The 288,358-nt window shown below is 44.5% G+C and overlaps 1 protein-coding gene across 1 annotated transcript; it reads left to right on the top strand.

The window, feature by feature from the left end:
- The first annotated feature begins 67,954 nt into the window (after positions 1 to 67,954).
- On the top strand, positions 67,955 to 269,659 carry SEMA3A (semaphorin 3A). The gene is made up of 17 exons (XM_081860959.1): positions 67,955 to 68,882; positions 144,465 to 144,622; positions 150,579 to 150,641; positions 168,077 to 168,196; positions 202,275 to 202,368; positions 209,600 to 209,719; positions 235,271 to 235,413; positions 236,289 to 236,403; positions 236,527 to 236,596; positions 237,404 to 237,548; positions 241,511 to 241,730; positions 245,634 to 245,725; positions 249,221 to 249,262; positions 253,059 to 253,216; positions 258,082 to 258,149; positions 265,846 to 265,988; positions 268,047 to 269,659. The coding sequence occupies exons 1-17, from the start codon at positions 68,765 to 68,767 to the stop codon at positions 268,500 to 268,502; spliced, it is 2,325 nt and encodes a 774-aa protein (XP_081717085.1). The 5' UTR covers positions 67,955 to 68,764; the 3' UTR covers positions 268,503 to 269,659.
- Positions 269,660 to 288,358: the final 18,699 nt, after the last annotated feature.

The following is a 288,358-nucleotide window of genomic DNA, read 5'->3' as shown; positions in this document are numbered from 1 at the left end:
TATGGGCCTAATCCAGATCCCCCCACATCTGCAGTTTGCACTCTCACAAAGGGCCCCAATGTTTGGGACAAAGACGGACTTTGGTAATCTTTCCTATGGCCAAAATTTGGTGCCCCCAAATGGATCTTCTCAATTCTGTGCCCCCTTGGTTTGGTGACCTGTGCAGGGAAGCTGCCTGCGCCATCCTATATCTGATACTAAATGGGACTTTAGTTATGCAAATCCAGTTGCAATTTTTTTAGACCAAAGATCTCATTTCACATTTTTTTTTGCATATTCTCAAAATAAAATAGAAAGAAAAACCACACCTTGCCTTTGTAGCAAGGTAAAGACACTTTGTGGCAATTTTAATCTTTTTGAGAAAATCGCCTTTTGCATGCTGAGGTCCCCAGGACACCCTTCCCCAATAACACACACATCACACATTATTTTTGTTTAAGGTTTTTGGCATAATTTTGGCCACAACTTTATTTTCATACAAATTGTGAGTGGTTGCTTAGGCATTGGTTATGACTAGCTGTCCCCCCCCCCCCCCCGCCTTGGGGGACAGCACTGACTCCCTAGTCAGTGCGGAGGAACAAGACCAGGGACAACTGGAGCTGCGACACAGACCCTCAGCTAATCCCCACATGCTCCTTGGAACTTACGCGGCCCGCACCCTGCACCAAGGGTTTGGACGAAGGGGATGGTAAGTTCCAGAATTCCTTTAACGGAATACCCGTGCATCCGCAGCATTGGAGGGGCAGGCACAGCCAATCCATACCCCTCCACCAACCAATTTTAACCAATGCCTAACCACCAACCTTACAAGTTGTGACGATTTGCTACGCAGTAGGCAAAACCCAATTGGCACACACTAATCAGCCAAAAGGAAAAATTCCTACCAGGCCCCCGCACCAATGCGAACGACCCCATGACAGGCATAGCAAGGTCAGAGCGAAGCCCAATCAAGGGAGGGCGGGCGGGAGATCCGGTGTCCACAGCGAAAGAGAAAGGGCAAGCTGTGGACCTTGCTTAAATAGCCTCAGGTCCCACCCCTAAATTGGCAACATCAATTTTACCCCAGTAACACCATTCACCAATCTGCTCCAGCCCTTGATCCTATCCTGCCTGACAACCATAAGGATGTCTTGCTTGGCCCCATCCGCAACCCGTGCTCTCCCTTAATGAGAACACGCTTTGTTAATGAAAAGGGGCTACAAGCAACATTTTCCCATAACTGAACAGAGTAATTTTTAAGCAATGTACAAAATTGCTTGAGCATCAGATAGTTCAGCTCCCTGCCGTCTGCAGCAATTTTGCCTAATGATAAAATTAAATGTGTAAGCCTCCAGGATGGGTTATCTTTGGAGACGCTGCAGTCCTTTTTCAGACAGACAAGTTTCAATAAACACCCTGTCAGTTCTTGTTTATAGAATTAAAAGAACTTCCATTTTATTCTCCCTTTAAACGTACCCCCTTTTACACCAAGCTCTTTGATGTATTTTCTCTTTCCCCCCCCCCCGCCCCCTTCATTCTGCCTCACAGCAAAGGCCCTGGAGGGAATTCAATAAAGCCTCCATTTAGAGCCAGAATATGGCAGGGTTTGCACTTAAAGTGAAAGCTGTTTATGCTACTTCCATTTTTAGAGAAGGGGGGGGGGAGAGAGAATTTAAACCTTGTAGGACAAAATCCCACCCCTTTGCATATGATCCAGGTCACTCAAAGGCCAGTCTTGACAGTTTAGCTGTGACACTTTGTGTGAAAAACGTAGAGAGATCCCTTGATTGCTATAATTTTTATTCTTACAAAGAGCCAGTTTTACATTTCTCTTCATACCACACTTCCCAAGAACCTGCATCTGTAGAATAAATTGTAAAAGAGCTTCTGTTAGGCTGCCAGCTCAGCAGAAGAAGGGTGACACTTTGGGTGAGTGTCACAAGCTTGCAAAGTGATACCATCAGTTAGATATTATACAGGCACGACAGACTTGGAAAGTTTCATCCAAGAAATATCTTTTTCTTCTTTTAACTGAAAGCAATCCCATCACAATCCAAACTACCAAGTTCTGTGGTGACTTTTGCTGAAATGGAACAGATATTTGATGATTCAGAATCTCCCACAATTTTTGTTGTCCTGTAACGAGATTTTCCGAAGAGGAATATGGCTGAAATCCTATGACTAGGGAGTACAGTGGTACCCGGGTTACATACGTTTCAGGTTACATATGCTTCAGGTTACAGACTCAGCTCACCCAGAAATAGTACCTCGGGTTAAAAACTTTGCTTCAGGATGAGAACAGAAATTGTGCTCCGGCGGCGTGGCGGCAGCAGGAGGACCCATTAGCTAAAGTGGTGCTTCAGGTTAAGAACAGTTTCAGGTTAAGAACGGACCTCCAGAACAAATTAAGTACCGTATTTTTTGCTCTATAAGACTCACTTTTTCCCTCCTAAAAAGTAAGAGGAAATGTGTGTGCGTCTTATGGAGCAAATGCAGGCTGCGCAGCCATCACAGAAGCCAGAACAGCAAGAGGGATCGCTGCTTTCACTGCACAGTGATCCCTCTTGCTGTTCTGGCTTCTGAGATTCAGAATATTTTTTTTCTTGTTTTCCTCCTCCAAAAACTAGGTGCGTCTTGTGGTCTGGTGCGTCTCATAGAGCGAAAAATATGGTACTTAACCTGAGGTAGCACTGTAAACTCCATTGAACCCAGGGAATATTCCAAGTAGGAATTGGGCAGAAAAACTGATACCTAAACTCAGAACTTAAACTGGAAAGCCAGGCTACTTTGTTTAATTGGCACGAATGTTGGGGTGCAACCCATGAGTTAATATTGCTGCCAATAGTATTAATATTGGTGTCAATGTTGGGGTGCGACTCATGTATAACTGCTATTAACATCGTGCCATCAGTGTACATGGTGTTTTAAACAAGATGGTCTTCTGCTGGTCTGGTCTGACACAGCTCCCCTCTGGAGTAACAGCAACAAAAGAGGCCGGTCCCTGCCCCCAAGATATTGCTCTTTAAAGTTTATCAGTAAAGAAGACAAGGGAAGGTGGAAGGACAATAAGACTGAAGACTCTCAAATAATAGTCTCACCAGTACTTTGGTTGCAGTAGTAAACCGTGAACATAGTGATATTTACTTCCAAGTAAATATGCATAGGATTCACACCAACTGGGCCCAAGAACTAAGATTTTATTGAAAAGGGATATTGGATGGATGGACTAAATGCAGAGACAGCATTAAATTCAAGCTCTGGAAGGGATTATATGAAAAAGGCAGAACTGTTAAGCAACAGAAGATTTGGGGTTGCTGAGGGTTGCTAGAGCTGGCAGAATAAAGGGCTAGGTTATGGTGGGATGCCGAGGTAAATTTATTGTTGTGCGTGCACACACACACACGCAGACAAAATCACAATCTCTGAGCGATGTGAGATTCCAGGGTTTCCAAGGTTACCTCCAAGCCATGTTACACAGAATAAGGGGCTGACAACAAAATTAACAACCAAGATCTCCCCCAGAAGGCAAAATATTACTTGCTCTGTTTTGCAGCTGCATCAACTGATACATTTCTTAGGATACGGAAACCCAAAATGGAGTTCTTGGTTTTGGTGGCAGCCCAGTGTCCTGGGTGTGGTGCAATTGTGGTCTGTCTTGGACCACGGTGACCAATCATAATTGTCCCCAAAGTCCTTATTCTAAAACTCAATCTTGCTCAGCCACTGTTTCCATTTGAAGCACAATCCTTCTGAGTGGTCTTGGTGAAAAGGAGAGGTTGCACCTGGTGGAGGGTGGAGCCAGGTAGGTTTTGGGGTAACATGAAAGCTGAGCTGATTTCTTCCACCTCACCCCTACAAGACATACTAAAAAAGAATCCTTTTGTTGTGTCTTAGGATTTTATCCCCTCCATCTTAGAGGCAGGAAAGGTTATGGACTCACAACCTCTCTTTCCCTCTCTTGGGAAAGCTCTAGTTTGAAACCGCAGTGTCTGTAGTAAATATTTTAATCACAACCCATCTCTGTCACTCCTTCTGATCTCATCCTGCTGTAACTCAAACACATGTAAAGGTTCTAACCTCTGTTATTAAAGTTTTTCTTCTTCTTTATTGTCCAAGTCAAAGGGATTCTCAAACTGTAAAAAAAGAGATTGTTTTCAATAAAACATAATTGGAGTTGTGTTTTAGACAGAGTGACAACCAGATGCTGAGAGGAAGATGACTACAATTAGAAAAGTTTTTCAGAACATTTAGTCTGTTCAGAGTTATTGGCAGACATTTTGTCTGCCAGAATCCACCAAGTAATTCACCATCCCTTGTCCCTCCTTCAAAGCTATCTAACCCTGATCCCCTGAGGTTCATCCTTAACCCTCTGCGGCAGAGACTGGGAACTAAAGGCAAAGAGTGGGATGATGATAATGACTGTGATAATTTATTACATTTGTATACCTCTCTGCATCTGTAGATCCCAGAGTGGTTCACAACATAGAATTACTGTTAGGATTCCTGCTCTGCGTTTGCAGTCATGGGATTGTTGTCTATCACATGATGGTGTATGTTTTCATTCCATAGTGTGGGAAGTGACGGAGACAGGATGTTTATATTACTATGTTCCATGAAGTGGGACTATGGTCCTTTGTTTCTTTCTCTTTGCTGTCTGATGAGAAAGAGGAAGGAGCTAAGGCAGAATGCTCCAGGTGTATTATATGTAAATAAAGTAGATTAGCCAAAATGCTGAGCTATTGAGTCTGTTACGCGAACTGCCAATACTCTGCAGGATCCTAAAGTGTGTTAATGCCTTTTGGTATCAGTCGCTATGATGTTTGGGCTGAAGAAAGTTTTTTAAGCTCCCAAACGACCGACCAGGAGGGAGAGAGCATGCCAATTGGGCATGTGTCTCTACCAGGGTCCTACACGAGAGTAGGACGATCCTAACAATTACAATATAAAAACCACAAAATATATAATAAAAATATGAACAAAGACAAGCCAATAATTCACACACACACACACACACACACACACACACACACACACACTTAAATGGGGAACCAGTGTCAATCAACCAAAGGCCTTGTTGAAGAGGAACATTTTCGCCTGATGCCTAAAGGTGTTTAAGGAAGGCGCCAGGTGAGCCTCTCTGGGGAAGGCATTCCCCAAACAGGGAGCCGCTGCAGAACAAGCCCGTTCTCGTGTTGCCACCCTTTAGACCACACATGGAGCAGACAGATATTTCCCCCCGATATTATGTCTAGGTATAGATGCGCAGCAAAACAGTTGTGCCAAGTGAACAGAACAAAACAATGAAAAGTCACACATGTAGGAGAGACATTGGCAAGTGTTCTGTCTGCACATGGCCAGTGTTGGTTAATCATATAAATTTTGATGGCTCAAGTGTATGTTTGCTTGTTAGTTACGTTTCTGAGCACAATTCAAAGTGTTGGTGCTGACCTTTAAAGCCCTAAACGGCCTCGGTCCTGTATACCTGAAGGAGCGTCTCCACCCCCATTGTTCAACCCCAACACTGAGGTCCAGCACCGAGGGCCTTCTGGTGGTTCCCTCATTGCGAGAAGTAAGGTTACAGGGAACCAGGCAGAGGGCCTTCTTGGTAGTGGCGCCTGCCCTGTGGAGCGCCCTCCCAGCAGATGTCAAGGCAATAAACAACTATTTTACTTTTAAAAGACAACTGAAGGCAGCCAGCCCTCTTTAGGGAAGTTTTTAATGTCTAATGCTGTATTGTTTTTAATATTCAGTTGGAAGCCGCTCAGAGTGGCTGGGGAAACCCAGCCAGATGGGCGGGGTATAAATAATAAGTTATTATTATAATTATTATAGTTAAAATGCATATTAATATTCATGTTCATATTACAGTGGTACCTCAGGTTACATACGCTTCAGGTTACAGACTCCGCTAACCCAGAAATAGTGCTTCAGGTTAAGAACTTTGCTTCGGGATGAGAACAGTAATTGTGCTCCGGCGGCGCGGCAGCAACAGGAGGCCCCATTAGCTAAAGTGGTGCTTCAGGTTAAGAACAGTTTCAGGTTAAGTACGGACCTCCGGAACGAATTAAGTACTTAACCCGAGGTACCACTGTAATTAAAAACAATAGGTCTGAATGGGGAAAGCATAATTATTTTGAGAATGCATGCACATGTCACAGCAAGCATGTGCAGGAATGGGAGCATCAAAGGCAGACGCATCTTGAAGATGTTTTCATTCATTCATTCATTCATTCATTCATTCATTCATTCATTCATTTAAATTGGCTGTCTGATTAATTGGGAGCACCTTTTAGTCAATCAAATTGTTTGAACAAATTAATCTCATGGATGAATTGACTAGACATTGCAGTCCTGATCGAAAACTCTCCGATATTTGCCTTGTGTTGCATGAGACCTGACCTCAAGTATGCCTCACATGTCTTGGTTTGCACAGGCAACATTTGCCAGTGTGTGATGGATTGAGACACTATAATAGGTGTCAGCTTTCAAGAGTGACATTTAGCTATGGCTCTTTTTGACAGCATATGGGGGCTGGGGTACTGGGAAATGAAAACCAGTTCTTGTAAGTGATAAAGAGTTATGCTTGCAGCTAGCATCCTGTCTCTCAATAATTGCCTTTTCCCTCCCATTATAACTCTTCAGAATGTCTTTCTCAGCCTTTGCATGTGTATGTTTTTAAGTGAAATGGTGTTTGTTTGCTTTTTTCCTACAACTTTAAAACATATATAGGTCGATGCTATATAATGATCTCATCAGAAAAAATAAATTTACATGTCTATTCAAACATAATTCCCATTGAATTCATTGAGGAAAGTGGGTATAAGATGGCAATCTATGTCAATTACAAGTATCATTTACATGAAGTGAAAATTGAAGGCATTATTATTATTATTATTATTATTATTATTATTATTATTATTATACCATCCTATACCCAGAGGTCTCAGGGTGGTTCACAGAAAAAAATTGAAATATAAAAGCACAAAACATATAATCAAAATAAAAATAGCAACCCAATAACAAAGCTGAAATGTTTTGTTATAGTCCCTTTAATTTGGGACTAATTAGGGACGCGGGTGGTGCTGTGGGTTAAACCACAGAGCCTAGGACTTGCTGATCAGAAGGTTGGCGGTTCGAATCCCCGCGATGGGATGAGCTCCCGTTGCTCAGTCCCTGCTCCTGCCAACCTAACAGTTCAAAAGCACAAAGTGCAAGTAGATAAATAGGTACCGCTCTGATGGGAAGCTAAACGGCATTTCCGTGTGCTGCTCTGGTTCGCCAGAAGTGGCTTAGTCATGCTGGCCACATGACCCGGAAGCTGTACGCCGGCTCCCTCGGCCAATAAAGCGAGATGAGCGCCGCAACCCCAGAGTCGGCCACGACTGGACCTAAAAGTCAGGGGGCCCTTTACCTTTACCTTTAATGAAGTAATAATCTGTTGCTTGACTGTTACTTGATCTGTTTTGAAAAGTTAAACAGATCCTGAAAATATAAAGAAAATATGTCAGAGAGGATTTTCAGTGAAGCCTTCTCCCTGGAATGCATGTGCAAGGATTACGCACACACAAACACACGGAAACACATTGGAAAGTATTCTGTAACAATGCACTTATTCACTTTCAACCTGCAGGAGTCTAATTCAGGAACAGTTTTACCATCTCAGCTCCTGTCTGTGTGAATTATGCCTCTGTTAATGTGCTGTTAATGTGAAGTTGTATGTACACCCATGTGTACATACATCTACATGGATTGTGAATAAAAAACTTTTTAAAAATAGTTTAAGCGTACAATAGCAGATTTGCATTCAGAAAGCAGCTTCAAGGTGATGATTTTTTGCTTGATTTAAGTTATAATATATGTTTGCTGTTACATCTTTGCTTTTGGCTTTGTGAGAATGGTTTGATCAATGCCCAGAGCCAACATCTCTGCATTCAACCCACTTTTCATATAATTTTAAACATATGTTGAATTGCTCACAAGACAAAGACCATGTGGACTTTTCAGTTTCATGGGCTTCTGTTTATTAAAACAAATCTTACATGAAATCTTGCCGGCCTCCTTGGAGGAAGAGCTGGTCTCTAGAGTTTTGCAGTAGAGACAGGTTGGTTGCTTTAGAAATGGCGTAAGAATAGATTACCCTATGGTAGTTTTGTCTTCCCAGCTCTGCCTCACCACAAACCAGGACGAGTTACATGAATGAATCAGTTTTCTTTTCAGACTTGAACTCACTTAGACCCCAGGAAGAAAAAAAATGGTACTCTTCTTTAGTTTCAGCTGTCTGGTTGCTGTTTTTTATTTGAGCCAGTCCATCCATCCCTAAACACTAAAGGAAATGTCTCACCAAACTTTCCAACTCCCTAGAAACAGTAACTTTGCCTACAATTTTTCCAGATACTACCCTGGAAAGAAATCTTGCAGTAATTCTAGCAATCCGGCCATTCCGCAAGATCAATATTTTGAATACTGTGTACAGTTCTGGTCATCCCCATCTCTAATAGTGATGAAGATGAAGATGAAGATGAAGATGAAGATGAAGATGAAGATGAAGATGAGGAGAAGAAGAAGAAGAAGAAGAAGAAGAAGAAGAAGAAGAAGAAGAGCACCACAAAAAGGGATCGAAATGATTGAGGGAGCAGAGTGGTATCTTCCTATGAGGAAAGGGTAAAATGTCCAGGCTTAGATAAATAATACACATTTGCGAGGGAGTGGGGAAAGAATATACAGTAGATCCCACTGTTGATTAAAGTGTGTGCCATTCCTCAACACACAATGTATTTGGATTCAACACATATGCTGGGGGAAGAGTAATATGATCCTGCCTGATGGCCCAACTCTTAAACATGTTTCACAACTGACCTGGTTCTTCTGCAAAGCTGGTTGAGCCTTGTTTCATGGGTTCAGGTGTCTCAGATGCATCTGACAAAACTGATCTCTACTCCCCAGAAGCTTAGGCCATGTTCCATCCGTTATTCTTTAATGGCTATTCCTGTGGTGGGGATGAGCTCTGGCATGAGGCAGCTCTGGCCGCAGGTGGTAGATTGAGAGGGGTGGGGAAAGGGGCTGGAGGAAGTCCCAGGGGTGGGCTGGGCTCTCTTAGGTGTCAAAATGGGACACCTGTTGTCCTGCAGAACTTATCTGCTGCATGGCTGCCAGCAGGGGCGTAGCTAGCCGCTCTGCCACCTGGAGCAGCGGGGGTGGGACGATCTGCCCAGGGGGGTGCCATGGCGATCCACCCAAGGGGGCGGTGCGGCAAGCTGCCCGCAGAGTCTGCCTGGCAGACGCAAGCCCCATGCTGCCGTTTCTGGCAGTGCGGGGCCCCGAGCCACCGTGTCACTCCCAGAAGAGATGAGTGGCTTGGGCACGCTGCAGGCCAAGCCCCGCAGTAAGTGCCCCCCCCTGCATTGTACCATTTTGTCACCCACCCTCAAGGATGGCACCCAGGGTGGACCACCACCACACCGCGCCCCCCTTCCTACGCCCCTGGCTGCCTGCCCCAAATGAACTAGGCAGTGAGTGTTTCTCAGTGCAATATAGGAGGCTGAGTCTGGTATGGAGAAAGGCCTGCAATCCTGCCTACATCTGTGTTCCGTGAAGTGCTCCATGTGTGTTTTATATATGATACCCAGCTCTATCTCTCTTTCAAATCAAAACCAGTGAAGGCAGTGAGGGTCCCGTGTGAGTGTCTGGAGGCGGTTGGAGGATGGATGGAGGCCATCAGATTGAGGTTGAATCCTGACAAGACAGAAGTACCGTTTTGGGGGGACAGGAAGTGGGTCGGTGTGGAGGACTCCCTGGTCCTGAATGGGGTAACTGTGCCCCTGAAGGACCAGGTGTGCACACTGGGAGTCATTTTGGACTCACAGCTGTCCATGAAGGTGCAGGTCAATTCTGTGTCCAGGGCAGCTGTTTCCCAGCTCCACCTGGTACGCAGGCTGAGACCCTACCTGCCCGCAGACTGCCTTGCCAGAGTGGTGCATGCTCTAGTTATCTTTCACTTGTACTACTGCAATGCGCTCTACGTGGGGTAACCTTTGAAGGTGACCCGGAAACTACAATTAATCCAGAATGCGGCAGCTAGACTGGTGACTGGGAGTGACCGCCAAGACCATGTAACACCGGTCTTGAAAGACCTACATTGGCTCCCAGTACGTTTCCGAGCACAGTTCAAAGTGTTGTTGCTGACCTTTAAAGCCCTAAACGGCCTCGGTCCAGTATACCTGTAGGAGCATCTCCAACCCCATCATTCTGCCCGGACACTGTGAGAAACCAAGTTACAGGGAACCAGGCAGAGGGCCTTCTCGGTAGTGGCACACTCCCTGTGGAACGCCCTCCCACCAAAGAGAACAACAACTACCAGACTTTTAGAAGACATCTGAAGGCAGCCCTGTTTAGGGATGCTTTTAATGTTTGATGCATTACTGTATTTTAATATTTTGTTGGAAGCCGCCAGCATCCAGAAGTGTGTGCTTCTGATAATTGTAGGCCAGTCCATCACAGCAACTTATTGTGCCTGAGGAATTAAACTCTCTGGGCTTTGGAGGCCTTTGCAAGCATCAGGCTCTCAGCGCAGTGAGATGCAATATGGAGAAAAATGGAGCTGCTTCTGAAAGATAAGGAAGGCATGTATATGGAGTAGCAAAGATGGAGAAAACAGAGCTACCAGAGAATCTTTGGGGCACCATCTTCAACTTTTTTTGTTTTGTTTTGATAAGGAAATCAGTACTAATAGTATCAGAACTGGATACTATGCAAAGGCAGCACATGAACAAACTCATCACTGTCAAATGTATGAGAAATGTGCCTGCCTTAAATATATTATTGTTGGGGTCACCATATGTTTCCCATTTTGAGAAATGATCATCCTTTGGTTCCAAACTCTGCAGCCCCTTTTCCAAATCACTTTGGTTTCAAAGAAGCTCATACCGTTGTCCTTGGATTGTCGCCGTCTTCTTTGTTTTGAAATTTGGGTCTGGCAGCCTGATGGGAATGAAGCCTCCCTGGAGCCTCTGGGCTGATAGCAATGTTGTCCTGCTTAATAGTTAAAAAATGATTCAGCAGAACAAGCTGTTTTTTTTAAGAGAGGGAAAAAAATATGAATGCTTTATTTTACGTTCAAGGGCAAAGTGTGGTCAAGCATTTGCAAATACATTCTTTCTTTCATTTCAGATGCTTGTAGTCACCCCCCCAGCAACATTTTATTTGTTTTGGGAAATGTGAAAAATTATATGTGGTGCTGGCCATCTTTTTTATAGTGGATTTTGTGCCCACTAGAATTGTGTAATGAGGAAAGATAATGAATGTAACATGTCTTTAAGCCATTGACTCTACAATTAATCACTTTCATTTTGGAATGCCTCTTGCTTTTACTCCATGACCCCAGAGAATAATTCTGCATGCAAACATTATGTTACAAATTTAGTCACTAAAATTTAGTTTAGCCACCACCACCAAGCACATGCAGTTCATGGGTAAGCTCAGTTTTCCCCAGGCTCTTCTATGTAACTGTACTTACCAGCAGTTCAAGGGCTGCTAAGTCAGTCATCAGTCTTGCTTGCCTTTCCCTGTGCTTCAGGCAGGCCGCCTACCTTTTTATTTTCTACTGTGTCCATTTCCTACAGCTTTGGGAATACAGCTCTGAGGATGAGGAAGGTGACAACACTGGTGTTAGTCAATCAGTGCTGTGCACAACCTGTTGGCATTCCATCCCCCTGCTGTGCAGATATGTGGGATTCTTTCATCACATGTCTGTATTTACATTCCATCACTGATGGAGTCATGGGAACGGAAGTTCCGTTCTGTTGTACTTTCGTAATTCCCTTCTCTCTGAGGAAGGAGAGAGAGAGGAGCCATGTTTTCCCTTGTCCTGGTTTGTATATAATAAAAGTAGCTTAGTACTCACACCTCGAGTCTAGCTCTGCTGTTGTGGACTCTGCTAAGTCAACGTGTGCTCATGTCCCAAGACATAAGTCACGGAAGCATGTCGGGGAAGAAGATTGATGGATCTCCCGAGCGGCACACAGCAGGGAGAGGCAGGCTGGTATGTATATGTTGTTTGCCTGGGGGCCTGTCCTACCTCCCGGCGACCCCCGCAACACAACCAACTCCTGCCAGTATGGTATTCCCTGGTGTGGCGAACACACACAGGGCCCCTGGATGTTTGATAGTATATTGACCCTGTGCCGCCACTGTGATTGCTTTTTCCGCTGCCACCACCCCGTATCTCACAGGGACACATGGAGTCCAGTCAGTTGTTAACATAAACAAATAATCAAGTTTATTTTTAAATGCAGGAACAAGCTTATGGTTTCAGTTAATTTATCTCTTGTCAGTTTCTTATTCTTAGTTCTTAACAACTCCAAACTGATTATTCCCAATTATCTATCTGACTCCACCTAACAATTCCTCTCACTCTCTCACAATACAACTCTACCAACCCACACCTAAACCTCCTTCTTCCTTCTTCAACTCCCAAGCCTCAACTCTCAACTGACTTTCAAAACCTCCCACTCTAACTTTTATTCCCCCCCTTGCATTCTCACTGGCCAATCACATCACACCCATTTTAACCCTTTCCTTATGAGCCATCCTAGGAGGCAAACGCCACACCTGGGTTCTGAGAAAAAGATGCTCATTTGAACAGAACACAATGAGGGCACCTTCTCAACTGTTGCACTTCTCAAACTACTTGTTTGGGGGCAGGAAAAGGAATTCCTCTGGGATTATCCTGGACCCACACTTGGGGGTTGTGGGGCATGGTGACTCAGGACAGCCTCCCTTGACACCAGACAGGTGTGGCCAGATGTGGCTGAAGCAGGCTGTGCACAGTTCAAGGTCAAGGAAGGGTAACTGTCCCCTTCAATTACGCAAGCAGGTGGAGGTTGCAAGGCGGCGGCTTCCTCTTCCAGTTGTGCACAACTTGTAATATTACTTACAGATCTGCTCTGTTAATGGTGAAAAGGCTGTTGCACATCGAGGTCCCCAAGACACACACCCCCAAAGAAAAACACAGTTGACACTTAATTTTTGTTTAAGGTTTTTGGCATAATTTTGGCCACAACTTTATTCAAATTACAGCAGTGTGAGTGGTTGCTTAGGCATTGGTAGCACTAACTGACCCCGCACAGGGACAGCTCTGACATTCGCACCCCCCGTGAAGTCAGGAAGGGTAAGTCACCTGGGGAGAGAGACGGGACTGGGAATCATGCCTCACCTCTCCCCAGAATGCTCCCAGGGGCTTGCGTGGCCCTAGCCCCTTGCCAGGGGGTTTCAGACAAAAGCATGGGGAGCCCCTGGGTTCCTTTAACGGAAAACCATTGAAGCAGCAGCATTTTGGAGCGGCAGGCACAGCCAAATCCATACCCCCCCCCACCAACTAATTCCAAAACCAATGCCTAACCGCAAACCTTACAAGTTGTGACGATTTGCTACGCAGTAGGCAAAAACCAAGTGGCACACACTAATCAGCCAAATGGACAAAATTCCTACCGGGCCCCTGCCCCAAAGCAGACGACCCCATGACAGGCATAGCAAGGTCAAGCAAGCAGCCTAAAATAAGGGAAGGGAGGGCGGGTGATCCGAAGTAAGCAGCGAAAAGAGGAAGTTCGTCGCTGCGTGAATTGTATTTAACAAATAGGGCTGTCAATCAACAAATGGCAACATCTAAATTTCCCCAGTAACAGCTCGCCCCTGCTTAAAGGATGGCCAAACCATTTGCCTAGTAACAGTGAGGTGTCTCGTCAGCCCCACCCGCAACCCGTGCTCTCCATGAGGGAGAACACACTTTGTCCTAATTATCCCAGTACAAGCATCTCGCCTTTTTATTGTGGGTGCGGGCTCCAGAGTGGTTTCCCATTTGATTCTTGCTGAATATACAAGTGGCATTAATCAGATGCTCAATCCAGATCAGAGGCGTCTTTCCCATAGGGCCCTCTCCCGCAGCAGCATGAGGGAGAGTTGCCCCCCTCCATGGCTGGCAGTGTGCAGCTATGGCCACCCCAACTCTATCCGGGGTAATTTGGGGGTGCTGGGCAGATATTTGCACCCCGGCGCCGCATTTGCTAAAGAAGGCCCTGTCCCTGATTGGTCTCAACTGAGTGGGGAGCGGAATCCTCCCTGACCACAATTGGAAGAATAGCTGTTCGTTCACGTTTGACCCATAGCTGCCCCCAAGTGCACATATTTGCTTGCAATGAAATATATGAGTGGAGCTAACCACAGCAAAATGACAGAGTACTGTTAAAACCCTAAGTGGAATTCATAGAGTGAAATTTCTTCCTTATTTTGCTGTTTGGATACATAGCCTTTTATTTAAGATTTGTGTACAGCTCTAATGTCTGACTTGTGTTGGCTTATTGACGGAATATTTGAAAGTCTCTCTCTCTCTCCACACACCCTTTTGGAAGGGTTGAATCAGCCCAGGACATCTGGCATTTTTGAAGTTGCCACGGTAAGAATAAGAGCAAAGAGAGAGAAGAGCAGGAAATCTGCTTTTTTTGTTCTTCAGTAACGCACTCAGAGGGGCAAACACTTGTAACTCAAATCATGCTTTTGTTGGGATTGGGCAAAAAATGTCCCACTGTGTGTCCTTAATCCATCTTGAGAGAGACATCCTGGGGCAATCGACTCATCTGCAAATTCTCTACATTTTTCCCCCTGCTGGAGAGGGAATTGGTTTACTGCCAAAACCTGTTAAACAGTAACCTATATAAAGTACATTCTTTTTTTCAAAACAAAATAAAGCAAAGCAAAGCAACCCACCCCAAACTCCTTTCTCATTTAAATCCACCTTCTAACAAAGCAGATGGTCCTATTTGCCATGTTCAGGAAAAGGGTTGTGCCTATGTGCGCACAGATTCTGAAAGCCCCCCAAACCATTGAAGGAGGTTATTTACATGGAATAAAATGTAATTTGTGATGAATAACGCAGTGATTCTTGCCAAATACATCATTGCTTTCAAATGAAATCAGAAAATGCGGTGGAGGAGAATCCCTCTTAGCCCTTTTATATGTCACAACTGCACAGTACTTGTGGCATAAATTTAAAAAATCACATGTCCTATTTATTTTCTGGATGGAAATTAAGACCCTGCCTTGGCAAACAGCAAACAACCTTTTAAGATTACTTCTGAACATGGGAATGTAGGTGGAAGATTATAGGCTTGAATGGTGTCCCATAGAGGAACCCCCTGCCCATAGAAAACTGGGTATCAGAATGTTCTAGCCTGCCCTTCTCCCAAACTCTGAGTTCCAACATGCAATCTGGTGGGACGGCGCAGAGGTTTTGCCATGACATTTGCTGCGTATATACACAGCACTGAAATTATTTTACTGGTCACTGTAAAACTGGTGGGGAGTATGTTCTCATAAAACCAGCATAGATGCACAAGTAAGGAAAGGGCACTATTAGGTTACCCAGGAGAAAGAACCTGCTCTTTTAAAAATGGATTAACATGGTTTCAAATTGAAAGTCTACCCCTTCCTATTTTTTTTTTAATACATTGAGAGATGCCTTGCTATTAGAGGGTGTTTTCTGTAAAGGAGAAACCTGCACAATGTGTGATTTCTGATGCCTCTATTTCTCCTCCAACAATGGGATCCACAGTCTGTTCTCTGTCGTGTATCCCAAATTCCTATTCTACAGGGATACTGACCATCTAACAACTAGGTTTTTTTCATTCATTGGCATGTGGTCTCCCATGTTTGGCCCTACATTTCTCCAAACTACCCCTTGAGTATGAAACTTCTGATTGTGTGGCAAGTTCCCGCCTCCCCCCTCCGAAATAAAGACACGAGACACAAGAATTTGAGTTAATGGGTCAAATTAGGCCACAACTTTATTGATTACAGGAATTGAGCGGTATTGACTTAGGCATTGGTCCTAACAACTTACCAGCTTCAGCCTGCCTGCTTGAAGGCCGATGTGGGTTAACCACCAGTAGGGGGAGTCCTGCTGAGGCACGTCAACTAGGACCACCCCCCAGGGTCACCGTGTGGGGGCGTGCCGTGGGCCCACACCTCCATAGGCTTAGGACAAGGCCACGCCCCCCGTAATCCTTTACCGGACTACCCGTGCTTGGGGGAAGGTGATGGCGCTCCTTCCCCTTCATTTGCATAACAATAGGACAGTACCCCCACCAATGCCTAACCGCCAATACCGTGGAGTTGTGACGGATTGCTACGAAGTAGGCGAAAACCAAGTGGCTGATGCCAATCTGCCAGCTGGGAAAATTCCTACCAGGCCCCTTGACGGTGACCAACCGAAGTCCATAGCAACGTCAGAGAGCCTAGCCTAACGGGTGGGAGGGGAGGGAAAACCAGGTTAGCTCTGGCACGGGAAAGAGGGAGACCCTCGGCCGCGCCAGCCTCAAATAGGCGAGGCCACGCACCCCGAGCCAGCCAATTGGCTGGCTCAGGGTATGATGCGTCCGAGGATTCCCTGGTATCTCGGAAGTGGCTTTGCTTGGGAAGGGTTAGGGGTGCTATTCAGTGGGGGCAGGAGGACTGTTTGCTCCACCTAGCCCCTTGGGCCAAACTAGCCTATATTTCTTTATTTCTGCAATTCACCTTTCATTCTACCCAACTCACTGGTTACACTCACAAGCCATACTCCCTGCTCCAGGACTCTGCAGGAGTAAGCCCTGTTGAACAGTGGAACTTTCTTCTGAGTAAACATAAGCAGAACTTCATTGAGTTGCTACTGATACAAACAATTAAGACTGCAAATCTATACCCCTTTAACTGGGAATAAGCCCCATTAAACTGCATTGGGGTTGCCCTAGACATGCATAGGCCTGTGCTGTAAAAAGGAGACTGTAAAAGTGACTCCTTGGCTTGCATTAATAATTATTCCCCCAGGCATTATGCAGTATGAAGAAACTACAGTGCTTGCTCTTAGAATATCCCACTCCCCCCCCCCCCAATTGCATATTGTGGATGCAATCCTATGCACACTTGCCTGGGAGCAGCATCGATTGCACTATCAACATAGATCAGATGTACCTATAGAATCATTCTCCTGTGCTCACGTCTCTTTGCGCTCATCTAAATGAGATCTGAAATGTTACGCTTGGAATGGTAAATGATGCAGCTGATCAGCAGAATTGCTGAACAATTCTGATCAAGTTAAAGGATTTACAACCAATATGCAATTCCTGTATTAGAGTTATTAAGTCATCAGTCACAATTTTAACCCTGGATTCATTGACTTGCTCAGTTGGGACATGATCTAGCCAAACATAAGCACTAAAAATCTCATTTATTTAATGAAGGGCTTGTCCACATTTACTTTTCCTCTACTGTTTCCCAGCATGGTCCATGCTTTAAAGTGCACTCTTCTTTTTGCTCTGGAGCTTTCCCCATGAAAACCTGCTGGAATGCAGCCAACGACAATCTGCAGAAAACCCAAACTGCTGTTTGTTGCATGTCAGCTTTGAAGAGCAGGTTTTCATGGGAAAGCTCCAGAGGAAAAAGAAGGGTGTTTGGACATGCAGCTTCAAAGTGCAGGCTTGTACCTAGAAAGAGCAGGGCAAACAGTAAGTGTGGGCGAGACCTAAGTTCTCCCCGAGTCTCCCCTTTAGGTACGGTAATATGCAGGTCCTGTTTCACCCAGTAGGTTGGAAGGTGAGCAATGCAACTGAAGAAGGAGTCAGAGAGGGTGTGATCTAGAGCATTGCCAGAGCCTGAGTTAAAGCTAAAGGTAAAGGACCCCTGACAGTTAAGTCCAGTTGCGAACGACTCTGGGGTTGTGGTGCTCATCTCGCTTTACTGGCTGAGGGAGCCGACGTTTGTCTGCAGACAGTTTTTCTGGGTCATGTGGGCAGCATGGCTAAGCTGCTTCTGGCGAAACCAGAGCAGCGCACAGAAACGTTGTTTACCTTCTCACTGGAGTGGTACCTATTTATCTACTTGTACTTTGACGTGCTTTCGAACTCCTAGGTTGGCAGGAGCTGGGTCCAAGCAACGGGAGCTCAGCCCATCGCGGGGATTCAAACCGCCGACCTTCTGATCGGCCAGCCCAAAAGGCTCTGTGGTTTAGACCACAGTGCCACCCACATCCCTCGAGCCTGGGTTACCTCCTTGCAATTCAAAATTAAGCACGTGCCTTTAGTTTTTTAACTCTTCTAATGAAATCAGTGAAATTAATGGTAGATTTTGGTACTTAATAAAGGTTTGTGGATTTACCTTGCACGTGACTGTATTAATAGGAGTGGAAGCCAGATAAAAAACGCTGTGGGCAAGGATGAGTCACAACACAAACACCAAGAAGGTCAAATGAGCATTCCAGTGGAGCGCTGTTGCCCTAGCCCTGCCAAAATATCCAGCAATACTCTCAAGCCAAAAAAGTTCAAGTAGATGCCAGCATGGGAAACCACCCAGTAACCCACTGGCAGCTTCCACAACAAATCAGAGTTTCCAATGTTTGACAGTTAGGCCTGGATCAGCTGTTTGTCACACCCTAGCCATGCGGAGAGCTGTGCGCCACTCATTTGAGTGGCAGCCCTGCACACAGATGGCAGAGCCATAAATACTCACTTGGTAAGTTTTCGTTCAGAAAAAATAATATCAATACACCCAGGCTCATACAAATTATTTAGGGTTTGGGGAACATGGTTGGCAAAACACTCATCCTGTGAGTCAAATTTGTTTGTACTAGTCTTTGCCGAACATATTGGTTTAGTTCTTTGGTTGCAGCCCGTCTATTATAAACAATTTGCACACATACTGGGCAGAATTCAGAGCGAATTAAGGCTGATCAAAGCTGATGTGCAGTCCCAGCCTCCTAGTATTGTGGATAAAAGCACAAAAGGCTCTAGTCTGAGGATGCCGTGTCATCGGAATTCTGTGTTTCCTGTCTTCGGCTTGTATTACAACATGTAATTTTCATTATAGCTTTTGATTTGTAAATGCCCTTCTTTTGGGGATTTACTTTAATGACAGCCTCCATGAAATACTTCCTGGAATGTTCTGAATGTATATTTAAGATCTGATTCTGTAGAATGTGCATTTAATTTTTAAAGTGTGTGATTCCACATGCTTCTGCTAATAATTCAAATTTGTACGATAACGCAGCCTTTCAGCCACCCACCCCCACTGAAATTTATATTGCATCAGTGTCTGCTAAAGGCAGGATTCCCATTCTGCTTGGGCTTTTCTGCATACAAACACTTGACAGCCAACACATGAGGCCATAAATGAGCTCTGTTGAATGGGAGCAAATGTCCCTCTCACCTAGCGCTCAGTTTCCAAGAGTGGTCAACTTGAAGCAAGCAGAGCATTTAGGCAAAATCCCTCCTGTGTTGTGGGTACCAAGCCCCTGGTATGCAGAGGCATACTGTCTCTAGAATTAGAACTGTCTCCATTCAGTTTTCAAGGCTGCGGCCATTGCTAGACATATCCTGCATAATATTGTGTAATCCTGTTGTGTGTTGTTTTCTTGAAATGAGAGTAAGAGACATATGTGGTAAAAGAGGCGTGGGGGAGAAGTCTGCTTCTCCTGGTCTTACCGCCAAGCACTGGCGAGACAGAGCAGTAGGGCATTTAACTTTGCAAATTATTGCCAATCTGGCCATCTACCACACCAATGGAGCAATGTAAGTAATAATAATAATTTATTATTTATACCCCGCCCATATGGCTGATCTCAATGGGCTTATTGCAGCTATTGTACAATGATAGAGGCCTAATCCAAACCGAGTTTTAAAATTATTTAGGCATCTAAAAGTATGATATTTTGTTTTGTCCCTTACTACTCTATATGTCTCTTGCCTTATTATTCTATACACGTCTCGCCAAAAACAGCAGGGCCATGATACATCCTATATCGATTAGAAATGTTGAAAGGGATAGGATAATGTTTGGGCGACAATCGTAGCATCAGAAGATGGATGTTATTGGCTTATCACCTTTTCACAGGAAATTTCAGTTGTAAATGTTCAGGGTTTGCATTGTTGGCCTTTCCCCTGCAAAATGAACCCTCATAGCTTACAGTATCATGGCAACACAAATGACGTTTATTAATAAGACCTAGCATGTCTTTTTGGAGAAAATCATTGGGAGATGAAATCTCACTGGAAATATTCCAGTTGGATCTCAGATATTGACAGTATGAAGGTCTAGTCTAGAATCAGCATGTTGCTTCAAAGATTAGTTGATAAGAACGTCAGCTCTTTCCTTGCCGGCTCTAACTTGCTTCGTTTGGAATGAACTGTTTACTTTACTTCTTAATATACTTGAAGGCATCAGGGTAGATCACAATACAAACCTTTATGAAAAATTATGAGTTACATACCAATGGGGATATTATAAAATGCCTAGAGAGTAATATGCTCTTACATATACATGATGTAAGTATACGTCTTACAATTCCCCACTGTCTCTATGTACAAGAAGCACACTGTCGTAATTAACTTCTTCTCAGATAATTATCATTTGTCTGAAAATCGGAGAGAATAGTAATCCTCTGCTCAGAGTTAGGCTGCTTAGATTTCATTGAAGACCTCGGAGATTTAAACAGTTTTACTACACAGGTTGGCAGTCTGTGGAATTATCCCTTTGGAAGTACGCAAATGGATGGTTATTGAAGTACTATATGCCACCCAGTCGACAACTTGACGGCACACATATTTAATTTGCTCCATTGTGCTCTAACTAGGCGACATGCACAAATCAGAACTTTCGCTTTACAGACTTAAAATGGATTAGAGCACTCTGCCAACCTGGTGTAACAAATCCACTTTAAAAAACAACCAGTCTCCTTGTGGTTAAGAAAGTGATGGTTAAGAAAGGGAAAGTGAATGCACTAAAAAGTGAGGAATGAATGAATGATTAATGGAAGATGTGTGAACACCACGTAATCAAATCAGGATGGATGCCCATTGTCGTATAACGTCCCTGAAAACAAATGAGAACAAATGTTTCATAAAGATAGCAACTCAGGATGCATGTTCAACAAACAGGTTGTCTAGAGGAGCCCATAATGAAAGTATGCTTTAAGAAGGGAGGGGCGCTCGCATAACATAGCATGTAGTTCCTTGGGTCCTCAAAGAAATAAATAAATTCATTACAGTGGAGGCAAATGTTTTCCACTCAAGTTCAGCCTTATTTTACACTGCTTCCAAATCTTTGGAATTCAGGTTTAAGACACATTTAATTGGATGTGTGGTTCCCTGAAGTTAATAGGGCTCATGACCAAGTAAAATTTGCCTGGCACAATAGATATGAAAAGAATTAACAATTGTGTGAAGTTCTGAGGCTACTATATCCAGCATCTGAGTTCTGTAGCAAATGATTGGAGCTAACTTGGAAACTCTAAAGCATCTTTAGAACTGCTGTTCAAATGGGATATATTGAAGTGCTGGAGCATTCTCAGCCGTCTTTGGGCTTTGTTCACATTTAGTGTAATCTATAAAAGCGACAACAGTGAATCTCTAACTAGGCACCGAATCAAAAGTCCCTCCATGAACTTGCCAAGATCAAAGGGCATATATAATAGCCTTAAAGGCATCTCTTCTTACACAGGCCATTCTTAGCCCTTCTGCTGGCCTTGGGGGTAAATTAAGCACCTTAGGATAAATGCTGAATAAAACATGAAGCGATGAAGAGTTAGATTTCACAGAAGATGAATTAGTTGGATTATGGACAGGGAAATAAGGAGCCTGGGAAAACAGAGAGCATTTGCATTTCAGTTTTCTTTTGTTTGTTTTTTAAATGAAACAATAGTAATTATCACGTCCAGCTTTGAAATGATCTGGTCATTTTCTTGCTCAGCTCCACAAGACTTCCAGTGCCTGACTGCTCTTAAACTAGACTTTCCTGTTAAACTGCGTTTAGAACTCTTGCTTCTTGCCCAATAAAACAAATTGCAAAGTTATTCTCTTTTTTTCTTTTAAAGACTTTGAAAAATGAAAACAAAGATTCTTAAACTCCAAGCCAGTTGCTCCGACCCAGCAATTCCATACACATACTCATTCAATAACTCAGGGTTCTCATCTTCATTTCAATAGAAGGCAGTTCTTGATGCCCACATTTGTCATTTTCACGTGCATGCAATTTTCACCCTCTATTGCAGTGAATGGAGAAACCCATCCTCACGAGCATTCAGTGTATGTACTGGAACACATGTGCGAATCTAGAATAGGGAACTTGGAAGAATCTGCTGAAATGGAATATCAAGTGAATTTCCTTCTGTCAGCTCATTTAACCCCAATTGCAGCACTGATTCTTGCTGTGAAAGCTATTTGCTACAGTGATCATTTTAAAAGCATGCACACATCATACATAAATAGTATGTAAACTGTTATGCAATATATGTTATTTTATATAGATATATATAAAATATTTCTTCAGATTTTGAAAGTTACAAAAAAGAACAATAAAAAAGAAAAATAACAAAGACAAAAAATACACACAAACAATTAAAAAAGAACAAATCAGACCTTTACATAGCTTTCTTTCCTTTGCTTATTTTCTTGACCTCCTCACACCTCCCTTTTTTGTATTCTAGTTCAATTAGGTGTTTCAGCAAATCCTTTCCAGCTTTGTTTTTATCCTAATAATTTATCTTAATATATTGTAATTCTCGTCTTTCACCAATTAATAAATCAATTTTAACCTAATCCTTTATATCATTTCTGCTAAAACCACATTACTTCATTCCAACAACCTTCTGACATTCCTTAATTTTACAATGTTTCTGTAAATAAACTTTGATTTTTTTCCAATCTTCTTCCACCAACTCTTCAACTTGGTCTCGGATTCTGCCTCCAGGCTCTTTTCCAAGTTCTTTATGCAGATCTTCTCCGTGGTCTCTCAAAAACTTGTCTTTTTCCTCGACTGATCTTATTTTTGTCTTCCTTCCTTTAAAACTAAAGGATAGACCTTGGGGGAATTCCCACCTAAAGATGATCTTGTTCCTTCTTAAAAGGGCAACCAAATCTCCAAAATTGGACCTAAGGTCCAAAAGATGTTTCGGAATATCTTTAAAAATTTCCACTCTTGATTGCAGAATTGTCAAAGGATTCTGAAAATGCAGACCCAAAATTTTGTCTCTCTCTTCTTTAGGTCGGAGGGTAATCAGACAGTCGCTTGTCTTAATCTTCTTTCTCAATATATGTTATTTATATATTAGTTGTTGTATGCAGGTGCCTGTTTCCTTTACTTGTTTCTGAAGCGTTGCTTGATGCCAAAGGCAGCCAATATGCAGTAAGATAGTAAGATTGCAGTCCTAACAATGTCTATTCAGAAGAAATCCCACTGAATTCAGTGGTGATTTCCCTCAGGTACATGGGTTTAGGACTTTCATTGAATCATAGATTTGTAGAGTTGGAAGGGATCCCAAGGGATATCTAGTCCAACCCTCTGCAAAGCATTCATGGCAGATGACCATCCAACCTCTGCTGGAAAACCTTCTAAGAAATAGAGTCCACCACCTGTTATGGGAGTCCGTTCCACTATCAAACAGCTCTTACTTTCAGAAGGTTCTTCCTGATGTTTAGTCAGAATCTCATTTCTTGTAACTTGAAGGCATCTCCTAGCCTCCAGAGCTGGAGAAAACAAGCAAGGCAGGTAATAGATCGAAAAATATCTGTTGATGGCTAAGATATGAGTCTATTGTGTGTTACAAAAAGAATACATTTAAAACATGCATATTTCCACATCAGTGGACAATGATATGGAACAGAGACTTGTGCAGAATAGTCCAATTGCAATCGAACAGAAAATACCAGATGGAAATGCAGAAGACACATGTTCATAAACCTCTAGTCAATCTTGGTCATTTTAAAGCCCATTATTTGCAGGGCTGCTGCTGGGCTCCCAAGCCAGCAAGGAGTGCATGAATGTTCTAAATTGGGTCCTCCCTTAAACATGGCACGTATTGCGGTGAAACCTGGACAACCGACACCCTGTGTTGTGGGTGGGTACAATTGGTAAGCCACAACACCCAATTGGAAGGTCCCTCGAAGCTGGGTACAATCTGGCCAATGGGGCGCAGTCTAAACGGATCGAGGGACCTATTTATGCCCATGCACATGACCCAGAGCTTCCTCTTTGGTGCGTGCATTCAGAACACCCGCCCACCTCTCCCTATATTTAGGGCTGTGCGCTTGATCTTGCTATGCTTTCATCTGTCATTGGAACAGGGGCACGGCAGGAATTTTCCCCACTTGCCTGATTGGCTGTTGCCATTTGGGTTTCGCCTGCCGTGTAGCAAATCGTCACAACTTGTAAGGTTGCAGATAGGCTCTGGTTAAGGTGATAGGGATGGGAGAACGCTCTTGCCATCCCTATGTGAAGGGTATTCCGTTAAAGGAATCCAGGGACTCAATGTTTTGGTCAACCCCTGAGAGAGGGTTGTGCCTGTGCCTGAGTCCAGGGGAACATTTGAGTAGCGGAGATAGCCCGTTCCCGGCTTTCCGCTTATCCAGGTCTTCACCCTTGGATGACCTATGCTGGTGCCCTGGGTCAGTGCTACCTGCATGGCAGGAAGCTAGTAGAACCAGAGCCTATGCAACCAGTCACTTTCTGTAATCAATAAAGTTGTGGCCTATATTCTGCCAAAAACCAAACCAAAAATTTGAGTCAGGTGTGAATTTATTTAGGGGGGAGGTTTCTGGGTCTGAACATGCAATTGTACAAACTGCTGCTATTAACACTGTGCAGTTGCAACAACCTAAATATGATGATCATGTAAGAGCCAAGAGACATATGAACCAGACCGGATAATCACTTTCTGCATAAATCAAAGTTAGAAGAGTTTGGCAGGCATTATTGCAGAGTTGCCTTTTTGGCTGGAAGTGGAAATATATATATCCGTATTGTTTATTTGAACAAAATATTATTTTATAAATTCTGCTGCTTTTCCAGGAAGCAGGGAGGCACCCCAAACACTTTCATTAAAAAGATATAAAGCTAGAATAATTTGTAGGGTGTTTCTACCTTCCCTACCAAATTTTGGCACATCTGCAGCTCTCCATGAATGCTTTTACAGCTTGAACAGTTTTAGGTGCATGGCTAGGAATTGCTCAAATGATGCTGTATTAACATTATTTCAGCATAAATGTGGAAAGACAACAACCCCGGCAGTAATGAAGCCGAGATAGAGCTGCTTTCCTAAAGTAATGAGTTCAGGAAAGTAATGATTTGAACCAGGGGTTTCCTAGGTAGTAATGAGTTCGTGGAAGAGCAAAAATTTGAATATAGGATTTCTTATATCTCTTTACTATTATGCTAGCCCAGGGCACTGGAGAAATGTTATGAGTTGTGCTTGAATTCATTGGCCTAGATAGTGTCTCTGAATGGGTGATAACCCACTGTATTAGGGCTGGTAGTTCTTCAGATTTTATTGAACTCCATCAGCTCCAGTCCATGTGGTCAGTACTCAGGGATGATAGGAGCTGTAGGCCATTAGCATCCAAAGTGCCACACGGTCCACATGCAAAGGTAGTGATCTAATTATTTTGTGTTACAGCCTTATTTTGGGTTGCAGGCAACCCATTACTTTGAAAATAGAGAGGGGAAAATATGCCAATTTTCCATTTTGCCAGCCACCCGAATGATGGAATTCAGTCCAACGACTGTCCAAGGCAACAGTGGAGATAGCATTGACTTCACATGACATATATGATGATCACTTGAGGTTCAAGTTTTCTTGGTGGCTAAGAATCCCTTTTGCCACCTTTGACTGTCGACAATCCTTGATAGCTTGCCTTCTGTGGTTCAAACCTTGGTAACCTCAAAGCTTGATTACTGCAATGCTGTCTACATGAAGCTGTCCTTGAGGTTGGTTTGGAGAGCGTAGTTGATGCAGAATGCAGCAGCTAAACTGCTGATGGGCATTGGCTCGTCAAAGGAGGGCTTTTAGCATGGTGGCCAGAAGAAAGTGGCACTCCCAGCCTCATGAATTTAGGCTGGTGCCATGAGGTTGACTTTGGGGCACCAATGAAAACCTTGATATTTCCGCAAGCTTTCTTAAGGATATCAAAATCACCTTGTCACATGATATCCTGCTTACATTTTTCAGTATGGTTTTAAATTCATTTGCACACCACACAGATAGGCTTAGATTCCATAAACCTTGCCTTGGGATGGTGCCTATCAGCTTTGCATGCAAAATCATTAAAAAATGGGCAGAAAAAAACATCTACACTGCCCTGAGGTCCTTGGAGGAAGCATGGACTGTTGCTTTTCCACAGATCCTCATTCATGAGCAGCCTGAATACAAAAAACAAACAAACCCCAGGGCACTTTAATTGAACCAAATAGTGATTCACCAAAGTACCAGTTAACCTGCTGCTGCAGTAGCAAAGCTGTTACAGAATTCTTGATTTTATCATAAATGGAGAAGACTTCATTTTTAAAGCATTTGGACCCCTAGAATGGATGAGAAGATTTGTGTTCTACAATTCTGTTCTGAAGTCAAACAGATCTGATCCCGTTAGCTGCAGGTGGGAGAACACCTGGGAACCATACTGTATATCTGGGATCTCTCTCTCTCAATCTCTCAATCTCTCTCTCTCCAGTGCTCTGAACTTTTTGGAGCTATGGGTGGTGCATATGGCTTAATCTGAGATTTTAAGCCAGTGCAATTTTTCTAGAAAAAGAGGTGCTGCAACTCTAGGATGGCCATATTGCAAAAAGTAAATTTCCTGACAACAGCAAAGATTTTCACCCTCAAAGTGAAAATTTCCCCAGTAACTCTTAGCATTCTTGCAGTGTCAAAACCAATCCCATGAATATCTAACAGCTTTCCTGTGTTTTCATTAGCTGAACAAAAGAAGTCAAATTTGAACTTTTGTGACCACAGTGACCATCCAACAAGAGAAGAAAATTACTACGTGGTGCAACTCCAATTGTTCCTTTTCAGTCCCTGCATTGATAGGACCTCTGTCATTTATTTTTCTCCCCATTTATCCTGACAGTGTGGACATCTGATGCGTTTACACCACTGTAGGGAAAGGAACTGATGAACTAAGGACTTTTTGAGAGCACCCTGCCAAAACCCAGTGGCATCAAAGCAAGAACGGGTTTCTTCACCACTCATATTGGTTTCAGTCGTACAAGCTGAAAATGCTTCACAGCTGTAGCAAACTCTTTTGCAATTATTTGTTCAAATTCCTGGATATCTGCCCCTTTTGATAGTTTGTGAACTTGGCAAATAGCTTAATATGCATGCCGCTGCTGTTTTGGCACAATATAAGCCTCTTGGTTGAAAGTGAAAAAAAGAATTACATTTTATTTATGGTTGTTCTATTGTCCTATAATAAGATGTGCTGTGGTGACAAAATGTCAAAGACAAAGAAGATATTGTTAATAGTCTGTAAGTTACTGTGCACATTTGTGTGTGTGTGTGTGTGTGTGTGTGTGTGTGCGTGTGCGCGCGTGTGTGTTTAGGAAATATGTGTTCTCAACTTAGTGTTGATTGCTAATTCTGGAAGTGTCCTAGAGGGTTTATCAATCAAATGCCCTTGAATTCCTAGCATGCATAAGGTATTTCTGGATGCTTTTACGAATGTAAAGATTTCCACAGCGTTCAGCGTAATCAGCCATTTGTGATGCTTTTCTGCATAGCTCAGGAGCATGTGTTTGACCTCAGTTCATCCAAGTTTTGGAAGGTTGCTTAGGCAGTAACAACAGCATTTATTTGCCACAATCAATTTTTAATTTCTTCCCTCTTGTTGCTGAGTGCTTAGGGAATCCCAGACATGATATTTAGCCAATGAGCTTTATTTCAAATCCAGTCCTAACAAAAACCCTGTACAAGTGGTTGCTGCCAGACATCTGATGATAACCAAGCACATTTTCTCTCTGAACTTAAGTTGGAGGCATGCTTCACTCAAAAAACCCCAAACCCTTCTGCTGTAAGAATGTAAGATACAAAATTTCTTCAGAGCTAGCCCTCTGTATTTCTGTAGGATCTTGGCTTGCACCCAGAGTGGGTGCAGTTGGATGGGGCCTTTTGGCAACTCCTGCAGGCAAGCTGGTGTCAAACACATCAGTGAGGCTGAGAGAGAGGTCTTGTCATCTGGGCAGTCCAGGAGCTCCATACACCTGCCCAGGACTGTGTCCCAGAGCGGTCACTTCAGTACTGTTAATGCAACTCCATTGCCTCTCAAGATAGATGCCAACAACAGTTGCTTTATGTGTGTTCTGAGGGTCCGTTCTTCATCACTTAAAAGTAAATACAGCCAGATACTCACTTGTCTCTGATGAAGGAGAATGGCTTCTGGATCAGACTAGGAAAGGCAATCAGGAAAGGGCTGTGGTCTCATGCCCAATGGTGGGCTTCCCACAGATATCTAGTCACCACCACAGAGAAATTAGATGGGCCTTCAGCACGTTCCATCTGTACCCCGCCCCCTTAAAAGAACCTTCCCTTATTAGGTGCATCTCAGCTAGGGCTGGATCCATCAAATTCAGTTCTCAGTTCTCAATTTTCCCAATCTTATATCTTATATATTCCCAATCTTATATTCAGTTATCCACATTTTGCAGCAATTTGTTATCGTTTTAAAGTTCTCTTGAAAATTCATCAGCATTTTAGTGGAATTTTCTCCTAATAGACACTCTCCCCTTCCTTCCTTCCTTCCTTCCTTCCTTCCTTCCTTCCTTCCTTTCTTTCTTTCTTGCTTTACAAATGCAGTTTTGACAAACGCATCCCCCCCAGTAATTTCCACAAATATAATGCATTTTTTGTAAGCATTACTTGGTTGGAGAACTTCATCACAAAATTGGGATAAGTGTAAATTTCAAAGTATAGCTGTGTTTTGCTAAGCATATTGTGTTGAAAAGTGTGAATTTCACAGATTCAGCTTTAAATGCATACTGAATCGAATGCCTCTTCCGTCTCTAATCTCTACCATTTCTTCCCACACCCCTTGTGGGAACAATAACACAGGTGTGAGCAGAGGCTTCTCTTTGGCACATACAGAGACATGAGCAGCTTAGGGGAACCATAAGAGGCGGTCTCTGCCAGAGCCCCTCCTACTTAAGAAAGAACTTGGCGGCCCTTGCAAGAGTGAATCATAACAACTTGCTTGGTTTTGGAACTGCAGAGCTGTGGAAAGCTTCTTGTTCTGTACGATTTGCAAGAAAACAACTGAGCAAGAAAACAACATTTTTCTGGGAGCTGCAGTGATCACAGTTTTATAGGCTCAGAATGCTGGGTCTCAGGGATGCCAACTTGAATAAAATATTATGGGGGTCCAAGTAATCAATCACATGACACAGTGCACACACACCATTTGAATGGGAATGCCCATCAACTTTGTGGGGGCCCGATCCCCTCAAATATTTTATTGTGGGGCTGAAGCTCCCACGGCCCCTAGGAATTGGCTCCTATGCTGGGTCTTAGTGATGTTGCTAGAGGCTGCAAGAGAGACCTAAGAGCTAACTTTAGGCTTTATCCACTTAATCTAATACACCTTAACTGTCCATTCTCCCCCTTTCTTTTTAAGTGTTTAAAGCAGGGGTCAGCAACCTTTTTCAGCCATGGGCTGGTCCACCGTCCCTCAGACCACGTGGTGGGCTGGGACTATATTTTGAAGGGAAAAAATGAACAAATTCCTATGCCCCACAAATAACCCAGAGATGCATTTTAAATAAAGGGACACATTCTACTCATGTAAAAACATGCTGATTCCCGGACCATCTGAGGGCCGGATTGAGAAGGCGACTGGGCTGCATCCGGCCCACGGCCTTAGGTTGCCTACCCCTGGTTTAAAGAAACTGCTTCCACCGTGGCTCATCTAGGCTGTCTTTTGTGTGGCATTTCTAGGCAAAGGTCCGGGCTTTAAAACTCTGAGTCCAAGCGTTTGTTTGTTTGCTTGCTTGCTTGCTTTGTGCTGGCACTTTCCCCAGGAAAACCCGTGTTTTAGCACTGAATTGGAGCAAACAGGTTCTCTGTGGATTGCCATTTGCTCTGATTCAGAGATAAAACACAGGTTTCCCTGTGCCAGGACAAAACAAAAACAAAAACTACTTGAACGTGGAAATTTAAAAAGTGGACCTGTGCCTGGACAATGTAATGCAAAAGGAAGCCTGGGTGAGCCCAAAGTTAGGCATTTTAGTGCTATATCTCTATCTATCAATCAGTCAATCTATATCATTTTCTCTGTGTTCAGTTGTTTACCAGGCTGAGGACCAATGTATATACAGTATGTCTTTTCTTTAAAAAATGTCTTTTCATATATATATTTTAAATACTCCATTCCCATTTCTACTAATGTTTTGCCCAGTGAGTTCCTTAAGCCAAATCTTTAGATTTTGACAGGGGAGGCTTAGGTTTAAGGTTTGTGGGAGGTTTCTTAGGCTTAGGAGAAGCGGTTCTTGCCAGCTGCAAAGAGAAGAATCCAGGCAGGAAAATAATGTGGAAAATATGGAAATAATTTTCACTGAATGAGGCAGAGCCCGGCTTACTTTATTACTGTGCACAGAAATAAGTCTTTTTTTATATATAAGAACACTACCATGAGAGAAATTACTATTAGTGCTAGGAGAGAAAAGAGAATATGCCTATTAAACTTCAGCAGGTGGAAGATAATAACTACTGATGAGCAGACTGCCAGACTCATCTGCTCTTCTTGATTCAGAATCAGATTATTATTTAAGAACTTCGGGCGGGGGGAAATGGGGGAAAGCTCTCTTGTTTTCTCACAGTTCTGTCGTGGCTCGTAATGTTGGCTGCACCTTATCACAGTGCTTTGTTTTCAGGTGTCCCTCAAAATATATTATGATTCTTTGCTCCCTAGTTCCTCAGCAACCTACCTTGGAGAACAAGGGAGCTGAACAGTCCCTGAGCTTGCTTGCCTGGGCTTTGGGAAAGGCAAAAGAATGGTATTATATGGGGTTTTTCCCACCCTTTTCCACCCAAGCAGTTAAATCTCTGAGCAATGTCACTTTTTGTGCTCTCTATGATTTAGGCAACATTTCATATCCTTTTAGAGAGACGTTGGCAAGTACGAGTAACGGTGGTCTCCCTCAGTTATTGAATTTTGTGGTGGATCTGCAAAATTACTTCTATTGCAACCAAATGGCTGGGGGCCGGGGGAAGCCTTCAAAAAGCTGCGGTTACTGAAAGACACGATGATGACAGAAGTCATATTATTACTCCTTCTATTTTGTATTTTTCTTAATGTAAAGTAAAAGTTTTCATTCACAGCGTGATCGAAAACAGCTGATAATGCAAACTTAATGTCAGAATGAATGAATGCAACTGTGTCCATATGGCCTCAAATGATATTTGGATGGCAGAGTTTTAGCTGAACTCTTACCCCTTGATGCATGGCACACCTCTTTGGATATAAATGACATTTCATTACATGAGCTGGAGCCTCTCCTGGGCTGCTTCTTTCCAGGGGGAGTGATTTGGAGTGAGGTGAGAAGTGGCAGAGGTGAACTCTAACTTCCTTCAGCCCCAGGAAACATGGCCAATGACCAGGGATGTTGGGAGCTGTAGTCAACATCTGGAAAGCCAAGAGCTCCTCACATCTGACTTCTCCTTTCTCCTGCTCATGACTTTTCCACTGTAGCCTCTTTGATGTCCATGCAGTGGTGTAGTGTGGGGGGTGCAGGGGGGCCGGGCGCACTGGGCGCAACATCTGGGGGGGCGCTCGCCACCTCCAGAGTCGCCGAAGAGCCTCGGGCGCAGGCTGTAGCAGAGCCCCATGTCTCGCGGAGCCGACGAGCTGTGCGCGCGTCCGGGCTGAAGGCGTCCGGCAGGCAGCGGCTCTCAGCACTCGCCGTGGTCCCCGCGCATCAGGGCCGCGGAGGGCGCGCCAGGCAGCCCCTCCTCACAGCCCCGCCGCCACTGCTGCTCCTGCAGCTGCTGGGCCATGTTGCATTTTCCTCGCATCTCTGTCCTCCTCCTCCTCCGGGCAAGCGGCGTCGTTTGGGTGGCAGCGGCAGCGGCAACTTGCCTCAGATCACCTGACACGGACCCGCCGCCGCCGCGGCTACCTTACCGTAAATACCCCAGCCCAGGCAGCAGCAAGAAGAAGCTGGCAGCAGTGGCAGGTTAGCGGTTAGGGGCGCAAATTACTTGCCTTGCCCCGGGTCCTGACAACCCACGCTACGCCGCTGTGTCCATGCCAAATGTTTCCCCTCTGGGGCTCCAAACAGGAGGACTTCTGAAGGGGAAAGTCATGGCCCATGGCCACTGAGATAATTTGTCTGGCCGGTAAGCCCCACCACAAACCTTCCTGTGCTGTTCTGCTCCCCTCACAGTAAGCAGAAGAGCCTCCCATTTCAGCTGCCTGCAGATTTGATGATAAGGGGGGGCATTTGGGGTGAGCTCTACCTCACAAACATGTGTCTGGAAAACTTGCAGGAAAAGCAGTGAGAGGAGGAATTGCTGGGGACAATGGGAATGAAATGTCTCTTTCGTCTTGGTACTTCTCTGCTCCAAAGACCCTCCCCTCCCGAGCTGTTTTCCCAAATAGGAATTGTTGCCGTTTCTTAGCATGGCATGGTGGCATATCGATCAAAAATCCATAGTTTCATTGTGCAATAGGTAAAAGGAACATTAGAAAGAAGCTGTAGCATTATAACCAGGAAAACTAACACAGTGATCCCACATCTTTTCTAGGTGTTGGTCAGCCTGACAATGCCCTGCTTTGGTTTGTTGTTGTTGTTGTTGTTGTTGTTTAGTCGTTTAGTCATGTCCAACTCTTTGTGACCCCATGGACCAGAGCACGCCAGGCACTCCTGTCTTCCAGTGCCTCCCGCAGTTTGGTCAAACTCATGCTGGTAGCTTCGAGAACACTATCCAACCATCTCAACCTCTGTTGTCCCCTTCTCCTTGTGCCCTCCATCTTTCCCAACATCAGGGTCTTTTCCAGGGAGTCTTCTCTTCACATGAGGTGGCCAAAGTATTGGAGCCTCAGCTTCACAATCTGTCTTTCCAGTGAGCACTCTTAGTTGATTTCCTTAAGAATAGATAGGTTTGATCTTCTTGCAGTCCATGGGACTCTCAAGAGTCTCCTCCAGCACCATAATTCAAAAGCATCCATTCTTCGGCGACCAGCCTTCTTTATGGCCCAGCTCTCACTTCCATCCTGCTTTGGTTACGTGCTCTAAATGGCTGTATTTGTCTCTTGGGATCACAAGTTGCACATGATGACTGCTGTTGGCTGTAGTCAATAACTGAGATTTATATCAAACTTGGGTGATTCCATGTGGTCACACTCAGAGAAATTTATTGTTGAGCCACTCCATGTAGCTGTGAAATGACACAGGGATGCTTTAGGCTTACATCAGCCATACTTTGTTTCTGACAGCGGGGTGATCTCTGGCAGGAGGGGTAATCAATTAAGTTCAGATCTAATCCCTATGAGGTCAGCTTTTTATAGAATCAAACAGAATTATTTCTAAAATTAATGTTTGACATCTAGACATGTCTCTAGCATGAGCAACATTTGTCACTGATGTAAGGTAGGAACTGCTCATTTCCTGCTTAAGAAATCTTGCTAAAATGCACAAGCTCCTATGTGAATCACCAAGCCAAATGAAAGCTGTATTAATTTAAACATCTTTAAAATAAAAATCAAATAAAAAATACAGGCCCCATTCTGCTTTGGAAGTTTTAGATTTATTGCTGTATTTTGGGGGGGAGTGGGGGGGAATATTACAGATTATGTTTCTGCACAAAAGAACTAAAAACACTGATGTTTCTTATTGTATGTTTTTCTGTTTTAAACATGTCATTGTACTTCTGTCCAGACATTTGGATTCAACTAACCTGTGCTCTTCTGTGTGCTAGAAGGTATGTCACATATGATCCTAAGGTAAAAAATGGTTTTAATTAATTAATTAATTAATTAATTAATTAGATTCCTATACTTGCCCTTCACCTGAACATCACAGGACAGTTTGCAATATAAACACACAAATATACGAACAATAATAACAAACAAGTGCAATGATCCACACACACACAGTTGCTTATTTATAATTCAACTACTTTGCTATAGTCTTCACTGTGTTTTATCTAGATTTATGGCCTTTCCAAGAATACTTGGCTCAAACACTTTGCTTCCCCCGCCCCAACTGTACATTCAATGATTTTTTTATATTTTCCCCCTTCCTATTGTTGATGAGAAGGAAAAGGGTCATCTGCCCAAGAAAGAAAAAATTCCATTTTTAAAGATGCCCAATTTCTTTTAAAAAACACATGTTGCTGATGACCTCATCAGAGCATCTATGTGTCATCAATTTCAAGCTGTCAAATGATGTCATGTTTCCTCTAGGGCAGTCCGTTTCCTCATTAGGCCTTGAACATCTTTTAGTTGAAGTCACTCGCATGAGTCTTAATGACTTCAGGGGAACTATAATCTGACCTCTCCTTTTGTATGTTCTCATCCCAATGCTTCCTTCCCCTACCAAAGGGGTAATAAAATAATCAAGGTCACTTACGAAGAGAGTTGCTTTGCTTTAACAAAGCCACCCATCCCATGAGGGCCGTTGTGTCAAAAGCCACACCAGTTTCTATGGACTTTGGTACACAAAAGGGGTGTGTTAGTCTCCAGACCAGATGATCCACAAATAGCAGTGGGCAAAACATAAACCATAGTTTACTAGTCAAAACAAAAAATTCCTTCCAATAGCACCTTAAAGACCAACTAAGTTAGTTCTAGGTATGAGCTTTCGTGTGCATGCACACTTCTTCTGATACACACCCATCTGAAGAAGTGTGCATGCACACGAAAGCTCATACCTAGAACTAACTTAGTTGGTCTTTAAGGTGCTACTGGAAGGAATTTTTTGTTTTGACTATGGCAGACCAACACGGCTACCTATCTGTAACATAGTTTACTAGGGCATCATCGTCAATTCCAGTGAAGGCCTACAACATCCTGCTGGTTTCTAGGATAAAGTAGTGCTCAGAATAAAATAGATCAAGATTTCATTGTAAGTAAACAATTGAAATCATGCAAAACATTAGAATTTACAAATGCAGAATTAAAGGCTGCTAATGGAGAAGAGGGCCCTAACATCTTTAATACCAAAGATCCTGTCTTGATCTTGGCAAATGAACCCCAGTAGTGTGGCTCACCTAATAGTGAGCTGTCATACATGATTATGGACACGGGTCCGAGCTCCTGCCAACCTAGCAATTCGAAAGCATGTCAACGTGCAAGTAGATAAATAGGTACCACTCCGGTGGGAAGGTAAACGGTGTTTCCGTGCACTGCTCTGGTTCACCAGAAACGGCTTAGTCATGCTGGCCACATGACCCGGCTCCCTCGGCCAGTAAAGTGAGACGAGCGCCACAACCCCAGAGTCATCAATGACTGAACCGATGTGATGGCCTGGGATTCCGATTCAGAGGATGAACCAGAGGAATCCCAGCCTGCACAGGAGTCCCCGCCTCCAGGGCCGGCTGAACTGGGGCAAGGCCTAGATGCTGAAGAGCCTGCACCTGTGGCAGAGCACCAGGAGCTGGCCCCAGGTGAAACCCTTCAGGCCCCAGAGGGGCTTGAGGACTCAGTGGCTACAGGTGAGCCTCCTCCAGGGCCCAGTAACCCTTCGGCCTCTCCTGATCTGCAGAGGCTTAGGGCAGAGAGGCGAAGGGAACTGGTTGCTCCCAGGAGGAGTGCTCGCCTTAAGGCCAGAGGAGGCGGGGCTCCTGGGGGCCGGGACCGCCCCTGGCCTTAGAAGAGGATAAAAGCCCAGTCAGCCCGGTCCCAGGTTGCGGGAGCAACGTCGTTGTTGGCTTTGGACCTTCCTGTGTTCCTGATCCCTGCTTGGCCTCCTGTTCCTGACCATCCGGTGCTCCTGTTCCCTGCTCGGCCTCCTGTTCCTGACCATCCGGTGTTCCTGTTCCCTGCTCGGCCTCCTGTTCCAGCGTTCCTGTTCCCCGCCCGGCTCTCCGCCTCGGACCTCGCCCCTCTTCGTGTGGACTCAGACTACGCTCACGGTACCTTTCCCCCGGGTCCAGCACAGTTTGCTCCCGCCACACCCGCACTCCCCCTTCGTTGGGGTGCGTTCGGGAAGAGCCAGAGGCCATGGCTGACCAGGCGGCTGCGCTGGTGGCTTTGGCCCAGAAGAACCAGGCCTTGACTCACACCGTGCAGCAGCTCAGCGACGCGGTTACGGCACTTCAGCAGCGCTTGGAAGCCCTACCGGCTCCTGGGGCCGACGCCCCGGCTCCTGGCAAGTACCCAGTGGCTTTGCCCGAGAAATTTGATGGAGCCCCGGCCAGCTTTCCCATGTTCCTCGCCCAAGCCAAGCTGTATATTCAGGGGCGAGCCCGGAACTTCCCTGACGACCGCACCAAGGTGCACTTTTTGATTAGTTTGTTAAAGGACCAGGCGGCCAAGTGGGCGTTGCCGCTACTCAGGCAAGACTCCCCCTTGCTGGCAGACTATACGGGGTTTTGCAATCTTTTGGAGGCCGCGTTCGGCAACCCCCAGAAAGGGAGTCAAGCCAACCGGGCGATTCGGCAGTTGAAACAGGGCGAGTCCACGGTGGCCGCATATACCACGGAGTTTCGGCTGTTGGCACAGGACTTGACCTGGAACGACTCGGCATTGCGGGACCAGTATCTCGAAGGGCTTTCGGACGAGATACTGGACCAGCTGGCCACAATGGAACGCCCCACCACGCTAGACACTCTCATTCAACGGAGTCTACAGATAGACGACCGGCTGGAGGATCGTCGCCAGGCCCGGGGCCGACGACACCTCCAGTTCTCGGCACCAGTTTCTTCCGGCAGCCCCACAGTCACAACTGAGTTATCGGAGGAGCCTATGCAGCTCGGGGCAGTGCGGCCACGCCTTTCCCCCGCAGAGAAGGTGCGGCGTCGGGAGGGGAATCTATGTCTCCACTGTGGCGGAAGTGGACACTACGCTCGGTCCTGCCCTGAGAAACGCCAGCCGCAGGGAAACCGCCAACCCCCAGTAGCTGATGGCCCTAGCTACCGGGGGTCCCAAACAGCGCAGAATGGGCCCGCACCAATGGACTTGCAACATCTTATGGTTCCGGTACGTTTATACCCTCCAGGTGGGCCCTGGATTCTTACCCATGCTTTGGTGGATTCAGGAGCAACCCGTTCTTATATGGACACTGCTTTTGCTGCCCATCATCAGGTGCCACTTCGGAACAAGCCAGAACCGGTCCAGGTGGAAGCAATTGACGGACAGCTTCTACGTTCAGGAGCCGTTACTCAGGAGACCCAGCCCCTGGTCCTGTGTCTCCAGCAGCACCGGGAGTTGCGAACTTTGGACATTGCCTCTATGCCCCGGTTCCCCCTCGTGCTCGGGATGGACTGGCTGGAAGCTCACAACGTTCAGATTGACTGGGTCAAACGGACTGTGCACTTCCCAGACCCATGTTCCCATGCTCAATCCGAGACGCTGGCGGCCGCGCCCACGGAGGAGGCAGCACCCACGCTCCCAGCCGTGTACCAGGACTACCAGGTGTGATGGCCTGGGATTCCGAGTCTGAGAGTGATCTGGAGGAATCCCAGCCGGCGCAGGAGTCCCCGCCTCCAGGGCCGGCTGAACTGGGGCAAGGCCTAGTTGCTGAGGAAACTCAAGAGCAGGCACCAGGTGAAATCATTCAGGCCCCAGAGGTGCTGGAAGACTCAGTGGCTACAGGTGAGCCTCCCCCGGGGCCCAGTAACCCTTCGGCCTCTCCTGATCTGCAGAGGCTTAGGGCAGAGAGGCGAAGGGAACTGGTGTCTCCCAGGAGGAGTGCTCGCCTTAAGGCCAAGAGAGGCGGGGCTTCTGGGGGCCGGGACCGCCCCCGGCCTTAGAAGAAGATAAAGGTCAGGCAGCCCGGTCCCAGGTTGCGGGAGCAACGTCGTTGTGAAGTATCTGCTTTACCCAGTCCTTGTTCGGCACTCCCAGTGTGCCTGTTCCTCGCCCGGCTTCCTGCGTCTGCCTTACCAGTGTTCCTGTTCCCCGCCTGGACTCCTGCTTCTGCCTTACCAGTGTTCCTGTTCCCCGCCTGGACTCCTGCTTCTACCCTACCAGTGTTCCGGTTCCTCGCCTGGCTTCCTGCTTCTGCTCTACCATCGTTCCTGCTACCCCGCCCGGCTCCCTGTTGATCTTGGCCTACGGTAATAGTACCTCATCCCCCCGGGACCAGCACAGTTTGCTCCCGCCATACCCGCACTCCCCCTTCGTAGGGGTGCGTTCGGGAAGAGCCAGAGGCCATGGCTGACCAGGCGGCTGCACTGGTGGATTTGGCCCAGAGGAACCAGACCTTGACTCACACCGTGCAGCAGCTCAGTGACGCGGTTGTGGCACTTCAGCAACGCTTGGAAGCCCTACCGGCTCCTGGGGCCGACGCCCCGGCTCCTGGCAAGTACCCAGTGGCTTTGCCTGAGAAATTTGATGGAGCCCCGGCCAGCTTTCCCATGTTCCTGGCCCAGGCCAAGCTGTATATTCAGGGGCGAGCCCGGAACTTTCCTGACGACCGCACCAAGGTGCACTTTTTGATTAGTTTGTTAAAGGACCAGGCGGTCAAGTGGGCGTTGCCGCTACTCAGGCAAGACTCCCCCTTGCTGGCAGACTATACGGGGTTTTGCAATCATTTGGAGGCCGCGTTCGGCAATCCCCAGAAAGGGAGTCAAGCCAACCGGGCGATTCGGCGCTTGAAACAGGGCAAGTCCACGGTGGCCGCATATACCACGGAGTTTCGGCTGCTGGCACAGGACTTGACCTGGAATGATTCGGCACTGCGGGACCAGTATCTCGAGGGGCTTTCAGACGAGGTACTGGACCAGTTGGCCACAATGGAACGCCCCACCACGCTAGACACTCTCATTCAACGGTGTCTACAAATAGACGATCGGTTGGAGGATCGTCGTCAGGCCCGGGGTCGCCGACACTTCCAGTTCACGGCACCAGCTTTTTCCAGCAGCCCCACGGTCACAACTGATTTAACGGAAGAGCCTATGCAGCTCGGGGCAGTGCGGCCACGCCTTTCCCCTGCAGAGAAGGCGCGGCGTCGGGAGGGAAATCTCTGTCTTTACTGTGGCGGAAGTGGACACTTCGCTCGGTCTTGTCCAGAGAAAACGCCAGCCGCAGGGAAACCGCCAACCCCAGTAGCTGATGGCCCTAGCTACCGGGGGTCCCAAACAGCACAGAATGGGGCCGCACCAATTGAATTACAACACCTTATGGTTCCGGTACATCTATACCCTCCAGGAGGGCCATGGATTCTTACCCATGCTCTGGTGGATTCAGGGGCAACCCGCTCTTATATGGACGCTGCTTTTGCTGCCCAGCATCGGGTGCCACTTCGGAACAAGCCGGAACCGGTACAGGTGGAGGCAATCGACGGACGGCCACTGCGTTCGGGCGCCGTCACTCAAGAGACCCAGCCCCTGGTCCTGTGCCTCCAGCAGCACCGTGAGATGCGAACTCTGGATATTGCTTCCATGCCCCGGTTCCCCCTGGTGCTTGGAATGGACTGGCCAGAGGTTCACAATGTGCAGATTGACTGGGTCAAACGGACTGTACACTTCCCAGACCCCAATTCTCCTGCTGAGACTGAGATGCTAGCAGCTGCGCCCACTGAGGAGGCGGCTGCGACGCTCCCCGCTGAGTACCGGGACTATCACGACGTGTTCGAGGAACGGGGGGCAGACCAGCTGCCGCCGCATCGGTCCATAGACCTCCAGCCCGGAGCGCCTCTACCGGTGAGTCGCTTATACTCGTTAACAGAGCCAGAGCGCGAGGCTTTGCAGGACTTCTTGCGCAAGAACCTGGAGCGTGGGTTCATTAGACCCTCTACCTCGCCCACTGCTGCACCAGTGCTCTTTGTTAAAAAGAAATGTGGGGAGCTCCGCCTTTGCCATGATTACCGGGCCCTGAACAAAATTACCATCCCGGACCGGTACCCCTTGCCCCTTATTTCTGAGTTACTGGAGCGGGTGCAAGGGGCGCAGGTGTTCACCAAGCTAGACCTCCGGGGAGCCTACAATTTGATTCGGATCCGCGCCGGGGATGAGTGGAAGACAGCATTCGGGACCCGGTACGGACAGTTTGAATACCTGGTTATGCCCTTTGGTTTGTGCAACGCGCCTGCTGTGTTCCAACGGTACATCAACCACGTGTTCCAGGACTTGCTAGACAAGTACGTGGTGGTGTACTTGGATGACATTCTGATTTACTCCCGTGACCCGGCGTGCCACGAGGGCCATGTCCGGACCGTGCTGCAGCGCTTGCGCGAGCATCGTCTGTATGCAAAGCTCAGCAAGTGCGAGTTCCATCAGCAGTCAGTGGACTTCCTGGGTCATCGACTCTCACCAGGTGGGGTGCAAATGGATCCTGGGAAGGTGGCAGCGGTTCGAGAATGGGCGGCACCCCGGAACCGCAAGGACCTACAGCGTTTCCTGGGGTTCGCCAACTATTACCGGACCTTCATTGCGGATTATGCTCACCGCACCACCCCGTTGACCCGGCTTCTGCGCCCCAAGACGCCGTTTTCCTGGGACAAGGAGGCGGAGGAGGCATTTCAAGGGTTGAAGGCCTGTTTCCAGAGAGCGCCAATCTTGCAACATCCGGATCCTTCTCGACCCTTTGTGGTAGAGACTGACGCCTCCAGTACGGCTCTCGGTGCCGTCTTGTCTCAGCAGCACGGACCGGAAGTGCCACTCTTACCCTGCGCCTTCTATTCCCGCCAGCTCCTTCCAGCGGAGCGTAACTATACCGTGTGGGAGCGGGAACTACTGGCCATCAAGGTGGCCTTTGAGGTTTGGCGCCACCATCTTGAAGGAGCAAGACACCCGGTGGAGGTGAGAACCGACCACCGGAACCTGGAATACCTCCAGACCACCCACAAGCTGAACCAAAGGCAGATCCGGTGGGCGTTGTTCTTTTCCCGGTTCCAGTTCCGGATCCGCTACATCCCTAGCTCCCAAAACCAGAAGGCGGATGCCCTGTCCCGGAAACCTGAAGACAACGCAGACACGGTTCAGCAAGCAGCACCCACCACGATCCTACCACCAGCTGCGTTCCTGGCCACCCAGGAGGTCGAGCCACTGCAGGCTCGGGTGCGGGAACAGCAGCGGGTCGACGCTTGGGCCCAGGAACGACTCCGGGAAGTGGCCGAAGGATCATGCCCTCAGTATCCAGGGCTGGTCTCGCATCAGGGTCTTCTGCTGCACTACGGGCGCCTGTACATCCCACCAGGGCCGCTGTGGGCTGAGGTTCTCCGGATGACCCATGACGCTCCAGCGGCGGGACACTTTGGGCGGTATCGGACCACCCATCTGGTAAGCCGTGAGTTTTGGTGGCCCCGTTTAAAGGCTGACGTGGCTCGCTACGTCGCTGGTTGTGACGTCTGCAGGCGGGCCAAGGGGCCTACCGGGCGACCCCCCGGCCTCCTTCAGCCGTTGCCGGTTCCACCACGTCCTTGGCACACAGTTTCTCTAGACTTTGTAGTGGAGTTACCCCCGTCTCGTGGCTGCACCTGCCTTCTAGTTTTCTCCGACCACTTCACGAAGATGGTGCACTGTGCCCCCTGCCCATCCATACCCTCAGCTAAGGAAACCGCGCAGCTGTACCTTCAGCATGTCTTCCGCCTGCATGGCCTACCTGAGCGTGTAGTATCCGACCGCGGCGTTCAGTTCACGTCCCGGTTTTGGCGTGCTTTGCACCAGGCCCTCGGAACAGAGGTCTGTCTCTCATCTGCTTACCACCCACAGACTGATGGCCAGACGGAACGGGCGAACGCGGTACTGGAACAGTACCTCCGGTGTTACTGCAGCTACCAGCAGGACGACTGGGTCGACCACCTAGCATTGGCGGAGTTCGCTTATAACAACGCGGTGAATGCGTCCACCCAGCAGACCCCGTTCCAAGCCAGTTATGGCCTTCATCCACGGTTGTTTCCGGATGTGCTGCCGGCATCTACGGTCCCTGCGGTGACAGAGTGGCTTCAGGAGCTCCAGTCCCAGCAACAGCTGTTGATGGAGCAGCTGCACCAGGCCAAGGAGGCGTACAAGGTCCAGGCCGACCGCCACCGCCAGGTGGGGCCGGAACTTCACGTCGGTGACTTGGTATGGCTTTCCACTCGCCACCTCCACCCTTCTCGACCTTCGCGGAAGCTGGACGCCCGGTTCACCGGCCCGTTCCCTATCGCGGACCAGGTCTCGCCTGTGGCATTCCGTCTCCGGTTGCCAGCAAACCTGAAGGTTCACCCGGTATTCCACAGGTCCCTTCTGAGTCCGGTGGCCCCACCCGACGAGTTCCACCCGGACCGTCCCCGACCGCAGCCAGTCTTGGTGCAGGGAGAGCCTGAGTACGAGGTGGAACGCATTCTGGACTCCCGATACCGCAGGGGAAGGCTGCAGTATCTCATTGACTGGAAGGGGTATGGGCCAGAGGACCGTTCCTGGGAACCAGCGGTCAACGTCCACGCACCTGCCTGCATCCGGGAGTTTCATGCAGCGTATCCCAGCAAGCCGGGTCCGGGCCCTCAAGTGAGGGGGGGGCCTGGGAGGGGGGATGGTGTGATGGCCTGGGATTCCGAGTCTGAGAGTGATCCGGAGGAATCCCAGCTGGCGCAGGAGTCCCCGCCTCCAGGGCCGGCTGAACTGGGGCAAGGCCTAGTTGCTGAGGAAACTCAAGAGCAGGCACCAGGTGAAATCATTCAGGCCCCAGAGGTGCTGGAAGACTCAGTGGCTACAGGTGAGCCTCCCCCGGGGCCCAGTAACCCTTCGGCCTCTCCTGATCTGCAGAGGCTTAGGGCAGAGAGGCGAAGGGAACTGGTGTCTCCCAGGAGGAGTGCTCGCCTTAAGGCCAAGAGAGGCGGGGCTTCTGGGGGCCGGGACCGCCCCCGGCCTTAGAAGAAGATAAAGGTCAGGCAGCCCGGTCCCAGGTTGCGGGAGCAACGTCGTTGTGAAGTATCTGCTTTACCCAGTCCTTGTTCGGCACTCCCAGTGTGCCTGTTCCTCGCCCGGCTTCCTGCGTCTGCCTTACCAGTGTTCCTGTTCCCCGCCTGGACTCCTGCTTCTGCCTTACCAGTGTTCCTGTTCCCCGCCTGGACTCCTGCTTCTACCCTACCAGTGTTCCGGTTCCTCGCCTGGCTTCCTGCTTCTGCTCTACCATCGTTCCTGCTACCCCGCCCGGCTCCCTGTTGATAGTACCTCATCCCCTACGGTAATAGTACCTCATCCCCCCTGGGACCAGCACACCAGGACATGTTCGAGGAACGGGGGGCAGACCAGCTGCCGCCGCATCGGCCTTTTGACTGCGGCATAGACCTCCAGCCCGGAGCGCCCTTACCAGTGAGTCGCTTATATTCTCTAACAGAGCCAGAGCGCGAGGCTTTGCAGGACTTCTTGCGCAAGAACCTGGAGCGTGGGTTCATTAGGCCTTCCACCTCGCCTACCGCGGCACCAGTGCTCTTTGTTAAGAAGAAATGTGGGGAACTTCGCCCTTGCCATGATTACCGAGCCCTGAACAAAATTACCATCCCAGACCGGTACCCCTTGCCCCTTATCTCAGAGTTGCTGGAGCGGGTGCAAGGGGCACAGGTGTTCACCAAGCTGGACCTCCGGGGGGCCTACAACTTGATTCGGATCCGAGCCGGGGATGAGTGGAAGACAGCATTTGGGACCCGGTACGGGCAGTTCGAATACTTGGTTATGCCTTTCGGTTTGTGCAACGCGCCTGCTGTGTTCCAACGCTACATCAACCACGTGTTCCAGGACTTGTTAGACAAGTACGTGGTGGTGTACTTGGATGACATACTGGTTTACTCCCGTGACCCGGCTCGCCATGAGGGACATGTCCGGACCGTGCTGCAGCGCTTGCGTGAGCACCGTTTGTACGCAAAGCTCAGCAAGTGCGAGTTCCATCAGCGGACTGTGGACTTCCTTGGACACCGGCTCTCTCCAGATGGGGTGCAGATGGACCCTGGGAAGGTGGCAGCGGTTCGAGAATGGGCGGCACCCCGGAACCGCAAGGACCTACAGCGTTTCCTGGGGTTCGCCAACTACTACCGGACCTTCATCGCAGATTATGCTCATCGCACCACCCCGTTGACCCGGCTACTGCGCCCAAAGACGCCGTTTTCCTGGGACAAGGAGGCAGAGGAGGCGTTTCAGGGGTTGAAGGCCTGTTTCCAGAGGGCGCCAATCTTACAACATCCTGACCCCTCTCGACCCTTTGTGGTGGAGACCGACGCCTCCAGTACGGCTCTCGGTGCCGTCTTGTCTCAACAGAATGGACCTGAAGCGCCACTCTTACCCTGTGCCTTCTATTCCCGCCAGCTCCTACCAGCGGAGCGTAACTATACTGTGTGGGAGCGGGAACTACTGGCCATCAAGGTGGCCTTTGAGGTCTGGCGCCACCATCTTGAGGGGGCACGACATCCGGTGGAGGTGAGAACCGACCACCGGAACCTGGAGTACCTCCAGACCACCCGCAAGCTGAACCAAAGACAGATCCGGTGGGCGTTGTTCTTTTCCCGGTTCCAGTTCCGGATCCGCTACATCCCTAGCTCTCAGAACCAGAAGGCGGATGCCCTGTCCCGGAAACCTGAAGACAACTCAGACACGGTACAGCAAGCAGAACCCACCACGATCCTACCTCCAGCTGCATTCCTGGCCACCCAGGAGGCGGAGCCACTGCAGGCTCGGGTGCGGAAACAGCAGCGGGTCGACGCTTGGGCCCAGGAACGACTCCAGGAGCTGGCTGAAGGGTCCAGCCCACAGTATCCGGGGCTGGTCCTGCATCAGGGCCTTCTGCTGCACCACGGTCGTCTGTACATCCCGCCAGGGCCACTGCGGCTGGAGGTTCTCCGGATGGCCCATGATGCCCCAGCAGCGGGGCACTTTGGACGGTATCGGACCACCCATCTGGTCAGTCGTGAGTTTTGGTGGCCCCGCCTGAAGGCTGACGTGGCTCGATACGTTGCTGGTTGTGATGTCTGCCGGCGCGCCAAGGGCCCTACCGGGCGACCCCCCGGCCTACTTCAGCCATTGCCAGTTCCACCGCGCCCTTGGTACACGGTTTCGTTGGACTTTGTAGTGGACTTACCCCCGTCTCGTGGTTGTACCTGCCTCCTAGTTTTCTCCGACCATTTCACCAAGATGGTGCACTGCGCCCCCTGCCCATCTGTACCCACAGCCAAGGAAACCGCTCAGCTGTACCTTCAGCATGTCTTCCGCCTGCATGGCCTACCTGAGCGCGTGGTGTCCGACCGGGGCGTTCAGTTCACATCCCGGTTCTGGCGAGCATTACACCAGACCCTCGGGACAGAGGTCTGCCTCTCGTCAGCCTACCACCCACAGACCGATGGCCAGACGGAACGGGCGAACGCGGTGCTGGAGCAGTACCTCCGGTGTTACTGCAGCTACCAGCAGGATGACTGGGTCGACCACCTGGCATTGGCGGAGTTCGCCTACAACAACGCGGTGAATGCGTCCACCCAGCAGACCCCGTTCCAGGCCAGTTACGGTTATCATCCACGGCTGTTTCCAGATGTGCTGCCGGCATCCGCGGTCCCGGCGGTGACGGAGTGGCTTCAAGAGCTCCAGTCCCAGCAACAGCTTTTGGTGGAGCAACTGCACCAGGCCAAGGAAGCGTACAAAGCCCAGGCCGACCGCCACCGCCAGGTGGGGCCGGAACTTCGCGTCGGTGACCTGGTTTGGCTCTCCACTCACCACCTCCACCCCTCTCGACCTTCGCGGAAGTTGGACGCCCGATTCACCGGCCCGTTCCCTATTGTGGACCAAGTCTCTCCTGTGGCATTCCGTCTCCGGTTACCCGCAACCCTGAAGGTTCACCCGGTCTTCCACAGGTGCCTTCTGAGTCCAGTGGCCCCACCCGACGAGTTCCACCCGAACCGTCCCCGACCGCAGCCAGTGTTGGTTCAGGGAGAGCCTGAGTACGAGGTGGAACGCATCCTGGACTCCCGATACCGCAGGGGAAAGCTGCAGTATCTCATTGACTGGAAGGGGTACGGACCGGAGGACCGTTCCTGGGAACCAGCGGCCAACGTCCATGCACCTGCCTGCCTCCGAGAGTTCCATGCGACGTACCCCGGCAAGCCGGGTCCGGACCCTCGGTTGAGGGGGGGGCCTGGGAGGGGGGATGGTGTGATGGCCTGGGATTCCGATTCAGAGGATGAACCAGAGGAATCCCAGCCTGCACAGGAGTCCCCGCCTCCAGGGCCGGCTGAACTGGGGCAAGGCCTAGATGCTGAAGAGCCTGCACCTGTGGCAGAGCACCAGGAGCTGGCCCCAGGTGAAACCCTTCAGGCCCCAGAGGGGCTTGAGGACTCAGTGGCTACAGGTGAGCCTCCTCCAGGGCCCAGTAACCCTTCGGCCTCTCCTGATCTGCAGAGGCTTAGGGCAGAGAGGCGAAGGGAACTGGTTGCTCCCAGGAGGAGTGCTCGCCTTAAGGCCAGAGGAGGCGGGGCTCCTGGGGGCCGGGACCGCCCCTGGCCTTAGAAGAGGATAAAAGCCCAGTCAGCCCGGTCCCAGGTTGCGGGAGCAACGTCGTTGTTGGCTTTGGACCTTCCTGTGTTCCTGATCCCTGCTTGGCCTCCTGTTCCTGACCATCCGGTGCTCCTGTTCCCTGCTCGGCCTCCTGTTCCTGACCATCCGGTGTTCCTGTTCCCTGCTCGGCCTCCTGTTCCAGCGTTCCTGTTCCCCGCCCGGCTCTCCGCCTCGGACCTCGCCCCTCTTCGTGTGGACTCAGACTACGCTCACGGTACCTTTCCCCCGGGTCCAGCACAACCTAACTGTGCTGGTCCCGGGGGGAAGGTTACCGTTGGCGTAGTCAAAGTCTGGTCCTGGGTCAATAGCCTGGAAACAGTTCCGAAGGAGCGGGGCGAGATCCGAAGCAGGAAGCCGGGCGGGGACAGGAACACTGGAGGAACAGGACTGGATGCTGGCCAAAACAGCTCTTCATCGACGTTGCTCCCGCAACCTGGGACCGGGCTGACTGGCCTTTATCTTCTCTGAGGCCAGGGGCGGTCCCGGACCCCAGGAGACCCGCCTCTCCTGGCCTTAAGGCGAGCACTCCTCCTGGGAGAAACCAGTTCCCTTCGCCTCTCTGCCCTGAGCCTCTGCAGTTCAGGAGAGGCTGAAGGGTTACTGGGCCCAGGGGGAGACTCACCTGCAGGCACTGAGTCCTCAACCACCTCTGGAGCCAGAGTGGAATCACCTGGTGCCTTCTCCTGAGGATCCGGCACAGGTGCAGGCGCTTCGGAATCAAGACCCTGCCCCAGTTCAGCCGGCCCTGGAGGCGGGGACTCCTGTGCAGGCTGGGGTTCCTCTGGTTCAGCCTCTGAATCGGAATCCCAGGCCATCACACTAACAGTCAGGGTTCCCTTTACCTTTACCATCCATGGATAACAGTGGCCTGTTAGCCACTGCCCAGAACAAGCAATAAGGACAGTGCTCTCTCTGCCCACATTTAATGGTCAGCAGCTTAGGCAGCCATCCTAAATCCCCTACTTGAGGCCAGACGATGTCAGTGATTCTATTTGAGCTTTAATCTGGCTGCTCCTCCATCACCTGTCCACCTGCCACAAAAAGAAAAGGCAATTAAAGCCAACTCAATTAGACTTATATGAACCTTCTCTAAAGCCGCAGGGAAGACCAAAAAAAAAAAAAGTGCATCCTTTCAGCCCTCCCTGCCCCATCTGGTGACTCCAAGCAGGGGCTGAAGACACAACAAGCTCAGTGAGAGTGTAACAGTTTCATTAGCTCCCTACAGTAACTTTTTGTATTAAAAATGTATGTCCTTCCTCAAATAGTTGACAAAGAATAAACATTTCAGTCAATCAAATATCCATGAATTGAAAAGCCGGGGGGGGGGGGGTATTTAAGCCAGTACATATAGCAGCAGTAGGATGGAAAGTAAGTTCTTGAAAGGTAGACTAGAATAAATAGACATCGCATTTCTTCCTTAAAAAAAGAAAGAAATCCATTTACCTTTTAGCAGGGAGCCGATTTTATTGCATTGTGGCCTCTGAAGAGAACATCCTATCTCACCTTGGCCCATTTTATTTCCTGTATTGATCTGCAAATATTATTATCTGGAAACATCTCAGCAGGAGGGCTCATATTCAGACATGTATGGACTGCACTGACTGTAGAGTCTCAGAGCAAATTTTAACCTCTGGTCAACAGGTTTTGTAGGTTTTTGAAATGTGCAAAATGTTTTAAGAATGGTAGAGCAGACTGAATGTACACATCTGTACCATAATCAAAGATTATCATTTTACAACATTCAACTCTTTGTAGGGCCAGGTGAATCTACTTCCAACCTTTCAGATCTAAGCCATTCAAACTGTTGTACTAAAAATCAACTATAAATATGAAGAATTTGCAAATTAAATCTCCCTGTATGGGATTAATAATCCATTTTCTGACATTTCTGTTTTATTAACTTGGGTGAAGAACATAGCTGTCAAGCGTCCCTTATTTAGCGGGAAAGTCCCTTATCCCAGCGCCGTGTCCCGCTGCTGTCCCTTAAATTTCCTGGGTTTCAAAGGAAGCAGCTCCTCTCCCTGCCGGCCAGGGAGGAGGGAGGCTCCAACTGTGTTGCTTGGATGTGTTGCTCACCCAATAAGGAGTCTAAGAACGACTGGGGGGGGTGGAGCTTGCATGCCTTGTGCTGATCAAATCGGCCACATTGCCTGGAGACTCGCCTTTGCTCAGCACTTCCCAGCAGAGAGGTGACGGTGGTTTTCCTTGCTGCATCCCCTTTGTCGGGTTGCTGCACTGTGGGAACCACCGCTTGAGGCTTCGTTTGGCTGCTGGCTGGGCTTTCTGCCTTTGGCTCGGCGGGGCTCAGAAGTTAAACATATCTGTGCCCGGAAACTCCCTTATTTTGGCTGTTGATCCCTTATTTTCCAGGCTGCTGATCCCTTATTTTCAAATCTGTAAGTTGACAGCTATTGTGAAGAATGCAATTCACATCTCTTGGTATTCTTTGTTAAGGCTTCCTAAATATTTCTGCTTGTATTTTTCAAGGTTAATTTTTGCCATAATCTGAACCAATAACATCTAAGTAAAATTTATAAAGGAAGAGAGAGAAAATAAGGTGTTTAGTTGTAATGACTTCCATACTCAGAATGTCTGTCCTGATAAAAACTGCCAGAAGCAAATAATTTAATCAACATTAAGTGTGCCAAAAAAAAAAAAAAGCATAGGAAGTGAATCACAGCCAACTTTTTCACTTAACATGAAAGATAAGTATGCCATTAACCATGCCTCTAAAAGTTATTTTTTTATTGAAAGCTAATGAGTTCAAGGCCTTCTATGTATTTCGGTGCTAATAGTAGATAACTACTTTCAGCTCTGAGCTGCCTAAGCTGAGCTCTTGAAAAAAATGAAAGCTTCATGGTGTGGAATATATTCTCCGTCTAATTTCAAAATAATGAGAAATGCATGACCTTTATATCATTTCAACATTTGCCTCCAGAATATTTTAGACAACCATTTCACTCACAGTTTGTTTATTTCCTCTGTCGCAAAGACAGTAGAACCAGTGTCACTAGTAAATGGTTAGACATCTGTCAGCTTCGTGAAACTTTGATTCTGGAAAGCACATTCCAGAGGTGATCATTCCCCAGCCAATCTGAAACTGACATCTGGATGAATTGATGTGAAACTATCAATGCAGCTGACATGTTCAACATCACTGAAGCAGGATGTAACAGGGAAGACACAGAGAAGTGAAACTATTAGTAGGAGCAAAGTGAACAGGTGAGGGGGTTTGGGCAGCAGTTAGCCCAGGGGGCATAGCATGCTAGACTCTGAGAGGGCTGCTGTATCTTTAAAGGGTTGTGTGGAACTTCTTCCTGCCATTTGTGCATTTATCTGGCACTGCAGCCTTGTGACTTGGCAGCTCCTTCTTTGGCTAAAGGCTGCTAGAAGCTTTCTGTATTGTTTTGTTTTCATGCTGGTTCCACCGATAATGTGCTGATAGCCATAAAGATAGGCTTCGTTTTCCATCTAATTTATTTCACGTTCCCAGTAATTTGCAACCAATAAATCTATGGTGGCTTTTCACAGTATGACAAAGTGTGGCAAGCAGAACTGGTAGCTCTAATTCCACTGTAGTTTTGGTTTGGGGAGTGGGTGTTTTTTTAATATAAAAAAGACACACACAAAAAGCTTTGTAATGTGATATGACTAGACAGTATCTTCCCGCAGTATCATTACTTTTTCAAAGTAACATATGTTGATTGCTAACTCTTACAAAATATGTGGATAAGACCATGGCTTATGAAAAATCGATGGCTTTCTAAAAGACTAGTCTGCAGAGTTCACTTTTTGAAATAAGAAATACGGGTTTCTCTTTCCGAAACAAGTTGTGAATATAAAGCCAAGGCTAGTTGGAGAAAGAGCCAAGGATCTCACAGAATGGGACTGAAGCTTAGCCTAGCAGGCTTTCTCTGACAAAGAAAATGTACGGTACATATTTTTATAACCTTCATATAATATTCTATTTGCATTATTTGGGATTTTGCAAAATATTTTAAGGCTGAACGTAATAGAAATGGGAAAGGAACAAGGGAAGTATTGTAGCTTGGTGATAGTCATTTATTTTTTATATTTACAGATCATTCAATAGCAATGTTCTCTAAAGAGTGAACAAATCAAGCAGCTTAATGACATTACAGAAAATAAACCTGAGAAGGCAATAACTGAGGAAGCACAATGCAGCTCTAATCACATCCACTGATGCACAATGCAGCTCTAATCACAATCCAGTTGATGGAGACTACAATTCAGTAGTAAATGAAAAGTATGACAGTGTTCAATCAATTAAAACCTAAGAAAGCTAGGTGAACAGAAAAGTCTTTGCCCGACACCAAAAAGATAATTATTATAAGCTCCAAACAAACTGGGGATAGCATTCCAAAACAACAGAGAACTCTTCTAAGTTCTCCTTGAACATCAGAGTGAGTAGGTACCTGAAGAAGGGCCTTCACATCATCTTAGGTGCCAGCAGGAAAGGTGCGGTCCTTCCATCCTACGCTCAGGTTGTATATACAACATGTTGCAAATAAAAGCAATTATCATAAAGACACCACAGTCCCCTTCATTCCTAGGAAACCAAACCCTGGATAAGTGTTGAAACCCCTGGAGTCTCTTGCTGCTTGGAGACAGGGGCAGCAATATTATTTGTAAAACCCAGGGCCAAGACATTTTGGCACTGGAGGTGAACCACAAAATGGCACAGGCATCCCACCAGGGAAGCGGTGAGTAAAGATCTACAATGGGAACGGGGCGGGGGGTGTGTGTGTCAAATCAACCTTACCCAACAGTTGAAGTGTAAATATTCCCTGCAAGCCTTGACTGAAAGATATGTGCAACTCCCATATCTTTGAAGCTGGACAAAGTCTACCAAGGGGAAGCTATGGAATCCTCCAGTCTAGTCTATGTAGGGTGGCTCAGGTAAATTTCAATTTGAACTAGATTTCAGCCAATTTCCCTTTAAATACCCCAAGGAAATTATTCCCCTTCTCCAGGGGTTTCCAAGATGGTGCCCTCCAGATGTCATAGGATCATAGGATTGTAGAGTTGGGACCACGAGGATCATGCAGTCTATCCCCTGCAATGCAGGAATCTTTTACATTCCATTGTGTGGCTCAAACCCACCCATCATTATTTCCCAACTGAGCCATCCCTCACAGACTTTAGACTATAACTCCTACCATCCCTGACCATTGGCTATTCTAGCTGAGGCTGATGGAAGCTGAAGGCCAGCAACATCTGGAGAATCCCACATTGGTTGCCCCAGCTCCAAACCATGTGATTGTTGGTAGCTCAGCCACTGCCATTTGAAACCTTCATTGCATAAAAGCATACCTGAAAATTGCATTGATAATTATTTCTTGAGCAGGTGGCTGTCATCGCCACACAAATTGGCGGCATGCTACGCAAACCGTTGCAGCAGTGTGTGAGTGTGAAAGAGAGATTTAAGGAGTGATTTAAAAACAAGGCTGTGCTGAATCATGTTCCAACTCTTAGTTTGACATGTCTTAAACAAGCAACCACAAAATATGTTTGGGGTTGGATGGTGGTGGTAGGAAAACTGATAAAGCCATAAGCTCTGCAGGGGATTCTCTGAAAGGAATCGTTCCAAGTGCACCACTCCCATGTATGCAAGGATATTTCATGTCACTTGGCTGAAATTAGCGTGTCAGGACTGTAAGTCAATATGATATTAGGGGAGGTATCATAGCAAACAGCATTTTTCAGATCAAGTTTTAAACCCTTGCTTTTGGCTCTCACAAATGGGCACTGTGGAAATGATTACTATGTCACAAACAGAGGATTATGATGTCAGGTGGGGAACAAGGAGAAAATGCCAATACATTCCTATGGAACAACAGCAATTCTGTTTTTACGCACTGGCTTTGTGAAAAGGCAGAATGAAAAATGGGAGCCAGAGTAAATAAGCTGTGCTGGCTACAAAAGGACTCCTGTTCCTTAACAGAATATACTTCCCCCCCCCCCTTCACAGAAGTTTCCGTTAAGCAACAGCTGCTGTTTCAAGGGCCACATTTTGTTTTGAATTTGTTATTTCAGATTCACATCATTCTAACGGAACCAGTTTAGCATAGTGATGAACCATGCAATCCTATACAAATGGTGTAATGTACTGCAGTGTAAGAGAATGAGCTGTAAGCAGGGAGGTCCCTGGTGAAAATCTCACCTCCGTCAAAAACTGACTGGGTTGTCTTGTTGCAGTACCTCATTTGTAGTATGTTGATAATAATTCTGATATATTTTAGAGGTCTATTCTGAGGATTATTGGGGGGGGAATTGTGTACACATAGAAAAATGTTATACAAATAGAAAAGAGATGAGAGATAAAAGTAATTTAATGCTTAGAGGTATCCTCCTATATACTGTTTTGTAATGTAATGTAAAGTAATGTAAAGGAGGGAGAAAGGTTGTATTCTGCTGCTCCAGAGAAGCGAACACGGAGCAATGGCTCCAAACTACAAGAAAGAAGATTCCACCTAAACATTAGGAAGAACTTCCTGACAGTAAGAGCTGTTCGACAGTGGAATTTGCTGCCAAGGAGTGTGGTGGAGTCTCCTTCTTTGGAGGTCTTTAAGCAGAGGCTTGACAACCATATGTCAGGAGTGCTCTGATGGTGTTTCCTGCTTGGCAGGGGGTTGGACTCGATGGCCATTGTGGTCTCTTCCAATTCTATGATTCTATGATTCTATGATTCTAAGCACACACCCCACTGAGCACACTTTTCAGGTGCATTACAAATGCCTCTCTTTATTACCAGCAATCAAGCCTTCATATTGAAAAAACCCTCGTGAAAATTATTTAGCGTTATACTGCTCATTTCTCCTAATAAACATACTTTAGCTCATGCACAAGCAAACTCGGCCCTCCAGATGTTTTGAGCCTACAACTCCCATCATCCCTGACCACTGACTGAAAAATGTCAGTCAAGGAGGAGGAGGTAACAGTGGCAATGGTGAGGTGGTCCCAGGATTTTGGCTATTCAATAACCATGGCCCAATGGGAAAATTTATGGAAGATCAATTGGAAATTCACAAACTGTTACACGATTAGAGAGAACTTTCAAAAAATGCAACATCGATGGTATCTAACACCATGGAAACTTTCCAAAATGTATAAAAATGTGTCAAGTAATTGTTGGAGATGCGGAGACTCAGGAACATTCTACCATATGTGGTGGACATGTAGGAAAATACAGGTATTCTGGGAGAGTATACATGCAGAACTGCAAAAAATGCTAAAGATCTCTTTCAATAAAAAACCAGAGGCCTACCTCCTGGGAATAACAGATTTGGATATTCCACAAAAGAGGAAGGGTATCTTTTTATATGCGACGGCGGCAGCAAGAGTTTTGATCGCAGCAAAATGGAAGAGTAATGAAATCCTCTATATACAAGACTGGATCCAAAAGCTGACAGAATATGCCGAATTAGATGGTTTATCAGAAAAAATAAAGAATAAATCAAAGCAGGAATTTGTTTCTAAATGGGAGGTTTTCAAAGAATATCTGAAAAATAAATATAGTAGTTTAAATTCTGTTGCAGCATTCGAGGAACTTCAGTAATAGTTGCTAGGTAGATAGAAGAAATTAGATTTATTGAGAATAAGTTTAATTATGAAAAAAATGTGTATTGGCAATAAGTAATATGAATTTGAAATATGGAAGAGACGGGAAGTTGGGTCTTTAGTGTTAAGACCAATAGATGTTTTATTGTTTGCCAAGAAAATTATGTGTCTATGGTTATTTTTGTAATTTGTGTGTAATTTGGTATTTGTGGTTTTTTTTGTGTGTGTTTTTTTCTTGTTAAATAAATAAATAAATAAATAAATATGTTATACAAATACAAAAGAGATGAGAGATAAAAGTAATTTAATGCTTAGAGGTATCCTCCTACATACTGTTTTGTAATGTAAAGTAAGCACACACCCCACTGAGCACACTTTTCAGGTGCATTACAAATGCCTCTCTTTATTACCAGCAATCAAGCCTTCATATTGAACAAACCCTTGTGAAAATTATTTAGCATTATACTGCTCATTTCTCCTAATAAACATACTTTAGCTCATGCATAAGCAAACTCGGCCCTCCAGATGTTTTGAGCCTACAATTCCCATCATCCCTGACCACTGGTCCTGTTAGCTAGGGATGATGGGAGTTGTAGTCCCAAAATATCTGGAGGGCCGAGTTTGCCTATGCCTGCTTTTGCTGTAGCTTTGACTCATGTACACATTTTTGCAATACTTTTATTAACGGCAATGCATGTTTTGAGTTATTTTCAAAAATATATTCATTTAAGGCTCCCTTTCCTTTAATATATGCATTTTGTGAACATTGCACAATTTGGATAAGTACAAATTTCGAATCATGGCTTTGTTTCAGTTCTAATATTGCTTTAGAAAGGGTGAAATTGATGACTTTGCTTTAAGCGCAAAGCAAATTGAATGTCTCCCCATCCCTAGTCACTGGAGGGGGAACTAAGAGACAGGGTCTGTTAAATATCTGAGCAGAAAATTGAAGATCTTTGTTTGAAGATGTCTCCTTTTCCTCCCCACCCTCTGCTAAAGTGAAAACAAAACAAAACCCCCAAACCTTAGAGCAGCTCAGGAGCTTTGTAGGCACTTTGCTTCTTTGCCAACACAATAAGCCCCTTGGGGAAGCTAATTCTAGTTTTCCATGCACTCTTCTAACTGAAGCACAAAGAAGTTAAAGTTCTTCACTAGCAGTTCAAAGGACCTCCTAAGGTGAAATTAAGGTGGTCGTAATCTTGCATCCTTTTCTTTAAAAGAACAAAGAGAGGACTTGCAGCACAGCTTAAAGGCACAAGAGATGGTTGTTGTCACCATCTCTGATGCAAACCTGATGCAAAGAAGAATATAAAGGGTTCAAATATCACGGTGCAATCCTATACATATCTACACAGAAGTAAGCCCTGTATAGTTCAATGGGACTTAATTCTAGGATTGCACTGTCTGTGTGTTTCTGGCCATTTAATTTTTCTTCACAATGATGTCTGGTGCCAAATGTAGGGACAGTCGGTGTGAACCCTCTGTGTTGTAGGTCAGTTCTCACAGAGGACAAGGTCTTTGAAATGGGATTTTTGAGTATTTTGTAAAAGGTGGGGGAGTGAGTGAATAAGCCTTTGAAAAGGCACTTGGGACAATGCATTGAACTAATTTAATGTTAAACTGCTGTCCCTTCGAGCATCTTTGAGATACATCTCTCTTTCTTGCTTATTTATTTAAGAAATTGCTTTTGCAGTGAACATCTGTGAGTATAACCCATCACTGCTCCCCCTTTTGTCATTGATGATGCCACTTATAATATTCTCAGGCTGATTTGTAACAGGACATGCATAATTTCTATACTGGTGTCAGAAAATTGCATATATGTTTTTTTGCAACAGCATCTCTAAGAGCTTCCAGTTGCTGTTTTTAATATGGAATCCTTGGCATTCCCAGTCCTTCCCTGGCATTCTTAATTCAAGTACCTGAAGGCACAGTTCTGTCTGAAAACCCTGAGAGCATCTACCAGTCAAAGACACAATATTGAGCTGGATGGAGCCAGAGGTCCGACATGGTACTTGGAGTGTGTCTACATGGAAATAAGACGAGATAGCTGTCTGCTTAAAAGCAAATGAAGTCTCCAGTTTCAAATCTTCAAGGCCCACAACTTTGCTGCCTTCATCTGTATTCAACAGATGCCTCATTTTTTCCTCCTCGCTGCCTAGTCTGTACTGATGAGGATAAACAATGGAAGTTTTGTCTCTCGTGAATGTATTCTTGTTCCACTTGAAGGTGGAGATAAACACTTACGGGGAGGGGGAATGCACAGGGAGGTAATTATAATTTTAAAAGAAAAATACAGAAAGCTTTCAGAAACTGTTGATAACTTTGATATGTGGTAACTGTAGGATGGATATAGTTTAAATGATGGTGGGAGGAAGAAATGAAAGAGAAATGATTTGCAGAATAATCTCAAATGGACACATTAAAAGACTATTTAATGTGAATAACAGATGTAAAGTGGTATTCTTTATATGTGTTCTTAAATAATTTTAGACATGATATCGAAGTACAGAAGAATAATTGCCTCTGCACGAACTATCACAAGAACACTCTCTCTTTTTTTATAGAAAAATTGCTGATTATTCAAATGTGTGTGTGTCAGTGGCGTAGCGTGGGGGTGCAGGGGGGGCCAGCCGCACCGGGCGCAACATTTGGGGGGGGCACACTCGCACTCACAGCTCTCTGCCCCTACCTGGCTCACTCACTCTCTCTCACTGCAGTGCTGGCTGTGCGAATCCGATCCGAGCTGCCGGGTCGCCGCCCACCTTGGAGGGGGAGGGTGCCAGGCGTGTGTTGCGTTGCGGAGCGGAGAGAGAGTGAGGGAGGGAGGGACTATCTGGGGGAGGGACAGTGCAGCGGCCGCCCAGCACAGCGCTGAGCGCGGGAGAGAGCCACACCCGACCAGCCCAGGCAGCAGCAAGAAGAAGCTGGCAGTGGCGGCAGGTTAGGGGTTAGGGGCGCAAATTACTTGCCTTGCCCCAGGTGCTGACAACCCACACTACGCCGCTGGTGTGTGTGTGTGTGTGTGTGTGTGTGTGTGGTAAAACAGAACAAGAAAGACAACACTCCATGATGCTCCCTCAAATTCTCCTAACTCAGTAGTCAGGTGTAAGAATACCAGTTGCTGGAAACCCCAGGAGGAGGGACTGCTCTTGAGCTTAAATCCTGTTTGTGGGTTTTCCACAGACTCCTGGTTGGCCGCTGTGAGAACAGGATGCTGGCCTAGATGGACCATGGGCTTCATCCAGTTCTTTTCACACTCCTATGTCCATAAGGGAAATCAGCCAAGTAGTTGCCATGTAGTAATGTTGGCCTGCATTGAAGGAGTATGCAGAGCAATTGGGATATTCCTGAGATATTCCTTCCCTCTTCCCATTTGCATCCTGCCCTTTTCTCAAAGACTTGTGCTTTAGGCTTTACAGTACTGTATGTTCCACCTCTTTATGGTCCAGCTCTCACTTCCATGGACCATAAAGAAGGCTGATCGCCGAAGAATTGATGCTTTTGAATTATGCTGCTGGAGGAGACTCTCGAGAGTCCCATGGACTGCAAGAAGATCAAACCTCTCCATTATTAAGGAAATCAGCCCTGAGTGCTCACTGGAAGGACAGATCCTGAAGCTGAGGCTCCAATACTTTGGCCACCTCATGAGAAGAAAAGACTCCCTGGAAAAGACCCTGATGTTGGGAAAGATGGAGGGCACAAGGAGAAGGGGACGACAGAGGACGAGATGGTTGGACTGTGTTCTCGAAGCTACAAACATGAGTCTGACCAAACTGCAGGAGGCAGTGGAAGGCAGGAGGGCCTGGCATGCTCTGGTCCATGGGGTCACGAAGAGTCGGACATGACTAAATGACGAAACAACAACAACAACAATGTTCCACCTCAGTTCCATGCCTTTAAAACCTTACTTCTTCTTCCTCCTGTGCAAATCTGAACTGTCAGGGAATAACGTTTCCTAGTTAGTCCTCCAACTGCCTGCGGGTTTTCCTCCTGCAAACACATTTCTGAAATCTTGGTTGGAAGTGAGGGTGGGAAGGCACTAGTGGAACTTGTAGGGGAAACTAGTGAGTCAGGAACAAGGTCTGTGGGAGCAACCCCCTTCTACCCCAAGCTTCTCTGCTACAGAATGTACCTTCTCGGCTCCGTTTTGCATTGGAGAAGCCAAGACACTCAGCAATTTTCAAATGGTTCATGGGGTTGGAGTTGGGGAACCTGTGTCCTAAATGACAGCCCTTTGGGTATTTGAAGCCCACTATCGTGTGTCTTCTTAATTTCCTCCTCTCCAAGCTGAACGTACCCAGCTCTTTCAGCTGTTCCTCGTGGGACTTGGTTTCCAAACATGCACCTTCCTGCTTGCCCCATTCCACTTTTTTCTTTCTTAAAATGTGGCACCCTGGAGTGGACACTGTATTCCAGATCTTGTGGTCACTGGTACTGGATAGATGGAGAAAACTGAGCTCTGGTCTGTCCCATCGTCCCCCCCTTAAGTATTCCTTTCAAAATTTATGCAGCTTCGCAAATCAAGTCATCTTCATAAACAAGTTGGATGTTTTAGGCAGCATCCCTATACCTATTTACCCAAGAGTTAGACCCATATTAAACCCAATGGGGCTTACTCCTGAGTAGGAAGGCACTGCTAAAATGATGTCTTCGTGACACTGATAATGTTGCCCTGACATCTAATTATTATTACCTTTTTCTGTTTGAATGGCAAGACAGGAATTGATAATCAATGGCTCCAGTATAATTGTGAAGCATATCACTTCTTTGGAGTTTGTGACTAACCTGACCCTTTTCTTCTTCGTTAGAGTCACTATTATATAACATCCCTGAAAAGAGGCTTTTGATGCTTTTGTCCCTGTTTATCTCAAATGTTTGGAACTTTAATGTCACAGGAAGCTCTTGTACACAAAGAGGCAAGAAAGTAGCTTTTTCCAATTTGTTCAAGAATTAGCCCAGAAGCATTCCTTTCCCTTATTATTCCTTCCTTCCTTCTTTTCTTTAAAAAATAAATCCTTATGGTGTTTATCAAGAAAAGCAAGACAGATAATGTGTGTTATCATTTTACTCTGTCATTGAGTTTGCTTTCTTTTTGAACACAGAGCTCACACTGCCAGCATCCATGCTTTCACCTATTACTGGAACATCAAATTACTAAAAGTTTGCTTTGAGTTTTCCTGAATAGCTACAGTTTACCTACCACTCCCCTCTTCTACTGAATGTCTTTGGGGTGATTAAATAACTATTATTATTATTATTATTATTATTATTATTAGGACCAACTATTTTGCTCCTCCTTTCTGCATGCTCTCTTTTGATCTTTTTCAGAACATTGCACTCTCAAACCCACACACAGTTTAACAGATTCACTGTTTCTAATTCTCAATATCAGAAAATGCCTCATTAAAAAAAATGTTCTTCTCTTTAGCCTGAGAAGGCAAGCAACTACAGCAGATATGTGCAATGATGACAACCTGTTATTATAATTTTGTTGTAGTATTTTTGTCACATACTAATGAACCATTCTGGAGGAGAGAGAAGGAGGGGTAGCAACAGAAAGAGCAATGAAAATAGCAGATGTTGTGCTCAGATTCTCTTGTGGATTTTGTGCAGATTTTGTCTCAAACACACCTCAATCCTTTCAGAGACTGAAAGTGCGAGACATGAACAAATGGAGTGGATGTTCTTCTCAAGCATGTATTATACAGCAACAAAAGTTCCTTGGGCAAAGCTGGGAGAGTTGTAGCAAACTGGGCAGTACTAGTGTGGTTCTAAGATCTAAGGAGTGACTTGGGGACAAATGAGACATATCACTAACAGTGTCATTAGCAACTATGTCTGCATTTTATTTTAAAACTAATAGTTGGTGAGTAGGTCCAACCACAGTGCCTGGGGAGGGCAGTATTCACCTTTTCCTCCCTCACTGCAGTCCCAATGGAAATTCCTTTCCCTGGAAGAAAAGATCTCATTGGGCCAACAGAAGCTTCCCTTCCATTAACAATTGTACTGGGTGGGTTGCAATTTAATGGGGACAGGAACCAGGAAGAAGAGTTAAACCTCCCTTCTGCATGCATTGTGATCCTGACAAAAAAAGAGAGCTGTACTGTCAATATCCCCTGCCCCCAATAGTCTGGAAGGGCCTTGGTCTCTTTCTGAAGAAGAGCAGAACATCTATGGGAAGTGCTTCCTTGGAGGTGGCTCCAAAGCTCCTTCACAATTTCTACCATGTTATCTGCTTCATTTATTTTGGGTTGCCCTCCCGTTATTTTAATTACTGGAATGATGTGACCTTTGCAATCACCTTGAACCACCTTAGGTGAGGTAGGAAGGAATTTGAATAAATTAATTAATCCCCACCTAAGCATGCACTCATGGGACACGGGTGGTGCTGTGGGTTAAACCACAGAGCCTAGGACTTGCTGATCAGAAGGTCGGCGGTTCGAATCCCCACGACGGGGTGAGCTCCCATTGCTCGGTCCCTGCTCCTGCCCACCTAGCAGTTCGAAAGCACATGAAAGTGCAAGTAGATAAACAGGTACCGTTCCGGCGGGAAGGTAAATGGCATTTCCGTGTGCTGCTCTGGTTCACCAGAAGTGGCTTAGTCATGCTGGCCACATGACCTGGAAGCTGTATGCCGGCTCCCTCGGCCAATAAAGCGCGATGAGTGCCACAACCCCAGAGTCGGCCACGACTGGACCTAATGGTCAGGGGTCCCTTTACCTTTACCTAAGCATGCACTCAGATACACTGATGGTTGTTCTACACTTGCCTCCTGTTTAGTTAGTCCCCTGATCCATGTTGATAACAGAACTAAAAAGAATGACCACAGCTTCCTTATCTTCTGAAGTTTAGCTCTGGGTCCAGAAAAAGGCAGCAGAATGATTGGGAATTAATATCCTGATTCAGCCAAGCTTTACCCCCTCCCCTCCCCTTGGACCTTTATATGGGTTTAAATGCTGAGCATCTGCTTAAGTACTTTGCTGATGTGGGGCTGAGGAAAGGAAGCTTTCTGCCCCCCTGTGGTCTAGATTATTTTAAAACTGTACATGGTCTGTTTGTGCTTCCCCCCCCTAACAGGGAGCCTTCAGTCATTAACAACACCAACACAACAACATTATGTTTGTGTGTTCTGTTTAAAACTCAGAGGTATTGTGCATTACCTCATAGCCACAGGTGCATGTTTTAAATGTTAACATCTTTTGGAAACAAAACTTTGAGATGGGGGTAAAGGAAGACATATTCAGCTTTGAAGCAGATTCAGAACATTCTGTTTAAAAAAAACTCTGTTCCCAGATATAGTATGAGGAATAAGGTATAGAGCTTTGGGAAAAAAATATGGTTTCACATAAGGTGTTTCTGAATCAGAGTAAGAATTTGAAGTTGTTTATAACCACTTGCCTGGTTGCCTGTGATAGGAGAAGATTGTGTCTTGGTAACCAGGTAGGGAAACTGTAAAGTGTCTCAATCTCCACATTTTTCAGGTACACCATATATGACTAAAAGCAATGGGGAAAATATTTGGTGCTATTCACCTACCTAATTTGCACTTCCTAAAACATAGTGTGAACTGAGATGCAGCTCTATGTAGATATTTGCACTTCTCCAAATTTTATGACACAGTTCTCAACACTCTTTTTTTCTTTTACAAAGCTGTGTTTATAAAGGAAAGGTGTGCACAACTGTCACTGCCCCATGTATATTGATGAAAATGACATACCTTATATTAGGAAGATTGTTTGCAAAAATGTGTATGTTAGATAAATTTGCATACAAAACTGTGCATCAGAAGAAATGAATGCAGGTGAGTTTTCATGAGGAATTCGTGGTGCAGAAATGTGGCAAACTGAATTTGAGACCAGAAAGATGCTGAGCTCTGCACCAGGGAGTTTCCGGATCAAATCCTATCTCAACCAGTGTAGGGGTCGGGGTCACCAGATGTAGGAATGAAAATCACGGGAGACGAGCAGTGGGTGCCACGAGAGGCGTCTGCCGGGAAAGTCCCGGGAACTCTCTTTTATTGAATATTACAAACATTGCCACAGGTGTGCTTGTGGTTGATTGGTTGATACAAACACAAAGAAACTTAATGCTGATTGGTTAACATACATACAAGGCGGGAATTACATGTGAGGGGTGGGAATTACATGTGAACATTAATCACCGGTAGATTAAAGGCTGGGAAACGAGGTTGGGACTAGACAGGCATGAAACCTCCTAATTAATAATAACTAAAGATTAATATGGCATAAAACAATTACTAATGATTGATCATAACATGAAAGAATACAATAATCAAGTTCTATAGATATGGTCGACTATGCATGGAGAACAAGTCACCATGAACTTAAGGTGAACTGAGCGATGAGAGAATGTCTTGATGTTTGGAACAGGTTCGTACAGTGTGTGCAGAAACAGAGAAAAGATTATAAGTGAGAGTTCCCAGAATGCAAGAGAAAAGAAGCAATGCTTCCCATAAGGCCACAGTTATGTGTAGAAAGAGAACGATGCAATGCTTCCCTATAATGCAACAGTTATGTGCAGAGGGAAAACACATGTGCAGAAGGAAAACTTCCCTTTAAACCAGGAACTCACTGGGTGACTTCCATCAGCCTCAACCCACTTACCTGCAATACAGGAACTGTTCATCCTTCGTACAAATCTGAGATAACTTAAATGAAAATATTTGTGTACACTATAGCAGTGCGCTTTAATCATAGGAACCCTGGAGTTCCCTGGGAGCTCATTGGCATTCCTTGAAGATCAGGATGGTCGGGGGAAATGTATGAATGTCAGCTTGCCCAACCACTACAGGTTTTGCTCTGGCATGCACAGTAATGAAGGAGGGCTGTATAGGTTCCAGTGTATACTATCAAACTGAGGCATGGAGAGAGTCAAACCCAGCAGATGTGACCAAGTAACCCATGCAAACCCTAGGAAAAAGGTTCCAGATTCAACCCTCCGCAGTATATGTTTCTTGGCAGAGAAACCAGTGTGAAATGGTTTCCTGAAGGTACAAGTTAGAAAACCACAGCTCGAAAATGCTTAAATATCATTGCCTTCTTTGAGCAAGTGAAGCTAGAAATATACTATTTTTTTCTTTAAGCATTTTAATTTCAGCATGGTACAAACGGCACATTTTACAAAGTCTTGATTGTGGGTCAAGGCTTGATTTCATGTTTTGTTTGCATTGTGCCCCTCAGATAAAAAGTGTAATTCACTGAGCCACCTCTCCAGATAATCTCGTTGTGTCAAGGGTTGTTCTGTTTTGTGAATGTCTGCAGTAAGTAATCCATGGAAAACAGACAGGCGTCTCTTGTCATTTTGGAGTGTTAATCCATTGCCCCCAGAGCATGAGCGTCCACAAGGATAACAAGTGTGGGAATGACCAAAACTAACATTATGTTTGGATCTTATTTTCTCAACAATGCCAGAGATCAATGGAACTGCTGAGTGTGTCAGATAAGATGTGGTGGGATTAATGAATTAAACTCAGGAAGCAGAAGGGGTTTGTTGAACATGCAAGGAGATCTCCTTTGTAGCCCGTTGGTGTGCTGTCTATTAAACAATGAAATTGGAAGCAACAAAATGCTAAGGTTTTGCTTCATAACAGTTAAAACCTCATTGCAAAATAAGAAACAACAACACGTAGTTGGAATCAAGGAGTAAAATGAACTATAATCCTATTTTATGTGGCGCCTGTGCCATCACACAAAGAAGTATGTACGAAGAAAGCTAGAATGGCATTCTGTTCCAGTTTAATGTACCAACCCCATCCTTTCTTTCTGCTTCTCAGAGTACAATTATAATGAAGTTTCCATCAAATTGTTGATTGCATTGTTCCAGTATAGCTGATTTTGTGGTGGCTGAAATGCCATTAAGGACAAAGATTAAATGGATTATTATTTTTGGTGGGGCAGGGGTTAAACTCAAATTAACCTTCAAAGAAATCAGATTATACTTTCCTAATCTGAATTGTTTTCCAATTGTCATTCTTGCTTTTAAATTAGTTACGTGATTAAAGCTTTTAAAATCCTTCAGAGATGAATTTCGAAAGAAAAATGTGGAAAAAATCAGGACTAAAATTTGAATTGAATATTGCCTCTGCTGTAGGATGGTGCATAAATTGACTGCATGCAGCTCATCACAAGCCATGCATAATACTACCATCCAGTAACTCTACTGAAACACCTATAGCCAATACTGTGCCATTTCTTCTTTCTTTTTTTTTAATAATACACTTTTATTGAAGTTTTTTTCAAAATACAATAACAGAGAATATTAAAGAGGGTAAAAAAAGAATAAAGAGATAAATATAGATAAAAAGAAAGAAATAGGTAAAAAGAACTTCCAACTATCCATCTGTCAGTTATATATACAATAATTCTTCAAGACAGTCAAATATTCACTCTAAATTAATATTCAGCTGTTCCTCCCTCTGCTAGGTGATATTTTTCCAGTCTACTATATGAGACTCTCCAGTTCATTCATTTCTTTCAATGCAAGAAGTCCAAAGAAGATTCTCCCATTGTTGTTATATATAAGAATCAACAATAGTTCTCCAACATTACAGCATTGCCTAAAATATCAGGAAACATTCGATCCTTCTCCTTTATATTCTCCAAAAATTTCTTCACTGTGTTTATTTATTAGGGCATCAATGCATAATTATTTAATTACTATATGGTCCTTAACAGCAGTGCCAACTTAAATAAAATATTGTGGGGGGCCAGGTAAGCCCCGCCCCACATAATCAATCACATGATTCAGTACGTGCACACACCATTTGAATGAGAATGCCAATCAACTGGCCTCGCCCCCCTCAAATATTTTATTGTTGGGGCCAAAGTCCCCATGGCTCCTAGGTTAGCTCCTATGCTCCTTAATTCACACCCAAGTCCATGTCTCCCAATCTCATTTCCTTCCAACCACACTTATCAATCTTTATTTTTCAAAAGAATCCAAATTTCCACCTCCTTTTTTATTCTTTCCTATTCTATTCTATTTCAGAAAAGTTGCAAGAGGCTTGATAGCTCCCCCCCCCAAAATTCAATCCAAATTGCACACAGAATCCTTCCTTTCTCCTTAAGTCATTTTTGCAGGTACATTGAAACCTTCACATTCTCGTGTAGATTTCTCTGACTTTAAAGACAAGGTTTAAAAAAGTGATTAAAATCAATAGATGTTCCCTCTTGTGTGAGTAACCTTGCGTTGCGACCGATGCAGTCTCTGCATCCTTGTATTTAACTAGCCTAAAACATATGTCAGTTATTTCATCCTGGAACAGTTTGAAACATTGGAGCAAGGAAACATCAGGGCAAGGAACCATAAACACTTTTGGACAACAAGCATGTTTAGAAAAAGCTGGCTTCTCATCTATTTGCTTATGCTGTGAACGATCTGGAAAATCTGGGAATGCAAAAATAGAACATTCTGTATGAGCATGTCTGCATGAGGCTTTCTTCCAGAGACCAGATGTCTTCATTAAGTTATCCTCTAAAATGCTGGGAGGTTCAAATAGGAGTCTCTGACAGCTTTCTCCCTGCACCACCCTGCAGTGGTTTGCCAGAAGAGGGAGCTTCTGGTGCTGTGAGGTTGATATCCACTGCTTCTTGGGGGGGGGGGGGGGGGCATCAGTGCAGATACATGCGTGGAAGAAGGCACTGCGGCCTGATCTTTGCCAATGGACACACAGTCCAAACAGTTTCATTGGTTCAGTCTGAGAAAACTCAATTTCACAAAGAAGGAACAGGGAGGCTTTCACCTGATGCAGATAACCTTTTTGGTTTCCCCAGCCCTGCAACCCACACACCCCAGAACTCCTATACATGAAGCTGTCATCTGTGCATGTGCAATGGTTGTCTCAAGTGTTTGCACCGTTCTTAATATTCTTTCGTATCGTCTTTGAGTAAGAATTGCATAAAGATGAAGATGATGGGCAGTTTTGTTTTGTTTTTTTAATAAATATTTTTATTAAGTTTTAGAAAAGACAATAAACATGAAAAGGAAAAACAAATACACAAAAATACAAAATTATAAAATAAATAGGAAAAAAGAGAAAATAGTTTCAAAAAAGAAAAGAAAAAACACATTTTAAGAAAAAAAATCCCTCTTTTTACTTCTCATCTTTGATTCACTTATTTTCTTGACTTCCTCACATCTCCCTTTTTTGTATCCCTGTTAAAAATTAATTCAGCAAATTCATATCCAATTTATTTGTCTAATTATCCATCCAATCTTATTTTTAACCTCGTTGCTAGAACCCCTTCAGTTCATTTCAATGCCATTAACATTCAAAAATTTTACAATATTTCTGTAAGTAAATTTTAAATTTCTTCCAATCTTCTTCCACCGACTCTTCTCCCTGGTTTCGGATTCTGCCAGTCATTTCCGCCATCTCCATATAGTCCATTACTTGCATCTGCCATTCTTCCAGGGTGGGTAGGTCTTGTGTCTTCCAATGCTTTGCGATGAGTATTCTTGCTGCTGCTGTTGCGTACATAAAAAAAATTCTATCCTTCTTTGACACCAATTGGCCGACTATGCCCAGGAGAAAGGCCTCTGGTTTCTTAGGGAAAGTGTACTTGAGTACCTTTTTAAGTTCATTATATATCATCTCCCAGAAAGCCTTAATCCTTGGGCACGTCTGATGATGGGCAGTTTGAAGAACCTTGTGCAAGAGTTCTTCCCAGGGTGAGAGGCTGGGAGAAGAGAGGGATGCATTTTTCTGTATGAGACAAAAGTTGGGATACACTTGTGAGAGAGAATCTTGTATTTTTCTATCTCTCTTCTTCTTCTTCTTTGTGTTATTCTTTGCTTCAGCTTGAGTGTCTTTTATTGTATTGTGGAAATTTTAATAAAACTTCATTATCAAATGTCTGCACCATTCTTAAGAGAATGTGGCTTAAATTGGAGAAGAAACATGTCAGACAGCAGTATTTGTCAAGTAACTACATAATTTATATGGATTGTGGCTGAAGTCGTATGAAGATGCCTTCATTAACTAGCAGTGGGAGCACACACTGAAAGTGGCGTAAGTGGCAATGTGAACATATATTAAGTTCATTGACCTTACTCTGAGTAAAACATAGCTGAATATCATTCAGTGACGAGTTGAAGGCTACCCAAGACTCACATGAAATGAGCTTCATGGGTAAATGGAGATTTGAACCTAAGCTTTTCCAGCCCTGGTCAATGAACCACTCCCCCACATTGACTGTCAGTAATAATGGTTCCTTGAGAATGTGTGCCCTGATGAGGACATGTTAACAATATTTCATTAACAGACATGAGCATAAATAGATATCAAACAAATCTTTTCTCGATTCTTGACAAAACTGAATCCATGATCTCACCAAATGAATGTTCAAGTGTGCATATGTATTGGATCTTCCTTTGCCCCTTGAGAGAGGGGAGCAAGTTTACTAATAGATTGCTTCGGAAAGCCAGAGCCTCCCCAAAGAGAGGGGGGGGGGAATGGATATTTTTAATTTAAGGTGGTGGTAGGGAGAGAGATCTTGAGAGAATCCCTTGTATAATTTACAAGTCTCATTGGACTTATATGTGTCTTAACGAGGACTTTTTTTTTTAACTAGGAATTTCTCTTGCTGGCTGGGAGGTTCTTGGGGAGGAGGGTTTGTTAACAAGACTTTAAATTAAACTCCAGTAGTAAGGTTACGTTGATGGAAGGCTCTCTAACTCTCTCTTTCTTTTCCCTTTTGTTATCAGCAACGGAGTAAAAACAAAATTACACTTATCGTTCAGATGGATTATTTATGACAGTAGAAAGAGTCAAGGACTAACACCAGGGGGGAGAAACTTTTCCTTAAGATAGGGGAGCGAGAAACGGCAATGGGAGAGAAAGCTCGCGCATTTGATGGCGAAATTTATTGCTCCCTGCCTTTCCCGAACTGGTCCCTCCGCAAATCCTTGGCTCGATGTTTTTTGCATGTGTGCTTGGTGACAGCAGGAGGAAGGAAAGTGGGCTGTGCTACGCTTGTTCTCCCATTGTCAGACACTCTGGAGAGAGTGTTGGGTTAAAAAGAAGGGGAAGGGAGGAGGGGAGAGGGAGAGAGCGGGGGGGGGGGGAGAGAAACTCTGCAGATTCCTGTGTCATCTCTGCCTCTCCATGTGCGCAGGAAAACTCGGTGCTGCTGCTGCTGCTGCTGTTGCGTCTCTGCCCCCGTTTGGCATTCCTGCTGCCTGCAACTGAAGCCGGAGGGGAGCACCAGAGCGGGATTGGCTCGGGGCACAAGGCGACCGCCGAGCAGGGCTTTGGTTATGATTCTTCTTTTTTGAAGGCGAGAGAGGTTGGCAGGGGAAAGCGCCAGGAAGCCGCCACTCTGGTCCCTTTTCCGCTTTTGCCCTGCACCGGTTGCGCCTCTCTCGGAGCCACTGCGCGCTGGCTCGCCATCCTTCTCCTTCCACGCCGCGCGTGGGGTGAGGGTGGCGAATCGTTGCGAGCTGGTTTTTGTGTGTGTCTGTGTCCACCTCCCCACATGTGTGTCTGTGCGTGTCCCCTTCCGCTCCGGTGACTTAAGAGAAGGAGGAGATGTTACAAACCTGGCCATGAGGTTTTTGGATCACCCTGCGCTCCTGAACGAAACTGATCCGGGTCACCTGTTACCTCTCGGTTTTTAGATCGCTTTGAACTTCTGCTTGGACCCATCGCTCCCCCCCCCCAAACTCCCTACACCCAGGAGACCAGAAGGGAGCGCCGGGGGGGAGGACTATCCAGTGCTCTTCTGCAGCATGGGCTGCACCCGCCGGACGGCTTGCCTTGTCTGGGGAGTATTTCTACTAGCAGAAAGCGCTCGCTGCCAACATGCCAAGAAGGACAACGTGCCGCGCCTCAAATTATCCTACAAAGGTAAGCCTGCTCCTTTCCCCCTCCTCCTCTCTTTATTCTTTCCTGCTGGTGGTTCCTGCTCGTGCCGTTTCCCCCTTTCCCCCGAGGTTGCTCCTTGCTCGGCGGGGCCGAAACCAGCCTCCTCCTCCTCCCAGGTATCTGGTCTCGTAGTTCTGCTCGGACAGACAAAGAAGCGCGAGTTCGCCCGGGCACTAAAGCGCGCCGGGCGGGAGAACCAGCTGGGGGCTCTCCGCGGAGAACGCTGCTGCCACTGGATCGCGGTGGATTCCCTCGGGCTTCCGGCCAGTACAGGGTCCCCAGCATTCCTATCTCCCCCTCACCCCCTTTCTGCATTGCTTTCCCCATTGCATTGATCGTTTGGGGCTGCCGAGGCTTCCTAGCGCTCTCTCTCGGCGCCTGACTTCGGCTGGGATGGTGGCGAGCTGGGAAGAGTTAAGCCGTCGCCATGCATATTCAGGCGGCAGAAGTCTGACAGTCGGATGCCGAGCCGAAGCGGGCTTGGGGGGGGAGGCGTTTGCCAGGAAAACGAGGAAGCGCAAAAACGCAGTACTGGAGAGGTGCGCGCGAGGATTATATACTGTACTGCGTTTCAGACCCGGGCACCTCTCTGGTGTGGACACGTCGCCCGCATGGCTCGGATCCGGGCGCAAAAGCGACAGCGGAGAGAGGAAACTGGCACGTGATCCTTAACTTCTCCGGACCCCGCAGAACAACACCGTCGTGCAGAATTTTGCACGCAGCAGTTAAGCTGCTCTTGCAAGTTCAGGCTCCTAGTCACACCCCTCCCTGCTCCCTCCCCCCTTCCTCCCAGGGCTTGAAAAGCGCAAGAGCTGCGTGCCGTGGAAGGTTTACCTCGCACTTGCATTTGGTCCACGGATGGGAAGAAGACAGAATTGCTCTGTCTTAAGGAATCGATTTTTTAAAAAAAAAAATCAGCTCGTTATTAATTTGTAATAGGGGAGAAGATCACTCTGGCTTCAGATGGGGAAGCGAGGCGCATAGCTTACTTCCCATAATGCAGAAAAGAAAGAGCTTGTGTCTATGGTTATATGCGTCCCTCGTGGCATGTTGTATTTATGTCTGTGCAGGTTGTGGCAGTGAAAGGAGAAGGGGGTGGGGTGTCTCCCAGTTTCCCACTTTCAATGAGGAAGATTTATGTCCTTGTTTCCACCAGTTTGTTTAAACGAATAAAGGAAAAGTCCAGCAAAGTCTCAGGGACCAAGTAGCAGCACACTCCTAACCAGGCCTACTGAGAAGTAAAGCCTATTGAATTCAGTGGGGCTTACTCGCAGGTAGGTGGGTTTGGACTGCAACCTAGGTTGTGCAACTCAAGCTTGATAAATCTTGGGGTAGGTCCACTGATGGTGAAGGAGACGATGGGAGGAACCTGGCCATTAGCTGCTCAGGGACTGATTGATGCCAGGCGGACAACACCAGCATGCCTTGGCTGAGCAACCTAAAGGCTGATTTTAAAAAAAAAACACAGGACAACAATGACATATGTGTATTCTGACTTAAGAGTGAAATCAGTGTATGGGAATATCCTAAAACAAGCCTGTGTGTGCATGTGCATATGTATGAAAGCAACACTCTGTTGTTCTTGGAATACGCTAATTAATTTGCCGTGAAAAGATGGCTAATAAGAATGCAGGAAAGTTACCTTTTCCTTTCTAATATGAGTCATCACCATATAATCAGACCCTAAATTCCAAATGACATTTAATTGCTTATGATCTAATTAACTTTAATGCATCTATTGAACTGCAATTGCATGTACAGCAGGGATTATTTAAGTAGCTGGTTTAAACTGATCTGTTAACAAGAACAATGTCTCATCAAAACTATTTCTAACTCTCTGAGGCGACAATCCTTTACTTAGGAGCAAGTCCCTTGGAATCCACTGGGACGTACAGTACCTCTGAGTAAACATACATAGGTGTGCACTGTTAGCCTGCACTCTTAGGCAGACTGACCTGGCAGCAAACCTCACTGAACTCAGGAGGACTAACTTCCGAGTGAAGAAGCATTGGATCGTGCTGCTAAAGTTTAGTGGAAGTCCTAATTCTGCCACCTCTCAGCAGAAAGAAAGACCATTTATTCCATTGGGTTTGGGTGGTGTATCCCATGGTTATTTTATCTTGATTGGGTTTGGCATGCGGACTGAGATATCAGTGTTGTTGTGTTGCTTCAATACATTTCCTACATGTTTTGATGAAACTATACCAGAACGGTGGTTTCCTGCTTTTGCTTTTTCCATTAATATTCATCAACTTAGACATCAAACAGGAGACTGGAGGATCTGGAGCATGAGCTTCCTATGCATATTTACCACAAAGTAAGGACTTGCTGCCAAGTGAGTTTGTGTACAATTGCAACCCTGGTGATCTTTCTGCTTTGGGCTATTATTTATTTCCCACCTTTGCTTTTTGCCTTACATGGAGCTTGTGATGGGATACAACAGATGATCTTTCCAATAACTACCCTCTGTGGGAGGTTAGATCCGAGTGATGATATTAATTTGAACCCAGCCACCCACTGAGCTTCAGGGTGAAGCCACAATGTCAAATCTATCTCTCTCTCTTCTCAGTGCTCAAAGCTCTCCACTACAACATGCTGGCTCTGAATCTAATATGAAAACTAAATGAGCAACAACAAAACCAACCAAAGAACCACCTTAGTGCCCAAATCTCTGTTCTTCATTAATAAATTTACACCACAAAGAACTTATAACCCACCTGCTCTCAGCAACCAGAAACATCATAACCAGACACTGGAGAGACCTGTCAGGAGTAAGCATGGACCAATGGTACCAAATAGTATGGGAAACAGCCCTACTAGAAAAATTAACTAATAAACTGAAACTGACACGGGGACAAACAGAAGAAGACGCCTTCACCCCGGTATGGCTCCCCTTTATCACATACACAGCCCAACAGGACAACGACAATAATCCACCAACAGCATACAAATCAATATGGCTAACCTGATCCAAAACACCCACCCACCTCACTCACACACGAAAACAAAGATCACCACAGCCAATCACAAGCAAACAATCACACCCTAAGCCAACCCCAACCTCTCTCACCACCAAAGGAACACAAGTGAACAACACAAGCAACGCTGACACCAAACTCTACATACATTAAACATAATAGAAACACCGCCACCCGACCCCACCCCCATCCATCCTCCCTCTCCCCACCCCCCTTTCTTTTTTCTTTCTGTTTTCTTCTCCCCAAATGCCTCATCAAATGAAACGGATTTGTAAAAACGTTACATGGAAGAAGAAGAAGAAGAAGAAAAAAAAAAACGAGGCACTACACTTCTGTAAAACAAGAAAATCCTTAATAAAAACTATTAAAAAAATAAAATAAATCAAATCGAGTGTTTAAGCACATGCTACAGTAGGCAGCATACATGAAATACTTTGAAACACTCTTAATATGCTTCATAAACACTATGCCAGCGTTATTATTTCTTTGATCTACTTGCTTACCTCTGTGCAGCTTTTGCTACAGGATCAGGCTGGCAGCCTGAGTGAGGGATGTGCTCTAGCAGTGCCTGCAATGCCATTAATATCTAGTTACCAAGGGACATGGAAGAATAAAGAACATGAGCTAATAAAGCTTTGGATAATTAATTGTCCTTCTAATGCGCACGCTGTGAATATTTCCTCAGTGAAATGAGCTCAGCAGTCGCTGTAAGTGCTCTCTGTTAACAGAGAGATGTTGTTGAGCAGGAGATTAATATGCTGCAAATGAGCACAGTGGTTCTATTGCATGACAGCACGACAAGGCATTTTCTCACTACTAGGGCTAACTCTGGCGAAGGGTTGGGGGAAATTCTTTTTTCCAGATACTGCTAACAATGTGAAGATATTGCCCTTTGGCTACCCAGCAGGTTTCTCTTAGGCATAGGGTGCTGGGTAATTTAATAACATAAACTGTGAAATGAGCAGGTGGGTGTGTAGGAACATGCCAAGCCATTTTCCTTCTCCTATCTTACAGACTAATATTTTTCTCACACACTCTCTGTTTTACACGTGAGCAGCTGTCTTGCAGTCAGTTGTCAGATAACTGATGCTAAAGGTTTCTTTCTAAGCAGCTTGTTTCTTCCTGACTTATTAGGTGTTAAGCGCAGTTGAACTTCATAGATTTGTTTATTTTTCTGAAAGATTTCTAACCTGCGTTTCTGGGCAACCTGCCTTCTTTAGGCAGTTTGCAAAGATGTAAAACACCACAACAAAATTAACTCCACTAATTTGAAAGAGGCTTGCTGGAAACATTTTTTTTTAAAAAAGAGTAAATCATGAAGGGTTAAATCCCCACCAACGTTAATTTCCTATGGTCACTTGTTTTCAAAGGTCTGCCATTAGCTCTGCCATTTCTCAGGTTGGTAGAGACTGAAATTTCTGCAACCTCTCTTTTCTTGAATCCTTGTGACTTCCTTTCGTTCAGACTTGTACCAAATTAGAACCATCCTATATTATGAGAGGGAGTGATATGAAGAGCATGCATTTAGATGCTCAGAGTCATGGACTTTTTATTGGAAATAGCAGGTGCTAAGACATATCTAGGTTTCCAGGATTCAAATAACTATATGAGGCGAACAGGTTTCTAAGACTAGCTTTTCTCACCCTCAACATACACGTGCATACACACACACACCCCTTTGAAACTTAGTACAGCTTTTTAAAAACTCCTTGTGATACCGTATGTAGAGTCTCAGCTGCTTCTGGAAGGGAAAGACAAACATTTCAGTAAGCCCATGCAGGTCCTTGGTTAAGGCTAAAGTTGTTCTTTGGAGCCCAGTTCTAAGTTTTTATGTAAATAGGGTCTTGTGTCCCAAATCCCCGTTTGTTTTTCCCCAAAGCAGCCACAGTACAATTAATGCTGTAATATGTACACATATGTACACAATATGTACACAATGTACACTTACTTTTCAGCAGAACGCACATAAATTAAAGATAGCCATCTGGGTTCATTAGCTTAATATAACCACCCAAAATGTCGTAAAGTTGTGAGCAAGCTTCCAAGTTCCTCGAAGCTCTTCTTTATGCTGGATGTAAAGTGAGGAGAGAAAATGTTAAGCCCTAAAAGTCAGCAGTTTCTAACAGTCACAGATGTGGGGGGTCTGTTTTGTTTTCTTCTCAAGGTAATTGCAAACTATTCCCAGGGAAATTGGACTTGGGTGTAGAAGAATTGATATAAGAATTTATGGTAAACTAAGGTGATTTCCAAGGGACGCGGGTGGCGCTGTGGGTAAAACCTCAGTGCCTAGGACTTGCCGATCGCATGGTCGGCGGTTCGAATCCCCGCGACGGGGTGAGCTCCTGTCGTTCGGTCCCAGCTTCTGCCCACCTAGCAGTTCGAAAGCACCCTTACGTGCAAGTAGATAAATAGGTACCGCTTTATAGCAGGAAGGTAAACGGCGTTCCGTGTGCTGTGCTGGTGCCGGTTCGCCAGAGCAGCTTCGTCACGCTGGCCACGTGACCCGGAAGTATCTGCGGACAGCACCAGCTCCTGGCCTCTAGAGTGAGATGAGCGCACAACCCCAGAGTCTGTCAAGACTGGCCCATACAGGCAGGGGTACCTTTACCTTTATCTTTAAGGTGATTTCCGTGTACACACTCAAAATCTTATTTAAACAAGGTGGTCTTCAACACATTGACCATAATGCTGAGGCATATATCCTTGGGCTTGGATTCCAGCAAATTCTTATGATCTGGTGTAGGTGATTTCAGCTGTTTCTCAATAAACTTCCTTCCCTCCCAACAAACTACGGATGCCCAAACTTTTTTCAAAGAGGGCCAGATTTGATGAAGTGAACATGCATGAGGGCCGACCAAAGTTGTTGAGCTTTTTTTATACAATTTTTAAAGGATTTGAGCCAAATAAATAAACTGCCAAAGGAGCCGGATAAAACCAGCCGAGGGGCCGGATTAGGCCCCCCAAAATGGGCTTTGGACATGCCTGCAAAAAATGGAATGGATTTTTAGCACTGTGCTTAAGGATAGCTTCATTGTGTTCAAGGGATGTACATTAATTGAGTCCCAATAACTTGTCTCAAAACTGAATTACCATATTATTATTATTATTATTATTATTATTATTATTATTATGGCTTAATTTCTACACCACTTTACAGTTTTGAGGAAAAAATCCCAAGGCAGTTTACAACACATTAAAACATTAAATAGAACAATCCAGAATCAAACACTACTAAAAGTCAAATTTAAAGTATACATTCAAAGCAACATAATTAACAGGAAACATGTCATCTTAAAAGATTTCAAAATAAAACATTACAAAGGAGGTCAATCACAAAGTGCACATAAATTAACATAAATTTATGTTAATAAATTAACATAAATTAACTAAAGCAGCATAATTAACAAGAGAATAACATATGAGTTAACTCTACGAAAACCATAATATTGCGGAGAGATAATACAAAAGCCCTTTTCTTTGAGGCTCAAATGTTTACCACATGAACAGCACACATGGCTGAAGTGTCACTGTTCCCTTGATTTTGCAAAAATGCGTGAGCTGCCTCAACAGAAAAGTATTGTTCTTGGGTTGATGTTGGTCAATATGCACATTCTGTTCTCAGCCTATTCACACGTCCATATTTATTTTACCTATTTCATGAAATTTATACACCACTTAATTGTAAAAAAACAACAACAACAACCCAACAACATCAAAGTGGTTTACAGAAGATAAAACAGAAAAAAAATAGAACTCTACATTATAAAGTATAAAAGTTAAAATACTAAAACTGATTAAAATTACCTCGACTTTCAAAACATCTGAGTAAGGTAACGGTAAAGGTACCCCTGACCATTAGGTCCAGTTGTGGATGACTCTGGGGTTGCAGCGTTCATCTCACTTTACTGGCCGAGGGAGCCGACGTTTGTCCGCAGACGGTTTTTCCGGGTCATGTGGCCAGCATGACTAAGCCACTTCTGGCAAACCAGAGCAGTGCATGGAAACGCCATTTACCTTCCCGCTGGAGCGGTGCCTATTTATCTACTTGCACTTTGACGTGCTTTGGAACTGGTAGGCGAGCAGGAGCAGGGACCGAGCAACAGGAGCTCACCCCATCGTGGGGATTCGAACCGCTGATCGGCAAGCCCTAGGCTTTGTGGTTTAGACCACAGCGCCACCCGTGTCCCAGCATCTGGGTAGGATTGTCTAAATGTTTTTAGCAGGTGCCAAGAAGTTCAGTGGAAGGGCGTTTGCTAATGCCACATGGGGTAGGCACACAGCATGTGGGGCATAGAGGGAGCCCCCTGCGGCTGCACCAGCCCAGCCCTCACCACTACTTCCACCACACAGCTTTGCAAAGCTGCAACAACTTCTCTATCACGATGTTGTGGTGAGCATGGCCAGGCGCATGGATTATCACCAGGCAGTTGCCACCACTCTTCGACGGTGTGCCATCTGGATGAGAGAGTCTCGCAAGGTTGACTCTGCTCACAGATGGCGAAGTTCTGAGGAAGCAGCTTCCATGTGATGGTGACAGCAGGGCCCCCTCTGAGTTTTACCCTGGGCGGGAGCTCCTTTCCCTTCCCATTGGTGGTAGGCAAAAGTGGGCAGGGCATGGGATGTGATCTTTGCACAGTAGATGTCTGTCCAGTCATGCAAAAGGCAGAGGTTTCTCTCCCGATAAGCAAGAGGCATGGCCACAGTCCAAGGACACAGTTCAACGAGGGAGAACCAGTCAAGGAGAGCGAGGAGCAGGGCTGCCAGAGAACATTGACCAAGGAGAGTCCCAAGAGCTAAACCTGGAGAATTAGATTACCCACTTGGGCTTCCCTCTACTGAGCTGTGCCAACCCAGTATCCATATGCACATTTTTTTCTGTTCTTTTCCTTTTTGCATTTGTTTTTAGAACCCAAGAAAACAGCAGATATGAAAAACACCAGATTTTTGACATCCACTTAAATTGACTTACAAACCCTTCCACCTCTCAGAACCTCTCTTAAGTCTGTGAACCACATTCAGTCTCTGCACGCGTAAACCAAAAGTTTCTCAAATCCATCTGTCTCATCCCATTTGTTTATTGAACATTTCTCAATTCTCTTAAGGATGTTTGGGAAGAGTAAATGTGTGGTTCTTTTTGTTATTGTTGCTGCTATTGTTACACAATTGAATGCACATTGCTTCAGGACAATTAACGGGAAAATGATTCCCTGCGTATTCATTTCTTCTTTTCACAGTCTTTCTTTCAAGTCCTATTACAATAAAGTACTCTGGCTCATAATTGTCCACAAATGATCAAGATGTGAGATGTAGCAAAGAGTAAGCTCAAGAAATGGACACAGTTTAGATTAAAATTAGCAAAACTGCATGTAAATCTCCTGTCAGGTGACAGATTGGTACAACTTCATGAGTTCTTACAAGTTTTCAGGGAAACTTTACAAAGCACTTTGTATAAAATTATTAAAACATTAATAATCCATTTCACAGATCACATTTCACAAGTGTTAACCAAACAATGTAAATTGTGGCTACGACAAGGAATGCACCATGGTAGGACTGGTATTTTATTTTATTTTATTTTATTTTAACATTTATACACCACCTATCATTCAGAGAGCTCAAGGTGGCTTAGACTGTTCTTTTACTCCCCTGCTCATCATCACACCAACCCTGTGAGGAAGACTAGGCTGAGAATGAGTCGCTGTCTGAAGGTCACCCAGGGCTGCAGCTCCCTGTCGAGCCTGGTGGCCCTTGTGACCAAGCCAGGTCCGCCGCCACCTGACAGCCCTTACATAGTCATGGCCAGCAGGAGAAATGCAAAGGGCCTGGAACCTTTGTAGAAAATAAGAATGTAGTCAGGGCATCCAAGGACATGATGCTTGTAGTGTCTTAGCCCCATGAGGATTTTGGGGAATAAGAGAAAACAACCTCCCAATGGAGGCTGTTCCACTGTTGCTGAACAGTTCACTGTCAGAAAGCATCCCTCCAAGTCTCCCTATTTTCCAGAGACAGTCCCAGATTTATGAAAGCCACCCCGGCTTCTGATCTGATCTTGAAATGTCCCTATTTCCACTGCTAGTAGCGGTGCCACCGAACTTGGGGAAGAGGACGAGCCAGCGCTTGTCCTGGGCAGCAGTGGCAGTGGTATCTGTGAGGGAGCATGCTATGGCCTTTCCATGGCTGCTGCTGCCGGCCTCCTCCCCATGGCAGCTTCTAGAAGCTTCTGGACAGCGGATGAGGAGGAGCAGAGACTGCTTCCACTCCCGAAACCCAGCCTTGTGTGAAGCGCCAGCCCTGAGGTGCAGGCAAAGGGCAATGCTGCCCTGGGTGGGGAGAAAGGGGAAGCGGAGCACAGCTCAAGGAGTCTTCATTGGGGGGGGGGGATGCTTTGTGCATCCATGTCTAATCTTTTTTCCTTTCTAATTGGTGTGAGTTTTTTCTTTTTAAAAATCTACTAAAAAACGTCTACTAAATACAGACGGTCGTTTACCCTCGCTAGATTCAACGTGTTGCCATCTGCCTTATTGCAGGGCAGATTCGAGGGTAAACCATACGCGGAACGAGTCTACCTGTGCGGCTTGATGGAGGTAGAAACTGTCTCTCATGCCTTGTTCCGCTGCCGATATATGCTCGGCATTTATCATCCCTGTTATACAGAAATCTCCAAATGGGTCTGAACTTCAATGTCTAAAATCCCTGGTAGAGGACAAGGATCCTGAGATCACGCTAAGGGTGGCCAAATTCTGTGTGACCGTCATAAAATGTAGGGAACAAGCTGTGCTACCATAATGACTAAGGCCTTAAATGACAATTTTAGGTTATATTTTTGTGATTAAGATTTAGTTTACATATTTTTAACTGTTGCTATATCTGTATTGCCCCTGTTATACCCAGCTGCAAATTCAAATGTTTCCCTATCGTGTTTTATGACTTCCCTGATGTTGTATGTGAGCTGGAACTGGTCTGTGACCAAAATTAATAAATTCTAATCTACTAAAGAATAAAATAAGATCGGGATTAAGGAGTTTTTTCAGGACAGTGGAGGGCGTGCATGCTGTGTCCCATTGGTGAATGGGCGTGGCACTTGCCCTTCTTCTGATAGGAAATACTCTGCAGGTGGGGGGAGAATGGGGGTGGGTCCAGGAGGGGCAGGGGGGTTGGAGTGAGAAATATCCTGATTTTCATCTGAGTAATGTTGGAGGGCATGGAATCTCCTTTCTTATAACTTGAATCCATTGGTTTGGGCCCTAGCCTATGGAGCAGGAGAAAAAGAAGCCTTCTCCATCTTTCATATGACAATTCTATACAATTTGAGTATAGGTGTACTCCTTAATATGGGTGAAAAGGTTGCTGCATGTTTTCCTATCCTTGTGACCTGCTGGCTCAGTTCTTAAGGCACGGGCCAAAAGACATCGGCCCTCTTTCATCTCTGGTTGTTAAAACAGTGACACTGAAATACCTAAACCTTCATTTCTGTACTTTCCAGCTCCATGGAACTTGGTATGGGCACACACATGTGCCTAAGACGTGTGTGTGTGTGTGTGTGTGTGTGTGACCTTTTCTTTCTGGGGCTGTGATGCTCACCTGCCTCCTGAACACCAGGGTGCTCCCGAGAAGAGGAAGAGTGAGGCAGCAAGGAGACATTCTGTTTTGGGAAGTGATTTATAAATTCAATAAACTAAAAACAATCTTGTGACTTATGAAGGCGGTACAGGGGCTCGTCATTCTGATGGTTAGCTTTAACAGCGAAATGGTGTGGCACCTTTTCACTAGAAGCAGGGAAAGAGGAGGGTGAGCCTGTTGGACTTTGCCAGCTTTTGCTTGGCACTCAGTGAGGAGAGGATGAAGAGGAGAGACAATCCCTTCCAACACCCTCCTCTGCACCTCCCCTCTTGCAGCTGCTCTCTGCAAATGGAAAGCAGGATTTTACCCTAAGAGATGCTTTGCAGAACTTGCTATATTAAACAGCAGAAACGTGCATGCTTCTGGACAGGAGCTTTCCAGATACTCCTTTTGCCTTAGCTAGCCCTTTTGGCTGCTAGTCCATGCCATGCCATGCCATGCTATGCTATGCCATGCCATGCCAAGCCAAGCCAAACCAAGCCAAGCCATGGTTTGGTTTGGTGTGTCATCTAAACCGGGCCTTGTGGTTAGGCTCTCTCTTGCTAATCACCAGCTGTAGCCGAGACTTGGCTTAGCGTGTGAAACAGGCCGACTTGTTGGGCTATGCTGCTAACACTCACTCTCTCTCCCTCTCTCTCTCTCTCTCTCTCTTCCATGCTTGTTTATATAGATGACATAACCACATTTTAAAACAAGCAACATATTTGTGGGATAACTGTAATGTGAGCCAGCTCTTCAGGGCAATCTATTACTTGTGTGTATGTGTGAAATTACATCAAAGAAGGAAACTGCCAACCAACTCTTTCTATTTTTGGGTTTCCTTTTAAAACTAGGTTTCTTTTCCAGGATTTCTTTAGTGCCGTGCTATGATGCTCAGATTCCTGCGTGATGTTTTGGTTTTGAAGTTTTATCTTTCTTCGGTCTGATCGCTACATCTTTAGAATGAGCTTTTGTTGCTTCGACGTGCAGGCTTTAATCTTTCCAGTTGCTTCAGATCTTCCTATTTGTTCTTTGGAGGCTGCAAATGTATTTCATTTTCCTCCCTCATTCTTCTCATGTTCTTTCTTTCTCCTGCTTTCCCCCCTAAAACAGAGTGTCAAATACAATCATGCAAAATTAACTCTGGCATTTCACATTAGGAATGGCAGTGTCTATATTTTCAGAGGCTGCTCTATTCCCTAGACAGAGATTCAAAGCCCAGGAGAATATTCTGCCACATAGTCTTTTCCCCTCATGATAAATTCTGTCACTTCAGAGTAAGTGTGCATTCAGGTTTGATATTACATACAAACTCCAAAGATGTGACATGAAAGGGTGGAAAACAGTCTATATCCCACAACTTTTGAAAGGAAGAAGAAACAAAGTCCTCCTTTATGAGAATCAAAAGGGGGACATTGGACAAACCTTTGTAACTAACGGAACAAAGTCTCCAAATCCATTTTGCTGCTATCCAAACTGCAGTGTAAGTCAAATTCCAAAGCAACTGAATCTTCAAGGCCAAGCATTAAATGATGAACCTCAACCAAGGACTACTTGTCACCACAGAAGGGAGGCTTGAAGCAATTCCTGGTTAGCACTATTAAAGGACTAATAAGCTCCAATCAATATGTAAAGATGTTGTCATGTTATTCAATCTTGGATTTTCATTGGGCATTTGAAAAGGTGGCAAGCGTGCATCTCAGAGGTCTACTGTTGGCCGCCAATGATACCTTGGCTAGATTAGGTCATTTGCTACTCATTTGCTGATGAAATTTTGTAGCAAAATCAGGAAAGGTGGGGAGAGAACCTGTATTGCTGGAGCATTTAATAATATAGAGGCACTAGGCTTCAGCTTTACATACCCTTCATGCAGAATTATTTCTACTGTAAACCATGATAAATTGGTATTGGCGAATCTGGTATTTGCTACCTATTTTTGTCAGTCTATGAGTTCTTCACTGATCCTATAGATTTGTCATAAACAAAGACTTTCCAAAATATAGCAGCACTGGAACTCTGCAAGAAGTATGATTGCTTCTGTATAATTTTAAATATTTGCTGTCTTTGTGCTGCTTTGCTCAAATGCTCAGCTAGGTGAACGTCATTAAAACAGTGTTTGCTGATAAAATAGTTAACTAATTTCCCATGAGAAGATGTGAAGGAGATTTTCATGTATCTGATTGCATTCTAAAAGTATGATGGTTCAAGGGTTACATGGCTCCTTCTAACTAGATGTCCTGCTGCTACACAAGAACAATAGCAGGTGCACTTTTGTGGTAAATAATGAAGCCATCCCAGAAGACTGACAAGAGAGGCAGAAACCAGTCATTACACACAAGTTGTGTGGCAAGAAACAAACCAAATTAGGGAAGGAGTGTCAAGATTCCTGAAACATAGTTCAGGGACAAAGCCTAGAGCCAGGACTCCAGGGTCAGGAAACTGCATAGGAGTGTCAAATTGTCCCAACAATTGGCCTTGGCTACCCACCACACTTTAAAGAGAGACAGTTAAAGTCCAACTTCTCAGGAGAATGTCTGCTATATCAGTAACTCCTGGTCCGGGTGTTCTTTCATGAGGACTGGTTCTGCTCCTGCCTGTTGAGGTGCCACTGTTGCCTCAAGAGACTACGCCATGGAGCTCTCTCCACCACACACACATCTGATGTACAAGCAGCCTCCTAGGCATCTCCTCACTCTGAGCGAAGGAAGAGGGTGCCTGCAAGACTTCCAGAGGGCGGGTGTCAGAGCTGCCTCTAGGTCCCAGCTCACAGAGGACCAACGCCAGGCTGATGTTATGTACAAAAGTCTTTATTGAAGTTTAGTTTCCATTTCAAAGCCAGAGCGTGCAGCCCTACGTCTAGACTCTAGATCGGCGAAGTCCCATCTGAATCACCTCCCCTTCCGCACCAGTTTAAGATCCTAGCCCTGCTCCACCTTCTGCGCTGCTCTCTCCTCCTCTGGGTCCTCCTGCCCGCTGGGGCATTCCCCTTTCTGGACTCTTCCGACGCTGAGTCGCTTAGCTCCTCCCCCTGCCTCCGGCGGGCTTTGGGACCCGGTTCCCAATCCTCACTCTCTGCTGTCCCGCGCTCCTGTACATTTCAACTTGCTTCTCGCGCCAACCCAGTGACCTTTCTCCTAACCGTTACACTATTTCTATCACTGCTTCCCTCTTCCGTGACACTGGCCGGATCTGACCTCCCCTCCATTGTCCGACTCTCCGAGGGAGGCGTGGTCAGCTCTGCCTCGTCTTCTCTCCCTGGTGGGGAAAGCACTGGCCCCGATACCTGGGGCTCTTCCCCCCCACTCTACTCTGGTGGGGAAGCTGGTCCTGATTTCCAACTACTGCTCTGGGAGTCCCTGCTGCCCCCTTGCTCCTGGGGCGTTCCCCTTGGGACCCCCCTGCCCCTGGCCACTGGCGCCCCCTTCTGTGAATCTTCCGATTCGCTGGAGAGGCTCATGGAATCCCTCGGACCACTGTCCCCTCCTACGCTCCCCTCGGATTCCTCCCCCTCGCTCTCCATCTCCCATCTTCCCTGTGCCTCTGCTCCTGAGCCCCTGACAGCGGGTTTCAGTGAAGGGGCTCAGCTCTGAGTTGGGGTCTTGAGTGGAAGGGTCCCTTTCCATGGCCTCTTCCTTGCCCTCATCAGAGTCCTCGGGGATGGCCATGATGCTACAGGCCTGGACCATTGGGTTTGAGAAGATTCTCTTCTCTATCAGTTTCTTCTGCTGCTTATCCAGATGAAGAATGATATTTCGGCAGCATTTCATTGGAAAGGCATTGACACCCCCTCATCACAAACAATAACATGAAGAGAGAGGCTTGGGTCTTAGTTCAGAATGAAGTCTATTGTGCACACGTGGCTTAAGTATTGCTCAAAGTTAGGATATTGAGAATATTCTTGCAATTTTCATTTTTCATAGAGCCGTATTTATTTTACCAGCTCTTCTAGATCCAGAGATGGCTGCTTTTTCTGTCTGGTTGTGTCTACAGACCCTTTCCTAACAGCCATAGTTCTTTAAGGCAATAGTTCTACAATCAGTCATGGAATCTTCTCTCATAAACCATTGGAAGATCATTCATAGACTCCAAATCAGGTCATCTTCCAAGACTAATAGTGTTATCTTTCAAACACTACTTTTTTAAAGTTATACAAAACACTTGCATGACCCAGATTCTGGTACTGTGTTTCCACGTAAGCATACATATGCATATATGCAAATCTAGAAATGTTTCTACACCCTGAGACAGATTTGTTATTTTTCTTTTATTTTAGTATGGGACTGTAAACTCATTTATTTGAATGTTCCGGATTGAGTTTACACTGCTAGGAATCAAAGCAGTACCAGACCCAGATTCCTCATTAATTCTGAATTTTTCTAATGGTAAGATTATGTGAGGAACTACTTCATTGACTCTTCATGGGTTCAGATTGGCATTCTTTGGCCAGAAAGTATATTAAATTGATCCACCTAGTATCAGTTCAGTAGAAGTGATGAAACAACCTAAGAACAAACAGGCAGTAAGGAGTTGCTGGGGGGGAAGTGGGAGATGAGCCAGGGAAGAGCCTAGCTCTGCTGTTTCACTTCAGTCTGGAAAATGTCTGGGATTGGTTCTGGGCGTGAGCTTTATATAAATCTATTTGGATGTAAAATGAGCAGCTAAGCCACCTAAATAAGGTGTGCAGGTGTGGGCTGAGTGTGGGGGACAGGTTCTTCCGTTTTATCTTCCATAGACATAAGTCCACAAATACCTGATATCTCAGCAAGTACCAGAACACACCTGTCAGGAGAGTCTATTTTAGATACGTAGGAGGAGAGCACATGTTGGAAGATCTCCTGCCTGTTCCAGCTGAAGTTTCCTCCTCATCCCTAGGGAAATGTTCTCTGCATAATTGACAGTCAGTATTCAGTATTCTCATGCACTATTCAGCTACATGTCACTGGGCACATTTATATTCTCAGCTACCATCAAAATTTAGATTTAAACATTTCAGGATAGGGGCCTATCATTCCCTGTGCTACTGTGTAAAAGGTCATGTACAGCCAGATAAATAACTAAACAACTAGAATAAGTGGAAGTGTAAGAGCAAAAGCAACAAACTGCTATTTTTAGAATTGCATATACATTGCTTTAGATTCCTAATAAAACATGCCCTCATATATTTTAAGATTACAGAAAACCCCAAAATATTCATTAAAGTAAGACTTAATTTAATATATACATTTACATTTAATGTTTAATTTTTTAGAAGTTCAGAAATTTGAGAAGTGCAAGTTAATTTGGTGGAAATGTCACCAGTCTTTTTTCCACATAGCAAGCAGTTATATATGTTACCTTGGGGTTTATATATTGATTCCCAAATTTAACATTGAATAACACCTTGCTCTAGACGTTGTTCCAATGCATTCCATATCTGTGTTTCAGTTAAGTGTTAATTAGTTTATTTTCAGAATGGTAATAACAACCAAAGAAAGACATTTATAATGACAGTGCTGAGAGGCAGCTGTATACTTTGGTGAAACCACCTGCTTTGCTGTAAAACTGGAAACAGGATCCAGTTTACGGTTCCACATATTATTTGGAAATGGGAAGGTAGAAATGGTTCATAATTCATTTTAGCTCCCTTTACAAATTTCGCACAAGAGTTTGTGTGAAAGAGTGTAAACAGCTCAACTATTGCGAAAGCAGGTACACAGGCTGTACACTTGTTGAACGTTACATGCGAAATATACAGCTCAGCTATTTGTGTACAGGGAAAACAGATTTGACACACCTTGAATTTCACACTCATGCGAACACCCTTTTGATAATCAGCAGAAGAGGACTGAACAGACTGGGGGGAAGAGAGAGAGAAAAGCTCTGTCAGTGCCGCAGAAGACAAGTCGTGTACAGATCTGGATTGGAGTGGTGCAGCCACACACAAAAAGCTGGGCTCCTGGATGCCCAGTATTATACTGCAATGCTGGGTTTATCCCTGTTACGTTGCTGTTCCAAGGCAGTCCGCTATACTGCTGTTCTAGACTGTTCCTAGCAGTAAAGTTGGTCTTCTGTTAGTTGCTGTCAGGGCTGGTTCAGCTGCAGGGCAGCACGGAGACTCAGAGGGGAGCAGTAAAGTACATTCTGCATTCAAGAATAAAGAATAAACCGGGAGTTGCCTGCCCTAAGGTTCTGTTTGTGGGCTTTCCTTAGGCATCTGGCTCAGCACTGTAAGAGCAAGGTGCTGCACTGTTGTTGTTGTTTAGCCGTTCAGTCGTGTCCGACTCTTTGTGACCCCCTGGACCAGAGCACGCCAGGCACTCCTGTCTTCCATGCCTCCCGCAGTTTGGTCAGACTCATGTTTGTAGCTTCGAGAACACTGTCCAACCATCTTGTCCTCTCTCGTCCCCTTCTCCTTGTGCCCTCCATCTTTCCCAGCATCAGGGTCTTTTCCAGGGAGTCTTCTCTTCTCATGAGGTGGCCAAAGTCTTGGAGCCTCAGCTTCACGATCTGTCCTTCCAGTGAGCACTCAGGGCTGATTTCCTTCAGAATGGATAGGTTTGATCTTCTTGCAGTCCATGGGACTCTCAAGAGTCTGCTCCAGCACCATAATTCAAAAGCATCAATTCTTCGGCGATCAGCCTTCTTGATGGTCCAGCTCTCACTTCCATACATCACTACTGGGAAAACCATGGCTTTAACTATACGGACCTTTGTTGGTAAGGTGATGTCTCTGCATTTTAAGACGCTGTCTAGGTTTGCCATCGCCTTTCCCCCAAGGAGCAAGCGTCTTTTAATTTCGTGACTGCTATCACCATCTGCAGTGATCATGGAGCCCAAGAAAGTAAAATCTCTCACTGCCTCCATTTCTTCCCCTTCTATTTGCCAGGAGGTGATGGGCCCAGCGGCCATGATCTTCGTTTTTTTGAAGATGCTGCACTAGGTGGTTGTTTTTTGTCAAATCCAGCAGGGTTCTCCTGATGTTTTTCCTTGCATATTATTCTTTGCTGGATTGGTCCCCCCACCCCACCCCATTGCACAACTTGTTATACAATCTCATAAGATTCAGTAGGATCAGGACCTTGGTTCTGATCCTTTTAAAATCCGACTTCCTCACAACCAAGGTGGGTGCCAGAGACCTCAGGCCTGTGGCATTCGTAAATTTCACTAAAGATCTGCCCGTTGAATAAGAAAACGCCCAGTTTCAGACATTTGGCTTGGGGTCTCAAGCTGTCATTCTGCCTAATGTCTCCCATAAGTTCAGCTACATTTAAATGCAATGAAAACCCCCAGGAAAAAACTGGTTATAGTTGCATCTGTGCTTACCTCATATCCCATGATGTGCTGTAATGTTCAAACTAGAATTTTATTCCACAGTAAATGCATCTGCTTTTATGATTGCTGTGCTAAATATGGACAACCCAAAATGAGTGAAACGGCTAAAGACTTGTTTTATAAAAGTCTTTATTTGAAGTAAAGCAAATTAAATGTACAATCTGAGGAGGTTGTTTCTTTCATCTCGTTCTTCCTTCCACTCCCTTATTTTGATCCACAAAAGGCCTCTTTCAAGACATGCAAGTGATATGGAAACTAACTGGTGCAGCTATTAAATACTCACTAAAGAGCAATTTCAAATTCTGGAATAGTGAAAAGTGTGGTGGACTTGAATACTTTAGTCAGCCATAAAGCTGGCTATGGGCAAATTTCCATTTCCTAGACACGTTACCTCATAGAAGTGCTGAAACCATAATGAGCTGCTCTTCCTGATCAGACCAAGGCTGTTGCATCTTGTTCCCAACAGCGTCCAGCCGGATGATCACAAGAAAAGCCCAAAGGCACCAGCCCTTTCTCTTTGTTTGATATGGGAATAATATGTGCCAGTTTCATATCTTGGCCAGAGAATTGTGACATAGAAACACAGGCTGGTATGAAGTCCATTCCAGGGTAGTTTCCAGGGTAGATGTAGTAGATTTTGCGAGTCCAGTTGGGGTGTCCTTGCGTGTGAAGACCCCCAAACCCCCTCCAAAATAAATCACACAGGACACAGAATATTTGTTTTAAGATTTTTGGCATTAATTTGGCCACAACTTTATTGATTACAGCATGTGAGTGGTTGCTTAGGCATTGGTTCGGACTACCTGAACCTGCACCAGCACGAACAGGACTGACAACTGGAACCTCCAGAGGTCAGTAAGGGAAAGCTTACTGGTGGAGCACAGAGGCAGATTTCCGCCTTTTAGTTCACCCCAGATGCTCCCAGGAACTCTGGCATGGCCCTACCCCTGAGAGGGGATCAGACAGAGCAAATCGAGCCCCTGGGTTCCTTTAATGGAATTCCCTAGCAGCAGCAACCAAAAATGAGGGGCAGGCACAGCCAATCCATAAACCCCTCCACCAAAGAATGAACCAATGCCTTACTGCCAACTTTACAAAGTTGTGACACGGTAGGCAAAAACCAAATGGCACCAGCCAATCAGCCAAGTGGCAAAATTCCTACCGGGCCCCTGCTCCAAAAACAGACAACCCCTAGACAGGCATAGCAAGGTCAAAAACACACAACCTTAAATTATAGGGAGGGAGGGAGATCCACTGCACGATACGAAAGATAAAGTACTTCACCTCGTGCAGCTCCTTAAATAGCCCCTTAGTTGCCAATCAAACCCCAACCTAAGAAAATTTCCCCCAGTAACAAAGAGGCAACCAATGAGGTGCAGAATTCATCCAAAAGGGCCCGCCCCAGCAACAAGAAGGCAATGCGTAGCTCTCCATGATTTGGAGGACACGGTTTCTCATCTTTTATTGGATTGATTTCAATAAGTGCATGTGTCCTGATAATGTGTGGAAGAATCTTGGAGTGATGCAACCAGCTTCTTGCTCTCTTGGTTGGTGAAAAATGGCTGCAGAGATGAAGTGCTGCCTGGTGCCTGGTGCCCTTAAACACACAACAGGGTATCTTGAAGGCATGGCTTTCAACTAAAAGTCATGACAGTGGAACCTGAAATCTCCCATAACTGCAAAGCAGGTGCCAATACTTTGGCCACCTCATGAGAAGAGAAGACTCCCTGGAAAAGACCCTGATGGAGGGAAAGATGGAGGGCACAAGGAGAAGGGGACGACAGAGGATGAGATGGTTGGACAGTGTTCTCGAAGCTACAAACATGAGTTTGACCAAACTGCGGGAGGCAGTGGAAGACAGAAGTGCCTGGCGTGCTCTGGTCCATGGGGTCACGAAGATTCGGACACGACTAAACAACAACAATTCCTCTCTTTCTGAAAGATGCGCTGCTTGAAGAAATGTGTTTTGTTGGCACAAATAAGTTTGGAGAGAGCTTTGAAATCTTTCTGCATTCCCTGGGACAGGCCTCCCCCACCAGTACTCTGAAGCCACATGAGCTATTTTACCTTCTGCCAGACATATGGAGGTGATCAGCGTATGGAAATTATATGAGAAGGTGAGGTGGAATTGCCAGGCTAGGAAATGTCTGCTTATAACATTTTAAAACCACACCAGGAATGGAACTTTACATTTAAGGGTCTGTATTATCATCGTTTTTTAAAAAAATAATAATGAATGGCCAATGGTTGAAAGAATAAAAAGCCTCGTGGCACTTTAAAGACTAACACATTTACTATGGAATTAGCTTGTGTGGACTAGAGCACACCTTCAGATGCATCTGGCAATCTGGGCTGTAGTTCATGAAAGTTAATGCCACACACACAAAAAAATCTCATAGACCCGGAGTCTCACCTGGCCCAACCACCAGCAATGCAGGTATCTCACCTAGATCATCCATGACAGATGGCCATCCAACCTCTGCTTGAAAACCTCCAGTGAATGAGGTTTTCATCTTTAATGTTGGTCTTTTATGTGCCTGAAGACACTTTTGTTATTGTTCTTTTTTCCAGCTGATAACTGGAACTGGGACCTCTTTTTTGAATCAGCAATTGCATATTGTATGTCAGAGCCTTGCTAAATTTCACACTTACCTGTTAAGTAAGTGTGAAATAAGATACTGCTTATACTATTGAAATGGCTGCATGGGAGAAGTTGTGGAATGTAGATTTAAAATTTACAGCCTGCTACACAGTGAAAGAAAACTTTATGAAAATGATGTATAGATGGTATTTAACTCCTAGTAGACTTTTGAAAATGTACAAATCAAAATCAAAGTCATGCTGGAAGTGTAAAGAAAAGTAATTTCTATCATATGTGGTGACCCTGTAAAAGAACAAAAGCTTTATGGGGAATGATTTATAGTGAAGTGAATAAAATGTTTAAGATAACCTTTAGTAAAAAACAACGACCCAGAAATTTTTCTCTTAGGGATTGCGAACACTGAGATTCTGAAGGACTTTAAAAATTTGTTCTTGTATGCCACAACTGCAGCCAGAATGGTGTTTTTCCCAGAGATGGAAAGAACAAAGGAAGAGTGGCTAATTAAATTGATGGATTATGCCGAAATGGCAAAACTGACAGGTTTAATGAAAAACCAAGAGGGGGAAATTAAGAATCGGGAAAATTTGTAGAATATCTGAAAAGTTCTGGCATGCAAGTAAGTTCATTAATAGGACTAACTTAAATCAAGCAGTTAAAAACATCACTAAGATAAAAGGAAGAATAACTTAAAAATGGAGTAAAGTGGAACATGCAGTGTTAAACTAGAAAAGGAACCACAAAGGGGGGCGGGAATCAAATATGGAATTGTATTTGAAATATGTGTTTGCAAAGTGTGTATTTGTAATATTGTGAAAACTGAAAAATTATATATATAGAGAGAGTAATTTAATTCACTGAAATTGTACACATTACTATGTATTTAAATTTGATTGGTTGGTAACTGAATTCTAGAGAGTTCTCTAGTAATTCTCATGTGATTGGCAAACGTTAGTCACATGGAGAGGGGGCAGGGCCACCCAAAGTTGATGGGCATTGCCATTCAAATGGTGTCTGTGTGCCACATCATGTGATTGATTATGTGGGGTGAGGTGGGGTGGGGCTTACCTGCCCCCACTGCAATATTGTATTCAAGTCGGCACTTCTGTAAAACTTTTCCTAGTGAAGGCAAACTTGTTAATGGCTGGGCAAGCAGTTGCCTTTGGGGCCAGGACTCAATCTGTTCTGAATGGGGCTTTAAAGATCGGGTTCACCGTTGCTCTTTGACCCAAGCCTGCTCCTGGATGTGTGGATGGCATCCGTGCCCAGGAGTGCTTTCCATCGGAGCTATGCCCAAAAAACCTTTCATGGGTTCTCCACTCTATGGGTGGGCAGAGAATTGGGGAGATTGTTTTACCAGGTGGGTAAATAGCCCATAGTTTCTCAGGGATGTGGAACTCACCAATAGCAGGGAGAGTGGTACAAATGCTTTCCCCAATCTTCATTATTATTATTATTATTATTATTATTATTATTATTATTATTAACAATACTAGTAGCAGCAGCCTGGCTACAATTTTGCACACTCCTCAATGCCCCAGACTTAGCACTGTTCTGCAACATTGTCTGTGCATAGCTGGCATGGTGGGGGGTTATAGACCCCCACACCCCAAACTTCTCAGATAAACTTTTGAGAGGTTTCATCTCAGTTCTGCTTGTAGCATCTCAGGCTGGTAAGCCAACTGCAGCTTCTTGCATGAAGGTCTAATTGTTTGTCATTCACATCCTGGTAACTTCAAGATTAGATTGAGGGCAATGCACTCAACCTGGGGCTTCTCTGGGGAAATGTTCAGAAATGAGAGCTCCAGAATGCAGCAGCAAAGGCTATTGACAAGGGTGTGACTTTCTTCTCTTTTGTGTCCTGGGACAATTTAAAGTGCTTGGGTTGACAGTATGGTGGTATTTATCTTTCAGGCAGCCTTTACAACGTGGTTTAAATAACAATGGTAGGACAGGCAACTGTGTTTAGAAGAAAGTGCTGCTGCTTCTTCTAGCTCCCCTTAGACCAGATGTTTTTTCAGAAGCCCCTTTGGTGACCGTTGGAGGAGAGAAGGTCCATTATGGGAGCTGGGTGGTGGCAGTTCTTCAAGTGTCACTCTTCTCCCCTTCCCTTGGGACTTTGGATGCTCTGAGACCAGGTGGTCTTAAGGATTATCCAACCCTCTGTGAACTTCCCAATATCCTATTTGGAAGCCTGCTTCACTCTTTAAAGCTCAATGGTTGAGAGACTGGGGGGAGAAGGAGAAAGATAGAAATCTCTGCACCTCCCTCTAAGAAAAAATTCCCTGGCTCACCTTCTGAGCCTTCCTCATCTCCATCCCTGTCCCCATCTTGACCACCTCCAACCTTCTCAGACTTGGTCAGCATCACTCACTTTAGGTATCAGTTTAAAAGGATGGCGCACTTCATAGAGCTTTTGGGGAGGCATAATGGGTCTGGAAATAAAAATATAAAACAGCAGAGAGCCAATAGCTGTTTCAAAACTCGGGCTAGGAATGAACATCCCAGTTCAACGTGAAGATGGGACTAAGTCCACTCTGTCTTGTTTCCATGTGGATTGTAAAGGGAATACCCTGTAAAATCCATGTGGAAATAGAAAAGTAAAACAATTGTCATAGTCGTAGTGGTAATTACTCACAGTGCAGCCAGAGTGCTCCAGCACTGCAATTGTTGGTTTATTTTAAAATTCCATTTACAAAGCTTCAGATTAGTTTTCAAGCCACCCGCCACCTGAGCAGCTGAACTGCTAGGGTCTTCTTTGCAGCACATGCTTTGAAAAGAGTAGAGGAGCTGCGACCAACAAGAGGAACAGGACTTGATGACATCCCATCACTCCTAGAGGAGCTATATGGCAGAAACATGGCTGCTTGCTTGGAGTATTTATAAGGGGGCACCCATGTTTTTGCCATACAGTTCCCTCTGAGATTGATGGAACATCATCGAGTCCCATCGCTCCCAGGGAAGAGGAAATTCATTCCACTGAAATGAATGGGTCATGCAGAAGATTCCAGCATTTTGATGGAGCTTGCACAGGGTAGGTTCCTGATAGATATGCTCAGTGAATACTAAACATTCCATTGTAGAGGTCATTCAGTTTCTGGAATGTAATAGGCTCCCCTGGGAAATCTTATAATTACTTATCATCTGTTACTTAACATACTTTTTCATGTTTGGCCACCACATTAATTTTGATTTTCAGTGACTCTGTGTGGACGCTGTTACTCAATAGTCTGCTGTCTTGTGTGCAACAGCTGACCATATAAATCTGATTATTTCCAGCATGTCATTTTGCTTTCCTTGGAAGAACACTCAAATATGCAACTCTCTCTTCTACAGTGGTACCTCGGGTCAGTGGCGTAGCGTGGGGGGTGCAAGGGGTGCCAGCCGCACCGGGCGCAACATTTTTGGGGGCGCACTCGGAGCTCTCTGCCCCTACCTGGTCCTGGCTCACTCTCTCTCTCACAGTGCTGGCTGTGCGAATCTGATCCGAGCTGCCGGGTCGCCGCCCACTGTGGAGGGGGAGGGTGCCAGGCGTGCATTGCGGAGCGGAGAGAGAGCGAGGGAGGGACTATCTGGGGGAGGGAAAATGCAGCGGCCGCCCAGCGCAGAGCTGAGCGCAGGAGAGAACTACATCCGACCAGCCCAGTTTTGGAGGGAAGGTGTTAGTTGCGGCGGAGCCCTGGCGCCCCGGGAGGCTGGCCGGGCCGGTAATGGGGCTGGCCGGTGGCGCCGCTGCCATCCTGCGGACAAAAGGGCTGCCGCCCCCGGCCGAGCCCCCCCCCCCGCGAAACCAGGAGCAGCTCTCTGGTGCTCGAGGGCTTCGCAGGCCCTTCATCTCCCCTCCATTGGCGCCTCAGCCCCCAGCCCTGCCTGCGCGGCTCCTGCGTCTGGGGGCGCGCTCGCGCGGATGGGGTGCCGCTCCCCGCTTGCAAATGGTGCCCGTAAAGTCACATCAGAGACGCCCCCGGGACCCAGTTGCTGCCTTCTTCCCCGCCATGTGATTAAGCCTCGCACTACTTTGTGGCAGTGGTGTAGCGTGGGGGGTGCAGGGGGGGCCGGCCGCACCGGCCGCAACATCTGGGGGTTAGGGTTAGGGGGCGCAAATCCACGGGTTAGGGGGCGCAAATTACTTGCCTTGCCCCGGGTGCTGACAACCCACGCTACGCCACTGCCTCGGGTTACAGACGCTTCAGGTTACAGACGCTTCAGGTTACAGACTCTGCTAACCCAGAAATAGTACCTCGGGTTAAGAACTTTGCTTCAGAATAAGAACAGAAACCATGCGGTGGCAGCAGTGGGAGGCCCCATTAGCTAAAGTGGTACCTCAGGTTAAGAACAGTTTCAGGTTAAGAATGAACCTCCAGAACGAATTAAGTTCTTAACCCGAGGTACCACTGTACATTTAAAAGCAAGGCAGTCCAGGAACAACTTCAGTGCTTGGTTCTTGCCTAAAGGAGGCCCTTCAGTCTTTTGCTAAAATGTTACAATGAACCAATAGTAGTGAAAGTAGATCAAATTAGTGAAAATCATAAAAACATGTATGCAGAGACAACTGTTTGTGTTTGTCAAAGCCTTTGCTTCCAGATGCCACAGAGATAAGAGACAGTGCAATATGTTTCTTATTGGGGTTTATGTCACAGCTAGTTTGGGTTCCCTTTCCTAATAGAAAGCATTCTTTTCATTCTGTCCTTTAGATGTCTACCTGTCATAAAACATGGCAGTTTTATGGCCCATCGATCCTTATATTGCATGAGATTTGTTGCCGTTTACTCCTGTATGAAATCAACTGTAATAAATCTCTGGCTAATAGAAATGTCCACACAAAGGAATCCATGTCTGAGTGACTTAGAAATGGGACATTTCTCTTGCTACCTTATGAAAGGCATCCCAAACCCTCCAGCAAGATGTTTGGAGTGAGGAAGCACATGGTCTGTTTCCCCAACATTTTCAAGATGTTCCAAAGAATGCAAGAATTTAATCCCTCCCTTCTTCTTCTTCTTCTTCTTCTTCTTCTTCTTCTTCTTCTTCTTCTTCTTCTTCTTCTTCTTTGTCTTCTTCTTCTTCTTCTTCTTCTTCTTCTTCATCATCATCTTCTTCTTTTCTTTCTTTCTTTCTTTCTTTCTTTCTTTCTTTCTTTCTTTCTGGTAAATGCTCATTTAAAGTGAAGCCAGTTTTGCGCAGTTTGCGCTGTGTAGTGAAGGCTGCCTGAGCCACTCGCTGATGAAGTCATCTGAAGTTCTGGCAGTGATGACTTTCAGGCTCATTGAGCATAGAGGGCTGCCGAGAGAATTTGTGTTGTTAAGCCCTTGTGCAGCCGTAGAGATAGCTTGCCAAAGTGCAAGGGAAATAGCTGTTGAAACAAAGCCCATGCAATGGGGAGAGACATCAGTGTTCTTTTGCTAAGGTTGCCAAGTGGCAATGAGAAATGGACTGGGCCTCTTCCTTTTCATAGAATCTTAGAATTGTATAGGGACCCCAAGGATCATCTAGTCCGACCCCCTGCAATGCAGGGGGGTAGGAAAGGGGGGAAATAAAATAGTTGCGTTAAGAAATAATTAACATGAAGAAAGACAAAAGTCTGGATGAAATATGAATGGACTGTCAGTTCCGCATTTCAACAATCCACATTACAGTGGTACCTCGGGTTAAGTACTTAATTCGTTCCAGAGGTCCGTACTTAACCTGAAACTGTTCTTAACCTGAAGCACCACTTTAGCTAATGGGGCCTCCTGCTGCTGCCGCGCCGCTGGATCACAATTTCTGTTCTCATCCTGAAGCAAAGTTCTTAACCTGAAGCACTATTTCTAGGTTAGCTGAGTGTGTAACCTGAAGCGTATGTAACCTGAAGCATATGTAACCCGAGGTACCACTGTATGTTTATGTTCAAAAATGAAACAGATCAGTTGATGACTAGGGTCACTCTCCAGACCATAGTCAAAACATGATTAGGGCTCAACCAACAGTCTGTATAAAGAGTCATGGGCTCTTTATATAGAGTCATGGGCTCCTTTGCAAAACCCAAAGGACCAAGCCAGTCAGAGGTCAGCAGAAGAGGCCAGTGAGGTGGGCTGGGAATCACACAGGCTGAAATCACAGGCACGTTTCACAGTGCTTTTACTGTCGCCTGCTTCCTCTGCTTTCATTACTACAGTAGTACCTTTGGTTACGCAACCCTCTGGTTCTGTAAACTTCGGGATGCGAAAGCGGCAAACCCGGAAGTATTTTCCCAGGTTTTCCCCCGTGCGCATGGACAGAAGCAGTCCTCAGGTTGCGGAAACCTCAGGATCCGACTGGACCTCCGGAATGGATCCTGTCTGCAACTGGAGGTACCACTGTATTTGCAACTTCTGTTCCTCCCAGTCAAAATGTCACTGCACACATTGCTGCTACAGGACATACATCTATCTTGGAGCATTCTGGCCCATGCTGCCCTGTGACTAGTGTTGAGTGCAACCCCTTTATAGGTGTCAGGGAACTGCCATTGGAGCCAGAGGCAGAGGGAAGGCTCCAGAGGGATGCCGGAGAGGGTCCCAGTAGGGAGAGAGGCAGCCCATCCGCTGGGGAAGGAAATCAGCGTAGCACCAGTGGAGGAGGGGGGCAAATCAGGGAATCGGAGAGAAGGCTCCAGGACTCCTCGCCAGAGACCAGCGGGGAGAGCATGGGTCCTCCGCTGCCCACACCCTCCCTACGCAGAAGTCTTCCGCGCAGGGAGAGCAGGAGGAGACTAGGTGTCAAAGAACTTCTTTGCTGGAAGAAGTTCAAGAAACGCCCACTGACGGATTCTGCCAGCAATTGAGACAGCCACGGGTGAGTGGCTGTCCGGACAGAAAGGGTTCACCCAGGTAACCCAGCCAGGTGTGGCGCCAACTTATGCACGAGCAACCCCTAGAACCATTACAATAGGCTTTGCAGCTTCAACTCTGTACCTCACCTGCTCCTCTAAAACCTTGCATTTATCTATTGTTTCCTCTGGGGAGGCCAAAAATTGTGCCCAAAGGGATCATGGAAGCAGGGCAGGGTCTGTAAGTCTAGTATTTACAAGCCTAGGCATATAAATGACCAATAATAAGAAAAATGCACAACTCAGAATATTTCTGACGTGTAATATTTCCCCTTGACATCCTCCTGTTCTTGAGCTTCTGCAGTGAAGGCATACGTTACAAACAGATTGGTATTTCACCATGTTTTAAACTAGTTTCTGGAAGCTGGATGTGTCGAAAATAAGTTCTCAGGGCCCATGCCTGCATTTCTGAACTTGCAGGTTTTCCCTTCAGGCCAATAATGTACATCTCTCCCTTTTGCTCAGAGTGGCAACACCAAAACAAAGCTAAGAAGCCTAGTTTTGTTTGCTTATTTATAGAAAGTGACACATTTTTTAAGTTAAATTACAAAGTGAAATGTGGTCTGTTACCTATTAAGCCGATAATAGATTACCTTCCATTAAAAACATAGCTCAGGTTTTTAATGAAAGGTACTCTGTCATGTGTTTAATAGGTTACTTGTGTAATAATAATAATAATAATAATAATAATAATAATAATAATAATAATTTTATTTATATCCCGCCCTCCCCAGCCGAAGCCAGGCTCAGGGCGGCTAACAACAATCAAATAATCCAACATTCTAAAAACATTTCATTATAAAAATTAATTAAAATCAAATTGATGGCAACCGTTAAGCAAAATTCTGTGCAGATTGCCAGAGGAGGGAGTCAGGCTGTGCCCTGACCAAAGGATTGGTGGAACAGCTCTGTCTTGCAGGCCCTGCGGAAAGATGTCAGGTCCCGCAGGACCCTAGTCTCTTGTGACAGAGCGTTCCACCAGATTGGAGCCACAGCTGAAAAAGCCCTGGCTCTAGTTTGAGGCCAGCCTAACCTCTCTGTGGCCTGGGACCTTCAGGATGTTTTTGTTTGAAGACCGTAAGTTCCTCTGTGGGACATACCAGGAGAGGCGGTCCCATAGGTATGTTCCTATTACTTCACATTTAAATTGTGTTAGGTTAGCAGAGAACAATACAAATACTTAGACAATTAAAATTCAGTTGACTTTTAATTTGACTTTGATCAAATCCTATGCCAACATGTTCTTAAGACTGTAAACAAGACGAGGTGCCAGACCTGGAAGCTCTTCAACTGAGGCAAATCCAACCGCTGGATCTTTGCTGGCTGGGGACCAAAGCATGCTCAGGATTCGTTTGTCTGGAACTTCCTCAGCGTTTCCCAATTAACCACTTTCCCATATTTTATTTCAGTTGTTGCCGCATTATTTCCAACAGGAATATTGCAGATTAGTGAGACCCCCGGGTATAGGTCGGTATATAAATTAAATAAATAATAATTATAATAATAGTGCTCTTCTGGTTCTGTATGAGCAAACTCAAGTTAGCAGGCAAAGCTTGAAGTTAAAATGTTCAGGCAATGAAACGAAAAGTTTGGGTGAATTCACCCGGCCCTCAGACTCCTACCTCTTGGTCCGCATGCTTCATTCCTTGACCCAATGGCACAGGTGCATGGGAAGCCGATCTGTGGTGTGTGGCTGCTTGATTCACATTTCAACTGTTCTGCGTGTGTAAATCTGCATGGCTTCACTTGTTTCCTTTTGAACTTTGCTAATGTATTCTGTCTGTAAATTAGGTACAAAAAAACCCAAAAAACCAAGACAGGCTGAAAGTGTCTAATCTCTTGATAATGGGACGCGGGTGGCACTGTGGTCTAAACCACTGAACCCAGGGCTTGCCGATCGGAAGGTTGGTGGTTCGAATCCCCGCAACGGGGTGAGCTCCCGTTGCTCGGTCCCAGTTCCTCCCTACGTAGCAGTTCAAAAGCACGTCAAAGTGCAAGTAGATAAATCCGGCGGGAAGGCAAACGGCGTTTCCGTGTGCTGCTCTGGTTCACCAGAAGTGGCTTAGTCATGCTGGCCACATGACCCGGAAGCTGTCTGCGGACAAAACGCCGGCTCCCTCAGCCTGAAAGCGAGATGAGCGTCGCAACCCCAGAGTCATCCACCACTGGATTTAATTGTCAGGGGTCCTTTACCTTTAATCTCTTGATAACATGCTACATATATAGATGTTAATATGTTTTGCCACGTGATTCATAGACCATGGCTGAGAGCATGTGCTTCTGTTCATGTCTTTACATGCAGTTTTAGTTCTTCTCTTGTGCCCTGGGAAACGTTGTACCAGTCTTTGTGGATATTCAGAGAAGCTGGTTGTGGGTGAGATTTTAGTCAAACATTCAGGGGGAAAGAAGTCATTGGCTCTTCCCCCCATTATTGACTTAGCTAAGTTGGTAAAGAAAAAGCATTTTTATATGCATTGTATATGCGATGTAACACTGTGACACCAGATGGCGCTGTGGAGTCCCCTCTTTCCCAACCGGATTTCCCTGTGTTTAATTGAATTGCTTCTTTGATAGGTCTAAATCCAGCCTCATTTTCTTTCTGCTGCTCTACTTCCCAGTCTAGAACAAACTTGGTCATTATGTTGCTTCTTAACATATGGTTACCAGATTTTTTTCAGTGAATCCAGGGACACTTTTTTTTTTTTTTTAAAGTTGAGTAGCAACAGGGAGTCAGTAGTGGGGATGGTGAGGCAAAAGACCCTGGGCCCAAGCAAACATGCATATTGTATAAAGGTGCAAAGCCCTTCTTTCGCACCCTGTGAAACCTAAGTGCACAGAGTTTTTTTAAAAACTGGGAAACGGTGCGGCGCCCGCCCATGATGCCCGTGACTCCCAAGCCTTCCCTGATCTCCTTCTCCTTCCCCCTTTGTTCTGACAGATCGGGAGAGGCTAGGGAGTCACTGACGGGTGGCCGTTGCCAAGGAGGGGCCAGCCTGGTAGTGCAGTTGGCTCTGGCTGGCTTCAGGAACTGCTCGCTTCTCGCTGCTGTGGCGCAGGAAAAATGGCGGGCACCATGGCAGCGAGCAGCTCCTTAAGCCAGCCAGAGCCAACTGCGCTACCAGGCTGGCTCCGGGCTGCTGAGGCTGCTGCTGCCATGTTTCCTGGGGACAGATTTGCAAATCCGGGGACATTCCAGGGACAGAATTTGTAAATCTGGGGACTGTCCCCGGGAACCGGGGACATCTGGTAACCCTGTCTTAACAGCCCTTTCCCCCTTGGACTGGCCAGCAGTTCCTCCTTGCTGGTGTAAAGTGAGCCATGTGCGGTCAGCAGCTTGCCATTCTCTCCAGCTTCGTCTCTTCTTCAGAGGATCAGTGGCCTGTCTCCTGAGGTGGTGCATAGTACCAGGAAAACTAGGTTAAATGTTGTCTCCGTTATGTGCTCATTAGGTGAGCTGCTGTTCCCTCACAACTGAAGGATGATAACAAAACTGACTTACGCGGCAGAGTGATTTTAAGGAATGCTGAGATATTGTATGTGAGGTGCTCTTACATTAGCCCATGAGTACATTAAGGAACGCGGGTGGCGCTGTGGGTAAAAGCCTCAGCGCCTAGGACTTGCCGATCAAAAGGTCGGCGGTTCGAATCCCCGCGGCGGGGTGTGCTCCCGTCGCTCGGTCCCAGCACCTGCCAACCTAGCAGTTTGAAAGCACCCCCGGGTGCAAGTAGATAAATAGGGACCACTTACCAGCGAGCGGGAAGGTAAATGGCGTTCTGTGTGCTGCGCTGGCTTGCCAGATGCAGCTTGTCACGCTGGCCACGTGACCCGGAAGTGTCTGTGGACAGCGCTGGCTCCCGGCCTCTAGAGTGAGATGAGCGCACAACTCTAGAGTCTGTCAAGACTGGCTCGCACGGGCAGGGGTACCTTTACCTTTACCTTACATTAATAAAGTCCCATAGAAATGCTATGTGTTAATTTCCAATAGGCAAGGGGAAAATAATAAAAACATATTAGGGAATTTAAGAAAGTACCTTTGCATTTCCCCTGCTAGAGCCTCATGGTGAGTGAGTGAATGCTATTCTGTTAGGGGTGCTCTTGTTTTTCAGTAGGAAATGCCTATTTCCTTTAATAAGACTGATATTTCAGGTGTGCTTAGAAATGTCAATAAACTGGAGACCTGCTATTATCAGGAGGGGTGACACAATAAGGACTGCTGTTTCCCAAAAGAAGCTGGGTAATCTCTGTGGTTCTAGCATCCCTGTTTCTGCTGAGTGTTGTGAGGTATGGAAAGCATTTCTGAAAATATAAACTCATGCTGTGTGTATGTTCATGTCAAGGCATCTGCTTGTTCCAAAGGGATTAACCTTTTGCAGGAGTTAAATTTGGAACAATGGTCCTTAGTTAGAAAAGATTTCCTTTATTTTCCATGTGGAAAACCTGAGGAGGATTGCTCCTTGACTTGAGTTCCGCTTTCCAGGATTTATGCTTTCGCAGGTATCCTTGCTTTGCTTCGGCATAGCCCATTTCAGTAATAGCAAGTGACAAGCTATGTGTTACTTTGAAATAACTTATGTTATGGTTCACCTCAAGTCTTTGGGGACTCAGCTGGCGTATTAAACCAAATGCATAGAAATGTGCTCTCTTTTGACTAAAGGGTTACATACGATGCCTGTTGTTGTTTCTGGCAAAAAAAATCTTGCCCATCATTCTGCTTGGAGGTAAACTTAACAGCTTCACTTTACCACAGGTCATTTGATGGAGAGAAGAGGGCAGCTTTGGGCATTAAGGCAAAGCAAGGAGGAGGGTGCCCTGGAAACACGTGGAAACATATTTTGATTATGAGAAAATGGCCCCCTGCCCAGTGGGACCTTAGGATGAAGGCTGGTAATGGAAATCGTAATAGTAATAGAAATAGTAATAGTAATAGGTATCCAACAGTTGTCTCCTTGATGCCTTATACAGGGCTCACGCAGGGTCTTGAATCAGCTCCCAGTACGTTTCCAAGCACAATTCAAAGTGTTGTTGCTGACCTTTAAAGCCCTAAACAGCCTTGGTCCAGTATACCTGAAGGAGCGTCTCCACCCCCATCATTCTGCCCGGACGCTGAGGTCCAGCGCCAAGGGCCTTCTGGCGGTTCCCTCATTGCGAGAAGCAAAGCTACAGGGAACCAGGCAGAGGGCCTTCTCGGTAGTGGCGCCCGCCCTGTGGAACGCCCTTCCAGCAGATGTCAAAGCGATAAACAACTACCTGACATTCAGAAGACATCTTAAGGCAGCCCTGTTCAGGGAAGTTTTTAACGTGTGATATTTTGCTGTATTTTTGGTTTCTATGGAAGCCGCCCAGAGTGGCTGGGGAGGCGCAGCCAGATGGGCGGGGTATAAATAAATTATTATTATTATTATTATTATTATTATTATTATTATTAGGCAGCCATTGTACTATTTTGACCTTTTAAACTGCGTAACACCATGTAAGCTTCCTTTTTAGACTATCAAGATAAGGCAGTGATGTAGCCTTACTGTATCACGACATGAGGTCAATCTGGGCTAAGCTCCAAGACTGATCCATAGGTTTGCAGGATCAAAGCCATGGGATTTATATTGGCTTAAAGCTGGTTCTCCCACATCTGCAACCCAAGACATTACCCTGCGTAGGTTTTCTGACTTCTCTTTTCTCCCCAAAGCCAGCTGCAATTTAAACGGAAAGAAGCACTCTGTTTGCAGTAACAACTTGGTTTTCCTGCTGCTTTCCCTTGACGTTTGTTGCTGTGTTTCTTGTTGCTATTAACATACAAGATTTTGCTTGTGTTTGTTAAAATTGATAAAATGCAGCCTTGGTTAATTGTTTTTGGCTTTAATGAATGCCACTCTGAGGGTTCCACTGAAGTCTAATTATTGTACACTCACAGCAAATGACATCCCCTTGAGGTGATTTCCAGTGACAGCATTTAATTGAAACTGCACGGCTGCATGCATGAGATCCTTTGAAACTCAGATCAGTATTTCTGTGCCCTCAGTACTTATTATCTAAAAAGACAGAGGTGCCCGGACCTTCCAGGGAAGCTCTACTCCTTAACCTTAAGGAGGAGGGGGTGGGCTGTGGCCACAAGTCAGGCACAAGTGGCACTGAGTTCAACAGGGCTTGGACTTACTTCCGAGTAAACCAATGTCGGTTTGCACTGCATGCTTCACGCACACAAAAATACCTTGTGTTGCCATCCAAAATTTTGTTTGAATAGAAATATTGCTTCCAGGCTTTGAAAAGCAGCAAATAAGCCATGTGTGAGGTTTCAAAACGATCAGATAAAGGGTTGCACAATGGAGTACTGTATACTAATGCTTCGTTAAAGGGATTCTTTCTTTTATCACTTGGTGTGATACTGTATTCTAAAACTGGCAGCCTAATTTGTTTCTTGCACCATCTGTTCTTTTTCTTCCTGTCTGCTGTCGGGAGGGAGGAATAAATAAATAAATGCCGCCCATTAAACTCGAGCTGTTCAGTAAGTGACTTCATTTGAGCTGTGACTGCCGATAGTGAGATCCAACTTCAGGAACGAGTTTTTACTGTGGTGCAGCTTTTGTTATCTGTGGCATCGCTCTTCAGGGTAGGTATGTATCCCACTTTTGACCACAACCAAGGTGCCACGGATAGGCAGGAGGCAGAAGGGAGTTCTAGGAGACCAGGGAGAAGAGGCGCTCATCCCCCACTCCTGCTCGTTCAAAAGTTTTACATTATTGTTATTAAGGTTAATTGGTGATTTTATTGTTCTATGCTTTATGTATACCACTGTGAGGTGTTTGGGTTTTTTTATATATAATAAAGCCATGTATAAATTCTTTGAAACAATACATGCCAGATCAGCCTCCTCATCCATAATCAGATCATGGGGAGATTTTATTCTGGGCTGCCCTGGCATTCAGCACCAGCAGTCGCAAACCCGAGGGCTGGCTGATATGGCAAACACAGTTCCCCAGGTTGGAGGAGGGGCTGGCACACGGCACAGTCACTAACTACCTGGGCTGCGTGGCCCTTACCTGGCCTGCCCCTCCTCCCACCCCATATCTTCCCCTACCCAGAACCACTGTAACTGGGCCTCCCCCTGCTCTCCCTTGCTCTCCTCCCAAGCACATCCCACCAAGTACCCTTACAGCCCAGTTAAAAACAGTGGAAACACTAAAAAAGAATTTATTTATTTTTAAAAAAAAAAAAAATATTAAGAGTTTTGTTAATACAATAAAGAGAAAAAAAACAGAGTAAACAAAGAACAAAAAAAACAACATAAAATTTAACATCATGTAATAACCAACTTTTCTTCATTTTTGGACTTCCTCACGTCTCTCGCTCCTACATTCCAAATTTATAAAACTTTAGCCAGCAATTTATCACCTTATTTCCATTCTTATTATATACATTTCCAATATTTTGTCCCTAACTTTGAATATTTTTATCTAGGTCTTAAATACCTAATTTTACCATAATATTTATTCAAAATTTATTTTTCTCATAAAGTTCACTCATTCTCATAGTCTTTTCACCAAACTTTATGGTGCCCTGTTAATTTCAAATCTCTCATCCTTCTTAGCACTCATATAGTTTACAGTGTTTTTGTAGGTAGTCCTTGAATTTCTTCCAATCCTCTTCCACTGCTTCCTCTCCCAGGTCTCGGACACTAAAAAAGAATTTAGAAGGATATAAAACAATTTAAAAGAAGCCCTCTCTGCTGAGCAGCAGTAGGGTGGTCCTTGCTTGGCCGCAGCAACAGTCTTTATAAAGCCTGTCAGTTCCCGCCCTAGACCAGGTAGATAGATGCAGGAGCAGGACCCTCAGGTTCTCAGCAGGGTGGTCCTTGTTGGGCAGCAGCAGCAGTCCATAAAAGCCTGTCGCCCCCAGGCCAGGTGGAGAGAGGCAAGAGCAGGGCCCTCAGGCTCTCAGCAGGGTAGATTAGATTATCTCTCAGAGTAGATGATTACCACATTTGATATTCATGGAGTGTTGCAGTTCGAGATGAGCAGGATCTAAGTGCTCTTCTCCATGATGGTGACTGTCAGATGCAGCCTATTCACAGGGTCTGCTTGATGTAGAAGCCAAGGCTGGTTGCTGCTGGAGATTTCCAACTGGTTGTGTAACTGAAGCACTGCCTACGGAAGTCTCACCAAATACTGATTTTTCTTGCCCATTTCCTACCAGCTATGAAGCTGACGCATCTCCTGCCAGACTCTGTTTTGTCTCCAAATTCAAATTTAGACATCCATCAGGTCCTGCACACACTAGCCGACACTCAGCAGCACTGGTTTGTAGATATGCACCACTCACTGCGGGTCTTGGAAGGCATTTCTGAGTGGGTGGCTGTGCTGCACTTTTCTGGGAAGATGACAATGTCTGGGACTGCTGTTGTAGTTCTTGTTGCTCAAGGAAGCAATATCTCCTCTTCAAATATCATCCCTTCCCATATTCACCCTCCCATTCTTTGTGCCGTTTTACACCAGCCTTTCTTAGATGTGCAAGTGCTCTCACTTGCTCAAAGCACAATTCAGTTAGGGTTAGGGTTAGGGTTAGGGACCAGGATGCACTTCTGATCTAGATAAGTTGGTGACACATTTACTGTCAAGGAGGGGGTCGCTTTCCCGAGTCCTCCCTCCAAACTGCTAATAACCAGTGGCGTAGCGTGGGGGTGCAGGGGGGGTTGGCCGCACCGGGCGCAACATCTGGGGGTTAGGGTTGGAGGCGCAAATCCACGGCTTAGGGGGCGCAAATTACTTGCCTTGCCCCGGGTGCTGACAACCCACGCTACGCCACTGCTAATAACTCACACGTAGGCACCGAACGGGTTACCAGGCTTTCTTGGCGTCTCTTCTGGCACCAGCTACAGACATCAAATGGCAGTCTAATCTACAGCATGTTCTCTCCAGGGGCGAACAAAGGCGTCATGACACCCAGGGCAGGGCATCGCTATGTAGGGCGCATGTGCGTCGTCGTTATGTACCATGCATGTGTGCAACGCCACACATGCGCTGTACATAGTGGTTTGCCGCCTGCGCCGGGACCCTCTGCCTGCAGCTGCAGCCACAAATGGAGGATCCTCCACATGCGGCTGCATCAGCATGATGGCTTCTCGTGCCGACATGGCAGGGTGAGCCCCCATGGGGTGCCTTCTTGTCACCCCCCAGACATGGCACCCAGGGCGTACCACCCCCATTGCGACACCACTGGTTCCCCCCCTTTTGGTGAGTTAACTCAAAGATTTATAGGGGCTGGAAGTTGCTAGTAGCTGGCCAGCCCCATCATCTGCTCCCACTTTGGGGACTAATTATTACCACCTGCATGAGGGGCCCCACCCAGCGATGCTTGCAGAATCACTGCTTCATGGCATCCCTTTTTTCTCCTTCTGAAGATAAAATTCTGAGGTTAGAATTTTCATTTTCAAGTAGTAAAAGGTAAAGGTACCGCTGCCCGTACGGGCCAGTCGTGTCCAACTCTAGGGTTGCATGCTCATCTCGCTCTATAGGCCGTGAGCTGGCACCGTCCGAAGACACTTCCGGGTCACGTGGCCAGCGTGATGAAGCTGCAGCTGGCGAGCCTGCTATAAAGCACTATAAAGCAGTACCTATTTATCTATAAGCACTATAAAGCAGTACCTATTTATCACCCACTATAAAGCAGTACCTATTTATCTACTTGCACTTAAGGGTGCTTTCCTATTTATCTATTTATCTACTTGCACTTAAGGGTGCTTTCGAACTGCTAGGTGGGCAGGAGCTGGGACTGAACGACGGGAGCTCACCCCGCCGCGGGGATTCGAACCGCCGACCATACGATCAGCAAGTCCTAGGCACTGAGGTTTTACCCACAGCAGACCAGAGCCATAAACAATATATTCACTATAACCATTTTACAACCAATGATAATCAAGCAAAAAAAATTACAAAACAGGAAAAAATATCCGTCATAAGTAAGTCCAGATTAAAATACACCATTTCAAAGTAGCTTTAATTCTCATAATCCACATAATTTCTAGATAAAGAGTCAGTTTATTAGCACTTCCTCAACCCTCAATAAGATCATCAAGACATGATAAGTGGAAAGAATCAGGAACAATAATAGCATTTAAATGTCTATATTGTGCACAAGATCCTATACCCCAATCTTTCTTAGGCACCAGAACTACAGGACTTGCCCATGGTGGAGTACTGGGCCTAATAACTCCCTGTTGTAACATAGCTTGAATCTCACCAGCAATTTTTTTACGATGTTGCTCTGAAACACAATAAGGGTAATTTACAATGAGAGAAGCAGATCCTGTAATAAAGCTAAATGTGTACTACTAGGTTTACTTGAAAAAACATTATTAAACTTCTCCAGTATGACATAAGGTCTTGCTGCTGAGACAACCTCATAGCAGGGCTAAAAATTTCATCTTCTAAACCTCCCATACAGTGGTACCTCAGGTTATATATGCTTCAGGTTACATACGCTTCAGGTTACATACTCCGCTAACCCAGAAATAGTCTTCAGGTTAAGAACTTTGCTTCAGGATGAGAACAGAAATCGTGCTCCGGCGGCGCGGTGGTAGCAGGAGGCCCCATTAGCTAAAGTGGTGCTTCAGGTTAAGAGCAGTTTCAGGTTAAGAACAGACCTCTGGAACGAATTAAGTACTTAACCCCGAGGTATCACTGTACAGTGGTGCCCCGCAAGACGAACGCCTCGCAAGACGGAAAATCCGCTAGACGAAAGGGTTTTCCGTTTTGGAGGTGCTTCGCAAAACGAATTTCCCTATGGGCTTGCTTCGCAAGACGAAAATGTCTTGCGAGTTCCTGCGGGTTTTTTCCCCTTCCCCCCCTTTTTCTAAGCCGCTAAGCTGCTTATCAGCTGATCCGCTAAGCCGATAAGCCGCTAAAAGCCGCTAAGCCGCTAATAGCGCTAAGCCGCTAAGCCGTCAATGGGCTTGCTTCGCAAGACGAAAAAACCGCAAGACGAAGAGACTCGCAGAACGGATCTTGCGAGGAACGGATCTTGCGAGGCACCACTGTATTTATAATTTCAGTTAACAAATAAACAGGTTGGTCAGGATAGTTAAACTGCTCAGTCAAAGCACGCACGTGATACTCCTTCAAACAATTCACGTTGTAAATCTTAGGTTTAGGTGTTCCTGAGAGCAGGCTACTAAATAGTTAACCGTACTCAAGAGTCTGACCACCTCTACAGGTTTCACCCAATTCACACAGAATTTGCACAGTTTAACTCCATGCAAAATCAACACTTTACCTCCAGGAACAAACTCCCTCAAGGTAGAATTTCTATTATAGTAACTTTTTTGCACCTGCTGGGCAACTTTAAGACTCTCTTGGAAAGTTTTCCAAACATCACTCAAGGCTGTTCGTAGCTTCTGCATATAATCTTGAACAGACAAAGGTCTTGTTTGCAACACTCCCTCCCACTGTTGTCTTAACAAACTTAATGGATTGTGCAAAGACCTCCCTTATACTAGTTCATTTGGGGAGTACCCCAGACTTTCATGCATTGAATCATGATACGTGCACATCAAAAACATAAGGTTCTGGTCCCATTCTTTTCCATGAGCTAAAGCATATTTCAGCAGCATGCACCCTTTCAACTAAGCCATTGAACCAATGACAATAAGCCAGGCTTGCCCTATGTTCATTTTTGGTAATTTCAAAAATATGCTGCATTAACCGGGACATGAAAGTTCCACCCTAGTCACTGGCGATAGTTTTTGGTAAGCCCCAGCGACAAAAAAACGCTTAATAAAGCTCTTGCCACAAAAGGGGCACTAATTTGTGATAGCGGAATCATTTCACAAAAGCAAGTACAATAATCAATAACAGTTAAAGTATACTTCTTGCCAGATTTTGTGGCTTGTGGCATTGGGCCAATAATATCTATTCCTATTTCAGTGAATGGTTCCCCAATAATCTCACTGGGCTGTAGCGGGAACCACTTATAATCTCCAGCATGACTCACTCATTGGCTTACATCACAAGACCCGACTTCATGACATATGCGAGCTCCCAACTCTTCGGCTGTCTCTACTATGGGTGCCCACGAAGCCACGGGAGCTGGCGCATCCGCGGCATCCCAGAATTCGGATCCCACATTTTCTGCTCTCTCTCTAGTTCAGCTTTTGTGCTTCAGACTCCTAAATGGATAGGCAATTAAGAGAAATTTGACACAGGGATGTCTGAGCAGCCTAGTCAGCGGTAATGATTAATATTTTCAGGGAACCTGACAGTTAAGACAAAATGGTGCTGGAGATAAGACCTGCTGCAGAAATTTAAAAGAAAAGAGAATTGCTCATATAAATTAATTCTGCTAACTGCAACCATCTGTTGAAGCCAAGTGGTTCTTAAACCAAAAACCGTAACACAGACCTAACTGAGAGGGAGGGGGGCAGCTCAGGCATAATAAAAGGAGCTGGCGAAATGAATGAGAAAGGGAGACTGTGGTTCTTTCATTTTTTTCAACCTTCACAAGGGCTGTGCATGATACGGTTTGGTATGGAAGGTTTCCCAGGGGGAAGTGGCAGAACAAGCAGAAATCAGGATGAGCCCAGAATTCGGCTTCTGGGGAATCACACGAATTGTTTAAAAAAGAAACAGCCCTTGTGACTGAATATATATATATATATATATATAAAAGAGTTTGTGTTTTTAATGCCTCCAAAAATCTCAGTAGCCAGAAGGGTAGCCAAATCCTACCCTTCAGCTGAAGCCAGGGATTCAGTTTCCCATGTGGGTCTTTCCCCCCACCCATGCTGTCAAAGCCAGAGTAAATTGTGCAAAAGAATTAACATTGCAGAATAAATTACGTATCTCAATTATTAAGAGAACCCAAGAGAAATTATGAATATTTTCTTGTTTTTCAGTTTAATTTGCACAGTGCTGCCCTACCTTCCAGATAGTTGGCTGCTGTAGGGTTAGGATTCTTATCACTGCGGAAAGTTGAGTGAAAATGTCCAAACCTTCTGCCCTGGCTGGCATGAACTGGCATGGCTTGGGATGCGGTTGTGGATCTGCCACATCATTTCCCTCCCCCACAAACTCTATTTAGGATCTTGTTGTCCTACATGTTGCCAAGTGAAGCTTTTCTCATAGTTCAGATATAGGATTATCTAAGCACCTAGAAGTTTGAAAGCAAGTCAAAGTGCAAGTAGATAAATAGGTACCAATCCAGCAGGAAGGTAAACGGTGTTTCCGTGCACTGCTCTGGTTTGTCAGAAGCGGCTTAGTCATGCTGGCCACATGAGCCAGAAGCTGTCTGCGGACAAATGCCGGCTCCCTCGGCCTATAGAGCGAGATGAGCACCGCAACCCCAGAGTCATCCGCAACTGGTCAGAGGTACCTTTACCTAGGCACATAATTTTTATTTTCTTTTATTGAGCACAGAGTGCACACAACCTTTGCAGGCACTCAGTGAATAAAAAGATAATCCTAAAACAGGGAAAATTCACTTGCATCATTATTTTATTTATATACATTTCACGTTCATATCCCTTCCTCTCTCCGAAGAAGCCCTAGGAAAGTGTATATTGTGTGATCCCATTTTATCCTTGCAACATGTGTATTAAATTGGGCTGGAAGAAGTGTCACCCTAGAGATCAGAGTGGGGACTTTCATACAGGTATCCCCAAAATGTTATCAAGATCTGGCAAACCTTGTTGACCCACTGACTCACATGCAACTGAACAGTGATGCATTGTGATCTGGGTGGCACTTGATAGCCCTCTGTTCTTGCAGTCCCAGGTAGGCAGCAAAAATGAGTTTTTGATTGATTGATTGATTGATTGATTGACTGATTGCACTGATAGCGCATCTTTCCGCCAAGGAGCTCAGTGTGGCATACATGGTTCTCTTCCACCCCTTTCTGTCTGCAAAGCAACTCTGGGAGAGACTGCGACTGGCTTATGATCACTAAGTCAACTTTGTGACCAAGTGGGGATTTGAACTCTAGTCACCCAGGTCCTAGTCCTAGTCCAACCACTACCCCACACTGGCTCTCTTGGGAAGGGCGGTGTGATGGCCTGGGATTCCGATTCAGAGGATGAACCAGAGGAATCCCAGCCTGCACAGGAGTCCCCGCCTCCAGGGCTGGCTGAACTGGGGCAAGGCCTAGATGCTGAAGAGCCTGCACCTGTGGCAGAGCACCAGGAGCTGGCCCCAGGTGAAACCCTTCAGGCCCCAGAGGGGCTTGAGGACTCAGTGGCTACAGGTGAGCCTCCTCCAGGGCCCAGTAACCCTTCGGCCTCTCCTGATCTGCAGAGGCTTAGGGCAGAGAGGCGAAGGGAACTGGTTGCTCCCAGGAGGAGTGCTCGCCTTAAGGCCAGAGGAGGCGGGGCTCCTGGGGGCCGGGACCGCCCCTGGCCTTAGAAGAGGATAAAAGCCCAGTCAGCCCGGTCCCAGGTTGCGGGAGCAACGTCGTTGTTGGCTTTGTACCTTCCTGTGTTCCTGATCCCTGCTTGGCTTCCTGTTCCTGACCATCCGGTGCTCCTGTTCCCTGCTCGGCCTCCTGTTCCTGACCATCCGGTGTTCCTGTTCCCTGCTCGGCCTCCTGTTCCAGCGTTCCTGTTCCCCGCCCGGCTCTCCGCCTCGGACCTCGCCCCTCTTCGTGTGGACTCAGACTACGCTCACGGTACCTTTCCCCCGGGTCCAGCACAGTTTGCTCCCGCCACACCCGCACTCCCCCTTCGTTGGGGTGCGTTCGGGAAGAGCCAGAGGCCATGGCTGACCAGGTGGCTGCGCTGGTGGCTTTGGCCCAGAAGAACCAGGCCTTGACTCACACCGTGCAGCAGCTCAGCGACGCGGTTACGGCACTTCAGCAGCGCTTGGAAGCCCTACCGGCTCCTGGGGCCGACGCCCCGGCTCCTGGCAAGTACCCAGTGGCTTTGCCCGAGAAATTTGAAGGAGCCCCGGCCAGCTTTCCCATGTTCCTCGCCCAAGCCAAGCTGTATATTCAGGGGCGAGCCCGGAACTTCCCTGACGACCGCACCAAGGTGCACTTTTTGATTAGTTTGTTAAAGGACCAGGCGGCCAAGTGGGCGTTGCCGCTACTCAGGCAAGACTCCCCCTTGCTGGCAGACTATACGGGGTTTTGCAATCTTTTGGAGGCCGCGTTCGGCAACCCCCAGAAAGGGAGTCAAGCCAACCGGGCGATTCGGCAGTTGAAACAGGGCGAGTCCACGGTGGCCGCATATACCACGGAGTTTCGGCTGTTGGCACAGGACTTGACCTGGAACGACTCGGCATTGCGGGACCAGTATCTCGAAGGGCTTTTGGACGAGATACTGGACCAGCTGGCCACAATGGAACGCCCCACCACGCTAGACACTCTCATTCAACGGAGTCTACAGATAGACGACCGGCTGGAGGATCGTCGCCAGGCCCGGGGCCGACGACACCTCCAGTTCTCGGCACCAGTTTCTTCCGGCAGCCCCACGGTCACAACTGAGTTATCGGAGGAGCCTATGCAGCTCGGGGCAGTGCGGCCACGCCTTTCCCCCGCAGAGAAGGTGCGGCGTCGGGAGGGGAATCTATGTCTCTACTGTGGCGGAAGTGGACACTACGCTCGGTCCTGCCCTGAGAAACGCCAGCCGCAGGGAAACCGCCAACCCCCAGTAGCTGATGGCCCTAGCTACCGGGGGTCCCAAACAGCGCAGAATGGGCCCGCACCAATGGACTTGCAACATCTTATGGTTCCGGTACGTTTATACCCTCCAGGTGGGCCCTGGATTCTTACCCATGCTTTGGTGGATTCAGGAGCAACCCGTTCTTATATGGACGCTGCTTTTGCTGCCCATCATCAGGTGCCACTTCGTAACAAGCCAGAACCGGTCCAGGTGGAAGCAATTGACGGACGGCTTCTACGTTCAGGAGCCGTTACTCAGGAGACCCAGCCCCTGGTCCTGTGTCTCCAGCAGCACCGGGAGTTGCGAACTTTGGACATTGCCTCTATGCCCCGGTTCCCCCTCGTGCTCGGGATGGACTGGCTGGAAGCTCACAACGTTCAGATTGACTGGGTCAAACGGACTGTGCACTTCCCAGACCCATGTTCCCATGCTCAATCCGAGACGCTGGCGGCCGCGCCCACGGAGGAGGCAGCACCCACGCTCCCAGCCGTGTACCAGGACTACCAGGACGTGTTCGAGGAACGGGGGGCAGACCAGCTGCCGCCGCATCGACCTTTTGACTGCGGCATAGACCTCCAGCCCGGAGCACCCTTACCAGTGAGTCGCTTATATTCTCTAACAGAGCCAGAGCGCGAGGCTTTGCAGGACTTCTTGCGCAAGAACCTGGAGCGTGGGTTCATTAGGCCTTCCACCTCGCCTACCGCGGCACCAGTGCTCTTTGTTAAGAAGAAATGTGGGGAACTTCGCCCTTGCCATGATTACCGAGCCCTGAACAAAATTACCATCCCAGACCGGTACCCCTTGCCCCTTATCTCAGAGTTGCTGGAGCGGGTGCAAGGGGCACAGGTGTTCACCAAGCTGGACCTCCGGGGGGCCTACAACTTGATTCGGATCCGAGCCGGGGATGAGTGGAAGACAGCATTTGGGACCCGGTACGGGCAGTTCGAATACTTGGTTATGCCTTTCGGTTTGTGCAACGCGCCTGCTGTGTTCCAACGCTACATCAACCACGTGTTCCAGGACTTGTTAGACAAGTACGTGGTGGTGTACTTGGATGACATACTGGTTTACTCCCGTGACCCGGCTCACCATGTCCGGACCGTGCTGCAGGGCTTGCGTGAGCACCGTTTGTACGCAAAGCTCAGCAAGTGCGAGTTCCATCAGCGGACTGTGGACTTCCTTGGACACCGGCTCTCTCCAGATGGGGTGCAGATGGACCCTGGGAAGGTGGCAGCGGTTCGAGAATGGGCGGCACCCCGGAACCGCAAGGACCTACAGCGTTTCCTGGGGTTCGCCAACTACTACCGGACCTTCATCGCAGATTATGCTCATCGCACCACCCCGTTGACCCGGCTACTGCGCCCAAAGACGCCGTTTTCCTGGGACAAGGAGGCAGAGGAGGCGTTTCAGGGGTTGAAGGCCTGTTTCCAGAGGGCGCCAATCTTACAACATCCTGACCCCTCTCGACCCTTTGTGGTGGAGACCGACGCCTCCACTACGGCTCTCGGTGCCGTCTTGTCTCAACAGAATGGACCTGAAGCGCCACTCTTACCCTGTGCCTTCTATTCCCGCCAGCTCCTACCAGCGGAGCGTAACTATACTGTGTGGGAGCGGGAACTACTGGCCATCAAGGTGGCCTTTGAGGTCTGGCGCCACCATCTTGAGGGGGCACGACATCCGGTGGAGGTGAGAACCGACCACCGGAACCTGGAGTACCTCCAGACCACCCGCAAGCTGAACCAAAGACAGATCCGGTGGGCGTTGTTCTTTTCCCGGTTCCAGTTCCGGATCCGCTACATCCCTAGCTCTCAGAACCAGAAGGCGGATGCCCTGTCCCGGAAACCTGAAGACAACTCAGACACGGTACAGCAAGCAGAACCCACCACGATCCTACCTCCAGCTGCATTCCTGGCCACCCAGGAGGCGGAGCCACTGCAGGCTCGGGTGCGGAAACAGCAGCGGGTCGACGCTTGGGCCCAGGAACGACTCCAGGAGCTGGCTGAAGGGTCCAGCCCACAGTATCCGGGGCTGGTCCTGCATCAGGGCCTTCTGCTGCACCACGGTCGTCTGTATATCCCGCCAGGGCCACTGCGGCTGGAGGTTCTCCGGATGGCCCATGATGCCCCAGCAGCGGGGCACTTTGGACGGTATCGGACCACCCATCTGGTCAGTCGTGAGTTTTGGTGGCCCCGCCTGAAGGCTGACGTGGCTCGATACGTTGCTGGTTGTGATGTCTGCCGGCGCGCCAAGGGCCCTACCGGGCGACCCCCCGGCCTACTTCAGCCATTGCCAGTTCCACCGCGCCCTTGGCACACGGTTTCGTTGGACTTTGTAGTGGACTTACCCCTGTCTCGTGGTTGTACCTGCCTCCTAGTTTTCTCCGACCATTTCACCAAGATGGTGCACTACGCCCCCTGCCCATCTGTACCCACAGCCAAGGAAACCGCTCAGCTGTACCTTCAGCATGTCTTCCGCCTGCATGGCCTACCTGAGCGCGTGGTGTCCGACCGGGGCGTTCAGTTCACATCCCGGTTCTGGCGAGCATTACACCAGACCCTCGGGACAGAGGTCTGCCTCTCGTCAGCCTACCACCCACAGACCGATGGCCAGACGGAACGGGCGAACGCGGTGCTGGAGCAGTACCTCCGGTGTTACTGCAGCTACCAGCAGGATGACTGGGTCGACCACCTGGCATTGGCGGAGTTCGCCTACAACAACGCGGTGAATGCGTCCACCCAGCAGACCCCGTTCCAGGCCAGTTACGGTTATCATCCACGGCTGTTTCCAGATGTGCTGCCGGCATCCGCGGTCCCGGCGGTGACGGAGTGGCTTCAAGAGCTCCAGTCCCAGCAACAGCTTTTGGTGGAGCAACTGCACCAGGCCAAGGAAGCGTACAAAGCCCAGGCCGACCGCCACCGCCAGGTGGGGCCGGAACTTCGCGTCGGTGACCTGGTTTGGCTCTCCACTCGCCACCTCCACCCCTCTCGACCTTCGCGGAAGTTGGACGCCCGATTCACCGGCCCGTTCCCTATCGTGGACCAAGTCTCTCCTGTGGCATTCCGTCTCCGGTTACCCGCAACCCTGAAGGTTCACCCGGTCTTCCACAGGTCCCTTCTGAGTCCAGTGGCCCCACCCGACGAGTTCCACCCGAACCGTCCCCGACCGCAGCCAGTGTTGGTTCAGGGAGAGCCTGAGTACGAGGTGGAACGCATCCTGGACTCCCGATACCGCAGGGGAAAGCTGCAGTATCTCATTGACTGGAAGGGGTACGGACCGGAGGACCGTTCCTGGGAACCAGCGGCCAACGTCCACGCACCTGCCTGCCTCCGAGAGTTCCATGCGACGTACCCTGGCAAGCCGGGTCCGGACCCTCGGTTGAGGGGGGGGCCTGGGAGGGGGGATGGTGTGATGGCCTGGGATTCCGATTCAGAGGATGAACCAGAGGAATCCCAGCCTGCACAGGAGTCCCCGCCTCCAGGGCTGGCTGAACTGGGGCAAGGCCTAGATGCTGAAGAGCCTGCACCTGTGGCAGAGCACCAGGAGCTGGCCCCAGGTGAAACCCTTCAGGCCCCAGAGGGGCTTGAGGACTCAGTGGCTACAGGTGAGCCTCCTCCAGGGCCCAGTAACCCTTCGGCCTCTCCTGATCTGCAGAGGCTTAGGGCAGAGAGGCGAAGGGAACTGGTTGCTCCCAGGAGGAGTGCTCGCCTTAAGGCCAGAGGAGGCGGGGCTCCTGGGGGCCGGGACCGCCCCTGGCCTTAGAAGAGGATAAAAGCCCAGTCAGCCCGGTCCCAGGTTGCGGGAGCAACGTCGTTGTTGGCTTTGTACCTTCCTGTGTTCCTGATCCCTGCTTGGCTTCCTGTTCCTGACCATCCGGTGCTCCTGTTCCCTGCTCGGCCTCCTGTTCCTGACCATCCGGTGTTCCTGTTCCCTGCTCGGCCTCCTGTTCCAGCGTTCCTGTTCCCCGCCCGGCTCTCCGCCTCGGACCTCGCCCCTCTTCGTGTGGACTCAGACTACGCTCACGGTACCTTTCCCCCGGGTCCAGCACAGGCTGTAACTCCCTGTGGTGCTCATGCTTTGTGTGCTGAAGGCTCCAGGTTCAAAGCTGAGCACTTCCAGGAGAGATTCGTGTCTGAAACCCTTCCGGTCGAGGAAGTCACTGGAAGTCATGAGAGATCACCAGATATGGAGGGCTGGTCTACCTAATATACTACAATAGCAAATGAGACACATCCCTCTCTCAAAACCACCAGCCAAAAATGTGTTTTTAGCAGTCATATGAACCCCTAGATATTTTACTTTCTTTACCAATGTTAAACCTGTCTCCTTCTGAAACCTCTCTTTCTCCATCTCTGTTAAATTTTTCTCTAACACCTTAGTTTTCAACTTATTCAGCTTAAATCCCACAACTTGACCAAATTCTTGAATTAATTGCCAAAAGTGTGTTTCTATTGCACACCTTTCAGGATAGTGTTGGGAGTGCTGTTTTAACTTGAAAACCCTATTCATCTTCCTGGACAGACTGATAAGGTTCCCATATCCTCGCTTGTTAGTTGTGTCTGTATTTGCGGTTTTTTTCTTTTCTTTATCTAACATCTCTGCCGGTCTTTTTGTTTCTCTGTTATCTGGAATTGGGTATCTCATGTTAGATCCGCAGCTGACAGAAATGTGGGGGGAGGAGCCGATTTCAGAGGCTACTTTAATGGACTCAACATGTCACGTTCTACTGCACATCTCAAAAACAGCATTCAATGAAAGCAGTCCAGATAAGACCTACAACATGAAAGTCTGGAATGCATGTTATTTGTCACTTGGAAGCCTCTCCATCATGAGAGGCCATCAGATAAAGACAGATTACATACCTTTCCAAAAGGTAAGATGCGTGTCAGTGAAATTGTGGGCCAACATTAATAACAAAGTATATTAAGTTTTACAGACGGGTCTGCATCAAATTTCTCTTAATTGACTGTATAAATAAGAGTCTGTAGCACAGAGAAGGAGTGTCTAATTTTTCCCCCTTAAGATCAAAACAAGAAGGTCAAAATTAACCTACCGCAAGCCTGTCCTAAAGAAAAACATAATAAAGTAACGGTGTGTGAAAGCCAAAACTGGAACTCACATCAGAAACATAGGAAACTGAATCCGACTACTGGTTTATCTACCCCAGTATTTCTTACACAGGGTGGCAGTGGCTTTCCAGACATAATATTCCCCAGCCCTACCTGGGGAAGCTGAGAATTGAGCTTGGGACCTTTTGCTTGCAAAGCAACTGCTCTACTAAGATACAGACCTTCCTACTTTATCTTCATAAAGTGATTGTCACCTCTCTGTAGCTAGGAGATCTCTGGGGAGGGAAAGAGATGAAGCTGAGATATTTCTGTGCCTAGGGCAGAAAATCTAAGTCCCCTGATTTAAGTAAAATGATGCGGGTGGAGCTGTGGGTTAAACCACAGAGCCTAGGACTTGCCGATCAGAAGGTTGGCAGTTTGAATCCCCACGACGGGGTGAGCTCCCGTTGCTCGGTCCCTGTTCCTGCCAACCTAGCAGTTCAAAAGCACGTCAAAGTGGAAGTAGATAAATAGGTACCGCTCTGGCGGGAAGGTAAATGGCATTTCCGTGCACTGCTCTCGTTCGCCAGAAGTGGCTTAGACATGCTGGCCACATGACCTGGAAGCTGTACGCCGGCTCCCTTGGCCAATAAAGTGAGATGAGCTTTATAAACTGCAATGCAAATCAATATGCCACCAACATAGCTGGATCACTTCTTGGCAAATGCCTGGTTAGGCTGTGGTGGAGACCAGAAGTTGTGCACTAACTTGGAAGGTAAAATGAGGTTTATGTCTGGTTGGTCTTAAGGTGGACAGGGCAACTCTGTTGGGGCATGCACACACCTGCACGTTCATGTTATCGCAATGCTCTCCTTGACTGCTCTTAAGTCCATGCTAGACTACTTGATGAAGCCACCCTCGTACGAGTATCTTCTCACTATTTGTATCAGTTGCCATTTTTTAAATATAGAGCTGAGGAGTGTGTTGGCATACCGCTGGGCACATGAATGCTGCAGCAGAAGAGGACCATTTGAAAAAACTGGGGGCAAAGACAGACATTTGCTGCATTGTGATGTTGTTAGTGCTTTGAAGAGCCTGTGACTCAGGTATGGGGAACCTGTGGCTTTCCAGTTGGACTCCCAATCCCATCAGCCCCTGCCTGCATGACCAATGGCCGGGGATGATGTGAGTTGTAGTTCAACAACTTCGGAGGCCCACAGGTTCCTCATCCCTGCTGTAACTTGTTGGGGGTGAAATATTTAAAGCGGTGAAAAAGCGATTTTGAAACATATTCCTGCCCTGAAAACATATTCCTACAAATGCAGATGATACTGTGTGTTGAAACCATTTTCAACACACTATGCAATGCGGAACATTACCTTCATTAAATTTATATAAATGATTACTACTGCTCCATCTAAAGTATGAACTTTGAAAAGCACAAGCCCCAATTTAATAGACAGGAAGAAAAATGGGATGTGGATGGAATTCTCTAGTCAGGGTAGGCTTTTCCTGATGCGGCACATTGAAAAACCAATTTATATATATTTTTTGTGACAACGGCCTAAGACTTCATTTTGGTGGTGTATCTGTAATTGCAAAGGCTATAAACCCAACTAATGACATCCACCTGGTTAAAAGCAAAGTTGTGTGAATATTGATTTAGATCTGAACCAGGGAAGTGTGCTTTTCTGAATGGTGTTTTTGTTTCGTGCCATTCGTTTCTTTACATTGACTGCTGCAAAAGTATTAGGATGTGTATATCAAAAGTGGGTCACACTCCATACATTTAGACATAGTCCAAAGGTTAAATGGGGGGTCTGGGTTGCCTGTGTCAAAATAATATTTACTAGTCCCCAAAACAGCTGGTAGCACTTAATCGGGAATTGGATAATAGAAATGTTCGTGTAATCAGGTGATCCAGAGGGAAATGATTTCATGCCGTGTATTTAATGAGGTTTCTCTTGTCTGTCACATTCAGGTTACTCCTGAGCCTTGCTCTGAATGATAAAGGCAAGCAGCAATATAAGTGTGCCTGTGATTGTTACACCAAGGGAATATAACCCCAATGTCAATATTTGCACAAAGCTAAGAAAATCTTTTATATTGTTGAAACACCCCACCACCACCATTTTGCTTCTTCTCATGATGCTTTGATGGGACCCAGGCAATGTTTCATATTCCACTTACCTCCAGTAAGAGAAATATTGTTTTACGTTGTCCACTTCCTCAAGTAATAGAAAGCTCCAAGGACAATGATGTTAAAAGTTCCATGTAAGGTGAAAATATTGGATGCTTTTGTTTGTTGTCGAATGGGCAGGTTAAGCAGATGGCAAGCGAGTAGGCAGGGAATATACTCGTTCCAAAGCAACATTTGTGTCACAGAACCTGCTCCTGCCAGCAGAAACCACTGAGTAGTCTTCTGCAGCCATTGTGGAAATGTAAGACTATAAAGAATATTCCATAAAGGAAGGTAGGATGAGATTTCTGTGTTTGGAGCCACCAAAAGGCCTTTAAATCAGGACTCCACTGGCCATTGATAAAGACTAGGCCATCTACAAACAGATAGAGATATGGGTGGGGAACATTTGCAGATGGCATATATACAGTAGTATGCAATGTAGTCCTCTTATTTGTAAGAGACACTGTTCATTGATATAGCTTGTGGAGACACCTGTAGATTGCACCCCTGCGCATACTTATGTGAGAATAAGCTTCACTGAACTCAACTTTTGAGTAAACAGGCACCGGCTTGCACTGTTAGTGACTAAATGCTCATGGTGTCAATGAAAGCTTAAGAATTACATTTGAAAGTATTAAAATTGTATTAAATGGGAAACTCCGTAAGATAATCACCCTCTGTGTAAAAGAGTGTATTTACCTAAAAGCACATTAGTTACTGCATGTCTCTTTGACATATCATCCTACTCTTGGGTATCATTGCAACTCTAGATGCTTCCAGAGCTCTATTCATGTGACATTTGAATAGAGGTTATGATGACAAGGTAATTGGAACTGTCCATCGGTTTTCGTTCCCACAAAATTATGCGGAGCTATCTCACCCTTCTGTTCTGTGCACTGTTCCAGTAATAAAAGCATGTCTCATGAATTGCCCTTTCATAAGTACATTAAATATGCTTTTCTTTAACTTGCAAGTCTAGCCATTTTTGTTGAAATCTGTTGCTAGCAGATATGTTCCATTAGAACTAATGAGACTCAAAAGTGAATATATTTTGTGAGCAAAGAAATCAAGGCTGCAAAACGTATCTGATATCTGAAATTAATCCAGTGATGACAACAATGAAAAGTGAAGCAGAAATATGAAAGCAACAAGGGTTCAGGTCACGATAGCTTCATGTACGAGTTTGTAATATCGCCTTGATGCAACACCAGCTTGATGGTTACCCTCAAACCACCCTCAAAATAGAGACTCAATAGACACAGAATTTAGTTTAAGGTTTTTTGGCATTAATTTTGGCCACAACTTTATTGATTACAGCATGTGAGTGGCTACCTAGGCACTGGTTCCAGACTACCTGAACCTGCTTGTGGCAGGAACAGGACTGGCACTGGGCACCACAAGAGGTCAGTAAGGGAAAGCATCCTGGGTGAGTGAGAAGCTGGCTTTGATCTCACAGCTCACCCCAGATGCTCCCAGGGGCTCTGGTGTGGCCCTAGCCCCTTGACAGGGTTCAGGCAAAAGCAAGGTGAACCCCTGGATTCTTTTAACGGAATTCCCTAGCAGCAGCGATGGAGGGGCAGGCACAGCCAACCACGTCCCCTCCCCAAAACATTGAACCAGTGCCTAACCGCCAGCCTTACAAAGTTGTGACGATTTGCTACATGGTAGGCAAAAACCAAATGGCAACAGCCAATCAGCCAAATGGCAAAATTCCTACAGGGCCCCTGCTCCAGGACAGATGACCCCTAGAAAGGCATGACAAGGCCAACAGAACAACCCTAAATATAGGGTGGGAGGGAGTGTGATCTGATGCACATTGCAGGAAAGAGAAAGCTCCCAGCAACATGCAGCAGCTTAAATAGCCCCTCGGCAGCCAATAAACGACCCAATAGGCCAAGTTTCTACCCGAGCAATCGAGGGGCAACCAATGGGGAGTTGTAGCTATCCAAATGATCCCGCCCCACAACAGGAAGGCAGTTTAGGTGATCTCACCGCAACATGTGCCCTCCATGATGGAGGATTCAATTTTCCATTCTTCTGTTATTGCTTCACAAATAAGTGCAACAGATACCACATGCGCAGAATTAGCAGATGATGTACCCATTCCTGCAGTTTAGAATTTCTTATAGCCCAGGCTTCACACAATTAGTTGGTGGTAAATGGCAGGAACCTATTTCTGTGCACCTGAATGAGGAAATGAACAAGCTTGCTGTGATCCATTACCTGGTGTGAGAGGTATTTTGTCTCCATCCCTGAGGGCGATGCAGCAGGTACTTGACTAATCTGAGTCAAGCGTAGGGGTACCTACTTCAGGTACATCTCCCAGATTGCAGGCGATAGATTCAGTAGGACCCTAATCACCCTCCTGCTTTTAGGCATTGCAGGACTAGAGACTGTGTAGGATTGTTGCTGCTGTTGTTCCTATTTCTAAATTTGCTGGGAGATTTTCACTTACGACGCACTGTTGAATTGGTTGGGTTCAAGTTATAGTTTTCCTATAGCTGCTATCTCAGACCCTCCTCCGGTTATAGGGGACAACTAACAGATTAAATGTGAGTGCTAGGGAAGGAGATACCTATACTTGACAGGGGTGAGATCCTGAGGCATTGGAGAGATGAAGAAAGGATTACCAAAATAATAAATTCATTTTTACTGTCCCAAGGGGACTCGCACTAGGAATCGTCCCTTTAGCCCTAATTATCCCCAAGGCTTTCTGGTAGGTCCTTTTTCTACGTGAGACTATGGGTTAAAAGAACCCCTGACTGTTAAGACCAGTTGTGAACAACTCTGGGGTTGCGGCGCTCATCTCGCTTTACTGGCTGAGGGAGCTGACGTTTGTCCACAGACAGTTTTTCCGGGTCCTGTGGCCAGCATGACTAAGCCGCTTCTGGCAAAACGAGAGCAGTACACAGAAACGCCATTTACCTTCCTGCCAGTTGCACTTTGACATGCTTTCGAAATGCTAGGTTGGTAGGAGCTAGTACCAAACAATGGGAGCTCACCCCATCGCCAGGATTCAAAACGCCGACCTTCCAATTGGCAAGCCCTAGGCTCAGTGGTTTAGACCACAGCCCCACCCATGTCCCTGTGACTATGGGTACTAAAGAGGAAAAACTATAATTCACCCAGTAAGTGAACCATCTGTAAGGTCACTTCTACAATTAGAGCAGCAAAAATATTCTAGCTCTCATCTGTAGTCAGTACTCCTCACAGGAGCCATCTCCAAGGTGCCAAGGTCCCTTTGCCCCCCCCCCCCAAATTATTTCAGGGGGCTTCCCTCCCCCAAAGTTGATGGGCATTGTGTGTGTGCCATGTCATGTGATTGATTTTATGGGGCGGGGCTTACCTCCATATTTTATTCAAGTTGCCATCCCTGGTACCCCTGTACCACATTTAGAGGGAACAAGTGGCTTCAACTTGTTAAAAATGTTACAGATAAGATATGTTTATTATTATTATTATTATTATTATTATTATTATTATTATTAATAAAATCTGCACAAGATTTTTAAAACCTAGTCATGCCTGCTTTTACATTTCAACCACACACACATTGGTATGAGGCCCCACACGGGGTCCTCAGAGGTCAACATGGCCATTGCCCTGAGAAGGGGTCCCCATCCTGGCTTTAAATGAAGCTTACTATTTTTGTTCTAGTATTGACATTGTTATCTGTAACCGCGAGCTTTGAATTGTCTAATCCACCAACTAAATTGATCTACAGATGTTTGCTTCTCCTTCAAGGGGCTCACTAAAAGCAATCACTTAAACATCGTCCTTCAATATTATTAGCATTTATTACAATTTACCTTTCCTCCAAACAGCATAGGGGTTTGCAAATGTGTGGACACCTGTAGGAGTGGAGAGGCTTTCTTTCGTTTAAAAATAAAGAGTTAGATTCTAGCATTTGTAGAACCCAAGATATGAAGCAAAATATAAAGGTATTAATCTTTTTAATTTTTATTTTGGTGTGAACCTAGTCTGTTCTCCCCTTTTCCTCCCCACCCCTGGCTTCCCATGTATACCCAGTTGCCCTTCCCCTAATTTTTATTTCCCCAAAACCCTCTGGGACAGTTTAAGCAGACAGGATGTGACTGATCTGACCTCAGCAAAGTTACACTTCGTGATTCTAGTGAAATTGATTAGGAGAAAAGGAGGTAGAACCTGCGAAAGGAGGGGTGGAATAAAGAGTGAGCAGAATAAGACAAAATGCAAAATTAGAATAATAGATTTGAAGCAATAAACCTGATTGCGGTATTTTTGCAGTGCTCATGGATTATTTCTCCTTTCAGTTCTTCTGGTCAATTCCTTAAGTGCTCCATCTGTTATTTCCACACACTTGCAGACTGCTCTGCATCAAAATATTTCTTTTGCATTAAATTAAATCAGACTTGTTTTTACAGTGTCACTAAATCATGTGAAGAACGGCAACATCGTCATTATTGTTGTTAACAAGACTGCTAGTGTTCATTGAGTGTGTGTGTGTGTGTGTGCATGCACACACAGAGAATATATAGTGTTTTGAAACTTATTTTGCAAATATGAAAAATGGGCTCCTTCAGGAGGAGGGTTGTTGTGCCTAGCTGATCTCTCAGGAGAACTGATCCAAGTACCAGAATATACACTGATTGAAATAAAATGAGTTTAAATATAATTTCCTCCCTTGTTAGTAGCAGTGGCTATGTGGCTATTTTTTGTAATGTAAACATCCTACTTCTAGTAATCCAATAAGGACCCGAAGGTAGCGTCTGTTTTTTTGAAGAAGCAGCTCCTCGTGACCATGAAGCTGTTTTAGTGCTAATGCTAAGACCAGTTGTGTACAGTGGTACCTCGCAAGACGAATGCCTCGTAAGATGAAAAACTCGCAAAACGAAAGAGTTTTTCGTTTTTTGAGTTGCTTCGCAAGACGGATTTCCCTATGGGCTTGCTTCGCAAGACGGAAACGTCTTGCAAGTTTGTTTCCTTTGTCTTGCAAGTTTGTTTCTTTTGTCTTGCAAGTTTGTTTCCTTTTTCTTAAAACCGTGCATTCACTTCGAGGAGCAACTCATAGCACGCAGTGTGGTAGCCTTTTTTGAGGTTTTTGAAGACTTTGGTGATTTTTGAAGCTTTTCCAAAGTCCGTGCTTCGCAAGACGAAAAAATCGCAAGACGAAAAAACTCGCGGAACGAATTAATTTCGTCTTGCGAGGCACCACTGTAATTTGGAACAGTAGCAGATGCTCTTGTGCAGGGGCAGGCAACCTAAGGCCCATGGGCTGGATGCGGCCCAATCGCCTTCTCAATCTGGCCCACGGACAGTCCGGGAAACAGCATGTTTTTACATGAGTAGAATGTGTCCTTTTATTTAAAATGCATCTCTGGGTTATTTGTGGGACATAGGAATTCGTTCTTTCTTTCTTTTTTTCAAAATATAGTCCAGCCCATGGCTGAAAAAGGTTGCTGACCCCTGCTCTTGTGGAAGCAGAGGTGGGGAAAAAACACATATAATATGTAATGTTTTAATGAGATTCTGTGTGATGTTTAGGTTTTTGTTTAAAGCGCGACAGACCTAGCCAAGGGTTTGTGAATCCATGGGTTGAAAAAAGTAGACAAGAGTTAAATTAAAATATTGTGTAAGTGAATGATTGCATTTTACTTACTCATGGTCATTAGCAAATTATCCAAAGCATAGCATTACTGTGGATGGGTTAGTCACAGTTCTGAAGAATTTAGAATTTGGGTTGAAATGTTTTTAGGTCTTCATTCTGAAGTCTTCCTTGATGCCCACACTTCCTGAAAACTCCATGATGTCCTCAGCTGGGCTTTCCTTATCCACAGGAAGTCTAAGTATAGTCTGCCATGTTTCTGAGATCTGCTCATTGTTGTGAAGTTATTATTTTACTTCACGGGACGCGGGTGGTGCTGTGGGTTAAACCACTGAGCCTTAAGCTTGCCAGTCAGAAGGTCATCAGTTTGAATCCCCGCGACGGGGATTTCCAATTGTTTTTCAGTTCAACAATTACTTTGATAAAATACATATTTTGTTATGTGCAAATGGCTTTAGATACCTATTAGGTCCATAAATTACCATATAGCATATATTCAACAGGGACGCTGGTGGTGCTGTGGTCTAAACCACTGAGCCTAGGGCTTGCCAATCGGAAGGTCGGTGGTTCGAATCCCTGCAATGGGGTAAGCTCCCGTTGCTGGGTCCCAGCTCCTGCCCACCTAGCAGTCCAAAAGCACGTCAAAGTGCAAGTAGATAAATAGGTACCACTCCGGCGACTGGACTTAACTGTCAGGGGTCCTTTTTACCCATATTCAACACACAAAAAACAGCAACAATTTGTTGTTAACAAAGGACAGCTGGACATATAAAGGGCCCCGTTACCTTCAGTAGCTTAGGGCCTCATCAAACCTAAATCCGTCCCTGGCTTTCTGTAGCATCTTTTTGAGTTACAATCTGTATTGAACAGCTTTCTGTGAATGAGTGAATATCTTCAGTCATCCAGGAAAAGCCAAGGGAGCATTTCCATTTGCATGATTCCCATCTCCCAGGCTCTTGTCCCAGATGTGTGCAAGTGTGCCAGCAGCATATCCGAGGAGGCCTGAGTTGCTGGTGTGCTCATGTTGCTGGATGTGGCTGGGTGCAAGTGGCATGTGCCTTATTCCAAACAGCCGTATGGATTACCAAAATGGGAAAGCAGTGCCCTTGTGTATCAGCATGCCTGCTTTCAGAGCAGTAACCACAAATTTCCTATTAAATTCTTTTGGTGGATGCACTACCCAGACTATGCTCTTAAGCGCTCCTTTTAAAATGGCAAGCTGGCAGGAAATTCTGTAGAGAAAGAAGCGTGCCTTGCTGGCACTTGTGAGCCCGATGGGCCTTGTCTAGACCTCGGTGACATTGATATTTTGAGGGAAACGGCCACCCAAATTTCAATTGCAACTTTTGGAATAGGCATTTCTTCACGCCGGATTCCATTACTGAGCTGCTCTTTTCATGCCTATGACAATTGCTTCAATGCATTGTTGATGGCTGTGACCAGTCCACTGAGCTGGCGGCGGTCTGCTTTTCTCTTTTTCCCTGAGTATTGTGTTGGCCACCTGTGTAAAAGGCATGACACACGCATCATAGCAGACCAGATTAGACATTGCAGTGCAAATCTTTTTCTTCTTTTTCTTTGTTTTTGAGCTGTCAGAGATTGAGGCTTGAAGCAACTTCGTTGAAAAATGCTTCTGCCCCATAGCCACCTGAGGTGAAGACCCAAGATGACACTCACACATGCTCATTTTGCAGATGACACAGAGAAACAGGCCGGGAGGCAGGGAAATAGTGTCTCCTCTCAAAGCTGCCCCTAAAGCAATTGCTTGAGATCCCTGAGCTCATAAACCCTGTACTACTGCGGAGCAAATAACACACAAATGAGGTCTAAACTTGCACTATGTTTCTCTCTATATTTCTGGAAGTGGCTTTTACAGTGTGTGAGGGCGCAAATATAATGCAGCTATTAACAGTTGGGGCAATGTCAATAAAATGGAACAAACTGTCATGTGACTGCAGCCCAAATCTTCTGAGTCCTTCTTAATCCAAGGCTGGCTCCATGTGAGAAGGAAACATTTCAGTGTGTGCCTGACTGGCATTTTGCTGGAGTGTTTGGCATTTGCTACAAGGGTGTGTTTTCAATGTATCTGATGTAAAAGTGTCCCATTTTCTAGTCTACAGTTATGTACATATACATTCTTATCTTTTCATCAATCATGAGAGAACCTTAATGATTTGGATACCGCCTGCTGGAGAGTTAGACAGGAGTCGTATAATTGAGGGAGGGCATACTTCTAAAGTATTTTTATTTTATTTATTTTTTTAAATAATATTTATTAAGTTTTAACAAAAAAGAAAAAGGGTTACAAAACAGTAAAGAAAAACACAGGAAAATACAAAATCCAAAATTAAACATAAAAAGAAAAAAGGAAAAATAAAAATCCCTCTTTCTAGTATCTTACCACTCATTAACTTATTTTCATGACTTCCTCACACCTCCCTTTTTTGTATTCCATTTAAAAATTTGTTCAGCAAATCCATACCCTCTTAGTTTACCCTTAATTATTTATCCTCACATATTATAATTTCAAATTTTCATCTAATATCAATCCATTCTTGCATATTCTTAGTTTGCCTTATTACTAGAACCACTTCATTTCATTCCAACGTCATTAACATTCAGTAATTTTACAGTGTTCCTGTAAATAGATTTTAAATTTCTTCCAATCTTCTTCCACGGACTCTTCTCCCTGGTCTCGGATTCTGCCAGTCATTTCCTTACTTCTAAAGTATTTTTAAAAACACTGTACCAATCTATATTTTAAAAGGATTGTTTAAACATGTAAAATAGAGAATGTTAGATTTGCCCAGGAAGTAACTACACTGTATTCTGGTCTTACCTTTCATAAAATGTTAGTAAAAGAGAATTGCAGAAAAATATTTTATTTGGTATCTGGGAAATTCTTCCAGGGAGCCATTTAATCCCTAAGTATTTCTTTGGTATTGCAGGAAAACACTGACTCACTCGTGATTTTCAGTTCTTCTTGCAGATGTAATCCATCTGTATTTGGGATTTATGTTTGCATGGAGTGTCAACAGGAATTATGTGCCAATGAGTTTTGTTAAGAAATACACAGAAGAGGGAGGAATCTTGCAACAGTGATTCCTTTGTCTACACAGGTTTAACATCTACACTCTCATTCAATATATATACATGGGTATGTGGAACTCCCTGCTAACTGCTTATAAATATTACAATATGGAATGAATGAATACATAAAACTTTCACTCATCTATATTTTGCTTACACCATTTTGCTTTACAGCATTTGTTGTTGTTTTTTAAAAGCCACAGTTTTGAAAATAAAAGATTGGGTCGTAGATGCCTGGTTAGGCAGGTCATAAATCAATGTAGATGGGCAGTTTGAGGGGTGGGGCAGAATTATGCTGAAAAACTAAATGTATTTTTAAAGAGTTTAACAGAAACCACACACACACATTTCCAGCACAGCTCTGAAGACTAGAAGCTAGGAGATGCTCAGACTTTCATAAATATTGAATATTGTTTTACCATATGCTGTGTGATAAAAGTGATGCCAGTTTTAGACAAATAAATGAAATTAATGATTGAATACTGTAATAGGAATAATATTATGGATCACTGATGTCAGTCTCCAGGCCTCTGAACATAATAAGACTGATAAGTATTCATGGGTATAGTTGCTGAGCGAAGCCTAGATTTCTTGGTGAAGTAATACATAAGGTTCCGACACAACAGCAAGAAATTGGATGTATATTTTTAAAATTCCAACTACTGTAAAAGAAGCTGGTTGGTTAGTCATCAATTCCCAGGGCATTCTTGTAGAAGTGATCATAACATTGACCAAAGTCTAATATTAAGTAATGCCTTTGTACTTTACTTCATTGAGATTTGGTTCACTGATTTTTTTAAAAAAAATGATTTTTCATTTTTGTAAAGGGAAGAGAAATTTACAAAGGTTGCTTTTCTACCAGTGGGAGATTTGAATTTGAACTTTGCTGGAAGGGCCAAGAGGCAATTATCCCAGCAGGCGGAAAATTTTGGCTGAGTTTCAAAAAATCCTTCAGTCCTTTGGTTGTCTGATGGAAACATAGATTAAATGAATGTCCATTTAGAATCAGAACATTGCAGTGGAAATACATTTTTTTCCCCTTTTTTTAAAAAAAATAATATTTATTCCAGTTTTAAAAATTACAAAAAGAAAACACTAAATTAAGCAAGAAAAAACAAGACAATACATCTCCATGAATACAGACAAGCAAAAAATAAAAAAAACCAGAAAAATACAACCAATTAAGAAAAAAAGAAAAAAGAAAAAGAAAAAAAACAAGTCAAACCTTCCCGTAACTTATTTTTCATTTGCTTATTTCCTTGACCTCCTCACACCTCCCTTTTTTGTATTCTAGTTCAATTAGATATTTCAGCAAATCCTTTCCATCTTTGTTTTCATCCTAATAATTTATCTTAACATACTGTAATTTTACACTCTCTTCTTTCACCAATTAACTATCCATTTTTACTTAATCCTTTATATCATTTCTGCTAAAACCACATAACTTCATTCCAACATCCTTCTAACATTCCTTAATTTTACAATGTTTCTGTAAATAAACTTTAAATTTCTTCCAATCTTCTTCCACCAACTCTTCTCCTTGGTCTCGAATTCTGCCAGTCATTTCCGCCAGTTCCATGTACTCCATCACTTTCATCTGCCATTCTTCCCGGGTGGTTAGATCTTGTGTTTTCCAAAACTTTGCAATGAGTATTCTTGCTGCTGTTGTGGCGTACATAAAAAAAGTTCTATCCTCCTTTCGCACCAATTGGCCGACCATGCCCAGGAGAAAGGCCTCTGGTTTCTTCTGAAGGAAATACATTTTTTTTTTCCCAAGGCAGGAGTGGTAAGTGGAGAAGACTGACTTCCCATTTACGACTTCATCAAATGGAGCAACTGGTCAGTGGGAAACCCCTCAAGGGTTGCATCATGTGCTATGTAGATGCACTGAAGGAAGCAGTGTTCAAAACTCCCCATGTTCTAGATGCATTTTGCAACAGGGAATTTCATTAGGGAGAGCAGTTTCTGAGTTTTGGGTGCAGTACCACGCCTAAGATTTCCAATTAAAACTGCAGGGTGCAAGAAAAGGAGGACCTTTTTCTGCCTCCCCACTTCCAGCTACTCTTCGAAGACTGGAGAAGAGACCCTCTTAAGAATATTAAGGGGGTGGGCAGAGGAAGGACTAGGCCATGTGAAAAATGAACATAAGATTTTAGTTCCAGTTACAGATAGGTAGCCGTGTTGGTCTGCCATAGTCAAAAAAAAATAAAAAAAAATCCTTCCAGTAGCACCTTAAAGACCAACTAAGTTAGTTCTTGGTATGAGCTTTCGTGTGCATGCACGAAATGTATCTGAAGAAGTGTGCATGCACACGAAAGCTCATACCAAGAACTAACTTAGTTGATCTTTAAGGTGCTACTGGAAGGAATTTTTTTATTTTGATAAGATTTTAGCTACAGCTCATTCATTTTCAGCTTTGTATTCTTGTTATTAAAAAGTGCACCTAGCCATTCCATTGTTCCACCCATAACTTACCGTATGTTTTAGGTGCCATTTAGCTCCTAGCTTTCACAGCTCAGCTTCTAACACTGAAAGGAAGAAACTCAGCTGAGCCACACTTCTCACACTTTGAGGCTCATCTGCAATTAATTAGATCTCCTATGTGCCACATGTGAAATTGCAGAACACCAAGGTTGAAAATCTGGACTTCTGTCTGGCTTCCTTAACCATGCAGCCACATCTTATTTATTTATTTTCACAACACCTTTCTTGAGAGAATATGAAAATATATTGCACAAAACTTGTCAGAAAACGTTCACTCTGTGATCTCTGTGGTGTGTTTTTTGCTGATGTTGCTTTTCACAATGATAGTGCATTAGTGGTGCATTTATCCTCAACCATCATTTTATTTTATTAGTTGTTCTGTCATGCATTATTGCCATCAGGAGGGACAAAAAATATGGTGTGTGTTAAGTTGTGGGTAGACACAGCAGACGATGCAGCGATTTCTCCAAAGCAGCTCTTTATTTGTAAGCTGGAACAGAACTGAACTGAAGGGTTCAGTCAGCCTGCTTATATAGAGCTCCAGTACAACGTAACTGTAACAATTTTCTAAAACTATCCAATCACTGAACGTCACTTTCGATCCCTTATTTGCATAACTATCTACAGTATCCCCCTGCTGGCCCAGGGTGAGAACTTCAGTACATAACAGTGTGAAAAGTAACAGAATTTTAGGAAGACACCATGGGACATGCCCCTCTTGCAAATGAAGCAGCGTGGTCCCCTAAAGCCTTTTCAGGTACAAATGCTTCATCAGCCAATCTTGATCAATTCTTCATCAGTCAGACTTGTAAGAATTAATATGAGAAGGATGCAGTTCAATTTCTTAACAAGCCAATCTTACGTGTAAACAAATACAAACGCTGTAGAAAATACGTTGTGGATCAGTGCTCATATGATACTGTAGTCACTGATCAGCATTGAACGAAACAGATTGGTTATCCAGAAACTCTGTTCCGGCGATATTTGATGACAGATTATGTATATATCGAACTTTTGAATTATTCTACCGCAACTGGTGAAGGTTTAGAGACTTTGGTTGTAATTTCTGATCATTTGTATTAGTCTATAAATAGTATTTAGTGCTCTATTTATTGGCCATTGTTATTGGCCATTGTGTTGTGTTATATTGTTCAGCTTGTCTATATTGCAACACAGGGGTCTGTTTATGGATTACCATTAAGAGAGTAGAGCACAGGCGGCTAACCCAAGCGCATGGTAGTTTCCCATTTTCAGGGTGATGGTTGTAATGTTTCACTGTAGAAAAGCGACCAAACAATTCAAGTCGTACTCTCTTTGGAGTCTGTAAAGTGTTGCAGTCCAACAACAGAGGAATCATGTCAGTCTGTCTGTCATATGTTTTGTCCATCAGACATGCATGTGGGAAAACAGGGGTCCACCTCTAGATGCTGCCAGCATTTGATGTGCCTGTAGCCTGATGAATGCTGATCACAAACAGGCTTAAAAAGGAAAGCAAAAGTTGGTTTCAGCCAAAACCTCTTTAAAAGCCATGATGTGCAAAACACAGGAAGTCTGTGGTTAAGCAGTATGTGGAGCAAAACTTCCCCAAGCCCACAAGCTATTACATTAACTGTCTTTCATCCCTGATTACAGTTTGCACCCTGTCACAGAATTGGTTTTCCTTGATGGCCTATGCTCCAGCCTTGTCTTAACAGAGAACCGAGCTGGGTCTCATTGCTTGAAACTTGGCATCTTGCTCAGTTCTGCGTAGGTCTGTGACTCAGAGCAAAAATTCCCCGTTCTTTTGTGCATTTCAAGTCAAGTGTATTACCAGAGCAGAGCAGGCTGCTTTCAAAGCCGTCCTCTGGACTGAGCCCATGCTGTTGGTCTCTCCACTACTGACATTCATCCAAATTCTGCTGTAACTGAGAATATAGAGAAGTTATCAGGAGACTTGGAAGATGTAAATTTCAGCTGGCCTTCAAGATAATTAAAAATGACACTTTCTCAATGTGCTGGATATGTGATCAGAGAGCAGAAGAGGGATGGCTGAACCAGACTCCAACCTAGGAAATGGCGCTGATAGGAAGGTCATGGAGTGGGGGCGAAGTCACAGACTTGTACTCCTGGGAGAGAACCTGGACATGGGCCATCTAGGCCAGCTGGTTTATTGAGGATAGTGATTTACCTACAGACAAGATGAGTGGTGGCTGCTGTCATTGTATGGACTCCTAAGGGTTGCTGAGCACGTGTGTTTCATCCCAGTCCTCTCACATAAATATATGTATTTGAAGCAAATCATCACTTGCAAGACACATAGTTTTCTGAGGTCAATAAAAAAAAAAACACCTCCAAAGTCATGAAAAGTCAAGCAACTGTTCAGCTGGGAGGGTCTGATTAAGATTCCAGAACGATTCCAACATATGTACTTCAGGGACATTAATTATCTTGCTCAGTATTAGGAATTACCTTTTTTATATATCATTTGCTCAGTGTTTCAGACCAAGGGTGGGGAACCTGCAGTCCTCCCCAAGGTGTTGGGCTACAGCTCCATTGGCCATTTGGGGGGGGGCACTTGTTCCCCATGTCTGACATTTGGGGGGGGGCACTTGTTCCCCATGTCTGACATGTTTGCTTCTTTAAAGCAGAGAGCTTATTAAATGTATGCCTGACTTTGACTTCAGGGACACAGAATTGCTCGTGCTTGGTACCGTCTTTTGACGAAAGTACGACATCCCCCGAAAATAAGACCTACTTACAGTTTTGCCTCTCGCTGTAATATAAGGCATCCACCAAAAATAAGACCTCCCTGATAATAAGGCCTCCCCTGAACATAAGGCCTCCCTGGAATATAAGGCCCCCGAAGCGACCGTAAGGCACCTGACTCCTCTGGACTGTAGCGGCGGGCGCCGCCACGCAGCTCTTTTTTTTTATAATGATATTTATTAAATTTTTGTTTGAACAATAAAAAGCATACATAATAACATAATATTTTCGAATATCCACATTTCATTCTCATCTTTGGACTTCCTCACATCACTTGTTCCTGCATTCTAGACTCATAGATTTTACTAGCAAATTATTAACTTGTTTCAATTCATAGAATATATTTTTCCAATATTAAATCTCAAATTTTAGAATTTAAACCACTCTTTTGGAGACTTAATTATAACATACTATTTATCCAAAATTTGTCTTTTCTTTCAATTGCATTTAGATTTGTATTCCTTATAACTAATTTGTTGGAGCCATACTATTGCTAATCTTACATCTTTCTTAACATTCATACAATTTACAATATTTTTGTAGATAGTCCTTAAATTTCTTCCAGTCCTCCTCCACCAGTTCTTCTCCCAGGTCTCGGATTCTGCCCGTCATCTCTGCCAGTTCCATATAGTCCATCAGTTGCATCTGCCATTCTTCCAGTGTGGGCAAATCTTGAGTTTTCCAGCATTTGGCGATGAGTATCCTTGCTGCTGTTGTGGCATACATAAAAAAAGTTCGATCCTTCTTTTGCACACTCTGGCCGACAATGCCTAAAAGAAAGGCCTCTGGTTTCTTAGGGAAGGTATACTTAAATACCTTTTTCAGCTCATTATATATCATTTCCCAGAAAGCCTTCACTCTAGGGCAAGTCCACCAGAGGTGAAAGAATGTTCCTTCAGCTTCTTTACACTTCCAACATTTATTGTCAGACAAATGGTATATTTTGCAAGCTTGACTGGAGTCATGTACCACCTATATATCATTTTCATAATGTTTTCTTTCAAGGCATTACATGCCGTAAATCTCAAGCCTGTGGTCCATAACTTTTCCCAGTCAGCAAACATGATGTTGTACCCTATGTCCTGTGCCCATTTTATCATAGCTGATTTGACCGTTTCATCCTGTGTATTCCATTTTAGCAGCAAGTTATACATTCTTGAAAGTATCTTAGAGCTGGGTTCAAACAATTCTGTTTCTAACTTTGATTTTTCCACCAGGAATCCTAACTTTTTATCTGACTTAAAAGCTTCTTTGATCTGAGCATAATGTAACCAATCTCGCACTTTCCCCTTTAGTTTCTCCAAACTCTGCAACCTCCAATTATCTCCATCTTTTTCTATTATTTCCCAATATTTCGGCCATTTGGCCTCCATATTGAGTCTTTTCGGGGCCTTAGCCTCCATTGGTGATAACCACCTTGGGGTCTTATTTTCCAATAAATCTTTATATTTTAACCAGACATTGAACACTGCTTTTCTGACAACATGATTCTTAAAAGCCTTATGTATTTTAACCTTGTCATACCACAGATATGCATGCCAACCAAAAGCATTGCTAAATCCTTCCAAATCTAAAACATCAGTGTTTTCAAGAAGTAGCCAATCTTTCAACCAGCAGAAAGCTGCTGATTCATAATACAACTTTAAGTCTGGCAGGGCAAAGCCCCCTCTTTCTTTAACATCAGTTAGTATCTTAAACTTAATTCTGGGCTTTTTGCCCTGCCAGACAAATTTAGAGATATCTCTCTGCCACCTCCCAAAGCACTCCATTTTATCCACAATCTGCAAAGTTTGAAACAAAAACAGCATTTTTGGCAATACATTCATCTTAATAGCAGCAATACGTCCTGACAAGGAAATTTTCAGCCACGCAGCTCACTGATTGGCCGCAGTGCAGCCGGAGCTGTTCAGGCAGTGCGAGGTCTCTTTAAATCAGAGAGCCCATGCCGACACCAGGACAAGCTGCTGCCGGCTGCTCGCTCTGCCCTGATGGAGTCTGGCTGACTCACAATTAGACAATAAATGTGTACCGTATTCTTCTTCATGGAAAAATAAGACAACTCCTGAAAATAAGACCTAGCGCATCTTTGGGAGCAAAAATTAATATAAGACATTCTTATTTTCAGGGAAACAGGGTAGCTCAGTATATACAAAAAAGCCAATGCAATTCTGGGCTGCATCAATAGGAGTATAGCATCTAGATCAAGGGAAGTAATAGTGCCACTGTATTCTGCTCTGGTCAGACCTCACCTGGAGTACTGTGTCCAGTTCTGGGCACCACAGTTCAAGAAGGACACTGACAAACTGGAACGTGTCCAGAGGAGGGCAACCAAAATGGTCAAAGGCCTGGAAACGATGCCTTATGAGGAACGGCTAAGGGAGCTGGGCATGTTTAGGCTGGAGAAGAGGAGGTTAAGGGGTGATATGATAGCCATGTTCAAATATATAAAAGGATGTCACATAGAGGAGGGAGAAAGGTTGTTTTCTGCTGCTCCAGAGAAGCGGACACGGAGCAATGGATCCAAACTACAAGAAAGAAGATTCCACCTAAACATTAGGAAGAACTTCCTGACAGTAAGAGCTGTTCGACAGTGGAATTTGCTGCCAAGGAGTGTGGTGGAGTCTCCTTCTTTGGAGGTCTTTAAGCAGAGGCTTGACAACCATATGTCAGGAGTGCTCTGATGGTGTTTCCTGCTTGGCAGGGGGTTGGACTCGATGGCCCTTGTGGTCTCTTCCAACTCTAGGATTCTATGATTCTATGATTCTATACAGCCCAAGATGGGTGGAGTCGCTGCAGAGCTGTTAAGAAACAACAGTAAGGTTGCACCAATGGCAGGCCTTGGTGTCTCAGATTTCAGGGGTGCCCTGTGCAATGCCCAAGTCCAGTGCTCCCCGCACCTCTCACCTTCTATTGGACATAACAGTGGTTATGCTGCAGCACCCCAGAAGCTCTGTCCCCGATGCGACCGTACCAGTTGAGCATCCCTAGAGCCACCGCTGGGTTGCACAGTGGTTGAGAGTTAACTGGGTGGGTAAATGGCTTGAGCATTTTGCTGTACTTAAAACACACCCTTGCTCGCCCTGACTGATCCACTTTCCTGTACCCTCTGTGCCTTGTCGATTTTTTGGCTGTGTGTCATATTTAACAGCCCCTGGCCATTTTAGGCACTAAATAGATAAGTGATTTGGATCCCTCGACAACATCGTTTCTCAACATGCAAATCTGGCTGTGTGCCCTTCGCATTTATACGCAACATTGTAGAGGATCACATGAGCCACTGTGCTGCTTATTCTTTCTATAGGCACCCACCCACTTTGCCATCTGATTCTACTCATCTGAATTCAGGGCTGATCCAAGGAGATTTGGTGCCTGAGGCATAAAATCCAAGGGTTCCTCCTCACCCATATGATAAACTTCTAATAATCACCCAGATGGGTGGTGGGGCACCACATTCTTCTGGTGCTTTAAACAACACATTAAAATTCAAATAGCATCATCTATACTCATTGTCTAAAACACTGTGATTGTTTTCCAACTGTGGTCATCATTTTGGTAATGCCTACAGGTTGTTCACCATCCCCAGTACATTTGCAAGATATCTCTCTCTCTCTCTCTCTCTCTCTCTCTCTCTCTCTCTCTCTCTCTCCTCCATTGCACCTTCTGCTAGACTGCTCTCTACCCTCCCTTCCATCCTCAGGCACTTTCCATTGACATGGCCCCTCATCTACCCATAGTGCCTCGCCTTGTTTTTCTCACATGAAGGCAGATCAATAATAATAATAATAATAATAATAATAATAATTTATTTATTTATTTATTTATTTATACCCCACCCATCTGGCTGGGTTTCCCCAGCCACTCTGGGTAGCTTCCAACAAAATACTAAAATACAAATATTAAAAGATCAAATGGAAGGACAGACATTGTTACATTCAGCACAAGTGCTTCAAGTTGATGACCAACCATTTTGCAGAGATGAGCAGTGCAGGTCTAAGACTAGGGCAAGGGAACTTAGTCCCTTGTTCTGAGGTTCAAACTAGATGTGATGGTGGCAGCCATGTTTGTTCATGCTTCTGCCCTTGAGTATAAAGTGGGAATAAGTACCAAATGTTGCTCCAGGCTTCTCCTTGCCCACTGCCCCACATGCTGGCAAACTGGGATAAATGTGCCTGAAGAGGAGGATTCAGCTCTCCTCACCTGTGCATGTTGGCTATTTGCAGTTTAGTAGCGCTGCAGAGAGCTTGCTGGGGAGACCATGCATTAAAAAGGGACTCAAAAATAACTTAAACAAGGTTTTAATAACAAAAACAAAAACTCCTTATAGACTAAATACATCAACAACAAACCAGACCCAACCACCAACCCATCCCCCAGGGTAATGGGAGAGATAGGTGCTGCTCCTTATATACTATACAGTGGTACCTCGCAAGACGAATGCCTCGCAAGACGAAAAACGCGCAAGACGAAAGAGTTTTCCGCAAGACAAATTTCCCTATGGGCTTGCTTCGCAAGACGAAACGTCTTGCGAGTTCTTGCGAGTTTGTTTCCTTTTTCTTAAAGCCACTAAGCCGCTAAGCCGTTAATAGCCGCTAAGCCGCTAAGCCGTTAATAGCCGCTAAGCCGCTAATAGCCGTGCTTCGCAAGACGAAAAAACCGCAAGACGAAGAGACTCGCGGAACGGATTAATTTCGTCTTGCGAGGCACCACTGTACCCAATTGCTGACACAGCTTGATCAACACAACTCAGCAGCACCTGCTATGTTTCACAGCTGTAAGACTGGGTCTCGTTGTTTGCCCTGGCCCTGGCCCTTAAAGACATACACAACTTGTGAAATAATAATGAACCTTCACATTTTAAAGTGACCATTCAACAGTGCATCCCATTTGATGTTAAATCTAGTTTCCTTTGGTTTGATTTATCCATGGTCCAAGCACACGCGGCTGCCACCAGTATGTCTAGTTAGGTCCTCCGTGTAAAATATATTCAAGGCTAGGTTAAGATCCTAGTCCTTAGGACATTTAATCTGGCATTGTAAACAGTCATAGTTGAGAGGAGAACATAAGCCAAAATATTCAGGTTCCGTTCAGGTCTGAATGAACTTGGCTTGTTTCAATAGATTCTTCGGTATGTGCTACTTTTTGCTCCTTAAACAGTGATACAATTCTTATCAGTGGAAGTTCACAATGACCTGATAACATTTGTGGATCTCTGGGATATGCCTGAAAACCTTGTGCTGTTCAAATCAGTGTCTCATACGGCCAATTCTGCTTCCCCACTCTCCCGTTGCTACTATATTTATATGTGCCTGCTCCCCACCCCCCAAACACACACTTCTGAATTATTTATTGCATATAGATTGGCATGAGAAATGACTGAGCAGAGACTGAAATGGGAACTTCTGAGTTAGCCTATGGCAAGTTGAATTTTGAAAGCAGCCATTGACTTTATAATAGAAGCAGAACAAGTATTTTGAAGAAAGAAAAATCAGGTTCAGTGTAGATGTTGGTTAGCTGTTTCACGTTGTGCCTGTGTGTTATAAATGTTATGCATTGTCCTGTGTGTGTGTACAGAATCAGAACTGGGAGAATTAAAGGGTGGCTTGCCCCCTTACGCTTTTCCACACAGAGATTATCCTTCAAGATTGTACAGAGGTTTTAATCCCCCAACCTTCAGAAGGATCTAGAAAATGTGTTCCTCTTTGTAATTTCTAACGTACCATTTACAGGACCAGCCTGTCCAGGAGATGAGGCTGTTGCCTCAGGGTGGCAGATCCAGACTGTGTGTGTCCTCATGCATGTGCCCTGCCCACTGCCACCTGCCCCCTGCCTGGCAGACAGCAGCGGGTGAGTGGGTGCAGAAAGGAGAAAGGGAAGGAGCAGCTTTCAGGGTTTGAGCCACTTTCAAGATTTTAGCCTTCTCTAGAGAACACAAAGGGACGCGGGTGGTGCAAGGGACACAGGTGGCACTGTGGGTTAAACCACAGAGCCTAGGACTTGCCAATCAGAAGGTCAGCGGTTCGAATCCCTGTGACAGGGTGAGCTCCTGTTGTTCGGTCCCTGCTCCTGCCAACCTAGTAGTTCGAAAGCATGTCAAAGTGCAAGTAGATAAATAGGTACCACTCTGGCGGGAAGGTCAACGGTGTTTCCGTGCGCTGCCCTGGTTCGCCAGAAGCAGCTTAGTCATGCTGGCCACATGACCCAGAAGCTGTACGCTGGCTCCCTCGGCCAATAAAGCGAGATGAGCGCCGCAACCCCAGAGTCGGTCACGACTGGACCTTTACCTTTACCTTTAGAGAACACAAAGGAAGCTCCAACTTCATCTCCACATCCAAGTTTCCTGCATTGGGATAGAAAAGCTGAAGGGTTGTTTTTTGTAAGGCTTTCACCCATCTAAGCACAACCAGGACTAGACTGGCTTAGCTTCAGGAAAGGGGTGGTCTCAGGTGCATTCAGGCGATATGGCTTCATGTGCCTTGAAGAGACACTTCTTTCTCTTTCTCTCTCTTCTAAAGTACCATGTGCATAGCTGGTATAGTTGAAGTGACAGCAATCAATGATGATGATATTATATAATAATATAGTAAATATAATAATAATATAGCTCTCCTGCAATGAGCACAACCAAGTCCATTGTGAAATTAAACACCATACTTAACTTCCTTAAGATTTTTTCTTGTTGTTGTTGTTGTTGTTCTTGTTTAATCGTGTCTGACTCTTTGTGGCCCCCTGGACCAGAGCACGCCAGGCACTCCTGTCTTCCACTGCCTACCTCATGCTGGTAGCTTCGAGAACACTGTCCCTACATCTCATCCTCTGTCGTCCCCTTCTCCTTGTGCCCTCCATCTTTCCCAACATCAGGGTCTTTTCCAGGGAGTCTTCTCTTCTCATGAGGTGGCCAAAGTATTGGAGCCTCAGCTTCAGGATCTGTCCTTCCAGTGAGCACTCAGGGCTGATTTCCTTAAGAATGGATAGGTGTGATCTTCTTGCAGTCCATGGGACTCTCGAGAGTCTCCTCCAGCACCAGAATTCAAAAGCATGAATTCTATGGTGATTAGCCTTCTTTATGGTCCAGCTCTCACTTCCATACATCACTACTGGGAAAACCATAGCTTTTACTATACAGACCTTTGTTGGCAAGGTGATGTCTCTACTTTTTAATATGCTGTCTAGGTTTGTCATTGCTTTTCTCCCAAGAAGCAGGCGTCTTTTTATTTCGCGGCTGCTGTCACCATCTGCAGTGATCATGGAGCCCAAGAAAGTAAAATCTCTCACTGCCTCCATTTCTTCCCCTTCTATTTGCCAGGAGGTGATGGGACCAGTGGCCATGATCTTCGTTTTTTGATGTTGAGCTTCAAACCATATTTTGAACTCTCCTCTTTCAGCCTCATTAAATGGTTTTTTAATTCCTCCTCACTTTTTGTCATCAGTGTTGTGTCATCTGCATATCTGAGGTTGTTGATATTTCTTCTGGCAATCTTAATTCTGGCTTGGGATTCATCCTGTCCAGGCTTTCACATGATGAATTCTGCATATAAGTTAAATAAGCAGGGAGACAATATACAGCCTTGTCATACTCCTTTCTTAAAGAAAACCTATTATGGTCATCTTACCAACATGCCCTGCTTCTATAGCAAGCTCAGTACCAGTTATTGCAGACTAGAGCGTACAGCATTTGTAGAGTCTTTAACCATTCATCATAGTAAGAGGCAAAAGCTTCCAGCAGCCACTGTGAGATGACTGAGGTCTTATCTTGCAAGCATCCAAGAATGTTTTCACCTCTAAGATGTTGAAAGAGAAAGAGTGGAGGAGGAAGAAATAGACTTTACACCTCTGTGTCCCCTGCAGGGTCTTCATACCTTTGAGCTAAGGAAATGGCCAGAGAAGTGGTCCAATTTACACCTACAGAAAGAAGATCTAATTGTCAGGCAAAATAGCATGCTAATGAAGTTAAGGTTCTGCAGGTAGTAAGGAAGGACCCACTGGATAAACAAAACAAAAGCCTGGGAATTGAAGGAGGAAATATTTGAGTGAGAAAGTATCAGAAGCAATTTAGTAAAATCCCCGTTGTGATTGCATAATGGTATTTCTTGACTGATCCTTTATCTAATAGTAGAAGAAACATAACAATGAGGAAAAGTGCCAGAAGCAAAGCAGGGAGGATGGGGAAATGAGTGCAACTGGCACAGCCTGCCTGTTTAGGTCGCAAGCAAGTTTTAACTTATGCACCTAATATCTACTGCTGTTTTTCTTGATCAACTACAGTAATATGTTTGGACCAAATCCAATTCTCATTTAAGACAAGAAGGAATTTAATTATGTTAATAAGTAGTGGGTTTTGTGTACAGCTTACATTTTTGTCAAACTAGATCACCGGAGAACAAAAACAGAAAGTTATCAGCAGAAAGCGATTTCATTCAAAGCAAACAAATCCTGAAACTCTTTAAATCACTTGTCTTGTAAATATTGAGTTGCATCAATCTTTCTTGCAGCCATTTTTGTTCCATTTCAGTAGATCTGACAATATCTGAATCAGCAATTGGGATGGGGAGGAGAAGGGGGCTGGTACTCAGCTAGGTTTTACTCAGAGTAGACCTGTTTACATCAGTGGACATAGCTTCATCATGTTCAGTGAGTCTACGCTGAGTAAAACTTAGCTGAATACCACCTTGAGCAGGCTTCCTCAAACTCGGCCCTCCAGATGTTTTTGTCCTACAACTCCCATGATCCCTAGCTGGCAGGACCAGTGGTCAGGGATGATGGGAACTGTAGTCTCTCAAATCATCTGAAGGGCTGAGGTTGAGGAAGCCTGACCTTGAATATTCAGCCTTCCCTCCATCACATACCATTTCCTCTATGAAAAATACTAAACTGTCGGATGGGGTTTTAATCCTTATCCCCCTCCCCCCCTCCCCTGGGGAGGAAATTTTTGTTTGCAGAAAATTTTAAGAGATGATTTTATTACCCTGTCTAGTTTGATCCAAAGTCTCTAATTTTAATGCTCAGCTTATGAGTCTCCATTTTTAATTCTTTAGCCTCCTTTTCAGCGGTTTCTTTTCTCAACATGTCAAAAGAATGCTACATGGAGGGAAATGATATTCAAACTGTTCTTCCAGAAACGACCCTTGTCTAATTACAGCAAATGCTGGAGTACAGTTACAGTCACTAGGAGAAATAATTGGGGAAAGCATGGAGGAAGTCCGTGAATGATTTTGTGAACAGGTGGGCAATGTTTGTACAAGTCATGTTCACAGCATGCCTCCATCCTTAAAACGAGATCCTAGAAGATCAACATTAAGTCCCGTAATTCTTTAAAGGCATTCATAATTTGGGGCTCTTGCCTGGTTTGGTTCTGTTATAAACTTAGCATTGTTTAAAAAGGCCATCTTTGTTTGTCCCCAAACTTGTCTTATCGTTAGCATTTGAGTTTTCCCTTGGTATTGCTTGTGTCCTCGTGGTGCTAAAAAAAATCAAGATTAGATAATACAATGCATTGTAACTAATTAATTTATGGAAGTGGACTGAACTTGATTGAATTTGCATCGATTGAAACTGTGGCATTGCTGTGCTCTTCAGTTGCCTTTCATGGGTATTCTAGCAGGCATTGATTGAAGAGCTATTTTTTTAAAAAAAATGTAAAAGCTGAAAGATGACCAAACCCCTGTGGTGAAAAATAGAAGATCTCCTGGATCAGGCCATCTAGAGCCCATCTAGACCAGCATCTCCTTCTCACAGGGGCCAAACAGATGCCTGTGAGATAGCAGCAGAGCCGTCCCACTGCGGAATCCCTGCGACTGGTTCTCAGAGGCATATTGCCCCCAGAGGTGGGTTTAGGGTACTGCTAGCAGTGCGGCCACCCTGGGCACACAGCCGAGGGCACCTTCTCAAAGCCCAGTAAGCGCTTGTACAGCTTCAGGAAGGAGGCGTGAAGGCTCTGACAGGGTCCGAGAGTTCTTTGGCCTCCTTCCCAAAGCCAGACAAGTGCTTACTGGGCTTTGAAAAGGAGGTAGGGAGCCTCTAGGATCCCATCAGAGCCTTGCCTCTCCTTCTCAGAGTCTGACTTAAGCCAGCGCCGCAAGGGGCGGGCATCAAATGTTGGCCTTGCACAGGGTGGATTATTGCCAAGGTCTGTCCTTGCTGCCTCCAACAGCAGGGGTAGAGTGTTGGGCTGCGGCTAAAGGTAAAGAGACCCCTGACCATTAGGTCCAGTCGTGACCAACTCTGGGGTTGTGGCACTCATCTCGCTTTATTGGCCGAGGGAGCTGGTGTACAGCTTCCGGGTCATGTGGCCAGCATGACTAAGCCGCTTCTGGTGAACCAGAGCAGTGCATGGAAACACTGTTTATCTTCCTGCCGGAGCGGTCCTTGTTTATCTACTTGCACTTTGACATGCTTTCGAACTGCTCGGTTGGCAGGAGCAGGGACCGAAGAGCGAGAGCTCACCCCGTCGCAGGGATTCAAACCGCCGACCTTCTGATTGGCAAGTCCTAGGCTCTGTGGTTTAACTCATAGAGCCACCCGTGTCCCTCAGGCTGGGGTTATCTGAGTTGAAATCCACAAACTCTTCTCATGCATGACTTGTGTGAATGGACAACACAGGTGACATGCACACTATGCATTTAAAGCACATGACTTTCCCCAAAGCATCCTGGGAACTGTACTTTGTTATGGCTGCTGGGGACCAATCTCTTAAGCTCTTTGGGGACCAAAGCACAGTTCTGGATTATTTGGAGGAAACCAAGTGCTTTAAGTGGTAGTGGGAGTACTGTAGTTAATTTCTGTCTGCCTTCCTATTGAGAAACCCCACGTGGTTTGCAATATAACAAGAGAGGCTCTTTTAGGGTAGCACGACCAGTTCAGCTGCAGTGGGCACTGATGCCTCAGGGGTTGCTGCAACAATGATGTAGAATGGAGCGCAAGAGACCTGCGGGTGTGGGTAGTGTCAAGTTTGCCACAGATTATAAGACAACGTAATAGAAAATGCAAGATGTAAATACAGTGGTGCCTCGCAAGATGAAAAGAATCCGTTCCGTGAGTCTCTTCGTCTAGCGGTTTTTTCGTCTTGCGAAGCAAGACCATTGACGGCTTAGTGGATTAGCGCTATTAGCAGCTTAGTGGCTTTTAGCGGCTTAGCTGATAAGCAGCTTAGTGGCTTAGAAAAAGGGGGGAGGGAGAAAAACCTGCAGGAACTCGCAAGACATTTTCATCTTGCGAAGCAAGCCCATAGGGAAATTCGTTTTGCGAAGCACCTCCAAAATGGAAAACCCTTTCGTCTAGCGGGTTTTCCATCTTGCGAGGCATTCGTCTTGCGGGGCACCACTGTAAAATAAAAGCTAAAGCAGTATAAAGCATCACTGTTCCATAGTAACATCAATATTCTGACAAAGTCTGCTAAAATAAAGATTGTTTAGATTAGAGATAAGGTCTTTGTTCATCAAATTAATTGAAAGTTTCTTTTCTTTCATTCTGCAGAAATGTATGAATCCAACAATATAATCACTTTCCATGGACTGATCAATAGTTCCAGTTACCACACATTCCTTTTGGATGAGGAGCGAAGTAGACTCTTTGTTGGAGCAAAGGATCACATATTTTCTTTCAACCTAGTCAACATCAAGGAATATCAAAAGGTACTTTTCAAGTTAGGTTTGATCTAGCTATATTACAGCCTTTCCCAACCTGGTGCCCTCCAGATGTTGTGGAACATGACTATTTGCTGGCTGGGGTTGAGCTGTATTCTAAAACATCTGGAGGGCAGATTTCTTCTGCATACAACCTATAAATTAAGAATGGATGGAAGTGCCTCCGAGTCCTCCGAGTGTATTTCCCTCAATGGTGAGTAACTTACAGTCAGCTCCCACACACCAGCAACTAGGGAAAAGATTTCCATATCTGTGAATACAGTTTTTGGACATTCATGAAGCCTAGAATTAAACACTGATTTTTGAAGTAAGTGATTCTTGCCTTGGACGCCCAACTCCCGTGTACAACCGCTGGCATGATACACAGGGCAAAGGAAATGTGTGATGGCAACATTGTTCTTTGTATATAGTAGAGCATAAAAAGTTAAAAATATATATTATCCCTTTGATATTTTCTGACCTCCCTATGTACCTGTGTGGATAAGCCATATGCCAGCCTAGTCTCCTTCCACCTTTCCCCAGATCACCCCACCTGGATCCTAAATATGAATTTGTGCAAATATATCTCACAGCAGAATGACAAATTGCTTCCCTGTTCCTGCTTTTTTTTGGGGGGGGTCTCATCTGTATAGCTTTCTCACTGTTATTCTTCATCTTCATGCTTGGCCAGAAGGAACTGAAGTGATAGAGCAGGTATAGATCGGGGGTTTTCCTGCTCAATAGTAGACACAGGTGTGTCTTCTCTTTAGTTAAATAATTTTAAAATTTCCAAAGATGTCTGGTCATCTTGTGAACCACTTGTATGACTATCAGGTATCTGTCACAGCTAAACAATCTATTTTACCATCCTTATTGTAGGCATAGGCAAACTCCGGTGGTCAGGGATAATGGGAATTGTAGTCCCAAACATCTGGAGGGCTGGAGTTTGCCTATGCCTGCCTCATTGGCTTAGCGCTCGTTTGTAGCATCTGCTAAACAAAATATGAATGACAAGGGCTGATTGGATCATTCTTGTGGCTTTAATAGTTGCACAAGTTGCTAATCATGTTCACAGAATCTTAGAGTTGGAAGGTACCCCTAGGGTCATCTAGTCCAACCCCCTGTAATGCTGGAATCTCAGCTAAAGCATCCGTGACACATGGGTATCCAGCATGCATTAGTCAGCATATCAGTTCCATTCCTGGAGATTTTGTGTGTGTCAAGGAAGCCGTTTTCAATTGTTGTGGCCCTCATTTGGAACCTCCAGAATGCAAAAATATTGTCAGTAGCCCCACAGCACAATATGTACATGTTTATTTGGAAGTAAATCCCACTGGGTGAGTACAATGGGGCTCTCACTGTAGTATGCTTAAGAATGTGGCCCTATAGTGCAATCCTATATGCATGTCTATTCAGAAGCCTTAATATTAGGATTAGCTCAAGACAACTGCAACCTCTTGGCTTAAGACAGCTAATTTTTGAGCACCCTCTTCTAAATATTCCTTATTACACAAGACCAGGGTGATGAAAAGAGCAGATTACGTAAAGGGATCATGAGCCCTCATTTCATTTCTCCCTTCCTTGACACCAGGCACTTCCATGTAATATGTTCCTTCTGTTAATAAACCATAATTGATGGGGCACTAATAGACACATGATGGAAGGGTAGAGAGCTCTTTTCTTATGATGGAAGACCTGGCTTTTACTTGAAGTTGCAGATTTAAATTGGAAGCTGATGTACGTTTCAGCAGTACACTTTGGTGCATATGTGATCCCCCCCCCTTTAACATAAAAAAGACATCCATCATTTAATATATTTTAATGAGCCCTTCAGCCTATGCTAAAATGCAGCTTAAATACAGCAATCGTGTGTCATTTCAGTCAAGAACTGAAATGTGTGTGTTTGTGTGTGAGAGAGTTACAGAATCTATAAATGAACCTTATTACAATAGAAGCATAGTTTCAATGTTGGGGTGTTATTTCTGACTTGGTATGACCTTTGGCCTGTTTGCTTTCTTGAATGATGGCAATAAATACATCAGTCTTTTACTCTGAAGTAACTCAGGGTATTCATCTGTATTCTCTGAGGATCAAGATGAAGGCAAAGCTGGGAAACCATAGAGGAAACTGATTATTTATTTGGATGTTCTGTGGAATTCACAGTGCAATGCAGAAAACATCTGGAATGATTAAAAAGAGAGATCATGCTGCTATGGGAGGGGAGGAACCCTGTTCTTCTAAGTTGTGAGAACCGGTGGTAAATTCACACATGAGCTGTGAGCCACATCTCATCGCATACAACTTGTAGTTCTTGATCACGATTAGACAAATTCACAGAGCGTATGTTTACTGATGGACATAGATAGAATACCAGATGTTGGGGACAAAGGACCTTCATCTTTGATTAGGGCTTTCTGTTTGCTTCTAGTTGGCAACTGTTAGAAAGAGGCTTCTGTGGAGGTTTGGTCTGATTCTGTAGGCATCGTTCAAATCAAAGCTCCATCTAGTTCAGAATGTCTTCTACTGCCACACCAACTTTTGTCCCTGTTTGGCACAGCTGGGCACACCCGAGACATGTTCTTTCCAGGAAGATTGTTGCTTTTGTTGCTTTCCCTTTAGTGCAAAGGGAAAGGAGACCACAAAATTGCGGTGCATGTTTTTTTAGTACCAGAGTGGGACTTGGGCAGCATCAGAAAGCCTATTCTAGGGTTTTGTTTCTAGGTTATTTATTAAGGAAACTATTAAGGGACGCGGGTGGCGCTGTGGGTTAAACCACAGAGCCTAGAAGAAGAAGAAGAAGAAGAAGAAGAAGAAGAAGAAGAAGAAGAAGAAGAAGAGTTTGGATTTGATATCCCGCCTTTCACTCCCTTTAAGGAGTCTCAAAGCGGCTAACATTCTCCTTTCCCTTCCTCCCCCACAACAAACACTCTGTGAGGTGAGTGGGGCTGAGAGACTTCAAAGAAGAGTGACTGGCCCAAGGTCACCCAGCAGCTGCATGTGGAGGAGCGGGGAAGCAAACCCGGTTCACCAGATTGCGGGACTACCGCTCTTAAGCACTACACCACACTGGCTCACCTAAGGCTTTTTTATCAAAAGGTCGGTGGTTCAAATCCCCATGATGGAGTGAGCTCCCGTTGCTCGGTCCCTGCTCCTGCCAACCTAGCAGTTGGTTCGAACTACCTCCTGCCAACCTAGCAGTTCGAAAGCACATCAAAGTGCAAGTAGATAAATAGGTACCGCTCCAGCGGGAAGGTAAACAGCGTTTCCATGTGCTGCTCTGGTTCACCAGAAGCGGCTTAGTCATGCTGGGCACATGACCTGGAAGCTGTACGCTGGCTCCCTCAGCCAATAAAGCGAGATGAGCGCCGCAACCCCAGAGTCGGCCACGACTGGACCTAATGGTCAGGGGTCTCTTTACCTTTACCTTTTAAGGAAACAACAATAATCTTGCCAGTTTCACTCTCCACCCCTGCTGAGTCATTTGTGAATCTCACAGTGAAACTGCTGAGGCATCAAAGACCCTTGGAATGAAATGGGATGGGCTTGCAGCTCCTCTGTCCCATCCTCCCAGAAACCTTGTGGAAATAATGGCTGTGCATCTCTCATGCAACAGATGGGATGGTACAAGGATGTGTTAAGTTTGTAAAAGCTAGAAGGCATTGGAAGGGAGGAAGCCATGTGTTAACTTCCCCGTGCTGGAATTGTTGTTCTGCAGGGAGAGGGCTCTCTCTCTCTCCTTCCCCAGCTAGTGCTGCTCTTTTGATACCATGCATCAAACCAGAAGTTGGTCCTTTGACACACAGCCCTAAACTTTCCATTCCACTTGGTGCTTCATGCAAAGTCAAGATACCTCATGCATTGCAAAATACCTCAGTCTGTGTTTGCTGATGGTGCACAAATCCTGGTCAGTATTTTTTGAGGGTTTTTGACAGTGCAGGTGCCACAGGAATGATGTACATGAAATGCATGTGCAACTGTTCATCAAGAACTTCCTATGGCTGGACAGGTTTTTTTAAAAAAACAACAACAACAACAACAACCCAACAACACACAATAACCTGCTTAGTACTTTATGTGCATGTGAGGTGATGATTGGAAGCCTGGAGAAAGGGGAAGGTCTGTGTATGAACAAAACAGGCACTTTCAGGCATACACCACGCACCGGGGTGCATGGGATACCATAGATGTAAATGTGGAAATGGGCAAATGGTGTGATATCCAGAATTCTGATAAAAGTGGAATGAGAAGGAAAAGAAATCAGCAGAATATTTTAATGACTAACAGCTATCTACATGCCTATGCTTTGTGTAATCCTATTAAAGCCATCTAAGCCACATTTTGTGGCAGTGTGAGATGTCCGTTCTTTCCTTCTTGAAACACGCATCCAGCCAATGTGGAAATTGATACAGACCTGTATCCCAATTTGCTGCATGTATGTAAGGCTCCTTGTGCAGGTGGATCCCTTACCTGGATCAAAAGACTTTATATTTTCCAACTCAGAGTTCATTCATTCTGCTTCTCTCACCCACCTTCCTATTCACCAGTCTCAGCACTTCTTTAGCCAGGAATCAAAGCACAAGCTTTCGAGAGAGTCTCTTCTCATGGAATTTTCAACCTCATTTCATAGGTTTACAAGAGGCTATTGTTCGTATTCAAGCATTTTATCAGACATATTCAAGCTCATAAAAAATCCAGACTGAAGCTCTGAACTTTGTATATTTTCCATCCTAATTTTGCCTTAATCTGCCATATTCTTCTAAATAAACCTTCTCCTGCTTTGTCAGGAAACTGTTTTAAAACGAAGGTTACGATCCAGTCATGTTCCCATTCATATTGCATTATCTGAGGCTCCCAACTGAATCTTAGCCTGGCATTATTGGAAGAGCATGTTTTATTCTATAGGCAATTCCTAAAAGCTTTTTGAAATACATGAATAATTCACTATGAGGGTCTTTGGGCTTTTGCTGTAGAAGACGAAATGGATGTTCCAGAAGAACTAATCATGAACGCAATCTGAGGTTGAGATTGTGAATCTCAGTAGAATTATTGGCACCAAAGCCATGGGTCACGATGAGCATCAGAATCCCTTAGTGCATCTGCTCCCTCTTGCTGAGCATCCAGTTTCCAGAGTCGACCAATCAGATGCCTCTGGGAGTCTGCAGGCAGGGTCTGGGGGTAATGGCTGACCCTTATTTGTTCCAGTAGCTGAGATTCCTTCTGAACATGGAAAAGCCATTAAACAACCAGGGACAGAATTCAGGGCCTCACAGCCTTCCTAGTTGTTTTAAATGTTGGGCCACCCTACCTAATTACTATTGTCTTGTATTTAAGCTTTGTTAGGTTAACAGAAAACAAAAGAAATATTTAGAAACATAACTTTCAGTTTGTTATATGTCTATAGTATGGTGATCTGCCTATATAAAGTCTCTAATACACACAACATTAATTCATCAGGCTTCAGAACTCCTCCGTTTTGTTGTTGTTGACTGTTCTGGTTCCCCTTTTTAGCCTCGGAGGTTAATGGTGAACGATGGATGGCAAAGAGCCACAATTCAGCATAATGTTGGGGTGCCTCAGCTACCTGCCCCTTGAGTTCTACCTTGGGGTGACCACGAGACATGGGATGACAAGCTGGCCTGGGGTTTGCTGCTTCTGACATAGTGCTCCGGTTTCTGATTTGAAATCTGGTTTGAACTACGGTATATTTACATGACTCCAGGGCCTTTGCTTTAGATGAAAGCCAGCAGAAGACAAAGAGAAATGACAACATGTGCAGTGATATTTTCTGCTGTACAACAGCAGTAGCAATCTGATACGGAGAAATACTGATATCGACAATGCATAAGAAAAGTGTGATGGAGAGAGAGAGAGATTGTAGATGACCAGCATTTGGGGGACATTATGCACAATTCTCAATTGCTGGAGCATGAAATGACCTAAAGTGATTTTTATGTTACATCTTTAGATTGTTTGGCCTGTATCTCATACCCGGAGGGACGAATGCCAGTGGGCTGGAAAAGATATTCTGGTAAGTACAAATCTGCCTCGCTCTTTTCTCCTGTCCTTTGTAAAGCTAGTCAATATTTCATGAACTCTCATCTTTTTAAATTTTAAAGCTTGTGATTCTTTCCCTCCTTTTACCCTTTTATTTAAGAATTGCTTCATTGTGCTAGGTTTGTGTAAAGGCAGTTTTTTTTTTTTTCTTCCCATGTAAACCTGTGAAGGTAGGCTTACATATAAGGGAATGAGCATCTAATTGTCCCCTTATTTAAGGAATCTAAAAAGTTTGACCTCATTTCTGTAATGACTGAGGCCCTCAATCTGCAGTGTGTGCTGAATAGACAGACCATTGTGAATACAATAAACCTCATTAATGTCAAGAAGTTGCCAGGAAGGCCCTCAGGGATCTTCCCTGACAGGAACACATTGATGCCTAAGTGATGTTAATTCCCCCCCTCCCATTGTGATTTTTTTTTTCTAAAAAAAGAAGGAAGAAAGAAAATGAAAACAGTTATTTTAGGCCTTCATTTTCCTCCCCCATTTCCTCATCCCTTCCATATGATCTATTGGAGAGAAAGCTGGTTGCAAATTGTAGGAGTATGGAGTGGGGAAAAAAAGATGTGGGACGTTTACTAACCATACAGAAAATGAATACATTCCATATAGGCCAAAAGGGAAATCACAGTGTTTGCAATAGCTGAAGGGAGAATGGAGCTAAAATATTCACTAAAATTCACTGAAATATTCATAATGTCAACCGCTGGAGGTCCGCATCCCAGTAGTGTCTCGGGTCATAAGTGAAAATGGGTTCACTACCCTTAACCTGGTCTCCAGTGAACAATGGCCTCTCTCCATATATTATCTTATTAAAAGAGAGAGAGAGAGGTTAAAATAACAGAGGAATTTTAACAGGACTAAGACAGAGAAAGAGGTTTTTAAAATTGCCCAGGTTGAAGCTGGAAAACAGAATGTTTACATTCAATTCCATGCCATAACACACTTAGTCTTTATGACATATGGGCTGCATCCAAAAATGTTGCTCAACTGATGGTAAGGCAGAATAGGAAGAGACGCCGTTGGTTGTGATTATTGCGCCTTCCTCTGTAGCTCTCAGAAGACTCACACCCAAATATGCTCTGGGGACCCCTCAGTCCTCTGAAGCGGATTTGGAGTGAGGGGTTTTGGAAGCTGTTGGGAAGAGGGGGAGATCACCAAAAATTGCTTCCCTTTCTGGTCCACTGATGGAGATCTTGTCATCCGCTGAATGGCACCATTGTATACTGTCTGTCGTCTTCAACATGTTTCTACTGTTGCAGTTGTCATAAAAATCTAGTCAAGTCAGGTGATGCTTTTTATTGGGCTAGCTAGACTTTAGAAATACTAGAAATGAACTCTACTTCAACCATAGGGTTTTCAAGGGGGGAGTAAAATACGATGATAGTTTTTCAAAATCACTGAAGACAGTTTTGGGAATTTCTTTGGATGTGTTCCTTTCTGTTGGCAGAACTTCAGAAACCCATATAGATGATCAAGGAAATCTCAGTGGGCTTTCATTAAGGAGAGAATACCATACATGTGTGTGTGTGTGTGTGTTGTGTGTTTGTTTGTGTGTGTGTGTGTGTGTGTGTGTGTGTGTTTCATATTAGTACCAGCATATCCTTATCAGGATAGCAGATATTGCACTCTTGTGATTGCCTAGAACTTTATAAATCAAGTTCTTTACTTTTTTTATAGCCATTTTTATTTTAAACTATGTGATTATTAATCTCAAGGCACAACCAATTCCATCATACTGAAAATTCAAATTCCCTAGCAATAGGCCAGCTGCAACAGCTGCACTGCTTATATGAAATGAATATTAACTGTATGCCGTGTATACAAACCCCACCGGTCACCTCAAACATGACCTGAGACTAAAGGTTTCTTTTGTAACTGTATTGGATTGTAGGCTGTATTTTCACTCTGCTGGAGTCCAAATGGTTCTTTCTACGCTTCAGTGTCAATCACACAGGACCATGAAACTGATATAGTCTGAGGTCTTGACATGTAGCAAGCCAGGATTGTACTGCAGATTGATAACTAGGGAGAATCACCAGCAGCTTACATTTTTGAGGGGAGAGGGAAGGGAAGGCAAATGGAAATAGTTCTCTGGTGGATTGAGGGGAAGGAATTCTGCACATACAGATAATTTTGATTAAAGGTTCATTGCTCTGTACTGCAGCTTCTTGTCTCTGCATGCCCTTGGGTTTGTACACATACCTGTGAACATCTCCAAGGAACACAAACTTTGGCAAAAGAAATGCAAGCAGACCATGAGGAAATAAGTCCTATGCCGAGAACACAAATTTCTAGGCTTGGTATCTGTGAGTGATTCCCAAAACATTCTTTTTATTTGTTTAGACTCCTGCAAGTATTTTAAATTTTTGTTCCACAAATGAAACTTTTGCAACTAGGATGAAATATTCAAATGTATGGCTATTTCTCCTCGTCCCATAATAATGTGAGATTTGAAATACAGACCTTGCTGTAGGTGGGTGTTTTTCTGGAGAGTTGCCAAATTTCAGAGCTCTTGGCAATGTTCTCCTAGGTATATCAGATAGAAGTAGAATTCCAACATAAAAGAAAGTATCTTTACAGCTCTGGATTTCTTTAGGGATCATTTGTAAATAGTGTTTTGTTAAGAGTGTAAAAAGGATATATGCTACATTTGCAAATTTCTTTATATCATTGCTTTTAAGGTCATTTTTTAAATGCTGAGATTATTTCTGGAATCCACTGTATGGGGAAGACCACAATCTGTTTCCCAAATGCCTGCCTGCCACCTGCTTTATCTACCCTTGATTACTATACTGTTGGTGATCAGTTGATGAATATATGAGCTGACTCTGTGAGGTCAAACGCTTAATGCTCCTCTCCCCTAAACGAGTTCTGGTTGAGAGACAGTTGCACTGCCTGACACTCAGAAAGTGCAGAACAACAAATGGGGTGTGCAGCATGTTGCGCCACAGGGAACATTTTGCAGTTTAATGAAGGAGAGGAACGTGGGGCCATAGTCAGTCTTCTGCACACCATCCTAAAGGGTACCAGAAGGCGGCCACTTCCTATTGTACCTTGCACCCTCTGTGAGTTACCAATGGGGTAGGTTGCTATGAAGCCAACCCAATGGACAAGAGGAGGGGCAGAGCTGAATGCACAATTGTGTTCTGTTGCACAACATGGATCAAAAGCGAAACACCCAAAACAGCGGGGGAAAGAAACAGCCATTGTTAACTAGTGCTATTATACCTTAGAGATCTGAATCTGTGTACTGAGAGAACCTCTTTTAATGCTTGGGTTGTGAATGGAAGATATGAATATAAGGGGTGCATTTTACTGCCTGTAGGCTACTGTGCAACCATGGAGCGACAGCCACAGCCCCCAGGGATCATAAGGAAGGAATAAAGACTCTGACAACATTATATGGAATTAAAATTAGGCCACAACTTTATTAAACTTCTGAATGTAGGAAAACCTTGGCTTAGGCCTTGGGCATGTATCCCTCCCAGCCCCCCAGCGGGGGGAACTGGGGCTCATCAGGGTAAATGGGATATGAGGGTGCTCTGTGAGACATAAGTGTAGCAGGCAGCCCAGCCCATATCCCCACATGCAGGGCAGTTCACTGACGACCTTTCAGTGTATGGCCAGTGACACCCATATATATAACCCCTTTAAGAGGGGGACCCTGGAACCGCCGATGCAGGGGGGTGAATCACCTATTCATGCCCTCCCCCAATAGGGAAGAAAAGGCTAAAGGATTCCACCCAAGGCCATAACCACCAAAGTTGTGGCGAATTGCTACTGGGAAGACAAAACCTGCCAATGCAGGAAAATTTCTTCCCAGCTCTTCAACAGCAACCAGTCAAAGACCACAGAAGTGCCAGCTAAACAGGAAGAAAAAGTTAACCTGCAAACAAGAAACATTAAAGTGAGGGTAGGGAAGGTGAATCTCCAGAGCCGACTGCCTGGCTATTGTCAGCTCCACCCCCTATTTATAAATGGGGCTGGCCCCACCTGCCAGCAAGAAACTTGATTACTGAGGCTGGGCATGAACCTCCAAAACTAACACTGAGAGGCAAGCCAGCCCCTGTTGCCAGTAAGCTCCCTGGGAACTGTAGCACCATGAGCGATCCCGCAAAGAGCACCCACAATGTATAGTGTGAGTGCTCTTTATTTTATTTATGGGAACAACGACAGGTGTTTGTTTCCAGAGATAGCCTCACATTCATCAAATAAAAACAGTTTATTAAAAAAAAAACCCAGATCAGCAGCAACAACATAGGAATGAAGTTGTGTTTAAAATCCCACCAATGATTCTTCATGTTTTAGAGATTATTTGGCAATCAGTAGAGCAAAAGGAAACCTCTTTAAAAGGTTTGCTCTTTTTCATATTTGAAATATTAACTATACTTTGGTGTCCTCTCCTAGCTTGTCATGTACTGATGACTGGCTTCTTAAAAATCTTTTTGTGACTATATTTCATTGAGAAATTGCTGTTCCAAATTATTTCGGTTTGCTGCTCACAACAGGTTGCTCCCAGGATGAGTATAGGTATTGCTTCCTATCCACAGAGGGCTTGGATTCCATTTTTAATTATTATGAGGTGCGTTGCCTGAACATGCAAGCATTCAAAGTGTGGTGTGGGGTGTGCAAGCCAACGCCTTTGCAACCATTATGCCTCCTCAAGTCTTTCCTGTATTGCTCAGGGAAGATTCTACATTCACTTCCTACACATCTTCCTTTGAACACGAGTAACTCCTTAGAGACCCTGACCATGCAAGAGGATTCTGTTCACATTTAAGTAAGGTCTTGGTTCAGTCTTGACCAAGTGCAACTGGTAATTCTGTTGCCCCAGAACCTCCCTCTAGAGGCACTTCATAGATTTCCCGCCTGCTGTTTTGGGTATGAAAATAATAACCAAAGTAAGGGTGTAGAAGTTGTTAGTTAGTTAGTTAGTTAGTTTGATTTATTACGGCCATTGGCCCATATCAAAAACAATACATCAAAATTTATCCATGAACAATACAATTTAAACAGTATAAAATCCAAGTTAAAACACCCATATAAAACCAATTTTACTTCAATTAAGTAAACACTATACACAATAAGCTCCCTCTATGTAAACCGCAATTCAAATCCCTCAGATTTTGGGAGATATGCGTCTTAGTTCTGGCACTTATTGATGGTTCTTAAGTTTAGCTAAGCTATCAGAGTCATACAGTGATCCATTTCTCCTCTTTTGAAATAAGACATTAATCAGGTATCTAGCGACTGCAAGGGATCTACTTGTGTCTTCGTCGTTTAATAAGTATATTATTTGGGCTTCCTGAGGTCTGTCAGCAATTCTCGATAAATATGGGGCCAGAAACTTGGACGGTGAAGCCGAATGTAATGGACAACAGAAGATTATATGATATAACGATTCTATAGATCCACTTTTACAGTCACAGAGGAGTGAGATCTGTCCGTTGGAGAGTCTGTTACCCAACACATTTGATGGGAAAACATTAAATCTAGCCTTTATAAAGGCATACCTGTGCATCACCACAGATAAGGTAGTTAAATAAGACGGAAGTTTCGTTGGAGGTGTTAAGCCAAGGTTTATCGGCGAACAGGTGCCACCACCTGTTGCAATATTAAATTGTAAATCCATCTCCTCTAATTTGTGAGTTATAATTCTCTTGGCAGAAATTAAATCCAATTTTAGTAGTTCAGATGGAGATAGTCCTAAGGACACAAGTTTCCCATGTATTATTTTTGCCCAAGGGCTAGGGAAGTCATCTCTCCAGAGACACTGTATCAAGTGGAGATTTGGAAGTTTATGCCATAATGCCAACCAGTAACAGAGGATGCTTTTCCATAATGTGGTTTCTAGAGATGTAACATTTAGTTCGAGTCGTATAGCAGTATTGCCTACACACCTGGGTAATTTTAGCAACCTTCTTAGAAGCTGGTTTTGGATTACCTCCAATTGGGTTAGATTAACAAAAGACCCCCATATTGGAATTGCATATGCTATTGTTGCAATCACCTTTGCCTTGAAGACTTTTAACACTGATGGAATATGGAAAGCCCCATCTGAAAAGAAAAACGCAGTAGCGCAAAGGAAAGGGCTTTAGCTCTATTTAATACATATGCAAGATGGACCTTCCAGCCCATGTTGTGCTGGAGAAGGACTCCCAAGTATTGAAATTTAAAGACTTGGTCAATGGCTTTTCCATCTATTCTCCAATTATAGGTTTTTCGACTCTTAGTGAAAATTAGGACTTTGGACTTGGCATGATTAATTGTAAGAAAATTTGATTTGCATTAAACAGAAGTTGTAAGATTTTCTATAATAATCAGAGTCTCGTGGTGGTGTGTTGATTTCATGTGTTGAAATAGCCTATAATAAATAGCATGGAAAGGGAAAAAGACATTTCAGATTTCTGGAAACTTTCTGTTTTTAAAAAATGGAGATGTGAGAGCTAAGGAAGGGTAAACTGATCCCTCCTATCTACTTTTCTGGCAGAACAACTTGGTCTCTGTTGTACCCAAACCCACCTATTGCTTCCTGCCTCACTTAGACAATCCCTTCCTGTTTAACTGATTTCCAGGGCTCTAGATCCTGTAAAGGGTGACACAGGCAAGTTTGAAAAAGCAACTTGGCAAAGCTTGTTTCCGCAAACGATACTGTGTGCCAGATTTTAATTGAAGGGAAATTTTAGACTTCCTTCAGTGAAGGTGTTTTCATTCTAGTATTTCCTATGGGATGGTAAGGAAAATCAAAATCAAAGTAGCTTTTTTAAAAAATGAATGGATACAGCGGGCCACATGCAGTTTCACAGCCTGAGCTTCTGTGGTATGTTTGTTGACAACGTATACACATTGCTAAGCAACTACCTCTTATAGTTCCAGCAATCTGTCGTGTCCTTTCAACACGTCCTTCATCGACATTCCCTCTCCACTTTTGACTGAGAACTTTGAAGTTCATTTATCACAAATGGCTGCAGCTGGAAATCTTTACAGGATATGAATGATCTGAACTGGGACTTCAAAGATTGGCTGATTTATAAGTGGTTTATAGGCCTATATAACAGGCCGACAGGAGCTGTGTCTGCCTTATTAACAGGTGTTGCTTCTTAATAGCAAGTGCCACCTTTTAATACTGATCTGAGGTTTACCATCTCTCCTAGGCCTGATGCAGGTGAGATTTGAGCCAGAGGATGAGATCAGATAGGGATCTGCAAAAGCCAATCCCAAGAACCCCCTGCCCTAGGGATCCACACACTTCTTTGATATTTAAATCCACCAGGACTGGGCTTACAATCGATGCCTCTCTGAGGGAGAACATGGCTCCCCCTGCTTAAGATGTCAGTAGTTAAAATCTTCCTTTGGGGAAAAATTGGGTCCTTTGGCTCTGGATAATTATTGCCTAGTACTATTCTTGAATAAGATTCTAGGAAAGGTGGTGGTTTCTCAGTGCTAGGTGGGCTTGGCTGATCCTCATTATTTGGATCTGTTTCAAGCTAGTCTCCAGCCTGGTTTGGGGACCAAACAGCCCTGGTGGGTGACTTATGCTGGGGAATGGTCAGGGTTAGTGCAACCATGTTGCTTCTCCTGAACACCTCAGCAACCATTGATACAATCAACCACGGACTCCTTCTGAGTCACCTAGTCAGTGTAGGTTTTGAGGACATGGTGCAGTCCCTTCTGGAGGGACATACCCCCAAAGGTGGTACTGGGGAACTCCTGTTCTGCCTCATTGATCTTTTGGGTGCCTTAGAGTTCTGACTCTTCCCCCATGCTTTGTAACATCTACCTGAAGCCACTGAGAGAAGTTTGCAGATGACCATGCATCTCTACCTCTATTTCCCTCCAGCTATTTCTTGGGAGACTATGGAAACTGTGAACAAACATCTGCACTCTGGGGGTGTATGAGGGCAAACAACCTGACTTAATCTAGATAAGATGAAAGTGCTACAGTGGACAGGGAAGGCTGCATATGTGTGAAGCTGCACTCTCCCAGAAGACCCATGTGGGTGCTTCTGATTTTGGCACTATCTGTTGAGTTGCAGGTGGCATCTGTTACCAAGGCTGCTATTTATCAGCTCTGACTGATTCACTGGTTGTGGCCCTGTATGGAAAAGCTTCAGGTACGGATTCCTTGTTTGTGCAGCAAAACATACATCACCAATTCTGTGCCAGCAGCACTGATTGTCAGTGCATTTCCAGGCACAAATTAATTTGCTGGTGGGAAGAAAAGGAAGCAGCAAGAGATTTTACTTTCTTGGGCTCCATGATCAGCAGTCATGAAATTAAAAGACACCTGCTTCTTGGGAGAAAAGCAATGACAAACCTAGTCAGCATCTTAAAAAGCAGATACATCACCTTACCAACAAAGGTCTATATAGTTAAAGCTATGGTTTTCCCAGTAGTGATGTATGGAAGTGAGAGCTGGACCATAAAGAAGGCTGATCGCCAACGAATTGATGCTTTTGAATTCTGGTGCTGGAGGAGACTCTTGAGAGTCCCATGGACTGCAAGAAGATCAAACTTATCCATTCTTAAGGAAATCAGCCCTGAGTGCTCACTGGAAGGACAGAACCTGAATCTGAGACTCCAATACTTTGGCCACCTCATGAGAAGAGAAGACTCCCTGGAAAAGACCTTGATGCTGGGAAAGATTGAAGGCACAAGAAGAAGGGGACGACAGAGAACGAGATGGTTGTACAGTGTTCTCGAAGCTACCAACATGAGTTTGATCAAAGTGCGGGAGGCAGTGGAAGACAGGAGTGCCTGGCGTTCTCTGCTCCATGGGGTCATGAAGAGCTGGACTAGGAGAAGGGGACGACTAAAGAACAACAATCTTCAAACCCCACATAGGTTCGAGTGGTCTTTCAAATAACCTCATTCTAAGCTAAGACTGGCCATGGAGACTATGTTCATGGGCTAATTAGTAAGATCTATCAGGTTGGTCAGCACAATAGACAGGGCCTTTTTGGTGGCCATACTGTGATCCATGGTGATGTCCACCACCAAGAGAAAGTGATAGCTTAAGCAACATTGACGTCAGCAGGACCTTGGACAAGGACCAAGGTGCTGGTTCAGGACCATGGTTAGCAATCCTATAGCTGTAGAAGAAAATGTAGGATGCACTTGCAGTGTCTAGGAGCGGCTGCCTGTTTCATAGTCAGTGCAAGAGAGTCAAGATGGAAGTGCCCTTCCACTGTACCCATGGTGCGTCTGACCAATTAAAGGTCCAGTACATTTTTATGCAGTGGTTGGCTTTTTCTAGGCAGTGGGTTTTGTACTGCTTTGAGGAAACCTTTTTGGGATTTTTCTAATCATCTGAAAAGCCTATAGTCCAGTCATTGGAGTCCAGTGGCAGAGCTATGGAATCAGGCAATTAACAGGTTGTTAGCCCACCCACTGGTCAAAATGGCCCACATGGGGTGGGGATTGGAAAACTGTTAAAATGACCCACCAGCTAGAAAAATATTCTACACCTCTGGAATGTCTAACTCTACATAGATGGCTTATGTGAAATTATAATTTTACCTTAAGCCTCTGGATACTCCACAATTTCTTTTGCAGACTGATTCTCTTCTACATATATTCTCTGTCTCTGTTTAACAGCATGCATTTAAAATTGGCCGTGGGTAGTATCTTTAGAGGAAAGAAATCTAATTCTTCCCATGAACTCTGTTCTATCAAGAAATCAGAAAGATAACTCGAGTCTCTCTGGTCAATGAACACTTAATCAGAGAGATAACAAGACTTGAAATGGGATGTGCTAAGCTACTAAAAATACCTTATCATTGTCCACACCCCGTCAGCAGCTTCATTCTGAAAATTCCCAGGAGACGTTCCAAGAGAAAGAGGAAATCTAATTTTGTGTTTATCACTTTTGTTACTTCCCTTTTGACAATACTCATCCAGCTCTTTAAGGCCAAAGCTGGACATGATTTTCTCTGAGTAGGAGAGACAGGTTCTGATAGAAAGCTCATAGTGGAACATTATTTTATGGTGAAACTCATTTATTGAATGATGCAGGTGTGCTCTGATCTTTCCTCAAAACCAGCCTCACTGAATTCATGTTGGCCACTGGACTCATTTTAGTGCTCTCTCTTTCTGTCTCTCATATGACCTTTGTTTGGTTGTATCACTTCACCCTGCAGGCAGGGGCTCCCCCAGGATTGAATCCCCCCCCCAATAAAACCCCTATAGGTTAAGGAGGAAGGTTTTGGCTCAGCCATCTCCATGACATGCTTCTTCTCCTTTCCTTTTTTGTTTCAACAGGCAGAAAAATACTATTTAACATGTTGTTTTCAAAGGGCAAATAACACACAGCTAACACGCATAATGAATATGAAACATTCACCAGCACACACATTGTACTCTCTTATTCTGCCAACTCTCCGGAGCCAGTTTGGGTGGCAGGAGGGCACACATGGGGAGAGGTAAAAACCTCATTGCACCAATGGGACTCCTTGCCTTGGTACCCACTAGCACGACTGTTTAGTTGAATCTAACCCTCTGAAATCACTGGACTTGACACCATCCATTTATTATAAAGAACATGAGTGTGACTTAGTGGGATACAACCCTAAGAAGCCCTGACGCTGTTCATTGTGTGGCCAGTTCGCCAGGCTATGCAAGTGGTTATTTTCAAACACAGGAGAGTCAGCTGTAGCCTGTCTCCATCAACCACCTCCTCCTCCTCCTCCTTCTTCTTCTTCTTCTTCTTCTTCTTCTTCTTCTTCTTCTTCTTCTTCTTCCTCCTCCTCCTCTTCCTCTTCCTCTTCCTCTTCCTCCTCCTCCTCCTCCTCCTCTTCCTCTTCCTCTTCCTCTTCCTCTTCCTCTTCCCCTTCCCCTTCCCCTTCCCCTTCCTCCTCCTCTTCCTCCTCCTCCTCCTCCTCCTCCTCCTCCTCCTCCTCCTCCATGTTACTTGAAGTTGCAGGGAGTGGTGGGGGGGTGGTAATAATTACTTGAACACAAGAAGGAACACCCTCCCTGCCCTCTAAGAATTAGCATGTTGGCAAAAGGTTGCACTAAAAAGCTACTTTTTGTATACTTTTGTATATCTGCAAAGTTTTCTGGAGTTGTGGGGAAGCCTTCCAACATTCAGTCTCCCACTTTCGGTCCATGAGCAACTGTTCATATATAAAAGTCCTTAGATTTCCAGATGCTTGTAAGGTTATGCAAGTGGGTTCATTCACTTATTTTTAAATAGCAGAAGTGAATGTTCTGTTCTGATAATGGTTCTGATAATGGTTCTGATAAGAAGAAATGGCAGTTCTTGCTTCAGAATAAATGCAATACTCTTCCAGTCATTAATGCCTAAATGTGTAATTTCCAAGCTTATGGAGAAAAAGAGAATGACTAGAATCTAGTGAAAACACCTAGTTCTGTTTTATTTATTTTTCCATATACAGTTCAGGTGTTTTGACAGATGGGTGGACTTTATTTTTGTAATCGTCTAGGGGGAGAAATCTGTGTAATATAACGTAATCAGCATTATGTACCTTTTGTGTTTTGTTTTTTTAATCCTTCTGTGCTTGGCTCCTAAGTTTTTATTTTATATACCTTTTCATTGTTTGCTCAGGCTGTGTATATAATCCCTTCTATCTGTTTGATACACAAATATTGAGAGCCGCTTAATAATAAATAGAGAGATTTTGTTGCCGAGAAAGACATACGAATTTTCAAGTGGTGACTGTTGGCAAGAAACTCCATCGCTAACGTTTCATTCTTTGTTTAGGGTGGTTCTTGTTCTCATTAGAGAACTTTGGAACTTTATCTGAAACTAAGAAATTGACAGAATAAGAGTGCGGAAGGATGGCCTGATGAAGCCAGAAGAGACTCATGTTAACATTGGACATTACTGATTCTCAAATGGTGTCATAATGGGAACCCTGTTGTCATGAGAAATCTGTCTGATGTCAATGGATATTTTTTTATGTAAAATCTCCATTCTACGAGCTCCTCATGCGTCTTAAATGTAATGGGAGCTGGGTGAATGGGTGATGAAAGCAGCAGGGCAACTTCTGGACACTTCCGAAGCATCTGTGTGTGTTTGGATCATGGCCAAAAGAAGCACAAAGTAAATGTACTGTTAATAATAATAATAATAATAATAATAATAATAATAATAATAATAGGATGGGAAATATATGATGAAAACAATCTCCACTTGAACTGCAGTCAGCACCCTTTCACACTCTTCCTAATAGAGCAAATGATGCCCTTTGGATGAATAACTTTGATTTGACAAGCCACTGTCAGTCCTTGTTCACCTTCTGTAGAAAGGGTGTGATGTGATCCCTGCTTAGGTCTCGCCCACTGAAAGTAATGGAACTAAAAGTCCTTAACTTTGGCTGGAGCAAACCCATGCTTCACGACACATAAAGATTCATCTCCAGATCTATAAAAATGATAGCAAATGAGACAATGCAGAGTGTTCAAGGAAAGCACTACAGACGTGCAGTACGCTATTTTTCCATTGACAAACAACCTCCCAATTGTAGCTAGACAAAAGATCATTACTGGTGTGGAGTTACATGTGCAAATGTTCCTCTGAGAAATTTATAATATAATATAATATAATATAATATAATATAATATAATATAATATAATATAATATAATATAATATAATATTATATTATATTATATTATATTATATTATATTATAATAATACAATATAAAATGATTATATAATATAAAGGCTAGGTTAGAACTCTTCTCCCAGACATATATCTTTTTCTATTTCAGAGATCATTTTATATGGGGGGGTGCATTTAATCATGTGATTTCCACTTGCAATTTGAAGTGGCATAGCCTAGGAACAGTGTTCCCGTTTGTTGAGGGATTTGTGTAGATCAGGAATAAGCGTTCATGCACTTCAAAATTATGTGCTTCCTTATTTTCCCATCTGTTATATTTAGAGAGAGAAAGAGAGAGCGCTTGTGTGTGTATGTGTGCGCGCACACACAGGCACAAAGCCATTGCTGTATTTGCCAACATCTTACACCAAGATCACACAAGCTTTAACTACTCTGTATTGTTAGCATTGGCTCTCCCATTAAAGAACAAATATCCTGTCGGCTGGAGGGTAAGGCAGCAACAGTGAGCTGCTGCCAAGTTGGACAAGCCCATTTTGAAGACGGCTAAGTCATTCCAGGCTCAGAGCCAGAATAGCGGGAGGAACTGCTTTGCATTGAAGTCGGCATACTTTGTCACCCGTTTCCAGAATCACACTGTTTGCCAAGTTTCACAGCTAAGACATGTCTGAATACCATCATACCATCGCTCTGTGGAGTGAAGGGGAGAGCCCTAATAAAATTGGCAGAGTATTTCAGTCTTGGCTATGTCATAACAAAGCCCACAGGGAGGCTTTCCTATACCATTTGGCAATCTTTTCACAAATGCAAATTTAATTAGGCTTTATGACAGCCTGCATCTATGGGGCCCAATACAGTTTTTATTGGCGTTTCCTGTTTCCAATGGAGTATGGCTGTTTGGGTGGCAACCAATGTTAGAACTTGTCCTGTAGAGAGAAGGAAAGGGGGTGGGTTGCGGTAGGTAGAGCATCTTCTACAACCGACATCATGGTCCTATCTCTCAAATGGTGACTTTCAAATTGGAACAGAAAGTCAAGTCCGGGTGTCATTCTAGTCTGAGACAACAAACAATTTTATCGCATCTTAACAATAAATTGTTTTATTGTGTCATAAGATTTTGTGGACTGTAGATTAGAGGATTATACAATGGTAGAAGCAGGCCCTAGTGCAGAAAAGGTCCTCAAGTTGCTGCAGAGTCTTTGCTGCTATACAGTGGTGCCCCGCAAGACAAACGCCTCGCAAGACGGAAAACCCGCTAGACGAAAGGGTTTTCCGTTTTGGAGGCGCTTCGTAAAACAAATTTCCCTATGGGCTTGCTTCGCAAGACGAAAATGTCTTGCGAGTTCCTGCGGGGGTTTTTTCCTTCCCCCCCCTTTTCTAAGTCACTAAGCCGCTTATCAGCTGATCCGATAAGCCACTAAAAGCCGCTAAGCCGCTAATAGCGCTAATCCGCTAAGCCGTCAATGGGCTTGCTTCGCAAGACAAAAAACCGCTAGACGAAGAGAATCGCGGAACGGATCCTTTTCGTCTTGCGAGGCACCACTGTAGACTAAAATGACTACCTCTCTGGGATATCAGACTGGCAAATGATTAAATGCATATTTTAATATGTAAGCCCTTTGAGTCTCTCCAGTGCAGGTGAGAGACATGGGGAATACTACTGTGTTAATTTCCTCTTGATATTTTGGTGGGTTTCAATTCATTAACCATGGTGTCCAGGTGGAGTGACACTGGGACACTGGGTATCTGAAGAAGTGTGCAAGCACATGAAAGCTCATACCAATAACAAACTTAGCTGGTCTCTAAGGTGCTACTGGAAGGAATTTTTTTATTTTGTTTTGACTATGGCAGACACAGCTTTTTCTTTCCATTCTGTCTGAACCAAGATGGGGTATAGATGTACTCAACTGATATCTGGAGATGGTGACAGGCTAGATGAGGGCCAAAAAACCACAGTTAAACCTTGATAAGATGGTGGTGTTGTAGATAGGTTCATGTGGCTGGGAACTGGGAAGACAGGTAGCTTGTTTCGGATAAGATACAGTAGTACCTCAGGTTACAGACGCTTCAGGTTACAGAATCCGCTAATCCAGAAATAGTGCCTCGGGTTAAGAACTTTGCTTCAGGATGAGAACAGAAATCGTGCAGCGGCGGCACAGCAGCACCGGGAGGCCCCATTACCTAAAGTGGTGCTTCAAGGTTAAGAACAGTTTCAGGTTAAGAACAGACCTCCAGAATGAATTAAGTTCCTAACCTGAGGTACCACTGGACTTGGGATATGAGCAACTTACACTCATGCACAGACCAATGGGGTGCCAGAGGCAGATCAGAAGACACATGGTGGGTTGCATGTGATGATATTGGTCCCCCCCACGTGCAGGGACAAGATGAGTGAAACTATAGTCTGATCGCAGCCTATGAGAATGTCAGCAATAGACACAATGCAGCCAACGTTCATCATGACTAAGGTTGAGCTCCTGTGTGTATTTTATAGGAAAAAAACTCCATTCAACAAACTGACATCAAAGTAATAATTCATAGGACCTGACAGGCCCAGTAAAGCAAAGAATGAGAATTAGGTGGCCACCCTAATGCAATTTACCTGGGAGTGAGTCCCATTGAAATAAGCAGACCTACTACTAGGAGTCCGACTAACAATGAGTATCACCCAGTATGTTTTGTTGAATCAAACAGAAAGTGGGGAAAAACTTCACTTTGAACTCTTTCCCTCAGTGGAGATGAAATCTTTGCCATCAATTTTATGTCGTTTTTGTGGTTTAATATCCTCTTTCACTCACTTTTCCCCCCAGTTGCATAAAATATATAAAGGAAACTAATCTGTTGTGGCTGTATACGGCTGTAATGGAGCTTAAAGGCTCTTTTAAAACAGCTGTAAAACACAGGAAAGCTATTTTAGCCATTGCAACTGGAATGGAAACTTTCAATGGTAAATAAATTTATTTTATAGTTGAAGGTTTATTGCTCTTAGTAGCCCCTCCTAGTGTTTCATTAGCTCTTTTATTTCTATAATCCATCGTTAAAAATACGATGCGTTGTAGATGAGAGACAAATTAAAAAGAGAGGGTGGGATACATATTTTGCTGTCAGTTATATTAGCATTAATTTGGACAAACTCTGTTGACATTAATAGAGCAGCACTGTGTAAATCCAAAGTAATTGATGGAAGAATTTAGCCTAAGGGGGCAATTCACATACCGCTTAACACTGCTTGTAGTCTCCTTGACTTCATTGTAGCTTTGTGAATGCAACTGGTCTGCAAATCCGTATCTAAGAATTCTAAAGGCAGTCTAGCAATAAGCAGACCAGCTTCTTACTTTGTGACTTTTTCAAAAGGCCATATCTTGGTGGCTGAGTCCATATTTTGCGTGTGGAAGATCCTAACATTATATCTAGTTCAAAAGATCTTAGGTAACAAGAATGGGCAAAAACCCTGAAGAACTACTATCCACTGCTCAAAGTAGGGAACAATCTTTTCATCCCGATATGTCATCACAACGTTTATTTTATTTTTTCAGAAGAAAAGCTGAAAAACAATATGAATGCTTTCACTTCTTATCTTAGGACCAGCATACTTCAAAGGGGAGCATTATTATTTCATTTGGATAGGGTTGTTTATAGCTTGCTTGTGAAATAGCCTGAAGCCCCCCTGCCAGGCTTCATCTCACCTGCCCTGACAGATTCACTGTGCTTGACAGGCTTCCCAAATTCTCATCAAATGCTGAGATGTTGCAGATGAGGGAAACTGAAGGAAATTCAGGAGACGGTTGCCTAGGGGGCAGGGGGTTGGCTTCCAAACTGGCAATTAGTTTCCACAGATGTACAAGAAGTGCCAGGAGGAGATGGAGCCAGGAGGTCTTTTGAGGAGAGACTTCACCTCCTTTCCCAACCCTCGCTGGTTCCATTATGAAATTGTTTAAACTTACAGCAATGTGGGCAGTAGTTTGTTTTCCTCATATCCCAAACTAGCCATCATTTTATGTTGCCTTTTGCTTCTTCAAAGCACACTTGAGCCCAGCTGCTGTCCACATTCAGCATGAAGGACACATCACCTGAGCAGCAGAGACTTTATACTGCAATTGCTCTGCACCTCCTTGAGGTTGGAAGATGTTCTGCTCAGATGGCCTTTTGGCAAGGATGTGAAGCTCACCTGTTCTGAAAGGCCTATGGCTTCTGCATAGGCACTCTAGCCTTTCTTGCCACTGCTTGTGAAGCTGTTGTTTCAGACTGTGTATAATTATTATTTTTTTAATAGAATATTTATTAAGGTTTTCAAGAAATAATACAATGTAAAAAATAAAAATAAAAGATAACAGAAATACAAAAATACAAAAACAATTAAAAAAAGAAAAACAAAACAAAACACATAGAATTTCCATTACTTATTTTCTTTTAACTTATTTTCCAGACCTCCTCATACCTCCCTTTCTTGTATTCCAATTCAAATTGTTAGTTCAGCAAATCCTCACCATTAGTTTTTTACTTATTTCTAAACCTTTTTTTTTCATATCTCTTAAGCATTACAGCTGGAAACCACTTAATTTCTGTCCAACATCATTCTAACATTCTTTAATTTTACAATATTTCTGTAGATAGTCTTTAAATTTCTTCCAGTCTTCTTCCGCCCAGACTGTGTATAATTATTATTTATGTTCAGTTGGAAAGCCACATTGAGCCTTGGAAGGTTTAAAATGAGAAAGCAATGGTGAGTAGCTGCAGAAGTTGTTATGTAGCATGCCTGTGACAAAGAGAGGATTCAGTATTTATGCTGACTTATTTTATGCTCCTTTTTTGCCCTTTGTAGAAAGAATGTGCTAACTTTGTCAAGGTGCTTAAGGCTTACAACCAAACTCATTTGTATGTCTGTGGAACTGGGGCTTTCCATCCCGTGTGCACATACATTGAAGTTGGAGGTCATCCTGAGGTAAGTCTGCATCTAAATGCACCAACTTAAATTTTCATTGAATCAGTCATGAGTTTGATGTCTTCCAAAGGAATACTGGTGGGTCTGTGGATGGCAGTGAAGCTTTTTATTTCAGTCCTGGTAAAGCTATATCGTAATTCAGAAATGTAGGGCTTGCTGCAATTGGAGTTAAGCATCTCCAAGCCTCATTTTAAGCATGTTCTCTAACCTCCCAATGAAACCAGTGGGGCTTAAAAACCCTTAGCTGGTAGATCACACCCATAAGCCATTTTCTGACTTTCTTCATGATTAAATACATTTAGCATAGCCTCTGTGGTTTCCAAGGCCAGCTGCTCACGTTTCCGTTTCTGCTCATGACTGATAGGTAGCTATCTAAGCATGTCCTATTATCAGCACCTTTGTTCTGGTGCCAGTTTTCCCCTTAAGAGCTGCCTCCCAGTCTGTGGAGTTTGACACCACAGCTCTTTTCTCCCCATCTGGAGTGTACAGAGCATGCCACATACGTGCATTTCCCAGTTTTCATATTTATCTGGAGATGGTTTTTGTCGAGTCAAATGAGGCCTGGCTTGTTTCATTTGCTCAGTTCTAAGTGCACACACCCAACCCTGGAACTTTCAGGCATGAGAGCGGCGCTCTTGCACTATTCCCACAGATTTCATTGGGTTTCCCGCATGAGAGTATTCGGCAGATTTTGCCACTTCTTTCTCTGCTGTCCTCCGTGTCAGTTGCAGCCCAAACCTACATAACATCAAGCACAGATTATGGGATGTGTTTGTGTGTATGTGTAGCTCCCCAGTAGTGAAGATAACCAATGAAGGAGGCCAATGGAAACCAAAGGCTTGCTTGTTAGCTTATGATTATTTATTTATTTGTGACATTTATTGCATTTCTAGCCCAACTTTTATCCAAGGAGCTCAAGGGGGCATCCATGGTTCTGCCCCCTCTTCAAGTATTCCCCATAACCACCAAGGTCCAAGCTCAACCAATGAGCTCCATGGTCTCCCAGGTCCTAGTCTAACCATTACGCTACACTTGCATTTTTGAATAAAAAAAAACCCCACCCCACTTTGCAGTTATGGTGTAGCTGCACATGTTGTGCTGAAAAAGGTCCCAGATTCAGTTTCTGCAGCCTCCAGAACTCAGATAGCAAGGCTCAGTGAGCTGCTGTTAGACCATAGTTGTCTAGACTGACCAACAGAAGGAAAGCCAGACTATAGCATGGGCTTTACTGAGACACCGGCAGTCTTTGGCCCTTCATCAACTGTCAGGGACTACCCACAGTTTTTCCATGAAGCTGCAGAGGAAGAGAAGGGAAGCACTGACTCTGCTAAGAGATCAGCTGGTTTCGTGCTCTTTTTAAGCATTTAGCAGTAGCCATTCCATCAGGCTCTCAGCTGGTCATTAAAAGGAAACTAACTATAAGAATTGGTGCCTGTTTCTTCTTTTTCTCCTCTACTATCCCATCCCTTTTCCCTTTTATGTTATGTCCAGAGAACTGCCTTGTTTTCGTTTTGATCCACTCTGGGAGCCTTTTCAGCTGAATAAGCAGGGTTTTGAATAAATCTAGTTGCATGTGTTCTGTGGAAAGCAGGGACCTATAGCTTCCTGAATTTGCCCAGGGAGGGAGGGGACAGGATGTTCTGTATTAAAAGAAGCCCTTGAAAATAAGGGCCACATCCCAAAACAGGAAAAGCTGTTTTGATGACCTACAGACCTACCTGGGGTGAAGCTGAACAACCCCATTCAGCTAGACTGATAGGCACAGATGCTGGGCTTCTTTGGCATCCTAAAACTATGTATGTATTAGAAACAGAGGAATCAGACTAGCCTTGCCTCTTCACTAAGCTAAAGTCTTTCCATCTTATTTGATGGTATCATTGATATTGTACCTTTCAGCCTCAAGAAGGTTCACAAGGGATTGAATATATAACGCAAGTCCCAGCAATGAAACAAGAAAAATTTACAAGCAGGGCAGCAGTTAATTTAAAAAATGCACCAGTAGTACAATAATAGACATGTCTACTTGGGAGTAAGTCCCATTCCATACAGTAAAGGTAAAGGTAAAGGGACCCCTGACCATTAGGTCCAGTCGTGGCCGACTCTGGGGTTGTGGCACTCATCTCGCTTTATTGGCCGAGGGAGCCGGCGTACAGCTTCCGGGTCATGTGGCCAGCATGACTAAGCCACTTCTGGCGAACCAGAGCAGCGCATGGAAACGCCGTTTACCTTCCCGCCAGAGCGGTACCTATTTATCTACTTGCACTTGACATGCTTTCGAACTGCTAGGTGGGCAGGAGCAGGGACCGAACAACGGGAGCTCACCCCATCACGGGGATTCGAACCGCCAACCTTCTGATTGGCAAGTCCTAGGTTCTGTGGTTTAACCCACAGCGCCACCCATGTCCCATTCCGTAAAGTACTTCCAGGTAATTGGCAAATGATCGCTAAAAAAGAATCCCACGTGCAACGGTTCAAGCATATGGTGCCAGTCCTGGCCCCTGCACTGGCTGCCACATAATTTCCAGGTGCAATTCAAAGTGCTGGTTTTGACCTACAAAGCATTAAATGGCTCAGGACTGCAAGATCTCAAGGACCACCTTTCCTGATATGAAACGACCTGACCCTGCGATCATCAGCTGAAGCACTTCTTTGTGCACCTCTTCCACATGAGGTCTGCAGGGTGGCAACATGAGTGGCTCCTCATTTGGGGGATGCCCGCCCCAGGGAGGCTCGCCTGATGCCTTTGGTACATATCTTTAGGTGCTAGGTGAAAACATTCATCTTCTCCCAGGCCTTTGTCTGATTAAACAACCCATGGCCTTTTAAACTGGGAGGGTTGGGTGGGTATTATTTTTGCTTGTTCCTGTGTTATGCATTTTTGTGTTTTTATATTGTGAACCACCCTGTGATTCTCAGATGAAGGGTGGTGTTGATCTTCAATAAATAATAATAACTGAGTGCCCCTGTCAGTAAGGACTGGTTGCCCCTGCTTGGGGGAGACAGGAGACCCACATACCATATTTTTTGCTCTATAAGACTCACTTTTTCCCTCCTAAAAAGTAAGGGGAAATGTGTGTGCGTCTTATGGAGCGAATGCAGGCTGCGCAGCTATCCCAGAAGCCAGAACAGCAAGAGGCATTGCTGCTTTCACTGCACAGCGATCCCTCTTGCTGTTCTGGCTTCTGAGATTCAGATTTTTTTTTTTCTTGTTTTCCTCCTCCAAAAACTAGGTGTGTCTTGTGGTCTGGTGCGTCTCATAGAGCGAAAAATACAGTACTTGTTTCAATGCTCAGCTCTCTATGTTTTACTTGACTGATCCAATCTGATCCAATCACATTCTGTTAAAACAACAGCAGCCTTAAAATTCCGCAATCTATATTAAGGGAATATATTTATTAGGTCACTCGGAACATAATAGGTCTTGTAAAAGGCGTTCCCCTAAAGTGTTGGGTTTTTTTTAAAAAAATTCCTTATGGGTCTGCATGGTTACCTTTACTTATTTGTGGATTTAAACTTTCACATGCTCAGGAATAGTTGGAGTTTCTCCCATCACTTCATTTTCTCTTTGAGGTTTTTCTAATATACAGTGTGATTGTATTATACTAACAAATGTTCGATATAAAAAGATGTTTTACTTTTGTTCGTGAAGTAACTTGTCCAGTTATGCTTCCAAGGACATTTCAAATCCATAAAACAGATTTGCCTATCTTTTTCCCCCCTGAGAAAAAAATGCATTTAATCAGAGACCACCTCATGAATTTGACATTCAAGTCTGCAGATTGCTACAAAAAATAAAGACATCATTATTCAAGTGAATGATGCTACACTTAATCGTTTTTAAAAATCAGATTTCCATCTTGTAGAAAAAATTAACATATTCCTCCAGTGATGATTTAAGGACTACGAATATCTCCCCCCCTTCCATATTAAAACATCTATTAATTTTTAAATGCTCTTTCTTCCAGGCATACAGTTTTATAGAGCAGGTTCTTGTTATACTCTTGAGAGATTTATTTCAACATGTATTTTTGTCAATTATCAGTTGTCTCTGGACCACACACACAAACACACACAATCACTGCTTACTCCATTAAACAGATTTTTTACCCCTGAGTCCCATTTGGGAATTGGTAGATGTATTAATTAGCTTAGTACCGTAAGATGCATGTCAAAGTGTCTTGTCCCTGCAAGGCAGTTTACAAGGCTCCAAAACACGTAAGAATACAATAATCACAATTTTGACATTTAAACATAGATTAAAAGCCACCAGCAGCTAATTTGGTTTTCTCAAGTACAGCGCAATTCAACCAAATATAGACTGGAACAAAAATGATTTCAGAACTCTTTTTCTTTTAAATCCAGCAGTAATGAGAGCATATCTATTACCCAGTGAAAAAATTCCAAAAGACCCTTATCGCTGGTCCCCATTGGGCTAGCTGCTGTCACTGGTACACCAGAAAGCAGGGTGTCTGTGGTTGCTCTCAGTGCCCAGGTAAACTCATTCAGGTGTAGGCAATGTGTTGAATAACTTAGTCCCAAGCCATTTACGGCAGGCATAGGCAAATTCTGGCCCTCCAGATGTTTGGGACTACAATTCCCATCACCCCTAGCTAACAGGACCAGTGGTCAGTGATGATGGGAATTGTAGTCCTAAACATCTGGAGGGCCGGAGCTTGCCTGTGCCTGATTTAGGGCTTTAAAAGCCCAACCAGTTCCTTGATATGGAGAAACAAATGAACAGGTGGCCAATCTGGCTGACACAGAACAGGTGGGATATAGTCTCATTCCCACAAGCATTCCTGCTGCCTTGTTCTGTTTCAGAGCAGTCCTCAAAAGCAGCAGCCCCCTCCTTGAAATTTATTTTGGGGGGTGCTCTTGGCCCCCCTTATATGGCACTCCTACCTGGATGCAACCAAGGCACTTGGCCCTGTGGCTTTGTCAGCTAAGGTTAGGTAGGTCCATAGCTGCCGAAGAAGCCTAAGCCTATAAAAAGCCCTCCTAACATGGACTTCACTCTGTAGTCTCCTCCGTAGTCAGCTGTGAGTCTGGGAACATTCCCAGACCCCATGGTCCTTTAAGGGGAGTGTGATCCCAACCAAAGTAAGAGGTCAGCCTCCATTCACATTAGCCGAATTCCAGATCCACAGTACTTCTGTTTTATTTAGATTATACTTTGCCTTATAATCCCTCACTCATGCCAGTGCTATTGATGGAAAGCAAAAGTACTTGAAAACCTTTCATTTGGTGAAAAAGCTGCCATTGGTGAATGGTTTGTAATTTTATTAACAGCCCCGCAAGATGAATGCCTCGCAAGACGGAAAACCCGCTAGACGAAAGGGTTTTCCGTTTTGGAGGTGCTTCGCAAAACGAATTTCCTATGGGCTTGCTTCGCAAGACGAAAATGTCTTGCGAGTTCCTGCGGGGTTTTTTCCTCCCCCCCCCCTTTTTCTAAGCCGCTAAGCCGCTTATCAGCTGATCCGCTAAGCTGCTTAACAGCTGATCCGCTAAGCCGCTTATCAGATGATCCGCTAAGCCGCTAATGGGCTTGCTTCGCAAGACGAAAAAACCACAAGACGAAGAGACTCGCGGAACAGATTCTTTTCGTCTTGCGAGGCACCACTGTAATTTTTTGGGTGATGCAAGTATGTCTATACCCTCCAGGTTTCCCAAAGTAACAAGCACACAGGCACATACAACCATGCATATGGCTGTATAAAAAGACATGTACAGTCATACCTCGGGTTACAGATGCTTCAGGTTGTGTTTTTTCGGGTTACGGACTGCCGAAACCCGGAAGCACTGGAACGGGTTACGCGACGCATGTGCAGAAGCGCCAAATCATGAACCGTGCATGTGCAGATGCGCCGCTGCAGGTTGCGGACGCTGCAGGTTGCGAACGTGAATCCCGCATGGATCACGTTCGCAACCCGAGCATCCACTGTACATTAACATAGTTCCAGCATTAAGCTGCAGAAATATAATGCCACATATATGTTCCTTTTCTTGTATAAGTTGAATATTATTATTGTTCAGGCTTTTTTTAAAAAAACAAAAATTCAAATTAAAGACCGACAAGTCAAAATCTCCCCTGATTGTGAATGCACGTAGCAATGCAAGTAAATCAGGGTTGAGTCGGAACTGCCCAAACCCATGGATAAACCCATTTAAACCAGATTCCTCTCCCATGCCTAGTTGTAGGAAATCATGAAAGCATAAATATGAATATGGGAGCTCACAAAGCACCATAATGGAGGCCTCTGCAGCTTTGGCTGACATCAGTTTTATGTAGTGACATTAATAAACATAGCTGAATGTGTATGTTTGGTGGCCAGCTGCTACTCTCCTGGCTGTTACTGCATCTAGCAATGAAACTATGAAAGCACCAGTTGCCTAACAACATAGAATGTGCCATTAAATGAACCCCATGCCATTCATCAGCTTTTAAGTGCTATAGCTCCTAACATGTCCATTCAGAAGTATAAATTGCCTAAGGAATGCTGAGATAGCTTAGGTGTTCCAGATCTTGAAATTGCCAAGAATGTATTAATGAATGAACTTAGAAAGTTAAAAAGAAGCAGCTGAAACAAAGGAAGATGTTGCTTCTATGCAACATGGCTTCATCTGCAATCCTAACTCCCACCTCCACCCTAGCACTGCTGCAGAAGGTTAGGCTTAGGTGGGGTCTCTGCTGGCCAGCAAGCTCTATTCCTGTTTGCCATAAGGCTCCCCAATGATGTTAGCATGGGTGGACCCAAACCTGGTACATTTCCCAGAGAGAGGGCCTGAGTGAGCCCTTCTGCTGCATCAGTCTGCAGCTGGTGCAGCAAGACAGAGGGAGAGGATGGACCTTTTGTGCTTCAGGTTTTTTCCAGGGAACAGATTGCGTATCTTCTTTTCTTTCACCTCTTTCTTTCTTCTTCTCTTCGATGTCCTCTGCTCTGGGCCATTATTGGGTCCAAGGGTTACACCCACACACCTGAAGGTGGTAATGGTTGATGGAAGGAGCCTGAGTGACAGTCAGGGAAGGAAAGATCTCCCAGGGTGGGAATCATAGAATCCTAGAGTTGGAAGAGACCACAAGGGCCATCGAGTCCAACCCCCTGCCAAGCAGGAAACACCATCAGAGCACTCCTGACATATGGTTGTCAAGGAGACAGAGAGAAGAAAGTAAAGCTCCCAGGTGAGGAGAGCTGGGAGGGTCTACCACTTTCTGCAGGTGACAAGGGCTAAGAGCTACCAGGACTCTGCATTTTCTTTCTTTCTCTGTTTTTATTTAGATTAGTTTCTTTTATCTTATTGTATAGTGAAAAAAGCTTTCATAAAATCATGTGTGCGTGGAACAGATTACAGTGGAACCTCTACTTGCGACAATAATCTGTTTCAGAGGTCCGTCCGGAGGTTGAAATGGGTCGCTGGGAGAGGCACCATTGTGTGCAGGTGCAGGCGGCAATTGCCCTCTTCTGTGCATGTGCAAACCAAGTTAGGGCCCTGGATTCCTTTAACGGAATACCCTTCACATAGGGATGGTGAGACCATGACGGCATAGCAAGGTCAAGCACAAAATGCCCTAAAATTAGGGAGAGGTGGGCAAGTGTTCCGATGCACGTGCTGAAAAAGGAAGTCTGGGACACATGCAAGGGCTTATATAGGTCCCTCAATTCATTTAGACTGCATTTGGGACCTACCCAATTGGGTGTTGTGGCAATCCAATAGACCCGGAACTGGCGGAAATGACTGGCAGAATCCGAGACCAGGGAGAAGAGTCGGTGGAAGAAGATTGGAAGAAATTTAAAGATTATCTACAGAAATATTGTAAAATTAAGGAATGTTAGAAAGATGTTGGAATGAAGTTACATGGCTTTAGCAGAAATGTTATAAAGAATTAAGTATAATAGATTGTAATTGGATTAAAGGAAAAAATAATGTTAGAATTTGTTAAGTTAAATGATAGGACAGAAGTTTGAGGAAGATGGAAAGGATTTGCTGAAACAATTAATCGAAGAGGAATACAAAAAAAGGGAGGTGTGAGGAGGTCGCTGAAACAAGTAAAACATTGAAGGTATAGGTTGTGTTTCTTTTTTCTTTTTTAAATTACTTTTGTTTTATTTTTCTTATGTATATGTGGTATTTTTGTTTTTATATTGTATTGTATTGTATTGTATGGGTTTGTTATGTTTGATTTTTCTTCTTCTTTCTTTCTGTAACTTTCAAAACTTTAATAAATATTTTTTTTAAAAAAACACAATAGACCCACCCACAACCAGGAGGTCAGTCTCAGGTCTCACTGCAACACTGCCCTCTTTTAGGGAGGTCACGATTTAGCACTATCCAGAATCTAGATGAATTTCTGGCTTTTTTTTTTTTTTTACTTCTTTGCCACATTCTCTGATGATGTGAAGTTAATGCTTCATTAACATCACACTAAAATGTAATGCTGTAGTAATATTACTCACTTTCAACTGACCTGTGGTAGCCTGGTCAATTTGTTTAAGCTTCTTTCATTTGTTTCCAGCTGTGTTGCAGCTAATTTCTCTCCCCTGGTCAATTTTTTCAAAGAAAAAAAAAGCTCAAGTTTTATGTACAACATAAAACTAAATTTATTGCCTCTGAAGTTTTGTGATATTACCACCTGTAACCTCTTTGGTTTTCTGGTTTTCCTTGTGCAAAATGTATTGTACAGCTCTCAACATTTGGCCATGTTTTGCACTGCATGGTAGGTGTTTCCAATGCTTTCCTATTAGAGGAAAGCCAGAATACATTTCCCTAAAAAGGATAAATTGGCATCTTCCTCTGAGCTTTTTTGAACTCTCTTATAGTTTGCAGTGATGATGGAGCAAGGCAGGAGCCTGGAATCCACACAAAAGGGTTTCAGTCCTACAATGGAGAGCAAGTGAAGTGTTATCAGCTCATATTCATGTTTCATGCATTATCAGATAATGTAGATTATAGAGCTATTGTGCTCATCTGATGTAAATCTGCAAAGTGCCATCAGTATGAGTGCAGCAATATAGATAAGGCTCCAGCTTCTGGCTTGTGTATTTGCTCAAATTATGGTTTAAATTTTACTCTAGGTTCATTTAGGGGCAGGCTAACCTGCTTTCTCTCCATTATGGTACTTGTACATGGCATTTATTGGGGCACTCTCTAATCATTTCAGCAAACAGGTAATTTAAACAGTTCCAAGATGAGATGATGCTTTCAAAGGAAAAGCAGCTTCATGGCATTATATTTATAGCTCTAGTCATAATTATAGCTAGCAGAAAAGGTTTCCCTTTTTAAATTATTGTAACACTCTCCATTCATTACAGTTGCTTCTGTTTAACCTTCCAAATTGAGATTTATTTATTCCCTCCCTCCCTCTCCCACAATTACAGTAAAGCTCAACATTCAGAGCCTGTCCATTTAAATGCCAAACCCCAGTTGCTATGGTTAGAAAGCGAAAGTTTATTAAGCAGAAAAAAATGTGAAAACACCCAAATCGTTTTCCCTCGACAAGCAGTATTTTGGCAGAGACTGAAGTATGACTTGAAATGTATTTAGGGAGACAAGAACAATGTGCATCTAGGAAGGCTAAAATAACACAGGAGTTTGCAGTTGATACCCACAAACTAATGGTTTGTGCTGGAACAGTTGCTGCACCATCAATGATAGGCAACCAGAGCTCACTGGTTTTCACTTTTGCCAAGGCTGGATGTGACTGTAGCAGGATCAAGGCTGCTGGAACTGAAGCGCCGTTGTTTGGTGCTGGTGGCTGGAGTCACTTTGAATGTCGCTTGTGCAGGCCACCCAGAAGGTCAAAAGGAGACAAACAGTTTGCAGGGAGTGGAGACAAGGACAGAGCACAGTGTGAGTGAGCAGTGTGAGTGAGCAACCCAATAGGGCCAAAATAGCAGGGCCAACATAGCCCTAAACTCCTGTGAGCAGGAAGACCTTTTAGAGAAGACCTCCCAACGCTTCCCTTTTGTGAGATCCCACAGGGCAATCCCAGTCCCACAGGATCTAACCAGACCACTGTGGGAACCTCCTCTCTGCTCTCTGAGCCACCACACCGCTGGGACTCTTGGACCGGTTATCCCCTCAACAAACAATACCCTTGTTTGCATACGGTGTGTGTGGTTAATTGGGTCCTAGCACTGGAACAAGGATATAATTTGTTTCCTGCTGGTGGTGGGTGGAATCAAGCTATGAATAATATGGACACAAATTTCTTCAAGAGAAATAGCATTGCAAAACACAATATGTGAACAAGCAAAATATGCACTAGAATCACATTTAGGACTAAAGTGACACTCAAGATCAGATAGACACTCCTTTCAGTACAATGCAGTGGAACAAAAAGTGAGTGTCAAGTAAGATAATATTTCTTTTGAATGAATGGGGTCTCTGCACCAGAATTCTTTGGCTGCTGCCATTGTTTCCTTAATGTATATTACACTGCACCTCTGCGGTGCTCAGAAATGCTTGTTGATTGCAACTACAAGTTGTATACAGGATGCCACAGCTGAATGGCTTTCATGAATGAGAAAGTGAAGGCAGTCAACATACTCATTAGGTTCAAAGAAACAAGCTCCAGAACTGTGGGAAAACTTTTGTCCAGGCTGATGAAGAGGAAAAGGGAGGAGGAGGAGGAGGCGCTGCCATGAAAGCAAATTCATGTGTCAGGACCCACACTTCCAGTGGGTTAGATACTTTATTATTATCATTTGACCACACATGATGCCATAGTTGTGTGAGTCCTTGCTTCACTGCCCTCCCAGAGTAGAAGATGGCAGACAATAGGAGCTTCATGGTGGAAGCCCTTGGTGCTGAAGATAACAGCTCTTTGCTGTTCTCTGAAACCCTTCCACCCCCACCCCAGACAGTGCTGCTCCTTGCAAGTGCAATTATTTCCCTCCCAGTTGTTTTATTTCTTTTATGCACCATAGTAACCAAGAGAGGAGAAAGAAGCAATCTCCTCATACTTCAATATTTCTCTCTCACACCAGAGATGTCGCTTATTCGTTTTGCTGTAGAATTTAGTAGTCTGGATTATCATCATCCTTTTCACTAGAGTTGGAAACACTCTCAGTATTCGCAATTTAGGTGTTAATTATTTATCCTGCCAGCTAGGATATATATAGAGTTATTGACTCCTAGAAAATGAATATTCATGCTGCATCTTCAGGGTTACTCCATGACATGATGCGATGGCTTCTGTGTGATGCATAACAACATAAGAATACATAGTTAAATGATGGTGAGAGGTCTCCAGAAGATGTGATGATGGTTACCAAGCTAGACAGCTTTAACAGGGGGCTAGACAAATTCATGGAGGATACAGCTATCAGTGGCTACAAGTCAATGACTACTAGTCCCCATCTTGATATTCTACACCGGAATCAGAGGCAGTATCTGAATGCCAGTTGACAGGGAACATAGATGTTCTACTTGGGGGGTTTCTGACAAGCATCTGTTTGACCAGGGTGAGAAGTAGGATAGTCAGCTAAATGGGACGTGTCTGAACTTGCAGAGCTTGTCTTGCAATTGCACAGTTTCCATCCAATTCCATTAATTCCTGCTGACCCATAGATCCTGTTAAGCAGTCTTGGTTAGGATGGCTGAGAAAGTTGTTACTTCAGAGATCTGCTTCCAGTCAGAGTAGGCTTCACAATACTGAATGATCTGATATCGTACAAGACATTTGCATGGGCAAAGAAATTGCTCCTGAGAAATGTTGCTTAAGTTTTCATTTTCTTTGCCTCTAAAGAAATCCAGATATCTTAGGGATGAATTGGCACTCAATCCTAAGTCAGCTCGGTCTCATTTTGTGTGGAATTTTTGAAAGAACACACAACCAACACACAACTAAACTGTCTACATTTTGCACACATATTTTACATAAAATGCATATTTCTAATATAAAATAAGCACTTTTAAAATACCGCTCAATTAATTCACCCATAAAGCACACATTTTGTACTTTTACTTAAAATACATATGTGTGTGTGCGCACGCACACATTTATTGCACCCCAAAATTGCATTGGGGTGTGTAATCTGACTGAGAGTTGCCTTCTGATTGTCCGCTGGGAAGCGCGGGCTGAATGAGTTTCTTCTGCCATCCCTTGAAAATTTGCTTTGGTTTTTCCTTTAAGTGAAATTTGGTGGTAGCTCTATGTATTGTAGATTTTATATAAATATAAATATATTACCCATTCTTGTAGACAAGCCACGAGTTTCCTTTAGCAGCCAAAAACCTCAGCACTGTTGCTTCAGAGCAGGGAAAATAATTGAAAACATCGTCCCACTCTTGTTCTTGTACAACATATGCAAAGTTTCATTCACACACCTTAGGGATACTGCAGGGAAGCCTGACTGAACTCTTTGATCTGCAGAGAAAACAAACACCACCCACCATCTGGAAAACCCAATTTAATGAAAAGACAACGATACAGTACATGGGCAGGTTTAATTGCGGAAATGAATTGGAGATAGATAGGATAAAGTGATTTTTGATTTAGGGCAGTAAGAGGGAGAAATGTGGCTCTAGAAAGTTATGAAGTACATAACTGAGGCTATCTGTACCAAAGCTGCATTATATAACTTCCAGGATCGTGCCACAAAGGCAGGTTGACTGACCTTGATATTTTTAAAATCACATTTCAAATGTAATTTGTGCGGCTAAAGGAAGCACCTGCTTTCTGTTGATAACTCCCCACAAATATCTTGTCAAAGAGACTTTTAAAACATTTAGTCGTGGAAGGAAATAGTGGATTTGCGTTGTGGCTGACATGTTCTATTTTAGCTTTGAAAATATAATTGCCAGGTGGCTATAAAAATTGCTGGCTCTTTCAGTGGCATGGCCTTAGCCGGGAATTCCTTTAGGTCTGTTTAATTCTTTGATGGAGACTGTAATGTGCTTAAAGATAGAGGTTTCCCCAAAGTTTGTTCACCTTGGTGAAATCCAGAGACTCTATCAGGCATGTCAGCAACTTCAATCCTAAAAAAGGTCAACAAGTTTGGGGTAAAAATCATAAAAAAAGCTGAACAACTTCAATCCTAGAAAACGTTGACAACTTTGGTTGGCCCTCACAACCCTTCATTTCATCAATTCTTGCCCTATTTGAAAAACTTTGGACACCACTGTGAGTCTAAGTGGACTATGAAGACAGTAAGTATATTTCAGTCCAGCACATCCTTCGTGTGTCACCATCGCAGAAGAAACACAGCAGCAACCCTTCTTGAGACAGGTCCCTGGCGATGCTTTGCTGTGAGCAGATACGTCACTGTGGAAAGATATATGTGACAGTTAGAACACATATGCTGCTGGATCAGTGTCAAGTACAGTGGTACCTCGGGTTAAGAACTTAATTTGTTCTGGAGGTCTGTTCTTAACCTGAAACTGTTCTTAACCTGAAGCACCACTTTAGCTAATGGGGCCTCCTGCTGCTGCCGCACGGTTTCTGTTCTCATCCTGAAGCAAAGTTCTTAACCCGAGGTAATATTTCTGGGTTACCGGAGTCTGTAACCTGAAGCGTATGTAACCCGAGGTACCACTGTAGTGCCACACCCCATAGACAAATTCAACTTTTACCATAGCCCTGAAAGGGCCTGGTCTACCACTTGCCTTTTCAACACTTGCCCTTCTTAGCTGATAAGAACGAGCCAAGGTAGAGGCGTAGCGTGGGTGAGGCTGCAAGGGGGCATAGCCCTGGGCACAATTTTTTTGAGGGGTGCATTCCTCACCTGCCCCAGATGCCAGCAAGAAATGCTTCTCAGCTGAGCCAAGGTTTGTCCTGGGAGCATTCGGTTCTCCTGCTCCTCAAGAGAACCTCCCTGGACTCAAAGGTATTAGACACCTTCCACCCAGTGGTGAACATTCCTTTTGGGGGGTAAAGTGCACAATAATGATGTATGTTGCAGATACATCTGATTACAGAAGAGGTGAAGGTTACTTGGCTATTTAATGGTTACCTTAGAGGCCTCTTTTCAATAATACTATTTCAGCCATGCCTTCTGTGTGTTTATGTAATGGAATTAACTACCAGGTCTGTAGAAACCATTTTTTTTTTTTGCTAGGAAAAGCAGTATTGCCCATAAAGATCGTGTAAAAGGGAACGGTTTGGAATTTATGCCTTTTAGTTGCTTTTATAACATAGATGAAACAAAGACATTTTCAGTATGACATTCTCTGCAAGGTGGCTTGCAGGACATATCAGGCTGCCTAAGCCTTTCCAGCAAGACCCCTGTCCCTCCCTGTCACACAGTGCTGTTTGCATCAAGCTACCAGCCTATATTTCTTCCCCAATCCCACATAATTCAGATATAACCTTTCTTGGGAAAACCCAATAAATTAAAAACAAACTGTTGCCAATGGCCCATTTGTGATATCTCTAGGGACCCTGTTACAAATTAGCCCCGAACTTGGAAGCTTCCTAAGATGCTGGATTCATCCAGCTTTACCTGATTGGTCCCTGGGTCACCACAAGGGTGAATTGATTTTTATTTATTTATTTTTTTTGGTACTGTCTTCAAGCTTATGAAGGGAAAAATCACAAAATATCCACGACATTACCCTTTAGACTGGATACAGATAATCTGTCACAGACTGGATCCTATTGTTGTGAATGGCTGGTCGCTTCATCCTCTCTGATTTTGTTCCACATGCAAGTGTGGAGGCTCAGTGAATTATCCCAGGATAAATGACATCAGCCAGGTCGTGTGTGTGTGTGTGTGTGTGTGAAGAGAGAGAGAGAGCTTTTTTCTAAAATGGGTGGCGCTGTGGGTTAAACCACAGAGCATAGGACTTGCTGATCAGAAGGTCAGTGGTTCGAATCCCTGCGACGGGGTGAGCTCCAGTTGCTCAGTCCCAGCTCCTGCCAACCTAGCAGTTCGAAAGCATGTCAAAGTGCAAGTAGATAAATAAGTACCACTCCAGCGGGAAGGTAAACGGCATTTCCATGTGCTGCTCTGGTTCACTAGAAGTGGCTTAGTCATGCTGGCCACATGACCCGGAAGCTGTACGCTGGCTCCCTCAGCCAATAAAGCAAGATGAGCACCACAACCCCAGAGTTGGCTACGACTAGACCTAATGGTCAGGGGTCCCTTTACCTTTATGTTTAGTGGTACTCTCATTTTCCTACTCATATTGAAATACAGCCCCTCAAGAGGCCAAACGTAGATTCACAAAATGTTTAGGGGTATGGAATCCCCTGCATTCTCCAGAAAATAATAATAATAATAATAATAATAATAATAATAATAATAATAATAATAATAATACCACTTCTAAGGTGGTTTGATTGAGGCAAAACACAGAAAAGTAAAGCAGGTGTTCACATAACTCCTAAAGGAGATACCAGATGCTCTTCTACACTGAAGGTCTTCTTTGCAGACTAAGCCATCCCTGAAACATGCAGTGTTTAGAAGTTTCCCAACTTGATGGAAGGATTGAAAGCAGTGGCTGCAGCATTTACTTTGTAGAGCTGCTGGGGGTTTCCTTTCCCATAGGTATTTTTAGTTAATATCATGAATGGTTCTGCATGGTTTCCTTTACGTTTTGCAAAAAGGAAATGAAAATGTGTTGTTGTACCTTAATGACAAATGGTATTGATTATTTTCCAAAGCTGCTACTCAATAACTATACCTTTTTATAAGTCCACCGAAACACACTTTTGCAAACATGGCACCACCGCTGAAACCTGGAAGTATTTTACTGTTTGCAAAGCCCTCTACATCCATTGTTTATTAGCAAGCTTGCAACTGCTTTTTTGAAAAAAGGTTATGTGATTGCATTTAAAATACAAACCATGTGTCAACTGCCGCAAATAAGTCCTTTATTGTCTCCACCCCCCACTGGAGTAGCTTGTTGCAAGTTTAGCTTTCTGCTTGACTAGATGCCACTGCTCAGACATAGTAGTCTAGGTACCCATAGGGAAACACAAAATGCTTGTATAATTTTTTAATTCACCAGCGGTTTCGTGTTTTCATTTCTTGAATGGATTTGTATTTGGGTTGTATTACACACCAGAAAAACATGACCCCATTGCCAAAAGTGTTCCTTCTGCTTGCCCCCCATGGCTGCCATGACATCTAGTTGGTCTTCCTGATCTTATAATATTCACCAAAGAATGGGGACCTTGAATTATAATGCAGGGGGACTAGCGGTAATTTAAGCAGACATTGGCCACATCTGTACCCTACATTTAAAGCACTACAATACCACTTTAAATAGTCACAGCTTCCCCCAAAGAATTCTGGGAGCTGTGGTTTGTTAATGGTGCTGAGAGTTTTCCCACCCAGAGCTACAATTCCTTGTTGTTGTTGTTGTTTAGTTGTTTAGTCATGTCCGACTCTTCGTGACCCCATGGACCAGAGCACGCCAGGCACTCCTGTCTTCCACTGCCTCCTGCAGTTTGGTCAAACTCATGTTTGTAGCTTCGAGAACACTGTCCAACCATCTCATCCTCTGTTGTCCCCTTCTCCTTGTGCCCTCAATCTTTCCCAGCATCAGAGTCTTTTCCAGGGAGTCTTCTCTTGTCATGAGGTGGCCAAAGTATTGGAGCCTCAGCTTCAGGATCTGTCCTTCCAGTGAGCACTCAGGACCGATTTCCTTCAGAATGGATAGGTTTGATCTTCTTGCAGTCCATGGGACTCTCAAGAGTCTCCTCCAGCCCCATATGTATGAATTGTGGCTAATGTCTTGCACACACCACTTCCCAAACCAAGAGAGGGAGCACACTGGATGCATGGTAAACAGGAATGGGTAGACAGCCAGGCCCTGTGTAGACACAATGGATAGGTTTGATCTTGCAGTCTATGGGACTCTCAAGCACGTGGTTTAAGAATCAAACCCTTTTCACAGGGAACTCTGAGAATTGTGTCTCTATGTGGGGAATATGGCTCTCCTAACAACTCTCAGCACCCTTAACAATCTACAGCTCCCAGAATTGTTCGGGGGAAGCCATTGTAGAAGGTAATGTGGAATTTGACATGGAGCTGCCATTTTGAAAAGCAGCCTTGAGTTCTTTGTAATCCACAGTTCCTGATTCAATCATGTGGGAATGGTGCTACATGAGAGATGTAAAGCAAATGCTTCATAATATGTAAGAAAGCAGGAAAGTAATGAATGCTCTGCTAACATGGAAAATACTTGTAAAGTCAGCCCGTGTATGTTAACGCAATATAAACTGCATTTAATTTGTGCTCTTCAAGGAGTGTAGGGAAAAGCAGAACAGACAAATTGAAGTGACCAACTTTATTAGAAGGAGTGAAGAAGAATGTGCTAATTCAATATGTGGTTTGGGGTGTAAAAGGAATTCACAGCTTTTATTAGGAGAGTTATTTATTTCTATGGAAGGGTTTGCAGGAAAGGGTAGGGGGGGAGGAGTACCTTTGGTACCTCAAAAGCAACTTCCTAAAGTGACACTCCATTAATAAAATGTGCATGTGCTGAGATCACAGAACTCCTATTTGCTTTTGGAGATTATATCCAGGATGCAGCCTACCTTCTTCCTGTAATCCTAGTTGAGTCCAGCACAGCAATAAAAACAGTGGGATGCTTTAACATAATCTTTATTTTATTTTATTTTTCTTCTTTGGGGGGTGCATTGTTTAGGAGGCTGCATTCAACACTTTGCATCTCTATAGTTCTACCCGTTTAAAAGTCTGTATATGACTTTGTGATGGAGCTGGAAGGAAAGGAATTTTAATATCATTAAATCAAATTGCAGCAATGGGTATGAAAACTGAAAGAAAAAGTGTGTTTAAATAGTTTGGTATATATTACCTCATCTAAAAAAAGTTATTTGACTGACCTTTAGCAATCAGCTAGGCCATTTATATGATTTTTGTAAGTTCTGTATATATCCATAAGTGTCAGACATAATAAATACTTCTAAACAGATGTCTGAATCGTGTCAGAAAGGCAGGACTGTGGAGATTTAAAGCATTTATGGGATCTTGCTCTTGTCTGAGCAGAGCCTTATGAAAGAAGCGACTCAAAGGAAACCCAAAGTAATATATTTTTCAGTGGTGAAATCTTGACTGTATTGAATACTACTGAGAATTTTGCCAGTTCCTCCAATAAAGCAAGAATTTCCATATAGCATAAGCATGACCGTTGAAATCTTTGGAACTTGTTTTTAAATAAAGGTGATGTAATAGTTAAATGGTAGGTGGAATACAAGCAAAGGAGGAAATTAGAGGGCTTCCATTAATGTTTTTCACATTGTGGCAAGTCCGAATTCAGGTCATAGGACATAGAAACAAAATACTTCATCCCTGAAAGTTAAATGCCAGAGGCAAGAGAGGCAATTAATGTTTCAGTGTTACAGTGAATCTACATAGTACAGTACTTGTTACAAAGGCTTGGAAGCAGACCCAAGGGTAGGAAGCAAAACGACAACAACAATGAAATAAACTAATAACTTCTTCTTCTTCTTCTTCTTCTTCTTCTTCTTCTTCTTCTTCTTCTTCTTCTTCTTATTTTATTTATACCCTGCCCGTCTGGCTGTGTTTCTCCAGTCACTCTGGGCAGCTTACAGCACCTAAAAAATTGTAAAACATTAGTCATTAAAAATTCCCCAACACAGGGTTGCCTTCACTGCAAAAACCCAGTGAACTTTGGGTTGTGTTCAGCTAAGTTGTCCTGAAATTTCAATTGAAATCAATAGCCCATTAATTTCATGGTGTCACACTGAATACAGTGGTACCTCAGGTTAAGTACTTAATTCGTTGCGGAGGTCCGTTCTTAACCTGAAACTGTTCTTAACCTGAAGCACCACTTTAGCTAATGGGGCCTCCTGCTGCCGCCCTGCCGCCGGAGCACGATTTCTGTTCTCATCCTGAAGCAAAGTTCTTAACCTGAAGCACTATTTCTGGGTTAGCGGAGTCTGTAACCTGAAGCATATGTAACCTGAAGCATATGTAACCCGAGGTACCACTATACAACTAAAACTGAACACAACCCCTTTTCACTGCATTGATTTCAATGGCAGTTCAGCATATGTGTCAAAACTATCCTCAATTTTTGAAATGAGAAAAACAACCAAGGGATAAAATGTGGGAAAGCAGAAGTAAGTGGGATGAAAGAAAACATATGCAGTTACATGTCATATAGCAATGGTATTCCTCCCCCCATTAGATAGCATGTATGTATAGCTTTGGTTTAATATGGAGCTCAAAGAGGTTTGTGAAAGGAGGGTGTGATCATGGGGAGTTCCTAAATTGCTCAGCAGCTTCTAAACAATTCCCAAGTGGCAAATTAATTTTGCCTTCTCCCCGAAGAGACCTCAGATGAGACAGTGAATGATTTGCCAGTGGTTTAAAACTCATTATGAGGACAGCCAGACAATATGGCAGGGGCCTTAAATTAATGGCAGCTTGCAATCGAAAGGAAACACAGGTGGAACTTCATAAGCCAATTTGCATATGCTCAAAGGCTAAGAAAGAAACGAGTCTGTGTGGGGGGGGGGGAGAGGAAAGCTCAGTGGTAAAATGCAGATCAAAGTAGGCCACACGGAGCAGGCTGGGCCACTAGCCTGACTCGGGAGAAAACAGCTTTCTGTGTTCAGTGTATCCATGAATAAATAGAATATTCAAAGGTGAGCAAGAGTAGACAGATGGTTTTCTTTTTTTTCCAGTGCTTTGTCATGTTTTGGTTAGAATTATCTTCTATTTCCAACCTCCATCTCAGTCTTCCGTACTATTTCTGCTCCTCCCACAGACCTCAGTGTCAACAGTTGCAACAGGAGAGATATGAAATGTTGGGTGGGGAAAATATGAAAGTGCCCTGATGCTAAACAGACCGTGGTGTTCCAGCTGTTGATGCTTTCACATCATTTTGAAAGACTAGATTTTGAAACCAATGCTGGGAACAGTGCAGAGCCTTTTTCAGCAGTGTGCGACATCTAAATAATTAGTCTGATCTACCATAAGTGTTAGTGGAAGTGATTTTGAAGGAATTAAATGTGTGAAGTTAAAGCTTTTGAAATCAAAGAGCGTGTCTCCATTACAGTTGAACACAGATTTCATCAGCTGGTTTTGACCTTTAAAGCCCTATGCAGCCTAGGACCCACGGACCTACAGGACTGCTTCTCCTGGTATGCCCCGCGGAGGACCTTAAGGTCCACAAATAACAACACTTTGGAGGTCCCAAGCCTCAAGGAGGTTAGATTGGTTTCAACTAGGGCTAGGGCCTTTTCAGCACTGGCCCCGACATGGTGGAACGCTCTGTCACAAGAGACTAGGGCCCTGCGGGACTTGACATCTTTCTGCAGGGCCTGAAAGACAGAGCTGTTCCGCCTGGCCTTTGGTTTGGACTCAGTCTGAGCCTTATGTTTCCCTCCCCTTATGGTCTCGATTTATTGACTATTTTAAAATGACGCTGCATTTTAAATTGCATTTTAACCTGTATTTTAAATTGCCCCCCCCCCCTTTTACCCTACAGTGGTGCCTCGCAAGACGAAATTAATCCGTTCCGTGAGGCTCTTCGTGTAGCGGTTTTTTCATCTTGCGAAGCAAGCCCATTGACAGCTTAGCGGATTAGCGCTATTTGCGGTTTAGTGGCATTTAGCGATCAGCTGTTAAGCGACTTATCAGCGGATCAGCTGATAAGCGGCTTAGCGGCTTAGGAAAAGGGGGGGAAAGGGGAAAAACCCCGCAGGAACTCGCAAGACATTTTTGTCTTGCGAAGCAAGCCCATAGGGTAATTCGTTTTGCGAAGCGCCTCCAAAACGGAAAACCCTTTCGTCTAGCGGGTTTTCCGTCTTGCGAGGCGTTCGTCTTGCGGGGCACCACTGTATTATGTTTTTACTGTGATTTTATTGGTGTTAGCCGCACTGAGCCCGACTCTTGCCGGGGAGGGCGGGGTATAAATAAAAAATATTATTAGTCAATTCCTGTTTCCTCAGAAAGCCCTGGGAATGGAGGTTCTCTAAGGAGCTCTCAGGCAGAGTTCTCTACAGGAGGGATGGGTCATAGCTCAATGGCAGATCATCTGCTTCACTTGCAGAAGGTACTCGGTTCAGTCCCGAGGTAGGGTGAGGGGAGACTCTTGGTTGTAATCCTTGCGATACTGAGCATGATGTACCAATGGTCTGAGTCAGTATTTTGTGGCTTCCTTTGGTTCTCTGTATGTTGCAGTTAACTCAAGCTCCCAGCAATTGCAACCAGCACAGTACCAATAGGTTATAAGACCTCAGTGCTACCTCCAAAAGTAGAGGTGGGCCGTATTTTATTCTTCAGAACTACTCTGCTCTCCAGAAGTGATTTGGGGGTGAGAAGTGTGTTTTCACACACAAGTGGTCCTCTCGAGAGATTCCGGGCTGCATAATGAGATTGGTGCCCCCTAGCTAGAATGACCAGAGGGCACTAAACCTGCTAACCACTTAAAATACAATAGTAGTTCTCGAAAATGGCTTATTTGTTAAACTTACTTGAAGCTGGTTTAACCACTGCAGAAAAACAAACAAACCCTCAAACCAAAAATAAGTGAAGGTTGATCCGAAATAGAAACAGCAGTTCAAATAACAGACGCATAGTCAGCCTTGACAGACTTGTTGAGGGGGGTTGAGGGCTGGATCTGAAATTGTCAACCTTTATTGTTTCCTGGAATATCTTTACCAGATGCTTTGTAGAACCAGGTGCCTTTGTTGTGGATACTGTGCTCTATATAATTGGAAGATTTCACCTTCAGATGAGTTTGTAGTGTCTTCTATTTTGCAGGGAATTCATTTTCCCTGCAAAAAAATTAAGATATTTCCAACCCCACATTGCTATATAATCAATTGGATTGTGATGCAATTCTCCTTAGTGATCAGTGGAGGAGGTAACTCTGGACTGACTCCCAGTCTTGTTGAGCCAGCCAGGTACATGTGCTTGCATGTGAGGTGCATATGTGAGGTGTTGTTGCATGCTATCACAGTGTGTCCTTGACATGCTGAAAGCTGATTTCAGCACCAGGGCTGGTGGGCTGGAAGAGCCTGGTTTTTCCCCATGGCCACCATGTCAGGAGTTCAGCCTACATTCGAGTAGGACCCTGGCAGAGACACATGCCCGACTGGCATGTTCCCTCCCTCCTGGTTGATTGTTCAGGAGCTTCAAAAGCTTTCTTCTTCTTCTTTTTTTAAAGATATTTATTAAGATTTTATAGAATATAACAAATATCACAATAAAACAAAACAAAGGAGAAAGACAATAAAAAACAACACAATCTAGCAAGACTAAAAAGCACAATAAAAAACATAAGAAAAAGAAAATAAAAAAAATACAAAAAACAAAGAAAATCAAGTTTTTTGCTTATTATCTTTATAACCCTCTTTCCTAACTTCCTCACATCTCCCTTTTCTGTGTTCCCCTTTACACAATCAAATTCAGCAATTCCTTACCCTCTTTCAAATCTTATTCAATATTATGCATTTCCACCTATTATGTCTTCGGTTTTTCCTTTCCTTTTAAATCCGTTTTTACATGTTCTGTATAACTTAATCCCTTATATCATTTTGTTTAATTTCAACATAATATTACTCTGGTCTTTTCACCCTTTTCTTTTAAAACATTTTTGCATATTTCTTTTAGCTATGTCACTGATGCCATATTATTTTTATATCCAACATCACTTTAACATTCAAACATTTTACAATGTTTTTGGAGATATTCTTTGAACTTCTTCCAGTCCTCTTCCACCGACTCTTCTCCCAGGTCTCGGATTCAAAAGCTTTCTTCTGCCCGAACAGCACAGCGATTGATGTCAACAGACACTGGCATACTTAGGGATCTGCAGAGTTTGCGCAGTTGCGTAACAGACCTCAGCAACTCAGCATTTTGGCTAATCTACTTTATTTGCATATAAACACACACGGAGCACTGCAACATGGCTCCCCCTCTCTCTCTAGCATCAGACAGCAAAGAGAAAAAGAACAAAGGACACTAGTCCCACTTCACAGAACACAGTAACACAAACATCCTGTCTTCGTCAATTCCTATCTTCATCACTTCCTACTCTGTGGAGTCAAAACATGTACCGTCATGTGAAAGACAACAATCCTATGACTTCAATCATAGATCAGGAATTCTAACACACCATACAGGTTCTACTGAAAACAGCTCAGCTGGACACATGACTTCCTGGTGCATTTTGTTAACAGAATCATGTTTCCAAGATGAATTTTTAGGTAATAACTTCATTACCTCAGCCAAAATTTCACAAGGCGTTATGCAAGGTTTCAAGATCTCATCAGGCTGGAGGCAAGAAACATGTTTAGGTGCCTGCTGAAGACATGGCTTCTGCATCTGGTCACAGCTTGAAGACAGAAAGAGGGACGAGATATCAGGTGTTTAATGGAGGCCATTTAGGTGCTATGTAGGCAACTCCAGAGGGGGCGCAACATCATAATCATCATCATCAATAAAAACCTATATTTATATAGGTACCAACTGAGAAGATCCATAAAAAACAACTGTAGGAAAAGGAATTATTGTGAAAATAAGAATTTTTGGGGGGTGAAGTGTGTGCCAAAATTTGTCCTCACTCAGAGACCACATTACCAAAATCTGCCTCTGATGTAGGCATCAGCTTGTAGTATGGCTTGAAAAATAACAATAGCTGAGTCACTCTCTTTTTTAAAAAAATGCAAAAAGCTACCCAGTTTGGCTTCTCTTGACTTTTTCCCCAGCACACCACCTAAAATTAATTTCCACCTTTGCTAACATAAGGACTTCCTAGTTTCTCTTGATACCTATTTTCTACCTGACAAGGGGCTTACCCGTGTCACTTAAGGATGGAAACAGACCTGGGTAAAAAGGGCTATTCTTGGGTTTAGGGTTGCATCTAAGTGCAATGCATTACATGTTTTGTCAAATTCATCTTTGCAGGCATTTGCAATGGGAGAATTTAATCCTTCCCCCCCCCTCCGTTGCAGTCTGCAGGGAAATCCCGCCAATGAAAGGATCCCTCCAATGGGAGATTTCCCCCAAATGTGACTCTTAGTCCTGCATAGAAATACTTCTAAAGAGAGCTACTCTTGCCTTCTGGGAGAAAAAATGGCAGTTGGCACCACACTATTTCTTCCCCCTGCCCTCCAAGTCTTCCTGCCCCCCCCCTTTTATTGTGATAATTTGGCATATACCAATTTGGGAAATATATGCTTGACAAGGTAATTTTTTTATTAAAAAAAAATCAGCCCAAGTAAGAGTTGTGGATGGTTAGTTGTTTTATTGTGCATCAGTATGCTGGTGCAGGGCTACAGAAAATAATTGCCAACATAAACCTCCCCCCTCCGCAAAATCCAGGTGGTGTGTTTCTGCAGAAAGGCAGCAATAGCAGCAAAAAAGGTTTTATATTGGAGAAGCCAACCTTTAATTATTTTTGCATTCATACATCGGGAGGAACAAACATGATTAGGAGGTGCAAAGTCTCTTGCCAAAATCCTGAATATTCCCCTTTCTTGCTGGGAGCCCCAGGATTGCAGAATGGAGTGGAAGTGAGAGAATGGTTTTATCAATTCTGTGTTTCAAACTGTGCTTTTCTCTTTTTAAAAAAATGTTTAGGGGTACTCTCATTTTCCTACTCAAATTGAAATATTGCCCCTCAATCAGGCCAAACTTAGAGTCACAAAATGTTTAAGGGTATGTGTACCTCTGCGTCCCCCCCCCCAGAAAAAAGCACTGGTTTCAACCATCACCAGTTCTAATGGTCCACTCATAATGCATGAAGAAAACTCAGGTGGCTTCTGAATCAGGAAACTGTCTTTAACATGAATATTTTTTCAATCACAGCAAACCGCCTGTGCCAGAAAACATCTGTTTTTGAATAAGAAGCATTTGTGTTGCTCAGGGGAGAATATGTGTATATACTCTTGATGTATGTTATAGGGAGGGGGGGGACTTATAGGCTTCCTTAAAACTCTGCAGAGTAATTGTAACTTGTCAGGGAAAGACGTTATAATTATGTCTACTAGAACCTACATCTCCAGGCACACAATGGAATCCATCTTTTCATAGGTAGTTTTATTCTTCAACAATACCGTGTATTAGTACGTGTGGTTTTATTGCCCCTTATTTCTAAAAAAAAAAAAAAAAAAAAAAAAAAGACAAAGCAAAAGGAGAACGCTGTTTTATATTAGTTCAAGGGGGAAAAAAACAAAATCTCACATCCATACCCTTTGCATTCCCAAAGTGGATACTATTTAGGTGTAAGCAGGGCTGGCAGCGTGTCTCGTAAATACAAATTTCACAATTTGGTGTTGGCAGAGTGGAGGGCAATATGGAAAATAAACCTGAGCAGCCTCCAAGCTCACAGTGAAGCTCCTCCCAAAGGGACAGCCCCTTGCAGGATTGAACTTGCCTGCTCTTGCTTGGGAGGAGGGAAGAAGAATACATAGGATGTCCTCCTTTCCCCACCTCCAACCTCATGCTAAAAATAGGGTTTTAGAAACCCTTAGTCCTGCCTCCAGATTGCTTCAGATACAGGGCAGGCGGTCCCTGATTGCCCAGGATGGGTCACCCAAACTGGGGGGCCCTGGATTTGAGGCTGGATCAGGGGATAGTCTCAATATTTGTGATGAACGTTCATGTGTGAACATGTTCCTAAGTAACTCCAGAGTATTACTTCATAGTCTCACGAAAACTTGTGCCTGAAAGGCATTGCTTAACACAGGATGTGTAGTTATTATGAGCCCAGCTTCAGCTGGGGAGGGCGGGATATAAATAAAATTTATTATTATTATTATTATTATTGATTTAGTAAGAACCCACCTTCCACTGACAAGACAAAGCCCAGTAGACATGAATGGGACTAACGATGATCATAGGAAAACTGTAGACACTGATGTTGTTTCTTACCTACCTTATGCACAGCTTCATGAACTTTCTCTCATGGTCAGTGATTGAAATTTTGTTAATCTATTTCATAATGAATTTCTATTTATGAAAGACCTGGAAAGATCAATTGGTAGGGGGAATCTCCTGTTTTAATTAGCCTCTTGCCATTGCCCACTAGCTGTATAGTAACATTTGTTAAATTTATTTTGCCATGTAATTGTGTCCAAAATTAATTGTTCCTATTAGAACAAGAGCAGCAGCAAGGACGTTTGATACAATGGTGTGTCAAATTTGACAAATGTTTTTGTGATAGGCAGGAAGGCATTATGACTCATGTGCCACATGAACACTTTCCTCTGACTTGAGGTCTCTTGCAGCTGATAAAATTGCTTTGTCCATATTAAAATGCAAACCTCCAGCCCCTGGAGTTGCAAATGTGCTCTGAAATCACCAAACCCAAATTTATGATGTTTTATCATCTTGTGGCTATTAAGTTAATTGGACTGACATTTCCAGCACTTTTGATCACTATGGTTCTTGTCTTACATTATTCACAAGATAATGTTGTCTTGCTTGAATGTGCAAAACTACTATATGTTACCATGTAATAATAAATCATCGTGGATTGTTGCCTATTTTAACCTCTGGCAATTAACCAACAATAGGTGTGAAGATCAAAGGTTGTAAGGCTGTTTGAAGCATGCTCTTTGCACATCGTGCAATGGTTATCCTAGTCACTAATATATGAACTTAGCTGGTGTGCAGGGATTTATCAACATTCCTTATATATTAATGGGGAGGGTCATAAAATACATGTGGATCTCTGTTTCAGACACTGTAAATATTAGGATTGTAACATTTACTTGATTAATCTGCTAAAACTAATTCACTAAACAACTTTGATGTACTATAATTAATTAGGGAGTCAACTTTGATTTAAAAAATAATAATACTAATAATTTTAATGTATTTTACATCATTAAAAGAAACATGTCTCCTCCTATCCCAGGAAGGCGTGCTTCCCAAATATTAAGGTCTAAAGAATTGTTTTTGACGCCAGGCCCAAGTTGTGGAATACAGAGACATCCCTCTGTAAGACTTTTTCAGGCCAACAGTCCTATTCACTTGTTTATAATTCCCTTTCTTAGATGGGCCAGTCATTCTTGTTTTTATATTCTTTTGCCATATTTTATGTTATTCACCACAATGGCGTTTTATGTGAGTGGATGGTATATAAATACTTCTATAAATGAATCAAAACAAAATATGCAAATTTAATTGATTATTTAATTGACCAATCCACATGTGACTGACTATGATTTCATGACATTATTAGAATGTGGTCTAGTGACTATGAAAGGAGAGATCATTTTTTTAAATACATAAAATATGCATTTTTTATTTGCACTATCTCTGCAACAAATAGCATTAGTTCGTAACCCAATTAGTAGTTGAATTCTGATCCACAGGCAAGTTGAGTATCAGATGGAGTCAGTCAATTGCACAAAGCAGTCCCAAGGAACTCTTCCTCCATCGGTACTTTGTTCACATTTAGGACATTTTGGTCTTTTGCTCCTACAAAGCAAATTCTGAGTTTAACAACTTTGACTTTGTTTGGTTGAACTTTGGATTAAATTTGCTAAATCCCCTCCTCTTGAGAATTCAGTTAATTCCCGTATTGGGGATGGGGACACATTTGCTACACCCTCCTTCCCTGCAAGAAGAGGAGAAATGGACAGCCCCTCAGGGGTAATGTGGGCAAGGACATGGGGCAATTTGCCCAATGGGGGGAAGTGGTGATCAGGCTATTTAAGCTTGCTTCACCCAACACTCCCTCCTCTTCTCATTGAGACACCTACCCTCCCACCCCTTTTTCAGCGTGAGCTCTGCTAGTTGCCTTCTTTGAGGGGACTGAGTAGGATTTTTTTTGGGGGGGGTAAACACTAATTGGTGCATGTCACATTATTTTTGCCTACTTCACACTGTTGGGTCTGGGTGAGTGAGTGGATTTTGGAAAATATCTGACTAATATTGGAGCCACAGTGGTGTTTGGGAGCTGAACTGCTCCCAGCAACCCACCTCACCACCCGAACCTCATTGGTTTTGGTGAATTTGGTTGAATTATTCTGATTGGCAGATTCTATAGTTGTTATACTGTATTTTAATAACTGTAACTTGTTACCCATCTTTCTTGTCTCACGTCTTCTTGGGTGTGTTGACAAGTGTCCTTTTCTGCCTTATCAGAACTTTGAATAAAATTGCATCCTGGGAAATGCATTTATATTCAACAAGACAAAACCAAGGCTGAAGACAGAGTCTTGTAGAAAGACAGCCCTTGAATCACTAGATTTCAATAATTAATAAAAAGCTGGTGCTGGTTCTGCTGTTATTTCCTGTGATGCATGAGCTTTCTCCATCTCTCCATAGGCTCACCGTACACAGGAAATCCAAAAAACAAAGTGGAATGGGGTGATCTTGAAAGCTAAAAAATAATAATAATTGGATATTGCAGTTTTGTATATACGCCAATAAGTTATTTAACAAAGTAGCAACTTCTCTGTTAAAGCAATTACAGCCCACAATTCCTCATCCAAATGTATCGTGAAAACTGGGGAGGGGGAAGAGAATAAGTTAAGGTACAAGGCTAATAAGGAAAGCGCTCAGTTGGATTGATTTTAGGATAGTGGATCTTATTGCTTGCATATGCTGTCCACTTAATAATTTGCCTAGAAGGAACACTCACTGCAAAAGCATAGCATTTATTTTTCCAGAGGTCACCATATGTAAGTGAGACAGCAGCACAAGTGATATATTATACATGACAACCCTGAATGTTGCTACACAAAGAGATTCCAATTCTGAATGTCCTCCGAGAATTGCTCAATATCCTTGATGGTATCTTATGTCTGGAATACCGAGAATATGGCATTTTTTAAGTCCTTACTAATCAGTCAAGGATAACATGACATTCATGCAGTTTTGGGATTGCTCTGTTTCTGCTGGATTACATTGGTCACTCAGATGGAAGAAGCATGAGATCCTTTGGCGTTTTCTCTGAAATGATCTCAGCAACATATACATAAGATCTCAGCAACTTAGATTTTTCATGCTAAGAAATTTGACAAGTCCATTAAAAAGAAGCCAACAGTATATCAAACTAATAAAATACTTTGATTCAATGAGATGAGATGTCCTGCCTGCTAGCTCAGAGGCTCCATCCATCCGTTTCTCTTGTCGGGCTCCTCTCCCCACAACTTCCACACAGAGTGAAGGGGAGTGTGTGTGTTTCTTAAATCCAAAGAATTGTGCAGCTATATCTATGCACTCAAGGGAACATTGGACGTGTTTTCTCCCCACATGCCAGAATGATGACACAAGATATATATGTGGTTAAAAGGAACCACAGCTTCATGAAAGCTTCCATGGGTATGAAGTAAGCAAAGCAATGCAAAACCTACTGAGCTGCAACCAAAAAGTGTGTGCTTCTTTAATGCTTAAAGTGAGAATCATGAGGGTGCTGTCCTGCTGTTTTGTGTGTGAAGACCACCAAACCCCCTCTAAAATAAATCACACAGGACACAGAATATTTGTTTAAGATTTTTTGGCATTAATTTGGCCACAACTTTTATTGATTACACCATGTGAGTGGTTGCTTAGGCGTTGGGTCGGACTACCTCTGGCCAACCTAGCAGTTCGAAAGCACATCAAAGTGCAAGTAGATAAACAGGTACTGCTCTGGCGGGAAGGTAAATGGAATTTCTGTGCACTGCTCTGGTTCACCAGAAGCGGCTTAGTCATGCTGGCCACATGACCCGGAAGCTGTACACCAGCTCCCTCGGCCAATAAAGTGAGATGAGCACTGCAACCCTAGAGTCGTCTGCGACTGGACCTAATGGTCAGGGGTCCCTTTACCTTTACCTGAATCTGAACCTGCATGGTGGCAGCAACAGGACTGACAGGTCAGTAAGGGAAAACATACTGGTGGAGCACAGAGGCAGATTTCCGCCTTTTAGTTCACCCCAGATGCTCCCAGGAACTCTGGCATGGCCCTACCCCTGAGAGGGGATTGGACAGAGCAAATCGAGACCCTGGATTCCTTTAACAGAATTCCCTAGCAGCAGCAACAAAAAATGAGGGGCAGGCACAGTCAATCAATAATCCCCTCTACCAAACAATGAACCAATGTCTACCTGCCAACCTTACAAAGTTGTGGTGATTTGCTACATGGTAGGCAAAAACCAAATGGCAACAGCCAATCAGCCAGTTGGCAAAATTCCTACTGGGCCCCCGCTCCAAAAACAGACGACCCCTAAGACAGGCATAGCAAGGTCAAAAACCAACCCTAAATTAAAGGGAGGGAGGGAGATCCGCTACACAATGTGAAAGAGAAAGTGCTTTGCCTCACGCAGCCCCTTAAATAGCTCCTTAGATGCCAATCAAACCCCAACAGACAGAAAAATTACCCCAGCAACAAAGGGGCAACCAATGTAGTGCAGAGGACATCCAAACAGCCCCCCCCCCCAGCAACAAGAAGGCAGTTTAGTGATCTCACCGCAACACGTGGCTCTCCATGATTTGGCGGACACAATTTCCTCCAGATGTGTGACATCACGTTGGTGTCGTTTGGAACCAACGTGTGCCAGGCAAACATGTTTCTCTACAAGCAGGCTTTTGCCTGGTCAAACAATCTACGGCTTTTCAAACACATTTGTGGGAGGGGGGTTATTGGTTTGCTTTGGTGTTTTTGTTATACATTTTGTGTTTTTATGTTGTAAACTGCCCTGTGATGTTCAGATGAACAATAATAATGATGAAATAATGATAATATTTGCCTGCTTGCCTTGAAAGCTAAGCTGAGGATGCACTTCTGGGCTCCACCCACCAACCCAGGTGGATAGTCTGAGCTGGGAGTCAACCCCTCATTCCCCACATTCCCTCTCCTGTTCCGGAGGGTAGGACCCATACCAATGGATTCAAGTTACAAGGAAGGAGATTCCAACTCAACATCAGGAAGAACTTTCTTGGCCGTAAGAGCTGTTTGACTGTGGAATGAACTTCCACAGTTCGTGGTGGACTCTCCTTCCTTGGAGGTTGGATACCTCTTTGAGATTCCTGCATTGCAGGGGGTTGGACCAGACTTGCCTTTCACATGTTGGGTTAAAATTCAGAATTAAAAACAATGACTAAACAGTGTAGAGTAAGTGGGTGCTGGAAAGGACTTTAGAAAGTTGAGGGGGAAGTCTACTGAGTCCCAAATGGCGGCTGATATCATACTGCAAAATTGTGAAGGGACAGATGGGGTGGTGGGCATGCCTAATGCTGGAGAGGATGGCGGGGGCCAACCCTTTAGGGAGTTGCCAACCCCTCCCTGACTGGCCCAGCAGCCACCATAGCATCTCAGGGCCATGAAGGGCCACAGTTGATCGCATGACAGGGGAGACAAGGGGCCCCTTCTGCAAACTGCAGGCCAGAAAGGGGCCTTCTCAAGCTCGCTCCCTCCTATCATGCCAAATGGCAAGCCACACCCAAAACTGATTATGCACACACACAAAACATCCATAAGGGATTCCTAAACCCATGGAAATACTGAAAGTAACTGTTTTGACCATGCTCCTTGTATTCTGCTCTTAGCTGAGCTGTTCTTCCACCCCATCAAACCAACATAACATAGTAAGAAGGACCAGGTTCCTTTATCACATGGCTGTGGTTTGTTGTAGCTTCCTGTATGACACTGTTATTGTGTATCTGAAGAAGTGTGCATGCACACGAAAGCTCATACCAAGAACTGACTTAGTTGGTCTTTAAGGTGCTACTGGAAGGAATTTGTTTTGTTTTGACTATGGCAGACCAACACGGCTACCTATCTGTAACTGTTATTGTTGTTTTAGATTGGACTAATCATCCTTTAATTATACATTACATTATTTTAGGAACACTCTGTTCTTCAGAGTTCACTCCAACTCAGGTCTAGTAATAACTTGCCTTGGTGATACAAAAGAGCTTAAAGAATATTGGGGTTGAGTTTAACAGCTTGCAGGACTTGTGCCATTCTCTATTACTGTCATGAGGCATTGACGTTAAATGTTGTTATATTAATTTACTTTGAAAGGCTTAGAGATTAGAAAACATACCCTTGAAATCCCCAGTCGCTTCCTAGAGTTTGAAAATAAAGATAATAATAATCTCAGGATAGCAAAAGCTATTGCAGGAAAATGTTTTCCTCCCACCCAATTTCATAGCCCCATTCAGAGGCCACAAAAGTCTGTCTGTCTGTCTGTCTGTCTGTCTGTCTCTCTCTGTGTGTGTGTGTGTGTGTGTGTGTGTGTGTGTGAGAGAGAGAGAGAGAGAGAGAGAGAGAGAGAGAATTTCCGTTATTTCAGGAGATGGAGTGAATTTTGTGAACAGGGTGTCAATAGCTATCCTCCCGAATGCATTTTGTTGTGTCCAGAATTGTGTTGTGTAACTCCGTTCTAAGGGCATTCTAGTCAAAACAAAATGGCAGCAGCCATCCAAATGCAGACAGGAGGAGTGCTACTGGTGACTACTGTCCCAACCACAACTTTTGCCATCACCACCCAAAAATGCAGGTGAGGGAAGGCAGTTTAACTTCCTTTGTTCTCTCCTCCTCAACCTCACCACCAGCTTCTAAATTCAGGGGGTGGGAAACAGTTTGGGATTAGATACATAAAGGGAAAACCAACTGAAAATGAGTAAGATCAATCTAAGTGTGGAAAAAAATGGAAGTGAGATTCTGTAGTTTATTTACAACACAGAGTGTGTGTTTTGTGTGTGGTGCAAATATTAATTTATTTGCCAAAGCGGAAAGGAGATCTCTTGGGCCATAGGTTAAGAAATCACATGCTTTGGATGTGGAAGGTCGCCAACTGCAGTCCGTGGTTATGAAAAGGAAATCTGGATGGGAAAGATTCTTGCCTAACCATTGGAGGAGCTATTGCAAATCAGAGCCAAGAGGAGGCAGGACTTCCTCTTTAGTGTTTTACTACCATGCATATAGATATGTATGGTCTAGAAGCCAAAGACTCAGCTGAACCTTTCCTGAGAAGTCAGAACTAACTACACATTCAGTCTTTTCAGGCCTGTACCACTTCAGTTAATGAGAAGGGACCACATTGACCACACACACACACACACACACACACACACTAGCATAGAGCAAAAAAGTTTTCACTTAGTCCTCTCCCTGTTTTTTATGCCAAGAAGTATTAAAAAATGCAATCTATTACCTACAGTCTGGAGAATAATAGCCCCAGAAGGCTGTACCATATGATTATACTAAATATATAAATCAGCCTTCAGCCATTTAAGCCAGTTTGGAAAATAGTACATATTGTAATTTTTTTTAACTACCAGAACAAAAATGAAACATATTGCAATAGACTGAGTCAAACATCAGAAATGCTTCTCTTGTCCAAATTTATTTAATCTGGATTTCCCTCCTTTTAATGGCTGTTTCTCATTAGCGCTTTCATTAATAAAATTTGTTGAGTTCATTCTTTGATCCAGACACCCTTCCCTTTTATGAGTCTCCCCCCCCCCCCAACAAAAACCTCAGCTTGCCCTTCTGGGGTGTCTGAATAAGTGAGTCCTACTGTTCTACTAATGACATGGGTAAACTGAATTAAATAAAAACATGAATCCTTGGCATTTAAACGTCAACCTAAACAATCCCAAATCACCCACAGAATGTGCAAATTAACCTTATGTTTTGGTGTGTTTTCCCACAGCCACACACTCGAGACAACTGCTCTTTTGTGGCAATTGCCCTACATTTCCCTCAACTGTTTCACTTCCGTTATCTCCGCACTTTGCATCCCATAATTCATGGGGATGGATTAGTGCAGCTATGCATATGAGGTCGTGAATGTGGGATAACCTCTGTAGAAAAGGGTAATTCTGTACTAACAAGTAAGCGGCCAACTTCTGCTAAGGGTACTGGGAGGAAAATAACATTCTCTGGCTTTCCAGTCTAGTTCTCAAAAGTTCTGCATGCAGAAGTAGAAAAACAAGCCAACTCAAATGAAGTGTAGATGAAGTAACATAAAACTTGGGATTTATTCTTTTATTATTATTGATTAAATTTCTGAACCACATTTCATACGGGAATCACAGGGCAATATAATACAATACAAAAACACAAAGATGCATACCAGGGTTATAAACAAAATTTAGTTTGTGTGCTGAACTGATGGACTAATAATTCATACCCAGTCGTTTCCATGCTTGGTTAGATTAATTGTTTCTTCCTTCTTCCTCTGCAGGACAATATTTTTAAGCTGGAAGATTCACATTTTGAAAACGGCAGAGGAAAAAGCCCCTATGACCCCAAACTGCTGACAGCTTCTCTTTTAATAGGTAGGATTTATTTATTTATTTGTTTGTTTGTTTTCATAAAATAGGCTTTATCTATAGGTACCTGCTTCTTCCTGTTCCTGATGGTTATCAGAGCCTCTGCTTCCTTATTGCAACATCTTCCCAGGGAGAAATGGAATGTGGTTTTGCTTGGCTGCACCACAAGTGAAGACACGCTTAATCCTACACAACAATAGCAACCCATAATTTCTGATGATAGACATGCCACTTGGGAAATTCCAGTCTTTACAATAGTGCAATCATTACACTATGAATGTGAACTTATGGACAATGGCAACAGTGCAAAATTCTGGTTCTTAAATCATGCACATGGTATTTGTGTTTAGGGCAGACTCTTCCCTTCAGATTTTCTTCACTGTGTGCTTCTCCCCATGCATAAGCAGCTGCAGGAAGGAACATGAGAGGTGTAGCAAAGTGGCTGTGCCATTCTCTACCCCCTTAAAGGTAAAGGTAGAGGATCCCTGACAGTTAAGTCCAGTCATGAACGACTCTGGGGTTGCGGCGCTCATCTCACTTTACTGGCTGAGGGAGTCAGTGTTTGTCCACAGACAGTTTTTCCAGGTCATGTAGCCAGCATGACTAAGCCGCTTCTAGTGAAACCAGAGCAGGGCATGGAAACGCCATTTACCTTCCCGCTGGAGCAGTACCTATTTATCTACTTGCACTTTGACATGCTTTCGAACTGCTAAGTTGGCAGGAGCAGGAATCGAGCAGCGGGAGCTCACCCCATCACGGGGATTCGAACCGCCAACTTTCTGAGCAGCAAGCCCTAGGCTCAGTGGTTTAGACCACAGCGCCACCCGCATCCCACTCTACCCCCTTACCCAAGAATAATTCTGGGAGCCATGGTGCCTGAATAGGCTGTAGAAGGTTCCTGATCAAAAACCTCACAGGGTCTTGCCCTTGCTAGAAAATTGTGGACATGCAACAAAATTAGAATTTGAACATGTGTGAAGGCAGTTGGTATTTCATTATCATGAAGGCACAGAAAATTCAAAAAGTGATTAGTGGCTTGATGTTACTTGAGCAACAAAGATACACATTTTAACGAAAGAACATTGCTCCCTATTTTCTAGATGTTCTTCAGGGGACGGAAAGCATTTCAATATGAGTTTCTCTTCTTCTGCACTTAAGAAGAGTAATTCTGACTTTTAACCAACCCTTGATGCTTTTTCCTGCCTCTGAAAGTTCAGGTGATTACTCCCCTGAGGTCCCGGCCTTGCTGCAACTTGCACCCTGTATTTACTCAAAACAGAAGGGAGAGAAAGTACGTCTGAAAAGACGGGTATATAAATTAGTGCCTGGGGCAACTTTAATTTGTGGTGCTGCTTCTCCAGAGAGGCTGACTTCCCTATTTGCATTAATATTCAGTCAAGAAAGAATACGATGACAAGGGCGTCTTACGCAAACCTCATGGCATGTAGCCAAATGAAGTCAATAGAGTGCTGTCTTCTCACATTCCTTTTTCATGTGGACTTACACTAATACAATGATTTTGGGTTTGGGGGGTTTTCCTCTCATACTCTCTTTTTTCTTTTTTCACAAATCCTTTCTTCTTGTGTGGAAGGCATATGGAATTGGAGGCAAGGTGTTAAGGAAGAGAGAAATCAATATGAGGAGCAGAGGTGATGGCTTTTAACGTTATTCAGGAGGACAGAAAGCTTATTAGGTCAGACTATTCACCCATCGAGCCTCATATTGTCTATTCTACCTGAGGGGGCATCCACATTAGTGCCTTAGAGCACAATGAAGTCCCCCCCCCCCCCCCGCGCACCAGTGTGTTTCACAGCTCTTTCACCCATGGAAAAAGGTAAAGATAAAGGATCCCTGGATGGTTAAGTCCAGTCAAAGGCAACTATGAGGTGCAGCAGTGCTCATCTCACTTTCAGGCCGAGGGAGCTAGCGTTTGTCCGCAGACAGCTTTCCGGGTCATGTGGCCAGCAGGACCAGTGGCGTAGCGTGGGGGTGTAGGGGGGTCGGCCGCACCGGGCGCAACATCTGGGGTTAGGGCAAATCCACGGGTTAGGGGGCGCAAATCCACGGGTTAGGGGGCGCAAATTACTTGCCTTGCCCTGGGTGCTGACAACCCACGCTACGCCACTGAGCAGGACTAAACCGTTTCTGGTGCAATGGAACACCATGATGTAAACCAGAGCACACAGAAATGCCGTTTACCTTCCTGCCACAGCAGTACCTATTTATCTACTTGCATTGGTGTGCTTTCAAACTGCTAGGTTGGCAGGAGCTAGGAAAGAGCAATGGGAGCTCACCCCATTGCGCGGATTCAAACTACCAACCTTTCAATCAGCAAGCCCAAGAGGCTCAGTGGTTTAGACCACAGTGCCACCCGTGTCCATAGATATTCATATCAGTGCAGCATGCACTTTGGCAAGAGATGAATGAGCAGGGGAGGCTGGTCCATTTGTGCACCACCAAGATCTCTCTGTCATCAGCCAACCCTCACTTGCTTACCTTCTAACATCAAATCTATCCAGGGGGTCATTGTGACTTTCAGTCTTATACTTGCAGGAATGAGGAGGATGGGGACAAAACTAGAATCATTCAGCTGAACCTCTTATGATTCTGGCTCCCTCTTCTGTTTTTGCTCCCCGATTCCCATCCCACCAGTCTCAATGGCCATCATTCGCCACTGCAAATTTAGAACAGCTTCAAGATTTCAATCCATGTGAAGTTGGTTTAAGAAAAACATGCATCAAACAGTGGTATCTTATCAGCTCAGGCAGGCAAACTATTGAGCAGTAGAATCCCTAATCTGTCCTGCATACTCAATTCCAGGTACAAATATGGGAACTGGAATCTCAGCTAAACAGGAACTTCCCCCACCCCCAAGCCACGTCAAGCCAGGAATTGAATTTTGTAAGCTCAAAACATTTTAAAAATACACAAATGGGCACACTGCTGTTTTTTTAATCACTCCTAATTCAATAATATTTTAAAATGTTTCATAGCTATTAATTCCTCTGCCCTAAATGTTTCTTGCTCAATCTCCTTCCAAATGGTTTTCATTACTTTTAAGAGCTGTTCATTTATGATAACCGTTACTCTGGTGTGTTGAGCAAAATGCCAGCTGTGGCAGAGATGTGCGCAGCTCTCAGGCATCATTTAGCTGCAATTCATTATTAATAGGCTGCTCCAAGCGCATCTTCCCTGTGTGTGTCCATGAGGAGGTCTCCACATCAAATTTACCTGGTCCAGGAAGAATACAAGAACATTTTAAAGACCAAACATGAGTAAGGGAGGAGGGAATTGCATATTTTTCTATGGTACTTTTGTAATGGAGATTATTTATTAATGAACAAAGCTAAGGTTACACAATCTGTTCTTCTTTAAGGACACAACCTGGGCTTCACTTTAGCAAGCTCCACTGAATTGTGGAGCAGGAGCTCTGAATCTCTTGTTCATTGCCCATTCATCCCAATGATGGATGCGCAGAATAACTTTCCTGTGGACTATCCCCATTCAGATTTGAATCTCCTACCATTAGATGTATATAGAAATGTTTGGGCTGTATTCAACTAAGTCCTACTCAGATTAGACTCCTTTAAATTAATGAACCTAAGCTAGTTACGACTATTAACTTCAGTGAGTAAGAGTAGCATCAACCAGAATATAAAAACCCTTGATGCCTTTGGTCACACCATAAGTTAATGAGAACAAAGAAAACAGCCTTGAAAAAACAGAACACATAAGAGAGCTTGCATTAGCTGTAGTTACTTTGATATAGAGAAAGCTCTCTGTGCTTGGTTAATGAGACACAGAGACTGTGTGACTCCCTTTCTGCTGAGGTTCCAGTTCCTTCTGTTCCCTTCAGTTACCACTTGGGGGTGCTTTGCTTAGCTCCCTCTGAGCCATGATGGTGTCCATAACTTAAACAAAATGGAAGGGACTGTCAAACATTGGTAAGTTTATAAACCAGCATAAGGGGCAGCCAACATTACATGTTAGTCCCAAACTCTAGGGAAAACCCAGTCTTTGCTTCTAATATTCTCTAATATTGCTTACAATGGTCAATTCAATTTTTAAATCAAGCTGACAAGAGTTTCAGCTAGCAGTAGCCACCATACACAGAGCACCCAAGCTTGGGATATTCCCATGCAAGCCCACTAGTGGATTAAGATCAATGTTTTTCAGTGGGCACCTTGAAAGGATTAAGCTTTGCATCCGTGACATTGAGGCTGGGCAACACATTGGCTTCTTCTAGGATGTCTTCCCTGAATGTATGGATACCTTTAATAAGTTATTTTCTGACAAGGACCACACATATCTATGCAAATTATTAGGGTAAGTAAATTTTTTAAAAAAGGTTTTGGCTCTTAATCAATACCCATGATATAGGCAGAGTGAGACAAGAAGAACATTACATGACCTTTCAGCCAGGAGAGACCTAAATCCCAGCAGGTGTTCAGGAAAGGTGCTTGAAGGAACTATCTCTCCCTCCCCCTTTCCACTAATATTGTGCATCCTCCAGCTTTCTGTCGCTCTCTAACATGGCCAAGAAACAAAATCCAAGATCCATGAAAACTGGACCAGTATCCCAGAGTGCACCTTTGGATTATCTCCCATAGAAATGAATTGTTGCTATGGGGGAAATGAAGCATTGGGATTTTGTGGAGGGGGCTGCAGTGTGCCCCCTCCACTAAATCCTATGGGAAGGATGGGGACCTCAGTGTCTATCTTTGCACAGAGCACAAACCTTTCACACACAAGCCCCATAACGTATAAAATATACTGCAAACGTCTGGTTTTAAACACACACACAAGTACTACATGCATATACAAATGCACATGAATGAATATATATACACACATACTTTGGCTTCTGAAATCTCTTGCTCTGGGTGACCTCTTCCCCTCTTTGACAACGATGAAATGAAAGCAGCCTTCTTGTCTTTCCCTTGATTTATATTGATTCCTCCCAAGTCTCTGGAGAGAGCTGACAAGCAAATGGGGGTAAAGTTAAGTAAAGGCTAACAGAGGCATCAAAGGCATTTTCTCAAGCACAGTACATAATAAGAGCTATAATTAAGTGATTGTCTCTCCTTTTAAAAATAGCAAGTGGCAGATGAGACAGAAAGATGATAAATAGGTAATTAATGTGCTGTTCTCTTTCACTCGATTTTGATTATACCTCCTGCTGGGGAAAAGAGGCCTTGTTGCTTTTAATCTTCTTCTCATTCCACCTATTTCCACTATCATGTTTTCTCCCATTCCGACTCTTCTGACGCGCAGCGCTGTTTCCAGCCTTTCAAGGGAAGGCAGCTCAACTTTCCCAGCAGGCATGATCAGACATGGCTGCCCCGCCATGGAAACGTATTCTAAAATTGGCATGGAAAATACGAGCATGCCTTGGAACTAATAAGCTTGTTTCCAACAAAGTCATATTAAATTCTGTCGAGGGCATTTGCTGGGGCCGTGACAAATGGAATACCTGAACTTTAATAACCAGTCAATTCATTCCATGATTTTTGCTTTGAAAGGCAAAGATCCTTATTCAGCGCTCCGTGAGCCTTCCTAAAGCAGAATCAAAGCAAGCACGGTCATCCCAGTGTCAACTGCAGTTCCCTGTAGACTAAAGAAACAGGTTCAGCTGTGGGCCAACAGGGTTGGCCTGAATCTCTGGCAGACCAGTTGCCAAGGCCCACTTGCTGTGCTTCCAGGGGAGCTGAAGGGGTCTTCAGGCACCCAGAAGCATCTGGGCAGAAATCTGTAGCCAGAACCCTTTAGCCCCCAAGCCAAGTCACTGCTGGCAGCCAGAGGCATACCTAGGGGGTGGCCAGAATGGCCCCACCAAAGGAGCAGGCTCAGGGGCCCCCAAAATATCCACTCTGACTCAGAGTGGCTAGGAGTAAAAGCAGCGAGTGGAGGGAATGAAGGAGGCAGGAAGGCAGGCAGATGGGCAGGCAGACTGACAAAGGAAGAGTAGAACAGACCCAACGCCGTTGGCCACGGAAGTCACTGGCCGAGTGGGAGAGGTGATAAAAAGCCAACTTTTTGAGTTCCTGGCTCATGGTCTCTTCTGGCTTTGGAGACATCTCCTTGCCAGGGTGTGTGTGTGGCACCAATACAGCTCCTTGCGCAAGGGAGCCTAGATATGCAACTACATTCCAACAATCTGCTTCAGTTCCTCAATCTTGGTTCTGGGAAGGTATCAGGCTGATCTTCTGTGTTTTGCTAGAGCAATGTGGTGCCTTGCTTTGGCTCCTGCCTTGTTGACTTTTTTCCCACTCCCTCTCTTGTAGACCACCCATTGACCTTGGCCCCTTGGCCTATTCAACAGAATTTGCAACAGCTAGCTGCTTCTGTCACAGTCCATAGACATTTCCCATCATCACTGTAGCCTAATCCTGCGATGGCACAGGCGCAAAGCCAATGCCGTCTGTGCACAGAGTTGCCCATGACATTTCAGTGAGTGGAGCGTAAATTGTGCGCTTGGGAGCTCTGAACCACACATCCTAAAGTGGTTGATGTTTAGAGGCATCTGTCCTCGGCTTGTCTTTTTTGCAACATGGATAAATGTTTCCAAATTGTAAAGTGAGGCATGTTCTAAAAGATGGATAAAGGAAGGAAGGAACTATGGTAAAAAGGAGGGGCTTTTTTGATTGTAAAAGAAATGAAAGAAACTAGAATCATAAAACTGTAGAGTTGGGGGGGGGGGAGCCAAAGTGTCATCTAATCCAACCCCTCAATGCAGGAATCACAGCTTAGGAGGGGGACAAAGAAGAGAAAAGTACGATGTCAGAAGAAACTCTCAGTCAGGAAAGTCCAAAGGAGTGTGTGCTCTGATTTGAGATGGGAGATGGATTGAGGTGCGACAGGAAGTGAGGAGCTAAGTCTTTTGTTGAGGCTGTCTCTGGGCTTCAAGGCAGGCAGCGCTTATCACTTGGACACCTCTGAGATTCACCAGAAAATAACGTTGCCCACCTAGATGCTTGTCTCCTCCTCTAAATAACCAGGCATCATAAGCAAGGCATATACTGGCAACACTCCCTCCTCAAGTTTCTCTGCAGAAAGCTGGAATGAAAGAGGTAAACATGGAAGGTCCTGAAATGTATATGCCCAGACCTTTGCGCATGCAAATAGCTTTCAACCGTCATGCGTGTCATGCATTGGCATTCTGTTTGCTCCTCTGTAATAAATTCCAATAGGTTCACTGAGTGGCTGATATTCCGTGCAATTTCATGCAATGTTACAGATGGTGAGCTTTATTCTGGAACGGCGGCAGATTTCATGGGCAGAGATTTTGCCATTTTCCGTACGCTGGGGCACCATCACCCAATCAGGACAGAGCAGCACGACTCCCGGTGGCTTAATGGTAAGTCAGGAATATTGTTTACCCACTTTCCATAATGATGGCTAATTAACTTTAATATGCAACACTCATTCACAGTCGCTCAGCACCACATTGGAATTGCCACAAATGGATGAAACTAATTGGGCTTGATTTTATGTGTGCTTTGATTTTAATTCCATTGTTATTTGTAGAGTGTGGATTTTGCCTTAATGTGGAGATGGGTAGCTTCTGTATTATTGAGAGCTGCTCTATTCTGTGAACTGAGAGCCAAAAGTATGTTTTCTTCTGCAAACTGATTCCCTGCCCCGACATCCCCATGCACTGTGGAGTCAGGCTGCATAATAAAATTGGCACATTTAGCACTAAGGTCTTCCCAGCTGTGAAGCACATGGGCTCAGGCATATGATCACATGCCAATATTTAGATGTACATGTTCCATACAGATATCAAAAAAGAGAGATAAAACATTCAATTGTAGAATGTCTCTGCTGCTTAAAACTGAGATACATTTTTTTTCTGTTCTTCATTAACAAAGCCATGGGTAACTTCTTTTCCCATATCTTGATTAAAATTTGTGAGTCTCCAGGAATCAGATAAAAATCTATTTAGGGGTTAGTTCTGGTTCATAGGCCACCAGTTAACTATCCGGCCTTTAAACCAGTGTTTCCCAACCTTGGGTAGCCAGCTGTTTTTGGACTACAACTCCCATCATCCCTAGCTAGCAACACCAGTGGTCAGGAATGATGGGAATTGTAGTCCTCAAACAGCTGGAGACCCAAGGTTGGGAAACACTGCTTTAAACCATGCTGGAAAGCCTAAGGTAGCTCTGCTTCTGCAAGACAAGCAAATTTTCCCGGGGGAAGTTTCACCACAGACACAGAAAAGGACTGCCAGTGAGAATTGCATTACTGAGCAAGCAGTTGGTATCAAGTCCCCATTCTCTGATTTTGAAAAGACCTTTCCTGTTTCAGTATAATCTGTTTCAACTCTAAAGCTCTCCTTGGATGATCTCAGAAATTATGTTGATTGTTTACATAGACACATCAAACAGAAAAAAGTACAGTGGTGCCTCGCAAGACGAAATTAATCCGTTCCGCAATTCTCTTCGTCTAGCGGTTTTTTCGTCTTGCGAAGCAAGCCCATTGACAGCTTAGCGGATTAGCGCTATTAGCGGTCTAGCGGCTTTTAGCGATCAGCTGAGAAGCAGCTTATCAGCGGAACAGCTGATAAGCGGCTTAGTGCTTAGGGAAAGGGCGGAAAAAAGCGGGGGGGGGAAACGTGGGAACTCGCAAGATTTTTTCGTCTTGCAAAGCAACCCCATAGAGAAATTTGTGTAGCGAAGCGCCTCCAAAAACGGAAAACCCTTTCGTCTAGCGGGTTTTCCGTCTTGCGAGGCGTTCGTCTTGTGGGGCACCACTGTAGATCATTTTTTTTCCCTGAGCCAGTCCAATGGGATCTGCTAGCATTCAAGGATGCATCCATTTCCAGCCTTAGAATTTAGCAGGATTAGCTGAGTGCAGTGCAGTTACCTGTAGATTGAGGCTGAGCGTCGGCTGAAATGATAGTTGAAACTTACTGTACTTTTCCGTGTATTAGACAAGGGTTTTTTACTCCAAAATAAAGTAAAAAATGGGAGGGTCGTCTTATACATGGGTAGTGCAGGGGGGCGCGGGCAATTGGTTGCATCTGTGAGCAGGATCTAGTGATTGGGTGGGTGAATGGTGTCTTCTGCAAGGGCTGCTTTGGATTGGCTGCTGCTTTGTCAATCAGGTGGGCTATTTGTGGGTGCGTAAATGGCTGCTTTGGATTGGCTGCTGTTCTGGTAATTTGGCTTGTGTCGCTTGCGATTGTTAGAGTTTGCCAGTTGGGTAAGTGATATTCGGTTTGACATTCCCCTCCCCCTCAAAAAAAAATCACTCAGCAACCGTGGGCATCCCCCCAAAAAAACAACCCTCAACAATTCTGGTTAATTCTCCCCCCCAAAAAACTCAACAACTCTGTGCCATCTCCCCCCATTTTCTTAAATTTGAGCCCCCCAAAATGTATTATACATTTATTATACATACATTATACATTATACATGTATTATACATGTATTATACATGTATTATACATGTATTATACATGTATTATAGATAGATAGATAGATTCTTTATTGTCATTACACAAGTGCAACATTGCACAAGTGCAACGAAATTGGATGCCATCCCTTAAAAACAACAAAAGCAAAACAACAACAACAACCAAACAAACCACATTCCAGCCACACCCACACCCACACCCATCAAACTCCCAGGTCACACTATCGAGTTACAGCATTTAAGAAGGCCACAGCTCTTGGGTAGAAACTATTTTTCAGTCTGTTTGTCCTTGACTTGATGTTTCTGTATCTCCTGCCAGAAGGCAGTAGTACAAACAGACTGTATCCCGGGTGAGATACATCCTGCAGGATATTGTTTGCTTTCCTAAGACAACGGGAACCGTACAGTTCTTCCAAAGATGGGAGGGGATGACCAATAATCCTTTGGGCTGTGGTTATGACCTTCTGGAGCACCTTCCTCTTCCTAGCTGTACAACTGGAGAACCAGGCACAAATACAGTATGTAAGAACGCTCTCTATGAAACCTCGGTAGAAGGACACCAGCAGTCTCTCACTCAGATTGTTCTTCTTTAAAAGTCTGAGGAAATAAATTCTCTGCTGGGCCTTCTTCACCAGAGCAGTGGTATTTGCGCTCCAAGTCATGCCCTGATCGATTATACATGTATTATACATGGGGGCGTCTTATAGATGAAAAAGTATGGTATGTGATCTGCCTAATGCAGCCTCCTCTGGTGGGCAAAATGCAGCAGACAATGAATTGAACCTAGTGGAATAAATCGGAGAGGGGGCACAGAGCTAGCCAGAGAGGGATGTGGTATGAGGTGAGTCCCAGATAGAGACTGGAGGGCAGCATTTTTTGGGAGGGGGACCGGCCTGCTGTTCCCCACCACCACTGTGTTCCAGTGGCCTTACAGTATCCTGGTGACCCTAGTGTGGCCTTGAATGCCTGGCTTTTGAGAGCCTCTTCTGTGGCTGTGGCTCACCTCTTGGGGCAGAGCTGCCATAAGAGCCTCTTTGCAGAGGCGTCACTATTGGGAGGGGGATCTAGATCAAGGGAAGTAATAGTGCCACTGTATTCTGCTCTGGTCAGACCTCACCTGGAGTACTGTGTCCAGTTCTGGGCACCACAGTTCAAGAAGGACACTGACAAACTGGAACGTGTCCAGAGGAGGGCAACCAAAATGGTCCAAGGCCTGGAAACGATGCCTTATGAGGAACGGCTAAGGGAGCTGGGCATGTTTAGCCTGGAGAAGAGGAGGTTAAGGGGTGATATGATAGCCATGTTCAAATATATAAAAGGATGTCACATAGAGGAGGGAGAAAGGTTGTTTTCTGCTGCTCCAGAGAAGCGGACACGGAGCAATGGTTCCAAACTACAAGAAAGAAGATTCCACCTAAACATGAGGAAGAACTTCCTGACAGTAAGAGCTGTTTGACAGTGGAATTTGCTGCCAAGGAGTGTGGTGGAGTCTCCTTCTTTGGAGGTCTTTAAGCAGAGGCTTGACAACCATATGTCAGGAGTGCTCTGATGGTGTTTCCTGCTTGGCAGGGGGTTGGACTCGATGGCCCTTGTGGTCTCTTCCAACTCTATGATTCTATGATTCTATGTGAAGAGGCAAAAGGCAGCAGTGGAATTGGGACTGTGCACACCAGTGGAGCCCAGAAAGTTCAGATTTTGTCACCGCCTTGTCCCTCGCCTTCCACACTGATGCCCTTGCTCAGTGGAGGAGGAACCCTCTCCAGCACCCGGGGCGGCGCAGCCCATATGGACTGCGCTTGTGCGGCATCCCATGCATGCGCACTCTGTATGGAATGCCGCACAAGCGCAGTCCGTACAGGCTGCCACTTGCACGGGATGGCCATACGGGCTGCCGCTTGCACGGCAACCATACAGACTGCTGCACAAGTGGCATCCTGTATGGACTGTACAGTGGTGCCCCGCAAGACGAATGCCTCGCAAGACGGAAAACCCGGAGGCGCTTCGCAAGACGAATTTCCCTATGGGCTTGCTTCGCAAGAAGAAAACGTCTTGCGAGTCTTGCAATTTTTTTCGCTTCCCCCCCCTTTTTCTAAGCCACTAAGCCGCTTAGCCGCTTTGCCGCTTTGCCGCTAATAGCCGCTAAGCCGCTAATAGCACTAATCTGCTAAGCCGCTAATAGGGTTGCTTCGCAAGATGAAAAAACCGCAAGATGAAGAGACTCGCGGAACGGATTCTTTTCATCTTGCGAGGCACCACTGTACATGTGCGGTGACCATACGTTCGCGTGATGGCCGTATGGTCGCCTTGCAAGCGGCAGCCAGTACGGATGCCACACGAGCAGGGCCCATACAGACTGCAGGCACCCTTGGTCGCTGTACAGCTGGGGGGAGGCAGGGGCCATCTTGTCACCCCTCCCAGAGTGGCACCTCGGGCAGCCCGCACCCTCCGTCCCCCCTTCCTACATGGCTGTTCCTTCAGCTCCGTCCCACTGTGCAAACTGCACCTGCTCTTCCTCCTGCTCCTCCTTGCACTGATCCGGACCATGCTGTCAGAGAGATAAGGCCTTTTTATTTTCAATAGCCATATGCAGCCCCACACCAAGCCCCAGACTGGTGTCTTCTTGGGTTCCCACTTGCATGTTTTCTCAATTCACACTTTTCCTTTGTGCTGCCTGGGTGCCTGCTTAGCTCAGCTTTCCTCCCAGACTCTCAGGAAGGCAGACAGTATATCCCTAAGTGCTTCGTTCCCCTGCTGCTGACACCTATGAGCTCCGCATCCCTTTTCCTAAAATCTTTCAGTATGTTTTGGAGGTGGCATTTCAGCCATGTGGGTTTGATTTGCTTCAAGCCACATTTCTAGGCAAGTGCTCCTGCCACACCTTTGGGTTCCTTAACGCTCCAGCTGCAGAAGTCGGAATCACAAAAGCTCTGCCTCTGAGAACCAATTGCTGCCCACTGTCACAAGGAAATTCCACAATGGCTTTGGACTTGTACTGTAAACTAAGGCAGAAGCAGCAATGAGGGAAGGGGGGGGGCAGGAATGCCTTTTAATTCAACGGGCACCCGGTGCCAGACGTAATGACTCACTGATTGGGAGCCCTGTAGGCGCTAATGCAATATAAATAACAACTATGAACCTCTGCCAAACATATGGCGCTGCTCGATGTTAGCATCATGAGAACGGTGTGTGTGCGCCATTTGTGAGAAATACTTCGGGAACAGTTATTCCTTGGTTTTACTTTCACTCTAATTTTAGTCAAGATAGCCGGACTTCAGAGAATGTCAATGGGTGAAAAGGGAGATTTTTATTATTATTTTTCTTTTGGCTTTCTGTGAACCTATAACCAAAGAATCTTCCGGAATACTATCTTAACTCTCCCCAGCTGATTGATCCCAAGGATAACCTGTCCTAGCTCAGTCATGCAAGTAAAAGCTGCTTTTGTGCTGTAGATCCACACACTGACAGCTGAGTCAGGAGGATTTATGCAGCGAGAGAGCGCAGTCATTGTCCACTGTCCCCATGGCTCAGTGCCGAAACTGTGGCATTCCCCTCTCTCCTTTTGAATTGTGCTCACCAGTCTCTCGGCGGTGAATATGAGAACTGATTTTTCCCAAGTTAGGACTAAGGATGCATCTGAGAGGATCAGGAAATGGAAATGGCCTGAGGACAGAGAGGGGGTAAGATTACCTACCCAGAGCTTCTTGCAACCCCCTCTAGAAATCAAAGCCTTTAGAAACTGGAAGCTTTTATGGAATTCAAATGTGTGTATCTCCTCTGACTTACCAAAGGGAGGCTATTGGGTTATACTCCTTACTCCACGTGGTGCCTTTAGAGTAATAGTTTTCAAACTCAGGGGACCCTTTCCAGGTCGATTTGTCTGCCCTGTGTTACGGTAAAATCTGGATGCGAGGCTGCTCTGCCACCCAGCTCGTCGGACTAAGTCTGTGGGTCCCTGCGGAGGAAAATGAGCTCAGCCAGAGACAGGAGCAAGCTGCAGAAGATCCAAGTTTATTGCGCAACAGGTTCAAGGCGAGATTGAACAGTGAGAAAGGGGTGACATGAACTTTTGAAACTTCCCTCCATGTCCCAGAATACAGTGCAAAATACATTCCAGTTACAGCATGAATACATTAAAGAGAGGTTGGGTTACACAGATTACATCATGAATACATTAAGAAGAGGTTGGGTTACACGGATTAACATATGGAGGAGGGAGGGGGAATATGCAGAGTTGGAGATATGCGCAGATAAACACTTCCTGAGTACTGGTGATGAGAAGACAATGGTCCAAATATGTATAGTCTGCCACCTGGCATTGCCCGGAGGAAAGGCTTGGCAGAGTGATTTGACAGGGTTAGGGTCTTGACACCTTGCTTGAGGGATTATGGAGGACAGGGGAGGTGTCATGGAGTCCTAGAGAAATTGAGCAAATTGGCACGCTGGGTTTCTATGAATTTTATAGATTTTAGTCCCTTTTGACATTGACAATTGGAAATAAATGGATATATTGTAGTGAAGAAGAAGGTAAAGAAGACATGCCCCCCCCTTCTGTATCACCTGGAAACCCAGTTCATTGTACAGCACTTCCTAGGGCAAGTTCTAGCATGCGCTGTGCTCATGCAGGAAGTCAGCTGTCTGTTAGGCCTCTCTTTCTGCAGGCTGAAGGGGCTGTGGGGGCTGAGGACATCCTCCCCCCCCATTAAAGTCCTTTCTGGCTACCTTAGGGAACTGAGAGCTCTCTCTTCCCCCCACCCACATGCACACTAGGGAGGGAGGAATCTCTCATGTTTGGTTCCTCGGTTAATAATAAAAAATGTCCCATATCTGCATATGCATGAGGTTGTTTTTTTAAAAACAACAGCAACCTATGAAAATTCATATGCATTTTCATGTACACTTCTACTCTTGCTAATTTTAACACAATTTTTGCAAGCAATTTTCCTATAATAAAATGCATTTTGCACATTATTTTTTACTAGCGTACACTTTTTTTGTATGTGCTCTTCATTTTTGAATGCATTCTTTGGCTGAAGAACTGCATCTCCATTTGGATTAGTTTTGAAGGAGAACTGTGTCTCATTTCATATATCCCTTCAGGGAAGACATATCTGGTATGTTTGCATCAAAGTGCAGATTGAACATATTCCTCCCTCATCCTTAACACACCCAAACTTTTTTTTTTTTTTTTGCAGTTTTTACTTTTTTTGACAAAAGGGTTCTTAATCTTTAGACCAGCAGCTTTCACTGTAAAAATCTTAAGCTCAGCAAATTTCAATATTAGGGGCAGACAGATAGATGTTTTTGTCCAACTCCCTCCACTTCTCTCTGCAAGGAAATAAATGGTTGTATTCCCTTTATGCAGAGCTGAGGTTTTTTAAAAGAGAGAGCGAGAGAGAGAAATGTTATGGGATGTTTTCATCATGTCCTTGCTTTTTATTCAGTTTTGTAAAGCTTCTTGATGTTTATACCATACCGTCTGTGGCTTTAAAAAAAACAACTAAGTGGGAAAATATCCATGCCAAGTTCTCCAGAGACATTGTCCTTAAGCTGCTGAGTACTATAGAAGTTGAGTGAGTATTCAGTGAGAGAGAGAGAGGGGGAATGCCCTCATAATTTCACAGCCTTTGGAATGGGAAACATGGCCTCGATCCTCAGTCGTACAGCACTTTCTAGCAATATTTTTCAGTAACTTCCTTTGATGGATGTCTATGGAATGCTTCCATTTCTGGATCCATTGATCCCTGAGGACATTATGAGAGCCCTCTGCTACCTTGACTAAGTCATCTGAAGTTACACCCACTGGGCTCCTGCATGTTTAATAGCTGTGCCAGTTTCTGGGCTAACTCTGCCAGGCAGTCCAAAAAGAGCCAAAGTTGCCAATGGGAAATGGTTTCCCCAGTATATTTGAGTCAGATGCTTGTGCTCAGTTGCGGTTTATTCCTGAACACACAAGTAGTCTGCAGACATAAACAGAGAAGTGAATCTTAACCATGTTGACTTTAGTTGGAGAAGAAGCATCATGGGTGACGACGTCACTGGATCTTGAATGTCTGACTTGACTCCCTCCCCCTCCCCTCCTTCTTCTGTGACAATTAGTTTAATTAGCATTGACCTCGTCAATATGAATTTCCTCTTTTCTGGCCACCATGGCCAGAGTCTGGTGGGCATTAAGAGATTTACTGTTGACTGCATAATTGGAGTTCATGTGTGTGGTTGAAGTGAGTGAGGAGAATGGCACAGAAAACAATGCATGTCACCGCGTCGCGATCGCCTCTGCTGACATCGCTCTCAATAGCTCCCCCTCTGTGAAAACAGGGACTGTTTGCAAATTAATTAGTTTCTGGCAAGAGCCTGATTGTTGACCCAGAGTTTGTAGAGTGGAAGAACAATCAGATTAGTGTGTTCCATACAAAGGCCCAGGGTGACACCGGAGTGTGGTTTGCCAAACAGGGTAGGACATGAATGGAGTGAAACAAATTCTTCTTTGGAGACACCATGGCAAAGGTTAAGTGTGATGTGGTGGGAGCGCATGAGCCATAAAGGTGGGGTGGAGTGGGGGAGAGATGGATTAGATATGTTCATCTGCATGAAGCTGGTTAATGCTAATTGACTCTTGGAGCAGCAGAGACATGAATGAGTGTGAGGCTCTGCAATGGGGTATGTCTCCTAATCGAGCAGTAAAAATTGTCCCAAAGGGAAATACGAGAGAGGCAGAAAGGAAATGCACACATTCAATCCAAATTTAAGGATTTTGAAATTAGTTTAATTGCCTAATCCCTTTCCTGCTGTAAGTCTGTCTGATAGCAGAACTTTCAAGTGCGCATAAAATTGCAACCACAGTCTGAAGCCTATGGGCACAATCAGGTAATTTTAATTAAAAACAGCGTAGTCCCCGATTGCTCAAATTTGTATCCGTGTTTTAATACAAATACTAAAATAATTTGACAGGTAATTAATTCTGTAGTAGCAGCCAAGAAGCTTGCTCCTATGATGGGTTGGTTTTACCTTTTAAAATGTGTAGGTATACTTCAATATTACGTCGAGCATTTATTTTACTGGAATTGGTACGGGGTTGTGTAAAGTTATTTAAGTGGCATCCCATTAGTCAACCTTTAAAATGATATTTGAGTGTATATGTTCAGTCTGAAAATTATGGGTGGACAGAAAGAGAGAAAAAGTATTGAGAAAATGGAAACAAAAAGAAGACAAGTTCTGTTTGATTACCAGAAACACCAGAGCTTGCCTCCTTTTTGAAAATTACCAGCACCTGCCATGCCCATACTTTTCAGAAACACTTGAAATACCCAAATATAACTGCAAAGGCTACACAGTGAAGACCTACTGTGCTTTTTCATCCTTCCCATTCATTACACAGGTCAGCTTCCTGTTGAATTTTGCCCAGTGTGATGTAAAGCTGCTATTTGTGAGTAGCAATGAGCTGACAAAGCTTATTTGTCAATAAATTCAGTTCCTCCAAAAACATTAGGATGATTCATGTGGCAAAAAGGAGGTCACCACCTGGCAACAATAGACAGGAAACAGGAGATAACATTCCCAGGGTGCAAACTTTGCATTCTTTTTCAGAATAAAACTTTCATGTGGTTTGCACCTATGGGGTTTTATGATTCATACTTGCACATTATTAAAAATACCACACCAGAATAAATATGTTTTAAACATACTTCCATAGCTGATGGTGGGTGATTTCTTCAAGTAAACACTTCAAGTTATTCATCATATTCTCTATTTACAAAGGTTATGGAAATTGATCCTCCCCACATGAATATTTTGTTTGTCTTATTGAAACTGTTTTAGCTTCCTCACACCTTTTACCCAAAGATGAGCCTCCAAATCCATTTTGGATTCTACCTTACAAGAAATGCTGATATAAAGTAACCTGCGATTGGGATTTAAATCTTCAACCATTTTAATTAAACTGTTTCAATAGGATTTCATTGTAAGTGATTTCATTGCAAGTATCCTTTACTGGACCAGAGTGGCTATTTTTTAATTTTGTGCACCTTCACCCCACTTCATCTCCAATATTTTCCATGACTCGCATAAAAACGGGTTCTTCACCTGTTACCAAGAAATCTAGACAAATTAAATTGTGTGTGTATGTGTGTGTTTCTGTACTTATGTCTATGTGTATAGACATAGACCACTGGCTTATCCTATCCTTCATCAATCACTCACCTATAAGAAAGGATGCTCCGTCGTGGAATAGTTCTTCTCAGGACAGAGTGTGCTCAGCTTAAAAATATTTCCTACCCTGTGGCAATCTATTATTCCTCTAAATCTTGCCACTTACTTCATTAAGGGAGCTTTGTAAACAGATATTAAGTTGATCCACATGTACATTGCAAAGTGCAGAATAACAAGCTGAACAGAACACTATAGGGCAGAGATGGGCAAGTCCACCTACTGGCCAGATTGTAACTGACTCCAGCCCAACCTCCAGCCAAGTTTGACAGGTGGGCAGGGTCACCCATGTTTCAGTCACCTGATACCACTGTGGTGTCAGGTGAATTTTTTTTGGCTGCAGTTTGAAACCAGACCATGTGGGCAAACGCAGTCTGCAGAGCACCTACCAAGGTGCGCCACAAGATTCAACAGTCATTGGGTAGTCAGGTGTTACAGAACACTTTGCAAGGGGCTTCAGAAGACCAGACAAGGAGCTGATCATCAGGTCTGATCGCTCAGGACTTGGCAGGTGCCATCCATCGCAAAACCCTTTGGGTTGAGCCAGGTAGAAGACAGCAGGCCCAATCAGTTGGATGAGAAATATGCATATGAAAGTCATGCATAACAATGCATATAGGAACCATGACAGTGCTTTGAGGGTGAGCATTTCCATATGTAAATGCACAGCACAAGGAGCACACCCTCAAGTAGAAGTCAATGGGATTTGCTTCTGAATAAACATGAACTGAATGCTGTTCTCAATTACAGATGTCTGCCTTTTCCATTAAAAGAAAACAACAAATTTGCAGTTACAGGATAGCAGCGGAAATATGACTGCAAATTTCCTTGTGTCCTTTGAGAGCTGTGCTGCCTTTTCGGCTTAGCATACAACGTGATTTAAATTACAGCTTGTGCCGAGACGTGTCATGGGATTGCTCTCCATGTTTCAAACTGTTTATAGTTCAGTGAGCTCAACCTTTGCCATTCTGAAAATCAAATAATGTCATGGATGATATCAAACTGATAGCTGGTATGAGATTGCTTTAAAACTCGCTTGCATTTAAAGCATAAGAATCTGTGGGTGTGTAAATCTTCCATTGACGAATGCTTTGAAACTGAATTTGGCCAATGCATGAGGGTTTTGACATCACAGCACGTTGATGGAAACTAAATGAAAACATACTCTTTCGGACCTGAATCAGCATCCATTCAGATAGTTGTGCTATACAGAGTTTTGAATGCATTTTTGGAATGTCAGTTTATACTCTAAATCAGAAAATAGCTTTTATGTTGATGTGGTTACCTCAGAAACAGACCAACACACAACCAGAGAGTTTTTTGCAGCTGGAAGTCACTGGAACTCAGGTGGGCGCCATTGCCATTCTAAGACAACAGGGGAGGCATTTGTGGTGAGTTCCAGCACCTCTTTTTCTAGGAAAATAGCAGTGCATACAACAAAATGAGGTGGTAATATGGGAATCACCCCCTTCGCACTTCATATGCGGGAAACAATTTTTCATGGTTTCCTATGTAAAACAAAAATAAGCATAGACTGCCTAAAATGCAGAATTTGCAAAGGGATGTGCTAGAGCTGTGGTTAATTTTCTCTTTGCAATAACTTTTTATACCCTTTAAAAGCTAGCATTTACAGTCAGTTCCACAAGTTCTTGTGTACCAGCCTGACTGGAATGATAGTATTCTGAGATCTACCACTTCAGATTGGGAGTGTGTGGGTGGTTCTTCTTCTTCTTCTTCTTCTTCTTCTTCTTCTTCTTCTTCTTCATCATCATCATCATCATCATCATCTTCTTCTACAATTTTGGAGTGCTTCTCAGTGTTACAAAAACCTTACATGCATTATTATTATTGAATTGCAAGTAAAAATACACATATGAGGTTCAGACTGTGTAAAAGCTTTTCTCTGAGGTACAGTGGTACCTCAGGTTATATACGCTTCAGGTTACAGACTCCACTAACCCAGAAATAGTGCTTCAGGTTAAGAACTTTGCTTCAGGATGAGAACAGAAATCATGCTCCGGCGGCACAGCGGCAGCAGGAGGCCCCATTAGCTAAAGTGGTGCTTCAGGTTAAGAACAGTTTCAGGTTAAGAACGGACCTCCAGAATGAATTAAGTACTTAACCTGAGGTACCACAGTATGTGCTCATTTACAAATGGCCTGGATCTTTGTATCCAGGAGCATTAAAATGTGGACTCCCACCTGCATCCCCCCCCCCCATTTTATCACTCGAGTCCATTCTCTGGCTCTGCTTCATCTCTCTGGCAGGCTTTAGCAAGAGAGAGATGATCAGGCTCCCCAAAATGGTTCAGCAAACACATCTATGCATGTTCACCCCACCTTTGGTGTTATTTGTGTGGCGGAGGAGAGAGATAAAAGTCATCTTCCTGAGTCATAAAAAGCCAAATAAAACTTATCGCACAGTTAAAACGTTATGGTGAAGTCAGAGATGCGCCATAGTTTATTGGCTTGTTGGTGGACCACCTGCTAACTACTCCATAAAGAAAAACAATTACTATATCATGTAATACAATACTGTACAGTTTCATGGCATTACAGAAAAACTGGCAACAAAATTATGGTGTGCATTGGGCTTTTTAAACGAAACAGCTGCATTTTCAATGGAATAGTCCTATCAGAGCTTTTATCCCTTGATGTGTGTGTGTGATGGAGCATCAATTTCAAGAGTTTATTGAAAGTGTTCCACTACCAACTTTGTCCTGCTCCTTGAGCACTCCATTCCAGGCAGATCACCATAACAGAGTTACAGATGAAACTCCCCAAAGCATTTTGCTTTTGCTTCATTTTCCATTTTACTCAAAGTATGTATGTGGTGGACTCTCCTTCCTTGGAGGTTTATAAACAGAGGTTGGATGTATGATCTAGCTGAGATTCCTGCATTGCAGGGAGAAGGCATTTGTGAAACTATGGTTCAAGGCTACTTTATCAGAGAGAATCTCCAATGGTTTTCCGCTGTGGGAATTGCTACTTGTCCCATTTTTAGGGCTTTGTTTTGTTTTTAATCCTCTTCTTACACAATGCAGCCGCTGAATGGAAGACCAGCATAGGAAAGAAAGGAGGTTCTTCACATTTTACCCAGGCTTTTCTAGCAGAAAACACATTGACTATTTCCCCCCTTGGTCAAATGCTTGCTTTTCTGTGGCAGAACAGTCCTGGAAGAGAACCTTAAGAGGCCCCTGCTCCCATCTTTGGCCTTATCCATACTGATGTGCAATATGGACAATAAGCTTCCTGTAAAAGGAACTGCTAGGTTGGCAGGAGCAGGGACCGAGCAATGGGAGCTCACCCCGTCGTGGTGATTCGAACCACCAACCTTCTGATCAGCAAGACCTTAGGCTCTGTGGTTTAAACCACAGCGCCACCCGCGTCCCTTAAGCTTCCTGTACCTTCTTTAATTATCTATACGATGTTCTCGTCTACATCACTGCCTTCCCACGCTTCCCCTTCCTTAATCTAGCTTTTCTCATACCTGGGATACTCCAAAAAGGAGAGGGCATGAGAAAATCCAGATTGAAGGAGGGAAAAGCTTGTGTATGCGGTGATCTAGAGAACCTCATATGGACAATGAATGGGCATACAAGGAAGCTTACCATCCACATTAAACAAAAGCATGGACAAGCCCTTTGTCTTCAAGCTGCAGCCTCAACAACTGGACTCTAAGGGTAATTACAGAACGTGGTTTCAGTTTTGAGTTTCTTCCTTCACCCAGGCCACACTCTTTTGAAGGCTGATGTGGTTACCCAGAGTCTTAAGTCGGTATCAGCTAGCCGGTCTTTTGAAATGGACCAGCCAGGGATTGGGCTTGGCACCTTCTGTCTGCAACATATATGCTTCACCTCAGATATATCGTCCCCTTCCACAATAGAAATATGAAGGGAGCATTTCCTTGACTGGTTAGAAGACTGAAAATTGACCAGGAGGATTCCATGCAGGAAATCAAAGTCCAGGGAATCAAAAGATGAAAGGAGGGATTGACTTTATGGCAAACATAGCAGGAAATAATAAAAAAGTTTTAAAGATAACTGTAAAAAGGAGGATTGGGGAGCAGACAGATACAGTGTCTTGCAAAGCTGGCAAATAAAAGTATCCTAAAGTGAGTTTAAAAGGTTAAAATAAGATCTACAAACATGGGAAGGGAGAAAGAGAGAGCAGCGGCAGCAGCAGTGTATCCTAGCCTTGTAGCCTGGAGAAAATGATCCGTATGCATTCTGCATTAGAGCCCAACAAGTTAGCCAACAATAGTGCTGTCAGAATTATGTACATGATGATTTATTTCCTTGCTTGCACAGCTTGTCTTGATTTTGTAAAGAAAATGTATTTTCAATTACTTTAGCAGCAAGATAGATGAGGTGGAAGGATACAACGTGACTACTAATCTTGGGGGATATTTTCATTTATATAATGTAGCCCCTGATCTGTATTCTGCAGGCGGATGCATTTTCAGGCACACAAAGAATTGCATACCACAATGGAGCTTCCTATCAGTCTTCTAGATTGTCTGATATTTTGTTTCAGCTGACAACATGGGGCTCACTTTTATTTATTCATATTACTCATTCCTCTCTTGTGTCCTCTCTCTTTCTCTTTTTCATTTATCCTCTAGTCACTCCTTCCCAACTTTCTTCTTTCTTTTCGGGATGGGGTAGGTGGTGGTGTCCTAAATGGGTGGGGCTACCTCCAGTGGGCAGAGCTAAGCACAGATCTGCCCATATTCGGATATACCTATATTTCTGCGACACAATATCATGCATTTTCCTGGCCACCTTCCTCATGGCACTAGAACGCTTAGGACATCAGGGCATGTTGCAAAACGGAAGGGGGGAACTGAACAAAAGGCTTCCAGTTCCAGCAGGAGTGTGCAAGCAAGTGCATTTCTGTGCATGTTGTCGTCAGGAGATCATCCTACTCTCAAGTAGGACCCTGGCAGAAGCAAGTTGCACTGTGTCTCCTAAACTGTGTGCACCTGTCCAATGACAGACACTTGGTGTAAGTAAAAATAGCATGCCTGCTTTAAATACGAACCAGTCAGAGAAGATTTGTTTTCTGGGCTTTTTCACAACTGGCTTGTGACTACACAAGTTCTGTCTTCACATTTATAATGCAACATTTCCACACACCCTTTCACAGAGGCACACGCTCCCCTATGCAGAAATAACACCTGGCTTTGGGGTTGTGATAAGCTGCAAAATCACTGCATTGCTAAAGTCACAAGAATGCATATCAGTGTTGATTTTTCCATGTATGCATTAGGGAAGATACTTGACAGACTTTAGTAAACTAGAGCTGACCTTTAAAGTACAAAAGAGAGAGAACACTCATACAGTGACAGGAAGATGGACTGTGTGATCAAACAAGCCTGTTCTGTATCCTTGCCTTTTGATTCAAAGAACTTCCCCCTTCTCCCCCCTCCAAATTTGCTCATATATATATTTTTTTAAAAACTCAGCAATATCACATCAGTGATAAGCCCATAAATGAGATCCTCTGAGCTAAAATACTGGTGTTTATTCTCCACATTTTCTGTTGCTAAATTAAATTTGAAATTACACATTCTAGCCACATGAATACCAAACAGGGCTGTCATAATTGATGTGATAACACTGAATACCAAAAGGGGTAATGAAGATTTTTATTTTTTATTTTTTGTCCTCTGCTCTGCCAACTGTTGTTTCTATCTCTTGATGAATTTTGTGTTATTTCACTAACATGACAGGTTAGTGTAAAAAAACAACCCACAATCATTCAACCATTGCTTATTTCAAACTTAACTGGCGCCGTGGATTTAATCTTCCTTTAATAGATTTTGTGTCAAGTTTGTCTACTCTAGCTGTGAAAGTTAATTATAAGATGCACAAAAATATATTCAATGTGACCCCAGATTTGCAGCTCTAAGTCTGCAAAGAAGAAAGCACTAAATGTTTAAAATGCAAATGTGAATGAAGAAAGGGATGTGAGGGCTGAGGGTAAGTGGAACATGAATAAACTAATGAATCTCAGGTGCAGGAGTTAAGGCAGGCATGGAGAAGATACAACGTGATGGCTTTTACACAACTGTGAATGTGGAAGGCAGCTCCGCAGGTAGGCAATATCCCAAGAATCCTTTAGTTAGCTCATCATGATGTTGTTGTTGCTGTTGTTTAGTCGTTTAGTCATATCCGACTCTTCGTGACCCCATGGACCAGAGCACGCCAGGCACTCCTGTCTTCCACTGCCTCCCACAGTTTGGTCAAACTCATGCTGGTAGCTTCAAGAACATTGTCCAACCATCTTGTCCTCTGTTGTCCCCTTTTCCTTGTGCCCACCATCTTTCCCAATATCAGGGTCTTTTCCAGGGAGTCTTCTCTTCTCATGAGGTGGCCAAAGTACTGGAGCCTCAGCTTCAGGATCTGTCCTTCCAGTGAACACTCAGGGCTGATTTCCCAGAATGGATAGGTTTGATCTTCTTGCAGTCCATGGGACTCTCAAGAGTCTCCTCCAGACCATAATTCAAAAGCATCAATTCTTTGGTGATCAGCCTTCTTTATGGTCTAGCTTTCACTTCCATACATCACTACTGGGAAAACCATAGCTTTGACTATACGGACCTTTGTTGGCAAGGTCTCTACTTTTTAAGATGCTGTCTAGGTTTGTCATTGCTTTTCTCCCAAGAAGCAGGCGTCTTTTAATTTTGTGGCTGCTGTCACCATCTGCAGTGATCGTGGAGCTCAAGAAAGTAAAATCTCTCACTGCCTCCATTTCTTCCCCTTCTATTTGCCAGGAGGTGATAGGACCAGTGGCCATGATCTTCGTTTTGATGTTGATCATCATGTAGCAATCTCAAAACAAGTTTAACAGTATCATTCAGGGATACCTGGTGTGTTTACTTTTTTGCAATGCATCCAAATATGATTTGTGATAGGGAGAATTGTGCTGAATGTTACATCAGTTCTTCCGTTGCATCCTCTCTCTTCTCAGTGGGCTTGTTGCTGGGCATTCAGATACCATCTATGGTTCCAGGACTCCTGCTTACCCAGGAACCCAGAGGAAAACTGTACTGCATTTGGCACTTGCAGCCCTCTGATTAATAGAGAGCCGCATGCCTATTAATCCAAAAGGGTACATGCAAAGTGCACCACGGCATATGGGGCTGGTACCTGTGGACACCTGCTGGTGCCTGCCTGCTAGGAAGGGACTCACTGCTGGACCCCAGGGCCCTCATTGCTGCCACTTCCAGGCAATGTTTGGTTACTCTGATATTGGTAGTTTTAAATGTACATTGCACTCTTTTTCATTGCAGTCTATTTGTAAATTCCCCTGGGACCGTTTGGTAATGGACCATCATGGCTGTGAGTCCTGGAAGACCTTCTCTCTGCCCTGCAGGTTATTTTCCACCTGGCCTGGGAGGGAGGGGCCCAGACTGACTCCAGCTGCAAAAGCTGAGGTTCTTCAACAGACTCTTGGGCTGGAGCGTTGTTTAGGATTTTTTGTTGACCGGCCGGGGTGTGCTGTTATTAATACAATTTTTTGTATCTTTATTTTTAAATTTTATTATGTTTTATGTGAAAATTTCTCAGTTTGGTTGTGTACTTTCTGATGTTTTATGTTTTGTTTATGAGTACTTTGGTTATTTTTGCAATTATGTGATTGTTTTAATGTTGTAAGCTGCCTTGAGCAGCTTTGAACTATGGAAAGGCGACATCCAGATAAAATGAGGAATGGATGGGCGGGTTATATAGACATACTAATATACTGCTATCTATACAAATAAATTAATAGGCAATCATTGTGGACAGTGCTTCAGATGCAGAGGACAAGCAATAGGGCAGTCATGACAGGGGCAAGCAGGTGGGCACACCCAGGGCATAATGCCCACAGGACGCCAAAAGACTTGTTGCCAATAACGGGTTTGTTTCATGAATACATCTTCATCACATGAAGACACAACCAGATGTAGGAATTGACTCCACTGTTTGAGTCACCATTGGGTGATAAGAATAGTCTATCAGTTGGGACTAATATATGCATGTTCAGGCTTTCACCAGAACACACAAATGGCAGAATTTGGACAGTGGGGCAGGTGCATGCACACAAACCCTACTTCTAGCAACCTTGTGCGCATAGAATCATAGAAGAGTTGGAAGGGACATGAGGATCATCTAGTCCAGAGGTAGGCAACCTAAGGCCCGGGGGCCGGATCCGGTCCAATCGCCTTCTAACTCCGGCCACAGATGGTCCAGGAATGAGCATGTTTTTACATGAGTAGAATGTGTCCTTTTATTTAAAATGCATCTCTGGGTTATTTGTGGGGCATAGGAATTTGTTCATCCCCCCCCCAAAAAAATAGTCTGGCCTACCACAAGGTCTGAGGGACAGCCCACGGCTGAAAAAGGTTGCTGACCCCTAATCTAGTCCAACCCCCTGCAATGCAGAAATCTCAGCATCCCTCAACCTGCTTAGTGCCCAACCTTCCCTGTGTTGTGTGCAGGGAAGATCTGCATGGGATTTCGGTCACATTCGCTTGAGCATGAGCAGAGCCCTCTGCAAGATCAGGAAACCAGTGTCATGGTGGGCTTTGCTTGCAGTCAAGTGGACATGAGTAGAAGCCGCTCATAGATGCTCCCCATCACTTTGACATTCACATGTTCGAACACCAGTCTGAACATGCTTTCTGCAATGGCTGGCTGACACATGCAAGGCATCATCTCATCGTTAATAAGTCATCTCATCTGGCCATGCATGGCCAGATCACCCAAGTTCAGCAGTGTAAATTCAGATTTATTTATATAGTGAGTGTGTTAGCACATCTAAACATGGTGAGCACTGATAATTACCTTCTTAAAATTAAGCAAGCTAGGCAGCTGATATGGAATGTTTTGTGAGAAACCTAATTTACTTGGAGAATTACAGTATAATTTCACTGAACTTCTGTGTTCATTTTTTCTTCATCATATAATTAGTCATTACAGAGAATCAAAACTATTGTTGTCTCTTTAAGAACAAAGGCCTTGGGAACTGATAATTATACCACAGCTCAACATTTTCTTTCTTGCTTTTTTTCTTTCTCAACAGGCTTTTCTGAATATAAAGTGTGGCTTTTGACAATTTTCCAGACAAAGAAGTATTATCTCCCTCCCCACCCCCCCATGCACCAATCCCCAACTAGTAAAACAAATCGGAAATCCTAAATGGCCAGTCTTCCTCTCTCCCTTCTTCATTGCCTTGGCAAGTGATTTCAGATGTAAAAAAATCAGCAAAAATGTACATTAAACAATCCCCCTCATAGGCCAAATACATCAGTTGTGGTAGAGATGAATGTCTGAAATGAAAATTAATTAAAGAGATTAATGTCTGAAATGAAAGTACAAAAAAGACCCATTTCATTCTACTGTATTTTTTGCTCTGTAAGACGCACCAGACCATAAGACGCACCTAGTTTTTGGAAGAGGAAAACAAGAAAAAAAATATTCTGAATCTCAGAAGCCAGAACAGCAAGAGGGATCGCTGTGCAGTGAAAGCAGCAATCCCTCTTACTGTTCTGGCTTCTGGGATAGCTGAGCAGCCTGCATTCGCCCCATAAGACGCACACACATTTTCCCTTACTTTTTAGGAGGGGAAAAGTGAGTCTTATAGAGCAAAAAATATGGTATATGGATGAGGACAGTAAGATTCTTCATCTTTAAGAGTGCATGCAGCCTACATAACAAAGGCACTCATAGATGCTGTTGGTCATAACCACTAATTGTTCTTCTAGACAGAGTACTGGCCCCCAGATCACCTCCATGACTTACCGGTTCTGGTAAGTCAATACACTGATAAGCCTCTTGCTGTTCTGGCTTCTGCCTTAGCTGCACGCAGCCTCTTCCGGGCAGCGAGATGAAGGCTCCCCTGCCCGGAAGAGGCTGCGTGCAGCTAAGGCAGAAGCCAGGACAGCAAGCAGGATCGCTGCGCAGAAAGCGGGATAGCTGCGCACAGCCTCTCCCGGGCAGCGGGATGAATGCTGCCACTTCCTAGAGAGGCGCCCACTTCCAAGAGAGAACTTTCTAGAGAGGCTCCCACTTCCAGTGTGGTGTAGTGGTTAAGAGCGGTAGACTCGTAATCTGGGGAACCGGGTTCGCATCTCTGCTACTCCGCATGCAGCTGCTGGGTGACGTTGGGCCAGTCACACTTCTCTGAAGTCTCTCAGCCCCACTCACCTCACAGAGTGTTTGTTGTGGGGGAGGAAGGGAAAGGAGAATGTTAGCCGCTTTGAGACTCCTTAAAGGGAGTGAAAGGCGGGATATCAAATCCAAACTCCTCTTCTTCTTCTTCCAAGAGAGAACTTCCTATTTCAGCCCTAATTTCATTATTTTTTTTGTATAATATTTTATTAAGTTTTACAAAAGAAAAGAGTTAACAAACCAACAAAAAACAACAAATATCACAAAAAACAAAAGAAAAAACACATAAAAAAGCAAATTTAGCATAAAAGGAAAACTCTCTTTCAAATTTGTAACCTTCAGGACCTTGTTTCCCTTACTTCCACCCGCCTCCCTTTCTTGTATTCCACTTAAAGAATTAATTCAGCAAGATCATTCGTTATTCATTTTCATCCTTTATCCCTCCCTTTATACTCTTATTTATCTTAATCACTAGAACCCCTTCGTTTCATTTTCAATGTCCTCAACATTCATATATTTTACAATGTTTTTGTAGGTAGGCTTTAAACTTCTTCCAATCCTCTTCCACCTGCTCTTCTCCTTGATCTCGGATTCTGCCAGTCATTTCTGCCAATTCCATATAGTCTATTACTTGCATCTGCCAATCTTCCAGAGTGGGTAAATCTTGCGTCTTCCAGTGCTTTGCGATGAGTATTCTAGCTGCTGCTGTAGCATACATAAAAAAAGTTCTGTCCTTCTTTGACACCAATTGGCCGACCATACCCAGGAGAAAGGCCTCTGGTTTCTTCAAGGAGGTATACTTAAATACCTTTTTCAGTTCGTTATAAATCATTTCCCAGTACGCCTTAATCCTTGGGAACGTCCACCAATATTTCAGCCCTAATTTCAAATGGGGGACGGGGAGAACCGTGAGGGTGCCAGGGAAGACCTTTGTGGGTGCATTTGTTCCTGTAGGCACTGCATCGTAAACCTCTGAGCTTGAGTTGCGCCTTCAGACTCTCTGGGGACACTTTGATTCCTTCTCCGTGCCTCTCTCACCTCTCCAGATCAAAAAGAAAGAAAAAATAGACTATTTCGTACGTCCAAGCTGCTTCCTGTTTCTGTTGCTCTCTGTTGGCTTTGCTTCCTTGGTCTTCGTCATGTTTCCTCTCTATCACTTTATTATAACTGCACCTCCAATAATATACATTAAACCAGAGTAACTGTAACATCCAAATGGTAAAACAACATTTCCAAAATTAATTCTTTTACTTAATTTATTGCATGGGCAAAAATCAGACCATGAAGAGGACATTAATTCAGTCTTCTTCAATGCCATCTCATACAATAGATGCCCCTTGTTAGACTTCCTAGATGTGTGTTTGCTCAGTATTGTTAGAATGTCTTGATAACTAACAACAAATGTCCATATTATCTGTTGTATATATCACAATTGAAACCCTCAATATAACTCATTTGGGAATACTACCTTATGTTCTTGTGTTGGTTTTCCTTTTGTAGTTTAGTCATGCAGCTGGCAAGAAATACTTAAGAAAGAGTATTAAATTGATTTTTTTAAAAAAATATCCCTAGCTTCATCTGAGCTTGAAATGCTGAGACAAGCAAAACATGTTGCTATTGCTTAAGAAAACAATGAATCTTAGAGTCAGCTCTAAGTTGCATCTGTTAGATCAAGGATGCTTTAATTGTGGTTTCTGCCAATAAAAATTGGGAAGAACTGTTAATGGAAGTGAGGCACCCAAAATGTAGTGTTTATAGGAAATACTGTTAGAGTTACAACAAATATTTTTTTTTCTGTTAAAGAAAGGAGATTGGGGGGGAGAGTATACATTATTTTATTATTTGCTTTGATTGTTGTAAACCAAGGTCTATTTTTAGATTTGGCATAGAGATCAGAGACCTGGTTAAAGTTGAGAAAGCTTACCACTGTGGTTTTATCCTTCTTTGATCATGCTTAATCATGTTCTAGACATTTTCCCCTCTCTCTCTCTTTTTTCTTTTTTTGAAGTTTGTTATTTTCAATGCACTTCAACACAGATTGTTTGTGACTAGGGAGGAGAAATTCTAAAGTTGTATTTGTTTTGGATTTTGTACAAGTCTGTTGTTGATACTACCATACGGGATGATGTCGTGGCATGCTGAGGTGCGGTGAAGACAGTTATAACACTTGAAAGTCAAAGTGGGTGCACCTTTGCATGAAAAATAGCATGCACTGTTGATGTGCCCCTAGGGAAGTACCCTGCAAAATTTCAGAAGGATTAGTGCCTGGGTGAAGGAGTTATTCTAAGTATATTTAGAACTGAGTGTTCTAAGTGTATTTTTGGTTTTTATGGAAACCGCCCAGAGTGGCTGGGGAAACAAATAATAAATTATTATTATTATTATTATTATTATTATTATTATTATTATTATTTACATAAAAAACACAGCTCAATGGTTGCTTGCTTGTTTTTGTTTTTGTTTTTGTTTTGTTTTCTTCCATCCTTCTGCATTTCTCCCAGAATAACAGTGATTGGAAGTAAAAGGAGAGCCCTGGTAAAGTTATCCCTTGGTTGGAAGCAAGAGCTGTCAGTCACAAATCTACCCCCCCCCCTCCTATCTTCCCCTCCCTGGTATTTTCTGTATATGGAGAGTTTGGGGAAATCACACTCAGAGCAGCTCCAGTGGACTCAGAATTTCTCACAAAGATTCATTCTGAAGTGATTCGAAGGAGAACCATTTTCACCGCAGAGATATCCTGAATTTCTGTGAATCATCTCAGTGAAGGGCTCATCCATCCTCTGTTTGCCCTTCTGCTTTCTCCCAGGGAAACCCAATGTTGAACTCCCTGAATCGGAACAATTGGCAATTGCATGTTGTGTGGATTGCTGTTTGTTCCAATTTAGCCCTAAAGAGTGGGTTTTGCAGGGGAAAGTGGCAAGAAAAACTACTCAGATGAGGACCTAGAAAGAGACAAGAGGACAACCACTTGGCCCCCTGCTTTCTGGGCATGAGAAATAAGCTTAGGATTTAGGATTCATCATAATCTGATGTGTGCTTGGAGAGACACAGCCAGTAAGAAGAGACTCTGCTGGGCAATGATCTGACTCAATATAAGGCAGCTGCATATGTTTACATTTGTGAACTCTTCTCCTTTCAAATCACTTTTAAAATATTATATTCATACATCCCCAAATGCCTTACATTCTGACTTTTAAACTTGGGGGTCACTTCCTGTTGCTTATCAAAAGCAGAGTTATGAGCAGATGGTTTTGTTTTTGTTTTCAGTGTGGCTGTTTGGAGCTTTGCTATTGCTTGAATGCAACATGATGGAAGCTAACAGATAGAGCAGACTCTGTGTGTGTGTGTGTGTGTGTGTGTGCGCGCGCGCGTGCGTGCGCACGCACGTTGAAATATTTTTTGTGCTCTCTTCATTCTTGTAGGTCATCATAAGCATGAAAAGCTTCTGTTGTGCTGTTAAGTTGCTTCGTATGCAATGCATGCATGCTTATAAATGCATGTCTCTAGATCTATCCTATCGGCTTTGTTTATTTCTTATACTCTATGTAGGAATTGCAGAGCTGCAGAGAACAGAAACTAAATGATCAAAAGCACAGATGGCTGCTCAGCTGACATGAAAACATTCTTTCATTGACTTGAAATATATTGATTTATCCAGGTGGCTAAACAGCCCGAAAGTTTGACCAGCCAGAAACAGTGAAAATGCTTTCCAATGCCATTTATTCATGCAGTGACATGCATAGTTACTCTGGTCCAGCTGAGGCGCCTTCCTCTTTACGTAATGTAGTGAATCTCTTGGTTTCCCATGGAATCCCTCCGATTCCATGAAAGCAGAAAGAGAACCTCCAAATTTGCTTTGAATTTTGCATTAAGAGTGAATTCCCTTGAAATTATTCCAGTGTTGTGCAAGAGAACTCCCCTAACTCATAGTATTCGTTTTCCGTTTCAGCCTGGGGTGCAGTTTCAATATTAAGCAACTCAAAATCAAACAGATTTTGATGAAAAGAAGAGATCTGGGCTGAAGTGCTCAGCTGCCGCCAGTAAACTTGCAGGCTGAGCCCTTTGATGATATGGTGTAGAGACACATTGCCCTCCTAGCTGATGCTACTAGTAGCAAAATTCAAAGCAAATTTGGAGGTTCTCTTTCTGTGCGACTTTTTGTGTATGAGTAAAGCTGGATCAGGGCCAGGAAGCACATGCTGCTGAAGTTAATTTGCACCATTTTCTTTATGTGTTATTTACATTGGTTAGGCATAACTAAAGAAATATTGTATTTTAGAATGAAATTAGAACATTCTAAAGGATAAAAAAAAGTAATCCCTTTTCTTTCCTTCGCTGATAAAATTACAAGTGCCCCAAAGATTGTGTTTGTTTGTGTGTGTTTATTAGTTTTATACTGTTTATATTCATAATGATCCTGAGCAGTGCTTTTTTCTTAAAAAATGTTTAGGGGTGCTCTCATTTTCCCACTCATATTGAAATACTGCCCCTCAATGAGGCCAAATGTAGATCCACACATAATGTTTAGGGGTATGCGTACCTCTACATCCCCCCAGAAAAAAACACTGATCCTGAGAAAGAATTTGGTTTGAAACAGGTTGGACTTAATGGAAGCCTTTTCCCTTTATGTTGCTGAAGGTTTCCTCCTTTCATTTCCCTATGATTGGTGTCTCCCTATTTATTTTCCCGCTAAAGTGATGGGCAAACTCTCCTCAGCAATGGGTGATGACTAGAAACTGAAGAATAAGATTGCTCACTCCAACTCACGCCAAGGATCATAAATCAACTTGCAATTTTGGCTGGTCCTAATGTTGCCCTATCTTCTGCTGCTCCTCAAAATTCCATCCACTTGTTGTTGTCCATATCATGAACATTAATCATAGCTCAGTCATATCAGCCTCAAAGTGTAGTAGCTAAGTCTTCAGGGACCTGTGGGCAAATCACAGTAAGTGCTAGAGTTTTTGTGGAAGAAGAAGTTGTGAAATCTCTCACCAAGTCTTGGGAAGATCTACAATCTGAATGACCCAAAGCTTATGCAATGGATATTTATAAGCTCCATTCCCCCACTCCCTCTGATCCTTCATTGTAATCCATCCATCATTACTGTAGTACACACTTGCATTTTCTTTTCAGATCCTCGGTTTATTAGCGCTCACCTGATCCCCGAAAGTGACAACCCGGAGGATGACAAGATCTATTTTTTCTTCCGTGAAAATGCAATTGATGGGGAGCATTCTGGAAAAGCTACACATGCCAGGATAGGACAGATCTGTAAGGTAAAACTGTGACTGGATGATGAATACACTCACAATCATATTCTCTCAATTGTAAAGAAAGATCACTTCACTAATACCGATATATTTAGTATTGTGGGTGGAGTGTCAAATAATAGGTATAATAAGGTATTTAACAATGGCCATATCCATGTTTTATGTGATGAGGAATAGTAAGCTTTGGGCTCAGTTTGAGTCCGGTTTGCTTAAACTAACTTTAGTTCAAACAAATCACAGTTCCCGAGTTCAAACAAAACATGGAGCTGCAGTTTGTGCTGAAATAAAAGCAGAAGCTTTTGCTCTCCTGCTCTCACAGCAAAAGAAGTAGAAAAGCCCATAGGTCTGAGGCATTCTGTTCACCTGAACTGGGCCTGTGACTCCACAACTTCATGTAAGAACAGTTATTTCTCTTTTTAGGCTTCATTTGGGGAGCTTGTGGTGAAAGCAGGTGTAACAGTCTGGAAATGCTCTCGTTGTCTTTAAGTGAGATGTACCTTTCCTCTTTGGGGTAAAATTTGGAATACTAGCAACAGAGGCTACCTGTACACAGGGCCGATGGATTGCAGCCAGCTACAAACCTTCTTCCTCCCCTCTGAACCTCATGGCGATTCTGCACAGAGATTCACAAACCTCTGGTGCTATATCGCCGCTTCCAGTTCCTAACTGGACAAGGCCATGAGTGGAGCAGGCTTATTTTGGAGGAGGTGGGACCCTACGCATGGCTGCACTGAAGTGGGAACTCCCATGTGCCACTACAGCTTCACTGAGGGCTTCTCCACACTGACTTTTCCTCCACACTTTCCAGGTGCAGTCTGAGATTTCCTACACAATAAGCAGACTCTGTTTTTATGTCCTGACATGAGCTATTTCTTTTGTAGAATGACTTTGGTGGCCACAGAAGTCTCGTCAACAAGTGGACCACTTTCCTCAAAGCACGCCTGATTTGTTCGGTGCCAGGTCCCAACGGCATTGACACTCATTTTGATGAGCTCCGTAAGTGGTCAAAGTGTTTCTGAAGACAGAACCATTCTCTCTCTGGCCAGCTGCATGCTCATTACTAAATTGGCGGCTGTTTTTTGCTTCTTACCCCTTATTTTATTTTATTTATTTTGACAGAGGATGTGTTTCTAATGAACTCAAAGGACCCTAAAACCCCAATCATCTATGGAGTGTTTACAACTTCCAGGTAGCAGACATATCATTTTACTTATTGGGGGGGGGGGGGAGCATGGAGGCTGCCCGCTTTTAAAAGCTTTCTTTGTTAACACGGTCCTTTAAAAGAGAAGGCATTTTCTCAACCTTTGAACTGCTAGAAAAGTAGTAGATGTAAGAGGTTAATGAACTGGAGTTTTCCTATGAGCAATATATATATAATCGCTCAGAAGTCTGCGGCCACACAGTTTAAAAGAATGTGTGTGTGTGTGTGTGTTTCTGCATTAACCCTTTTCTTAGTATGTGTTGTATAGGAGGCCTAATTGCATCTGGTGCGTCTTGAATGCCAACTTTTTGTTTCCATTGACCTGGAAGCCAAATCCTGTCCCTATGTTTTTGCTTTGGCTCTTCAGAGAGAATTTACACACCATACAAGCAACAACTCCAGACCCTTTCAGAGGGTTGTCACTTGCCTGGTTTGTAAGCGCTCAAGGAAGCTGAGCCCCATGGGTGCTGGTCTGGTGCTGGAGCAAACACAGGGAGGGAGCTAGGGAGAAGAAGGGGACTTAAAGGACAGTAAATGCCTGAAGATCATGGAGGGAAGGGGAAATTAAAATGTGGATATAATTCTCTATCAAAGTAAATTGTTTCAACTGAATCCCATTTTCAAAGCATTTCATTTTGATTTGGTTAGACAATTGCACAAGGTTGCTGTCGGCTTGTTTTGGTGACAGAAAATAAATAAATGGAAAGCCGGTATTTCTAGAACCTCTCTAATTTAGAAACAATTTCTTCTTTTTCTCTCTCCACCTATCTGTTTTTCCACCCTGTCTATTATTAGCAACATCTTTAAAGGATCGGCTGTGTGCATGTATAGCATGACGGACGTGAGGAGGGTGTTCCTGGGCCCATATGCTCACAGAGATGGTCCCAACTATCAATGGGTTCCCTACCAAGGAAGAGTCCCATACCCGCGACCAGGAACTGTAAGTGCCCTACTCACTGGGCAGCCAGGTGGTGCCCAAGCAGTATTGGCAGGCATTTATCTGGAGGGAAATACCACTGTTTTCTCTGTAGGGATAATTGTTGAGGAATCGCTCTAGAAACATGCACATTGATTTCAGTGTGGTGTAGTGGTTAAGAGCGGTAGTCTTGTAATCTGGTGAACCGGGTTCGCATCTCTGCTCCTCCACATGCATGACCTTGTGCCATCACACTTCTCTGAAGTCTCTCAGCCCCACTCACCTCACAGAGTGTTTGTTGTGGGGGAGGAAGGGAAAGGAGAATGTTAGCCGCTTTGAGACTCCTTCGGGTAGTGATAAAGCGGGATATCAAATCCAAACTCTTCTTTCATCCACCCAAAGCAGTCCATGAATTTCAATTGCCTATTGAAATAGTATGGCATGCCTTCTAACTGTGAAAGACATCTCATTTAAATGCCTTGATCTTCTGAACCACCCTGAGATATTATGATGAGAAGGGCGGTATGCAAGTCTAATAATAAAAAAATAAATAAAAATAGATTCTGAGTCAATCAGTACATTCAGTGAAAAGGGCAGGGGATTTTTGGTGTTGAGAACCATAACACAGCCTAGAAACAAAATAAAAAAAAAACCCTTCCAGTAGCACCTTAGAGACCAACTAAGACTGTTACTGGTGTGAGCTTTTGTGGTATCTGAAGAAGTGTGCATGCACACGAAAGCTGATACCAATAACAAAGTTGATCTCTAACATGCTACTAGAAGGAATTTTTTTATTTTGTTTCTACTATGACCAACACAGCTACCTACCTATAAGCATAACACAGTGTGTTTTTCCACATACTATGAAGTGGCATCTTTCTGAGAGGTCCATACATGTGTTTTTTCTGAATATGTGTCCCAACCCTAGTCTACTGTACTGATAAAAAGAAAAAAACCCAACATCCAAGGACAGAACTATGTAGCAAAAACCAAACGTAATTTGGCCATTGGACCTATTAAATGTACTGCGGATGACTTCAGAGTGAACATGCATGAAATTGTACTGCATACCTCTAATAATCTTTTATTTGCCAGCCCCCTTAAGTGCAGTAAACCTGCGCCCCATTGAGATTCACAGGCTTGTCTGCACAGCCAAATAATTTATATTTGTTTGTTTATTATTTATTGAACTTATATACCGCTCTATACCCAGAGGTCTCATGGTGGTTCACAGAAGTATTAAAGTACTTATCTACTGCCCTCTCACAAAACATCAGGCTGGTGTACAGCACGATAAAAAATATTTAAAAGTGGTGTGAAGCAATCATTGAAATGATCATTACAATTGCGTGTCGAGGTCCCCAGGGCCACCCCAATAACTCACACATCACACAGAATTTTTGTTTAAGATTTTTGGCATAATTTTGGCCACAACTTTATTAAAATACAAATTTGTGAGTGGTTGCTTAAGCATTGGTTGCGACTATCTGCCCCCACCGTGGGGGACAGACTGACATTCCGCACGATGCGAAAGTCAGAATAGGGGAATACACTTGGGGGTAGCGACAGAGCAGGGAACCTGCCCTCACCCCAAATGCAACCAGGAGCTCATTGCTATGGCCCGAGCCCCCTTGACCTTGACAGAGTGGACAAGCAATAGTTAGCCCCCAATTCCTTTAACGGAATCCCTTGCAGCAGCAGCATTAGAGGGGCAGGCACAGCCAATCCATGCCCCTCAACCAACCAAACCACAAACCAATGCCTAACCGCAAAGCTTACAAGTTGTGATGATTTGCCACGCAGTAGGCAAAAACCAAATGGCCCCAGCCAATCAGCCAGATGGACAAAATTCCTACCAGGCCCCCGCTCCAAAGCAGACGACCCCATGACAGGCATAGCAAGGTCAAAGCGAACAACCCTAAATATAGGGAGGGGGGACGGGCAATCCGATGGATGGGCAAAAAGAGGAAGCCCTAGCCTCATGCAAGAAGTTTTAGCATTTCTAGCTGTCAATCAACAAATGGCAACATTAACTTCTTCCCAACAACAAGGGAAGCCCCGATCACATCAGTGGCCAACGGTCAATTAGCCCGCCCCCAACTTTGGAGTGTCCTGGCGGCCCCCACTGCAACACGTGCTCTCCATGAAGGAGAACACGCTTTGCACACAACCATGGGGGAAGGACAGTTCAGCTCTAGGAAAGACATGGCTGCTGCATCCCCAATATGCATTTTGCAGAGGAACGGGCCGTGTTAATCCACTCCAAGGGCAGCTTTTGGTAGGCCCTGGATTATGCAGAGGCAACATGGATTTTTAGTTTCACAGCTTCCATTTAAAGCACTAGGGATGCAAACAAGAAATCAATACAGTATATGAAGGATGAATTCCTTGAAATGATTTAGCACTTAGGTTTCCTAAGGGACCCCAGTGCACCATTGAACTAGGGAATTTGAGAGGGGAAAGTGCCCGCAGAGTCCTTGGACGTCTCGTCGTATGTTCATTCCTTGTAAATTCAATGTTTATAGATGGCTGCTTGAAAATGATCGAGACAGTCCATTTAGAAAATCCAAAAAGATTATTCACACATGTTCTTGTATATGAATTCCCAGCTGCATTAACAATACTTAGCACTTCTAAATTACTTTTCTTGTTCAAAGCACTTCTCATACATTATCCGATTAATCATTATCTAATTAATGCAAGTAATCAGTATTGCACTCCATCTGGAAAATCAAGATTGCCTTTGGGATGTGAAATATGGATATTTTTTTTAATGCAAAATTGCTATAAGCTATGAAAAAACTGTTGTTAATTGTTGGTATTATTTAACTGCTAGAATGTGGCATTGATAACAAAAAACAGAAGAAGGGAACCTCCTGCAGTTTTTCTGGTTTTTAATTGTGTTTGATATGCAATTATCTCAGGCTCTGATATTCACTAATAAAAGTGGATACTTGAGTTTTGTTGCTAGGAAAAAGCACATAATAAAATGATACCTAATATATGATAAAAACCAGGCTACATAGAACTGGTGCTGCGATGGAGGACATCTTCCTATTCTTTTAAAAGACACGTGTTGTTGTTTTTAATGTCCTCCCTGATGAATTGTTAATAAGATGATAGCCATGATAATTGATTTTCCTCCCTACAGAGCGTGTTGCAAGATCAGGATTGTTGTTTAATTACATTTTGGCTTTCAAGTGCTGTATGTTTTAGGAATACATGGGCGATGCAGGTTATTTCAACACTAGGGCATTTGTGTTTTTAAATCAAAGGAAATGAACACAAAGTATAATAATGCTATCAATATTTTACACTTCAAGTGTTCAAAGCACTTTACACGTCTTTAGGAATGAGGCGAGAGGGAAGCTTGAAATGTGAACTTGAACAGGGCTGCCCCAATTCAGGTTGAGTAAAGCCCCCTTTGATCTTGGTCCAAATTCACCTGGTACCACCTCCCCCTTCCCCAAGCTAAGAATTGTTTGGAGTTGGAGTAAGAGGTGAAGGCAGAGTGGAAGCCAAATCAGGTGTTTGATTGGAACTCTCTAACAGCACAATTTATCTGAATGCTCAGGCCAGTATTATTATTATCCCCATAAAATGCAATTTACCTACAGACACTTGGCAATCTTCTGCTAATGCTGAGATTTGAATTCAGCAAGTCACTGGCTTGCATATACTGGAGGGATTTTTATATCCCAACACAGATTGACTCATCTATCTCTATATTGGCGATGCTAGGTTGTAACCAACTTTAGTCCTACTCAGAGTAGACCTATTAAAATAAAGGACACTACTAATAAAACCTCTGAGCAGGACTAGCATTGGACACAGTATGGTGATGATGCAGCAGCACCATGTGAAAACCTAAGGTTGTTGTGAAGACTTCAGTGTATACACTGAGGAAATGGGAATTTCACTGTTGTAATCTCTTGACAATGTTGTAATCTCTTGACAATGTTCTCTTTTGACATCCTTTTCCCCAGTGTCCAAGCAAAACATTTGGTGGCTTTGACTCGACCAAGGATCTTCCTGATGAAGTCATCACATTCGCAAGAAGCCACCCAGCGATGTACAACCCTGTATTTCCCATCAATAATCGCCCCATAATGATCAAAACCGATTTGGATTACCAGTTCACACAAATTGTGGTCGATCGGGTAGATGCAGAGGATGGCCAGTATGACGTCATGTTCATTGGGACAGGTAAGGCTCCGCAAACCTCTTTAGAAAGTGAATGGAAAGCAGAGCAGAAGAGGCCAATATGTTTGGCATTCCTTCTGTGCAAGTACTGTCAACATGAATGGACTTGCACCAAAGCAGTTTTGGGTGGAAGGTAGCCAGTGCTATATTTCTAAAACAAGAGGTGCCAAAACTCACCATGAACGCCTCCCTTGTTCTCTTTGAATGGCAATGGCTGAGAGGTGCTGGAACTGAGTTCCGGTGGGTTCCTGCTGAAAAAGAGCCCTGTCTGTGTCTTCTAGTGTGGCTCACTGAATTGCTTACAGGCAAAGGCTCGACTCTATTTTGGGTGGACTGCAATTTACTTGATTGACGTAATGACCACATCCATTTCAATAACTCTAGACCCAATTTCTCACTGGATGATAAACTTGTGTCCGGACTATGCCATTTCAGTTTGTAGCTTGGGACTTGCACATTTGAATAATTTCCCATATCCAAAATACTTCCCCAAAATAAATGTCCTGAATATAGCACGTTAGAGAGCATGCTAGTCCAAAACACTTTGTATGCAGGAGCCTTTAGTTCTGTATTCTCCCTTCTGGTCCAGGAGCTGCCAACCCCTGGGGACTCCCAATTTAATACTAATTCAATTAAAGCTTGAATTAAGTTCAAGCTGTGTGTGACTTCAGTCTTTTTTATCCTGATCTCTGGAAAAGCAAGACTGTCTCCTTGTCTTCCACTCTGCAGTCCTACTCAGCTCACAGCCAGCAGACTTCCATCTTAAATCTCATCTGAGTCTGACAGTTACCTTGGCAATGTGGTGTGGTCGATTAATCTCAGAGAACAACATTTTAATTCCCACTATAGCAAGGGCCACAGCAGCGTCACTTAAACAAAAATAAATGCTAAATGAAAATACCACCATCTTTTCCCGAGGTCTAGTGCAAGTTAAGGAGGAAGTAAGTTATGTTGTTTCCCTGAGTCCTAGTGGAAAGGAAATGTGATTAATTCAGCATTGTTGTTGTTTTAAGTATACATCTGGATACTAACTCTCACCTCAGTGATGGTTCACTTCAATCCCTCTCCAGCAGACCAAAATGCATATTTTTGCCCTCATAATTTGCCTTGAGGGCAGGAGCAGATCATTTAACACAGTCTCGAGTCCATCTTTCAGTAAACATGAATTAATAACAGTAATTTTATCTTGTAAGATGAGTTACTCGCCAAAGCTTGCTGATCTGAAATGAGGGGCCTGGTTCACTTTGTGTGAAATTGTTTGAAATATTATTCCACGTAAGCCTGATCTTGAGTACAGATAAAGCTTCGCTTTGGATGCCTGAGGCCTGATCAGAGACACTGTAGGGTTTAACACATTGTGCATTTGACCTCAGAGGCTTTAGAGAGCAGCAAACCACTAATGGGGGGCGGTAGGGTCCCTCTTAAAATAGAACTATTTATCTTAAAGATTTAATGCCTATCTGCTAGGCTGACTTCTTTGGCTTTCTCAAACCTCTGTTGTAGAATTCAAAATGTTTTAAACGTGGCAATAATCCAGTTCTCCATTACTTTGTAGTGGTCTCTCCTCCTGCTGCAAGAACTTAAATCTTCCAGTCTTTGATGCTGACAAAATTGATATAGACTTTGTTTAAAATGGTAGCTTCCGAATGACATCCTTTGCCCCCCGCATCCCCGCACAACTTCTAAGCTTAGTAAAGTGTTTTTATCCCCTTCCCCTCTTCCACCTGGAATACTCCGTTAAGAAAAACTGACAATTTGCAGGTCAGTTATTCTGCAGTGTTGGGTGAAGTGATTTGTCTGCCTACGGCAGGGGAAGCTTTTCACAGTAGAGGGAGAAATGTTATCACTGGCTGCCAAAAAAGAAAAAAAAAAAGCTGCCGTTGGAGGCAGATGAACAGCGGCAGGGCCAAAAGTCGGTAATCCTGCACACACAGGATACATTTAAAGGAAATTATTTCCCCTACAATTCTGGGCTCTTTAGTTTGCCCCTTGCAAACGGTTCTCAGAAAACCTGCAACAGACTAGCTATCGCCTGGCACCATCATTATACAGTGATAACTCTAGATGCGAACGGGATCGGTTCTGGAGCCCCGTTCACATCTAGAAGCGAACGTAACCAGCGACGGCACGTCTGCACATGCGCGCATCGTTTTTTGCCGTTTCTGCGCAGACGCGTAAAGTCATTCTGAGCGTCTGCACATGGGCAAGCGGCGAAACCTGGAAGTAACGCGCTCCGTTACTTCCAGGTTGCCGTGGAGCGCAACTCGAACACGCTCATCCCAAAGCACGTTCAACCCAAGGTATGACTGTACAGTCATACCTCATGTTATGTTTGCTTCATGTTACATTTTTTCAGGTTGCTTCCCACAGCGACCCGGAAGTACCGGAAAGGGTTACTTCCGGGTTTTGCCGCATGCGCAGGCGGTGCTAAATCACACTTCGCGCATGCACACAAGTGCCAAATTGCATCGCGCACCTGCGCAGATACGGCGCTTCAGGTTGGAGGCTTTTCACGTTGCAAACGGGCCTCCGGAATAGATCCCATTCGCAACCAGAGGTACCACTGTACACCTTTAGGCGCCAGGCAAAAATGTACCTTTTCAACCAGGCCTTTGCCTGACTTGATCTACATCCTATACCCTGTTTAAAAATGCTGGCTCTTTTGGGGTTGTTGTTTTATTGGGTTGCTAGTTTTGTTTTGATTTTATGTATTTTATATTTTGTGTGAACCGCCCCGAGACCTTCAGGTATAGAGCGGTATAGAACTTATATATATACAGTGGTGCCTCGCAAGACGAAAAGAATCCGTTCCGTGAGTCTCTTCGTCTTGCGGTTTTTTTCTTCTTGCGAAGCAAGCCCATTAGCGGCTTAGTGGTTTAGCGCTATTAGCGGCTTAGCGGCTCAGCTGATAAGCAGCTTAGCGGCTTGGCAGATCAGCTGATAAGCGGCTTAGCGGCTTAGCGGATCAGCTGTTAAGCGGCTTAGTGGCTTGGCAGATCAGCTGATAAGCGGCTTAGCGGATCAGCTGTAAAGCGGCTTAGCGGCTTGGCGGATCAGCTGATAAGCGGCTTGGCGGATCAGCTGATAAGCAGCTTAGCGGCTTAGAAATAGGGGGGAGGGAGAAAAAACTACAGGAACTCGCAAGACATTTTCGTCTTGCGAAGCAAGCCCATAGTAAATTTGTTTTGCGAAGCACCTCCAAAACGGAAAACCCTTTCGTCTAGCGGGTTTTCCGTCTTGCTCTCCACAGGGATGCTGTCCACTATGCCTGATAAGGTTCTGAGAAAACACCGCATCAATATTGGTTGTCTCAAAGAATCATAGAATTGGGACCCCGAAGGATCATATAGTCCAATGCAGGACTATCAACTCAAACTCTGCACCGTTTGGAATCACCAGCTGATTCCTAACAGATCTGACAACTTAATTAATTTGGCAGCATCCCTCCAGCTGTCTGTGTGTTCCCATGAAGTCTCACTTTCACATCTGCCCTTGTATTATTATTTTAAAAAAGAAAGAAAAAGAAAACATGAAATACTTTGGACTTGAGAATAAATCATAAAATGTAGCCCTGGCTGATCCTGTGTATTCCTGGCTTTAAATACACATTTGTGGCAGCTGACATTTCATTGGTAACATTACACTGGGTTCAGGGTTCAGATTGGGGGGGGGGTTTGCAATTAAAAGATTTCAATATAATCCTTCTTTGGAAACTTTTAAGAACTTTTGAGATCCTTTTGAAGGTAAGTGGGTATTGTATGGAGCCGACTCTAAAGAACGCATTGCTGCATAATCCCCTTTTTGAAATACGATAATTTGTATTGTGGGAAACATAAAACTTCTGTAGATCTGAGATTGGACTGCTCTTGGACTCAAGGGGGAAAATGGTATCTGTCTTTATTTCAGATATTGGGACAGTTTTGAAAGTAGTTTCTATCCCTAAAGAGACCTGGCATGATTTGGAGGAAGTTTTGCTGGAAGAAATGACAGTCTTTCGGGTGAGTGTGATTGAAATGTTGGTTATCTGTTTTCGCTCTCCTGCTGCTGCTGCTGCTGCCGCCCCCGCCACCCCCTGCAGGCAGCTGCAGAGACAGGGTTTATTGTGGAAGAGTCCAGCAAACCTTTCTAATTAGCTTCTCAATTAGAGATTCAGGCACTAGTCAAAATAAACCTCAGAGCTTTCAGTGCCAGTTGTGAGCTAATAGCAAAAATTATATTGCTGACTCTCCTCCCCTCCTCCCCCCCCCCTTGTTCACTGGGCCGCTAAAACCAATAGATATGACTGTTTGCAATTTACAGTGAAAACCATCTGTAACATTTGAAGGTCTTGCTGCCTGTCATCTCCCCAGAAAAATATACAGAATTAATTCTACATCTGGGCATATGACATGAAGACAAAGGCGTAGTGAAAAGTCTGTTATCTGACATTGAGGGTTTCTATGACATGACAATTAAGAATAATTTTGAAGAAGTACACAATGTAGGCAAAAGTTGGCATGGTTTTAGGAGCTGGTTTCCAATGCATGTTTTTGTTTAAATGGATTTTGATCTCATGCCATCCTGGGGAGTATAAAGAAAATGAGAAGATAAAGCTGAGATTGAGTTGTATTGCTGATTAATCAACTTGATTCAATAAACATTTTGATCAGTTAAAAACTTGTCCCATAGTCAGTCAGGCAGATTTTTTAAAAATGAGTTACTTTAATGTAAGAATTTACAAATTATCTTGGAAGTGGGATTCCACATCTCTCCTACGCAGCGAGGGATGCCTTTTTAAAGATGATGCCAACTGCAACATATGGAAGCATTGTCTAGAAACAAAGGGAATTGTTTGTTTTTCCTGCTCAATGGTAGATCACAGGGATGCAAGGGCCTCAGGTGTGATGCCTGGATCCCTTGACTGGATCCCGAGAGAGCCACAGCCAGTCGCTGCAGATGCTTCTGACCTAGATGGACCAAGCGTTTGAGAGCTTCCTGTCTTTCATCAGAATTCTTGTTTATTTATCTGCAAATTGTTGTAAATTTAATTAATTAATTGTCAGTGTTAAAATTTAGCAGGTTAAGATTTTAAAAAAGAAAGAAAATGACAGCCCTGTTCTGATTCACAAATCCTCTCAGGCTGTCCCATTGTCAAGCTTTCCCTTCTCCTAGAAGCAGCATCCTACAAAGCGAGACTTCTTGGTTTCCACCCATCCCAACACTTGCTTGCTTTGCCTTATGAATAGGCACCATGTTATTTGGGCCATGTGTTCTAGGACTGTTTGCATACAACGTTCTGGGCTTTACATTGGAAGTGCAACCTGTGTGTGAATGAGTCACTGACTCAATGAGGTGTGCCTCATTGTCAGGCTCTGGTTAATTGAGCAGTGGGTATCTGAACCCCTGGTTTTGAACAAGAAATAAATCTCAAGGAATGAGATGAAATCACAAGAGTAGCTGGTGGCCTGTGGTTGTTTTCTCTGTTGCCTGCAGCAAATCAGCTACTTATATTCTAAAGTAGTCTAGGGACCTGGCCATTGCATGAGCTTCTACAAATGAAACAAAACGAATGCCACGCTCCGTTAAGCCAAAAATTAAAGAGACAAGCTAAGAGCTTAATTTCTAAAAGGAGAGGTGCTTTGTCTCACTTTCTGGAACAAATCATGTCTTCTGTCCTGGAAGGTTTTTGCCTTACATTTCAGATGCCTAGAGGTAGGCTATGGTGACTCAGATGGGGGGGGGGGAGAGTGAGAGAGAGAACCATTTTATCACATTTTCCAGCCTTGAAAAAATGGTTTCCAACTTTTGGTTTTGAGTCCCACCACCTGTGCAGGGGTAGGCATGGAACTGTGACTAGTAGTTGACCCATGCAAGTCTGGAGCTGAGCCAGAGCAGTATCTGATCAATCAGAAACAGAGGCTGGCAGAATCTGGCGAGGTGAGTCCTTAGCCAAAAAAACGGGTGGACTCAGTGATGGAACTGTCAGCAAAAACATCTTTGACAGCTGACATTGAGGCTGAAACTCCACCCTTGGTGGCGGTTGCACATGTGATCAGGAGGACGGGTGCTCAGCTACCTCCTTCTCTCTTGCTTTCCACTTGTCCCAAGCTACTTCCAAAGTCCAAAGTGGCTTAGCAGTCAGGAGAGAACGTGGTAGGAGAAAGACAGGCTTGGCAAAGGCGCTATTTGGCATGGCAGTGCAGATTTGCCCTTGCTTTGCCCTTGAAGGGCAAAACGAAAAGGTGGGAAGAGGGGACCACCAGAAACCATTAGAAGGAGGCATTGCAATTCCTTTGCTCCCTTGCTGCGTTGAACATCCTGGTGTGAAGGTGCCTGGGAATGCACACACCTCAACATTCAGCATGACCCCAAGAGCTCCTTATCAGCTGCCATAAAATACTGTTGAAATTATTCTCCTTGCAGGTGCAGCTGGAGTTTGAAGGGGGGTTGGTTAATGCGCCAAAGGAATCGAGTCCTAGGTAGAAATCTGATACGAAGTTTCAATGCAACCCATCACTTTTGAGTTTTCACATATCCCTGGGGTGGGTGGATCTAATTTTATGTCACCAAAGAATGAATTTAACAGCCTGAATTGCAGAATGCCGAACACAACACTTTTCATTGACAGCTCCAGCCAAACTGAAGGCATTCCAGATGTATTGCACTGATAACAAATGCCTTTTTAACCTGAATTGTGCAGTGTCTCCCTGAACAGCTGAGCAAACATTTCGGCAAGGCCTGTAATTGATGCCTTCCAATACCAAGTTTAATAACCCATTTGCACTGGAGAGTCTGCATGCTTAGCATCTACTGAGCCATATCCAGTTCCCCATGGGCTCGCCAGGGGTGAAGTTGAAAGCTTGAAGCAGGCTATGTCAGCGTACCTTGATAGAAACTGAACCCGTATGAGGAAACTATAAGAAAATAGAAAGGTCTACACTCCATAAGACAGATCTACACATATTCCTCAGTGTGGAATTTCTACCAGAAATAGCAGCCCTGATCGGAGTTGTCCTCCTCTACATACCATTTTGCATATTTACTGGTATGGCGACATCATCATGATCTGGAGTTCCCTGTCCCCCTAGCAGTTGCCAATATTATGAAGCAAAGGAATCACACGGCAGTTGATAAGCCCTGAAGAAGAGGGATCCCTGGTTAGCTTCAGTATGATGCTAAACCATGGTTTTAAAGGGGGGGTGATTCCCACTGAGAAAGGGACATAGGTGTGCATTCCTGAAGCTGGCTCCCAATTTGCAAACCACTGTTTTTGGAGGGCTGCTATGACGCCTCCACTGGACCTTTGTAGAATCCATGCTTGATTAATCCTTGTGTTGAGTTTCAACATGCACAATTGCGCAGGCACAAATGCATTTGAATGCATCCATAGCAACAACGGCGTTTCAGCGTGAAAGTCAGTAAGAGCAATCCACGGCGAGGCACCCAGTTCTCATCGTCTTAAGGGAAGCAGCTATTTAAAGCATCTTTGCTATAACTGTAACTCTCTTTTCCAGGAACCCACAGCTATTTCAGCCATGAAGATTTCCACAAAGCAGGTACTGTACATACAATCTTGAGACTCTTTAAATATTTATTGGGTCCCATATTTCAGAGACCTTAACTTGCTTGCCTGAAAAGATATTGATGCCAGCTGCCTCCCATTCATTTTCATAAATGTTTCTAGTTTCTTATGGAAATTCTGACAGACAAAGAAGAGGCAAAGTCTATACATGTGCTTCGCTAGCTATGAAGTGGAAATGAACTGCCTAATTGGTCTCTGAAACAAAGATCCTTGTTGCGAGCTCTAGAGACGTTGCATACCCAGGAGTCACTGGCTGCAGGTCATTGAGGGTCAAAACTCCTCTTCTCCAACATTCGAAACACTCACTACCGGGCCTCCTTCTCACCTGCTTCTTCCCCTATAACACCAACTAGGGGCTAATGAATGTTCAAAATTCACTTTTACAAAGACCCATTGATCACAATGGAAGTGTTCAGTGCAGGGGTCAGCAAACCTTTTTAAACAGGGGGCCAGTCCACTATCCCTCAGACCTTGTGGGGGGGGGGACTATATTTTGGAGAGAGAAAAATGAACTAATTCCTATGCCCCACAAATAACCCAGGGATGCATTTTAAATAAAAGCACACATTCTACTCTTGTAAAAACACTCTGATTCCCGGACCGTCCATGGGCCGGATTGAGAAGGCGATTGGGCCGGATCCGCCCCACGGGCCTTAGTTTGCCTACCGATGAACTAGGGGCAAATGAGTGTGCAAGATTCACTTTTACAAATACCCATTGATCACAATGGAAGTTTTCAGTGTATAGCGACTGCTTTATACAAAGTGAGAGTTGTCATGCTATCCATGTCAAGCAATTGCTACCCTTCTGGAACCACCATGAGCTGGTGATTTCCAGGATGCAGGAAGCCAGCCTGGCTTGTGTTTTAACATGCTAAATTCAGGGGTCCCTTGTTTGGCACAGTTTTAACTCCCCCAGCCTTGACTGAGTCTTACTTTGTTTGGACTCAGGAATATAGGGGAACGTGGTCCTCCACAAATGCATGACAGTACTTTGGCGCTCAGAATTTGGGAGGCACTTCAGGGATGACGAAGGGAAGACATGAAAGAGGAGCCATTCTGGCAAAGGAACCCAGAGGGCTTGGTTCCCATAGCACACTTTAGCACCTTGCACCATAGCTGTCAACCTTCCCTTTATTTGCGGGAAATTCCCTTATTCCATTTCCCGCTGCTTCCTGCTGCTATCCCAGATTGTTAGATATCCCATAGACTGTCCCCGGGACAGGTGAGACTGCTGATCCCTTATTTTCGAGGCTCCCTAGGACAGGTAAGGCTGCTGATCCCTTAATTTTGAGGCTGCTGATCCCTTATTTTCAAATCTGAAAGTTGACAGCTATGGCTTGCACCACCCTACATCCTTGAAGCAGCCTGAAGATGCAGAGTGAGTCCACTTTCTTTAGACCTTTTGCACCATGGAAAGACTGGCTTGCCTGTCTCTAAAGCTGCTCACCGTGGAATCTGTTGGGGATAAAATGTGAGAGTTCTCTTATCCATTAGATGAAGCTGCATTAAAATTGAGCCTTATTGGCCAAAGGCTATGAGGAAGGGCCATTAGCTTAGCTCTGCATGTTAAATCCCTATCGTCTCCAGGGAGGTCCAGCAGACTCACTCGTTGGTCTGACTTTGTACAGGGTTGTTTTTATAATGTAGAGTTACATATCGGAATTAGGCTTCTTTTGCTGCTGGAGGCATTGTACTGAGTCTCTAACGTAAATAAGGAGCATCACGCTTGGGCACAGGATCTTCTTACAACAACTAGAGTAATGGTGGCTGAAACGGACACATTTTGTAAAAATGAAACTTGTGAAACAGAGTTCGATAGGTGTTTGGAAACCATTTTTGTGTGCTTTCTGGAACATCTTGAGGCAAGCGGCAGATACACCACAAGCCCATGTTCTATTTATGTAACTTTTCTAAATTTATAACAAATGTTTCAGATGCATATGTTTGGTATTCTTTTTAAAGATATGAAAACAGATGTGTATCATATCAGCCACTGATATAGCTTTCGATGAGAAAGGGGTAAAGCCATCTCAATAGTCAGAATTCTGGGCAGTCCAGCTAGGAACCCCATTGAGTACTGGAAACTTGCCTAAAATGAATGAGTTTTGACATGAAATATTTTGTTTGGGGCCACTTCCCTCACACAGTTTATCACCTAAAACAACAAGGGGTAGGGGGAGATTTAAAAGAATGTGCTATTATAGAGAAAACTATTTTCAAAACAAAGCTGTCAAATTATATATATATATATATATATATATATATATATATATATATATATTCATATGGTACCAGAATGCTCTGCTTTTGATTATTTTTACAAGTACATTCTTTTTAAAGGAGCAGATTACACAGTATAATGAACCATGCATTTAAGCACAACTTCTCGATCAAAGGCCCCTTTATGTATTCAGGAGCAGGAGGGATTACAATTCTCCCTGATCCCTCGGAAAACAAATTTACAATATTAAAAGTTTTCTCTAGCTAAGTTATTCATGTAAAGTGAAGCCTATAAAGTGTTGGTGTAGCCCCGAGTGAAGGGAGGAGGGGAAAAAAAACAATACACATAGGTGATGCACTATGACAAGCTTCTGGCATTGATTGCATCTTTGAATTAGAGGCATTTCTGAGAGCATGTTGATTCCTGATTCTTGAGCACTCCCAGCTTTAGATATTTAATGCATTGTTCTTTGTGAACTCGGGGCTTTTCATGGAGTGATGTGATGAACTTTACGTCCCGTGCAGAGCAAAAGATAACAATCAAAGCAGCCTCCCAAAACTCATCCCTTGGCTGCCTCCCTCCCCACTGAAGCAAACAGAGGAGCTTGTGCCTGCAGATGCTCTGTAGGAGCAGAGGGGCAGTTGCAGACCTCCAGAGTCGAGGCCACGTGTTTTTCTCCAGGTTTTTCTGCTTAATCAGGTGGTGGCAGAAGACTCTTGTTAGTTAACCTTCCAAATGAATCAAGTTCATGAAACGCTTGATGCTTCTGTGATAGTTCAGGTACAACAACAAAGGGCCTTGCCGTGCAGGAGGAACCTTAATTTGTCAGGCTGGAAGTGGTGTTCAGGATTCAGTTGACCTGGAAGGGAGGATGGGCAGATAGGCAGGTGTGGACTATGGAAATGTGGAGTGGGAGCTGGTATGTACAGGAATCCACATTCCCATGTTCAGCTGCATGATGTAATGTTCAAAAAGGTCCTTGCAGCACTTTAGGCACAGCTGGAAATTATGACTCTCCCTATGGGAGATTCCTTTATAAAGATAGATGGATTCTGGTCTGTATCAAATTTGCATATATTTGTTCCTAAAAGTCCATTCCATCCTGTTTCCGTATTTATCTGCAATTTACCCTTTTTTTATTAAAAAAATGCATGCAAAATGCTATTTGATTTTTTAAAAGAATATTTGAATATAGTTGTAATTACATATCCTATTGCAGAATGCATATTGAAATAATTTTATCTTAATGGATGCATTTCTAAATATGTTTTATCCTAAAACGTTTTGAGCCAAGAATTGTGGTCCACACATTAGTCTGGGAAGAGTGAGACAGGTCGGTCCACACTGGAATCCACACAAATGGAATTTCTTAACCAATTTGGTCCTTAACACAGAGAAGAAGCAAGAGTTGAATGACTCTGAATTTTAGAACTTGTGTGGCATGTTGAAAGTGCTAAAAGTGCTGAGAGATAAATGAAGGAGATTCTTCTTGAACGAAACAGGCTTACTTACCATGTCTCTCTCTCTCTCTCTCCTGCCACAAACAGCAACAGCTCTACATTGGCTCAGCTGTTGGCGTTTCACAGCTTCCCTTGCACCGCTGCGATGTGTATGGTAAAGCATGTGCAGAGTGCTGCCTTGCTAGGGACCCATACTGCGCGTGGGATGGTGCCTCGTGCTCTCGTTACTTTCCCACCGCTAAGAGGTAAGGCTGGATTTGAGTGTCGTTCCACTTCTCCTTCAAGGTCCTCACCTGATTCCTTAAGTGACGGTTTCAAGCAGTAGTGGGCACCATGGTGGGGCAGCTGCGCACACCTGACTGTCGGCCACCTGCATTGCTGTGGGGTGTGTGTGGCATGGCATGAGGCAAATGCACTGGTGGAGCCAATCCATCAGGCTTTCCACCTGACCACCACTTAGCCCTGTGACCAGCAGTCAGGTGAGTGCTGCTGCCCCATCTTCCATTATTACGGGTTTCAAGTGATACCCGACCCTTGGTTCCAAAACTTTCCCCCGGCGGACCACATGAAAATTGCCAAAAAAACCCATGGCAGATTGCTTCATGATTTTTCAGCCCATTGTAGCAGTGTTAAGTGCTGTATGATTCTTATTCTATTTTGAATTGTCGTTTTTATTTTTTATATTCTATTGCGCTACAACGGGATTTCCACAGAAGAATGCGTAGAAATAAGCAACACAGTGAACATGCAATTAATAATCAATATAAATATTCAGTGTGCATCTTCAACCACTGATCCCTGGACACATTATGAACCACCACAATTGGGGAACTCCTGGCTTAGACTGTGGCCACATTCAGGTGTTCACCTGAACACAAGAAGGCTTCACCTGGGAATGGAGTCAGGGGTGCACATTGAAGTATTGCGCCAATGAGTCTGGCTGCTCTGGCTCCACTTCTGGTCTTTGCAGGTTTAGCACAAAGGTCTGAAGACATTTTTCTGAGCATGATCTATTGGACACCGGGGAGCCCTGTCTACTCAGGGTTCCAGATCACTTAGAAACCATCTTCAGGCCTAAGCATACAACTATCTGGAGAGGAGTCTGTGCACCTGAGGACATTGGACCAATCCCCTCATGCAAGTCCCTGAGAATTTCCAGAGATAAAGCCTTCCTGTGCTGAAGCAAATTCCTGAACACACCATTCATGGTGGCATCCATCTGTCTTGAGAGACAATGGAGAAGTCCTTTGGAGGTGAAGTCAAACCATTGGGAGGTTGCAGCGCCTGATGTGTCAGTAGAGACTGATATGGGAGAGACGTGTTTTATTGCAGTTTGTCTGTTCATATTGAGCCTACAAATGACCTTAGATTAGCAGGTTTCCTAATTAGTATAAATTTTCCCCATATTTGTGAGTGGGACTAGATCCATGGGTATAATCCTAGATCACTGATGTAAAAAGCCACTGGGCTGTATTCAGCTACGTTTCAGCAGCAAACCTACTGAAAGCAATGTGCCTAAGGTGGCCATGTCTATGAATATCAGTGGGTCTAAGTCAGGGGTCGGCAAACTTACCACGCCTTGGGGCAGTGTCTCCAGCGCCAATCACACAGCAGGCCAGAAGGCAGGGGAGCGCATGCCCATACGCGTGCTCACACACTATTTCCAGTGCACTTCCGGGTCGGAGGGGCACCGGAAATAGCTTGTGCGCATGTGCATGAGCCTTCTCCGACCTGGATGCGCACTGGAAATAACGCTTGCGCATGCGCAAATAACGCTTGCGCATGCGCAAATAACGCTTGCGCATGCGCAAATAACGCTTGCGCATGCACACAAGCTACTTCCGGTGCTCCTCTGACCCGGAAGTGGGCAGCTGCGCAGCACAGCACCAGTAAGAGCGGGCGGTGGGGGTTGCTGCGGGGCGGATAAACGAGTCCCTCCGGCCTTATCCGGCCCGCGGACCTTAGTTTGGGGACCCCTTGTCTAAGTAATACTTAGACCGAATACAGCCTAATGGTGCTGGGGGGGGGGGCTTTATGGCCGAGGAATATCTTTTAGATTTTCACTAAATCCAAAGAAGTGTCACTGAATACAACAGATGCCAGGGGTGAAAAATGTGAGGGTTTTTCCTGGCTCCTTGACTTCTGCTTCCGTGATGAGCTTCCATCATTGTTCAGGCACCTAATCCTCTTTTCTCTCCCCCACAACCCACTTGTCAGACTCCTTCTTCCTTCACTGTTTCTTTTCTTCTCCAAGCGAAGTGTTCAGCCTCTTCACAACATCTTTGTTTGCCCTGTTCTTTCTTCTGCTCAAAAGCATCTCTTTTCCATGGGTTGAACAGGGAGTTTTTTGCCACTACTGTTTTGATACAAAGGAAGCGGACAAAGCAAATACAGGCATAGTTCTCCTTTCTACAGTGCAGATTTTCTTTTTGAAAAGGTACAAAACATTATTAAAGCAAAGAAAGAGAGATCCAGTAAGTGGTTTGGTATTGCTTAAAGTCATGTTGCTATGAGTTGTAATAATAATTTTGGTACTGATTCAAGCCACTAACTGGTTTTTAACCTAATGTTCTAACCAAGACATATAATTCATCCTATTCTGTGGCAAGCATTGCTTTAGATTTTTTAACCCAAGCACCTGAGGTTTACTTAAATTCTGACTCTAATCATCAGTACTTCATTGTCCTGCATCACCAAACTGGTGGCCAAGCCATACTGAATAACTATTAACTCATACCTTTTATGCGCATTTTTTCTCTCCCATAGAATCCTGGGAAGTGCCATTTGTTAAGGGTGCTGGGAATTGTAGCTCTGCAAGGGGCAAACTACAGTTCCCAGGACACTTGAGGCATGCTTTAAAGGTATGGCATGTATGCTGTGGGTTAAACCACAGAGCCTAGGGCTTGCCGATCAGAAGGTCGGCGGTTTGAATCCCTGCGATGAGGTGATCTCCCGTTGCTCGCTTCCTTCTCCTACCAACCTAGCAGTTCAAAAGCATGTAAAAGTGCAAGTAGATAAAAAAGTACCGCTCCAGTGGGAAGGTAAACGGCGTTTCCGTGCGCTGCTCTGGTTCGCCAGAAGCGGCTTAGTCATGCTGGCCGCATGACCCGGAAGCTGTACGCCGGCTCCCTCGGCCAATAAAGCGAGATGAGCGCCGCAACCCCAGAGTCGGTCACGACTGGACCTAACGGTCAGTGGTCCCTTTACCTTTACCTTTACCTTTACCTTTATGTATGCAGCAGTCTAGAATGGAGATGCTTAGCCTTTTTTGGCAGCCTCCCTTGGTCACATTTCAGCAGCAGGTGTTGCCAGAAATGGGTGTCCCACACAGGCTCACAGCCCCCCCCCCCCACTCCCAGTTGATCCATGCAGATCATCTGAAGAGGACAGTTATTGCCCCCTTCCCAGTCACCGGGAGGTTTAATTTGCACTGTGTCTGCTTAATTTTTAAAAAAAGATTTTGTTGCCATCAAAACCAGTGGGGTTTTGGTTACCAAGAAGAGGGGATAACCATCTGAGGGAGTGGATCTTCCCTGGGCCAGGTGTTAGCTACCCCTAGCCTGGATACCTCTGAATCACTATTGATGAAATGAAATAATCTAAAGAAACTGGGTTAGAGAAATCTTGGCTGATCTCACTTTCTCTGAGAAGATGCCGCATTTGAGATTGGGCTGCATACATGCCACACACTGAAAGTGCATTTGCAGCGTGTTATTTACCTCAAAGAATTGTGTGCTTGTCGTTTGTTACAGGTTGCTAGGAGGTGTAACTCTGAGAGGGGGAAGCTGCAGTGCCCAGAATTACTGGAGGGAAGGAATGTGTTTTGAATGTGCTTTAATGGCATGAATTCCTTCCAGTAGCACCTTAAAGACCAACTAAGTTAGTTCTAGGTATGAGCTTTCGTGTGCATGCACACTTCTTCAGATACTTCTTCAGGTATCTGAAGAAGTGTGCATGCACACGAAAGCTCATACCTAGAACTAACTTAGTTGGTCTTTAAGGTGCTACTGGAAGGAATTTTTGTTTTGTTTTGACTATGGCAGACCAACACGGCTACCTATCTGTAACTTTAATGGCATGGTGTGCACATGGCCGTACTCTAGATTGAAGGAAGCCATGGGTCCCTGGTGCGCACGCCGAACTCTCCTGAATCCAACTGCCTGCATCTCAGACACTTAATTTAGTTGTAATCAATACCCCTCAGGGCCTTTGCTACTGCAACAACAATGCTCACTTGGGTTGGAATTATTGACTTCTGAATGCGAACACTGACAGAAAGTGGTTTGGATTGTTGTTCACAAAAGGAATGGATCATTTCCTTCAAGTATCCATATCTCTGGGTGACATCTCTCTCTGAATATAACTAATAATGTCCCTAACGTTTTCTGCTTTGACCCATTTTCTTTCCTGACAGAGGCATCCAGCAGGAGAAACCTCCCCAAATTGTTTTTAAGCCAAGAAAATCTTCACCAGCTCAGTTTCTGTGGGTCAGGCTGCCCTTCTAAAGTATTCCCCCCCTTTTTGTTGTTGTTTAGTCATTTAGTTGTATCCGATTCTTCGTGACCCCCTGGACCAGAGCATGCCAGGCACTCCTGTCTTCCACTGCCTCCCGCAGTTTAGTCAAACTCATGCTGGTAGCTTCAAGAACACTGTCCAACCATCTCGTCCTCTGTCTTCCCTTTCTCCTTGTGCCCTCCATCTTTCCCAACATCAGGGTCTTTTCCAGGGAGTCTTCTCTTCTCATGAGGTGGCCAAATATTGGAGCCTTAGCTTCAGGATCTGTCCTTCCAGTGAGCACTCAGGGCTGATTTCCTTCAGAATGGAGAGGTTTGATCTTCTTGCAGTCCATGGGACTCTCAAGAGTCTCCTCCAGCACCATAATTCAAAAGCATCAATTCTTTGGCGATCAGCCTTCTTTATGGTCAAGCTTTCACTTCCATACATATCTACTAGGAAAACCATAGCTTTAACTATACGGACCTTTGTTGGCAAGGTGATGTCTCTGCTTTTTAAGATGTTGTCTAGGTTTTCATTGCATTCATATATATTTAAAAATACAGTCAATGAATGCAATGGAGATTTACTGGTTTCTCTAATCTGTTTCCTTTAGACGCACTAGACGACAAGATATCCGAAATGGTGATCCTCTGACTCACTGCTCTGACTTACAGCATCATGGTAAGACGCTTGATCATTACATGATCCTTATTCAGCCAAAGGAAAGGGTCGGGAATGGAACCAGAGCAAATCTATTCCTCTTTACCTCTAGGAAAACAAGCATAACAGCCTCCAATGTATGCTTACTTGGAAGTCTAGCCCACTGAGTTCAAAAGGGTTTACTCTCAAGCAGTGCTTTTTTCTGGGGGGGGGGGCAGGGGTACGCATACCCCTACACATTTTGTGAATCTTTGTACTTTTGTCCATTTACTGTATTTATTTTTCCCCGATTTGAACTATAAAATGGTGATTTTCTTGAGTCAAAATGAGAGTACCCGGTGCCAGATTTATGTTTAAGCTAAACAAGTTATAGTTTAGGGCCCCTCTGTTGGGGGCCCCCAAAAAAATTAAAAGGGGAAAAACTGGATGTACATTTCCAAAATATAAGATAAAAAACAAATAAAACAAAACCTACTTACAGCAACAGTGGCAAATGTCTTTAGAGACCTATTAGGTCCATAAACTACCATATAGCATATATTCAACACAAAAATCAGCAACAATTTGTTGTTGATAAAGAACAGCTGGACATATAAAGGGCCCCATTACTTTCAGTACCTTAGAGCCTCATCAAACCTAGATCCGGCCCTGAGAGTACCCATAAACATTTTTTTAGGGGAAAAAAGCCCTGCTCTCGAGTAAATGTGTGTACAATTGTAGCCTAAAGCTGCAGTGCTTTGATTGCGATGGCTGCACTTCAGGGGGCTGGATTAGATGACCCTCAGGGTCCCTTCCAACTTTAGAATTCTATGATTCTATGATATACTTATGTAGGAATAACTCCTATTGAAGATGAAGAATTTGCTTCTGAGTAGACACACTTACCAGTACTATTGCGCTGTAAGTAAGTGTGCCCTAATATACACCTTACTAAATTTTTGCTCATTCATTTTACTAATAACCTTTTTTTTCCCCCTGCATGCTTTCCCCTAATACATGCAATTTTGTACGTATCTTTTGGTTAATAAATGCAAACTGGATGGGGTTGCATTATAATGTGGAGAAATGGTTTATGTTTATTTGGAGTAAGTCCATTCAGTTGCTGCAGTTCTATGCATATCTGGGAACACGCCCCACTGAATTCAGTGGGACTTACTTCTAAGTAAACATGCTGCTTTATTCAGTTGCCTTAGTTATGGGCCGATAGTACAAAAATCTTGTAATTTGTTAAGGTGGTATAACCAGGGCATTGTAGCCCCAAAGCCAGAGTTTTCCACCTTTTTATGGCTGGAGTATTAATAATTTCCATAAATGTTTTGTGAATTTTCTTCACGGGGCCAAAATGCCGTCTTGACTGCTGAAGATGTTGCTTTAGAGCTGCCTGATTTCTGCATTATTAAGGAGTTAGGCTGATTTGCAGCCCATGATGAGGAAACGATTTCTAAGCAGTTCATTATGTTCAGCCATAACGCTGACTTTAAAATGAGCCCCACTGCCTGATGGAAAACTAGGAAGTGGCAAAGTTCCTCCACGTGCTTTGCCTGCAGAAGGAAGGTCATAGGATCAGCTCCTGGCAACTCCAGTGAAAAGGAGGCAAGGATGGGAAAGATCTCTGCATGAAATCTTGGAGTGATGGTGCTCTTCTGAGACGGTGTTTCTGGGCTGCATAGGACAGTGGCCCGACCTGGCATTGAAGGAGGCTTTGCATGTCTGTAGGCTCTGTTGGTGCCAGCCTTCTACAATGCATGTTGAACTTGGACCCTTCGTATCTGCAAAGCCATTTCCGAGCTTGGGGAGGAGAGGGGGTTGCGGGCTACCCCCTTCAACACACGCGGGGGCTGGCCTTTTGCCCCGCGCGAGAATAGGGAATCCCCAGGCGTGCCTTCGACCCTGCCTGCCGATCGGCGGGCTGGGGAGGTGGGGCCTAGCCTATTTAAGGCCAGGCATGCCCAGGGACTGCCCTCTTTTCCCTTTCCCAGCCGAGTGGTTTTCCCATCCCACCCACCCTTTAGGCTTAGCTAGCTATGACCTTGCTATGGACTCCCGTTGGTCGCCGCAAGGAGCCTGGTAGGAATTTTTCCAATTTGGCGCACTTCCAGCCTTTTGGTTTTTTCGCCTACCTCGTAGCAAACGTCCCAACTTCCGCGGTATTGGCAGTTAGGCATTGGCAGGGGTTAATTGTTATGCAAATGAAGGGGGGAAGGAAGCGCCATCACCTTCCCCCAATGAAAAGGGTAGTCCAGTAGAGGACTCCGGGGGGCGTTGCCTTGTCCGAAACCTAGGGAGGTAAGGGCCTCCGGCACGCCCCCGAGCGGTGACACCCGTGGGATCCTAGTTGGCGTACTTCAACAGGACTCCCACGGCTTGTGGACAACCCTTCCCGGTCTCCATGCCGGGCAGTCGATAGGAGCCAATGCCTAAGGCCAATACCTTTCAATTCTGTAATCAATAAAAGTTGTGGCCTTTTTATGCCCATTAACCTTAAATAATGTGTCCAGTGTCTTCATTTCACATGGGGGAGGGGACTTGCCACGCAAAGGGTGGGACACTGAATGATGCAGTCAGGCCTTCCTCTCCGGAGGAAGAAATGCCCTCGTCCACCACCTTACGAGGAAGATGGTCCCCTCTGAAACGAGCTTGCTTGGCACCAAGCCATGTAGTAGTAGTAATAATAATAATAATTATAATTATAATACAACAGTCATACCTCGGGTTAAATACGCTTTGAGTTGAGCACGTTCGAGTTGCGCTCTGTGGCAACCCAGAAGTAACGGAGCGCATTACTTCCGGGTTTCTCCGCTTAAGCATGCGCAGACGCTCAAAATTACGTCACGCACATGTGCAGAAACGGCGATAAGCGATGCGCGTGTGCGCAGACATGCCATCACTAGATACATTTACCTCGAGATGCAAACGGGGCTCTGGAATGGATCCCGTTTGTATCTAGAGGTATCACTGTAATAATAATTTATTTATACCCCGCCCTCCCCAGCCAAGACCGGGCTCAGGGCAGCTAACAACCAATAATAAAAAAACAAGTTGATTAAAATACAATTAAAAAAAAACAAGATTAAAATACAACATTAAAACATTAAGATGCAGCCTCTTCACAGGAAGAGAAAGGAAAAGGAAAGAGGGGGAGGGAATCAAACTGATTCTAAGCCAAAGGCCAGGCAGAACAACTCTGTCTTGCAGGCCCTGTGAAAAGAAATCAGATCCCGCAGGGCCCTGGTCTCATGAGACAGAGCGTTCCACCAAGCCGGAGCCAGTGTTGAGAAGGCCCTGGCTCTGGTTGAGGCTAATCTAATTTCCTTAGGGCCCGGGACCACTAGGGTGTTGCTATTTATGGACCTTAAGGTCCTCCGTGGGGCATACCGGGAGAGGCAGTCCCATAGGTACAAGGATCCTAGGCCGTATAAAATCACTTACAGCGCAGTTCTGTGCTCGCCTACTCAGAAGTAAGTCCACTGAATTCAATGAGGAAAGTGAGCCTAGAGGATTGTAGCCCAACTGGGATGACTTGGTTAAATCAACCAGCAACCTTGTGTTGGTTCCACAGTTGTTCACTCTGGTTAGTTGATTGATAGCTGCTTGTCTCTTTTCATTTTGCTTGTATTGGGGCAGTTAAATAGCACTATAAAGTATATGGTTATTGATTTAAAATTCCCAGGCCAGGCACAGGATGGGACATAAACCATTTTCCCCAGTTTGCCAATTATTCACATTCCAGTACAGTACAGGAGTGGAAAATACAGCTTTTGATCTTATGCAGCACTGCCCTCTACTGGAGAGATGCAGCTATTCCTGGTTTTACGCTATACATAGAGTCTCATTAGATAATCCTTCATGTGCATGCAATAGAAAAAAAACGCGAGACAGATACAGGATAGATATGTTCTTTGTTGTTATTTAGTCGTGTCCGACTCTTCGTGACCCCATGGACCAGAGCACGCCAGGCACTCCTGTCTTCCACTGCCTCCTGCAGTTTGGTCAAACTCATGTTAGTAGCTTTGAGAACACTGTCCAACCATCTCGTCCTCTGTCGTCCCCTTCTCCTTGTGCCCTCCATCTTTCCCAACATCAGGATCTTTTCCAGGGAGTCTTCTCTTCTCATGAGGTGGCCAAAGTATTGGAACCTCAGCTTCAGGATCTGTCCTTCCAGTGAGCACTCGGGGCTGATTTCCTTCAGAATGGCGAGGTTTGATCTTCTTGCAGTCCATGGGACTCTCAAAAGTCTCCTCCAGCACCACAGATATAGATTGTGGCTAATGTCTTGCACACACTACTTCCCAAACCAAGAGCGGGAGCACCCTGGATGCAGAGTAAACAGGAATGGGCAGACAGCCAGGCCTTGTGTAGACACAATATTTTTAAAGCACATTTGAAGCACACTTCCCACCCACTCAAAGAAATCTGGTCACTGTAGTTTATCCACCACAAAGTCACAGTTCCCTGCAGCCCTTAACAAACTATTGGGCCCATAATTCTTAGAGGGAGAGAATGTGCTCTGGATGTGCTTTAAAGCTGTAGAGTGTACACAGCCCAATAAGACTCTGTTCTGCTGTCATTAGAAATAAAGTTTTCCATGTTGCTGTTCATTCCCAATCCCCTGACACAATACTTCTCAAGTAGAACCATTTCTAAGATGAAACTCAAAAGTCGCTCTGCTCATCCCCCTAGGTAAAGGTAAAGGGACCCCTGACCATTAGGTCCAGTCGTGGTCGACTCTGGGGTTGCGGCGCTCATCTCGCTTTATTGCCCAAGGGAGCTGGTGTACAGCTTCCGGGTCATGTGGCCAGCATGACTAAGCTGCTTCTGGCGAACCAGAGCAGCGCACGGAAATGCCGTTTACCTTCCCGCTGGAGTGGTACCTATTTATCTACTTGCACTTTGATGTGCTTTCGAACTGCTAGGTTGGCAGGAGCAGGGACCGAGCAACGGGAGCTCACCCTGTCGCGGGGATTTGAACCACCAACCTTCCAATCAGCAAGCCCTAGTCTCTGTGGTTTAACCCACAGCGCCACCCGTGTCCCCAACATCAGGGTCTTTTCCAGGGAGTCTTCTCTTCTCATGAAGTGGCCAAAGTATTGGAACCTCAGCTTCAGGATCTGTCCTTCCAGTGAGCACTCAGGGCTGATTTCCTTCAGAATGGAGAGGTTTGATCTTCTTGCAGTCAGAATGGATCTTCTTGCTCATCCCCCTACTGAGGGAGTATTCCATTTACTTGCTGGGAATCAAGTTATCACAACCCAAAGAGAAAAGAAAACCGGAACAATTCATTTCTTATTGATTTGGTGTCTGTTGATGACTTGATATTTCATTTTTACAAGCTGGGTGGTAATAATTCATTTTCTTCACACACACACACACACACACACACACACACACACACACACTTGTGTCTGGATGGCTGCATGTCGTTAATGTACAATTCCTGTGTCAACATCAGAGCAACTGGCCTGCCAGCTTTTTGGCACCACAGTTTAGCAAACAGCTTTTTGTTTGCTAGATTAGTGCACAGCCAAAATGAAGTCAAACAAGACTTGACAATGGATTACACTGCAAGAGGCTCTTAGCCACATATCCCTCATTTCTAGAACAAACAAACAAAAATGGGGTTCTGTAGAGTCTGAACCTCAAGCAACCCGCCCCTACACCAAAAAGACCAATCTTAATCAAAGTAAACTTGTGCGATCTAAACACCCTTGGGCATTGCTGTGGGCTGTGTTGCCCGTTGCAGCACAAAAAATGTTCAGCAATCCCATGACACACTTTAGAGCAATCCATTTATTTTCCTGGGCTCTCGTCTAACAATGTGCCCTCTGTGACAGCCTAAGAGCCATGAGCAGAGGGGAAATGAACATTAACACCTTTTCAAAATGTTTGCCCAAGAGGGCTGGCTAGTATTGTGGACTTGGAAGGAGTTTTCATGCTTTGGCGTAAGGAGGTAATTGTCCTCCTTCTTGAGCATCCTATTTTGCAAGTAGAAAAACATACAGCACGCGGTGTAAACCAGCCTTTCTGTTTTTGCTTATCCTTTCTTGTGTATTTGCTCCCAATAGTTATTGGGCCATTGCAATTTAAATCCCATTTTTAAAGGAGGGGGGGGCGGTTAAAATGAAGTCTTGAAATCTTAGACCTTAATGCCTTTGTGGTACTGCAGCAGAAGCAACTGCCATATAAATCCAAAGGCAAGCCAACATTTCTTGCAAATTGATGGATAACTTGAAAACAATGTTGTTACAAAAAGGAAGTAATTTATTCCACTTTCTTTCACTCGTCCGCAAGGTCTGGTTTATTAGGCTTGTTATGTTTCCATAAATTATTACGGCTTACAAGAGGAAATGATTAATTGAATAATGTTTCCACAAAAACAAGATTTCTGGTCATTAACAGCTGCAGCAGCAAACTGCAGTGCCGTATAACCTAAACACACTTCGGTATTTTATTTTATTTTTGAAAGCCTTACATTTTATGGCTTTATGTTGAAGTAGATCATAGACCTCTTGAGGCACAATTAGATCTTCTGACACCACACCCAAACTATTGAAAACTTGTTCACCCATTTGAAAAAATATCTCATCTTTTAAGCCAATGAAGTGAAACTAAGGAATAAAGTGAGTCAACTTGTGCCATGAATTAATATATCTGTTTTTAAAAAATCTTTGTCATATAATAATTAATTAATGCCCAAGTATGTGGGGTTTTTTTGGTTTTTTTAAATAATTGACTCCCATTTAAGAAAAGAGCATGCTTAGGACTAGTGCAGTCATTCCTGATGGTTTAGGAATACATAAATGAGTTAAAATATCCTCTGGGATCATGCACTCTCTCCCCTCTCCCTTCTGGGACACAAATTCAGGAAGGTCAGGGCTGGACCATGTCAGCCTGAGGTGTCCCAGGACCAGAAGCTCAGTGACAAGCCAATAGCTGGGCCCAAAGAGCGAGTCAGGACTGAAGAAGAGGCAAGACCAGGAAGATACATGACCCGGAGGCCATGCACCATGTTGTGTTTTCCCCTGGCTCCAGTCTACTCCCACTGCTGGCTCAGGATTTGGTCTACACATGACATTTCCCTGTAGTTTATTGAGAAATACTACTGTTTTAGATGGTTTCCCTCAAACCAGCTTCAGCCCGAAAGGGAAACTCAAGCCATGTTCCGTTAAGCCCAGGTGTGTACGTTTGAGACAGTCGGTGTCCATGCACAGGTGACAGCTGGGGAGGTTGCAGGGGTGGAGAAGCCAAGCAGGTAATGTGCATCAGGTGGAGACATCCCCGCTCTGGTGTACACACCAGCAGCAGGCTAATGCAACTTGAAACAGCGTTGCTGTGTTTTGAACCGCTAATCTGTACATATCCTGAGTCAGACTGTCAGTTCCATATCACTCTGTATCACCTGCTCTGATCTGCAGTGGCTTTCCAGGATTTGAGGTGGCTGTCTCTCTCAGACCTACCTGGAGATGTCTGGGACTGAACGTAGGAGCTTGTGCCTGCCAAGTTGTCCCACTGTGCTGCAGCCCTTCTCCAAAGACAGGGACGCACCAGATGTCTTCATTGGTCAAGAAAGTCTCAGCTGGACCAGGAAGCCCTTTCTACTCCTTCCTGCCCAGAAGGATGCAGCGGCCAGCCTGGGTGGGCAGAGTGGATCCAGGGCTTGACGTTCAGTTCTTCTAGTAACATTCAGATGTCCTTGTTTTTCCTTCCTTGTTCCCTGCAGATAATCCAAGTGGACATGGGCTGGAAGAGAAGATCATCTACGGAGTGGAGAACAGCAGCACTTTCCTGGAATGCAGCCCCAAATCTCAGCGTGCTCTGGTCTATTGGCAATTCCAGAAGCAAAACGATGACCGAAAGGAAGAGGTATGGGCTCTTGAAAGTGCATCCCAGAACTTTCTGGTTCAAAAGCGTGTTCAGTCTCTCTGGCCCAGTTCTCAAGAATCTGGGACCCGTGGGTCTCAGCTGTACCACTTCAGGATTGTAGCAGCAAGTCTCACATGATAAAATGTTCCTCCTCCCCCCAAAAAAACCCCCTCTACATAGATGAAATGTCAGTGAGAAAGGCTATAGTCTAGCATTCTCCCTGACATGTTGCTGGGCCCTTTAAAAAAAATAATAATAATAAAGCAAAATTCAGTTTTGTGGGGCCCCATCTTCTGTCTGAAATGACCAAGGCACAAGTTTGTAGTTTTATTCCTCCCCACACCCTGCTTCTTGCTCATTCCCCCCACCCTAAGAAAGCAGAAGAGTTGGGTGTGGAAACATCTCAAAGAAATTGGGCTGCTTCCAAACCTGCCAGTTTTAGGAGAGACTGTGGAGGCATTTGGGAGGTGACAGCTTCTATATCCCTGCTGCAAGGCCCAATATTACCTCATAAGGAACAGTGATTAGATGGGCACCAGCTTTAAGATGTCTAGAGAGCCACTCTCCCATCCTTATGAGGTAAATAGCTTGAGCTCAGGGACTCAGCTGCTGTGCTAAACCCATTGTTAGTGTAAGCTCTTAAAATTCCTCCATGGTGGTCATTTGCTTTTTGCTTCCATGATGATCATCACTTCAGGAGCTCAAAGCAACGCCTTTCCCGTATCCTCAATTTGCGCCATCTTTGCGCCTTGCAGCGGCAGCAACAAAGAGGCCCTGAGACCCTCATGAGGATGCTTAGCTTCTGAAGTAATCCCCATGGAAAGAAAAAGCTTTCCTGGCCGTTATAGACGGAAATGGTTAAGTGAGGAGTTCGGTGTCTCCGCTCCTGCCCTTGCACAGTTACCTATATAATAATATGGTTGTGTTTTTCATTTCCCCAGGTGCTCTGGGGGATTAGTAGGAATGTAGACATCCTACAAGTCTGGAAGGCCACTTCATCACCTCATTTTTAACGGAATAACCTTTCCCCTGCTGGCTAGATGCCACCTGAGGGTGGGGGAGAGGAAAGAAAGAAAGAAAGAAAGAAAGAAAGAAAGAAAGAAAGAAAGAAAGAAAGAAAGAAAGAAAGACAGTTAAATGTTATTTTGCATGAAGAATCCAAGGGACATATTTTATTCACAGCTAGAGGTTTTGTATGGTTAAGTTTCTAAAAGCTCATTATTTTAGAGTTGGGTGTCCCCCCCCCCCCAAAAAAGGGGGGGTCGGAAGACTAGAACATGCTCTGTCATGGTACGAAATAGCATCTGGCATTTGTCCTTCTTTAGCCACATGGATAAAGTTGGTAGATTTTATTATTTGTGCAATCCTTCACATATTCACTCAGAATCATGCTTACTGGGTTAAGTGGGACTTACTCTCAGGTAAGTGTACACAGGATTGCAGCCAGTGTATGTTCCTGTATATGTATTATTTATAAATGTATACACACACACACACACACACACACACACACACACACACCCCTTTGGCAAAGAAATGGAAGATGGCAGGCAGGTATCTCCACTAGTCCGTGTCTCCCAAAATGATCTCTGGCCAGGTACCATTACTACATAAGCTGTAGCCATTTGAAATGCTAACCTTTTTCCTGCCCTATAACATTTTTTTTCTCCATTTCTGAACACTGTAACATACAACGAGGTGTGCTGGAAATTCCAATTCCATTTCAGGGCAAACAGGCTCATAATATGCTTGGTTGTTTTACCGAGTTCTTGACTGGTTTCAGAGAGCATGGTGTTTATCATATTTGGATCCACATCCCTTCCAAAAAACCTTAGAGTAGCATTCTGTTTTTATATCAAAGCACCTCTGTTAGGTAGTTGAGGCTAAGTCACCTAAAGTCTTGTTCAGTGAGCTTCATGGCTGAGTACAGTTTCAAATCCTGGTCCTCTGCTATCCAAGTGTACTGTGCGATGCTGGCACACAGTGTTGAGGCTTTGTGAGAGAGCCGGAGAGGACTACTGAGAACAGTGACCCCTTTTTTTTTTGCCTCCTTGACAGATCAAAGTAGATGATCGCCTGATCCGGACAGAGCAAGGTCTACTGCTGCGGAGCTTGCAGCGGAAGGACTCGGGCATTTACTTCTGCCACGCTGTGGAGCATGGCTTCATGCAAACTCTCCTCAAGGTGACCCTGGAGATCATCGACACGGAGCACCTTGAAGAGCTGCTTCATAAAGAGGAAGAAGGAGATACCTCCAAGATCAAGGAAGCTTCTAACAGCATGACCCCAAGCCAGAAGGTCTGGTACAGAGACTTCATGCAGCTCATCAACCACCCCAACCTCAACACCATGGATGAGTTTTGTGAGCAGGTGTGGAAAAGGGACCGCAAACAACGGCGCCAGAGGCCCGCCAATGCCCAGGTGAACACAAACAAGTGGAAGCATCTACAAGAGAACAAGAAAGGCAGGAATAGGAGGACCCATGAGTTTGAGAGGGCACCACGGAGTGTCTGAGCTACAGTTACCTCTAGGAAGTTCATCCAAGTAGAAACTTGCATAGACAAGATAACTGGAAATAAAATGCAATATACGTGAACTTTCCCCATGGCATTTTATGTGGATGTTTACAAAGAGCTAGGAGGCTCAAACAATTTCCATCTTGTTTGAAATGAACCCAGTTTGTTTGTTTAAAAAAACACACAAACCACTGACCCTCTACTCTCCAGCATTTTGGAGACATAAGCTTGTTCCGAAACTAACTTATTGTTTCATGGGATCTGCAGCAAGGCTGTGTCGGCAATCCCCTTTGGACTTGAGGTATAAAAGTGTCACCTGCCATTCTGCCATTTTGAAAAGGAAAAAAAGAGGGAGGTGCAGAACAGCTCTCATCAGCCATGCTAATTTTCCTGAACTTAACTAAAAACTTGCATGGACCTTTATCCAGCTGATGAACACCTTCCCACTTGGTTGTACACATGACTGTTTTTTGCCCCCCCCCTTTCTGGTCTACAAGTCCTCTTGTTTAGATATGTACTGGAAAAAGGAAATCAATACTGTGCTTGATTGCTTACTGAAGTCGGAGCGCCATGAACCATTAATTATCTGAAGCAGCAGCAAGTGGAACATTCTGACCTACTACTGATGACACCCCTAACCTTTGACCTAAAGATGTATTTTATTAAAACAATTATTTAAATGTACCACAACCAATATGCAGTCAAAGATAGCTCTTGGTGGGTGGGTGGGGAAGGAAATAGAATAGGCTTTTGTCTGACAATACTCTAATATTCTAATTTTTAATTATTTTAAATAGGGAAAACAAAGGTTTCTGTTGCTCAATTTTAAATGTCTGTTATCAAACATTTGTTCAACACAGTCAGCAAACTCAGCTCCTTGCCAGACATTCTCTATGATGAGTAACTTCCAACCTGATTTATCCTTCCAAACCAAGTTTTTTTCTGGCAAAAGAGTCTGTATTGCATGGACAGATTTTCTTTTTCCCCCTCCCTAATTGTTCAGTATGAAAGACTTCAGCTTGTATAATACTTTGATACAAACAGAAATGGATTGAAGCAATGAAGGGAAACTTGGTTGACTTAAGCTGTATATTTTATTTTTAATTTCAAAAGACTGTGAATAGCATTAAAATATCTCCTCTGCTCATGACCTCATTATGTGGATGGCAAAAACTCAACACTGTAAGATGCAGAATCCATCTGACCTGCTCATACAGTCAATGTCGTGGTTTTCAGATGGCATTCTGGCAGTGCCTTGTACGTATTCTTTGGAGATGTCTACGGTATCTCAATGAGAAGAGCTGCACCTGGGTCATATTGGGTATGTATGACACAGAAAGCAAGCATGAAGCCTAACAGACTTGGGCCAGGTTGTTGTGTGGACAACACAAATTGGAACATGCCCCAGAATCTCTTTGATGCAACAGGGCCTCCAGGGCATTCAAGTTTATGTGAAAATAATGCCCCCAAAGTAGAAGGTCTGAAAACTGCTGGATTAGCAAAGTGTTGGCCTTTATCCAGAGAATAACGGGGTGCCAAAAGACTGTACACACACACACACACACACACACACACACACACACACAAACACAAGCAAGCCCACACAGATATATGAAGTACAGAATGCACTCACTTAAAAGTAGAATAGATTTTGCAATATTTCATTACTGGATATGGGGTCTCTTATCCCAGTTTAGTTATCCCTACTAGTATTGGCAAACTTATTTCCATGGGCAAATTTGTGCCATCTACATCCAGCTTTTGCATTCCCAGAATTTCCAACTAGCCGTGGTTTTACATTAGGAACGATATAATAGTCCAGCAGCACCTTAAAAAAGGTAAAGGTAAAGGAGCCGGCGTGCAGCTTCCGGGTCATGTGGCCAGCATGACTAAGCCGCTACTGGCGAACCAGAGCAGCACACGGAAACGCCGTTTACCTTCCCACTGGAGCAGTACCTATTTATATACTTGCACTTTGATGTGCTTTCGAACTGCTAGGTTGGCAGGAGCAGGGAGCGAGCAACAGGAGCTCACCCCATCACAGGGATTCAAACCACCAACCTTCTGATCGGCATGTCATGTAATATTGCATAAACTGCCATGGCTTACCAAGAATGGTGCATCTGATGAAAAGGTTTCCAGCCCAAGGCAGCTTACACCACAATAAATTTGTCGGTCGCTAAGGTGCTAGTACTGGCTCTAGGGTCTACTTTACAGGGTTGTTGTGAGGATAGACAGGCTATAGAACACGTTGGCAGATTTGAAATGCTATTAGAAAAAGGAGTGTAGAGCGGAGGAGAATTCAGGGTGCATAGATTATATGTAGTATGTGGGGCTATCCCCCACATGAGGCAAGGTGAGGTGACCATCTCTGGTGGCAGGAACCACAAAAGCAGCAGATCCAGCCTCCAAGGAATACATTGCCCAATGCCACTCCTCCACTACCCCCCTTGTAGGCCAGATCTGCTGCCTCCTGGGCAAAACCACCCCATGCCGCCCCTATACTGGCTTCTTGGTAGATCGGAGGCATGGCTGGTCTCTTTCTATGCCTAGGGAGGAAATGGTGGGAGCTGCTCTCTGGAGTTTCTTGGGCTCTGCACCCACCTGGCATACTTCAGAGTGGTCCCCATTCCTCCCCTCACCTGCCCCACTCACACAATGGCCTTTCATTCCCATTTCAACCATTGGATAAGGTTGATCTATTTAATACTGCAGAAGAAAATGTGCACCAGCAAGCATTCTTGTTTGCCAAGTACAGTTTTATAAATCAATACGATCCCATCAGATGGACTTTATGACACTCCATAATCCATTTTCCCTATGACTCATAATGCAGTAAATATAAGTCTATATAACAAACACATTCTTTCACGAAGGCAATTCAAATCCTTTTGTCACACCAATCCTTTTTTTTTTTTTTTTTTTGCTAAAATGGGTTATTTGTATTCTAATTATGCTCAATCAGTAAAGAAGTTCTCTACCCAGTTTTAAAGAAGACATCGATTTCTATCTTCTTTGCTAACTCTTATGTTCAATCAATTTTATTTGACTTCACTGGCATTTAAGCAAGTGCTAAAACTTTAGCACTTTCCTAGTTTTTCTGCCTGAAGCAAACAAGTCTGCACAGATATTGAATTGGAATCTGAACGTACTTGATTCAACTGAATAGAAAGTACAGCAATACTTCCAGTTTGAACTATTCAGTTAATTACCTCCATAATCAGTTATTTTAGAACACTATCTTCCACTTTATCCCACTTTTAATAAATGCCTAAAAATTGTCAACCAGCCAGCACAGAAATTGTGCACTGATGAAAGGGTTTTGGAAACGTGGAGGCGGAAGTGTAAAGGGATCGCAGCCCCTGGCCCCTACGTTCAACATTTGTGTCTTGCTCTAGTCAAACCTGCGCCCAGAAAAAGCCAAAATGAGGCCCCAGATGCATGAATGACAGTGGTGTCTTTTATCTATATGCACATTAAAGGTAAAGGGACCTCTGACCATTAGGTCCAGTTGTGAACGACTCTGGGGTTGCGGCACTCATCTCACTTTATTGGCCGAGGGAGCTGGCATACAGATTCCAGGTCATGTGGCCGGCATGACTAAGCCGCTTCTGGCGAAACCAGAGCAGCGCACGGAAACGCCGTTTACCTTCTCGCCAGAGTGGTACCTATTTATCTACTTGCACTTTGACGTGCTTTCGAACTGCTAGGTTGGCAGGAGCAGGGACCGAGTAACAGGAGCTCACCCCTTCACAGGGATTTGAACAGCCGAACTTCTGATCTGCAAGTCCTAGGCTCAGTGGTTTAAACCACAGCGCCATCCGCGTCCTATTAATAATTAATATTACTAATCATCAAATCCAAAACTGTGACAATAGAAGTAAGAATTAATCATGGTCTTAACAGGCTACCTTCCCTGTAAAAGAGTTCCCTCTTCTGCCTTACATGTTCTTCCTCTAACGTCAAAAAATACTGGCATAAATCTTTCTCAAGGCTTCACAAAAGCTCTTGCTAGCAATAACTTATTTTGCAGTCCCCCCCCTTTCATTTGCATGTTTCTGCAATTCCCCCATTCCCTTAAAACACCTTCTTATAGACACACTTACTTTCCATTTCCTTTTTACTTTTCAGGCTATAAAACTGCTATTTGTGTGGCCACACCAGTCCTTAAGGATTTCCCCATCTTTCCATTGAACAATTGTGCCACAGACATTACTACATCTAAGAACTTTAAAAAATAAAACAAACCATTATTTCCCTATCCAAACTGTTGTTATAACACTTAACCAAGATTACAGAAATGTGGGATACTAATTCATCATCAAATGCTTTCCATATAGTTTTTTTATCCATTCAGGCCTCTTTTTAGTCCTCCCATTTCTCAGAATTACAAAAAGGCATATTTTAAATAATTCCATCTAACCGTTTAGCTGCCTCATCATCACCACCCAATTTCTGTTTCTTTCATTTCAAAGGTGCCTTTTAAGCAAGAACTGCCAACCAGTTAAAGGATTTTAGCTTTAGTTGATTTAGCATCTGCCATGAAATCCAGGTGTTCCTTGACTCACTTAGAACACTGTCTGGCACAGACCTATTTGAAAGTAAGTCCCACGGACTTCAGTCAAACCCCACTGAACTCAAAGGGACCTCAGAGTATTCAGGCCTAGTGTTACACTGGTAGTTACCCAAGCCTCTATATTGGTGTCTTTTTTTGGAGATAGTGTCTTTTTTTGGAGTACAATATCAGTTAGAATGTAATGAGTGAAAGCTGTCTTTTAATTTCTTTCTAATTCCCTATGGATAACAGCAGCCAGAGCCATAGATGCCCTTTCAGTGCAAGTTATTTATATTTGCCACTTAAAACTAACCCTCAAAGATTAATCAGCTAGAATTGTTCTTGATGAACAAGTTAAAGAAGGGTTAACAGGAAGGAGCGCCTGCCTAGACTCAGAATAATTCTGCATCCCTGGACCAGAACCGCCCCTGTGCATCAGACACATGGTATATTTCCCTCTCACAGCAGCTAACTGAATCCAAGAGAACAATGCACATGCAGAAATGGTTTGTGCACACCCTGTCTCTTTCCCACAATCACCGTTGGCAGCATGCAAGCATGCGCTGGAGCTTGCAAACATTTGCTAAGCAAAGGACTGTTTTGTAGGTGGGAGGAGCAATGCCCTGTGTGCACACTGAGTATTTGCGTGTGAAGACCCCCCAAACCACCCCCAAATGAAGACACAATAGACACAGATTTTAGTTTAAGGTTTGGGGCATTAAATTTTGGCCACAACCTTCTTGATTACAGCATGTGAGTGGTTGCTTAGGCATTGGTTCCAGACTACCTGAACCTGCTTGTGGCAGGAACAGGACTGACACTGGGCACTACCAGAGGTCAGTACGGGAAAGCATCCTGGGGGAGCGAGAAGCTGGCTTCAGTCTCACAGCTCACCCCAGATGCTCCCTGGGGCTCTGGCGTGGCCCTAGCCCCTTGACAGGGTTCAGGCAAAAGCAAGGCGAGCCCCTGGATTCCTTTAACGGAATTCCCTAGCAGCAGCAGCGATGGAGGGGCTGGCACAGCCAAACATATCCCCTCCCTAAAACATTGAACCAATGCCTAACAGCCAACATTACAAAGTTGTGATGATTTGCTACACGGTAGGCAAAAACTAAGTGGTATCAGCCAATCTGCCAGATGGCAAAATTCCTACCGGGCCCCTGCTCCAAAAACAGACGACCCCTAGACAGGCATAGCAAGGCCAAAGGTAGAAACCCTAGATATAGGGAGGGAGGGAGTGTGATCTGATGCACGTCATAAGAAGGAGGAGCTCCCAGCAACATGCAGCAGCTTAAATAGCCCCTCGGCAGCCAATAGACGACCCAACAGGCCAAATTTCTGCCCCAGCAACCGAAGGGCAACCCATGAGAAGTTGCAGCTATCCAAACAGTCCCACCCCACAACAGGGAGGCAGTTTAGTTGATCTCACTGCAATGCGTGCTCTCCATGATGGAGGACACGATTTGCTAAGCAAAGGACTGTTTTGCAGGTGGGAGGAGCAATGCCCTGTGTGCACACGGAGTATGCAAAAGAACACGAATTCCCAGTAGCTACGAGATTTTGGAAGATACCCTTGCTGAGATAAATGCAGACATAGCTGTACATGCACTGTTGCAGTTTAGTAAGACATCACTAGATTCATGTTCGATTTATGGAGAAGAGCAGAACAAAATGGGGGGGGGGCATGTTCTAGCTGAAGGCCAAAGACATTTTTTGACCCTGTTGTTTCACTGAGGGTTAAGCACATACTTAGATGATTCTCTCTCTCATTGAACTACATTGGACTTTAAAGTGCCCACTACTTGTAATCTCAAACTCTCTGAATATGTTTTGCATTTCAACAAGAACATCGAAGTTCCCCTATTAGTTTTTCTCCTGCATCAATAAGAGAAAGAACACATAGTCTTGCGGCAGCTCAAAGATTTGTGGCATGAGCTTATGTGGATGGTAGTTTTCAAATGCAACAAGAATCTTTGTGGTGTTGTTACCTCAACAGGCTAAACACGACTGCCTCTTTGGAAATTATGACATGACAGCCACTGCTTTTCTTCAGCCAGAGCACCCCAGAGACCAGTTCCGGCACCTCTCAAGGGGGTGACACTGTGGGCCAGTGCTCCCCTCCTGCTTCTTGCATTTACGTACTTTTGAGAAGCCCAAAACATATAAAGTCAAAACAGAAGCTGGCCAGCATGTGCAAGTCTACACTGATCTGTGACTCCACCTAGCGCAGGCATGTCCAAATTTCGGCCCGGGGACCTCATCCGGCCCGCCTGTCGGTTTAATCTTGCCCTTGGGGCAGTTTATTTCCTGGGCAAAAATAAAAAAAAAAAGCTCAACAACTTCAACCCTAACAAAAAGTCAACAACTTAAATCTTTCAAAAAGCTTTGTGGGGAACAACTTTGTGGGGAAATAAAAAAAAACAAACCCTCAACAACTTCAATCTTTGGTCAGCCCTTATGCATGTTCACTTCATCAAATCTGGCCCTCTTTGAAAAAAGTTTGAACACCCCTGACCTAGCACCTAACCATGCTAAGGGACCAATTCATACTCCTTTTTCTTTAATCCATCTCCTGTGTAGCAGCGGCAGGCTTTAAGCTCTCCAGCCAGGCCTCTACCGTTGCACATGTGCGCATTTGCATGAGGAACTTTCCAAGACACCCAACCATCCACCTGAATCTAAGCACATGAGAGAGGCAGGGTCACATTTATCTGACTGGCACCAGAACCAGAACCCAAACCAGCTAGGGAGATGGCTTGCTGTAGTTTTTAGCACCCCCGCGGGTGGTGAACACGGCTGTTGTCAAACTGGCATCTGTTCAGGGCTGCCCCGAGTCGCCCAGTGACTTACTGTGAGAACTTCATAGTGATCTCCCACATATTTTTTCTTGGGGGGGGGGCACTGATGACAGCTTAATGTTTCTATGAAAACGGACAAGCTGTGATCCTAAACACACCCACTATGGAATAAGGATAACTCTCTCACTCTTTATCTCAACCTGCCTTTGATAATAGATCCTCTGGTGGAAGATTGAGCTGCTCCAGCAAAGGTGAGTCGAAGGAGACATGATAGAAGTTCATAAAATAATGCATATTGTGGAGAATGAGCACTCACATTTTACATTGTGGGTGCCCTTTACGGGATCGCACATAGTGCTACAGTTCCCAGAGAACTTACTGGCAAACAGGGAATGGCCTGCCTCTCAGTGTTAATTTTTGGAGGTTCACACCCAGCTTCAGTAGTCAAGTTTCATTGCTTGGAGGTGGGGCCAGTCCTATATATATAAGGGGGTGGAGCCGAAAGTATCCAGGCAGTTAGCTCAGGAGCTTCACCCACCCAACCCTCCCTTAGTTTAATGTTTTATTGTTTGCAGGTTAACTTTTTTCTTCCTGTTTAGTGGGCGCTGCTACGGTCTTTGACTGGTTGCTGTTGAAGAGCTGGGAAGAAATTTTCCTGCATTGGCAGGTTTTGTCTTCCCCGTAGCAATTTGTCACAACTTTGGCAGTTATGGCCTTGGGTGGAATCCTTTAGTCTTTTCTTCCCTATTTGGGGGGGGGGGCGTGAGGTGGTGACTCAGCCCCCTGTGGTGGCGATTCCAGGGTCCCCCTCTTAAAGGGGTTATATATAGGGGTGTCACTGGCCATACACTGAAAGGTCATCAGTGAACTACCCTGCATGCGGGGATATGGGCTGGGCTGCCTGCTACACTTATGTCTCGCAGAGCACTCCCATATCCCATTTACCCTGATGAGCCCCAGTTCCCCCTGGCTGGGGGGCTGGGAGGGATACATGCCCAAGGCCTAAGCCAAGGTTTTCCTACATTCGGAAGTTCAATAAAATTGTGGCCTAATTTTAATTCCATATACGTTGTCAGAGTCTTTATTGCTTCCTTATGATCCCTGGGGCTGTCACCGCCTGGTTGTGCAAAGTGGATAGAAAAATGCTTTTCTTCCTCTCTCTGGACTCTTGTGGCATCCAACGAAGCAGAATCCAACTGTGGAGCTTTGCTCCCAACTTGGATGGCTCCAACAGAGGACTGGAGAAATCCATGGAGGGGAAAGCTATCAATGGCCACTAGCCAGGGTGTCTTTGCTTTGGCTCCAAGATATGAGGGAGCAATGTACCCCAGGAAAAGAGAGGGCTCCTGGGCTCAGGTCCTGGCTTGCCCCTCGCCCACAATCATCTGGTCGGCCACCGTGAGAGCTGGCTGCTGGAATAGCTGCCCCACTGGCCTGATCCTGCATGACTCTTCCAAGAAACTCCCACCACCACCCCGTCCTGATTTTGTGGTGGTATAAAAAGAGCAGACATAAGGAGGGGGTGTCTCACCATGGAATGAGCACCCAAAGATTTTTCCAAGAGGCTGTTTGGTTAACCTCCTTCCTGCTGCAATCTTAAGTGTGAACAGTTTCAGACAGCTAAAGTGGATCGTGTCACTATATGAATTAAAAATCCCAAAAGAAAATTTGATGCATAGGAATGCTCAGCTAGGAATCCCTCTCTTTACAAATATATATTGACCAAGAGCAATTGAATGAGTTTACTAATTCGGACTCTTCCAGCTACCCATTACCCAGCAGAGATGCAAATCCTTCTCAACAAGCAAGGAAGAATCATAGAATTATAGAATCATAGAGTTGGAAGAGACAACAAGGGCCATCGAGTCCAACCCCCTGCCAAGCACTGCTCTCCAACAAGGCTCCCCTGTGGTACATTTGCCAGAAGGCTCAGACATAAGATCTTGCCCCTCCAGTGAGGAAAAGGGTGGCTTCGACATCACAGCCGCTCTGGTCCGTTCCACAAGGTGCATTCCTTCCAAGTAAACAATGCCACTTCTGTATTTATATTGCTCCAGCTCAGATGGGAACTAGAAAACTGGAGAAAAGTGAGAGGGAGGGAATGTAATGAAACTGCTGCTGTAAATTATTTCTTTTAGCATGTATTTAGTTGTTAAATAAACATTTCTTCAAAATATTTGAAGTTGGCTGTCTTGACTGTTTACATGGAAATATTCCCTGTAAACCTAATGGAAGTGTGGGGTGCATTACTGCCAATATAAGCCTGTCACTTTTCTTTTAACTCTCCATTCGCTAAGCCAAAAGTGTTTGCTTTTCGCTTCTATGTTGATTATATTTAGAATAGTGGTCTAGCGTCACTAAACCGAGAACTCCCACATTTTAATCCAGATTTTATCTTCTTATGTGGTCCTGGTGTAGCAACTTGTTATAATAATGTGTGCTACATTTGCAACAGCAATAGCTGGTTCTGTTCATATGTGACCCCTGTCTTCATTATACTGTGCTGAATGCCGTGGTTAGGGTTTTTTATTATTAAAAAAATGAGGTCAGATTCACAGACAGTCTTGCCAAGGGTTCTGTTTGTTATTCAGGTGGGCAATATAGGCAACCCGAAGCAGCGTCAGATTCAGTATCAGTTGCATATCAAATTCTGGTTCAAGATCCAACTTCAGAATGTCTGAGACCGAATGGAATCTGTGCCTATGCTAAGGACCAAATCGAGGACACAGGGCACCAAGGCTCGTTTGAACCTCGTTCTGCCACATGTGTAGACCAGAATTGGCTGAGTGGTCATCACAGAGCTCTCCGCTTGAAGAACTATTATAGATGCAAATAAATCTGTGGTTTGAGGTGACTTGAGCCAATTTAAACAAGAGCTTGGTCAGGGTAAAAAGGTAAAGGTATCCCTGCCCGTACGGGCCAGTCTTGACAGACTCTAGGGTTGTGCGCTCATCTCACTCTAGAGGCCGGGAGCCAGCGCTGTCTGCAGACACTTCCGGGTCACGTGGCCAGCGTGACGAAGCTGCATCTGGCGAGCCAGCGCAGCACACGGAACGCCGTTTACCTTCCCGCTGGTAAGCGGTCCCTATTTATCTACTTGCACCCGGGGGTGCTTTCGAACTGCTAGGTTGGCAGGCGCTGGGACCAAACGACGGGAGCGCACCCCGCCACGGGGATTCGAACCGCCGACCATGCGATCGGCAAGTCCTAAGTGCTGAGGATTTACCCACAGCGCCACCTGCGTCCCTTTTGGGTCAGGGTAGCTTTTTAAAAAGCCCCTGGAGCTTGCTGAAGGCGTTCCAGAATTACATTGGTGAAACTTTCTCAAGAGATTGGCCGGGGGAAGGAGAGAAGGTATCTTATACTCCTGTTCAGCTCTGGCCTTTGCAGTCTCCTCGTCCTATACCTTCCAGCCCAAATGCAAAAATGCTAGTATTTGCAACGCTCATCTTCTGCTGTGGCAAATGAGAGTGTTGCTCCACTTGGTGGCCTCTCTCAAAGACGCAGGTATGTCTGCCATGGAAAACTGCGTAGAGTAATTGGGTTTCCATACCAACACCTCTAGGAATCTGAGCTTCTTGAATTACCAAGAAGTCCATTTTCCTACCATAAAAAGGCTTGATCTGAATGTTAAGCCAGCCTGGAGTTTATTTTTAACTTCCTTCCTGACATTTAGTTTGATGGAAATGTAAGTGCATTCGTTGTTGCTTCATTTCATCAGCCAAGCTGCCCATCTAGTGAGCCCAGTGTTCACAGCCAATGCCAGCTATTACAGTGGATGGCAAACGAAGCCTTGGGTGAGGGAGGTCCCGAGACATTCTCCTTTCCTACGTTCACAATTGAGAGAAAAGGTGGTGGCTTGCTGGTGGAGCAAATGCTTGGCATGCAGAAGGTCCCAGGTTTGATCCCTGAGCTCCACAGATAGGGCTGGGAGAGAACCCCAGAGAGCCACCGCCGTGGGGTGGACAGGACTGAAGCAGCTGGACCAGCGCTGTTGCTGACTATAAGGCAGCTTCTTGAGTCTCATCCTCCTATATATTTAACATCCATATGGGGGCAGGAGGAACACGTGTTCCAAATCTTGTGCAAGCCTATTTGGTCTCAAAAACATACATATACAATTGGCATTTTAGGTGCCTGCAAAGAGTAAAGTTAAAATGTGGCTCACATCACCAACTCACCCCAAAAGGCCTTTTTTTTCTGCACTGGTCTCCCACATGTAGACCTCCTGCCCCCAAAGAGATGAAGTGGGGTTATTTTCCTCTTTATCTGTGTTCTGCCAGCAATTGAGAACTTTTCTTTATAGACAAGTGTAATGGGGTTTGGGGTTGCTTGTGCGTAAGGCGCAAACTGCTCCAAGCTGAGTAGTTTGGTTAAAACTTTCCCCTGGCTGGACAGTCAGTACTCCATGACTGTCTCAATCACTGGCAGAATCCGTCAGTGGGCGTTTCCTGAATTTCTTCCAACATAGAAGTTCTTTCACACCCAATCGCCGCCTGGCTTCTCTGCGCGAAAGCTTTCTGTGCAGAGTGGGCGTCCCCAGAGGAGGTCCCCTGCTCTCCCCGCTGGCTTCACTGGAAGAGTCCTGGAGCCTTCTCTCCAAAGCTCCCTCGGACTCCCCTTTCTCCCTGGCGTCACGTCTATTTCCTTCCCCAGTGGAAGCTTCCTCTCTCTCCTTGCTGGTTCCCTCTCCAGCGTCATTAGGGAGCCTCACCACCACCCTTGGCTCCGATGGCAGTTTCCTGACAACAAGCTTTTGCCTTTTTGTTGCTCATTAGCAGGTGGCTGGTTAAAGCTGTGCTTTGTGCTTTTGCTGCTGTTGTCAGTTTTGCTCATTTGTGTTTTAGTTATCAGATTGTTGTTGCTTCTATGCTTCTTCTTGTTCAGCTGCTTTGAGTGACCCCATTGTAGAGGGAGAAAATCTATTAAATCTATTAAATACAGGAACAGAAATACATATTTATTTGTATCTGGAGAAGTTCTCCGTGCAAGGTGCTCAGCCTGGATTAGGACGGAACACAGGAATTTGCACCAAGACGAAGCGAGGGTGAAAGGACAGAGGACAGCTTCCTCTTTTAAAAAGAGAGGACCTTACACCCTGCATAAAGTGCCAGGGCTGTTGCCAAATATCAGCTGCTTGGGAGACTGAGCTATTGCAATAGTGTTGGACTCGCAGGGGTCAGCAAACTTTTCAGCTGTCCACTGTCCCTCAGACCTTGTAAGGGGCTGGACTATTTTTTGGGGGGGGGGGATGAATGAATTCCTATGCCCCACAAATAACCCAGAGATGCATTTTAAATAAAAGGACACATTCTACTCATATAAAAACACACTGATTCCCGGACTGTCCGTGGGCCAGATATAGGTGGTGATTGGACCGGATCCGGCCCCTGGGTCTTAGTATGCCTACCCATGCGTTAGAGGGTTGGATGTTATTTGCCCCATGATAGACCTGGTAGATAAGAGATCCCCAGGTAATCTCAGCTACTAATGGCATGGGCCATTGTATGCCGGTTGTTGCTCCTGCCCTTTGGAATTCTCTTGCACCCGCAATATGGGAAGCCCCATCAGTTGCCTGCTTTTCAGATGTCCTCTGAAGATGTTCCTCTTGCCTCAGGCATCCCCATGACAACTAAAGATGGACCCTGCTGTCTTGTAATTTAGGATCCTGTGCTGCGCCTTAGACGCGTGTGTGGATGGAATTATTTTACATTTGAGTTTTGTGGTCCACCATTCAGGGTTTTGTAAAATGATATTAAGCAGTTTGGAAATGGTCTTAGACAGACTGTGTCCCTCTAGTTCCCAGTTTAACAGCCCCATCTCACTTGCCGAACTGGGCTATGGTGGTAACGGAAATATTGAGAGGGTGGGGGAGCAGTGGAGATTTTGATATGGCCAGAGAATATTACAATTTTACTTCACATGTTTGCCCACATGTGCTACTCATAAATCATAGGACTGTGTGTGTGTTTGTAGCTATATATATATATATATATATATATATATATATATATATATATCTCAAGCCAGGTAAGCTTTATGCCACAGGTCATTTGATTAAAGTCTTTCTGTGTATGTGTGTGTGTGTGTGTGTGTGTGTGAATGTCCTCTACATTTTCATATATTTGGTATGATTACTCGGTTTGAAAGCTATCATGTTCCATGGCAGAAATGACTTGTGGTATGGGCCTTGGCCAACTCTTGCCTTATATTGCACATACTTTATGGGCTTGAGAAAGAGGTTTGATCAAACAGAGGAGAAATATGATTTTTCCGTATGCCTTGGTTTGCACTTGAGGGGGTTGCATGTTTCTGTGGGGGGGGGGTGTGTGCTGCACGGAGGCAGCTAGAGGAGAGAAAGGGCTGGAAGCCTCACTAGGGGGAAGTCAGGTATCCAAGTGGATTTGCACATCAGACGCAACAGAAGGTCATTTCTGGTTGGGAGGGCTTAGAAATTCCACAATGATCATATAGTTGTTCCTCACGGCTGGATGACAAGGCTCTCCCGCTGCTTTCTGTCAATCACAACATGGAAGGATAGCTCAGTCTCCCCCCCCCCCTCAACACACACTTTATGGCTGCCTTGCGTGCAAAGAATTAGGAGAGAGAGGGGTGTGTGGAATAGCATTTTGTAAAGAATCAGTTGCGATATCTTCAGTGACCTTCTGCCACTCCCTGTGGGAAGAATCTGCATTGTCTTTTCATAATGCACAAAGCTGATGCAGCTGTTTGTTCTACTATGGCTGACTGATACATGCCACTACAGAGATATATGGTGCTGCTTTGCCTTTTTCCCAAGGAGCCAAGCCAGGGAGAATGGCTGCAAACTATGTTGTGCTTCATATATCAGAACCTTTGCACTCAGTGGCAGTGAAAACTTTGCTCAGCCCAAGTTCTAAGCAGCATTTCCCCCTTTGCCTCACTCAGAAAAATGCACAGTGTAAGAACATAAGATGGGCTCCTGGATCCAGCCAGGGGCCCCATCTTCTCCATTATCCAGGATGCAGCGTGGCCAACCAGAGGCCTATCAGAAGTCTGCAAACAGGAGCTGAGCACCATCCCATCTTGCAGTTTCCAGAAACTGGCATTCAGAAGTATCCTTTCTCTGGAGGCAGAGCACAGCCACTCTGGCTGCGGCCACCGATAGCCTGTGAGGGAGACTTCCCAGACCTGCTGAAAGAGGCGGTCATTAAACCACTTCTTAAAAAAACATATTTAGATGTGGTAAATATGGCCAACTATCACCCAGTCTCAAATCTTCCATTCTTGGGCAAGGTGATTGAGTCGGAGGTTTCTGAACAACTCCAGGCATGCCTGGAAGATGCAGACCATTTTGGATCCCTTCCAGTCAGGATTCAGGCCTCACCATGGGACTGAAACTACCTTGGTCGCACTGGTTGATGATCTACGGCAGGCTAGGGACAAAGGTGAGAGCTGTTCCTAGTTCTGCTGGATCTCTCAGCAGCCTTTGACACCATCGACCATAACATCCTTCTGGACTGTCTAGAGGGGCTGGGAGCTGGGGGCACTGTCATAAAGTGGTTCTGCTCCTTTCTCCTGGGCCGTGTCCAGAAAGTGAGTGTTCAGACCCCTGGGCTCTCACTTGTGGGGTGCCTCAGGGTTCGGTCCTCTCCCCCATGCTTTTAAATATCTATATGAAGCCACTGGGAGAGATCATCAGGGGGTTTGGGCTGGGTGTTCATCAGTATGCAGATGATACCCAGCTCTACCTCTCTTTTAAATCAGAACCAGTGAAGGCGGTGAAGATCCTGTGTGAGTGCCTGGAGGCGGATGGAGGTTGGATGGTGGCTAACAGATTGAGGTTGAATCCTGACAAGACAGAAGTACTGTTTTGGGGGGACAAAAGGCGGGCAGGTGTGGAGGATTCCCTGGTTCTGAATTGGGTAACTGTGCCCCTGAAGGACCAGGTACGCAGCCTGGGAGTCGTTTTGGACTCACAGCTGTCCATGGAGGCACAGGTCAAATCTGTGTCCAGGGCAGCTGTTTACCAGCTCCATCTGGTACGCAGGCTGAGACCCTATCTGCCCATGGACTGTGTTGTCAGCATGGTGCATGCTCTAGTTATCTCCTGCTTGGACTACTGCAATGCGCTCTATGTGGGGCTACCTTTGAAGGTGACTCGGAAACTGCAATTAATCCATAATGTGGCAGATAGACTGGTGACTGAGACTGGCCGCTGGGACCATGTAACACCAGTCCTGAGAGATCTGCATTGGCTCCCAGTATGATTCCAAGCACAATTCAAAGTGTTGGTGCTGACCTTTAAAGCCCTAAACAGCCTCGGTCCTGTATACCTGAAGGAGCGTCTCCACCCCCATCATCCAGCCCAGACACTGAGATCTAGCACCGGGGCCTTCTTGCGGTTCCCTCATTGCAAGAGGTGAGGTTACAGGGAACCAGACAGAGGGCCTTCTCGGTAGTGGCGCCCGCCCTGTGGAACGCACTCCCACCAGATGTCAAGGAAATAAGCAGCTATCCTATCTTTAAAAGACATTTGAAGGCAGCCCTGTTTAGGGAAGTTTTTACTATTTAATGCTGTATCATTTTTAACACTTGATTGGGAGCTGCCCAGAGTGGCTGGGGAAACTCAGCCAGATGGGTGGGGTATAAATTTTATTATTATTATTATTATTATTATTATTATTATTATTATTATTATTTACCTCCAAGTGCAGGATCTACAGGAGGGGCGAGTCCCATTTCATGCTTAGAAACGCTGCACAGGCCTTTGTGCTGAGCATGCCAAGGTCGGAAGCGGAGCCCACAGATCTGGGAGGACTGGAGGTGGGCACTCCCAGCCCCGCTTTAATCCCACGTGTGCTCAGGGGAATACCCAAAAGGGAAGCATAGTAACATGAGACATAGGAAGCTATGACATACGACCCAGGCCATTGGTCCACCTTGATGCGGACTAGCAGGGGTTGAGACAGGAATGTTTCCCAGCCCTACCTGGAGACACTGTGGAATGAATGTGGGATCTGCCACGGAGTTGTGGCCCTTTCCCAACTTATGCACTTCTGTCATGCTCACTTCTGTCAGGGGTGTAGTGGTTGTCTTGTTGTGTGGTGTCGTGATGTGTGGTGTTGTTGTTTCCACCCTCAGATCCAAGCCCTGCACAAAGATAGCATACATTTTGTTGTTGTCACCGGAGAGAGTGGAGGAGTTTGCCTTTGGGGTGAAGTCAAACTGTTGGAAGGTTGTAACTGCAGAGCAGGGGGAGGCAAACTAAGGCCTGGGGGCCAGATCCAGCCCAATCGCCTTCTCAATCCGGCCCGCGGACGGTCCGTGAATCAGCATGTTTTTACAGGAGTAGAATGTGTCCTTTTATTTAAAATGCACCTCTGGGTTATTTGTGGGGCAAAGGAAGTCGTTCATTTTTCTTTTTTTTCTTCAAAATATAGTCTGGCCCCAGTGGCGTAGCGTGGGTTGTCAGCACCCGGGGCAAGGCAAGTAATTTGCGTCCCCTAACTCGGGGATTTGCGCCCCCTAACCCTAACCCCCAGATGTTGCGCCTGGTGTGGCCGGCCCCCCCTGCACCCCCCCACGCTACGCCACTGTCTGGCCCACCACATGGTCTGAGGGCCAGTGGACTGGCCCATGGCTGAGAAAGGTTGCTGACCCCTGCAATAGAGACTGATACAGGAGAGACATGTTTTGTTGCAGCTGGGGCAGAGGAAGGCGTCCGGTTTCGCTGCTGCAGATGCACCAGGGCATTTCTTCTCTTTATACTCTTCCCAGCAGCCATTCCTCCTCCGGTCACTGCTGTGGATGTTTGACCTGACTGCCTCCAGGCACTGTGGTCATTTGCAAGGGATTCCCACATGGCAGGGTTAATATTGCCAGCCTTAATCTCACATTTGCAGAGATCATTGTAAAGCAGGGTTTGGGGTGGATCTAGACACATCAAAAAAACGTTTCAGGAAAACGCGTTGAAGAGCTCATAATGGGAAATCATGTTGCTGAAGGATCAAACTCTACAGCAGCATCTGGAGCCACAGCGTTATAAAGCATTTAAAACACTTTAAAACAAAAAATGAATTGGTCTGCCAATGGCCTGGTCCCTGAAGCCAGTTCCCTGCAGAGCACATCCTTGCAGATCCATTTTGCCAGCTTCCATTTTGTGGACATAACCTTCTGTAAAATGGGAACAGTAGAAACCCACCTCAGAAGACTAGTGAGGATTAAATGACCCAAGTCTTTTGGGCATAATATCTTTAAAGGTAAAGGTAAAGGGACCCCTGACCATTAGGTCCAGTCGTGACCGACTCTGGGGTTGTGGCGCTCATCTCGCTTTACTGGCCAGGGGAGCCGGTGTACAGCTTCCGGGTCATGTGGCCAGCATGACTAAGCCACTTCTGGCGAACCAGAGCGGTGCACGGAAACGCCGTTTACCTCCCCGCCAGAGCGGCACCTATTTATCTACTTGCACTGGCATGCTTTCAAACTGCTGGGTTGGTAGGAGCAGGGACCGAGCAACGGGAGCTCACCCCATGTGCTGGTCCCGGGGGGACGGTTACCGTTGGCATAGTCAAAGTCCGGTCCTGGGTCAATAGCCTGGAAGCAGTTCCGAAGGAGCGGGGCGAGGTCAGAAGCAGGAAGCTGGGCGGGGACAGGAACACTGGAGGAACAGGACTGGATGCTGGCCAAAACAGCTCTTCATCGACGTTGCTCCCGCAACCTGGGACTGGGCTGACTGGCCTTTATCTTCTCTGAGGCCAGGGGCGGTCCCGGCCCCCAGGAGACCCGCCTCTCCTGGCCTTAAGGCGAGCACTCCTCCTGGGAGAAACCAGTTCCCTTCGCCTGCAGGCACTGAGTCCTCAACCCCCTCTGGAGCCAGAGTGGGATCACCTGGTGCCTGCTCCTGAGGATCCGGCACAGGTGCAGGCACTTCAGAATCAAGGCCCTGCCCCAGTTCAGCCGGCCCTGGAGGCGGGGACTCCTGTGCAGGCTGGGATTCCTCTGGTTCAGCCTCTGAATCGGAATCCCAGGCCATCACACCCCATCACGGGGATTCGAACCACCGACCTACTGATCGGCAAGTCCTAGGCTCTGTGGTTTAACCCACAGCGCCACCCGCGTCCCCATAATATCTTTACCCAAGCATTAATGGAAACAGCATGTTTTCCTCTTGCTGGAGTTTGCTCCTCATACATTAAACTGCAGAACAGGAAAGAGGAAATTGCTTGGTGGCAGGGTTTGAAGGAGACAACGGACAAATCTCTTTGCTCCTTCAGGGTAAAAGGTTTCCGTCTTTCACCATATAATTCTTCTGGTGCCTTGAAGTACTCCTAGGTACACATTAAGTTCCAGGGAATGTGCTAGACCTTATGCAGCAAAGAAGGGTTTTATGGGCCTTTCAGATATTTTCAAAAGATTAAGTGCACCTGCATATCAAGGAAGAAACCCTCCATCTGGAGGCAAGCAAGCATAGGTTCTTTGCAGATTCAAAGGAAGAATGAAAAGTTATTTAAAACATTTAAAGGTGTATCACTGCCATCTAGTGGTTAATTGCAATAGGAAAAATAACAGGGAAGCCCAGTCGTTTCCAACTGCTTTGGTATTAAACGCAGGCATGCTACATTTAATAATAATAATAATATAATAATAATTTATTATTTATGCCCTGCCCATCTGTCTGGGCTTCCCCAGCCACTCTGGGCGGCGTCCAACAAAACACTAAAATACAATAACCTATTAAACATTTTGAATTATGGTGCTGGAGGAGACTCTTGAGAGTCCCATGGACTGCAAGAAGATCAAATCTATCCATTCTGAAGGAAATCAGCCCTGAGTGCTCACTGGAAGGACAGATTCTGAAGCTGAGGCTCCAAGACTTTGGCCACCTCATGAGAAGAGAAGACTCCCTGGAAAAGACCCTGATGTTGGGAAAGATGGAGGGCACAAGGAGAAGGGGACGACAGAGGACGAGATGGCTGGACAGTGTTCTCGAAGCTACAAACATGAGTCTGACCAAACTGCGGGAGGCAGTGGAAGACAGGAGTGCCTGGTGTGCTCTGGTCCAGGGGCTCACGAAGAGTCGGACACAACTAAACGACTAAACAACAACATTAAACATTAAAAGCTTCCCTAAATTTCCCTGTGATGTAATCACCACCCACGCCCTGTTGCAGTTCAGCACCCTTATCTGCAGCTGGAAAACCTGCGCAAGTGCTGCAGCCTGAACAAAATCCGGGATTCGAAATTGTTAACACATTGATCCCATTCCTGAAAGAAGTAATCTGGAACCAGGAGAAACATGGGCGGGGAGGAAGAATGTTGTAAGCACCCTGAGGTCAGTCTGTTTGAGTGTTCCTAAATGTCTTACATTTAATGCAGTGCTTCTCAAACCTTTGGAACTGACTCCACACCATTTCCAAATAATGTAGGGTTTGTCCAAAACTGTGGCTTGTAGATTTGTCCAGAAATGTGCATTTGAAGCTATTTGCTGGTGCAGAGGGAGCCACCTTTCTCAGGAATGGA

This window comes from Podarcis erhardii (genome assembly GCF_964252035.2).
Source record: "Podarcis erhardii genome assembly, chromosome: 5".
Taxonomy (NCBI): Eukaryota; Metazoa; Chordata; class Lepidosauria; order Squamata; family Lacertidae; genus Podarcis; species Podarcis erhardii.
The sequence above is the reverse complement of the archived record's forward strand: the minus strand, read 5'-3'. Positions and strand labels throughout refer to the sequence as shown.

Bases quoted from the DNA above. Each gene is read 5' to 3' on its own strand.
- SEMA3A (XM_081860959.1), top strand. From the start codon at position 68,765: ATGGGCTGCACCCGCCGGACGGCTTGCCTTGTCTGGGGAGTATTTCTA. The intron at 68,883-144,464 runs GTAAGCCTGCTC...TTCATTCTGCAG, and splicing joins CCTCAAATTATCCTACAAAG to AAATGTATGAATCCAACAAT. The intron at 202,369-209,599 runs GTAGGATTTATT...GCAATGTTACAG, and splicing joins GACAGCTTCTCTTTTAATAG to ATGGTGAGCTTTATTCTGGA.